This window comes from Bombyx mandarina, chromosome 16 (assembly GCF_030267445.1).
Source record: "Bombyx mandarina strain Sakado chromosome 16, ASM3026744v2".
Lineage (NCBI taxonomy): Eukaryota > Metazoa > Arthropoda > Insecta > Lepidoptera > Bombycidae > Bombyx > Bombyx mandarina.
In genome coordinates this window covers 12,844,757-13,133,114 of record NC_143222.1, presented here as the reverse complement: position 1 = coordinate 13,133,114, position 288,358 = coordinate 12,844,757, and the positions used below count along the sequence as shown (strand labels likewise).

The 288,358-nt window shown below is 38.3% G+C and overlaps 6 protein-coding genes and 1 pseudogene across 9 annotated transcripts; 2 read left to right on the top strand and 5 right to left on the bottom strand.

Moving 5' to 3' along the window:
- Positions 1-71,592: 71,592 nt before the first annotated feature.
- LOC114240527 (uncharacterized) lies at positions 71,593-72,857 on the top strand (annotated as a pseudogene). Of its 2 annotated transcripts, XR_016324373.1 has the most exons (2): positions 71,593-71,665; positions 71,776-72,855. The product of XR_016324373.1 is annotated as an uncharacterized LOC114240527, transcript variant X2 (transcript). The 2 variants fall into 2 exon arrangements; XR_016324372.1 differs by lacking the exon at positions 71,593-71,665 and having other exon boundaries at positions 71,685-72,857.
- Positions 72,858-79,892: 7,035 nt separating this feature from the next.
- On the bottom strand, positions 79,893-81,285 carry LOC114240446 (uncharacterized). The gene has a single exon (XM_028170986.2). The coding sequence runs from the start codon at positions 81,236-81,238 to the stop codon at positions 80,489-80,491; it is 750 nt and encodes a 249-aa protein (XP_028026787.2). The 5' UTR covers positions 81,239-81,285; the 3' UTR covers positions 79,893-80,488.
- A 2,252-nt stretch (positions 81,286-83,537) lies between these two features.
- LOC114240444 (uncharacterized) lies at positions 83,538-84,599 on the bottom strand. The gene has a single exon (XM_028170984.2). It carries the CDS (start codon positions 84,372-84,374, stop codon positions 83,628-83,630), a length of 747 nt encoding a protein of 248 aa, XP_028026785.2. The 5' UTR covers positions 84,375-84,599; the 3' UTR covers positions 83,538-83,627.
- Positions 84,600-95,091: 10,492 nt separating this feature from the next.
- Positions 95,092-244,585, top strand: mbo (Nuclear pore complex protein Nup88). Its single transcript, XM_028171081.2, has 15 exons — positions 95,092-95,401; positions 178,282-178,451; positions 228,623-228,736; positions 229,139-229,351; positions 230,258-230,426; positions 233,562-233,675; positions 234,633-234,732; positions 235,476-235,617; positions 236,762-236,861; positions 237,502-237,615; positions 238,058-238,195; positions 238,891-238,979; positions 240,781-240,937; positions 242,978-243,066; positions 243,135-244,585. The coding sequence occupies exons 1-15, from the start codon at positions 95,192-95,194 to the stop codon at positions 243,199-243,201; spliced, it is 1,986 nt and encodes a 661-aa protein (XP_028026882.2). The 5' UTR covers positions 95,092-95,191; the 3' UTR covers positions 243,202-244,585.
- On the bottom strand, positions 182,667-185,031 carry LOC149501368 (uncharacterized). The gene is made up of 2 exons (XM_089733927.1): positions 184,775-185,031; positions 182,667-183,084 (listed from the first exon to the last, which is right to left on the bottom strand). The coding sequence occupies exons 1-2, from the start codon at positions 185,029-185,031 to the stop codon at positions 182,970-182,972; spliced, it is 372 nt and encodes a 123-aa protein (XP_089590053.1). The 3' UTR covers positions 182,667-182,969.
- Positions 244,586-244,700: 115 nt separating the features above from the next.
- On the bottom strand, positions 244,701-269,894 carry CBP (sarcoplasmic calcium-binding protein). Of its 2 annotated transcripts, XM_028171023.2 has the most exons (6): positions 269,628-269,889; positions 251,509-251,727; positions 249,787-249,948; positions 247,984-248,124; positions 247,267-247,386; positions 244,701-246,598 (listed from the first exon to the last, which is right to left on the bottom strand). In XM_028171023.2, the coding sequence occupies exons 1-6, from the start codon at positions 269,724-269,726 to the stop codon at positions 246,488-246,490; spliced, it is 852 nt and encodes a 283-aa protein (XP_028026824.2). In that variant the 5' UTR covers positions 269,727-269,889; the 3' UTR covers positions 244,701-246,487. The 2 variants fall into 2 exon arrangements, with proteins under 2 accessions (XP_028026824.2, XP_089589923.1); XM_089733797.1 differs by lacking the exon at positions 247,267-247,386 and having other exon boundaries at positions 269,628-269,894.
- Positions 269,895-278,361: 8,467 nt separating this feature from the next.
- Positions 278,362-287,600, bottom strand: Vps29 (vacuolar protein sorting 29). Its single transcript, XM_028171016.2, has 4 exons — positions 287,450-287,600; positions 286,581-286,772; positions 285,355-285,590; positions 278,362-280,217 (listed from the first exon to the last, which is right to left on the bottom strand). Exons 1-4 carry the CDS (start codon positions 287,450-287,452, stop codon positions 280,100-280,102), a joined length of 549 nt encoding a protein of 182 aa, XP_028026817.1. The 5' UTR covers positions 287,453-287,600; the 3' UTR covers positions 278,362-280,099.
- Between the last annotated feature and the right edge of the window lie 758 nt (positions 287,601-288,358).

The following is a 288,358-nucleotide window of genomic DNA, read 5'->3' as shown; positions in this document are numbered from 1 at the left end:
CAACATCGATTTGTGTGAATTGATCAAATTACAAAAACAATTTTTTTACGAACTTTCCGCACAAAAGACATTTTAAAATTCCACACGTCAACGACAAACGAAAAAGAAAACACAAAGAGCAAACGAAATAATGTCCATTTGAATTATTCATTTAATAAATAATTTAATAATAATTAAAATATGCACAACGACTGAATTAAGTACGGGCATAAATAAAATTATGAAACAGGTATAAGCGTGGAGCCCTTTCGAAACATAATTATACATAACCCAATAAGGCTTAGCCGCGAAAACAAAAAGTGGGGAAAGCCTTCTATTTTATTATGATTATTTGCATATAAAAATAATTACAAGAGGGTTAAGAATGATAATGGTAATCTCCGCGTACGCACCGATAGAGCAACCCCAAACATTCTTTCATATGATATTACGATGTTTAAATGGGTTACCATTGTAATATAAATTTTAAAATTTACTATTAAAACTAGTGGTACTTTTAATCATAAAATAGCTATTCTGCTTGTACCAGAGCATGAGATCACGTCAGTGTTCAAATCCTGCAGACAAGTACAAATTTTTCCATCGAAGTATGTCTTTAAAATACGTGCTCACGAATTTTCAAGATTTAATGGCATTTTCTTACTTGAAAGAATCAAAAACGGCGAGATAATCTTTTAAGGCAATTTTCTGATCAGGTGTTTATTATATCTGAATTGGATCACAAAATACGACTATTGGATCCTTTTGTTTGTATTCATAGAAATTAGAGTATTCTTACTTAGGCAGTTAGGAAACTATATAATAAATACATGTTTATTTATATGTATTTTACTGTACTAAAATACCACATCAAAGACAAGGACAAGGATTTTTCATACGCTCCGGCAATTTGAGGGGTAAGAATAAAATACTATGTGATTGATTGAAAATTGAAATATTCGCAAATTTTGATGTTCGCTGCCCTCCGCTTATTTTTGAACATTCACTTGAAGACCTTAACTTCACTTATTATTGATATTGACTGATTTAACGAAACCGTAATGAAATGCAAAATAATTTTCGAAAAAAAAAGAATCAAACTAATTGCTGTAATATTTTCCGGTCATTATGCAAATCATACAAAAAATTTACTTAATAACATTATTTTTAAAAAAACCAGGGTATATCGTGAACCCGAAATAAAGACAAACCGACCCCCAAGTAACCCTTTATGTAATTTTTCATAATTTCACGCGACCCGAACACCGGTTCTCAAATAAAACGAGACGGGCAAGGTTCCCAAATTTGTAAAAGGTAGATTCAAACTTAATTTATTTTTTAACGTAGATGGGCAGACTTGTTCGTGAGGTACCCGATGAATTCCAAAGTTGAAATCCACTACTGGCTTCGAGACATCAGGTCGAAATCTTAGGTGTCCTCGGGTTCTTGGGGTTAGAAAAAAAGTATTCTTACATCAGACTGAAACACGCTGCTTTGCGAAAGAAAGAGATAGATAATATTTGCCGGTATGCAAAACCCGTAGGTAGGTACCAATTCTTCTAAGAACAAGCGTACCTAACAATCATGAATGCCTTCCATGACAATGAAGTAGCATCGTGTAATCTATACAAATAAATAAAATTGTAGTGTCTGTTTGTAATAATAAAATAACCACTTTTTTGTGTGTCTGTCTGTCTGTTTGTTCCGCATAATCTCTGGAACGGCTAGACCGATTTTGACGGGACTTTCACGAATAGCTGATGATATAAGGAGTAACTTAGGCCACTTTTTAGACGAGCTTCGCTCTACAGCGTCACCCGCGGTACGACAATAGCCGCGGGTAAAATCACGGGACTCAGCTAATTGAAAATAAAACTAGCAAATCTTGAAAATTTGCATTATTGGTAGAGGTAGGACGCCATGTGAGTCCACGCACATTGGTACTACTGCCTATTTTCGACTTTCACTTTCATAATTTTAATTTGCAGTTTGCAATAGATTGCCGTTTGACTACTAAGAAAAATCGGCAAGAAGCTTAGGGCTCGACCATTGAGGTTAATCTAGCCACTGTACCAACACCGTGGAGATTTCTACGTAATTTTTTAAGCCTAGGACAGCATACATGCTGTGGTGGTAGCTATCAAACAACACAAGATATTTGACAGATGCCTGAATCTCGCTTACGACATTTTAAAGATAGGCTTGCATATATGTACTATACTGATTTTTTTATTTTTTATTGTCCTTGTAGGCAGACCTGCATACGGCCCACTTGATGGTGAGTGGTTACCGTCGCTCATGGACTTCAGCAATGCCAGGGGCAGAGCCAAGCCGCTGCCTACCACAAAGAGACCTTAGAACGAATATCTCAAGGTGGGTGGCGACATTTACATTGTAGACGTCTATGGACTTCAGTAACGACTTAACACCAGGGGAGCCGTGAGCTCGTCCACCCATCTTAGCAATAAAAATTGTATCAAGTTCCTAACAACAACACTCGGACCCTCGGTCCACCGAGCAATATCACCCGCTCGGTGGAAGGTCTTCCCACTATCATTTAACCTCCCAAAGCGTTGTGAAGTCTATAGGCAAATCAACCATAAAAATGTGATTTTATTCGTGATCTAAATAGACGCGAATGTTTAAAAAAAATGTGATTGCTTAATGTTGTAATTTAATTCAGATACTTCTTCAATCGTTTCTTTTAATTGTTTTGTAATTGCTGGCTGGTTGCCTGTTGTATTGTAAAACTAAAGGATGGAAAGTCTCAAGAAGTCCACCACTACTGGACCAAATCGTTTCTCTGTGAAGGATATTCGGTCTAGATGTTTTTTTTCCTGTCTCGTAAATGAACTGTCGAACAGAAGTGTCTTAGTGTTTGGGAAATGCTAAAAGTGGGCTTCTCTCCATTGGTCGACTTTTATCCAACGTATTTTTCTTTGTTTTGTGCCAAAAATCCTTTCACGCACAATATTCCGGAGCATGCAGCAATAACGGAAAAGAATATAAGATTTGATATTCCCCAGTCAATAGTTCTTGCAGGAACGGATGTAGCAATCCGATAATAGATATATTTCTCCGCCAAGGGCCACATTCATATGATATACTGCGATACAAAAGGTAGGGCTGTCAGTTACATTATTATTAATTTTTAATCTGATTTTTTTATAAGTCATTCCGATTTAACAGCCTTTATTTTGCTTACCGAAATCCGTAGAAACATCAAAGTGGGTATGCTACAACTTGACGTAATATCTTGCCGCAGTTTTATTTTTTACGAATAGCAAGCAACAGTATGGGCTTACCATCTCTAAGAGGAACCTAAGTAAGTAGTAACAAAAAAAAAATTAAAGTTTTACAGTTTTTCTTAGAGTTTTTACCAAATTTCAGCTGTATTTAAATGCTGTATTTAAAGTCCTAAGTCCTAAACTTAATTGGTTAAATGTTTCAGTTATTGTGAATAAATCTTTTACAGAGAATTGCGTGTTTGGTTCATTATTTCCAATTATTCAGGTGTATAAAATTATTGTGTACTTTTGGGCTCTTTATAACATAAGAAAAAAGTATCACAGAACAGCGTCTGGTACGTCAAGTAACTAGTTGTTACCGCGTCATATAGATATTATAATGTGTGATACAGTTTCCACCTTGGGAACCAGAGCACATGAATGCTTTCTCGTAAAATTTGTAGTACCTACTCCTCAAACACCACATCATAATAATTTTAATACCGATAATCACTAAGAGGCTTCCAATCATGAGAATGCAAGAAAAATACTCCAGTAAATAAAAAGTGGATGGGTCACCCCCGCACATGCTCCTGTAGCCCCAGTAGGTGTGCTTAGTGTCCCAATCGCCGCCACAGACAAATCTACTCCCTAAAGCAGCGAGCTTTAAGTGCGCAGATAAAGTTTTTCACTGTTTCAGTCTTGGATGCTGATAGATGTGGCCTGTATTTTGTCAGTACTGTATTCTTCTAGCGGATATTTAATTATAACTGTTGTTCCACCAGAGGCATGCTTTGTAGAATCAACAAGACAATCCTTTATTTTAATGTGAATTCTATGAGTAAATCACGTTTCGGAAATAAGTGCCACATCTTTTTTTTTGACTTTAGGAAGATTTATAATTCTAGACACTTGTCTGAAAACCCATTGGCATTCCAAGTAACTATCAATGCAATAGAGTTTTAATAGATTCATAATTATGTTTTGTGTTGACAACCCTGCGCTAACAGGGCCTCACTCGGTGCATGATATAGTGCGGATAAATCGACGTATAGTGCGCCCCTGGGTGTTTTTATCCGAAAGGGTTATTGTTTTGCAAAATATCTGCGACTCCACCTTACTCTGTCAGATACCGATGTTCCTAACGGCTTTATTCGCATACCTTTGTCTGCTATTTTTGATTTCGAAGGTAACTTATGAAGAATTCTTGGAATATTTTATTTGTGTTGGTGTTACGGCTTTTGGCTGCAAAAATCACATTTTCAGTGATTTCGTTTCTTTTATCGTTATATAATAGCTTAAGGGGCTTTATCCAACTACTCACTGATCGATAGGCGAGTTCACGATCTCAGCCGCTTGCGACGAAGGGCTCGGCGAGTAAATTAGCCCACTGAGTTTCTCGCCAGACCTTCTCAGTGGGTCGCGTTTCCGATCCGGTGGTAGATTCTACGAAGCACGACTCTTGCTAAGGCTCGTTTTAGCTACGTCGTGAGGTTTGAGCCCCGTGAGCTCACCTACTAGTTAAGGTTACGCTGATATGGTCTCTCTAGACCATCAGCCTAGGTAGGAAAAAAAACGATCTCAATCTGAGATTATTGTTAACATTTACCGTAACAAGAGCATTGCTTCGCTGAATCTACGACAGAATCGAAATCGCGACCCGCTGAGAAAATCCGACCAGAATCTCCGTGGGTTCTGTCTATGAAGATGAAATACAACAAATTATAACAGAAGTATTGTCAGACGTATGGCTGACAGCGACCCTGTCAGCCACTGCATGTTTACAAAAATATTCGGCATTTTTTAATGTTCTATTGATCATTAGTGTATGATTATATACAGGGAACTATATAAGTTTTTTATCTTTGATGGATATGTTAAAACGGAATCTCTGTTATTTCATTGTATATCTAGTAAGATCCTTACAGGCTGACAGCACGTTTGGTTAAGTAGTTTAGGATGCAAGCATTAAAACATTCACTTGATTAGTAACCGGTTTTCTGTGTGCTATAGCGATGTCGCGACGCACGGAGCTCTACTCCTTGTAAAAAATACGTTTATTTCAATAGTTACTTGATTAGTATGTATTAAGGTACTAATCAGCCCTATCGGATCGGTCTCAACGAAGCGTGCTATATAATTACAGATTTATTTATTAGTAGGTACACGAGCAAAAGGGCTATGTATAGTAAATTTATCAGCACTAATGACCCTGAAGGATATTAAGAATCGTTTGAAAGAGGTCTCTTAGCGCTCAAGAAACAGTGATGAGGGAGTTCACTTTTTTTTCCTACCTATGCTGATAGCCTTGAGAGGCTATATCAGCGTTACCCTAGCATGTAGGTGAGTTCTCGGGGCTCAAACCGGAGTGTTGCTAACACTGGCCCTAGCAAGAGCAGTGCTTCGCAGAATCTACCACCGGATTAGGGAGTTCACTCCATGGGCTACTTTACACGTCGAACTCTTCGTCTCAATCGACGAGTCTTTAACATAACCTAGAATGGTAAATAAATGGATGAATAACTGCTTTATATTATTTTATCAAGAGGACCATTTAACAAAACTGATGATTATGTGTTTTCGTCTTTGAGTACATATTTTTCCCAAACAACTTGAAACTGCATACGATTGTTGGTACTTCATGAATGGTTGTTATTACCAAATATTCTGACATCAGGGTAAGGTTTTTACTGGTGGTAGGACGTCTTGTGAGTTCGCATGTGTACCACCACCCGTTTATTTCTGCCACTCACCTAAGTAATTAAAAAATATACCAGTAAAAATCATAAAATGTTAAAACAAATTTCTTCAAATCGTGTTATATCAGTATACACGTCAATTATTGATGAAATTATGTAACAATTGACAAAGTTATTAACAAAAAACCTGCATCGCGGTATTAAAGTTCCCAAATATTTGAGTATATATACTTTCAACTTTGCAATTCTCTCGGAAGTGTATTCTTTAGTGTGAAGTTACAACTGCCACGTTTGATACCCCTAAGGGGAGTCTCGTGCAGCGAGTAGCATCACGCATTCGTTGCCAGGTATTGCTCCTTGTAATGTGCGCACACAGACGATCGCCCGCGCGGCTGCGACGGACTAGACGCGCATTTTCCTCGGGCTGCTGTTGAACCTTGCGCAGTTTCAGTTATTTGTTTAGTTATTGTTTTAGTTATTGCGTTGTGGGGGTGTCAGGTTATTTTCGTTACGAAATTTCTGGATTCCGCTCTCAAGCCGCGCTCAAGGCCCGCGATAAAATCTATGCAATAGCTTGAAAAAACTTATGCACCCTCGTAGCCACTTGACAAAAAGTGAGCCGTAAGCTTCTCTTCCGATCTAATCAAAGATTGAGCTAAAAATCCGGAGTCCTTTATCCCCTGTTGCTGACTGGTCAAGCCTTTGTCACGTAAAACAATCAATGTCTTCACGATAATCTTAATCTGAGAAGTATGGATGCCTGTATCATGAAGTATTTATACCACAATATAATCTAACTATAGTCGGTAGAGCGGAAAAATAGCTAATTACGCACCAAACAGATTGTAATTACGAAAATAAATGTGAGCATTAACGAGGCAAAACTTGAAAGATGCAATCTGTATTTACGGACAGAGACGTTGTATAGAATTTAGGACCTCTTGTGAGTCCACGCGGATAGGTACCACCGCCCTGCCTATTTCTGCCGTGAAGCAGTAATTCGTTTCGGTCTGAAGGGTAGGGCCGTCGTTGTAACTATACTGAGATCTTAGAACTTATATCTCAAGGTGGGTGGCGCATTTACGTCGTAGATGTCTGTGGGCTCCAGTAACCACTTAACACCAGGTGGGCTGTGAGCTCATCCACCCACCTAAGCAATAAAAAAAAATCCTCCCACGTCATGCCCAAGACACCTGGCTCCTGTTGCAACGAGCGACGCCAAGTTGTTCTGGGGCGGCCTCTCTTCCTTTTTCCAGACACTTTCCATGTCAGTGCTCTCTTTGATAGATGGGTATCGGGCTTTCTCAATATGTGACCAATCCAATGCCACTTCCGAACATGAGATAGTAATAATTAATTTTAATTACGTCAAGGGCTCGCGAATGCAGATGAAACAGAAACTACTTAATACTCTTTTACATTCTTCAGAAGCTGAGAATCATTTAATTCTCGTCGCCTATTTATAGTCAATGCTCGGAATCGAATTAGGAATGTCTACAAGTTGAAAATGTACGCGATTATAATTTATTATGAATAAATGAAATATTATAAACGCATCGGCGAGCCGCTCCGACAACGCCAGTGGCAATGGCGTTTGCTTTGTTGAGTACGGGACGGGGCCGCGTACCATCGATGTCGATAATTCTTGTTTTTATCGTGTTCAGTTTTAATGCGGAATGTTTCAATGATATTGTTTCATGACTGCTCCGTCTATGCGACTAGAGGAACGCATAAATACCTCACGCCAGTTATACAGGGTCGGAGTTGATAGATTTATTTAAATACTAACATAGTTCTTAAGTTATTTGTAATACTAACACACTATGAGACTATGATGTCTTGAAATAAGAGTTTATTTTATTTTTATTATTATTATTATTTTTATAGGAAGGATGATGACTTTTATTATGACTGACTAACTAAAAATTTGACTACTGATCAAATAAATTGGTACTGGACGCCTTTAATCTTGTGAACGTCCGCCAAGGAAGATTTTTTTAAATTCCACATCCAGGAGGCTAAAATAAGGGATGAACGATTATATTATGAACCCGTCGTGTATAAAGTAGGAAGCATGAACTTACATATACTTACTTTTAGTTACAAATAAATGTACACGATTACAGGGGTATTCCAAAATTAACCCCTCAAAGAATAAATTAAGTTATTAATTTTTTTTATTGTTTAGTTGGTTGGACGAGCTCACAGCCCCCCTGGCTTTAAATGGCTACTGGAGCCCATAGACATCTACAAACTAAATGCCGCCACCCACATTGAGCCACCAGTTCTAAGGTCTCAGTATAGTTACAACGGCTGCTTCATCCTTCAAACCGAAACGCATTACTGCTTCACGGCAGAAATAGGCGGGGCGGTGATACCTACCCGTGCGGACTCACAAGAGGTCCTACCACCAGTAATTACGCAAATTATAATTTTGCGTTTTGCGTTTCATTTTTATTACACGATATTTGTAGCATAATTTCCTTTCCTTTAGCTAGTTCAGTTACCAATCAAATCTAATTAAACTAAATCGAGTATTTCGTAATTATTTTTTTTATCGACAAATACATCGTAGCATCACTAAGCCTGGAAGCAGCAGACTTCCTTCATACTCGCGAGCACTCGTTCGTACCGTGCCTTTGTCGGGTACAATTGTCAGCAAATTAGAAACGAATTGAGTTATTTAATATCAACCGGTTATAAGGAACTGCTTTATTGTTTATTAATGACTTCATTACGCGGTATCCGAGACAATAGCTTGTTTTCTAGATTACAAGGCTTGTTTTCGGAAAGCTATTTCAAGATTTTTTTTTATTATAATTTTTTTTATTGCTTACATGGGTGGACGAGCTCACATCCCACCTGGTGTTAAGCGGCTACTGGAACCCATAGACATCTACGACGTAAACGCGCCACCCACCTTGAGATATCAGTTCTAAGGTCTCAAGTATAGTTACGACGGCTGCCCCACCCTTCAAACCGAAACGCATTACTGCTTCACGGCAGAAATAGGCAGGGTGATGGTACCTACCCGTGCGGACTCACAAAAGGTCCTACCACCAGTAAAACTCTATTACGTGCCGAATTATTTAACGAAATTGCGTGTTTAAGCAATTGTACTTTTTCACTTTTTATAACTAATGTCCCTCTGATTTGAATTTGCAGGATAAAGACTCATGTTCTAATTTGTCTCACCCGTTTTATATGCCATTCAATTCTGTTTTTTTTATATATATTTGTGTACAATAAAAAATGTATCAAAAATACTTTAGACATTAAATTTTCGACCAATGAATACGCGGGAACGTTGATCCCAAACGTCAATTGATACTTGAGCGCGCAGTGTATGAATCTAAGTTTTTATTTTTGCGACCTCACTTATACAGCGAAGCGGTACTAAATTAGAAACCTAATCTATACATATAAATAAAATTGGAGTGTCTGTTTGTAATATTGAAATAACCGCTTTTTATTACATGCATATGAATGTATGTGCGGTACATACACCAAAATAACATTTTTTACAATTTTTGTCTGTCTGTCTGTCTGTCTGTCTGTTTGTTCCGGCTAATCTATGGAAAGGCTGGACCGATGTTGTTGGGATTTTCACTGACAGGTAGCTGATGATATAAGGAGTAACTCAGGCTACTTTCTTTACACTAGCTTCGCCCCGCGGCGTCACCCGCGATACGACAATAACAGCGGGTAACATCGCGGGACTCAACTATCATCAAACATAAAATGTAATGTTTCCGTAGCGAAGCGAGGGCGGGTCGCTAGTAAATAATAATAATAACAAAGTCACACACGGTCATCCGATCCCAATTTCGGATTCCCTGTGTTATGGGCATCAGAGACTGATAAACATACTTATATAATATGTTTTAAATATATACATGCATGGATAATAAACATCCAGACAAAGAGTGAACAAACATCACACAATGCTCGCCCGATGTGAGAATCGAACCCAAGACATAACATTCAAGGTCGCTAATTACTGCACCACTGAGTGAGTAAAATTTAAGCGTCAAAAAACTATTTATTAAGCCAGGAAACAAACAGTCGTCATTTTTGTAAGTTTATTGTGAGCGCGTAATGTAAGACTAACAACAGATACTACACGACTTCCCCCAAACACTTTTTGTTAGCAGCGCGGTGGATGATCACACCTGGATTGCTGTTTTGTTAATTAAGTGTTTTTTTTTTTCAGATTTAAAAGTCTAACGGGAGCTTAGTGAACGCTTAGCATCTATAAAGATGCACAATGTGGAAGAGGAAACAAAATCACCAGACGTAAATCTAGGGGCTCTTCCGATGTGTCCCTAGAAGTTTCAATGATTTCCCACCATTTTATTGTTCGCTTTGACAAGTCCCGCTGCAAACAAGATTAGAAGCTTTAGGCAGCAGCTTGGCTGTGCTTTTTTTTATAGCCCTTGTAGGCAGACGAACATACGGCCCACCTGATGGTGAGTGGTTATCGTCGCCCATAGACTTCAGCAATGCCAGGAATAGAGCCAAGCCACTGCCTACCGTTAGCCTGACATCGTTGAAAGATGGTGACCACCTACCGTCTGATAGGTCATATACTCGTTTGCCTATAAAGCCAATAAAAAAGGATGTGTTTCCATATACTCGTAACAATAATTGAAGATTTTATAAACTCGACTAGAATCAAAACGCCATACTGGAAAATGATACGATTTTCTCAAGAATGTATCCTAAAGTCAGATGATTTTTAAATATGTTAAAAAAGAAATTAATTTAGTATTGTCGTATTAAGATTACTATCTATCTACCCTACGCCGGACTTTATTTTCGAGATTTACACCCAATACACAAAACATTCTTTAATTTGCAATTTTAGTTTTGCAAAACAAAGAATTCTTCGTCGGCAAGCCAAACACAATGTTTCGATTATAAATTAAAATTCTAATAAAGTCCACTATGTAGTGTTTCGTGAAAGCGACTTTTTCCAGAGGAATTCGGTAACAGCACTGCTCCGTAGATTTATTTAACCTCGGTGCTGTTGGAAACCTGAAAATTGGACTTGTGTAATCAACAGCTTGCTATAGAATATTCCAGACCTTCGAAGATTTATATGACCGCCTAGAAAACTAACAAAAGAAAACTATTATTTTTTTATTGCTTAGATGGGTGGACGAGTTGGTGTTAGGTGATTACCGGAGCCCATAGATATCGAAAACGTAAATGCCGCCACCCATTTTCAGACACGAGCTGTGAACTCTCAGCTTTAACAGTAAAATGGCTGCCCCACCCTTCAAACCGAAACGCATTACTGCTTCACGGCAGAAATAAGCAGAGTGGTGGTGCTGGACCCACAATACGTCTAATTTTAGGTTCGACTTCAAAAACCACGGTCAGAAATAGTATATCCACCTAATGAATACATATTTCTTTGAAATTAAATGTGCCAATTGTTTTTGACTGCTGAATTAGTGTCAAACGGATACTAAAAGCGATGGAAGACTGGGGCTTATAAATAATGACACTTACATATAATTAATTCGATGCCTCAATTACTATCCAGTGATTCAAACGGGTATAGCCGGAAAATGATTCCAAAAAACTGGTAGTAGAGTTAGGTAGGAAAATTAAGCGAGCCAAAATACTACTACGGAAATGATAGTAAATTAGCTTGCAAATACTGGTTTCGCAGATTCGTATCTTTCGATTTATATACAACAAATGATAGTAAGGCTTTGCCACTTTGACCGCTTTGAAACTACGTCTGATTCTCCCAATACAATTAGGAAAGTTAAATGACAATTCCCTAATAAACACGAGGTACCCGCCGAAAAAATATCCGAACAACAACTCCCAAGTTATCCTTGGAAACTCATAATTCAGTCGCCACAATAGCCCGGTGTAAGTTCGGTTTCTTGAGGAGCAGGGAACAATGCCAAGAGTTATGGCCGCCTCGTCCGGGGGAAGCAGGAAACGAAGTAAAAATGTCCAACCGTTGCTCTATTCGCTGCGGAGAGAGATGTGGTGGCGCAAACGATAGTCGAGAAAGGCGCGTTTATTTAAACTAGAGGTCCCGCAATAGTCGAAATTCGACTATAATTAATTGGAATTGTAGGTTTGTACACTATTATGATTGTATTTTATACTTCTATAATCACAAATTTTGCCAAGACTACATTATAAAAAATATTAACAAAGACAAACAATATTTAATCTATTCTCAATTTGACCACAGACGTCAATTTGACAACAAAAGTTTGACAATAAATAGTATGCATGCGTGTGTGCGTCAAATACATGGTATGTAGTGTGTGAAATATTTTCTTTATTGATTTAATGTATCTTTTATGCATTATTTTTAAAAAATATTAGCATTGTGGACTTCTTCTCTATATTCTCTATAAGTGTGGAAAATTTCATACTCCTCCGTCCGCGCAATTTTCGTAAAAAGGGATACAAAGTTTTTTGTTTCACGTATTAATATATAGATCAAACGCTCAGATCGAATATTTAAAACCGACTGTGAAACTAAATCGTAATTTTTCACGTAATTCTTTTACGTTAAAATTGTAGCATAAAAGTTTTGTACCTAATTAAAACTACTTTTACTATGTCACGGAGACTGTCTGTCTGTTTTTACTGGTGGTAGGACCTCTTGTGAGTTCGCACGGGTAGGTACCACCATCCCGCCCATTTCTGCCGTGAAGCAGTAATGCGTTTCGGTTTGAAGGGTGGGGCAGCCGTTGTAACTATAGTGAGACCTTAGAAATTATATCTCAAGGTGGGTGGCGCATTTACGTTCTAGATGTCTATGGGCTCTAGTAACGAAAAAAAAACGGAGGACTTCCGAAAAAATCTACGAAATAGTCGAACTGTCAGTGGTCGTAACATTAAAAAAGAATAAAATTATTAGACACTAGCTGACCCGGCAGACTTCGTAGTGCCTCAATCGATAAATAAAAAACCCAAACTTTGGTATAAAATAAACTTAAAACAAACAAAAGGAATCCGTCCGACGGGGGACACATCAAAAGAAAAACAAAATTTTTATTTTTATTTAATTTCGAACATTTTCATATTTATCTACCTTTTAAACCTTTTCTGGACTTCTACAAATAATTCAAGACCAAAACTAGCCAAATCGAGACTAAGGAACAACAATTCATTTTTAAATATTAATATAGATTATGACGTAGACCTAGACATTATGAAAACTTAGGGCAATACTGAAGTTTTTATCTACAAAGTCATCGAAGAACAAAATTATTATTTTTATTTAATTCCGAGCATTTTCATATTTATCTACCTTTTAAACCTTTTCTGGACTTCCACGAATAATTCAAGACCAAAACTAACCAAATCGAGATTAATGAACAGCAATTCATTTTTAAATATTAGTATAGATTATGACGTAGACCTAGACATTATGAAAACTTAGGGCAATACTGAAGTTCTTATCTACAAAGTCATCGCAGACTTTGTAGACAAGAGCACCGCATATGCAGTGTCGATAATTGTATAGTATACCCTGTTCAACAAATGTATTCTAATTTCCCTTTTCAGCGCGTTGTACGTGGACAAAACGTATTAATTTCGCGGCACATGCATCAAACTGTCTCCTGTGCCCGCGTGCGGTGTATCGTGATATATTTATGAGTATTTTTTATCTTATTCTTAGGGTTCTGTAGTGACATAACCGAATGTACGTTGATAGGACGCGTCGCAAGCGAGTGTCACTAACAGGAGCGAATACATTTTTTGTTAATACAATCTAATTTTTATTATTTTAATAAACTTCAATTTTATTTTGAAAATGTTTAGATTAAAAGGCAAATATCCTATTTTTGGTAGTTCAAACAAAATTTGTAAAGTATAACTTAACTTTAACCGTAGATCTGCAGTCAGTGCTAAAACAACGATTACTTCAGTTTAGTTAAAAGCAAGAGTTAAAGATTATTTTTATCTTTAAAGTGTAATGTTTGTATTGATTGTGTAGATGGGCTTTGGGAATTGTGTAGATGGATGGGGATTGGGGAACGAGCACACAGTTTACCTGGTGCTAAGTGGTTAACGGACGCCAAAAACATCACAACATTAATACCGTCACCGACCAGACCACGCCAGGACTTACTTGTATTAGAGCTGTCTAACCATTCAAATCGGAACTAATAGCTGCAAACATAAACAAAATGGACTTAAATACACATTCTCCAGTGAATTTTCTTACTTTCACATTAAAACACGCACTGGATCATATGAGGAGGTGTGGGTGTACTACCCCGTACCATGATAAATATGTTTATGTGATAATGTTTCATAATCTAAAAATGATGGGTTCGAAAAGCCAACAAAAATTTACACGGAATTAATTATGAAATATTTAATTCAGTTCTCATAACTATCCCCTAGTAGTAAGCGCGGCTTTTAAAAGAATTAACTATTTATGTTTTCTGATCCATAGAGCAAATATTTTCCCAGATCTTTTCTCAGTAACAATTAGTTCTTACGTTGACAATTACGCATACCTATGTAATAACGTTTTCGAAGCAAATATTTGTAAATATCTAATGTCTTTTAAAAAACTATGATAGGTCCTGTCAATTACAAAGACATTTAATATATCTATACTAATCTATACTAATATATGAATCTACAGTGGTTTTTACGGATGTTCCGTTATAACTACTGAACTATGCATCCGATTGACTTGAAACTTGGTATCCGTGTAGAAAGAAAATACATGTACTTAATGGATAGGCTAATATTTATATGAGTGTTGGATTCCCTAATAATAATAAAAATTAATAATAATGTTAATTTTAAATGCCCAGCCAAGCGGGCGTGTCCGGCTAGTTATACATAATAATATATATTATACATCGAATATGAAATGCTATTATTTTAACAATATATTTTATTAAATAATAGGGTTATGTTTATAAAAAAGACACATATTATTTATTATAGTATTTATAATTAAATACGTGTCTCTAGTAGTATTTCGGTTTTCAAAGAGACGTTTTATATCGGAAAACCAAAAACAGAAACATACAGAACCATCCGACGTGAGCGAGTGAATTGTCTCATCGTTTTATTTATAGTATGGCAATAAATTCGTCTTCACATTTCTTAGGCGACCACTCTCACACGAGATGAGAGCTATAAATAATTGTCTTTACACAAATTTGTTTGTATATATTACCTTAGGAATATTTTATTTGAAATGAACGATTCGCGCTATTTGATAGAGGAATGAATAACACACCCGGCACACCACGATACCCAACGTACACGATACACTGTAATCATCCATGATGATTTGATGACAATTTGGAACTTTTCTGAAGGCTATCACTTTTCGTCAGCATAGTTTGCGTAGTTATTGATGGTAGAACGTATTGTGAGTCCGCACGGGCAGGTACCACCACCCTGCCTATTTCTGCCGTGAAGCAGTAATTCGTTTGGGCTTGAAAGGTGGGGTAGCCGTTGTACTGTAAAAGCTTAGACTTAGAACTCTTGTCTTAAGGTGGGTGGCGGCATATATGTTGTAGATGTCTATCGGCTCCGGCAATCACTTAACATCGGGTGGGCTGTGAGCTCATCCACCCATCTGAACCACAAAAAAAACGGGTTTTATTTAATTTCAGATGGCCCGTAAGACTGACGTACTTATCTAAGCTAAATGTGAGAAAAATGGTTTTAAAGTTTTAGATTTACGCAAGAATAATTAATACTCAATTACAGCGAAGTAATAATTATTATTATACCGGATAACTAATCATGAATAACACATATACGATATAAGTTCAACAACAGGTTGAGTACTCTAAAGACAATTCTCAATAAGACAGGCACACCTTAAAACTGTTTTTAATATGAAATTGTTAGTTATTACACTAATTTGAGCTTACAGGAATAGATAGCCCTGTTCAGTCCGTTTCAGATTACTCACATAAAAATCACCAATTTTCGTTATGAGCGCCATCTGTTGTCGAATAGCGCACATGCAATATTTTCACTTATTTTAATTTTCTTCACATAAAAATCGAATTCGTTAATATAAATTTATTAAAAACTCTTGTTGAATGTATTTTAAAAGTCTAGACTGAGTTTCAAATCGATGTGTTAATTATTTAGAATAAATTATGTAGAAAGCAATTCCCGCTACGAGCTACGATGGGTCTACGGTAGTGCTACGATGTTCATTGTGGTCTGTCTACATTCGTGATATTATTTGGTAATAAGTAATAGTTTAAAAAAAAAACAAAAAAAAATACGCTTTTATAGAAAATCCAACTAAAAAATAGAAAATAAATTTTAATAAATTTGAATTAAAAGTAGTGTACGAAAAAATGATTTTATTGTAAAAAAAAGCGTGGGGTGCATAGTATCAGTAATTATAAATATTTTATGAACAGATATGAGTAGAAGGGTTATTTTGATAGTATCCTGAAAAGCAATTTTCTATTTTTTTGTTACATTTTCTATAAAAGCGTATTTTTTTAGTTTTTTTAAACTATTATTTATTTTTCATTTTTAGTTGAATTTCTATTTTTTTCATTACTTTTAAATATTGAATTGTCATCGGTCTTTAATCAGTATGCCGAATTTCGAGTTAATCCGACGTTTTGAAGGGGGTCAAAATCATATTGAAAGATTCCGTTACATACTAACATACATACATACGACTGAAGCTAATAAAAGCGTATTAAAAAGATCGAATCATCATCACGATCATGAACCAAATATGACCATTTATCTCAAGCCGAAATATCCGTTATTTTAACATCTAATTATAAAATCTTAGCCGCAGAATTAAGAACTAAAATTGAATAATCAATATACAAAACAAATCCGTGAGGGATCAACAGTCCTTTCTATATTTGCAAGAAACCCTTACATCACGTTCGAGGACCCTTCATCATCGTGTTTATAAACCGTGTATTAAAAATCAAATCTTAAGTACGTAATGTGTAACTGATAATAAACTAAGTCGAAACTATTTAGTATTTTTAGTACGAAATAAATATTTTGCTACTATTGGACACTATTATTATATTATAATACTACTACTAATAATACTACTAGTATTATATTATAATACTTTGTATTAATTGTATGTATATTTACGGAGATATGTATGTGTACATATATGTATATGTATTTCACTGGAATGGTACACCGCGCGTAGTTCGTTTTCAAATGATTCTTGTCCACCTGATGGTTGTCTGGAAGAGATCGCTCTTAGCGATAAGACCGCAAATTGTACTTTTTTTGTTTTTAATGTATCGCACTGTTTATTTGTTTTTTGGTGTACAATAAAGAATACTCTCTCTCTCTCTCTCTCTCACACACTAATGTAAATCAAAGTACTTAAACTCATCACGAGTATATTGTGTGCGATTGATAAGAGACACGATGAAAACGTACTTACGGTCCAATATTGCATGCAGTTCAAATGTTTACAAAAACCTTTCAACCTCAAACATGTGTTAGGAATACGAAAAAGCGACCCTCCGAAAAATGTAAGGAACCCCGCACACAATCATGCAACAAACTCTCCGTTTTAATTATTATAAATATTATTATAAAGAGTTGTGATTGCTTAAAACGTAAGCTGTGTTCGTTGGGACAGCCCGAGGAAGTAGTATTTATGAGCAGCCTTATTGTTTAATGAACGCGAAACGTGGGGTTAATTATTTATCTTATTATGATTTTTTTCGCGTGGGATTCACATCGATTTTTCAGTTTACAGATTTAATGGTATTCTTGATTTTCGTAGACAGTACACCACTTATTAAAGCCTGGACATTCGCCTACCTTCGATTACAGTAAAAAAGTTATTATTGGTTTTGTTATATTATTGGTGGTGTGACCTCTTGTGAGTCCGCGCGGGTGGGTACCACCACCCTGCCTATTTCTGTCGTGAAGCAGTAATGCGTTTCGGTTTGAAGGGTGGGGCAGCCGTTGTAACTATACTTGAGACCTTAGAACTTGTATCTCAAGGTGGGTGGCGCATTTACGTTGTGGATGTCTATGGGCTCCAGTAACCACTTAACACCAGGTGGGCTGTGAGCTCGTCCACACATCTAAGCAATAAAAAAAAAAAGTGTTGGAAATGTTTTGATTATTTGCGTTATAAAATGTTTATGATTGAAGAAAGATCAGTAAGTGTTTATTATTATATTCAAATACTATTCGTTCGTATTTATTGTATTGTTATTGTATATGAAAGGTGGAATTAGATTACTTTCTGAAACAAATAACAATGTTTTATAGCATATTTGTAGCGGTAGCCATTTCTTCTGTTCGATTCTTCTTCACTCAGTCTTTACATCCAAATATTTATAAAAATAAACTCATTGTTTTCTTCTAAAGCGACTTCGGTCTGCTATTGCTACCTTGTACTAATTTTAAGTATGGTGTTCCTCTGCGATCACCTTTAGCCGTTAAATAAGGTTTGGTATCTGTGTCTACGGTAGAGATATGGGTATGGATAACGTGAAAGTCCAATCACTTCATTGCGCAGACTCGAACCGATATCTGACGTGATTGGATGCGACCGGTCGAGGCGTAGCCGAAGCTGACATTGCTGCTAAAAAATGATGAATACGTGACTCGGAAGAAAAAAGGTACATCCATTTTTAATACGCTTTTATTAGCTTCAGTCGTATGTATGTATGTATGTTACGGAATCTTTGAACATGATTTTGACCCCCTTCAAAACGTCGGGTACGTAAACGTCGAAATTAGGTATACTTATTAAGGACCGATGACAATTCAATATTAAAAAAAAATGAAAAAAAATATTGAAAAAATTTAAATTCAACCAAAAAATTAAAAATAATGTTCGAGATCGTACTCGTATTAGTGATGGACGAGTAGAGGTCGATGATATGCAAATTTGCAGTAATGCGATTGGTCGTCCATATTGTTCCCCTTACCCCCCAATCCTCGATTCGTGTAACACACCATTTTAATAATGTAAAAAAGTTTGAACAATAAACACCTAACATTATAACTGTAGAAAAAATACGCCATAGACAAAACAGTTTTATTTCTCGAAAACCAAAATTCACCAAGCCTCTCAACCAACAAACAAAATTGCAAGCCGCACCAAATAAATAATAGTTTAAAAAAACTAACAAAATACGCTTTTACAGAAAATCCAACTACAAAATAGAAAATAAATCTTAATAAATTTGAATTAAAAATAGTGTAAGAAAAAATTATTTTATTGAAAAAACCGTGGGGTGCTTTTAAAAGCGTATTTCGTTAGTTTTTTTAAACTATTATTTATTTGCTCACATGTTTCAATATATTTCATATTGACAAGTGGTTTTTGAAAGGCTCACGTCGGTAAACGTTGAACGTGTGTTACATATTGTATACACAAAAAACTGAAAACACTAACTCAGTATTAAGCTTGTGCCGTATAAACTAGAGCCATCAAATTATCGGCTACATGATAGAAAAGAATGTAAGTTTGACTTCACTGATGTGGATGTCGGAAACAAACAAATACTAGACAAGAGAAAAGCCACCTAGACTTGTTTACCTACCGAGAATCGAACCTTCACCGTGCGATCTAATACTCAGAATCACTAGTCGATCGACTTACAAGTTCATGATGGCATTTACTCTGCAATATCCATAGTCTCCGGTGATCACTCGAGACGAGATTAGCTACGAGTTGTTCGCAATATTTTGTTCGTTATATGCAATAAAATAAACAATAACATTATAAATAATGCAGATGAGCTGACGAGGTATACGCGGTCTACCTGATGTTAGACTGTGGTGGTGTGTGGTTGCCGGCTGACATCCGAGTTTGCAAGTCAAGTCTGTTTCTGTTTTTAAATACAAGGTCAAACAATTCTATCTCTCATCAACCGAATGATCATTGTTCTATACTCTTCGTATATACTGTGTTACTTATAATATTTTGTATTCAAGTTTAACAATATTTGCTATGTGTATGTGCATTACTATAATTCTTATGTTGTATTTGTTATTTTAGATGTTCTACACACACTCATCACTTTTAATTATTATTCTCATAATCCTTTCGCAGGTCTGCTGGAAGAGATTTCTTAAAGAAATAAGCAGTGCCTTTGTACATAATTTTCCTATTGCTCTGTAATAAGTCTTCTTTATTGTGTGTACATAAATAAATAAATAAATAAATAAGGTGTTAAGCCAAAGGTTGAGGTTACCATCCATCTTAAATCTTAAGGCTAAGTTTAAATCGTTAGAATATAATAAAGATCGCATGGGACATTAAAAAAAATCTAGTGGTCCCGCAGTAGTCGAAATTCGACTATAATTAATTGAAATTGTAAGTTTGTACACTATTATGCTTCTATTTTCAAAGACTATTATACTTCTATAATCACAAATTTCGCCAAGACTACACTATAGAAAAATATTAATAAAGACAAACAATATTTAATCTATTCTCAATTTGAACACAGACGTCAAGAACAAAAGTTTGACAATAAATAAATATTATGCATACGTGTGTGCGTCAAATAGGTACATGGTAGTGTGTATAATATTTTTTTTATTGATTTGATGTATTTTTTATGCATAATTTAAAAAAAATTTAACTTTCTACACTCCTCTGTATTCTCTATAAGTGTGGGAAATTTCATACTCCTCCGTCCGCACAATTTTCCTAAAAAGGGATACTAAGTTTTTCCTTCACCTATTAATATATAGATTAGTGTTCGCCCAAAAAAAAAATTCGAACGTAATTATTGAACCTTGAAGAGAACTTGAAAATAGATACTAAACAAAAAAATCTGTCGACAAACAGACACCCAAACAGAAAATGGGACTTAAATGTTCTGTTATTACCTTTTGGTGTATAAAAATAAATATGTATAACTTATTATTTGGTGTGTATGACTTCAAAATGATTTGAACAATTTAGTTACTACTTTTACGTTTTATGTTTGTATATGTTTATTAATCCAAAGAAGGCTATTTTGGATGAAGAAAAATAGGGAGAGAAGCTTCCGAGAAAACTGGGAAGTTCACAAAGCTCACGTTAAAAAATGGTACAGTAGTAATAAATATAACTTTTTATTGTTATTAGTATATTAATTGCAGTGAATACAATTCGAATTTTAATAATTGAGGGTGACATTATTGCAAGGCACTGATCTGAATTATCTAATAACCTGTTGTCTGGTAGAGATAGCTCTAAGCGATAAGGCTACCATTGTTGCTATTATAAGGTACACATTTTTTATGACTAACAGTATTCTGCTGCAAAAAGTCATATATTCTGGATGGAAAACATTTATACAGAATTTTACTGCAACTACGCTGAAAGAAAGAAAGAAAGAAAGAAAGAAAGAAAGAAATCATTTATTCGCTAAGCATAATGAAAATAAGTGTAGTTAAAAGCAAAAAGTAGTAGTTAAAAGCAGCGTGTATGCTCTGTCATTATTTGACAGGTGGATTTTAGTGCAGTGCAAGATATTATAATATTATATAATTTACTATTCATTCATCCATAATTAAACTAAAAATTAAAAAATCCATTTATTTTCAATGTCGTCCCTAAGAAAATCATTTATCTGATAATAATTCTCACTAATAAGATTATCTCTTAGTTTTTTCTTAAAATGAAAATCGTCTAGGGCTCTTAATTTCTTTGGTAGTTTATTAAATATCCTAACGCTCATACCTAATATACTATTAGTCTTTAATGTAGTTTTGGATTTTGGAAAACATAGTTTATCGTCTCGTCGACTTCTATGGTAATCGACCGTTCACCTCGTCCTTAAAATTTCTTCGATTCTCGAACAGGCGCGGGTGTTCCCATCCCACAGTGTCCGCCGCCCGGCGATCGGTTCGATACGACATGCGCTGTGAACGATCAACTTTTTTTCCTATTAGAGGGCGTGGCTATCGATACATCAACAGCTATCGATACTTCGATATCGGGATACGCCTTCCTATCGACTTCGTGAACTACGATGTAGCGCGTTATAATAATTGTCGTGAATTACTTTATTAAGCAACGGTTGGTATAAGTAATATTCGACGGAAGTAAGCGGAATTGTTGTAACTTGAAAAACCTAAAAACTTTACAGAGTCTTAATATCTTATACCTTTAAAAGAGCAATTCTTGTATATATAATCTGAATCTCGGAAACGGCTCCAACGATTTTCATAAAATTTACTATACAGGGGATTTCGGGGGCGATAAATCGATCTAGCTACGATTTATTTTCAGAAAATGTTGTTTTATTCGTATTTTGAATAATCAATCAACTCTTCCCGACATCTATTGGCGAATAATAATACAATTTTTCTTAATTGAGGGCAACTAACCGCTTTAAAGACACAACAAGATGGCGATATCAAAAAATCATCATCCAGTGTATAATAATACAAAGTGATTTAGCCCAAAATGCAAGTTACGATATTTCCGCTTTCTTCAGCCGATATGCCATTACGATAAAAATGTTTTTAATAGTACGTAATGACGTACCGATTTGTCAACCAAAAACTTCAGAGGTGTCAAGGGACACCCGGATGGAACGAAGTTCCTTTCGATTAATTAGTAAGGAATTGTAATTTTTTTTTTTAGTTATAATAATAAATTACGGCATTATGAAGAAGAAAAAAAACAATACTATGAACTAAATTACTATTGTTGAAACGCTATCTCGAGAAACTGTACTCATTACGCGGACCAATCGGATACGAGCAATGTCACGCGATAAGCGCCTACACGTTGATTGGTCAGAATGACGGATCTAAAAAGTGTCGTGACAACTTTTCGTAAGAATTTTTTCCGTCTAGCCCCCTTTCACAACGCGCGATAAGGAACTTCGTTCCAATAATTGTATGCCGTGTAAACAAGCTTACCCGACACGTAGCGCTAATTAGACAAAGACATCGCCAAGTAAATATCAGTACAGTAGAAGTTGAACATAGACATTATACACAGGTTACCTTAGACGCATTTTTTTTTTTTTTCAGCTATCGTAATAAAAATAAAATTACAAATCGTACGATTTATTTATGATTCTTAACGAAAGCGATTTCAATTTACTTAAAATCTGGAGAAGTTTTACTAGAATTAAAGATTATTGTTCGTAACATATCCAATCAATCAAAAAAACGCAATCTTTTTAAGTCAACTCAATCAATCAATGATTCTATTTTCGTCTTAACAACTCTTCAAAGCTTTTGATAATGTTAATTCAATAGATCCCAAGGATACGTTTAGAGCAATTTATTTGCCCAGAAAACAAAGATAAGTTCTTAATAAATGAGCTCACAACGTACCGATTGTTAAGTGTTTGCCAGAGTATATAGATATAGAAACTTGAATACCGTCACCCACCTTGAGACATGAGGTCGAAACCTCAAATGCACTGTATAACAGCCGTCATACTCTGTAAGGAATGTCTGCCTCGCGGTTATAATAAATAAGACGACGGTATAGACTTGGAGCACAATCTATCCTACCACTAGCAAATATGCTAACACTGTAGATCACAGAAACCTAAATTATGAAGATATTGGTCCAAATTCGAAACTGTGGTTTATTTTTGTGGCACCGGTAGGCGTGTGTGGACAGGCGTGTCGCGACGCCACGATTGGCTGATCGGAAACCAATCGATAACCAATAACCGGGAATGGCTCGACCGATAAACCTGGATAGTGCAGGCGTATCACTGCGGCATGAGATAGCGTTGTATGGAAAGCTAGTTAGTTAGGTATTACAACCTTCCCGCTGGATCATCTCGATAGGTCGCAATTTGAATCGGATGGTGAGTTCTGGGAAACTCTGCTTCTGTGCTCGTTAGAATAAGTGTCAGCTCTTTCAGATTGGTAATTGTGTATGTGTACCTAGTCTTGCCATAAATACTGAGACAAAGGAAAAAACCAAATTTCTATTGCAAATAACATTTATTACTTTTACAGTGTGTTAATTTAAAAATATGAATATAAAACAATTTAAAGTATAAAAAGCTTATTCGAAGTGGTCTCCATTGGCTGCAATACAGTCCTTTAAACGTCGAGGCCAGTTATCAATAGAAGCACGCACTCTTTCCATGAAAAATTTTTCACTGCCAATTGTACGGATTGTTTTAGGGACTCCAAATTATCATGGCGTTTTGAGCAAGCCGTACTCTCTAAAACTGACCATAAATCATAATCCAGCGGATTAAGATCGGGACTAGACGACGGCCAGTCTTCAACTCTGATGAAGTCCGAAACGTTCGTTTCCAACCAAGACTGCGTAGACCGAGCTCTATGACCTGGCGCCGAGTCTTGCTGGAAGGACCATTCTTGATTATTGAACATGGTGTTGTTAAGGAACTTCACTACTTTGTACAAATCATACTTCTTATTTATGTACCAAATAAGTACAAAATCATACACCGTGCTTTCTTAGAAAGTATTTAAGGACAATCTTTGACTGACGTTAGGAGGCAGTAAGAAGCCTCGTACGTTAGAAATACGCCCGGTCTATTAGCATGAAGCTATGCGACTATGCCTGTATTCGGATCAATGTATGCCCATACCAGTACTTATGAGGAAATGTGCAGTTAACATGTACTACCGAACGATGTCGTATATTAAAAGTCAAACCCAGAAAATTTATAATTTTGCCTAATTATTGCTTGTAGGGTAGTTATTACCGCCATCTTGCGTGTTTCTAATGCGGGTAGTTATATTTCTTTTATTACCGCTTTGAAAGACGGTGCAGCAGTAAAACTGAATTGAGATTTCGACATGATCTTAAAGTGGGTAGCGGTGTTCATGTTTTGACGCTTATGAGCTCCGATAAACACTCAATACTCACCTGCAGGTCGGCCTATCGAAAAAAACTAGGTCATTGACAAATTATATCTTTACCCACATATTTAGTGTAGGATTTCCTTTGACATTAAAATTATAGAGGTATAAGACTTGAAGAACGAGATAAAAGATATTGTGTGTGTGTGTAAGATAAGAGATCGTTTTTCTATTAGTGATTCATGCAAATAACTTCTAAGTTAACGGTTTTGATTTCTAGATATTTAATACCTAAAGCTATGTACACTATGTTCTGTTTTTATTTAACAAACAAAGTCGTAGACGTTTCATTCTTCTTTTATTATTATTGTCGCTTCGCAAAGAATTATCTAGAAAGGGTTAATTAGTATGTACTGAGAATTGAATTAAATTTTACGTTTGCCATCTGAGGATATGCCTTGAAGTTTTTAAATGCAGTTTTTTTGTATTAAATGCAGTAATTTTGTATTTCAAATACTAAAGTCAAGCATGTTTATGCGTAGAATATTAGAAATTAGACAAAAGTTACATTTAAAATTTTAGAACATAATATTATAAGTTACATCTATTAACTAAATAGCAATAATTTTTTTTTTTTATTGCATAGCTGTGTGGACGAGCTCACAGCCCACCTGATGTTAAGTGGTTACTGGAGCCCATAGACATCTACAACGTAAATGCGCCACACACCTTGAGATATAGTTCTAAGGTCTCAGTATAGTCACAACGGCTGCCCCACCCTTCAAACCGAAACGCATTACTGCTTCACGGCAGAAATAGGCGGGGCGGTGGTACCTACCCGTGCGGACTCACAAGAGGTCCTACCACCAGTAATTACGCAAATTATAATTTTGCGGGTTTCATTTTTATTACACGATGTTATTCCTTCACCGTGGAAGTCAATCGTGAACATTTGTTGAGTACGTATTTCATTAGAAAAATTGGTACCCGCCTGCGGGATTCGAACACCGGTGCATCGCTTCAACACGAATGCACCGGACGTCTTATCCGTTAGGCCACGACGACCACAAAATTTTATAGCACTATTCTTCTTGTGGATAATTTGCAGTTGTTTATACATCACCACCTTCATTGAATGTGTTGGAGTAAAAATGTATACATTGGAATTGACATAAAACATTAACATAAGGTTAGAAACATAAATTTTCTTAGTTAAAAATAAAACATAAAACACTGTAACGATGCAATACGCGTATTTTAAATAATTATCAAATTGTAACTGCCCAATGAATACATTACTTTATATTTATTTTTCTAGTTTGTAACTAGCTTTTTTTTTTTTTTTTTATTGCTTAGATGAGTGGACGAGCTCACAGCCCACCTGGTGTTAAGTGGTTACTGGAGCCCATAGACATCTACAACGTAAATGCGCCACCCACCTTGAGATATAAGTTCTAAGGTCTCAATTATAGTTACAACGGCTGCCCCACCCTTCAAACCGAAACGCATTACTGCTTCACGGCAGAAATGGGCAGGGTGGTGGTACCTACCCGTGCGGACTCACAAGAGGTCCTACCACCAGTAATAAAAAAAAAGAAACACAAAAAACAAAAAAATAAAAATAAAAAAACTAAAAACATAAAGTCGTTCTTTCTTACCTTCAAAATCATATATTAAAAAACAATAATTTTTAATCGCAACTTTACTAGGGAGGGCATATCCACAAAATCCCGTCCCCGATACAGAGAAATGCGAGACGAAAGACGGCAAACGCAAAAAAATCGCGCGAAAAAAATCCCGTCGTAGGAAATATCTTTTATCTTGTAGTTATTTTTATCCTTTAAGCAAAAGAAAGATGGATGCAAAGATAAAAAAAAATGAACGCGAAAAGAGAACGTCGAAATAATTAGTTCGCTTGCTTCGGTCGGCCATTGTGAATATTCATTGTTGATTTGGTACAAAAGCGAAAGATCCTTTATATTCTTAATTTTGTAATGGAATAAATATAAAAAATACCATCTTATTGTTCTCGGTTTAATTTGTTTAATTATATCTGTCTTTTATCGTGAGCGTGATGTCTTGATTTTTTTGCTGGGTAAATTAATTGCTGGCTGAAATAATTCAGTGTGTACTTCGTAAGATCGTCTTATTGGTATTCCAAAAGCTTTTTCTTTGTTTTAGGCAGATGATACTACCTGGCGATAATAACTGGCGATCTGCGGTCGTAGATGTATACAATAAAGATTGTTGCGTTTTTTTATTATTATTGTCTACAATATAATGCCATATCTATGCTCTTTCTGGTGGAAGAATATGGCGCAATCGCATGTTGCCAATTCTCGAATTACGATGATCGTGCCAATTATCGAAGATTTATTTTATTATTGTACATAATTTCTAAAAAGAACTTTTAAAATTTTTAGTTAACAAGATTTTGTGTGACGTTAAATGCAAGGATGATTATTCAATAAAAATATATTATGTTATTTGTTCTCATATTTAAATGAAAATATTGCTAAATAACTGATGACTTAGTCCTTCGATTGCATTGTGTGATAAACAGAAACTTCACCGAAAATAATTTAGTTCTAAGAGTCCGAAACTAATGATTATATAAAATATTGAAAGGGCAAAACGCCCTAATAATGGCTTATAACAATAATTAGTTCGGTGATTCGGACCCCATCCCAGGGGTCAAGTGAACGATTGTCCTTTGAAGGGTTGATTAAGATGACCGGGGCCCAGTAAGAATCACATAGACTAAAAATGTAGAATGAATTTTATAAATTGACACCTCAATTTTTTCCTACAATTCAATGAGGAATGTTTAATTTTCAGGATAGGCCGTGAAGTCTTTTGGATTATACCCATATTTAGCCCAATAAATAGCAATGGCTAAATGTTTAAAAATAATTAGTTTAGGTATGCGTGACTACGACATCTGTAGGCGAAATTTTAAAACAATGTCAAAACAATTGACAAACATTTTTTTAGCATAAAACGGTACAAAACTTCGCAGCCTATTTGACATTAGACAGTTATCGAAGATCAGCACCTTGCCTTTTAAGATTGGTGTGTAAATTGCATTTTTATAACGGATTTCCAAACATTCACACCGATCTAACTACCCATTGGAGCCTCAGATATGAAAACAGAAATAGATATCCATAATTTTACTCATCAAACCATCGTACGTCTGAACTAGGCTAGCACTAACCGTGGGCTCTGACAACAGTTTCATGAGAGTACTCGTGTATCACAATAGTGTGCGCCGTCTATTTTAAAGTTAATATGTGACGGGGTCGTAATGACCCAGCAAGGAAGGGTTAGAACGAAGTTTAATGCGGGCGTACCTGCCATTTGTAGGGATTTACACGACTTCGTTATTTGTTTTCGACCGGTTTTTTGTGTCGAAAGTGTTAATTAGAAAGAGTTTTTTTTTTTTTTCCGACTTTGATGTGTGCAAGCGGTTTGAGAGCGGACACGACGAGTTGGGCTATTATTTTGTTATGTTAATGATGTTTTGGACGTAATGAATCGAATGGATTTTAAATTTTCTGGCTTAGGACTCATATACTCAAAAATGATCAACAAAATAAGTTACGAAAAGTTTTTGAGACTATTTCTTTCACGTGATCCAAAACAATGTTTTTCAAAATGTGAAAACTATAATTCTAATTCATGAGACAATAACATGATACTAGGATATACATGACAGCTATTATTTATTACACTTCCTGTCCTAACAGCTTGAGAGCAATAATATAACATTATAACAAAAAAAAACTGTCTTTTTTTTATTGCTTAGATGGGTGAACGAGCTCACAGTCCACCAGGCGTTAAGTGGTTACTGGAACCCATAGACATCTACAACGTAAATGACGTCACCCACCTTGAGATATTAGTTCTACGGTCTCAGTATAGTTACAACGGCTGCCTCACCTTTCAAACCGAAACCCATTACTGCTTCACGGCAGAAATAGGCAGGGTAGTGGTACCTACCCATGCGGACTCACAAGAGGTCCTACCACCAGTAATTACGCAAATTATAATTTTGCGAGTTTGATTTTTATTACACGATGTTATTCCTTCACAGTGAAAGTCAATCGTGAACTTTAGTTAAGTACGTATTTCATACTTCTCTGACAAACTGAGCTCTCGTAAAATCGACTCGTTTGTCCTCATGGCTGCCCATAGTAACTTCAGTGTTCTTCTCCAGCACCACATTTGAAAAGCCTTTATTAAATTGTGTATTATTTACATATTCTTCTTCTTCTTAGTCGCATATTTCATTGCTGAAGGTCGTGTCCCTGAAAGCCCTTCGTGGCTCTTTGTACCATCAGCTTCCATTTCCTTTGGTTTTCGGCTTACATATACCTACAAACTCCTTAAATGGGAAAAGACAAAAAAGCATATACGCATTGCTTTATGGTGGTCATGTCTTTTTTTTTTTAATTGCTTAGATGGTTGGACGAGCTCACAGCCCACCTGGTGTTAAGTGGTTACTGGAGCCCATAGACATCTACAACGTAAATGCGCCACCCACCTTGAGATATAAGTTGTAAGGTCTCAGTATAGTTACAACGGCTTATTCAACTATTGTGATAGAGAGAGATAGCAAGACGCTTCTTCGATAGCTTCTCTCTTCATTTTCAATGTTTATTTGAACAAAAAAAAAACCAAATTTGCTTTTGCGTATCTGCAGACAAACAAATATAGGAAACAACGCTGTTCATCTTCATGACTAAAATTCAGTCACTCAGTAATTCTTGCTTCTTATAAAATACATTTAGGTAACAATAAAGTCATTCACAATAGTCGTACCTCCGGGTCCATAAAGTCGGCCCATAGTGACCCTTTCGGTTTAGTACCGGACTTTGCTGATATCTTTACGATATCCGGCCCGCCTGATGAACTGGCTTCGACGAGTACGGATCCAGGAATTGTAAACAAAATCTTCTTCTTCTCTATATATAAAAATTAATTGCTGTTCGTTAGTCTCGCTAAAACTCGAGAACGGCTGGACCGATTTGGCTAATTTTAGTCTTGAATTATTTGTTGAAGTCCAGAAGGTTTAAAAGGAAGATGAATGCTCGGAATTAAATAAAAATAACGATTTTGTTTTTCCCTTGATGTGTCCCCCGTCGGATGGAATCCTTTTTTTTTTTAAGTTTATTTTATACAAAAAGTTTATGTCTTTTATTTATCGATTGAGGCACTACGAAGTCTGCCGGGTCAGCTAGTGATGAATAAAATTTAATTTAATTTCTCTGAATCCGCTCCTGGAAATCCAATGGGCCGGACAGGTCACTATTTAATTGTGATTCGACGAAGTGGCCGCCGCCGGAGACGGGACTAATGCGAAAACTAGTGTGCACCCGCCTTTATCCTGAGACGATCGACGGTATCGTGCGAACGTGCCCTTACCTTCACTTTAAATTGACTTCAGAAATTAGATTGGGTCTATGTGTGTCTATGCGTGGACCGCTGTCTATAAGATACATTTTAGGCACAAGTAATGTATGTCTTTGTGATTATCCTGTCGTCTTCTTTCTGTCATTGTACCTCTCGCAAACATAGCAAAGTCATCCATAGGACGTGGCACCAAGACGCTTTTCCACGGAGCAATTTCACAAGATTTAAAACTAATCCTCAGTGGTAGACAAGGCGGTGTTCTGACATTTCCGATGGCTACAAACAGTAGTTCGTTACTGGTGGTAGGACCTCTTGTGAGTCCGCATGGGTAGGTGCCACCACCCTGTCTTTTTCGGCCGTGAATGGGTAATGCGTTTTAGTTTGAAGGGCGGGGCAGCCGTTGTAACTATACTGAGACATTAGAACTCTTATCTCAAGGTAGGAGGTGGCATTTACGTTGTAGATGTCCATGGGCTCCAGTAAACACTTAACACCAGGTGGACCGTGAGCTCGGCCACCCATCTAAGCAATAAAAAAAAGTAGTGTAGTTTGTTATTTATTCTCCTGTTAGCGGAAAATTTGCATTCAAAAATAAATAAGTCAAAACAAATTATTTTATAAACACTTCTAATGTTTTGGTAGGGTATAGTATTATAATATTAACAGGAAACAGAGAAAACGAAGTTCCGGCACTAGGTGTTACTAACTATACTAATACTACTAGTGGTCCCCCAGAAGTCGAAATTAATATATATATCGACATAATTAATTGAAATTATAGGATTGAACATTATTATGGTTCTGTCGTCAAAGACTTACATACTTCTATAATCACATATTTCGCGAAGGCTAGATTATTGAGAAATAACAGTAAAGACAAACAATATTAACAAACAATTAGAACTTATATCTCAAGGTGGGTGGCGCATTTACGTTGTAGATGTCTATGGGCTCCGGTAACCACTTAACACCAGGTGGGCTGTGAGCTCGTCCACTCATCTAAGCAATAAAAAAAAAATATATTAATCTATTCTCAATTTGCCCACAGACTTTAACAATAAACAAAAGAACTAAAAACAATATGCTTATGTGTGTCAAATACATGGTAGTGTGTGTCATGTTTTTTTCATTGATTTAATATATTTTTTATGTATAATAAAAAAAATATTAAATTATAAGTTTGTACACTATTATGATTCTATTGTCAAAGACTATAATCACCGAAATGATTTCGTCAAGATTACACTTTAGATAAAAATATTAATAAAGACAAACAATATTTAATCTATTCTCAATTTGATCACAGACTATAAGCAATAAGTAAAGTTAGACTGTAAACAAATAGTATACATGCCTGTGTGTGTCAAATAAACGGTAGTGTGTGTAATGTTTTTTTTAAATGATTTAATGTATTTTTATGCTTAATTTAAAAAAAATATTATCATTGTGCACACCTTCTCTATATTCTCTATAAGTCTGGGAAATTTAATACTCCTCCGTCCGCGCAATTTTCGTAAAAAGGGGTACAAAGTTTTTGCTTCACGTGTATATATAGATTACGTAATATAGATTACGAAGATTTTTATATTATACTTTTTTTTATTGCTTAGATGGGTGGACGAGCTCACAGCCCACCTAGTGTTAAATGATTACTGGAGCCCATAGATATCTACAACGTTAATGCGCCATCCACCTTGAGATATAAGTTCTAAGGTCTCAGTATAGTCACAACTTCTGCCCCACCCTTCAAACCGAAACGCATTACTGCTTCACAGTAGAAATAGACAAGGTGGCAGTACCTACCCGTGCGGACTCACAAGAGGTCCTACCCGCAGTAATTACGCAAATTATAATTTTGCGGATTTGATTTTTATTACACGATGTTATTCCTTCATCATGGAACTCAATCGTGAACATTTGTTAAGTAGATACGTATTTCATTAGAAAAATTGGTACCCGCCTGCGGGATTCGAACACCGGTGCGTCGCTACATACGAATGCATCGGCTGTCTTATCCTTTAGGCCACGACGATTTATACTTAATTTGAAACGCGACCTCCGTGTTCGGGAATTCAGATTGCGCCCGAAGTCACCCCAGTTGCCAGTGGCTTGATGTGCCAGTGTTGCTCGCTACAGTTGCAACAACTCACCACTAAACTGAGGCCTATAAAATCAAAGGCAGCTAAACGCTTTAATGTAGTAAAATGGATTAACTATAGCGCTATCCTGTTTAGTTAGTTGGACATGCTTTAGTATTTTCATATGCACAAATGCAGCTAAATCTCTAGCGGAATCAGTTCAAATTTTTTATTTTAACTCTGTACTCAAATATAAACGAAGTTTTATCATTTAAAATTCAGATCATTAGTAATATTCTCATTCTTTATAAATCTGCTTTAAAATAAAGAATATCGTAGCTACCCGAACAAAGCTATTTCAGCTTCTCGTACCGGGAGTGTTGCTAACACTGGCCCTAGCAAGAGCAGTACTTCGATGGATCAGGAGAATCCGCAATGACGTGTTTAGGGCCGATTTTTGTAGTTTACCTGAATATTTGACAGACTTGGATTTAGCTGCCTTTGATATTGTAGGCCTCAAATGTAAGTTTGGCCACCAAAAAAACTAATGCACCATTTAAATTAAATATAGTTTTTAAATCCAAACGACTAACGCACTCCTTCGCAAGCGATCCGGTTGGGTGATCAAAGGGTCCCCGTCTGGTATTCGGTAAGATAAAAAACGCAATCAGTCCTGGAGACGGGTGCCCTCTTTATTTTTTCTTAATTTCTTCTTGATTCCAATCAGGAGTAAATTATAATAGCGAGTTAACTACACGATGTCCCTTTTGTATTGTTTGTCTTTGTTTTTTTTTTTTTTTTGTATTTCGCTTCTCTTTGATCATTGATATCTTTATAGAGTCGTTGTGAAAGTTAAAAAATGTTGGGACTATTTTTGGTGAGAAAATAAATTGTTTTTTTTTGCCTTCTTAACTAAACAAGTACGCTGTCTACCTGATGACGTGTCATCCTTAGGAAGGAATATGAAAGTGCAAACAAAGATCTCTGGAAATGCACTGATTCTAAAAAAAAAGGATGACGGGTTCATCTCAAGAAATTCCTCATAACACTACCTGCAGATCTTTAGTCTAGTGCTACATATTACTATATGTATTTTGCGACTTCATTGTCTGATAATACTGTATAATATTATGAACCCGCATTGACAAGTACCACCATACAGTCTATGGTTGCCACAAAACATTCATGTGCTGGGCTCAAAGGTTGGGACTGCCTTTAGAAAATAATATTCAGATGTCAGTGGACGCCAGGAACCATTTAAAGCCAGATCTATCCATTCATACTCTTAAGAATAATTTACTGAAATAAAACTAGGAGTATCCTTTACAATATATTGAACAGCTACGAATAAAATGGTGGAATCAAAAATCACACTGAGCCCTTCAAACGTCACACTTAATGAACATCTCTAAGACGGAACGGATAAATTTCGAATAATTTTCCAGGGAGCGAATTCGTTTCCTTACCCGAAGTTAAATTAACTTTTTTTCGGCTTTTTTGTTTATCGGCAGCCATCTTATAACCCTTCCCTTCGTTGTATCGGCGGCTGAATTGTCACAGATCCGAGCAATGGTCGTCGGTGCAAAATTGAATTTTTATCATGATGAAAATTTACAGTGTAAAACGTAATGTTTCGATTACGTAACAAAAGAATTTTCCGCGGCCATTTTGCGGGAGCTAAACGCAAAATGGCGGACAGCTAATGTCGATTTTGGCGGATTGAGTTTCCTTTCACTGTTTTGATGGGATTCTTTAAAAGAATTTCGTTGGAATGTCTAGCTGTGATGACTTCAATGATTTTATATTATTATTTGTTTAATTAAGCGCTCAAGTGCAGAGCTAAAATGGCTACGGAACCAATTCACTTAATACAAAATTTTCTTAATGATATTTTCTTACATATCCAGTTAACAAAAATGTGACCTAACTTCTTAGTCAATAGTTGTTTTTATTTCCCTTGACGAAAACACTAAAGTAAAATTTACGAAATGGTTGCTCTAAATTTTGAAGTCGTCGTGGCCTAAAGGATAAGACGTCCAGTGCATTCGTATCGCGCGATGCACCGGTGTTCGAATCTCGCTGGCGGGTACCAATTTTTCTAATGAAATACGTACTCAACAAATGTTCGCGATTGACTTCCACGGTGAAGGAATAACATCGTGCAGTAAAAATCAAACCCGCAAAATTATCATTTGCGTAATTACTGGTGGTAGGACCTCTTGTGAGTCCGCACTGGTAGGTACCACCGCCCCGCCTATTTTTGCCGTGAAGCAGTAATGCGTTTCGGTTTGAAGGGTGGAGCAGCCGTCGTAGCTATACTGAGACCTTAGAACTTATATCTCAAGGTGGGTGGCACATTTACGTCGTAGATGTCTATGGGCTCCAGTAACCACTTAACGCCAGGTGGGCTGTGAGCTCGTCTACCCATTTAAGCAATAAATAAATAAATTATTGATTTTATTGGATTTCTTTTATACAAATCTGAACTCGAGAAAATGATGTAATATAGGATATTGTATAGCGTATTTAAATTCTCCGTCTACAATAATGGATCATCTCAATTAATGAAACACACGCAGCTTACGCTGACATTAAGTGGAACGCTAATTGAAGCATCACTGAACTGCGCTTGGCAACTGAAAAAGAAAGCGCACACGTTTTTCACTTGATGCTAAGCGGTTGCCACGATGAGCAAAATGTTCGCCATTTTAAAAATAAAAATAAAAATATGCAGTATAGTTATAAACAAACTCCACAATCGCTACCCGAAATATTTGTCCATCTGATTGCGCAGCTTCGGAATATTTGAATTAGGTGGAATGTACGTCCCTCTGCCTACGTCCTCTACGTTAAAAAAAATCAAGATCTACTCATAAAACTAACCTACTGGTCCCTAAACAAATAGTCAAATAGTTATGTGTTGGGTTTTTAAGTTACTAGCACAAATAATAAAAATCTTACGTTACGGACGTTTTTTCCCGGTTAGAGTACCCGTCCGCGTCGTCCGACAAAGAACTTCGTTCCAAAAAAGGCAGAACGAAATTCAAAACGTTTACATTCCGAGTGAAATGTAACTCAAATTGTTAGTCAAAAATGCCGAATCCCGAACAGTTTGGAAGACGTCACCGTTCGACCGAGGCGTCTTATCCTTACGATTTGAATAATTTTTACATTTAAAATCATTCGCAACGACAACATCCAAAGGGTAACCGCAGCGGATCGCGACCATTGCCGCGAGATAAGGACAAAACTCGAAATTGTGCTCTAAAACGTAAGATGCAGCGTTAATTAGCTCTTCGATTGTATTTCATTCTTTATTCCCTCTAAGGTTGAACGAATCTAAACTTCATTTAGAAGAATCTAAAGTTCATTTAAAATTTAAATGATAAATCATTATGCAAATTTTAAATTCGCTTCTTGAAAAACTTGGAGTATATAAATGCCTATTTACTTATTTTTAACTGATATTTCTACAACAAACAAATGTATAAAATAGTTGTATATAATTTCATCAACTACTATCCCTCTCGCTTATGAATATATTTTCTTTTCTCTAATTCAAGTGCAGAAATAAACTCCTCTTTTGTTTGAGATTAGCTCTCAAAATAATCTTGAAAAATTTATCACTTGATATTTTAGAAGCAGCGGTTGTTTATGGTGTGCTAGCTAGCTATACAGTAGAATCGACAAAGCTCCTTTACAACCGAAGCCCTACACAGAAAGCGCAACTTTGGCTAACGGTAAGCTCATAACTTGAATCGCCGCCAAAATAAATTCCGAGTGATTCTTTTAATACGGATTTTAAGCAGATTTTCTGTGGAATAAGTAAAAACGAATCCGTCAGTCCGCTAAAGGCTTAGCTCTGTTCCCTGAATATTTATAAGTTTTTCTATCATTTCATTTTGAATCAAATAAAGGGCGGATTTCATACTTTATTCGCAAATACATTAATTTGAATTTTTATTATTGTTTTGATTTTTTGTATGGAATTTTATACTAATTATTAAGGTAAAAAAAAGGAAATGCTACATTGAAAATTACAACTTTTTAAATGTTATATACTCATATTTCTAATATATGTAACTCGGCTAAGGTTCGTTTGATGGTGGGACATTTTGAAAGTAAAAGTGGGTCAGTACTATTGGTATTGATGTATGCCATCACACATTTTAGTTAAGGGTTAAGAAATTGTTGTACCAACATAATCAAAACTGATACGTCTCAGCGTTTGTATGCTTCTGGGTGACCACTTAACATCAACTAGGTAATTTTACTAGTGATAGGTCGTCCTCTGAGCCCGCACGGGTAGGTACCACCACCCTGACCTACTCCTTTACGGCAGAAATAGGTTTCTGTCGTGGAGCAGTAACTGTAGTGTGTTTCGGTTTGAAGGGTGGGGCAGCCGTTGTACTATACTGAGACAGAACTCATATCTCAAGATGGGTGGTGCATTTATGGTAACCACTTAAAGTCAGGTGGGCCGTCAGCTCGTCCAACCATCTAAGCAATAAAAGGTAGTAGAATCGACAAGCCATCTGAAATAATAACAATGTCATCCAACCACAATCACTCATTGGAATTGAAAAACATTATATTTGTGTTATTCCCAATGGCTAAAACGATTCATACTTATCGTATGGACACAATCTGTAAATGACTACACAGAATGAAGATCTACTTCTGAGTATAATTAGCGCCCTCCACTAGTATATTTAGCGGAATAGGCGGAATAGGCGATGACACAGCCGAGCCGAGGTGAAAGCTTTTAATATCAAATGAACCGAAAATTGGTATGTGTCAAATAGTATTATTAGGTGTATATTTATAGAGCTGTTAACAGTAGCAAAGGTTGAATCATGTATGATTTATTTTCTAAACTCTAAACAGGAGCTGTGGGCATTGTGATACAAAATTGATAATGTAAGTGTCCAGTTTTCAGTACCAAAGAATGAGCTGATGATTAAACAATAATCTTACAATAAGTTATCTAAGCTAAAAATTGTAAATGATACTAAAATACTTCAGTACATGCACGTATTTCACGTTTAAAACAAAGCAAACAAAGATTGTACTGATTTATGATGTGAAATTATTAATTTATATTAAAATTAATTTATATTATGGGCTCAAATTTACGCCTATAAATAAAAGCTATGAAAATTTTGAGAAATCATTGCACATCCAAAAGTAATAATAATAAATAAAGTAATAATAAATAAATATTTACTAACAATCACGCCACGTTAACTGGTCCCGTGATAAGTTCGTAAATAACTTGTGTTACAGGTACCAGATAACGGAAATAAATGTAAGATTTATATTATACACATACATATATTTAATATACATCCATAACCCTGGAAAAGACATTTATATTTATCATACAAATATCTTCCCTTGGCGGGATTCGAACCCGCGACCCTCTTGTGTAGTGACCATGTCACTTACCACTACACCAGACGGCCGTTGAAATAATATTGATCATAAATCAGTACAATCTTTGTTTGCTTTGTTTTAAATTCAAAATCAATCAGTCAATCGGTCAAATTACGTTAGCAAAGGTCACGCATACGCAAAAGTGTCTCAAAACGGTAACATTTCGTACCACAACCATTTGTCTGATCACTGGGTCGCGAACATGAATAAGACAACGAGCAAACAAATCATGCTCGCCACACAACGCTTGCCCCGTGTGAGAATCGAACCCCGACCCTCGGCGCATTAATCAGGGTCGCTAACTATTGCACCACCGAATCAGATTAGTCATCTGGCTCACAGTCCACCTGGTGTTAAGTGGTTATTGGAGCTTATAGACATCTACAACGTAAATGCGCCACGCACCATGAAATATAAGTTCTAAGGTCTCAATACAGTTACAACAGCTGCCCCGCCCTTCAAACCGAAAGGCTAACTAACTAATATAAAGTAGTTGTATCAACTTCATAGACATATGCACGCATCCGCTACTGCAGTGCTTCGTATAAAATTATACCCACACCTTGTAATTACACTGTGCACGTTTATTTGTTCCGTTTTAGATTTAAGCTGATTTCATATGCAAAACACGATCTTTATTGTCGCCCAAGGATAATGCACAACCATCAATTCTGTTATCTAATTGAGAAAACCATCATTTTCTGAGCATCATCATCATCATCATCAGCCTGTATCTCTCCACTGCTGGATGTAGGCCTCTCCCATAGTCCGCCACAATGAACGATCCTCCGCCTTCCGCATCCAATCTCTCCCAGCATATCGCCGCAAGTCATCGGTCCAACGGGCAGGGTCCATTTTCTGAGCATTCCTTAATAATTCCTACTTTTTTTAATAGGTACATAATTGTAATTGCAATTGTATATTTTGTAATTTTTTTTCGAGATTTAATGTTTGAAATTTAAGCTACTGGAGGTAGGACGTCTTGTGAATCCGCACGGGTAGGTACCACCAGTCTGCCAATTTTTGCCGTGAACCAGTAATGCATTTCGGTTTTAAGGGTGGGGCAGCCATTGTACTGTTAAAAGTGAGACCTTAGAACTCAACTCATGTCTCACAGTGGCTGGTGACATTTATGTTGTGGATGTCTATGGGCCCCGGTAATCTCTTAACAGCAAGTAGGCCGTGAGCTCGTCCACCCATCTAAACAATAAATAAATAAAAAAGGTAAAAGGGCCAATGACAAATATGAAAAGATACAATTTAATAAGGTGGTAAAATATAGATAAGATTTCAAAATATGCAAAACATGATCGCAATTTTTATGTTAAAATAAATATAGAAATAACTATACAAGCTTCGGGAGAGACATCAATTTAAGTACTAATCATAGCACTGATCTACAAAGTATGTATGGAGTCGACATCAAAATAACTTGATATTGGTGAATAAAACAGCTTTTCGCCAAAACAAATTATCTATATCGGAATTAAAGTAGACCTACTTCTTATGTGCATCAGCTTTCTTGTCACTTCACATATTATTATATCCTTAGTGATTTTTACAAATTAGGACTTCAGCCCGGCTAACCGTCTTAATAACCGTGGCGCAGACACTTCTCTTATGTAAAAAATGCCATCAAATTACCTATGCAGAGTCGTGCAGCGCGTATAATTCGCTGAAATCCTGTGAGCTAGTTTACTAATACTAGACAAATTTAAAACAGACTAGAGGTCCCGCAGTAGTCGAAATTCGACTATAATTAATTGGAAATGTAAGTTTGTACACTATTATGATTGTATTTTATACTTCTATAATCACAAATTTCGCTAAGACTATACTATAAAAAATATGAACAAAGACAAACAATATTTAATCTATTCCCAATTTGACCACAGACGTCAAGAACAAAAGTTTGACAATAAATAGTGTGCATGCGTGTGTGCGTCAAATACATGGTATGTAGTGTGTGTAATATTTTCTTTATCGATTTAATGTATCTTTTATGCTTTATTTAAAAAAAATATTGGTATTGTGCACTTCTTCTCTGTATTCTCTATAAGTGTGGAAAGTTTCATACTCCTCCGTCCGCGCAAATTTCGTAAAAAGGGATACAAAGTTTTTGCTTCACGTATTAATTTAAAACAGATTTATCTAGTATCGCCAATCTGCATAAAATACATGTAACATAACAAAGTGTACAAGGTCCCGCGTTACTTAGCGTAATAATTGCAATTATAATTAGCAGGGTAGAGTGTCTCGCGCCTAATGCGTTACGCAGTTTTGAAAATTTGATAACTTTATCCAAATTCGTAGGGCGTAGGGCACGTTTGGGAAATCTCTGTCTCTCATTATTGCTTCTATCGCGACCGAGGGAACGCTCTGCTTCTCTGTGCTAATGTGTCCGCGAAGCCACCTCGCAGAACCACGAGCAGTGAATTTCTGAGGACATTCTTTTTGTTAAAATGATTACAACAAAAGAATGGTAAAATCTAAACAAATAAATATTTGTCCAGGATCGGCATGAAGCATAGATAATAATAATGACCATGAAGTGAATTGCGCATTCATCTTGAGACATGAGACATGAAACAGAAGCTTTAATGGCCTCGTACACATTGACCGGTAATATCGAATGCCTCTCAGCAGAAAAAGATAATTTGGAGTGGCCAGATTTGAGAACTCGCACTGTTCATGATTAGTTTTGAATCATCTTGGCTTCAGTACGTCCTACAACCTACATTTTATTCGTTATATAAAAACAACATTATAAACCCTACTAATATTATAAACTCGAAAGTTTATAAGAATATATGGATGTGTGTTTGTTACCTACTCTTTCACGCAAAAACTATTGAATGGATTTTGATGAAACTTTACAATAATATAGCTGACACATCAGATTAACACAGAGGCTATAACTTATAAAGATATACTGTGAATTACCCAAAATATAACGATAAGTGTCAAGTAAGTAGGAAAAAAATCTGCCATCTCATTTTCATAATCAATAATAAATTACAGTTCCCGCAGCGAGGGCGCGTCGCTAGTATATAATAAACAAGAGTTCGGAAACCAGAATAGTCCTTTCAAGTAGGTAAAGATCTGAAATTAATTTCTTAAGACAGGCGATGACCTTTATAATAATATCCACTGTAGTTTAAATGAACCAATAACTAAGCAGACTTTTTTTTTTATTGGTGGACGAGTTCACAGTTCACCTGTTGTTAAGTGGTTACTGGACATAGACATCTACAACGCAAATGCGCCACCCACCTTGAGATAATATGAGTTCTAAGGTCTCAGTATAGTTACAACGACTGCCCCACCCTTCAAACCGAAACGCATTAATGCTTCACGGCAGAAATAGGCGGGGTACCTACCCGCGCGGACTCACAGGAGGTCCTACCCCCGGTAAAATATACAACACATCAACCGTTTCTTAGCTCAATGGCAGCCCATAGAAACTGGTCCACGCTCGGTTCACTAGAGCCCTAAAGTGACAAGTTAGAGATGGATTTTTGCTGTATCCAACTGTACGTAATTAGCCAAAATTATCGGGCGTATATGTGTTAGGTGGATACGGTTCTAAATTAATTAGAGCTTCTGGCTTTCGTTATAATTCAGAGGATAAGTTCCGTCGGGATTTAATAATGGACTGTGTAAATCAAGAGGTAGTTAATGTACTGGAGGATACTCGCGAACAAAAGTATGTTAAGGAATTTCGTTTGGGTTTGGATTTTTTTTTACCAGAAATCGTTGAGTATAAAAAAATATATATATCATTGAGAATTATCAATTGTAAATATAAAATTTAATTGAGAATACCATTCGAAAATATATTTGGTATTTCTAATTTATTATATATTAAACTATTTTAAATGATTTGTGAAATCAGCTTCAAGTCCGGCTGTTTTAATGTGGCTGTTTTAATTAAAATTCAATATTTTTTTGAGATATAAAAACGAAGAGAATATTCAGTCAATATCCACAAGACACACCGAAACAGTAATGGAACACTTACAGCTACCAACCTCCGATACAATGGAACTGTCTTTTATTCATACTCTGTTGAATTATTACCCTTTATATTATATTTTGTTATAAACTCCATAAACTCGCTAAGGAATCCAAAGCTTTGTTTTATGTTAATAAGTAATAGTGTTACCGCGGAGTTTACAAACTTATTTGCATATTTTCTGGGACGTCTAGTTCGCGGTTCGCAACGTTTTCCAAAGAAAGAACAATTGACGTACTGACCGAGTTATACTGACACATAAAACATTCATAAAGTAAATATACTATACAAAATATATACATAAATGAATTGCTGTTCGTTAGTCTCGCTAAAACTCGAGAACGGCTCGACCTATTTGGCTAATTTTGGTCTTGAATTACTTGTGGAAGTCCAGAGAAGGTTTCAAAGGTAGATAAATATGAAAATGCTGAGAATTAAATAAAAATCCCCCATCGGACGGATTCCTTTTGTTTGTTTTAAGTTTATTTCATACAAAAGTTTAGGTCTTTTATTTATCGATTGAGGCACTACTAAGTCTGCCGGGTCAGCTAGTTATCTAATAAAGATCACTATAAATTATGTATACTACAAAACTAATAATGATAGGCAAGAAAATACACAGATAACTTTAAAGGCGGTAAGCTTACAATAAATAAAACTACACCTTAAAAAATCTTTGATTTACATCAACAGCATGCTGTATCTTGATATCTCACTTTTATCGTTAAAAAATCTGTCGATACATTAACCTTTTTAAAAAAAGCATATTTATTTCCTTTTAGAATTGTACAACGGATTAGTTATGACCTGTATTGACACCAATTGGTTGAAATTTGAACCAATTTTTTAACTCTCTCTTCTATATCGTTCCCTCACTACTGAGAATCGCGACCACATGAGACGTACTTCCAATGTGCTCGATCATGGGTGGCTTGGACTGCATGGTACAGACTACCACCGAGTGATTATCTTGCCAGATCTAACCATCTGGCTGGCGTTCTGCCCACGGCGCGCTTGCCTTCTATTCGACCCGTAATTATGAGCTTCTCTAATTCATGTCTGGGAGACCGCATGATGTGTCCGAAGAAGCTCATAACAATTAAATTTTTTAACAGTTAATAATAAAATGAGAAAATGATTGTGCCTTTTCACCGCAGATTTTTACTCAGTGAACTTTGAGTTTCCGATACGCCTACCTTGAGAACTTATTTCTTCCACGTAATAAAGATTTTCTTATACGTTCACGTTTCTTATACCTTCAATACTGAAGCTCACGCTTTGTGGCAGAGATAGGCCAGGCCCTGGTATAAACGGTCATCATCATCATCATCATTCTCCTCCCCTTCTCTCAGTCATCTGGAGTCGGCGCAACATGTTTTCTCCTTCCATACTCCTCTATCATATACCATTTCTTCGCTCACTCCCCTCTTACACATATCGTCTTTCACGCAATCCATCAATTTCTTCTTAGGTCTACCTCTTCCTCTAAAACCTTCCACATTCATAGTCAAAACTCTCTTAACAACCTCAGTTCTATTTTGTCTCATCAAATGTCCATACCATCCCAACTTCTCAACTTCTCTGTCACAGGTGCCACTTTCAGACTTCCGCTAACGTATTCATTCTGGTTACAAAACGTACAGACGGTCTAAGCAGAAATTAGTTATGCGTTACTGGGGATTGATTTTATTATCCTATCTTTAAGAAATTGTTCGTACATATACCGTGTCAGATACAAAATTATTTCTTAAGAAAAAAAAACTACGAGAAACTATGACAAAAAAGACGTGTGGTGTCGTGGGACACCGGATAAGAACGAAGTTCCTTGTTAGAAAAATATTAATTTTAAATACTATTCGAGGTATAAAGAAAATAATTAATCGGGTATACATTTTTTACTATGATTTTTTTATTGATAAAAATAAAAAATAAAACTACTTTACAAAGTTATCAACTTTATTTTATTTACAATGATTTATAAAAAGTATATAATAATAATACACAAAGAAACAGCTATTTATATGAATAATAATAATAATAACCGTCATCACGTAGACTATACATTAGACACTGTTTAGCCATCATACTAAGACTATACATAAATAATAAAAATATTACTTTACGGACGTTTTTTCCCGGTTAAAATCTATTGACTCCAAACACTGGGTGTCCTACCTTCGATACAGACGCTTCACGAATATTCCGTACTTGCTCGAAATGTTTTGAAACTACTCTCTATTACTTATAGCTTATATAGCTTATAGAGCTCGTGATCCTCGTTAAAATCTTGAATAATCCAAAACAAAAGCATTAAAAAAAGGTACATTACTGTCACCCTCGAAAAAGCGCCCCAAGTGTGCTTAATGCCTTCATGTATCAATTCAAAAGCATCAGTTAAGGAAAAAGTTTGGACGAGCGAAAAAGCACGTTAACTGCCTAACTCCGGCTGAACTTTGTTTTAAGTTGTCATCGGTAAGATTATTTAGGAATCTTAAGGGCCCTTTTACAATTGTAAAGATTTCTTTTACATATTTATAACGATAAATCAGTGAACTGGCTTATATGAGATAAGCTCTTACATGCGATAAGTTCTAAGCTAAAGTGCTACTAATAGGTTGCCATAACCGATTAACTTTAATCGTAAATCATTTGTTGTTCTATAACTGACTTGTTGTTGCTTGACACTATATTAACATTTCTTCTTTTCTTCTTTTTGATATGACATGTAATTTTTAGACATTTTTATTAATATTTCAATAAATAGTACTGTTTTTTATTATTATTGTATTCCATTTTCGAGCCGATGAATTGCCAATGCTATGTACGCCATTGTTGTCACATGCATCAGGCCATAAATTAAATGGTTTAAGTTTCTTTTCAATGTTAGATGTTTGTGATGTGCCAGTACTTTTTTAAATAAATAAATAAACCCACAATTGACGTAACATGTCCAATTCTGCAAATCAGCAATATGAGTTTTATTTGTATTTCATTTGATGCAAAAGCCACAAATAAGTCATTTTTATGATACATACTTAACGACATTGTTGGACGTTTGCAATTTAACTTGACTAAAGTAACACGGGCAGTAGTAAAACAAAATAAATCCAAGATCCCCCCATGCATCTATTACATTGAAGTTCTTGAAATATTGAGGCTAACCGGCTGATAATAAACAGTCTATATTTAGTGCGTAGGCGATAGGGAAATAGTATAAATTTTGTTTGTTCGTACTATACTTTTGCGCATTTGATTCAGTTGTAAAGTATTGGACATAATCAAGATAAGTTTACAATGATTTTCTCAAAAGTAAAACGCATTCATACTTAATGCTACTTACGTCGGAACTTAAACGGCGTTACCCACCTTGAGACATGAGGTTTGTGTCTCAATTACGCATAAGTTTTATTTATCTATCTTCGACAATGACAATAAAACATTTGTAGTATAATAACTAATAACATTAACTAACTGGGAACAACTTGTACACAATCATCCTGCTCCAAATTGGGATTCCATGTGTTATTTTTTCACAAAACTGTAGTCCAATGACATCTTTTTTTTATTGCTTAGATGGGTGGACGAACTCACAGCCCACCTGGTGTTAAGTAGTTACTGGAGCCCATAGACATCCACAACGTAAAAGCGCCACCCACCTTGAGATACAAGTTCTAAGGCCTCAAGTATAGTAACAACGGCTGCCCCGCCCTTCAATCCGAAACGCATTACTGCTTCACGGCGAAATAGAAAGGGTGGTGGTACCCACAAAGACTGATATACAAACTTATATACGTATAAGTATATATAGATAATAACCACCCAGATAAAAAACAAACGTGTTGATCACACGAATGTTTGCCCGTTGTGAGAATCGAACCCACGACCCCAAGCGCAACAGTATAAGGCCGCGAACTATTGAACCACCGAGTCAGTCAATTGTATGTAAGAGTTAGGAATGTCTCTAATCTAAAATATCCAAAGTAATTCCCGAGCAAACTGTGAAATGTTTTCCTGGCGACGCCCGTGTAGCCACCCCAATATTTTATGTTAATAAAATGATATTGTTTTCTTTACAAACTGCTATTAATTAAGAAGTATGGCGTATTTTATTAATCCGAAACAGTCGGAAAGGCGCTTCCAGACAATAAATGTTCAAAACTTTCGACTTAAAAGACACAAGGTGTTAACTGTTATTTATCTGCTAAATAATTCACAATTTTAATGGACTGAGTTACGACGTTCTCATAATTTGGTTATTTTTATGTTTTTGCTGGACGTTTCTAAAGGAGTTTTCTCGCGAATATATCTGCTATTCGTTTGTGAGCTTTAATGAAATTTCGTGTCATAAATTTTTCTTAGAGTTATTAATGCCTACATTATAATTTTTATTTAAACTTTCATTTTCACCGACAAAGCAACCGTAAAACTGAGCTAACGATTTTAAAACGCCAATACTAATATTCAATACTATTCTCGCTTAACTTCCTCTCATCCACCACTTCTGCCTGAGTCCTGGTGAAACTAGAAATGGCTCTGGGCCACGAGTAATGCTTCCTTCACGAAAAAAATCAGTCATGACCTTCTTCAAATATAGTTTAATGAGAGTCCTGAGAGATGGACAGCTGCGTGGTGGTGCCTCTTTCATTGTTGATGAAAGTCATTGTTGAAAGTCTACATATACTAGTTTGAAGGGTACAGCTGTCGTTGTATTATAATATTGAGAGAGCTGGTGTTTACTGGGGGTAGGATCTCTTGTGAGTCCGCACGGGTAGACACCACCACCGCACGGTTAGAACGTATAACTCAAGGTGAGTGGCGCATTTACGTAGTAGATGTCTATGGGTTCCGGTAACCACTTAACACCAGGTGGGTTATGAGCTCGTCCACCCATCTAGGCAATACAAAAAAGAGTATATAATTATATTTAAAAATGTTTAATTAGAAATTTGCGCACACTCCCGCCTTCTTTAGTAAAACCACTATCTTATAGTTAAATATCACACGCTGTATATAGCATGTTACCCGAACTACCCACATCACAACTAATTAGAGTACAATGGGTTTAGTTCAATTAAATACCGCACATTGATTAGAGCAAATCAAACAATAACCCTTGAGCGCCCTCCGTCCTCTCACAAGATGTCCAACTTGTACATTTCGGGTCGGAGTAGGGTGGCCATGAATCTATCAAATTCTTTTAGTTTGGCTAAATGAGTATTTTCAAGTTAACACAGCCCGGCTGAAAGTATGTAAACTTAATTAGTTTTCTTGGTGGTAGGACCTGTTGTGAATCCGCACGGGTATGTACCACCATCCTACCTATTTCTGCCGTGAAGCAGTAATGCGTTTCGGTTGGAAGGGAGGGGCAGCCGTTGTAACTATACTGAGACCTTAGAACTCATATTATCTCAAGGTGGGTGACGCATTTGCGTTGTAGATGTCTATGTCCAGTAACCAGGTGGGTAACCAGGTGGGCTGTGAGCTCGTCCAACCAACTAAGCAAAGAATAAAAAATAAAAATATTGAGCGAAAATAATTTGACCAAAAAAATAATGCTACTGCGACAGTAAATATTATTATTATTATCTGAGATTAAGCTATTGTAATTATTTTAACTAGTCAACTACCAAGGTCACTCCATTTGATGCTAATTAAATTCCTTAAGTTTAACTCTCCACTTCTTATTTAAAGTAAAGGCGAGTTTAAAGTAAAGTAAAGTAAAGGTTAAGTTGCAAGACTGCGAAGGTGTGTAACCCTTTTTTTTCGGACAGGGGGCCTAACCTTCTACGAGGTTTCCACGCCTAGGGGGTACTCTGGATTTGGTGGGACTTGATGGACTACAGATGTTGGGAGCAGACCGCCGAACCAATACAGGTTTATAGGATTGCACATCCATACTTTTGTTTTATATTTTTATTGCCCGAGTAGGCAGACGAGCATACGACCCACCTGATGGTAAGTGGTTACCGTCGCTCATGGACGTCAGCAATGCCAGGGGCAGAGCCAAGCCGCTGTCTACCGCTTAATACTCTCCACAAGCCTCGTTTGAAGAAGGACAAGTCATAGCGCTCGGGAAACACCGTGGAGGGGAGCTGATTCCAAAGCTGGACGGTACGTGGCAAAAATGATCTCTGGAAACGCACTGTGGACTAAGAAATCTCGAATTTGGCTGTGATATTCGCGTATTGTTATCGTCAGCTTTGCTTGTCTTAGCTAAAAAGATTGAACAATCCACAAAAGCTTGAAAATCGGTGTCACGTCGTCTCAAGTTTCACTCAAGGCACCTCTACATTTGCTCAGCGAGTTACTGACCGCTGTTGACACAGACTATTCGTGCCGCAGTAAGCACAGTTTCCACGTTATTAACACACGAAATCGTATAATTGATGTGCCTTTAATTGTACACATGTCTGTTTGAAAGTGGCTCTGTTAAATCATTTTGAAATAGAACTTAGATGATTGTTCTTGTAGGTATAAGACAAAGGGAAAATCTTCTACCGACCGGATGATGATGCTCGGTAGAAGGTTTTTTTTTGTTTTTTTTTATTGCTTAGATTGGTGGACAAGCAAGCACAGCCCACCTGGTGTTAAGTGGTTACTGGAGCCCATAGACATCCACAGCGTAAATGCGCCACCCACCTTGAGATATAAGTTCTAAGATCTCAAGTATATTTACAACGGCTGCCCCACCCTTCAAACCGAAACGCATTACTGCTTCACGGCAGAAAGAGGCGGGGCGGTGGTACCTACCCGTGCGGACTCACAAGAGGTCCTACCACCAGTAAGACAAGGGGAAGATCTTCTACTGAGCGGGTGATATTGCTCCGTAGAAGATCACCACAGACTTCGAGCAGCATTGCCCCTTGCAAGCTAATCTCAGCACGGACACCGCTAGCTAAATGACACGACCTCCAGTCTCGGAGGGGAATGTGGCGGTAGCCAACACAGAACGCAAGATATTTGACAGATGCCTGAATCTCGCTCACGACAATTTCAAGATAAGCTTGCATATACAAGTTCCGAACAACAACATTCGGACCGTCGGCTTACCGAGCAATATCACCCGCTCGGTGGAAGATCTTCCTTTCGTCGTATATACTTACAGTTCTTTTTGTGTCTTCTGCACTGCTTTGTACTACACTAGAGGTAAGGCGTATAGTGAGCCCACACGGGAACGTCCGGCTGGCTAGTCTATCAATGCCACCAAGCAACCATTCACTCCCATTTGAAGACCAATATAGCCGCTATAAAACTGCATCTGAACTGGAAGTCTTAAAGTTAGTGACGACATTCTGTTGTAGTATAGGACTCTGATTACTACTTAACCCTTTTAGTACTGGGCTTATTTTGACATATTTTGCATAAACCGCTAAAGGATTTTGGAAAAAAAGTATCAAAACTAAATATAAAAAAATCAATGCTAAATTCACAGTAAAATAATTTAAAATTGTCATTTTAAATGTTATAAATACATTTTACATGCACGCGCTAAGACAAGTACGTAAAGATCAAACTGCGCAAACAGTCGGTATTCCGATGCTCCGCACATTATACCCATAAATTGAGAGTCGATCTATCGACGGTTCGCGCTCAAAGGGTTAAGCTATGTGAGTCGTATGCTCGTAATCCCATCTAAAAACATAGTTCAGTCAAAGTACCTTTGAAGAGCGTGAACGCGCAACTTGGCTGCTAAAGAATACCGCTTTATCAGAGTAACAAAAGCCTCACAATTGATACTGCCTTCACCAAAACATCAAACGAAAGATTAATTTAAGTGAAGACAAACATTAATCCTCCCTGTACCACGATCTCAGTTGGCCACAATACGGCTGTAACAGAGGATGGTATTGACTCAAAACTAACTCATATTCAACAACTCCTATGCTCCTATATTGTGTTTGTTGTTGGTTCCGAGCTGATGGATTGTTTGTGTTTTAAAGGAAATTAAAACTCAATATTGTTACGCATATACATACTGGTGGTCCGTGTCGGCGATAAATGATGCCATGAAAATATAGTACATAGTTCGTGGCACGGCACAGAAATTGTGAAGAAGAGAAACTATGAATAGTAAACTTAGTAGTAGTAACTTATATACTGGTGGTAGGACAACTGGTGAGTCCGCGCGGGTGGGTACCACCACTCTTCCTATTTCTGCCGTGAAGCAGTCATGCGTTTCGGTTTTGGGCAGCCTTTGTAATTATACTGAGACCTTAGAACTCATATCTCAAGGTGGGTGGCGGCATTTACGTTGTAGATGTCTATGGGCTCCGGTAACCACTTAATACCAGGTGGGCTGTGAGCTCGTCCACCCATCTATGCAATAAAAATAAAAACTCTCGAAAAAATCCTCACTCACCCTCAATCATTGCCGAATAGAGCACGAAAGATACAAGTGGAAATCGATCAGACAGAAACAATGTCAAAAGTCAAAATCAATACTTTGCATTTCCCTCTGGCCACCTCCATTCTAAATCAGTCTTAATTCGTTGTTCGTAAATAATTTAAAGGACTTTTACTCATAAAAATGTTAGCTAAACGATTGATAACTAATAATCATTTTTGTAGAAAAAAGGTTTATCTATACTCTATACTTTTTTTTTTTATAACACCTAAGAGGCAAACGAGCAAGACGGGTCACCTGATGGTAAGTGATTCACCGCCGCCCACGGTCACCAGCGTTTACGCCAGTGCGTTGCCTACCCTTCAGATAAGAATATGCTCTTTTCTTGAATAACCCAATGTCGCAGTTGTTAATATTATAAAGAGGAAAGATTTGTTTGTTTGTATTGAATAGACTCTAAAACTACTGAACCGATTTGAAAAATTCTTTTACTGTTTGGAAGGTACACTATTCCCGAGTGACATAGGCTATAATATTTTTTGAAAAAATGAGGAATCCTTACTAAAACTCCAGTAATGTAACCCAAGGTGTAAAGAAATTACCTAAAATATTTTTTACATCGCGTGCCCTACAGAACTATTGATGTTAGAATAAAATAATGTACTACGGCTTTGTAGAACACATTATTATTTACAAAAAGTGTCGCGACAGCATATTTCTAACTATTATAGCTATGCCGCAATAAGCTTTCTTTTATTTTAAAAAATAAAACAACGTCAAATATCGTTGAAATTTTTGTTAAAGACCCGAGCGGAGCCGGAGCGGGCCGCTAGTATATAAATAATTTGCTTTCGTGTCCTTGTCCAGGAGAGAAACAGACCAAAGAGATAACTGCGAGAAGAATACATTTTGTTAGACCGTATTAAGTGATCAGTAACATTTTTTTTTATTGCTTAGATGGGTGAACTAACTCACAGCCCACCTGTGGTTACTGGAGCCCATAGACATCTACTACGTAAATTCGCCACCCACCTTGAGATACAAGTTCTAAGGTCTCAAGTATAGTTACAACGGCTGCCCCGCCCTTCAAACCGAAACGCATTACTGCTTCACGGCAGAAATAGGCAGGGCGGTGATATCTACCTATTCGGACAGGGGTACACCGGTAAGAACACTTTTATCAAGCCTTCACGATGGACATGCCATATCACACGTCAATCTAAATATTCTATCGCTGCAGACTTTGTACAAAAACAAATAGAATCCGAAGTTGACTTTGCTCTCTCTCAGAAGTCAGATCAGTTGCAATAACATGAAAGGAATGTATGAATGGTAGCTATTAGACCCTGTATACACTGACCGAGAGTTGTTTCTTTCAATCCTCGGACTAGCGCGCAGTCAATAGGACATCATTAACGGAGCGGAATTATGTGCCGCGTTTGAATGCAGCTACTAAACTTGCACGATTATTTACTGTATTTTTTTTTGGAACGAAGCTTTGGAACGAAGTTCCTTATGGGACGATGCAGAGGGGTACGCTAACCGGGAAAAAACGTCTGTAACGTAAGATTTTTTCTATATAATTTGTTATCAACAAATGTCGCTGCACGTAAATTCAACAATTCCTGAATTACAGTGACGAGATGCTACACAGTTGATAGACGTTCTCGTATTTTTCTTGCTAAATCAGACTTACTTGGCGTAGAGGGATACCGTAATCATGCAGGCGGTTCCCCCAGGGCGAGGCTGCTCCAATGCACTGCGGAGTGATTTGACCCTTGCGAAAATTTATATTTTTATCAATTAAAAAATCATAATTACAAATGTATAAGCGCATAAATATTTTGTTTACACCTCGAATAGAACTTAAAATTTATATTTTTATAATACAGAACTTCGTTCCTATCCAGTGTCCCACGATACCACACATTTTTATTTATTGCTTAGATGGGTGGACGATCTCACAGCCCACCTGGTGTAAAGTGGTTAACTGAGCCCATAGACATCTACAACGTAAATGCGCCACCTTGAGATCTAAGTTCTCAAGTATAGTTAATTACAACGGCTGCCCCACCCTTCAAACCGAAACGCATTACCGCTTTACGGCAGAAACAGTCAGGGTGGTGGTACCTCCCCGTGCGGTCTCACAAGAGGTTCTACCACCAGTAAAATATGTATGAAAATGTGTGCCGCTTCGGCAAGCCAATCGCGGCAGACTTATTTTTTCGTTTCATTTCATTTCGTTTCATCGAGTTTGAAATCACAACGATTCTAAAGAAGTTTCACTTCAAAAGATGATGGTACCATCTTAACCAATGAGAGATATCGTCAAATACGTTATGTTTCAAGACAAACGTAGCACCATTGATATTCAGTCAGAGTCGGTCAACATTTGTCCGGCTGATGACGCGTTGGATGTCCAGTTCGCAAGCAAATATTACGTCGTGACATTGCTCAAGATATACATTCCTAGTTTATCATAAGTATCATGTGTACTCCACACTACATAACCTCGAATTAGTTTTTAAATATTGACTCGGTAGAAAATATATATTTATTTCAATTTATTTTTAAATTATATTTTTCCTAGTGCTAGGATGTCTTGTGAGTCCACACGGGTAGGTACCACCACCCTGCCTATTTTAGCCGTGGCGTAGTATTGCGTTTCGGTTTGGGGCAGCCGTTGCAACTATACTGAGACCTTAGAACTCATATCTCAAGGTGGGTAGCGGCATTTGCTTACCTTGACGCGTATTAAAGACTCAATTGGATTGTATATTGGCTGTCCCAACCTCTGAATTGGAACCCCACTTCGCGGCAGAAGTAGGCGGGGTAAGGCAACCTAAATTATCGAGCTAACGCTTTACGACCAATAAATGAAAAATGATCAATTCTTGCGCGCCTAAAATATGACATCGCTGTACGGTCCTGATGATAATGAACTGACATAAAGAGGTTTTTTTTGACTACAAATATCACATACAACATTCAATAACGTAACAACAAAATAGAAAACCTTTTCATGTAATTAATCCAGCGGAGTAATGACAAAACGTCAGGGATATAATATTAATCGCACCATATCACACACGCTTCTATCGGAATCATTAAAAATAACTGTTCGAGGACATTTTCAGCCATTATTCGATGGATACGCCCAAATTTCCATCAAACTTAACGTTTGGTGCAAGTTAAAAGTGTTATATTATTATTAATTTTGACTTATAGACGTTTCGGTGATTTGGACTAATGTTATTAAACTTTTAAATATTTCTTCTTCTTCTTATCCCTCTCACAGACGTCCACTGCTGGACTTAGGCCTCCCCCAAGCCTCGCCACAAAGAGCGGTCCTGTGCTGCCTGCATCCAGCGGATCCCTGCGAACCTCGATAGATCGTCGGTCCATCTTGTGGGAGACCTACCCACGCTACGTCTTCCGGTACGCGGTCGCCACTCAAGAACTTTCTGGCCCCAACGGCCATCCGTTCTACGAGCAATGTGCCCTGCCCACTGCCACTTCAATATTGCAATCCTTTGGGCTATATCGGTTACCATGGTTTTCCTGCGAATCTCCTCATTTCTGATTTGATCTCGTAGGGAAACTCCGAGCATAGCCCTCTCCATTGCTCTTTAGGTGACCTTGAGCCTTCTCATGAGGCCCATTGTGAGCGACCACGTGTCAGTGCCATAATAAATTTTAAATATTTAAATGGAAATAATACACTACTTTTACGGTTTGATCTCACGGATTTTACTGTCATTATATAATATTATTGCCGATGTTTTAAATGCGACTTATTCAGTATACAAGTATAAAGTTAAGTTTAAAGTCTCTATCATCTCACTGTTACTCTTAAACAGCGAAATACGCAGCCTATATCGTTTCCATTTAATATCTGGAACTAAATTTGGATACACGTTATTATTAAAACCAAAAATTAATCATATGTCATATTATAGTGTCTGGTACTTTTGGTTTTTTTTTTTTATTGCTTAGATGAGTGGACGAGCTCACAGCCCACCTGGTGTCAAGTGGTTACTGGAGCCCATAGACATCTACAACGTAAATGCGCCACCCACCTTGAGATATAAGTTCTAAGGTCTCAATTATAGTTACAACGGCTGCCCCACCCTTCAAACCGAAACGCATAACTGCTTCATGGCAGAAATAGGCAGGGTGGTGGTACCTACCCGTGCGGACTCACAAGAGGTCCTACCACCAGTAATTACGCAAATTATAAATTTGCGGGTTTCATTTTTATTACACGATGTTATTCCTTCACCGTGGAAATCAATCGTGAACATTTGTTGAGTACGTATTTAATTAGGATTCGAACACCGGTGCATCGCTCAACACGAATGCACCGGACGTCTTATTCGTTAGGCCATGACGACTTCAACTTTGAACCAGTTCCAACATCCAAAACACAATCCGCTTGTGACTTAGACACACTTATCGCACGCGAGAGCCGCTCCCACCCATTCGTATAGACCAACACGGTATGCAAATATGGAACATAAAGGTAATATTTCGTGATAAAACTTACTCAGTAATTAATAAATAAAGCATAGGTGCGGCCCACTGACTCGTATTAGTTCTGATTGTTTAGACTCGCCCGATTTATGACAAACTTAATCAAATTAAGGTTAATATGTTTCGTAATTATACGGATTTTATGTTATGCTTCGAAATTTTCTTTAAGCGATTTTGGGCTAACAGCAAAGACGATGTAATTTCTAAGTTTAGTGGTCGTAAGGCTAATCTGCCCCCAGTCCCCGGCGGATCCGCTATTCCTGGCTACGGTAGCGGCCAAGGTAACAGCGGGGCAGGGGGAAGAGACCTGGCAGAGATCCGGCTACCATAAAAAATTTTGAAGTCGTCGTGGCCTAAAGGGTAAAATGTCCGGTGCATTCGTATGTAGCGATACACCGATGTTCGAATCCTGCAGGCGAGTATCAATTTTTCTAATGAAATACGTACTCAACAAATGTTCACGATTGTCTTCCACGATGAAAGAATAACATCGAGTAATAAAAATCAAACCCGCAAAATTATAATTTGCGTAATCACTGGTGGTAGGACCGAACCTTCGATTCTAAGGGTGGAGTAGCCGTTGTAACTATACTGAGACCTTAGAACTTATATCTTAAGATGGGTGGCGCATTTACGTTGTAGAAGTCTATGGGCTCCACTAACCACTTAACATCAGGTGGGCTGTGAGATAGTCCATCCATCTAAGAAAAAAAAAAAAAAAAAATTAGATTAGGTGGGTAGGCCTCCCACAAGATGGACCTATTGAGGTGTTCGCGGGGATCCGCTAGATGTAGGCAGCGTAGGACCGATCTTTGTGGCTGTTTGTCCATCAGTGGACGTCTGTGGGTAGATATAAAAAAAGAGTCATCGGAGCTCGCCCTTGGGAGTACCACCATGTTTACCGCGACACAGACAACCCTTCTGGTATACGCGATAAACAAAATTTTAATTCGTAATTTAAGCCGCACGTATCCTGTGCTCCGTGTCATTAATTATTTTAGATATTGTTTTGACTAATCGTGCTGTTATTTTTTTTTTCTTTTTTTGTAATTGCCCTTGTAGGCAGACGAGCATACCGCCCACCTGATGGGGAGTGGTTAACGTCGCTTATGGACTTCAGCAATGCCAGGGGCAGAGCCAAGCCTCTGCCTACCGCATCAAGCCTCGTTTGAAGAAGGACATGTCATAGCGGTCGGGAAACACCGTGGAGGGGAGCTCATTCCATAGCCGGATGTTACGTGGCAAAAAAGACCTCTGGAAACGCACTGTATATGAACACAGTGGCTCCAGATAATATGGATGAACTCTGCTCCGATGGCAAGAGGTGCGATGATAAAAAGGAGATGCTAATCGATATTTCAATATTTGCAAACAATATTTATCGAACAATTAATTTTCCTATTTTATACAATTCGCATGGTTTTTGTAACCCTAAAGTAGTGTACATTAACGAATGGACACCAAAACATGAATGCGTGAAACTTAATAATCTTTCAGAAGATAACATACAATATTTATAATTATAAACTAGTAATGAAATCCACCCGAAATCCAGCTATGATTGTTTTTAAATTGTAACAAATGATATATTCAGAATCTCTTACGAATATTAATCGTAGTGTCGTGTCATGCGAGCCCTATCTCTACTTCGCTTTTAAAAACAGTAATTTCCAAATTACCAGTACCCGCCCTATCGTCCGAAATTTGGTCATAATCACTAACTGACACCTAAAGTTTTAGTTTGGCGTTGTCATTTTCTTTTTAAAGAAAGAAAAAAACCTGTTTCTGCTGTTTTTTAAATTAGCAGCAATAAAAATAATCTATAAATTCATTCTAACACTTCATTATTCATTACAGTTTTATTAAGTAACTATATAATTAAAGTTATCTATGCAAGCATTCTTTGAAAACAATTTCTTCTATTGATCCAAAAAACAATTTAAATAAGGGTATTTAAATTGTCTTTCGACAAATTTATCTGTTGCTTAGGGAAGCAAAACATAAAAACTACAGACGAAGTCGCCAAAAGTTTTTTTTTTTATTCCATAGAGGGGTGGACGAGCTCACAGCCCACCTGGTGTTAAGTGGTTACTGGAGCCCATAGACATCTACAACGTAAATGCGCCACCCACCTTGAGATATAAGTTCTAAGGTCTCAAGTTTAGTTACAACGGCTGCCCCACCCTTCAAACCGAAACGCATTACTGCTTTACGGCAGAAATAGGCGGGATGGTGGTACCTACCCGCGCGGACTCACAAGAGGTCCTATTTTTTCAAATCAGACCGGTAGTTCCTGAGATTAACGCGTTCAAACAAACAAACTTTTCAGCTTTATAATATTAGTATAGATAGCAAAAATGTGTACTGGTCGTCGTACGCTAATACGGAACCTTCTTGCGCGAGTTCGTCTATCATTGAGCCAGTGTTTTTATCCACCATAATGCAATTCAATCAACCCGCTTGGAATGACAAACGTTTTAATGTTAATTTGTAAATATTGCTTGATGTTACGCTGATTAAAAAAAGGATTAAAACGCATCGTCATTGTTTTGCTAAATGAATATTTGGGAATGACCACGCGGATGTGTTTCACATCGCTTAAATTCCTGATTAATGACCAACAGTATGCAGACGTGCCTGATGGTGAGTGGTTACCGTCGCCCAATGACGTCACCAATGCCAGGGGTAGAGCCAAGCTGCTGCCTAACGTTAAGTACTCTCCACAAGCCTCGTGTGGTGAGACAGGAGAGGATCTTGAAAAAATTGTCTATTGATCAAATGATACAAGTGTGAAAGTCAGGCCTCTCTGTTCTACTATTATATATTTATTTATACTTTATGCATAAAACAAAAAAATAACAAACCACTACAAAAAAACAAAAAAAGAATAAAATCAAAACAAAAATCTTCCTTAAAGTAAAATCTCAGTATTATAGAATACACATAATGTTAAATATAGGTACTTATATAGATTAGATATTATTTTGTATGCATAAATAAACATACTACAATTTAATATTACCTATGTATAAAATAATGAAATACATACATACACATAATTACACACAATATAATATACATGTAAAGCAATAATATATAAATGCACATGAAAATACACAATTTAGTATTATAGTTAAGAATGGCTAAAAAAAAGTAAAAATAATAATAATAATTCAAAAATAAAATAAATTAGTTCGGAGATGATTCTTCCAGTTAGATTCTTCCGTCAAATACGTCCACATTAAAAAAATCTTTCTTTTAATGCATAGGTGCATGTACGAGCTCAGAGCACAGAAGTAGATGAGCCCATAGACATCTTCAGGTGAATTCCGCACACCTTTGAGACATGAGGTCAGAGTCACAACTGTATATCGCGCCCTTCAACCCGAAACTCATAAGTGCCCCGTTTATTACCTATCTTAAAGTACGGTAGGAAAACAGAAAAAAAACCAACAAGCATAATCCGTACTGCAGGTGGATTTAAAAATGGCATTCTTCGGGTGCTCGTTCCGACGTAGCTCGTTCATTTTTGATGAGGAATCTTTTGATATGGGCCCCTGGTCACCCCCTTCCGCCCGCCGATAGTACAGACGACACACCGGTCGTAAGAACTGATGATAATCACAAAAACTAATGCAAACAGCATTTTCTAGGTGAAGCAATTATTTTATTGATTGCAGACGGGCGAATGATACCACTGCCTAAGTGGTGGTAGATGTTTATAAGAGTCGAGAGATGTGTCCGGGTCGATGTTAATGTAAATGGACTTAAATCTCAATTGTATTGTGTATGTGAATGATTTTATTACTGGTGGTAGGACTTGTGAGTCCGCACGGGTAGGTACCACCACCCTGCCTTGAAACAGTAGTCCGTTTCGGTTTGAAGGTCGGGGCAGCCATTAATATATACCAGCGTATATATTTATATATTAATACGTGAAGCAAAAACTTTTTACGAAAATTGTGCGAACGGAGGAATATGAATTTTCCCACACGACTTATAGTAGTATAGAGTATAGAGATGGAGTGCAGAATGTTATTTTTTTTTAAATTTTGCATTAAATATACATTAATCAATAAAAAAAAACATTACATACACTACCGTTTATTTGACACACACACGCATGTATACTATTTGTTTACAGTCTAACTTTTCTTATTGCTTATAGTCTGTGGTCAAATTGAGAATAGATTAAATATTGTTTGTCTCTATTAATATTTGTCTAAAGTGTAGTGTAATGTGTAGAAAATCTGTGATTATTGAAGTATAATAGCTTTGGCAATAGAATCAAAATAGTGTATAAACTTATAATTTCAATTAATTATTGTCGAATTTCGACTACCGGGGGACTACTAGTACTGATAATTTTTTTTTTTTGTAAACAATCACGCCTCGTTATCTGGTCCCGTGATAAGTTCGTAAAGAACTTGTGTTACAGGTACCACATAACGGATATAAATGTAAGATTTTTATTATACACATACATAAATATTTAATATACATCCATAACCCTGGAAAACACATTTATATTTATCATACAAATACCTTCCCTTGGCGGAATTCGAACCCGCGACCCCCTTGTGTAGTGACCATGTCACTTACCACTACACCAGACGGCCGTTAATGGACCAAGAGTACCTTGTCAGCCGAACATCACGGCAGTGTGTTCGTTATTAATCCCCATTCGGCCGTGGCTGGTTTAGTATTGAAATTTTTGAATATGCCAACACTTGAGCATCCAGTTTTTCGAGTATATCCGAAAATTCGGTGTAATTATACCGACAAGAGCTTCCCGGTGCAGTCCGAAGGCTAATGAAACCCGCGCACGTGGCTTTACTCGGACAAACCGATATATTTTGATGAAAATACATAATACTTTGGTCGATATTTTTATTGCCCACCTTCTTTTTATGAGTAAAAATACTTTTCGACATAAGTTTTCTTAGAAGATATCGCTTTATGCCATAATGTCACCAACTATAACATTTTATTAACTATTATTGTAATCAATTTTATTTCAATAAGGAATTCATAATTTTATTTTGAATAAGACTTTGTTTTCGAATTACCTAGGACTAATCTTTCTTAGTGGTCTTGTCAGGTCACACAGGTATTGTTATTCTGCCTATTTTAGCGCGAAGTAACCATACTTTTACATTTTAAGTGTAAAATATCCACTGTTAAACTTACTAGCTTATTTGGGTGAGAGTACAGGGGGATTCGTGGGTGGGTATCTATCATATTCAAACCAGCCTTTAACATCTCCAGCCGCCGAGTCTCACATAATCCACACACAACCTCGACACGGGGATCTCGTAGGAGATTCAGTCCCCGGCCAAAAAAAATGACAGCCACTGTTCAAAAACATTTAAGGGTTGGATTGACGTATCAAGTGGAACAACAGGAATTTGGTTGTATTGTGTCGGTTGCAATAAATACCTTTTCGATCTACACAAAAAATCTACCTTAAAATCAATTAATACTCGGAAACAAGCCATTAAATAACTGAATAGCATCAGTGATAGACAAAAAAACTGGTTTATCATGTTCGCGTGTAGATGCTAAAATCGAGAGATTCCTAGGGGAGATGCGCTTGTCTGTCCAATCGTAACTGCAGTGCTGATTCCATATATGTAAGAAATAATGTGGATGTGCTATTTTTCATTGCTTCATTAATCAGAGCTGGAATAATTCTGTGCACTATTTACTGAGCCCTGTATACTTAACAATCGAACCCGTTACCCAGCTTGGCAGAAAAGGTCGCAACTCCAATTGTCTTATATTCGTAATGACTACATCACGGAGCCAGTTCACACATACCATAGCTTTCACTGAATCGCTATTTGCCTGCGAATCATGAGCGCTCGAATATTATTGACGCTAATATTGCTTTTATAAAAACCAATGGTAGCCGTAAGAACCCAGTTGCTAGGAGTCACTTAGTAGTACAAGCAAATTGACTACAAAAAACAATAACATTCAGTAATCTATACTAAATATTATAAAGAGGAAAGATTTTTTTGTTTGTTTGTATTGAATAGGCTCCGAAACTACTGAACCGATTTGAAAAATTCTTTCACTGTTTGGAAGCTACACTATACCTGACATAGGCTATATTCTTTTTTTTTTAAATTAGGGATCCTTATTAAAACTCCAATAATGTAACGCAAGGTGTAAAAAAATTACCTAAAATATTCTTTCCATCGCGTGCGCTGCAAAAAGTATTGATGATAGAATAAAGTAATCTATACTAATATTATAAAGAGGAAATATTTGTTAGTATTAAATTCGTTAACGCTGTGTATAGCTTATCCATATTATATCAAAAGCTTCGTGGCTCCATGTTTAACGTCAAGTTTCATACGAAATTCGTTTCTTTTTGTATGTCCGTTAGTTCTTCACAATTCCAACGTTAGTAATGGCCGCGCCGGAATTATACTACGTTATTAAGAGTGGCGTTTTTTTACTATTAAATTATTTGCGGAAATCACTGATATTTACGGTTCTGCTTTGCTAGGTATGCCGTATATTTTTGATGTAAACTTGTGACCACACGTTTGAAGATGATGGCATCACCGGTAACTGTTACTGCTCCTGGTGAAACTGGAAAGGCCTCCGGGCCACCAGTAATCTTTCAATCATATAAAAAAAGAAGATGATGGCATTTACAAATGGGTGGTTCCAGATGTATTTAGTTAATTTTTATTTTAAGCAATGACTACAAAAACTTTCACGGGCAGAACACGCGCGACGCCCGCAACGAAACATTAAGACATTAGATAATGATTTTGATTAATCATTAAGACATTAGATGATTAATCAAAATGATTTTCACGGTTTATTCTCGTTTTAATTTTTCACAATCACAAGCAGTGGATCTAATTAATCCATACATCACATAACCACATTCGCAATACGAGTATACCCCGTACATGAAACAGAAAATCTAAGTGTCAACAGTAATTGAAGTTTCGGGAATGCACAGAACACACAAGCAAAGGCCTTATATAAGTTTTTTAAACATTAATTTAAAAAAATACTTATAAGAAAAAAAAAATAAAAAAAATACTAATAATATTTTTTTTATTATTTTTCTCTACCTAAGCTCTTGAGAGGCTATATCAGCGTCGCCTCAACTAGTAGGTGAGCTCACGGGGCTCAAACCTGATGACGTTGCTAACACGAACCCTAGCAAAAGCCGTGCTTCGCAGAATCTACCACCGGATCGGAAACGGGACCCACTGAGAAAATCCGGCGAGAAACTCGGTGGGCTGTATCTGAGGGTTAATTTGCTCGTCGAGCCCTTCATCGCAAGCGACGGGTTCGACGCGGACGATGACCGGATAAGTCCTAAAGTACGGTAACGGTAATGACTATATTATCATCAGGCGCACTGAATGCCGATGAAGGCAATTACTTAATTACTTAATCACGCAAGTTCTTCAAAATCCTTTCTGAGCTCGTGAATCCTCTGCAGTCCAACATATTGACATAACATTTCAGAAAGCCCCTTCTTAACCATATCATGTCAATTTCGTACAAATCATAAAACGAGCCTCTGGGGCGTGATCAATAAGGCCCCATAACCGAAGATCTCGCTAACAAAACCATTCAGTAGTCTACAAAAAACATAAAAATCCAATTCTGATAGTTGATTAGTCGATGATCCTGAATACACTTGTTTTATTTTTGATTTGAAAATATTTGTTATGTCTATTTAAAACTGTATTAGTTTTACGGTTTATTTTCGAGTTTTGTATTGTTACATTATCCACATAACATTCCCAACGTTTCGGTTACTTTAGAGTTTTCGTCATCATGGACGACCATAACGGAATAAAAAACCATAAAAAAGAAGTTTAGTTAAGCCTTCGGCCCGCAAAAGCCGAATAAAATACTTTTTTGGTATATTTTTGATTTTCCGAAACGATAAAGTCTCATAATTCTAATAAAAAGGTAGTGTCCTTAATGTGATCCTATTTTAGCTTTAGCTTTGTGATTCAGGGAGGTGGCATCCATATTGAGATAGATATCTGTCTATCTGACCTTAGGGGTCGAGCTCTTTCTGCCGATGTCACTATGAGCACATCTCATCATCTAACCAGGTACATTGCTTTATATAGCTCTAGCTAAATAGACAGTACTATGGTGGTTATCGGAGCTTGTATACATCCAAATGAAAATAGCGTCACATATCTGTCTAAATTAAGGCGAAGTTCCAATTTTAATTCAAAGCATATGTCCCATCTCATAGTTTTACTAATGTTTGACTGTTTCGCGACATATATAGGCGGGTTAGTGATAACATGGTCTAAGGGGCACAGTACAGCGTCCCATAGTTCGCCTACCGTAACTTGGATACCATTACAGAACTTTAGGCCGAATGACTGTCGATACTGCGTTATAAATAAATGAAATGAGGATGATGACTCAAACCAGTAAAAAGGTCGTTTAGTTTTCTATTATTTAAATGCTGTTAAACTTGCTGTTAAAATTCTTCAGCAAACAAACAAACAATTCGTATCTCTTTCGAATAGGTCCAATCCTTATCTGTATCAAAAATCAGGGTACGAATCTTCTCAACAGCTTTTTTTATATGTATAAGATTGAAGGGGAAACTTGACCCTCGGTCATACAATATGTTGCCACTTATAAAACCATTGAATGTGTTCATTTTTTCCTAATAAATTTTTTGGGCGTTATATGTAAGGAGTTTGAGGGTTGGGGCAATTTATAAATTGGCAGTTATCCATTGAGCTTAGTATTTTTACTGTGATTTTTCTTTTAGGCAATACCAGAATTGCAAAGCCACGGGCTTGATATGTTCCTTCGAATAAAACCGGTGATTGTGATCTCAATACTTAGTCGAATACTTACTCGTTAAAAACAAACACATCTCATACTGAATTCCGTTTCAAGATGGTTCCCCTACGTCATTACATGCAACTTTTTAATTCGTCATTCGGACCACTTAAGGTCTCATTTCAAGCGACAATCATTAAGAACTCCCTCGCGCGTGTGTCTAGTCTATACAGGCTAGGGTTGCCAAAAAAAAAATAGGCACGAAAATAATTCCACATTAGTCAGTACCTTAGAAGATTAGGAGCAGTCGAGATGTTACCCGGGTGTTAATATGGCCTCTAAAGATGGAACAAGATTACACAGACAGTGGTTCTGATCCTGGCTTTATCTCAGGACCATCAACGACAAAGACCGATATTGGCGGGATGAGATATTGTAAGCACGCTACCACCGTATGGGAACCTTTTTCCTTAGAAATTACGTACCTACTTGAAATTACGTACTTTTCACAAATAACTACTCCTGTCTCAAGGCGGATGTCTCACGTTACGCTATTCATTTTTTTTGGATGAGCTCACGGCCCACCAGATGTTAAGTGGTTAACGAGGCCCATAGACATCTACAATGTAAATTCCACCACCTATTTTGAGATATGCGGGCGGTGGTACCTACCCGTGCGGAGTCACAAAACGTCTTACCACCAGTAATTACGCAAATTGTAATTTTGCGGGTTTGATTTTTATTACACGATGTTATTCCTTCACCGTGGAAGTCAATCGTGAACATTTGTTAAGTACGTATTTCATTAGAAAAATTTGTACCCGCCTGCGGGTTTCGAACACCGGTGCATCGCAAGATACGAGATACGAATGCACCGGACGTCTTATCCTTTAGGCCACGACGACTTTAGGATTCCGGTAACTACTTCTTGCCGGATTGAGGGAACAGGTAAATTTGTGTAGTAAAAAAACCGATAATGTATGAAGTTCTGACATCCTTAGTATAGACAATGTAGTACTGTCTATAGCTTCGTGTTCCATTGAATTTTCTCCTGGCGTTATGAACACAGCATTATGTTTCCGTTTGCCGTTGTAAACTGAGTCTTGTGACTGGGAACTAAGAGTTTCCTCGCTAGCCACCGTAAATTTGCGGGTACGTGTGAAAAGAAATTTTCAATTTGTAAAATGGATGAGTATCGTGTGTTGCAACAGACTTTTGTATGATATGTTGTTGCGAACGAGTGTTAGACGTTGCAATGAATAGTAGGAAAACCTTTATTGGACGAATGGAAGCCGTTACGGGAATTTCCTTTTTAAAAAGCACCTGAATGAATAAAACATCTCTTTAGAGACTGCAGACGAACAGACTTACTGTACTCATTTATTTATGTGCGAACGTATACAAAGACAGAGATACCGAATAAAATTTATTCAACAAACAATTAAGTTGGTTTCTCGATTTTGAGAATGCTCATGATAGGTTGCGATGCAACGGTGTTCGAATCCCGCAGGCGGGTACCAATTTTCCTAATGAAATATGTACTTAACAAATTTAATGTTCACGGTTGACTTCCAAGGTGAAGGAGTAACATCGTGTAATAAAAATCAAACCCGCAAAATTATAATTTGCATAATTACTGGTGGTAGGACCTCTTCTGAGTCCGCACGGGTAGGTACCACCACCCTGCCTATTTCTGCCGTGAAGCAGTAATGCGTTTCAGTTTGAAGGGTGGAGCAGCCGATGTAACTATACTGATACCTTAGAACTTACATCTCAAGGTGGGTGGCGCATTTACGTTGTAGATGTCTATGGGCTCCAGTAACCATTTAACACCAGGTGGGCTGTGAGCTCGTCCACCCATCTAAGCAATAATAAAAAAAAGGTCTTGAATGAAAATACTATAAAAATTAGGGCAATTTACAATTTGCAATAAACCTATGCCACGCTTTCTTGCGCCGTGAAACGTTGCCCGCGGCTAGCTGAGTCTCAGGAACTTCTGATGTCATAGGGACTATTAACAAATGCCCAAACGTCTCTGTATTGAAACTCTCTCTGGTTCTAAGTTGATGGCACTATGCCAGGCATTCTCTATTCGATCACATACATTGGATTTCCCTTAACGTTTGAAATAATTTTGATTACCGTTCTCCTCGTTAAGTAATAATAATAATAATAATTTATTTATTAACCTTGAAGTGAGGTTGTAAATATTAGTTTTTTTTTTGTTAAATACCAAATTAAATAAATAAATAAAATAAAAAATTTAAAACATACTAGTGGACCCGCAGTAGTCGAAATTCGACTATAATTAATTGAAATTATAAGTTTGAACATTATTACGGTTCTATTGTCAAAGACTAGTATACTTCTATAATCACAGATTTCGCCAAGACTACACTTTAGACAAATATTAACAAAGAGAAACAATATTTAATCTATTCTCAATTGGACCATATACTTTAATATGCAATAAGAAAATGCATGTTTGTGTGTGTCAAATACTGGTAGTGTGTGTAATGTTTTCTTTATTGATTTAATGTATCTTTTATGCATTCTTTTAAAAAAATATTAGCATTGTGCACTCCTTCTCTATATTCTCTATAAGTGTGGGAAATTTCATACTCCTCCGTCCGCGCAATTTTCATAAAAGTGCTTCACGTATTAATATATCGATATAAAATGGCAATAACCTGTTTTTTAATTAAGACACGAAACTTAAATTAAAATTGCATGTATCGAATTAATTTGTAACGTGAACATCTTCAACACAAGACTTTCCCGCTAAACAATATTAAGAGAGATCGCCATGAAAACGTATTATTAGAAGTAAGGGAATGCAATTTCCCGGATGCGAGACGACGATACGTCTCCTCGACGTGGGTAAATGAATAAAAATCAACCAGAGAACCGCGGCCGTTTGTATTGCCGACCCGGGGCTGCACTTCGGGTTCAAATGCTATCATTTCGAATGAATTACTTATTGACCGTATTGTGTTTGGCGAGGGAAACTGATGGTAGGGGAACGTGCAAGAAAGGATCTAGTTTAACAAAATTTTCAAATTAGGGTTGTCAAAAAAAAATTGGTTTACTTTATTTGATTTCTGTGATGGGTCAGATACCATAATATAAATACAGCCACTCACTTGAGTAATATTTCAAGCTAAATACTAAAAAAATATATATACTACAAATGTTGGTAGTGGGGAGTGGTCGTCGTGGCCTAACGGATAAGACATCCGGTGCATTCGTGTTGAAGCGATGCACCGGTGTTCGAATCCCGCAGGCGGGTACCAATTTTTCTAATGAAATACGTACTCAACAAATGTTCACGATTGACTTCCATGGTGAAGGAATAACATCGTGTAATAAAAAATGAAACCCGCAAAATTATAATTTGCGTAATTACTGGTGGTAGGACCTCTTGTGAGTCCGCGCGGGTAGGTACCACCGCCCCGCCTATTTCTGCCGTGAAGCAGTAATGCGTTTCGGTTTGAAGGGTGGGGCAGCCGTTGTAACTATACTGAGACCTTAGAACTATATCTCAAGGTGTGTGGCGCATTTACGTTGTAGATGTCTATGGGCTCCAGTAACCACTTAACATCAGGTGGGCTGTGAGCTCGTCCACACAGCAATGCAATAAAAAAAAATAAAAAAATAAAAAAATATGTTAATAGCGTTAAAGTCAGACATTCTAAATCCTTGAGTGACCTTTTGGATACTTTCATTTAGTATTGTACCTGTTAATTTGGGGTAGGCAGCGGCTTGGCTCTGCCCCTGGCATTGCTGAAGTCCATGGGCGACGGTAACCACTCACCATCAGGTGGGCCGTATGCTCGTCTGCCTACAAGGGAAATAAAAAAAAACTCACGTGAAAATGAATTGTTACATTTTTTAGTGTTCCAGTATTTAGCGTGTTCGTTGCTAGCATCAGTAATCTATTGTGCTGCTTGAACTCCTATTAGGTAGGAGTATCCTCCTTACTGAGGGTCGTGACTCCCCCGCTGCATCAGTTTCTCCTGTACGATTTCCCTCCATCTGCTGCGATCCTTAGCTTCATGAAGGGCATTGTGGAAGTTGATGTTTAGAGAAGATCGTATTTGGTCCGACCATCTCGCGGGACTGCGTCCTCTGGGACGTTTGCCATCTACATTTCCCGTCACCATCAGCTGTTCTAGATTGTGACCCTCTTTACGAGCAATATTTCCGAAGAATTCCAGCACCCTACGGAGGCATATAGTGGAAAGGTAGGAGTATAGTCCATCCTTATTTCCTGGTATGATTTCTGTCATCTACACCATGGTTCCAAGGAGAAAAAAAATCCACGTATCACCTGCTTCTAGACTGCTGATGTCCATGTCCGATAATGACCACTCCTCATCAGATGCCCATGGGCTCATCTTCCTATGAAAGTAGTAAAAAATTCCAAAATTTGCATGCGAATTATATAACAAACGCTATTTATGGCTTATCGAACTAATCCGACTAGAAAAGTTTGTTAACGATAAAGTTTAAATGTAATTAACTTTGTATTGGCGGTATTCGTTGAAACAGCTATTGCACATAGATTTTCAGATCAAGCACAGTCTCGCTTCCTAAAAAATGATAATTCCGAACCAAAAACCGCATATTTCGTTCTAACGCCAATGCTATTAGCGCGGCACACACACAAAGTGCTTGTCCAAGATTAACGTACATAACAATAATGAACTAAGGTCCGCATTGTGCCGTCATAAGTAAAGGTCTTGCCAGATTAAATTTATGCTCCCTAAAATAATTAATTCCCTTTAACTTCATTAAGAAACCCGCATAGGTGTAATTACAATGAACCGTGGAATCTTAATTGTCGAACTGAATGTTCTACATACAGCTCTATGGGTCCGTTAGTGTGTGTCTCAACTTGAAGTGACGTGGTAACATCTAGAGATGAGTCGGATTTATTAGAACAGACCCGAGGATTAGGAATTTTAAAGTCGTCGTGGCCTAAAGGATAAGACGTCCGGTGCATTCGTGTTGAGCGATGCACCGGTGTTCGAATTCCAGGCGGGTACAAATTTTTCTAATGAAATACGTACTCAACAAATGTTCACGATTGACTTCCACGGTGAAGGAATAACATCGTGTAATAAAAATCAAACCCGCAAAATTATAATTTGCGTAATCACTGGTGGTAGGACCTCTTGTGATTCCGCGCGGATAGGTACCACCACCCTGCCTATTTCTGTCGTGAAGCAGTAATGCGCTTCGGTTTGAAGGGTGGGGCAGCCGTTGTAACTATACTGAGACCTTAGAACTTATATCTCAAGGTGGGTGGAGCATTTACGTTGTAGATGTCTATGGGCTTCAGTAACCACTTAACACCAGGTGGGCTGTGAGCTCGTCCACACATCTAAGCAATAAAAAAATAAAAAAACCTAGTATGTGATTTTCCTATTACTACCCATCTCTAGTAACATTAGCATTACATTTTTGCTGTCAGAGAAAATCAGTCTACCTCATTGTGTTTTAGTAACACTATCCGTATACATCGACAATGACAAGGGCACAGCCAGGCCACTACCTTAAGTACAGTACAACAAGTACAGTATTTTCAACTTTGTCTAAAAAGAGACATGTCTTGGCCATGAGTGAACACCATTATCATTCAAGATGCCCTTATCTTCTTCCACTACGGCAACAAGTACTATGGTAAAAAAAAAAGTGTGTGTGTCCGCTCCGACGCACGACTGGAGTTTACTGGATATAAAAAATTAAACGAAACAATACGAGAAATAGTTCTATATTACGACAACACGATACACTACAGATTATTAACAAATTAACGAGACACAAAACAAACGACTAACAAATATATGAAAATACAATAATGAGAGAAACGCGCGATCAGTACGAGGCTTTGTGGCGGACTGCCGGCGCATGTACTAGCATGTCACACGAAATGCGCATAACGCATTTCGTGTGACATGCTAGTACGATTTTGGTCCCCATAATTTTCATACCCCGGGCCTATATATGTAAATCGATTCTAAAGGAGTAAACTCCAATAACAACATTGAAAGAAGAATTTATAGTATAGTATATATCAGCAACAAAAAATGAATTTTAATTGAAAGTTTCGTTACTATATAACTAGTAAAGAAACTTAATTCATCAGCTTCTTCATTTCTGGAGAAAAAAAATAGCATAGTAATAGCAGCTTGGCTGACTTGATGACTTCCAGACACCTTTCCACTGAAGGGTTATTATGCTTAAAGCTATCTAGGAAAATGGACAATTGAAATAATTCTCAAGTAAGCCGTGTGTATCGACATAGCTGCCTTAAGATCACACAACAGCATAAATATATGGGTTTGTGTCGGTCAGGGGGCATAACAACACAACAATAAGACGGGCCGTCTCATCTGCGAGACAAAGGAATGATCCGGCACGAACAATATGCCGCCGATATAATACCGGCTAAACCTTACCGGTAATGTTTGCAGATATTACGGTTTAAGCCATATGGATGGACGACACATTAATTTATTTCGGAAATGTCTTAACAAGGTAACATGACGTCACATAGTATGACAAAGAAAACAGTTTCCACGAAGCGAGCAGATGATCATCTCTAAAATACTGAATATCACTGTGTTAATCAACTTTGTTAAGAAGAGAAATTAATATGTTGATAATAAAATGGACATAGAAAGCATTGTTATACTTTTGACGGTACATTGATAATTTATCAAAAACAATTCGCAAAACCACGTTTCTAATGTGTTATTTAAAAACCAGGTTATTATCAATATCCTACATTTTCACGCAATACCTCGCATGCCCCTTAGAACGCAAACACTTCGTAGGAGACTCGCACACTGCACGAAAAAAAAAAAAAAATTATAAAATTAAATACAACTAAATATAGAAGATAAACTTATGAGAAGATAGTCGAATTCAAATTCTTATAATCAAGGAAGTCCAAGAAATATTTTTTTGTAGTTACTAATTGACTTCATAGTAATTACTTAATCTACTTTAATACTATACTATTAATATTATAAAGCTGAAGAGTTTGTTTGTTTGAACGCGCTAATTTCAGGAACTACTGATCCGATTTGAAAAAATTATTTATTGAGGAAGGCTATATATAGGCTATGTAACATCACGCTAAGACCAATACAAGCGGAGCACCAAGAAATAATGTTTCAAAGTCGGGGTTTTTTTCCCTTTTGTGAACTTCCGCTGCGTGCGCTGCGGAAACGGTTAAATTTTCGCTAAAATAATGTATGACAAAATTTTACCCCTAAGATTAAAAAAAAGTCCGCGACAGCATATGTCTATATTTAAAGGTTGGCTCACTATAACGTTTTTTATGCTAACCAAATTTGTTCTAAAATAAAGCATTAATTGTGAAGGTGTTTTTATAAAGATGATGTTAATCCTTATCCAAATAAATAAGTTATTCATTACATCATTGAAACACCCAAATCACTTCAAGATAGGCTTGCACAGTTTTAAATAAAAAATAAGGTGCACCGAACCTTACGTTATCATATGACTATACAAAAAACTCACTATGATCTCAAAACCTCATATAAAAGTTGTTAAATATCCAGGTATTATATACAGAAGATATTTTTTTAAAGTTTCCATCGTATATAAAGGCTTATACTAACCGAACGAAGACAATATTTTTTAATACGTACATTTTTATGTAGGTTACATCTTGAACAAGATGAATTATATTAATTTTCACGCTCTTTGCCAATCAAATCAACGGACAGCCGACACAAACAATAAACTCAACTTAAAATATCCAACACGTAAGCGTTACTTGCATCAAATACATTACGACCGGTTTTTAAATGAGAAAAGTTTGTTACGAAATCCAGTGTTGACGATTGACTCATGCTAGGAAACTGCAGTTAATATCTATCTGGCATGAAAGGTTGATTTACGAAAAGTACCTTTAAAACATAAGCGATACAACCTAATTTCCTGTTGTAGCTTCACCGATTCGCATTCGTCGAGGGAACTAAGTTTTTCTAATAACGCAGCTAGCAGCGTTTTGTGCAATTTTTTTGTTGGATTGTTTTTTTTTTTCATTTTTCAGTTTTCATTTATAGACTAACCCACAGCCCGTCAGTTGTTAAGCAGTTACCTGAGCGCATAGATACCGCTAGGTTACCTACAGAGGTTGATATAGATTGCTACCGAGCGAGTGAGTGAGTCTTGAGTGAGTTCTTTCCTATCCAAGCTGTTCTAAAAATACTATGCGACCTTGGTTTATTCTGGCAAGCTTATACATGTTTTAAACCACAATAACATCCAGTAACACATTGCTAAAAACATGTGCATTTGCAAATCCGAAAAATGTTGATAATAAATTGATGCACAAGGTCATTTTTGATTAAATACTCGATAAGTAACATTTTGATCAGTGCACTTTTAAGGAAAGAATTGAATGCACGTGAAATGAGTTTTTCTAGTAAAATAGTTTTGATTACAGGAGCTAGTAGAGGAATAGGCGCAGCAACAGCGATAATGTTCGCTAAAGAAGGGGCTGATGTAGTAATTGTTGGAAGAAATGAAGAAAAACTCAAAGAAGTCGAAGTGGAATGTTCTAAATTTGGTAAGAAACCCCTTGTTATTACGGCGGATTTGGCGAAAGATGAGCAAGTTAAAGGTATAGTCAATAAAACTATAGATGCATTCGGAAAACTGGATATATTAATTAACAATGCTGGCATACTAAAGAAAAATGACATTAAGTCAGAAGGCTTCATAGAGACTTTCGACGAAGTGATGAACACAAACCTAAGAGCTTCTGTATTGATAACCAACGTGGCCATACCACACCTGATCAAAACAAGAGGCAATATCATTAATGTTTCTAGTGTCGCTGCAGCTTCAACATCAATTGTTAATTCTATTACGTACAAAGTATCTAAAGCCGCCCTTAACCATTTCACTCGCTGCATAGCTTTAGAACTTGCTCCTCATGGCGTCCGAGCTAACACAGTGAGCCCTGGCCCTGTGGAAACAGATATTTTCAAAACAGCTGGGATTCCAGAAGCACTACAAAATTATGCAGGACAACTTCCCCTTAAGAAAGTCGGCAAGAAAGAAGAAGTGGCAGATTTGATCTTGTTTTTGGCCAGCGAGAAAGCGCAAAGTATAACCGGAGCGAATTATGTTACAGACAATGGATGGCTGTTAAACTAATTAAATGAAGCTCCAGATTGTCTTCTTTTTTTTACACGCTTTATATTATCTTCACTTGTATGTATGTTTGTATGTTTGTAACTGACTCCTTTAGACGCGATTTTGACCCACTTTAAACGGCCAGATTTCATTCAAACTTTGTAGATTTATCGAAGACCGATGACAATACACTAATTTGATAATTAAGTCGTATTTTTAATAAAAACACGTTTATAATTGACTATTAATTATTTATATATTTTAACCAATTTAAATTATTATTTAACATATACGATAAGAAAAAATTGTATCCTCGTACTTTCGTAAAGGTTATAAGATATAATTGAATTAAAACAGCAACCATGAACATTTTGTATGTACATATTAAAATGATGAAATCAGGATGTTCTCTTTGTTTTATACCAGTTTCTAATACCGTACTCTAGAACATGAATAACTCATTTCAAACGTAATCGTGTAGCGCCACTACCACGTTAACTGGTAGATATTGCGAACAGATTGTTAGGCGTAAACCCACACTGGTAAATACTGCCATATTGGGTATTCCTGTGTAAAGCAGTGGTAGCAGTCCCGCTGAGGAGTGGGACGTCTGGTTTATATTGTTGAGACTTCGAACACGTCATGTCTCGAGATAGTGGTCGCATTGGTATGGGTAATGAATACCACCAATCATCTTAAAACATAATGTCGTATTTGTATCATATTGTCTTTTCGCATTAAAAGTGTACAATTTCCAAAAACATTTGAAATTGAGTTAATATGCGGAATCACCAGAATTTTTCTCATAAATACTGTCAAAAGAGCGTAGTTTTTTTTTAGCTTTTTTTTAGTTTACCTATATTTTGACTACTATTAACAAAATTTAGTCGTCGTGGCCTAAAGGATAAGACGTCCGGTGCATTCGTGTTGAGCGATACACCGATGTTAGAATCTCAGGCAGGTACCAATTTTTCTAATGAAATACGTACTCAACAATGTTCACGATTGACTTCCACGGTGAAGGAATAACATTGTGTAACAGAATTCAAACCCGTAAAATTATAATTTGCGTAATTACTGGTGGTAGGGCCTCTTGTGAGTCTGCGCGGGTAGGTACCACCACCCTGCCTATTTCTGCCGTGAAGCAGTAATGCGTTTCTGTTTGAAGGGTGGGGCAGCCGTTGTAACTATACTTGAGACCTTAGAATTTATATCTCAAGGTGCTCGTCCACCCCTATTAGCAATAAAAAATAATAAAAAACGCTCTGCGGTTCTACATTCAACGCAACAACGACAAAACAAGATCATTGCTGTATCTTATGCATCCTTTCTCATTGAAGTAACGGTATGATGAAACAGATAATATAATAATAATAAAAATATATGAAATAATAGCAACATTATCCAAGTTCTTCTTGTCCTAAAATCATCAATATTAGTTCGGAGTTCCGTTGATAATGCTTTTGGGTACTCAATTCTCTTTCTCTCTCTCATATCCCACTTTTTTCAGTGTGATATATTATTACTTTTTATGATTTATGATATAACGGATCCAAATTTGAATAACTTTTTAAATGAGATCTGTGAACCAAGATCAAGACCTTCCGGGAGCTCTCTCCTATCCAAGCGATTCCAAAAATACTATGCGGCTTTGGCTTGTCCTGTCATGGACGTATCAACGTGATGCCCAAGCACTTGGTTTTGTGGCTCGTCTAGCGGAAGTCGTCTCACGGTCGTAATTCCGAACTTGGATGCCATGGTGGCTGAATTTCGCATGCAGCGGCATAAGCGCGACCAGGACTTGTTTAGAAATTATATTGATATCATTGGTTTGACTGAACCCCATTAAAGAAAGCGTTTGTCATCTCGGCCAGATTGTGGCCACTTAGTTAGGCATCAAGCTTGACGAACAAGACGTAGTTCGCGTGGAGATAATTAGTGCAATAAGACGCAATTTCAATGCCGTCAGCAATTCCTCACTTCATACTTGGCGAAGTAGAAAAATAAACTTATTTAACTGTAATTTAGTTCCCTTTTACAATATTCAAGAAGTCCGACCGGCTTGGAGGTTCGCGCTCGACTGTGATTAACCATGTTTTTTAATAGGAAGAGATTACTGGTCGACGGGAGGCCTTTGCAGTTTCACCAAAATGAGTGGGCGAGCACAGGCACAGTTTGGAAAGGTGGGATTTGCTAACGGCTGCCCGAACAACTCTCAACCTAACTGCTTCGCTTATGGATCTGCTACCGGATCGGAATCGGGCCGTGCAACCTAGCCCACACACACAACCCACTGAGTTTCTCGCTTAATCTTCTCAGTAGGATGTAATTCCAATCCGGTGGTATATTCAGCAAAGCACTGCTTGTAGTGTTGACCACGTGAATTTCCCTACTTGACCGAGTTCTGACCCCGGGCGAAGATTGGACGTCGGGTGTAAAAATGCAGGAAAGTCCTTTAGTGGGTAGGGTCCAAAATTCCATCCCTTGTGCCCGCGGTTCGCTCACAACATTTGCGGACCGTCAAGTCCCACATACCCCGCGTACCCACGAGGTGCAGGGACCTCGTAAGATACTCGGCCCCAGGCCAGAAAAAAAAAAGGGATAAACGGCGAATGCATAGAGAAACTGACACTAAAACAATCTAGCCAAACTTGAATATTATAATATAATTTTAATATTATAAAATTTTATGCAGCTTATTAAATAAAAAAGTAAATATTATGATGCGTTGTGTAGTTGTATTTAAAAACTCTACAAATAATAGGTTTTCAAATTTGTAATGTGATTATATTAATTCCACGGTATCTAAAACGACGTCAAGGTCTTTACGAATTGCAAACTCTTGATAAAACATTTTCATTAGTGTTGGTTTGTGAAACATAGTGAACGTCCGTAAAATGAGTTTCTACAGTAAAGTGGTATTAGTCACCGGAGCCAGTAGAGGAATAGGAGCAGCAACAGCGATACTGTTCGCTAAAGAAGGGGCTGATGTAGTAATTGTTGGAAGAAATGAAGAAAAACTCAAAGAAGTCGAAGAGCAATGTTCTAAATATGGCAAGAAACCCCTTATTATTACGGCAGATTTGGCGAAAGATGATCAAGCTAAAGGTATAGTCAATAAAACTATAGATGCATGTGGAAAACTGGATATATTAATTAACAATGCTGGCATATTAAAGAAAGATGACATTAAGTCAGAAGGCTTCGTAGAGACTTTCGACGAAGTGATGAACACAAACCTAAGAGCTTCTGTATTGATAACCAACGTGGCCATACCACACCTGATCAAAACAAGAGGCAATATCATTAATGTTTCAAGTGTAGCTGCAGATTGCACATCAATTACAAATTTCGTGACTTACAGAGTATCTAAAGCCGCCCTCAACCATTTCACTCGCTGCATAGCTTTAGAACTTGCTCCTCATGGCGTCCGAGCTAACACAGTGAGCCCTGGCCCTGTGGAAACAGATATTTTCGAAACAGCTGGAATCCCAGAAGCACTACAAAATTATTCTAGACAACTTCTCCTTAATAAAGTCGGCAAGAAAGAAGAAGTGGCAGATTTGATCTTGTTTTTGGCCAGCGAGAAAGCGCAAAGTATAACCGGAGCGAATTACGTTATAGATAATGGGTGGCTGTTAAACTAATTACATTAAGCTCCAGATTGTCTTTTTTTTTTTTGAATTGATTATTAATTATTAATTATTTATATATTTTTATCAATTTAAATTATTATTGAACATAAAACGATAAGAAAAGTTTGTATCCTCGTACTTTCGTAAAGGTTATAAGACATTATTGAATTAAAACAGCAACCATGAACATTTTGTATGTACATATTATTAAAATGATGAAATCAGGATGTTCTCATTGTTTTAGACTAATTTCTGATACCGTACTCTAGAACATGAATAACGCATTTCAAACGTAATCGTGTAACGTCAGTGCCACGTTAACAGGTAGATATTGCGAACAGATTGTTAGACGTAAACCCACTCTGGTAAATACAGCCATACTGGGTATTCCTGTGTAAGGCAGTGGTAGCAGTCCCGCTGAGAAGTGGGACATCTGGTTTATATTGTTGAGACTTCGAACACGTCATGTCTCGAGATAGTGGTCGCATTGGTATGGGTAATGAATACCACCAATCATCTTAAAACATAATGTCGTATTTGTATCATATGTACTTACACCTTAAACTGGAACGCTTGGGCGCTTCGTGGCAGGTGTAGACAGAATGCTGTTAAGAACCAACACGGGCGGCGATGCGCCATCCAAGCCCATCAGCACTTTAACAATTTTTTTTTTTTTTCGGGTAGAGGGCCGAACCTCCTACAAGGTCCCCGCGCAAAAGGGGCGCGCGGGGTATGTGAGACTCAACGATCTGCATGGTGTTGGGAGCAGACCGCGGGCCCAAGGATTTTAGGACCCACCCACTAAACGACTCCCCTGCACTCTTACACCCGACGTCCGATCCCCTCCGAGGTCAGAACCCGGATGAGGTAGGGGGGCTACCGCGGTCAACACTACAACCAGACGGTGCGGCTCACCCCAAGGACGCCCAGCCAACGGAGCCTTCGAGGAGAATCGAAGGCTCTGAAACGTCGGCCGTCTCGGTACGGCAGCCCGTCGGGCCGCCCAGACGGTGCCGCTAGTGTCCCGGAATACCCCGCTGGACCAGAACCAGCCTGCCGGATCGGGACGCGATACACCGTCGACCGGTCGCTCTATTCACTCCACGGCAGCGCGCTAGAGTGCTGGTAGCGCGCCGCGCGGCCTCACCCCCTCAGGTCGCCCCTTGACCTTTAACCAAATTTATCATTTTTTTATAATTTGATGCTTTTAAATTCTTTAACTGGAAGATTCGTTTTGAAACATGTTTTAGTTCTGCATTTATTTAGAAAAATATAAATCTGCTTTCATAATATAACCTTGATTTTAATTTCATTATTCCCCATCTAGAAGTGAATAAATACTTTACAAAGTATATGCTAGTGACTCTCCAACAAACTCAACGGTTACTGTCTCTAGCAATAAAATAGACACCCGTTTGTGTAAATAACTTGCACACCACTTATCCTATGACATTATCTCAGAAATCACTCTTGAAATAGCAAAGATAACTATACTCAATACAGACGAAAAAACGATGGACAAAGGCGCGGATAAACGAATAAACAAGCTAGAAAACTTGAACCTAATAATTTGAAATGAAAATGTTATTCGGAAATTTCATTAAAGAACATAAATTTTACAATGAATCGTGGATATACGTACTCATCAAACAGGTTTTCATATTAGTTCCGTAGTTATACAATTCAATGGTATCTAAATCGATATCAAGGTATTTGTGTTGATGAACAAACTCTTGATAAAACATATTAATAAGTGTTTGGTTGTGAAACATAGTGAACGTCCGTAAAATGAGTTTCTACAATAAAGTGGTATTAATCACCGGAGCCAGTAGAGGAATAGGAGCAGCCACAGCGATATTGTTCGCTAAAGAAGGGGCTGATGTAGTAATTGTTGGAAGAAATGAGGAAAAACTCAAAGAAGTCGAAGAGGAATGTTCTAAATTGGGCAAGAAACCCCTTATTATTACGACAGATTTGGCGAAAGATGATCAAGCTAAAGGTATAGTCAATAAAACTATAGATGCATTCGGAAAACTGGATATATTAATTAACAACGCTGGGATACTGAAGAAAGATGACATTAAGTCAGAAAGCTTCGTAGAGACTTTCGACGAAGTGATGAATACAAACCTAAGAGCTTCTGTATTGATAACCAACGTGGCTATACCGCACCTGATCAAAACAAGAGGCAATATCATCAATGTTTCAAGTGTTGCTGCAGATTACGTATCAATCACAAATTTCGTGACATACAAAGTATCTAAAGCCGCCCTTAACCATTTCACTCGCTGCATAGCTTTAGAACTTGCTGCTCATGGCGTCCGAGCTAACACAGTGAGCCCTGGCCCTGTGGAAACAGATATTTTCGAATCAGCTGGAATTCCAGAAGCACTACAAAATTATCCAGGACAACTTCCCCTTAAGAAGGTCGGCAAGAAAGAAGAAGTGGCAGATTTGATCTTATTTTTGGCCAGCGAGAAAGCGCAAAGTATAACCGGCTCGAATTATATAACGGATAATGGATTACTATTGAATTAATAATCTATCTTATCATTTTTTGCAATCAAACGTTTTGTAATCTATATGTGACCTTCACAGAACCTTAAAAACGCAGTTAATCAGATAATTGAGCACAGTTCTGAAACCGCAATACATTTTTTTATGAAATTAAATATTTTTAGTCCGTGTTGTACTCGTGAAGTGGTAGCTGAGCATGCCCATGTATAGGCCCATGCCTACGCATGGTGTGATGATGTGAACTAATTAACAATTCTAGAAAATCAGAGATAACATTACCGACACAATAAACCTAATAAAATGTACTCCGCCTTATCCATGATTACTATTATGAGCAACGAAAAGAAGAAATTTAGATATTTAAAGAAAAATACTAATTCTGTTGAAATTCACTATAGATTATCGTTGTCTTTACAGAAATGTTTTACTCATGCTGCACCTAAAATGTATAATATTATAATCGTAATAAACAAATCCTTTCATCATACGTCCTTTTTTTGGACCGGGGGGACCTTCTACTGGGTCTACAGCCATCAACCTCGAGACGTGAGTTTTAAGGTCTTAGTTTTTAATCCAACAACGCACTACCCCCCCCCCCCCTCCCCGCCGCTAAAACTGAAATACTTCACGACAGAAATAAATAGGGTGGTGGTATCTACCCGTGTGGACTCGCAAAACTCCTACCACTAGTTTTTATCAGAACTAAAATTTGTGTGTACCCGGCCCACTATGATACTACACTAAATTGTGGCGGACTACATCCAGAAGTGGAGAGACACGGGCTGATGACCACACAACCAGACGTGCAGCTCTCCAAGGACGTCGGGCCGACGGAGTCGTCGAGGCGATAGTTGACAACACACAAGTTTTCAGGTAAGCAATGGCCTTCCCTTTTTGTCACGAAGCAGCCCTGTTTGAAGGATGAAAGGATTCACGTTCTATTGTGTATGGGCTCCAGTAACAACTTCACACCAAATGAACCGTTAGTTTCACTATATACCTATAGATAGAGATATGTAATAGAGGCCAAGATGTTGTACGTCCTGGATGTAATCACAATAGCAGTGATCGCGCAAATTTATAGTTTTAACTAGCTGCTATCCGCGGCTACGCCAACATGGTCAAAGAGAAATGTCAATGTAATTTCTCGTGGGAATTTTGGGATAAAAGGTAAAATATGCTCTGCTAACCTAATACTATTTCTATAATTCATTGCTTCGTTTGGTCTTCAAAGATCGTCGGGCATATTAGTTATAAAGTAACGTATTGATTACATAAATACGATATACTTTAATTGTATAACCCATTATATTTCTATTACTATTTTAGCAGTAACATACATACATATAAACCGAAGGAAGTTAAACTTCTCAGAACGATTTAACACTATAGTTTTGCTTGTGTGTACACAACTAGTAGAATTAACTGGTCCTTTTAAAGCAAATTATAAATTTCCAAAAAAAAACCAGTTCGGACGATTTTCACCTCTTACAGATTTTACTATTATAAATCAAAATTTTTTCACAGCCCACCTGGTGTTAAGTGGTTACTGGAGCCCATAGACATCTACGACGTAAATGCGCCACCCACCTTGAGATATAAGTTCTAAGGTCTCATGTTTTAGTTACAACGGCTGCCCCACCCTTCAAACCGAAACGCATTACTGCTTCACGGCAGAAATAGGCAGGGCGGTGGTACCTATCCGCGCGGACTCACAAGTGGTCCTACCACCAGTAAAATGAAAAAGCAATTAGATTTTGCACCGCACTCAAAAATGCATTATTATTGGAATAGTATGATCGTTGTAAAATATTGATCAATTTGGTGCTGATTTCGATGGAAATATGTTTAAATATCAATTCAAGGCTAAAAACTGATCTTAAGTCCATTATCTATGACATAATAGGAACCGGTAACGCTTTTAGCATTCGCTAAGAACAAAACAACTTCTGCTACATCTTCAGGCTGTGCGATCCTTTTCAAGGGACTTAGTTTCTCAAATTTCTCACAGGGTCGCTCGATTCCCGCGTTGTTCAAAATCTCCGTTTTCACCGGTCCGGGACATACGGCGTTTACTCTTATCCCGGATGGGGCAAGTTCTAATGCTGAGAATCTGGTAAAGTTCTCTAAACCAGCTTTCATAACGCTGTATGGTAAAAACTGTGGATATGATAGCGTAGATGTAGCCAATATGCTTGATATGTTGATTATGTTTCCTTTGGTCTTTGTCAGGTGTGGTACAGCCAATTGAGTAAGTTGTATAACTGCACGTAGATTCACCTTGAACACATCATCAATTGCTTCCATTAAGTCCTCAGTAAATATGGATGACGATTTCAGTATCGCTGCGTTATTAACAAGGATATCCAATCGGTCGCAATGTTCCACGGTCTTCTTCACAATAAATCTCACCTTTTCATCCTGTGAAAGATCTGCTTTTATTACGAAAGCTGGTTTGCCTACTTTCGCGCATCGGGCTGCAACTTTATGAAGATTTTCAGCATTTCTCCCAACTATAGCCACGTCGGCACCTTCTCTAGCGAAATGTACAGCTATTTCAGCACCTATTCCAGCGCTGCCTCCAGTAACCAACACCACTTTACCTACGTAGCTCATTGTGCTTCTCTCAATAAATAGTTCGTTATCTACAATACAAGATTTGTGATCGCAAATAGTTCGAGCAATATTTATATAGTAATAATAGATTTGTTCAGCATAATTTGTTGTACGTGTTTGTCAGACTAAAGGATTCCGTAGTCAATAAACTACACAATATTTAATTCAGACAAAATATAGTTGTATTTTTTTTAATACGCTTTTATTAGCTTTTTTTATTGCCCTTGTAGGCAGACGAGCATACGGCCCACCTGATGGTGAGTGGTTACCGTCGCCCATGGACTTGCCCATGGAGCTTCATACTTATGTTAGTATGTATGTTAGTATGTAACGGAATCTTTGAAGATGATTTTAACCCCCTTCAAAATGTCGCACCAACTCGAAATTTGACATACTTATTAACGACCGAAGACAATTCAATATCTTAATCAGTTTGGTCAGCTATCCTTACTAGGATAATCAGGATTAGCGATTTTTTGTTTTGCTGAGAACCGGAGTGTCTGCGTCAAGACCAAGAAGGGAAACTACCAGGGGCGACGATCACCGATTTCTCGGATTAGTTACCGACTGATTAAGATAAAAAAAAATTAAATAGAAAAAGCATTGAAAAAATTGAAAGATCAATAACAGTTTAAAAGAACTAAAAAACTACGCTTTTATAGAAGAAAATCCAACCAAAAACAAAAAATAAATTTGAATTAAAAATAGTGTAAGAAACAATAATTTTATTGTAAAAAAAGCGTGGGGTGCATGGTATTAATAGTTTTAAATATTTTATAAACAGATATGAGTAGAAGGGTTATTTTGATAATATCCTGAAAAGCACCCCACGCTTTTTTTACAATAAATACATTTTTCCTTACACTATTTTTAATTCGAATTTATTAAAATTTATTTTAAATTTTATTTGTTGGATTTTCTATAAAAGCGTTTTTTTTTTGTTTTTAAAAACAATTATTTTTTTACATGGCTACCCGCCACATACATAAAGTTCAAAAGTTAGATTAAAGATTTACTTTTGAGCTTTACAGATAAAACACGATACACCAGTATTGTGTAGGCAGCGACTTGGCTCTGCCCCTGGCATTGCTGAAGTCCATGGGCGATGGTAACCGCTCACCATCAGGTGAGCCGTGTGCTCGTGTGCCTACAAGGGCAATAAAAAAAAAAACACACACACACACACACACACACACAAAATAAAAATATCAATTGGAATTGAAGTTCAAATTCAAAATAGTTTGTTTCATATCGAATTTTATTTATGTCAAAATTGATTGATGATTGAAAGATTGTTACAGAACCGTATTATCAAAGACGCGATATCATTTCGTTTGATTAATAAACATGAATCCATAAATTAAATAAGGCACAACAAGAACACCGAATATAATTAACTTTATGTTGTACTTTTTAGTTTGCAAAACAAGCTGACGTCATCAGACTCTTCGGCATGCCACGCACTACAATACTAAGTCTAACAGTCCTTTAATACAAACATATTATAGAACTGGTAATTGGCTGGTAACTGGCTGACAGGATAACATTAAAAGTGGGACCAACTTTTTTTAGCTCTATAAGCAAATACATCGTACAGCCAATCTAATTGAAAATGGTTACCGTCTAGTGAAAAAATCACTGTTTAAGTCCAACCTCATACGATACAGTAATGTCTGAAGAAATGAATGAGATACAAAATATATATTTCGGTAGGCAGCGGCTTGGCTCTGCCCCTGGCATTGCTGAAGTCCATGGGCGACGGTAACCACTCACCATCAGGTGGGCCGTATGCTCGTCTGCCTACAAGGGCAATAAAAAAAAAAAAAATATATATATATATATATAGATGAAAATCAAGATCACTTGTTAACTGTCAGCACAACGCTCTCTTCCGGTTTTAGCCCCAAGAGCTCACCTACACGCCAGGGTAAAGCCGAAATAGCCTCTCAAGGCTATCTGCATATGTAGAAAAAAACAACAATGCTTTAAGCCAAAACATTTTCTTGAGACTTAAAGCAAATACGAAAAGAAATTAACAAAGTTTTATTTTTATTTTTTTATTGCTTAGATGGGTGGACGAGCTCACAGCCCACCTGTTGTTAAGTGGTTACTGGAGCCCATAGACATCTACAACGTAAATGCGCCACCCACCTTGAGATATAACTTGTAAGGTCTCAGTATAGTTACAACGGCTGCCCCACCCTTCAAATCGAAACGCATTACTGCTTCACGGCAGAAATAGGCAGGGCGGTGGTACCTACCCGTGCGGACTCACAAGAGGTCCTACCACCAGTAAAAAAGTAATTTATATATTACACGTCAAGTCAAGGTTATTACAATTTACAATTACAATATACTACAGTACAGTATACAATTTACAGCTTGCTAATTACGTGTGCATACTACCATTATCTATCACGTACGTAGATCCTGTTACGCTTTTCGCTTTATCGCTCGCCAAATAAAGGATCATATTCCCAACTTCACTAGCTTCTGCGCATTTACCTAACGGTATTCTTGGTGTTAATCTCTCCCAGATATCCTCCTGTCCAAAGAAATTCAGAAGATTTGTTTTAGTATATCCTGGATTAACAGCATTGACTCTAACTCCATACGGAGCCAAGTCCAGAGCTGATGCACGAGTGAAGTAATCTAACGCTGCTTTTAAAGATCCATATATTATTTGATCACCTCTGACTTTAGTGCTTAATATACTAGATACGTTGATAATAGATCCTTTGGTGTTGATGATGTGAGGTGCAGCTTTATTAGAAAGGCTCACAATAGCACGTAGATTCACTTTGACTATTTTGTCAAAATTTTGCACTAAATCCGCGTCTAACAACTTAGTTAATACAGTAATTCCCGCGTTGTTTACCAAAATATCGAGTTTACCATATTGTGTAACTGTTTTATCGATTATAGTATTGAGTTCTTCATCTATGCTGACATCGGCTTTGATCACGAGCGGTCTCTTTCCGTATTTCTCGCATTCTTCAGCAACCTTAGTTAGTTTTTCTTCGGTTCTACCTACGATAGCTACTTGAGCATCTTCTCTCGTAAATAGTATAGCTGTAGCCGCACCAATTCCTGAACCGCCTCCGGTAATAAGGACCACTTTATTTGTGAAACTCATGTTTACAATAACTTTTACGTGATGAACAACGCTATTAATTATACAGACTGATTTTTTAGAACGATATTTCGTTATAAATTGTCTTTTATAGATAAAACTTGAGACGACCTTATTTGAAAATTCATAACACTTGAGCAAACACACAAAAATGATAATGAATAATATACGAAAATAAATAACAGGATTTTACTATGACGTAAGTAATTATTTATAATAATTCCTTTGTAAGAATTTGAGAAACCACTGACAGTCGTTTTTTTTTATTGCTGTTACAGGTAATTGAGAATACGGCCCACCTGTTTTTTTTCCTACCTATGCTGATAGCCTTAGAGGGCTATGCCAGCGTTGGACTGTCTGATGGAAATTAGTCAGCGTCGCTTGTGGATCTCAACAAACCCAGGGGCATAGCCAATCACGGCCTACTGATGTTATGTGTTTAATAATATATCCCGTTCACGATAATTTCTAACAACGAACTAAAAATTATTTCTTTTGAAGGCTAGCGCACTCTATAAACTATAGCTTATCTTTGGCTCCGGTCCCAAGCTTTGAATTACATCCTAACACTTTATACACGACCTGTATATACTTGAAATGAGGCAGCTACATATAAACTATCAGTAAGAAGAAACCATTTTTAAAGTACTCTAGAATTTATATTAAATTACATAAACAAAAAGGTTGTAATCTATATATTAATACGTGAGCAAAAACTTTGTATCCCTTTTTACGAAAATTGCGCGGACGAAGGAGTATGAAATTTTCCACACTTATAGAGAATACAGAGAAGAAGTGCACAATGCTAATATTTTTTTTAAATAATGCATAAAAGATACATTAAATCAATAAAGAAAACATTACACACACTACATGTAATTTGACGCACACACGCATGCATACTATTTATTGTCAAACTTTTGTTCTTGACGTCTGTTGTCAAATTGAGATTAAATATTTTTTGTCTTTGTTTATATTTTTTACAGTGTAGTCTTGGCGAAATTTGTGATTATAGATGTATAAAATACAATCATAATAGTGTACAAACTTACAATTCTAATTAATTATAGTCGAATTTCGACTACTGCGGGACATAAACAAAAAGGTTGTCATTGCATGAATTTTTTATGTAAGTATCATACGTATTTAAACAGGTTTAGCTTACCAAACGAGGTGGAGGCCAACTTTTCTGTCGTGGGACAGCTGTGTCATCCATGTCTTGCTCGAGAAGTTGTAGATTTGAGAAATTTTAATGGTCATACATTACAAAAAAAAAACAGTCTTAATTTGAAGACGGCGAAATCCAAGAACGGATATAAACTAAAAATTCCAAACTAACATAGTTGGTAATAAAAATCTTCTGAACAACCCTAACATATTTTAGGCTTGCAACACAAGCACTTAAGGAGAAGCTTCCAATCTTAGTAAAAACAGTTAAGGTAAAGTGCTCCTGTTACCGGCCCGGCGCTAATAACTGGCGTAAATATCGCCAACAGGCTTAATATTAAAACGGTCATACAATGCTCGAACATCAACATTAAGATTAGTACACAACAGTAAGTAGTATAGTACCCTTGTTAAAATCTTTTTTTTACAACGGCTGCCCCGCTTTCAAACCGAAACGCATTTATTACTGCTTCACGGCAGAAATAGGCGGGGTGGTGGTGGTACCTACCCGCGCGGACTCACAAGAGGTCGTACCATCAGTGGTTACGCAAATTATAATTTTGCGGATTTTGATTTTTATTACACGATGCTATTCCTTCACCGTGGAAGTCAATCGTGATCATTTGTTAAGTACGTATTTCACTAGAAAGTTGATACCCACCTGCAGGATTCGAACACTGGTGTATCGCTAATTGCGAATGCAGCGGTCGTCTTATCCTTTAGGCCACGACGACTTCAGAATCTATCGTTAAGAATGATCTCTGTTGTTGTGCATGGATGTGGAGCGAAATCAAGGATAACATTTGCTTTGCAACAAAAGTACAGAGCGTTAGGTTCGCAGGCTATAATCGTAAAACTTGCGGTGGAAAATTCATATGATTGGGTATAAAGTAGTACAAACATTAGAGACTTCCACTTCGTTCACACAAGCCGCATTTTGAAGTCGTCATGGCCTAAAGGATAAGGCGTCGGTGCATTCGTATCTAGCGACGCAACGGTGTTCGAATCCCGCAGGCGAGTACCAATTTTTCTAATGAAATACGTACTTAACAAATGTTCGCGATTGACTTCCACGGTGAAGGAATAACATCGTGTAATAAAAATCAAACCCGCAAAACTATAATTTGGGTTATTATTGGTGGTAGAACCTCTTGTGAGTCCGCAAGGGTAGGTACCACCACTCTGCCTATTTCTGCCGTGAAGCAATAATGAGTTTCGGTTTGAAGGCCGTTGTAACTATACAGAGACCTTAGAACTTATACCTCAAGGTGGGTGGCGGCGTTTACGTTGTAGGTGTCTATGGGCTCCGGTAACCACTTAACACCAGGTGGGCCCTGAGCTCGTCCACTCATCTAAGCAACAAAAAAATTTGTATAATATTATACATAGTATCTATCCAGTCGAGCTCCGCTACTTAATCTATGCCAATATTAATTAGCTATGTCACGTCAATTCTCAAACGTAGTTTTTTTATTATTAAAACTTAGGCTGTCATGTAAACCGTACTTAAACTCTGAGACGATACGAAGACTCTCGCAAGATACTGCTCGGGGGTCATCGCAAACAAATGAGGGGTGTAAATCCAACCCCACCCGGGGGTGCAGGTACCCCACCCACAGGTAGCACTTGCTCAACCCTTTCTTGGCTAACATATGAATATACATACACCGTCATATCGATACTAGATGAGATCGTTTTTCTGAGACGGATTTTGATGTTAATTTGATCTTTAAATAATCTACTTAAATCGTCTATAACATATATTATTAAGCGTCTATAAATAAATAGATTTGGATATAACACAGCGTTTTATCCTGTTTTCCTAGATTTCTTTCTTAGATGAAAATCTGAAGATTTCATTTTTATGCAAAAGTGTTGTTGAGAAGGAAATTTTATTAGAATTAGTTTTAAGTTTTTTTTATAAATTTCAATTACGCTACAAAAAAAGAAAATGTGTTATATATATTATTTATATTTTATTATTTAGACTGATGAAGACTTTATGGCCTACCCAGTGCTTAGTGGTCTCAGGAGCCCATAGTTATCACCACGTGAATGCGGTCACCCACCTTGAGCCGTGAAATCTCATTGTATAGTATAACGCTGCCCCATACCATATCGAAACGTATTACTGCTTCGCGACAGAAATATACATGATAGTGGTTACCTATCCGTGCGGGCCCACAAGACGTCCTACCGTATAATATAAATGTTTATGAGATCCATACCATCTATCCTAGGCCACAAAAAGTTTTTTATCATCGACAGATATCGGTCGCCATTGACAGAGGGCGCGGCTCCTTGCGCCTCTTCGAGGAAATTAGGGCCGATGATACAGCCGGACGGGCTTGTAAGTGTAACTTTCCATGGTGAAATCTCATGACTAAATATGTGCTCATGCCAAATTTGACAGCTATCGCTTTACCAAGATGGCCGCTGTGAGTTGTCAAAGTTCAAGCGTCCCTATAGAAAAACCCTTTAAAAGCTAATTCTCACCGGGTCCTATCCTTGATATATACCCTTTTTAAGGGTACTTATTCATATATTTAATTCCACGCTAAATGGCCACATAATAATAAGTGAACTTTTTTGTAATAAATAACAACTGTATTTCTTTTGTTTACTTATTGAATTGTTATCAAAATAAAATAAACAAATCACATTAATAAATAAAGTAAATTCATGTTTTAGAAATTTTTAAATAATTAGTCTGAAGATGTTTATTGGAAAGCGAGGTTCTTATACGTCTTGTGCATATTTACTATGTGATGTGACTAAAAAAGTCCTTCTCATACGACAGAGAATTCTGATTAATCTAATGTAAGAAAGAGATAAGATATATGCTAGATCTCCCATTAAAACTTGCGTTACTGATTGCTACAAAACATTACTCCCCTTTAGAGTACAGTCAAACCTGGATAAACGAGAGTTCAAGGGAGCACAATCTCATTCTCGCTTATGGAGGTTTCTCACTAACCCGAGTTTCTCGCTAATGCTCCCTCTGAATTTCATTTCGCGATTTTCCGGATTGAAACGCATTCCCTATTTTAAATTAATCACTTAATGACAGTAATTTAATTTTCCGTTTCGACATGATGCAGAACAGAACTTTCTTTCGCAATTGATTAACGATAAACTGAGTAAGGCTGACAAACGGGACGGTACACAGGCACACGTGTCCATTCGAAAAGAATGCGATAAAATAACAACGTTATTTAGTTCCATTAAATAGAATAGTTTCAATATTGACGAGAAAACAATACAAAAACAATGGTAGGAAGTTCCCCGAAAGTTAAGAATGAGTCATAAAATTTGTAGTTTGTTTTGTCATTTGTTCCTCCTAAATAATATAAATAAATAAAGCTCGACTGTCGCTTATAGAGGTATAGATAAGTAGCAGTCTCACTTACGGAGGTCCATGAGGGAGAAACGACTCTCTCTTACAGAGGTTTCTGTTTCTTGCTAATAGAGGTTTTGGGCGCTTAAAATGACGGGTCCTGGCTATTACTCTCACTTATAGAGTTTTCTCACTTATCCAGTTCTCGCTTATCCAGGTTTGACTGTATTTGAATTTATGTTGATCGGTTCTTTGATATTAACAAGGTTTTTTTTTTAATGTGGAATACTAATAATATTTTTAATACTGTATAAACTATTATATGTATGTATGTAGGTATGTATCAAATATAAATTTCATTGCACCTACCACTATTTACTCTGCACTACCCTTGGTTGACTGGTAGAGAATGCCTTAGGCATTGAGTCCGCCAATGTAAATTTTACATGAAGTGTAATAAATAAAAAACAAAAACAAAAATGAAACAGTCCACTTCTATGTTTCTTGTGTCTGTGTCGACACGATGCGGGCGCGCGCGGTTAAGGCAGGTGAAGCGGTTCGGACATCTCGCTGGATTTATACGAGGACTCTATTGGTTCTGTTCCGTGGAGGGTACACAGCACGAACGATTGTAAATTAAACTGTTCTCGTTACGGTCCAAGATTTAGGACGAGTATATCGCAATGCGAGCGAATCGACGAAGTTCCCTGACAATGTATGCTTTATGATAAGAACCGAACGTAAACAGCGAATATATTTGTGAACATTTCTGTTAATAGCTTCTGTTAATGTGGCCTAATTTTGTACATAAAAATGCCATGTTTTATGTTTTTGAAAGATACCACTTTTAACATTACCGCCATTTGTTAATAAAGTTAGAATTAGAATATAGAACGTACTGAATCTCGATTGCTTTATGGTGGTGAAAAAAAAGCACAATTAGTTATAAGAAATTATTTTCTCTATGTTAAGCTGTATTAAGTTTAATATGACTTGAGACAAGTTTAAATTGAAGAGTCCATTGAGGCATGTGGGTTTTTTTATTTTTATTTTTATTGCTAAGATAGGTGGACGAGCTCACAGCCCACCTGGTGTTAAGTGGTTACTGGAGCCCATAGACATCCACAACGTAAATGCGCCAACCACCTTGAGATATAAGTTCTAAGGTCTCAAGTAAGTTACAACGGCTGCCCCACCCGTCAAACCGAAACGCATTACTGCCTTACGGCAGAAATAGGCGGGGTGGTGGTACCTACCCGCGCGGACTCACAAGAGCTCCTACCACCAGTAATAAGTAAGGTGCGCGGGATAGATAAGGCCTTATAATAATATATCTTAAGGTGAGTCTGACGTCAAAAGACTCTGGGTGTCCACGCAACATTAGAAAATCAACAAACACGTCAAAAACACAACGACAGTAATATAAACCATCTTATTATTCCAAAGCATCACCCTAACAACTACTTTTTACTATCCATCTCTCAAATTCCCAAGTTGGAACCGAGGAAAAGTAATAGATAGTGTGGAAACAATTCCAACGGTAATTGGGGTAGACATCTCACGAGGACGCCACCTCGGTGACGTATGACAATATTGTGTAAATTGTTCGTGTTGCGTGCGTGGCATTATGATGTATGATACCGTTCGATACAAAATGACATCATATCTGTCAATAATTAATTTGAAAGTTGACGTTTGGACTTTGTTTTTGACGTTTGATTCATAACTTATTTTGTGAGAGAACGAACATTTTTTTGTTTAAGAAGTATGAGCATATTCTCTGGCGCCTAGAATAAAGTAGGTAATAAGAATAATACACCAAATAAACGAAACCATGTCTTTAATTCGCGAACAAAACCATATCAGTAGGAATGCGTTATTGTTTTCGTAGATGGTTGGGATTTTGAAACTTAAAAAGGGGCGGTTAAAATCTCAATATTAAAATTAGCATTATTTTAGTGATAACCTAAAAGTGAATTAACCTTTTTTTTATTGCTTACATGGGTGGACAAGCTCACAGCCCACCTGGTGTTAAGTGGTTACTGGAACCCATAGACATCTACAACGCAAATGCGCCACCCACCTTGAGGTATAAGTTTTAAGGTCTCAGTATAGTTACAACGGTTACCCTTCAAACCGAAACGCATTACTGCTTCATGGCAAAAATAGGCGGGGTGGTGGTACCTACCCGTGCGGACTCACAAGAGCTCTTACCACCAGCGTATGTTTAATTGACCTATTTTAACCTTAACAAAGCTCAGTTTTATTTACGAACTGTGTTTTAGGCCACTGAAAGCATTTGCAGCTTGTACTATTCAGGTTCGAACCAGTAACCCCCTAAACCACGTACAATACGTAACGAAAAAGCCGCACAGAATCAAACAAATACATCTCAATCTTAATACGTAGAAAGGGATATAAATATTGTTCGCGTGTATCATAAATAAAGCGGGAGACAGACGAAGGGACACGCGTCACCTTTTGATACATTTCCGCTGTCGTTATTAATGACAAGTCATCGGTGCTGTCCCGGCGGACAGCTCCCTCCAGGGCTGCTGCTTTGAACGTCGCTTCCAAATTATGAATGGATTTTTACTACTACTAGATACAACCTTCACCGAAGCTGAGTCATCGACCCTAAACTTTGACTACCTTCATCAACTGTTCCATCAATTCTGTTTTTACAATAAAAAGAAAAAATCGGCACTCCGATTTGTATAGGATTAATTACTTCGTATAACAGACGACTTTGAAATCAGCGAGAACCGCTCATCATTTATGCATGATTACAATGATTAATATTATCCATATTAAACTATTGTTCTTTTGCCAATTGCCAACTCGTGGTCTCTATACTCGTCTGCCGTGAGCACGACTTAAGATTCCGAAGTACAGACCATCGTGACGGATGGAAAACGGAGAAAGATTCGACAGAAGAGTTCGCGTTCAATCTTCTAGTTAACTGATCATTTTAAAATTAAATAGGAGTTAAGATCATCACCTTATTTGTACAGTCCTCTGTCTACCAGCAAAAATATGACTAAAACTTTTTTTCTATGTTTGAGGGATTAGGCCTTTCCAGTTTCACCGGGAAGGTGGGCGAGCAAGGGCTCAGCCAGGAGGAACTATGATGTTCCTTTTTTTTTTTGGGCCGGGGGCCGAGCCTCCTACGAGGCCCTCGCGCCTAGGGGGCACGCGGGGTATGTGGGATTAAACGATCTGCAGGTGTTGAGAGCAGACCGCGGGCCCAAGGAATTTTAGGCCCACCCACTAAACGACTCCCCTGCACTCTTACACCCGACGTCCGATCTCCGTCCGGGGTCAAAACCCGGTCAGAGTAGGGGGGTTCCCGCGGTCAACACTACAACCAGGCACGCGGCGCCACCCCGAGGACGCCCGACCGACGGGTCGTCGAGGCGATAGTCGACGACCAACGACGTCGGTCTCCGCGGTACGGCGGCCCTACCAAGCCGCCCGGGCGATGCCGCTGGTGTTCCGGGATACCCCGCTGGGCCAGAACCAGCCTGCCGGGTCGGAACGCGATACACCGCCGACCGGGTTGCTCTTCCACAGTATGTTCGGTGACGACAGAGACGACGAAAACGACCTCATCGCAGTCCGCAGCCGCCGACGCGTCGTCCCGTCCTCCTGGTGAACTATGATGTGCCTAAGTCAACATCAGTGGATATAGTGCGGGCAGTAAGGCTTCGACCAACCAAAGTTCTTGGTCCAAGGTCTTTAATAGAATCTTCTAGAACGTTGGAATTCACATCTAAAGTAATTAAAACTACCTTAACGTCTTAATCCCGCTTTTTTTATTGTCATTATCTTGTAGGTATTTGAACTAACAGATTAGCTGTCCAAATTGGAGGTAAAGTCATTTCTTGTTATGGTAATTATAACCTAGGAAAAAACTAAAACTCCTTATACTTTTTGTTTTTCGATTTCAAAGTCTCGAATACTATTAAGCGATATCCCTGCAACATTTCATTCGCGACCTGCCCGGCATAATAATGTAGCGGGTCGCGGGTGGAGAGTCGCACCACCCCTTAATATCATATGAGGAGACGCCTTGGTAAATTTATCAATAGCTCCGTATCGCGAATCGCAAGGTACATACAACGTTCCTTATATTTTATTCAGTTTGCGATTTTATGTCATTGATATTGGATGACTGAAAGATGTGTGAGAAAATTGAGTTTTTTTATTTTTATTTCGATGTTATTGCAGAACTCTGTAATGGAGCGATGTTACAGATTCTTTATATTTTCATTCGACTCTCTATTTGTAGGTCACAGTCATTTGTAGGTCATAAGTTAGTAATAAATAAAAATTCTGTCTGAATATAAGTAGGTATAGGCTAGATAGGCCTTAAATATACCCGTAAAGAGTTCGACGTGCAACCGAACCCACACGTCAGCCCGCTGAGTTTCTCGCCGAATTTTCTCAGCAGATCGTGGTTCCGGTCAGATAGTAGATTCATTCGCGAAGCAGCTGCTCTTGAGTTGCTAGGTCTCTTTTGGAGACGCTCGGGCATCGCCCGGGTTGTTATCAAACCTCATCCCTGCTGGCTGAGCCTTTGCTCGCCCACCTATCCTTGTGAAACTGGAAAGGCCTTCGGGCCACCAGTGATCCTAAAGGCCACATATTTCTGAACCACTTTTTTGTATTAGTCTTATATTTATATTAAAGTTTTGAAGCAATTATATCCTAAGATCCTATATTCTAAGAGGTAAGATACCAGGCGTATTCGTGTCGAGTTATCCGACCGCAAAGTCGAAAGAAGCGTCCTCTTCTCTGACTTTTAACCAATAATTACACGTATTCTCTGAAAATTCTAATTTAGAAACCAGTCCAAATAATCCAATTTGAGTACATATTTGAAATTGATTTACAGAATTATGTTGCTACTACTTAAAAGCATACTGAATACTATTTAAAAACGTCAGTTGGAGGTTATGCGCGTCTCAAAACTTATAGCCATGTTTCTCGCTCTTTTGCAAACACCAGCCACCAAATAAAGAAAATGCAATCAGCTTAAAAATTCAAAACTCAACCACTCAGTCAATGTCAAAAGCGATAAAAACACACAAAAAAATTAAATTATCCACAAGATACACGTACGAATGCTCGGTAAACGTTATTTATAGCCGCCTATACGCTGCTTTATTTATAAGAAAGCACTGCTCGTTCGGGGAGATGAAATTACGTGATACCATTTAGAATCAAAGTGAAAACGTTCGCGCGGATGCGGGTGTAATCAGTTAGTGTTGTTGCCTGTATTTATTGCAAGAAGCGTATGACGCTAAATCCTTTTGCTTGTTAAAATTTGAAAAGTATCGAGCCGCGCTACCTTTTGGACTTAGCGGAAAATTATTTAAATTTTTGTTTTTAATTCCTTTGCAAACTTATTACCTATTTTCTTACAAAATCACATCGTGTGCCTTTAGGCTGCTGATCATATTATGTAATTTGGAGGGAAAAAAATTTGAGTTCAAATGTAGTCGATTAAATTATTTTTTTCGAACAGATTGGCCAATGCTTCGAAACGGGTCTTACAGGACATTTCACCTAGTTTTGTGGGAGTAGCTAATATTAAATAGAAGAAACAGCCAAAACCTTGAATCATGCCAACAGCATTTAAGATAAACTTGAAATTATGTTCCAGTTTCGAACAATAACATTCAGTCCGAGAACGTACCAACGTCCTGCTTATTTCTACTTTAAAGCAGTAATGTATTTCCGCTTAAAGGCTGGGGCAGTCTTGTTATACTATTCAATCGAGACTTAGACCTCGTGTCTTTAAGTGGGCGACGGTATTCCCATAACGATATCCGAAATAATCACATAATATCAGGTGGACCGTAAGATCTTCCATCCGTCTTACTCGTTTTAAAGTTTGTTACACTGTCAAATGAATCTGTATCTTCCTTCGGCGATTGAGATAAATAATTACTTGCAATCGCGAATAACTTGTTGATTCAAGGTCAACACTCAAAAACTAAAAAGTGCGTATTGTCTACGGCAAATGAACTCACAAGCTTAAGGTAGTTAAACGATTCCATGTTATTTATTTATTTCAATATAAATAATTGCAGCGAAACAAATTTTTTACATAGTAAATAAATACGTCCCTTTTGACTTAAAAAAAGGTGTTTTTGACATACTGCATATTCCAATAGCAAAAACAAAACGCTAAATATTCCCGCGCACAGAACGTCAACTTCAATTCTCGACTTTAACTGTCAAATCTAAACTACATCAAAATAATCCTTACTTCCTGACCAAAACAAAGTAATTTACATTAAATATCGCAATGGATTTGCATTTCTATGATAGTAAATTAGTAAACCATAAGTTATTTAGAGATTTGAAAGCCAGCCTTTCAGATGATACCAGTGGAAAGTTGAAAAATTTGCTCGAACTCCGTGATGATGTGCTTTATGTTTGGAACTCAACTGAAAACTGTTTGTTCTCCTTGAACTTGAAGCATCTGGAAGAAAATGGAGACGAGACCCCGTATCAGGTAATGATTTGTTATTTACATGCTATTTTTCATTTCAGATAAAGATACGGAATTATTTGTTAAACCTTGAGATTGAGGTTATGTTTGTGTTTTTCATAAATCTAATTACAAACTTAACGGATTATGACTTTATTTTCTACAATTATTTTTCATTTAATTTACTAGGCATCTTAAGCAGACAATAATAATACGGAAATATATAAAAAACAATGTCAAGAGGTAGGTAAATCGAAAAAAGTACATTTAGTGCTTAATGTAAGTGCAAATGTGCTTTAAAGCCTCTAAAGGGGAAATATTCTAATTCTCAATAATTACATTTATAATTTTTTTGTTTGGAACGGGATGAGTCTAACCGCTTAAGCTTAGAATATCTTGAAATAATAATATGCTGGTGTAACTTGACTTTCCACAATATGTGCCAAGTTTTGATGGCTTCAGTATCTCTCATAAGTCGTTGTTTAATACTATGTGTTTTAAAGATATAATGGATTGATTTAATATTGTTAATTTAACTTGGCAACATGTTTAGCTGGTTAATGAAATTTTGGTATCTATATAAAACCAGGTAGGCTATGGCCACCTATTCTCTTACAACTCTTCTGTGTACAACTCTTCTGTGTAATAAAAAACCATGTCTATCAAAACCTTATTTTTACCCTACATCTATTACTATTATCTTATTTCAGGTAAGCACTGCACTACTTGCCTAACAATATAATGACATTTCTCGACAACAAATGTACTACTCGGATAAAAATATCAGCAGCGCAAGATAAAAATAGTTTTTACAGTTACTGCGGTGGTAAGTAGGTAACTACATGTTAAGATAGAAACATAAATTGTAATTCATATTTTTGTGTCGAGTCCATTGATGAAACCAGTACTTAGGTCTCCATGAGACCATGATACTCCATGACACTCTTGTTGCAGTCTACATTCTAGCTTTTATCTTGTATAATTGCATTAACTCAGTCCTTTAGGGTAATCCACGTCATAAGTGTGGATGTAGCATTTGCAAATTATAACCTAAATAAAATAAATATTATAGACATTAAAATACATGAGCTTAACAAGCTCTAAATTTCCAATGCTGTGATGATAAAGTGTTGACTATAGATATTAAAAGGTTGGCCCACATTGACTGAGATTGAAGTCTGCTGTAATCATTGTGCCACCCAAATCAAATTGCGCCACTAAAATAGACAAGAAATAATCATAATGTTGCATTGGAATGTTTCTTTGGTTATCCTGCCACTATGAATTCACTATAAGAAAGTAATAATTAAGAATCTTCCTTATTTCTCAAAATTAAAAATTCCCAATATATAGATATTATCTTTTTTAATACGCTTTTATTAGCTTCAGACATATGTATGTAACGGAATCTTTGAACATGATTTTAACCCCGAAAAAAAGCATGGGGTGCATGGTATCAGTAGTTTTAAATATTTTATGAACAGATATGAGTAGAAGGGTTATTTTAATAATATCCTGAAAAAAATCTACGCTTTTTCATAATAAAAACATTTATTCTTAAACTATTTTTAATTCAAATATATTAAAATTTATTTTCTATTTTTTAGTTGGATTTTCCATAAAAGCGTATTTTGTTAGTTTTTTTAAACTATTATTTATTAATTGTGCTTGTATGCAGATGATAGAATAAGTTCCACCTGACGGTGAGTGGTTACTGTTGCTCTTGGTTGTCAGCAATGCCAGAGGCAGACACATGCTGTTCCCTACTGAAAATTTGTTCTCAATGGTTTATTTTTTAACTTACTTTTTTAACTTTTAAATATGGAATGTTCAATACACATGTTACATACAAAAGGAATGAGAGGTATATTCTTTCTACCACAAATTAATTCAACTTCTGATCACTATTAATATATAAGGGCAGTGTTTAATTCTAATAATTTGCCATAAATAATCTAAATTAGTAGAATGTTAAAAATATCCTATTTCTTTGCAGTCAGTTTACCAATATAATTTATTTATTTATTACATAGGTGGATGGATGAGCTCACAGCCCACCTGGTGTTAAGTGGTTACTGGAGCCCATAGACATCTACAATGTAAATGCGCCACCCACCTCGAGATATAAGTTCTAAGGTCTCACTATAGTTACAACGGCTACCCCACCCTTCGAATCGAAACGCATTACTGCTTCACGGCGGAAATAGGCGGGGAGGTGGTACCTATCCGTGCGGACTCACAAGAGGCCCTACCACCAGTGATTACGCAAATTATAATTTTTGCGGGTTTGATTTTTATTACACGATGCTAGTCCTTCACCGTGGAAATCAATCGTGGACGTTTGTTGAGTACGTATTTCATTAGAAAAATTGGTACCCGCCTGCGGGATTCGAACATCGGTGCATCGCTACATACGAATGCACCGGACGTCTTATCCTTTAGGCCACGACGGCTTCTTTACGACGACTATTTAAGCGTTAAGTTTTTTATGTTGTGCATGGTTTTATAGTTTTGTGAACTCTGGGTTTGTGAACTCTTTGGGTGTGTGCGTGTTCATCTTATGTAACTAGGCTAGTATATTATCCTTTCTCTATTTTTTTTTCTTTTTTTAAAAATATACTTTTATTTTAAATGACAAATAGATATGTTTGCACTGATTTAATGATTGCATAAATAATAATTTGACAAAAATGATAAACTACTAGAAGTTCTATTTAAATTTTAAATTTACATAGTTTTATTTCTCTTTTTCAATTTCGTCCAGGGGTAGATAGCGATATAAAACTGTCAATTCAGGTAGATAGCACTGTAGGTGTGCTTTGAATTTTTAAACGGTTTTATTTAGCTCGACCTGTACGGAATTTGTTTTTTATTTATTTGGGTCAAAATTAGAAATTGAAATTTAAGCACCTTCCCGTTGTCAGATTGATCTGAAATTTGGTACACACATTTAATTTAGATGACAATACAATATAATAAAATCAATGACATTATAAATCTAAGATGGCCGCCGATACAAAATGGCGGATTACATATTTTTCCTTAAACCCCTCAATATGGGTATCAAATGAAAGGGCTACACTAGTAAAACACGATGATTATGTCAAAATTTAAAATTCAAGATGGACGCCGTTCCAATATGGCGGACTAGGTACATATTTTTCCACAACCACCACAATATGGGTATCAAATAATAGGACTACACTAGCAGAATACTGTCATTATGTCAAAATTTCGTATTAGGTGTTACAAGTTACAAAATGGCGTATTAGGTGGGGGCATGATTAGTCGTGTCGAGAACAGTTGCGTCCAAGATTGTGTGACGTTAGAGGGGCAGATAAAAAAAAAAGTTAATTAGATACCTCATTAGTAAGCGGTAGCTATACCACCCAAGTTAAGGTAATAGGTTAAAACGTGCCGAGGACTGTATGGCATTAGGGTGGGTAAAAATGTAATGTCGTCAGCGCTTCCCCCTCAAGATTGGGCGCATCTTGTTGTATATTAAGCCTTACCCCTTTGCTGGACTTCTGGCGGGGTCGACCGTCAAAATGCCCCTTAATCGTGGGAACAACATGGTAACAATAAATAAAAAAGCAAACAAAAATAAAAACGAAACTGCTGCACAACGAAAAAGAAGGCTCGAAAAGGCAAAAGAAAAGTATAGAACGAAACGTGCAAAGGAAAGTGAAAATGAAACCCACAGTTGACTACAGAAACGAAGAGAACGGTTAGCAACAGAAACACCTGAGCAACATGATACCAGGTTAATAGTACAACGTGAGAGACAAAGGCAGCTGGTAGAGTCAGAAACACCTGAGCGTCATGAGTGCAGGCTAGCATCACAACGTGACAGACGAAGAGAGCTAATAGCGTCAGAAACACCCGAGCGTCATGAGTCCAGGCTAGCATCACAACGTGACAGACAAAGAGAGTTGTTAGCATCAGAAACATCTGAGCGTCATGAGTCCAGGCTAAGATTACAACGTAACAGACAAATAGAGCTATTAGCGTCAGAAACACCTGAGCAACATGAGGCCAGATTAACAGGACGGCGTGAGAGACGAAAGGAGTTAGAAGCTTCAGAAACACCTGAGCAACGCCACGACAGGTTAAATAACCAACGTGAGCGTGCACAGCAACGCAGAGCTGAAAATCATGTACAAGCGTTTGAAAATGCCATTAACACATCGTGTATACACGTTTGTGACATTTGCACGAAGCATTGATATCCTAACCAAATTCATACTGTACGTTACAACACAGCTGTATTAGGATATCTACCTGCAGAACTGTCTTCAAAAACAACATTACTTTTATGTTCGCGCTGCCAAACACATGTGACCAGTAATAAAACAATAGCACCATCAAAGGCGTACTGGAATAATCTGGATCCAGGTTCAATACCAGATAAGATTCAAGCGCTGACGCAAGCAGAGCAGCGATTGCTGTGTAGAATCATCCCGCTTGTTAAAATCGTAAAATTTACTGGGCTATACGGGCAGTACGGTTTCCGCGGACAAGCAGTGTTGTTTGCCCAAGATATCTTTGAGGTCAGTGAAAGATTACCTAATATGCTTCCAAGATCTTCCAGCCAGGTGGGTATCGTTGTAGTTACAGAACGTTTGGAGAATTTGAACATCACAAGAGAGTTCACAATATCTCGCGAAAAATTCTACAGCGCTTTAAGATGGTTAACTAGAAATAACCCACTTTATAGAGATGTACGCATTGACGAAAATGTCCAGATTAGTGAACAAGACTTAATACGACTTAGTGTGCCAGAGATACCTGAAAACGGTGAACCTGAAAGAATTGAAATTCCAAATGTATTCATTAGTATTAATGACGTTGCTAGAATTATTCGGGCTTCATGGCATCAAGGTGACTACAGCGTTTTCACTTCGGGATTTGCCGGCGTGCAATGTAATGGCATGCACGTTATTTACCCTAAAGCCATACAGTTTCCAGCAAAATTCAATTATGGTACGGCTGAAAGAAGGATGTTGCCCTTAGTTTTGTCATGGGCATCCACCGTCCATAAAATGCAGGGCAGCACCGTCGACCATGCAGTAGTATATTTGGGCTCAAAATTGTTTGAGGAAGGACAAGCATACGTGGCTCTAAGTCGAGTCAAGTCTCTGGAAGGGCTATCTATGTATTGAGGAATTAGATTGTACTAAATTATCAGGTAAGAAACCATGTAATAATGATGCACTGAATGAATTAAATAGAATGAGGAATATTCGGTAGACAATTTCACTAAATACTAAAAACAAGAAAATAAAAATCGGTAAAAAAACTTTTAAGTTAAACGGTTTTATTTTATGTGCACTGAAAACTACAAAATAAATAAATAGTTACTTGCCTATCAACCTACGTAGGTGATCTCGGTCATTAATATCTTTGATGGTAGTGGTTGTCATAACATGAACCATGTCAGCGGCCGAAAGGCAGTTCATGAAAGAACGCTAACACCAGGGTTTGCTTGGTAGGTAAACTAAGCAGCCCACACTATAACAAGTAGGTATTTTGACCTTCTAGTTCAGAAATATTTTAGTACTAGGCAGAATAGCTTTTAGGCATATTAGACTAAAATAAAAACGTGGGGCCCCTCTGAAATCATATCTATGGCAGAGCATATCTTATACTTTGGTAGATCATGAGCTCGGCGTTCGCTGGTGAAGCCGCCACGGCTGGTTATTGATGGTCAAAACCTCCAGTTACGATTATAGTAAGTCGATTCAGCGGACCCTGGACTCCGGAGCTATGAGGTTTCGGATGCGACCGGGATAAACCGCTAGGATGATGATGATGACGATTATAATAAGTCGATACAATCCACACTTAGTATAGTAGAAAGTAATACAGAAATAATAATGGGCCCCACGTTTTTATTTTAGTCTAATATGCCTAAAAGCTATTCTGCCTAGTACTAAAATATTTCTGAACTAGAAGGTCAAAATACCTACTTGTTATAGTGTGGGCTGCTTAGTTTACCTACCAAGCAAACCCTGGTGTTAGCGTTCTTTCATGAACTGCCTTTCGGCCGCTGACATGGTTCATGTTATGACAACCACTACCATCAAAGATATTAATGACCGAGATCACCTACGTAGGTTGATAGGCAAGTAACTATTTATTTATTTTGTAGTTTTCAGTGCACATAAAATAAAACCGTTTAACTTAAAAGTTTTTTTACCGATTTTTATTACGAAATAAATTAGACCTTTTGGTGGGAGCATAGATCGATATGTATTGTGAATTAGTTTATTGTGCAAATTAAATGTTATTTTTTTCGTAATTTTTTTTAACAATATGTTTATAATATTTACTAAATATCTCTAACACTTTGATTTTCTCTAAATATTATTTAAAGATGTATAAATATTATTTAGAGAAAATCCAACAAGAATTTTAAAAACAACTTCTCCACTACTCATGTCGACCGTAACTCTAGTCACCACAGCCCAATAAAAAGATTATCTGTAGAAGAGCTTCTAGTTTAAGTGTTATCTGCGCAATGTAATTGATAAATCTCACAAAAAAAATCAAACTGAAATACCCAATAAATACAAAAGAATTGCTTTCTTCATTCCCACAAATAAAAGAACAGAGATTAAGCAGCAAATTGTTAAACACCGAAAATAAACCGGATATCGACCTCAAAGCTCATTAATAAAGCGAGCCGAAACAATAAACACGTTACGTACATTGACGTCCATTGAAAAGTGCTCTCGATTACTTGACCCGCCATTAATCTCACTTGGTACGCTACCACAGAATTAATTATCCCCTGACCATACGATTTAATGGGCTTCCTGAGGGACCCTGAGGTTTCCGATTAAATCACTACATCTCATTGGCCGATTTATAGTGACCAGTACCGGCCAAGATTTAGGGTGTTTCGGGTTAAGACCTTTTACGGGCATCGGGTTAAAGCGAAAGGTACCTTAAGTAGTATTGTTTATAATAATCTATGAAACTATTATTGGAGTTTGCAAAGTGCCCTAGTTTCCACGATAGGCTACGCACTATATTCAACTTACAAACCTATTTGTATTGCAAACTGGGAAATCAAGTGTTTTCAAACCAAGAACGTATTTATCATCTAATGATATTAAAGATTTTTAGTCAGTCAATTACAGTCGATCCAACTTAAGACGAAGCTATGGTATGGCCATCTTGACCTGTTTATAGCAAAATTCAATCGAGAGCTTAGCTCAATACCAAAGTCATTATTGATGTGTTGTGTAATGTGTAAGTCAGTAGTAGTGCACTCCGTATGGCGACCCTGTCAGGATCGAATCTGGAATCTTTGGAGTGCGGGGTTTGCGGGATCTAATAAAATGCACGTCTTAGTTGCACAACGCTATATTTAAGACTGACTTACTACTAACTTACACACTACAGTTGGACCATTAATTAAATCTATCGAAATTCTCAGAAACTGAATATGCTGCTGGACTTTCAGATCATTTGGTTGATACTAAATATCCGTTAAATAGTTTCTGTAGCTTAAATCCCTTCTTAAATATATTTAAGCCGATGTCCTTCTACCTACTGACCCTTCAATGGAATTTATAACACGGAATCCGTCCTTTGGCCAAGCAGCCCTTTTCCCACCTCGATCGTTTATTTGAACTTAAGTGTACTTAACTTGTACGATTGCTTGAAGACGCTACAATCTAGTTGAGTTCCTTTAGAGATTTTCATGATATTTTATTCATCAACAGTTCGTTGTAATTAACAGATTTAGTACCACTTACTATTTTATAGAGATTTCGAGTATTATACATAATAAAAATCGGTAAAAAAACTTTTAAGTTAAACGGTTTTATTTTATGTGCACTGAAAACTACAAAATAAATAAATAGTTACTTGCCTATCAACCTACGTAGGTGATCTCGGTCATTAATATCTTTGATGGTAGTGGTTGTCATAACATGAACCATGTCAGCGGCCGAAAGGCAGTTCATGAAAGAACGCTAACACCAGGGTTTGCTTGGTAGGTAAACTAAGCAGCCCACACTATAACAAGTAGGTATTTTGACCTTCTAGTTCAGAAATATTTTAGTACTAGGCAGAATAGCTTTTAGGCATATTAGACTAAAATAAAAACGTGGGGCCCATTATTATTTCTGTATTACTTTCTACTATACTAAGTGTGGATTGTATCGACTTATTATAATCGTCATCATCATCATCCTAGCGGTTTATCCCGGTCGCATCCGAAACCTCATAGCTCCGGAGTCCAGGGTCCGCTGAATCGACTTACTATAATCGTAACTGGAGGTTTTGACCATCAATAACCAGCCGTGGCGGCTTCACCAGCGAACGCCGAGCTCATGATCTACCAAAGTATAAGATATGCTCTGCCATAGATATGATTTCAGAGGGGCCCCACGTTTTTATTTTAGTCTAATATGCCTAAAAGCTATTCTGCCTAGTACTAAAATATTTCTGAACTAGAAGGTCAAAATACCTACTTGTTATAGTGTGGGCTGCTTAGTTTACCTACCAAGCAAACCCTGGTGTTAGCGTTCTTTCATGAACTGCCTTTCGGCCGCTGACATGGTTCATGTTATGACAACCACTACCATCAAAGATATTAATGACCGAGATCACCTACGTAGGTTGATAGGCAAGTAACTATTTATTTATTTTGTAGTTTTCAGTGCACATAAAATAAAACCGTTTAACTTAAAAGTTTTTTTACCGATTTTTATTTTCTTGTTTTTAGTATTTAGTGAAATTGTCTACCGAATATTCCTCATTCTATTTAATTCATTCAGTGCATCATTATTACATGGTTTCTTACCTGATAATTTAGTACAATCTAATTCCTCAATACATAGATAGCCCTTCCAGAGACTTGACTCGACTTAGAGCCACGTATGCTTGTCCTTCCTCAAACAATTTTGAGCCCAAATATACTACTGCATGGTCGACGGTGCTGCCCTGCATTTTATGGACGGTGGATGCCCATGACAAAACTAAGGGCAACATCCTTCTTTCAGCCGTACCATAATTGAATTTTGCTGGAAACTGTATGGCTTTAGGGTAAATAACGTGCATGCCATTACATTGCACGCCGGCAAATCCCGAAGTGAAAACGCTGTAGTCACCTTGATGCCATGAAGCCCGAATAATTCTAGCAACGTCATTAATACTAATGAATACATTTGGAATTTCAATTCTTTCAGGTTCACCGTTTTCAGGTATCTCTGGCACACTAAGTCGTATTAAGTCTTGTTCACTAATCTGGACATTTTCGTCAATGCGTACATCTCTATAAAGTGGGTTATTTCTAGTTAACCATCTTAAAGCGCTGTAGAATTTTTCGCGAGATATTGTGAACTCTCTTGTGATGTTCAAATTCTCCAAACGTTCTGTAACTACAACGATACCCACCTGGCTGGAAGATCTTGGAAGCATATTAGGTAATCTTTCACTGACCTCAAAGATATCTTGGGCAAACAACACTGCTTGTCCGCGGAAACCGTACTGCCCGTATAGCCCAGTAAATTTTACGATTTTAACAAGCGGGATGATTCTACACAGCAATCGCTGCTCTGCTTGCGTCAGCGCTTGAATCTTATCTGGTATTGAACCTGGATCCAGATTATTCCAGTACGCCTTTGATGGTGCTATTGTTTTATTACTGGTCACATGTGTTTGGCAGCGCGAACATAAAAGTAATGTTGTTTTTGAAGACAGTTCTGCAGGTAGATATCCTAATACAGCTGTGTTGTAACGTACAGTATGAATTTGGTTAGGATATCAATGCTTCGTGCAAATGTCACAAACGTGTATACACGATGTGTTAATGGCATTTTCAAACGCTTGTACATGATTTTCAGCTCTGCGTTGCTGTGCACGCTCACGTTGGTTATTTAACCTGTCGTGGCGTTGCTCAGGTGTTTCTGAAGCTTCTAACTCCTTTCGTCTCTCACGCCGTCCTGTTAATCTGGCCTCATGTTGCTCAGGTGTTTCTGACGCTAATAGCTCTATTTGTCTGTTACGTTGTAATCTTAGCCTGGACTCATGACGCTCAGATGTTTCTGATGCTAACAACTCTCTTTGTCTGTCACGTTGTGATGCTAGCCTGGACTCATGACGCTCGGGTGTTTCTGACGCTATTAGCTCTCTTCGTCTGTCACGTTGTGATGCTAGCCTGCACTCATGACGCTCAGGTGTTTCTGACTCTACCAGCTGCCTTTGTCTCTCACGTTGTACTATTAACCTGGTATCATGTTGCTCAGGTGTTTCTGTTGCTAACCGTTCTCTTCGTTTCTGTAGTCAACTGTGGGTTTCATTTTCACTTTCCTTTGCACGTTTCGTTCTATACTTTTCTTTTGCCTTTTCGAGCCTTCTTTTTCGTTGTGCAGCAGTTTCGTTTTTATTTTTGTTTGCTTTTTTATTTATTGTTACCATGTTGTTCCCACGATTAAGGGGCATTTTGACGGTCGACCCCGCCAGAAGTCCAGCAAAGGGGTAAGGCTTAATATACAACAAGATGCGCCCAATCTTGAGGGGGAAGCGCTGACGACATTACATTTTTACCCACCCTAATGCCATACAGTCCTCGGCACGTTTTAACCTATTACCTTAACTTGGGTGGTATAGCTACCGCTTACTAATGAGGTATCTAATTAACTTTTTTTTTTATCTGCCCCTCTAACGTCACACAATCTTGGACGCAACTGTTCTCGACACGACTAATCATGCCCCCACCTAATACGCCATTTTGTAACTTGTAACACCTAATACGAAATTTTGACATAATGACAGTATTCTGCTAGTGTAGTCCTATTATTTGATACCCATATTGTGGTGGTTGTGGAAAAATATGTACCTAGTCCGCCATATTGGAACGGCGTCCATCTTGAATTTTAAATTTTGACATAATCATCGTGTTTTACTAGTGTAGCCCTTTCATTTGATACCCATATTGAGGGGTTTAAGGAAAAATATGTAATCCGCCATTTTGTATCGGCGGCCATCTTAGATTTATAATGTCATTGATTTTATTATATTGTATTGTCATCTAAATTAAATGTGTGTACCAAATTTCAGATCAATCTGACAACGGGAAGGTGCTTAAATTTCAATTTCTAATTTTGACCCAAATAAATAAAAAACAAATTCCGTACAGGTCGAGCTAAATAAAACCGTTTAATTAAATAAAACTTGACCTTGTATCTGAACGTCTATTCACTTCTAAAATTAGCCATAAGCTCTTATTTCATAAGCTCCGGAGTCCATCCACATATTTTTCCTACAAATATTATCGCAATTATCAGATAACATCGGCCTGTAAACACAGGAGCGAACAGTGCCCTTGAGTGAAACGATGGCAAGGCAATTGAGAGGCTGGTCTAAGCCTAGCGACAGGCGTTCAAAAATTTACGATAAGACATTAGATAGTATATGATATTTTAGTGTATCACGGATTAAATCTGTATAACATGACCACAAATGTCTGGTCGTAATACCGAGATAAAGGTGATCACAGAAAATGGATACATTCAGATTACAACTATTTAATGGTCTCTTTTTAACATTAAAAATTAAGTAATGAAAATGGCGAATGCAAAGCAGCGACCATCAATCTATTTCTTCTATTTTCCTAAGGACCAGACTAGTTCCGAATAAATCAGATATGTCCATCGCTTCTATTAAATTATTTTGTCAAAAATATATTTTTCGTGCAACAAACATTTCATATTTAACCCTTCGGATGGTTTGTAAATATTTTATTACAATTGACCAAACTTAAACAGATTCATTAAAACGTGAACAAAGAAGTTCTAAGTTCATATCTTACACCACAAACTTTAAGACATTTTCGTCCGTGCTTAAGATCGTTTTATTACCAGCCCGGATGGACTTTGGGGATGGATGGTGGGGAATGTAAATTTACTGTACAGAACCGGACGTGTGGAGGTGAGCATCGGATTGTTTTGTTTTTGGGCCGACTCTCTCTCTCGCATTAACAACGGGACTGTATTCTGACACCGATGTGTAATGACATTTTGGGTTTGCCGAATTTTCGGTGAAAATTAATGGGTTACGGCCAACGAACTTTAAATAGATATTTTGGGGAATCGGGAAAGTGTAAAAAAATTATAGACGACAAAAAGCCTATGTGGTGATCGATACTACAAGATAGAGGAAAACTAGAGACCGTTGTAATTATATAAATAAACTCTAATAAAATAAATTTTATAAATCACAATTTTGTTTTCTAGTCTCAATTAAGGATTTCACTTATTCAACTTGAACTATTGATTTTATTGATCTGATGAGTACATTTTTTTACCATAAAGGATTAGATTAATTATGGATCAATCACCAGTTAACTATTTAGCATAGCTATTAATAAAAATACCACTGTATATAAATAATTAATAAATATTTACTAACAATCACGCCACGTTAACTGGTACCGTGCTAAGTTCGTAAAGAACTTGCGTTACAGGTACCAGAGAACAGAAATAAATGTAAGATTTTTATTATACACATACATATTTTTAATATACATCCATAACCCTGGAAAAGACATTTTATATTTATCATACAAATGTCTTCCCTTGGCGGGATTCGAACCCGCGACCCCCTTGTGTGGCCATGTCACTTAATACTACACCAGACGGCCGTATATGTACGTATAGTATTTGTAAATCTTTTCTAGGTTGTCTTTGAATAAAAGAATATTTTTTAGTTATTAATTTGCACTACGGTGTAACATTCAATGCTAAGAAACGAGTGTAATTCAAACGATATCTAACTTAACCGTCTCAATCTTAGGTTCCAAAGTTGCCCAAATCTTGTAATCTTAAGTTTGGCAACACAAGACGATAGCGTGTTCACGAAGCCTTTGTTTAGACGTGTTAGATCGATGTGCCTAATGTATGTGAATCGGAACGGCGGGCCTCCTACCAAGCGTTGGGTTTAATTTGCCGTCTGTCCATTTGTTCCGATTGCCTTGCTTATTTATTGTGGCGGCCGCGGCTGGTTCCTAGTTACCAGATGGGAAAAGTTCCCCGATCGATCGGGGATTCGTCTTGTTAATTATTTCGGGGAATTTAAGTTATATGCGTGCCTGCGATCCTCCAGACTTGGTTAATTTATTTTTGTGTTTTCTATGTAGTTTACATCAAATGAAATGATGGCGTAAGTAAACGTGTTCTCACCCAATTATGCCGTTTTATAATGACGTCAAGGTATTAACTAATTTAATCGCTTACAATGCCATAGGCATCAATGAAATTATAAAAATGATTCTTTTTTCTGCTAAAATTGGATATTAAAGTTTTCACTAGCATTCTGTAGTATCCGCTGTTTAAGTAAATAAACTCGTCAATGACCTGTTTTTCCTGACAACCTGTAACAATCTTCTTATATTTAATCCGCGTAGGTACTCTGTCGGTAGGTAAGTTTCGCTATAGATTTGGTAGACAGCGACTTGGCTCTGTCCAGTCCCTGAGCGACAGTAACCACTGACCATCATGTGGGTCGTATACTCGTCTGCCTTCAAGGGCAATGAATAATAAACGCTTTCTGAACCTACATTATTTTGTTTAAACTAGCGTTCCTTGATCACCGTTCTGATTAATAATTTTCATACCACATAATTTACATTTAACATCCTTTATCAAAACAGCGGGCAAACTCCTAACTATATTACCTCCACACGTGCTCCTCTGAAGCATTATCTCTGCAAGGTTTCTTGTATCGATAGTCCTCTGTGGCCGGATTAAAACCCTGGGAAGGATTCGTTGGCCGGAGGCGATACGGTCCGTTCTTTGTCTAAACCGATTTCTGTTCCTTAGGGACAGGTGTGGGCTTCCACTGTGGGGATTTAATTAATAATGTCTCGATACAAGGTGTCTTGTGATTTAGTTTGCATGTGGGATGAGGGATTTGTTTAACGTTAAAATTTATTACAAAGCCTGCGAATATTTTTTATTTGGTCTTCTCATTTACAATTACATTTTGAAAGTACCTCTGTACAATTTTTTATTTATTTTTGCATTTGTCCCTTACGAAATATTTTCGTGTAATTGAAACCAAAGTAATTAAATGAATCCATATGATAAATGCAAAAATGAATTTATTTAATTCGCAAACTACACAACAACCAATTCTCGTGAAATTTTGTATACACGTGATTGCCAAGAGTAAAAGAAAAAGCTATCGATTTCATGTAGACAAACTACTATTCTCAAGCAACATAGTATTAGAGATTACTAGTAAATTGATAAATAAAAATGTTGGACATAAATTGGACATGATTATTCGGTGTTTATCTATGTGTTTATGCTCTATTTCACGGTGAAGTGATGCAAAAATAGTAGAATGGATGGTCATCGGACGAAATGAATTATGAAAATTCATAGAAACGTGTTTTCTGTTCTTGTTTCTTGTGAAAACCACGAGGGAAATGCGCAAATTCAAACACTGAACTACAAAATTTATTATCCCATAAGTAGGTTAATTTGGATGAAATTCAATTTTTGGATTGGATTTGGATGATATTGAAGCGAAATTTTCAAAAATTACCTAATCTAGTTTAGCTTAGTCTTAGTTAGTCTCGAATTGTTGGTCTCAACTAGTTTCCTGTTCGGTTTTCGTATTGGCATAGATCACACAATTCTCTCGAGATCAACTAATCACGAACAGCATTCGGGCGTCGCCTGCGGAAGGGCTCAGATATATTGTCTCGTTGGGACGTGTTTATCTTCAGCAACTGTTATTACGTACGCTGTGTGTCGATTGTTTAAGTGAAACTACGTGTATTATTAATAATACATGTGCAAGGAATTATGTTTTTACTGCCTTAAAATGAAATCGAAGTCACAATTTATTACTTCACTCCAGGTACATATATGGTTGTGCACGGTCTAACATCCTACAAGGATTAAAACTTTGGTGTTCTTAATTCTCACGCGATAAAAATTACGACAATGTCTTCAGACAAGCCCACCCTCACCGCTCCTAGTTTTATTGGTCAGCACGTAGCCTTGGGGTTGTTCGATAAAGGCTCGCGCATATTAGTGCGGGCCGCTATGCATTGTATCGCATAACAAAAAATCCTCCTTCATCGCGTTCAAAATTTTGAACTATCGCACACTACAGGCGATGCAATGCGATGCACAGCGGCCTGTCGCGGCTGTAGTGTAGTGCAGCCTTAACTAAGCGTATTTAACTGACGATCTTGAATAGTTTTCGTCTGTACGTTAGTGCATATTGCCAAATCTATCTTGACTACGATCTTATTAATGTATTATTGGCTAGCTTATATTTCGCTTTCTTCAATTTTCGCGAATAGTAAACATATTTAAACCCGTTTTAAGGTTTAATCTGAACGAATATTTAACAGTTTTCGTAGTCACGGAACCCCAAGAATAGATAAATTTATTAGGTTCTAGCCGACCCGACAGACTTCGTAGTGCCTCAGTCGATAAATAAAAGACCTAAACTTTTGTATAAAATAAACTTAAAACAAACAAAAGGAATCCGTCCGACGGGGGACACATCAAAGGAAAAACAAAATTGTTATTTTTATTTAATCCCGAGCATTTTCATATTTTAAACCTTCTCTGGACTTCCACAAATAATTCAAGACCAAAATTAGCCAAATCGGTCCAAACGTTCAAACCGAAGTTCTCGAGTTTTAGGGAGACTAACGAACAGCAATTCATTTTTATATAAATAGATGATTATATTACATTATAGAATATTTCATCACAATTTTCATAAATTTCAAGTTTTTTTATTAACGTAAAAACGAATTTTTGTTATGCTTAAGATTGTGATTTTAATTTTTATTGCTCTAAGTAGGTGACCATGCTAGTGGTTACTGCATTCCATACCTATGGACAATGTGAACTTTGTCGCCCAAATTGACGCGAATGAGAAATGCCGTAGCGTCACATCTGCGGGTACTTCATTATAAATTATAAAAACCTAATACAATCTCACCCATTTTGTACGCAAGTTACAATTTCAATACTAAACACGGTGCTTCTTGCTTCATACACGAGGTGAAATTCAAACGGTATTAAAAAAAACAAAAAAAAAACATATTTTACTTATAAATAAATCTAAATAATTATTATGTTATTCAAAACGCCAACTTCAATTCTTAGCACTCGAGTTTCGCGCGAAACGAAAAATTCAAAATGGCGTCATGTAAAAACCGTACATCGTACAACACTTGAAACTCGTTCTTTTCCCGCCTCGGAGTGTCGTTGCCGGCATTAAATCTTAATAAACCCCGTCATGCGTCACGACGGTGGGCCCTTTGATTTTTCACTCGGCAAACCTCGTCTGCCCCGGTATCAAAGAAAATCACAACTCTTTTCAATGGGCGTCGATATAATGTTCACAAAGACCTACCTTAATTGATCCCTCCCCCTGCTCCTTTTGGGCTTTAAAAATTCGTTAAACCTTCTGCGGGAGTTGAAACTGGCAACTTTGGTTCTGTATCGAAAAATGTGTATGTTTACAAATTTTAATTTATTCTTTTGCATTCTAGTACACAGTTAGTGTATGTTGTTTTTACGTAGTCGACATGACCACGAAAATCCAATTTAAAAATCGTTGATATTGGATGTTGTTCTTGGATATGTGCAAAAACGTGCTTTTACAAAAAAATGATTCTACTCTTAGATTTTGATCAAGGCGTGATTCCATCTAGCATGTGTAGGTCTCAGGCGCTTATATGTAATATGAAGGATTTTTTAAACGCGACAGATAGTTTTGATTATAATATCATAGATGGCAATAGCGCTTAAAGCAAACTAAGCCTATTATTAACAGTACTGTTACCGTCCCCACCAATTGCTCAGTCGTCAATGACACAACCAATTTATATGTATAAGTGAAACGTCGGTAATTATAAAATGAAAACAATAAATACTATGTATGCTATGAAACGTAATAGTAAAAGGAGATAACAAGGATTTGATCCAGGCAAAAAGAACCCTTTTTTAATTATGAAATACAGATTTAACCTTAATCTTGTAAATACTACCTACAAAATTTAATTTAGCAATTCCCTTCGTTGTATATTGGTTTTAAGTAAAAAGGAAAAACGCCGAAGACACCAAAATAAGGAACAGAGCAAACTGACACGATCAGTTCAATAAAAACCGGATTCAAATTCTCCGCAATTCTTGTTTTCCTTTAGTTATTTAATTCACGATTCCAGAAAGGGTCCTTGCCTTATTCCAGTGGAATTTGAAAGGGAGAACCGGAATGCAAGGGATCTCAATAGAGTGGACACTGTTACCTCCAATTTACTAATACAAATAAGCGTTGGTCCTTGCCGCCCCGAGCTCGACTACGCGACGCTTTCAAAGGCCATTGTGTGCGACCCTCAATCGCAACCTCGATTATCGGAAAGAAAACACACTCATCTATATTTTAAATAATGATCAAGGTACAAGAGTCCCTTCTGAAGGGGCACAATCGGTACAGTGATGGATGGTTCGCGATATGGGTAATATACAGGCTTTGTTGTGTTTGTCACCTCGGGCGCTGTTCGGTACGTGTGTTTGTTCAAATTACGTTTGGTTTTAGGACCCTATTAATGTCATATGGGCAATGAATACTGTAGACATAGGTATAAAACATGTATTATATTTTTTACAGTGCTAATCATATTTCTTTTACCAGAATACCTTAAGTATCCAAACAACATTGCAATAAAAATCAAGATGATTTTTGTCCATAACTTATTCACACGTTCTATACTTGAATGGTTTAAGAGCAAATTTTCTCGGTAAGATCCCAACACGAGACAACAATAATTGCAGCAAGCGATGAGCCCCCACCCACATACATCATTAACCGTTGGGAGTGCACAAACAATCGCGCTCTAGTTTCGCAGAGCCGCTTGATAGTAGGCAGTAGTGGATTCGTTACAGCGACTTGTCGAGCACCCATTGTGACTCGAGAACGTCTGTGCTGTTGTGTCCGAGATGTGGGTAATTGCCCGCGCTGCTTGATGGCGAAAAAAATAAACCTGAATTTTATTTAAGTTTGCACGTTGGGGTTTTGAAAGTTTTCGCAGCTAATATTAGTCGCGTGGTTTTGTTGGAGTGCCTTGCATGTAATACCTAATCACTAAGAAAGTTTGGTAATTGTAACTATTCGTAGTTATAAAATACATTTTGTGGCCGTTAAAGACAGAATTCTACGCAACACTTAATTAAGTGTGGCTGCTGTTGTTCGTAGACATCAACAATGCTCATGGTTCCAAGCCGGTTTCGGCAACGGCGACCACAATTTTCTGTGCAATAACTTAAAAGCTAATGTCCGCGCCTCTCATGCGTTCTAATATGGCTATGGTAGCCTATCTTGTTCTTAAACGTGCGCAAAAAGAAGCTACACGTAAGAACATCACCCACGAAGTTGTAAAAAATGGTGGGAGGCGGTCTATTTTTCAGTTTTATGCTAAAAAACAGTGCCAAGGGTACAACCAAGTCGCTACATTCTACTAAGAACTCTTCACAATCGTTTGAGGAAATGTTATAGTGTTTCGGAAACACTGAACTATGGAGCTCAGTCCAGGCTGGTGGTTAATGGCAAAAAGTATTTCTAAAACGCACTGTGGTTATCCGTAACGATTTAAGGAAAGGTAATGAACTCTTCTGCTCTGACAGCAGTGGTTTCGTGGTGAAACAAACAAGACGTAATCGTTCCAAAAAATTCACTAAGATGTATTTGTGTTGAAAGGTATCAAAGTCAAAACTATTTTTACAGCAAAGCTGCCCCAAGACAACAAATTGAACTTTTAACCCTGGCGGATATTATAAATCTTGTTCTATAGACATTCGTCCATTAAGTACAAGTCTCTCTTTAATACGAGTATATGTACATCAATGAGAGCTAATCCTATTATATCAATATCTAATTCCAAGTATTACGCCACAATATACTTTGTTCAACATTCGACCGCAATTCAAGATTCAAGTCCTTTCTAAACGTAATAGACTGCGACCAATGTGTCATCCAGTTTATATGGATTTAATGGGGTCCCAAATTTGCGTATTGTTCGCAAATATGTTTTACGACGGCCCCGTGAACAGGTAATGGCGTTATTTATTGCCACTAAAGGAGCATCGAGGTCTTGGAGACAAAGAGGGCCTGAATAGTTTTCGGGTCGTGAGGTTCTCGGGGTGACAAGTCGGGATAAGTTTGCCTTATTGAAATTTCATCAGATAGTGAATATTAGTAGGGTGTAAGATGCCGTTTTTGTTTTATTACAACTATATTAATTTGGTATCAATGTACTAAGATTTTCAATACTTTATACATAGTTTTATTTTCTTCTATTGGCTACATTACGTTACTTGGCTGTTTTTGTGCGACACGCCTTTGAAACCGTAATCGAAATCCCTCTAATGGTAATCTCTAACCTAGCCAATTGTTGTAATCGTTCTGTCCAAATTGTTGAATCCGAATTTATATTCGATTTGAATAGTAGGCTAAATGTATTATCATAGTTTACAAAGAACTCAACCATTTCCGGGTTAAAGCGTTTACAACAGAACTGATACCAACAACCTAGATACCTCATCACAGAAGTTCGAAGCCTCCTTAAGTAGTATTAAAATGGACGGTTCTATAGTGCTTCGCGACTGTACGATGGTAACCAAACCATTTCGATCTCCCAAGATGCTTGCTTAATCATATGTACTCAAAGTAGAAATTAAAGTAATTACTAGAGGCTATTTGTTAGGAAAATAAAGTGCGAATACAATTATTGGACGGGATTAGGAAACCTGCATGTTCTTGTAATAGCCAATAACCATAATTGTGTATGACTCACTGGCTCTGTAAGGATTATGAAGGAAGGATTCGGAAGGAAAGTCTTAGGTCCCAAGAAAACACGGGCGTTCATGCCACTAAGTATTCTAATCATATATGGCAATAAATAGATCTCCTCGTTGGTCTAATAGTTAGTGGATATTGAACAACTGGGTTCAGGTTAAATCATCAATAGGAAATCTTTATAAAATATGTTTAGTATTCTAGATATACATGATCTTGTCTCGTATGTGTATAGACTGAAGCAAATTAATTATTTATTAGTTAATTATTTATTTTGGAAGTCAAAGGTACATCAGCAGAAAAAATCTTTGAGAGAATTCCTAAATCGTTTCATCTTCGATCGTACAGTTCCCCTCGTCTAATCATGATGCCCATTGAATCGTGCGATTGTAAAAATCAAACCGGTAATCGCGTCCGGAGCGGAAGTCAAGTGGAGACCATCTTGAAAAACTCGACGTGTTTCCGACTTGTTCTTTACGTTGCACCGTTATTAAATTCTCGTGAAACAATCGAGTCGAAAGCGCACTTCTGTCAGGACCGTACATACTCTGTTCGTTTCCTAGTTTCTACACTTTAGCTAGGTACCCCTGAAGCTGGAACGTGGTATGGACAAAAAAAATGATTGGTGGGATTTAATTAAAAAAACATGATATTTATACTTGTGGGCCGACAATACTAGTTTAGTTTACTACATTAGTGAAAAGCTTTAAAATATTACCGAATTTTGAAATCGTCGTGTCCTAAAAGATAAGATGTCCGGTTCATCAAGCGATGCACCGGAGCTCGGTGAAATACGTAATTAAATGTTCATGATTGACTTCTACGGTAAGCAAATCCCAAAATTATAATTTGCTTAAAAACTGGTGACAGGTCTTGTGACTCCCAACTGATGATGATGATGATGACGTACCACCACTCTGCTTATTTCTGCCGTGAAGCAGCAATGCGTTTCGATTTGAAGGGTGGGGCTGCCGTTATGCTTTAAAAAACGGGGACCTGAGAACTTATGTCTCAAGGTGGTTGGTATTTGCGTATTAGATATATATGGGCTCCGGTAACCACTGAACACCAGGTAGGCTGTGAGACCGTCCACCCATCTAAGCATAAAAAATAATACTATAATAAATGTTATTTGTAGCCTTGTACATATCTACACGATTTTATCGCGTCGAGTGTGGCATATGTCTCTATCTGACATTCGACAAAATAAAACGTAATGTAAAATAAATTAAAAATTACTCACACTCACAGCCTATACCGAGAATTAACCTCTTTCTTTGCAGTAAAGCTACGAAATATGAACGTACATTGAATGCATGAAATTAATATGGCAACGAAACCGATGTTGAAACTCCAAACGATAATTATGAGATAATTATCGCGATACTCGTGGGCGAACCGTCGAGGGTTCCTCTCGAAAACACGATTCACTGTTCGAAGAACAGATTTTTTTCTCTTGTTGTTTTGTTTCTGTCATTCTGCTATTGAAACATTGTAGGATACTTTTTGAAAAAGCTTAGGAAATCTATCACACGAGTAAGTCATTTAAACTTCACGAAGTTGCAACTGCTAGTTCCCTAATGTCCCATACAGAATACTGAATATTAGTGATAAGGCCTCTGAGCGTTAGTGACATTGTTTTGTCGCCAAGCTCCTAAGCATTGAATACAAGTGACATGTTCCAGTTTGAAGGGTATTATAGTCGCTAGATAGCCGACAGTGGTAGACTACGGACATTCACATAGTAATGTCTAATGACCAATATGAGAAACTCGCAAACCGCGTACGTAAAAACCAAAGGTCAACCACCCAGTTCCCGCAAATCTGTTTTCCGTCAGAGCCCGATTTAAAATTCACATTAATTAATATTCGACTGTAACAATATAGTTTTATTTGCACACACCGCTCGTGTACCTCTAACAAAGAGTCGTCGGGTATTTTCAGTTAAGTTTAATTTGGTTAAATCCCCGTAGGTAGCGTAGTTGTTAAATAGTGCAACAATAGATCTGGCCGGTTGCTCATTAATGATGCAATATTTCTGTACTGGTCGTTCTCGTCTTTTGTCGGATCATTCAGATGACCTTTGCCTTTCTATTCTTGCTCTTTCTCAGTTGTTTTATTTTTGGAGGGTAGTCAGTAAAATTAATTATTTGACATGAAGGCTATATAATGATATAGGGCTCATGCAAACTCAGCAGCTTCAGCGAAATAGTTTAGTTTTCTGGACTCCTAACACCTGTGGTATGCAATTCTGGTTTCCTTTCCCTCATATAATTTCCTAAAGTCGAAAAAACCTTTAACCTGCTTTTTTGTAGTTTGATTTAGTCCACAGTCCACATTCATGCGCTTAGCTGTGGATAGCTGTAGATAGCTAAGCGCATGAATACTCTATTTGAACAAAAGGCCTTAAATTTACAAAGTAAATCTTTTTTGACAAAGAAATGAGATGAAGATGGACAGAGAAGCTCACATTTAATGCATTGATGAGAAAATGTTTCCGGAGCCCAGAGATACATCCAAGAATAAATTCATTTCCCAGCTTGCGATATAACATTGATCTTACAATTGCACAGCTATCCCATATTTCAAATCAGAAAATATTTGGCATAAGGATATCGTGCCGATTTAATTGCACTATTTGCCTCCTTACTGGAAATACAGATGATAGCTTATCAGTTTTGCCGTAATTACCTTATTTTACCAGGTAACCAAAGTATTAAAGATTTTAACTCGCGTCGATAAAAAGTTTACTTCCTCATCAAGAACCCATCTACTTAAACGCTAGTATACCGTTGATTGAGATAAAATTCAATAAATTAAAGCTCTTATAGGTCGAAAGCTTTAAAAACAGTTGAAACTTCATTACGAATTCCCTCCCTTAAACTTTAATGTTCACATGACATCACACACTCTTAAAAGTGTTCAATGTATCCAGCCCCCGAGCGAACACGCAACACAGGTTTGAACATTCAACAAGTTTACATTTAACAATCAAATCGTCCTAACGTTTCGCATGAACCGAACAAACTTAGTATTTTGATATATTCACAAACGGTTGAACATAATTTCGCACGTTTGAAATTTTAGGCATGTCCCTTACATTGTTTGCCTCCCGTACCAAAACTCGGACCTACCACGCGTAAAATTACTATCACCTCAACCTTAGGTAAATATGTCGGCAAGAAATTCGCTTTGAACCCTTTGGCCCCTTTGTTGTCCAACTAAAACTATTCCCAGTTAATCCCTGGATAAACAGTGGCTGTTAATAAATTAACGTGTTATTAATATATGTTACATGTGACCCTATGGTTGGCAGGTGTCCCCTCCAGGGTGTTTTCTATGTTCTGTTTCGTTTTCAACAAAGGTTTTGTACGTTATAAGAAACTTGCGTCACGGGTCAACTGTAAATATTGTAAGCTATTCTGCTTTTTGAGTCCGTTTAATAAGTTACGATCCGGTCTGTTGACGTGTTTGTTTTGTTTTCATTATGTCTTTGTTGTGTTTTGTACGGTTTTGTCAAGTCAAGTAAAAGAGTTTTATTGTTCACGTTCTAATGTAGAAACGTGGTGCGTATTTAAATTTTGTTTAAATGAAAATTTCCGCACGTTGGAAGACGTAATAGTTGGAAAATACGTAAATGATGATCTAACTGCAGCCATACAATCTCGACTGCTTTGATAAAGAGCCATTCAATCCTTCAAACATACAATTATTTTGTAACAGATATGGAACAGGGTAACAACTTTGTGAGCATTATATGTACATAAGTCATCGTGGCCAAAGGGATAAGATGTCCGGTGAATTCGTGTTGAGCGATGCACCGGTGTTCGAATCCCAGGCGGGTACCAATTTTTGTAATGAAATACACACTCAACAAATGTTCACGATTAACTTCCACAGTGAAAGAATAACATCGTGTAATAAAAACCAAACCTGCAAATTTATTATTTGCGTAATTCCTACTGGTGTACTTACTGGTGCGTAATTACTACCCGGGTAGGACCACCACCCTGCGTATTTCTGCCGTGAAGCAGTAATGCGTTTCGGTTTGAAGGGTGGGCCAGCCGTTGTAATTATACTTGAGACCTTAGAACTTATATCTCAAGGTGGGTGACGCATTTACGTTGTAAACCACTTAACACCAGGTGGGCTGTGAGCTCGTCCACCCATTTAAGCAATAAAAAAAGCCTAACTAATCGACAGCATATTTGTTCTACATACCCCTAAATAATATTTGGTATCAAATTGATGATTTTACATTGTTCGTTCCTCGACCTTTTTCATTTGCGCAAATAGCCATTCCGTATAATTCATTATTAAACCAATCTACGATCAAATAACATCGCCTGAACCCCAATATTGCATAAAAATAATCCGGCCGGAAATCTTTTCGTCCTCGAATATACCTACCCGGGACTAATAAATAGAAGAAAAACTCGGTCAGGCCCCCGGATAAGACACTAAGTGAGTGCTTTACGTCATAGCCGAAATCCCCGTAAAGTGAGTCGAGTAAAGCCGAGCGGTGTTCGATGGTCCTCGGTCGCCGCGATCTCTGTAATAGCAATAGCTTTGTATTAAAGCCGTTGGGAAGGCGTCTTTCGGGATTGGTGCAAAACGTTGCAATGAAGCGATGTAATTTGACAATATTGATTTGCGAAAAAAAATAATTAATTATTCTTGAAATTTTAATATTAAAAGTTACTGCTTTTGACAATATATTTTTCAGTCCTAATCTATACGATTTTAGTTTATAGCGAAATTGGCATATCTATTTCGTAATGAAACTTTAATATTAGCAGGTATACCAGATGAATATTGTTCTTGATTATCGTTGTATTAACTTAATTAAAGGCTAAAATCATAAGTAATAGGAAGATCGTGCATCTCATGACTTGAGTCCCGCCATTATATCGGCGTGGCTTAGCGCTTTTTCATCAATCCTGCTTTATTACGGCGGATTCGCTTTTGTCTACGGCCCCGGATGTCGGTCATTTAGGTCTGACCGTGCCACTCTCTATTACTTCCATCCGATTCCATTCGTATCTGTCGCCGGAGACCGCCCGGAATCCGTCTTCGGACGTCATCTAACCGGCGTTTACGACTTCACGAAGAATTCCTTTTTTTTTTTCAGCCTACCCTCCTTTTTAAGCCACTTGATGTATAACCGCCTCCATTGTCAGTTTGTTTTCTGTTTGGCAATTTTTAAAGGGATTAGTTTGCCGGCCCTCTGTCCGATCACGTCTTCGCAGCTGCCCTCTATTTATGAGGCAATATTTTATGGAATATCGAGTAAAGTGGCCTTTAATCTACTAATATAATAGAGGTTTCGTTGGTAATATTACTCGTTGCTGAATTGTGTTTCGGTTTCGTATTGTCCTATCCGCGTCCAGTCCTTAATGGATAAGTAAGATTATTGTCGCATCTGGTCTTCGTATTGTGTTTATTTGATTTCTCGTCCAATAACGCCGGACGTGAAAATGTTTTTGTAAGGATGCGTCATCGTTTATACATACATACCTTCGTAGGAGATGATTGTTGCAGTATTAAATTTTGAAATAAACGGGATTTAGGCAATTAAATAAAAAACGTATGAATGAATTTGATTAATTTTTATTTAATAATTTTCTATATTTTTAAAAACAAGTAATGCGAAACAACCAAATTTTCATACAATACCGTATTAATACCAATTTATTTCTTCGAACTACCGCTGTATTCGCGAAGAACGCTAAAAATAAAAAGTAATGCCCAAATAATGTATTAACGGTACACCCGCACCTCCACGGAGGCTACTCACATTTCCTCGATTATCAGACTGGATGGCAGTCTGGCAGACTTCCCAATGTAATGGGATTAAATCATGCGACATTACCGTCGCCGCCCGGTCGGCAGACGCAATAAATAATCTTCCTTTTATTAAACTTGTCGAGATAAATGATTATAGACTCGCTCGATGTCCTCCCCCTTGTTTGTTGCGTGTCGTCTGAAGAATTGCTGAGGTGCCATCAATTTTTTAATTACAATTTTACATCAGTTTATTAAGAGCACTTATTTGAATTGACCGGGCGTTCTGTGGCATTCAGACGACACAGATAAAAAACACTACTTATTGTTCATAATTTAATAAAACTAAAGCGTTTCCTGAATGTTGTGGAGTATACAGCTGAATTATTTAACAGGTTCTTATCACAATATTCATTATTAATGATCTTCCGATTTAAAATAATAATGTTTAAAATGTAGATAGCCACCAAAGTTTAAAACAACCCTCGAATATGTTCGATAAGACTCAACAGCGAAATCTTTGAGGCAAAAATGTTGCTATCGCCCGTGGAATTATCAATGCGACGGCGATTAAGTAAGATGAAGTGGGTCACAGGTCGTCTTAAAAAGCCTTAACGCAGAAGTACATTTTTCTTAGCCCATTGACACTTTTATTTATTTATTTTTATTTCCCTTTGTAGGCAGACGAGCATACGGCCCACCTGATGGTGAGTGGTTACCGTCGCCCATGGACTTCAGCAATGCCAGGGGCATAGCCAAGCCGCTGCATACCTACCTACTAAAACGTGAACGCCCCTTATAATAAATATACGAGCTTAAATTATCGAGTAAATACATCAGGAGTAGTTAAACATGTAATGTTATCGCAAAAACAGCAGAATTGTGACTTGCAATTTGCGATCGAGACAGGAAACATTGACAAACGACGTCTGACCACTTCTGCAGTAATGATCAGACGCCTTGCCATCTGCCCGTGCAACGATCACTCAAAACCTAAGCCTTGTCATACGTATATGAGTAGTAATAATCCGTTGGCAAAATTATGTATGACTAGCCGTGCCCGCGAATTCATCCGCGTGGAATTTAACAAAACATTATCTATACTAATATGTAAATCTACAGTGGTTTTTACGGATGTTCCGTTATAACTATTGAACCATGCATCCGATTGACTTGAAACTTGGTATCCATGTAGAAAATACATGTACTTAATGGATAGGCTAATATTTATATAAGTGTTGGACTCCCTAATAATAATGACAATAAATAATAATGTTCATTTTAAGTGCCCAGCGAAGCGGGCGAGTACGGCTAGTTTTATAATAATTTTAGAAATTTTCTAAAATAGCCTATATTACTCCTTATTACATCAGCTATCTACCAGTGATAGTCCAGCCGTTCCAGATATTAGCCGGAACAAACAGACAGACAGACAGACAAAATTTGTAAAAAATATTATTTTGGTATTTGTACCGTATCTATATAGTAAAAAGTGGTTATTTTAATAATACAAACAGTCTTCAATTTTATTTATTTGTATAGAGAAATGTGTTCTTTAATTATAAACTTGAAATCAACAAGATTACAAAAGAATTATTTAAAATATAACTACATTACAACTTGATCACATTATTTATTGAGATCGGACTAAATATTTCCGTTTATTGATTAGTTCGTTTGTTAATTTTTTATACATTGCATTAGTTTAAGGAATCTTTGAGAATCTACATAATGGGTAGGTACCACCCGTTTGCCTTCAGACAATACTATTTCTAATTGTCTCTTCAAGTTTTATAATTAGTGTCAGTTGAAGCGTCGAATACTGTACAATAATCAAATATGTCACGCCTTCGCGGGGCTCAGCTAATGGCATTACCTTTATTAATCATTTGCCATTCGTTCCTCGTACTAATAGCGGTTCTCAAATATTGCAACGCCTTAACATTAATAATATATTTTGTCATAATAGCGAAAAATAAAAAAAAGTTGAGTCTAAGAAGTGTAATCGAAATTCAATGCGAGTTATTTTTAAAAGATTAAAAATAATTGATTTTGAAATTTAAAAATTGCTTTAAAATAAAATAAAGTCACTTTCAAATTTAATTCTTAAAACTTTGTTATATAAAATCTACGTATTCGGTGGTTCTTAAAAACGTATTGGTTAAATTGGAGAGTATAGAGAAAATAAGAGTATTATGTATTAGTAAGTTTGTTTCGTAAAGCTCATCTCAGCATCTCATCCTTGTGCCTATTCTGGAAACAGTCCCAAACTATTTTTTTTTTTAATTCCTAGATCAAGAAACTTACTCACGGCCCATCTGACGTTAAGTATTTTTTTTATGAATGATGGATTACTGGGGGCCTAGAGGCCACTTTCCATTAAGTCTGAAAATAATCAAAAAAGTTTATAAAAAAAGATTATAAAATAAAAATTTACTTTTAGTCTGATGCAATTTTTCTTACTATCATAATTCAATATATCTTTAAAGGTATAGTTTCATTAAATAGTAATGTTTAAATACTGGCAGTATAATAAGGAATCGGCGCGGCGGCGGAAAAAACCGGTGATTTTAAGACGTTCCATAGGTTGAGGGTCGCCTGCTCGTGTCGCCTATTGTCACCTACTCGTAGGCACAACGAAAAAGATATTTGATTAGTGACCACTGCCCGCTGAGGGGCGTGGAGCCGATGGGGTCACACAGAAAACCAGTACTGGATATGACATTGTTAAAGTAAAAACTTCTTTAGTATCTTTGTGATTTTGAGAAATAGAAATGACACTCTAAAATTGTCACTGATAAGAGGTAACATCAGGATTTAGCTTATGAGAGAATGAGATAGAATACTTTTTGAAAATGTTGCCTTCACCGCATGTGAAACTGCCTTTACTGTTTGTACTTTTAGGTACTAAATCCTAGCTAGTAATTGTATTTAATACTTCTGTTTTATTAATTTCAAACGTCTCAACGTGAATGCCGCTCAACAAGAGAACTAACGAGTCCATTCTAATGGAGCTAAACATCCGAAAAAGGCTCTCTGCCATCTGCCGGGAACGTGTTATGGGCTTCTTCGGCCACATCATGCGGTCTCCCAGACATGAATTAGAGAAGCTCATAATTTTGGGTCGTATAAAGGGCAAGCACGCCGTGGGCAGAACACCAGCCAGATGGTCAGATCTGGTTAAGGAAGCGGTTGGTGGTGGCCTATACCGTGCGGTCCATGTCTTCCATGATCGAACACTGTGGAGGAAAGTCACATGTGGTCGCGATCCTCAGCACTGAGGGAACAACGAAGAAGAAGAACCTAAACATTAGTTTGAAATCTCAATTATATTCTATTGACAGCAATCTTGCTCTTCGAGTTGAGAACTATTAAAACGAGCAAGTAACGGTACCTAGCCGTGAAGGTTCATAAGACATTCACTAGTGAAGACTTACCTTATATCCTTTGATTTGAGAATCGGATCTTATATCACAAGGTGGTGAATTGTAGTTTTACTTCCCATAAACTAGTATCAAAAATACTGCCACACTTAACGTTACCGTCAAAGAATTTTAATAATTATGGCAATGATGTACAGTGCACAGCATAGTCATTGAAAACAGTCGCATAAGGATCTTACGGAAGCCCTTTACTATACGTTGTAAAATAAAATCACAAGTGTTCCAGTACTGCAATAATTCAATGTAGCTCCCCTAAACAAGCGTGGTGCCCTGGGAAATATCTTTAAATAATTCGATACTGATACTAACGATACTACGTTCTGTTGATGCGTGCGTGACGTGAAAATATCACAGATTACTTTTGTAAAACAATACGTTATGTGCTCTTCAAAAAATATGATTTACTTCAAGTACGGTACTGCTATACTAATTTATATCAATCAAAACGGTCAATATAAAATTATATATTTTCTAAATTAGGTTTTAAGAAGTTACTGGAAGTTATAGACACCATAACTCTTAACCCTTGCTTGCTTTCTTTTCAAATTTGATATTCCAATTACATTAGAGTAACCACGATTGTTTTGCAGCAGAAATATAACATTTAAGGTCAAAATAAGATAATTTTATATTTAAATAGGTCTTTATTGATTAATAAAGCGGTCCTGTAACCACTTAACGCCAGGTGAGCCGTGAGATCGTCCATCCATCCTGGCAATAAAAAAAAGTACGAGCCCATGCGTTGTCAGAACAAAGTATATTACGTAAAGCGTATTCATATATGCTCATAATTGAACCATGAACTGTCGCTAGCAATAACACGGATAAGGGTTGCGTTTAAGTCATTCTCAATTATAATTTGCGTAATTACTGGTGGTAGGACCTCTTGTGAGTCCGCGCGGGTACCCACCCGGCCTATTTCTGCCGTGAAGCAGTAATGCGGTTTGAAGGGTGGGGCAGCCGTTGTAACTATACTTAGGACCTTAGAGCTTATATCTCAAGGTGGGTGGCGCATTTACGTCGTAAATGTCTATAGGCTCCAGTAACCACTTAACACCAGGTGGGCTGTGAGCTCGTCCACTCATCTAGCAATAAAAAATAAAAAAAAATCGGCCAATGCAAGCCAAAATGAAGTATTCGAATCATGAAAATACTAATTATAATTACACTCAGTTTAATGTTAACAATGGCCGAACCCAGACCTATGGTTTTTGATGCCGCATGCATTAGTCGGACAATAACAGATAACGATCGCAACAATCCTATGGGATTGATATTCGGGTCTTTTATGGTTATTACGTTTAATTGAATTGAATAGTCGATAATACTGATATTAAATATGACTAATAATTACTGACACGCAATGCATTCCCTTTCGGTATTATTAGGGCACTATGACGTGTTTGTTCGTAAATTTAGAGGATTTACTTAATGTGTGCTTAATTAGATGTTATTTAAATATAAAAATGAATTGCTGTTCGTTAGTCTCGCTAAAACTCGAGAACGACTGGACCGATTTGGCTAATTTTAATCTTGAATTATTTGTGGAAGTCCAGAGAAAGTTTAAAAGGTACATAAATATGAAAATTCTGGGAATTAAATAAAAATAACAATTTTGTTTTTCCTTGGATTTGTCCCCCGTCGGACGGATACCTTTTGTTTGTTTTAAGTTTATTTTATACAAAAGTTTAGTTCTTTTATTTATCGATTGAGGCACTACGAAGTCTGCCGGGTCAGCTAGTATACATATATATTTCTTCTGTGTGTGTGTTTGTCATTGAACTCCTCCTAAACGGCTGGACCGATTTTAATAAAATCTTCTGTGTACCGTCAGGTGGATTCGAGGATGGTTTAGATTTACAAATTAGCCCGGCAGATGGCGCTGCAGTCGGTATCTAGGCTATTTATCTTTTCTAGAAATAATGTATATGGCAAAACAACGTTTGCCGGGCTAGCTAGTTCAAAATAGATAAATCCAGACAAGCGCCTGTAGACCTAAAGAGCCTATAGACATTATAATGGTAATCGCACCCCAATCTTACCTAAAATAAGATCCTAAAATTAACTACACAGGAAAGATGGCTTTCAACAGATACCTCCAAACCCTCATCTGGCCTACAAGATGATTTTGTATAAACCAACTGAATCCGTGAGCGACACTTGACTTGATTAAAAATCAGTAAAGTCAGTTGGCCATAGTCACACTATCGGCATTGATGACTATTGTTATTAGCACACACACACCCACTCGAATCACCGAACCACCGATTTCACAAACACGTTCTAAAAGCCACCACTACTAATACCCGTTAAAAGAAATTAACAGAGTCATTACCCCGTCGGTCTTCAATTAGTGATTGATCGTGTTCGTGTCATCGCAAATTACAGGGCCATCATACCGCCACGCCTACGTGGACGTCAAACATCTTATTAATTGATGTTGTTATTAGTGCTAATGAAATTGCACGGTTGATGTGCTTAAAACGTTTCTCATCGACGCTTATCGTTGGCCGGATATAAACTTTTAATAACATATTTCGACTTAATAATTATCTCTGTTGATAGCTCAGTCAATGTACGCGTGCGAAGTTACAGATATTATAAAATGGTGTGGTCACTACTGACATAGAATGTCGATCGTAACTTGAAAAATTTAGATGCTGTTCGCTAATAACTTAATTTAGTATTTTTACCGGGGCCATTGGTTTAAAGGCTTAATATTTCATTAACACTGTCCCTATTTGTGTCTTTGTCTTTAACAAAAACATTAGGATTAGATCGACATAGATTTTTTTTATTTTTTTTATTGCCCTTCTAGGCAGACGAGCATACGGACCACCTGATGGTGAGTGGTTACCGTCGCCCATGGGCTTCAGAAATGCCAGGGGCAGAGCCAAGCCGCTGCCTACCAAATTTGGAGCGACGTTCAGTATTCCGCTGCATATTAGAACTAAGGACTCGTATTGTAATACCAATTTAAAGTAAATTCTGCAATGAAAATAATTTCTAAAATTTTCTTTAATGGTTGATTTTATTAAAAGATTTATAACCCGATCACACAAACCTTTCCTTATTAGGTTTCAATGCAATTCATTTCTCCGTGACTGCAATAACTACTTTAAAACCGTCTGAACTTAACTCATAGAGCTCAGAATCATCCGTAATAGCAAGATAGAATATTGATCTTACCTTGCTCTTGTGAAGCTAGGATATTGAAATACAGTACGATCGTTTTCAATGTTGCGGCCAAAAAAGTGACGATTTCATGAATTGATTTTTGAAGTCGTCGTGGCCTAAAGGATAAGTCGTCCGGTGTATTAAGTATCTAGCGATGCACCGGTGTTCGATACCCGCAGGCGGGTACCAATTTTTCTAATGAAATACATACATAATTACAAATGTTCACGATTGACTTCCACGGTGAAGGTATTCCTTCATAAAAGGTATTACATCATAAAATCAAACCCGTCCACTCATCTAAATAAATTTAGATAAATGTACTGACTTAATAACTTCATTTTCTCATTGCAAAACTCTAAAACACCGGACGTAGGACTCTTCTACGGAATAAAGATATTCATTAAATTTTAAATCACAACCCGCTTGTAAAGGTTCATGCGTAGGGTAGTAAGTAATACTTATGTATTTTACCTCAAAATACAATCGCTCTATACTAGGATACGATGTGCTATGGGAACCGAAGACTGACTTTGATACTAAAAAGTACTATAAATATAAATTACTCAGACACAGAGCAAAGAAATTTGTTTTTTTTTTTTTTTATGATTGAAGGTTTACTGGTGGCCCGAAGGCCTTTCCAGTTTCACCAGGACAGGTGGGCGAGCAAAGGCTCAGCCAGAAATTTGTTCTTTACACGAATATTGGCCCAAAGTGGGATTGAAGCTACTACCAATACCCGCGGCCTACATGAGAGAGACGATAAATACTGCGCCACTTTTCATATGTTTTTTTATGTTTTGGCAAATATAAAATGTAAGGCAATCGTTTCGGAATCAAAAAGAGTTCAATAAACCCTAACGCTATAAAACAAGTGAACAGTAATTAAACAGGTAAACAGTACTGAGCTTATTTATGAACCTATACCGCATGAACTGTAAAGAACAGACAATATTAAAACCACGATTGCGACTTCGACATCAATATATAATTGTGATGATCTTTGTATATTGAGTTTGCGAGACCGCATAATATGATCTGCATCCGCATCCGCAATATGGACCGCATAGGATGGTCATCATGCACATCTCTGCAATGTATTATCATCGCACCTCCCGCCATCGGAGCAGAGTTCATCTATATTACCTAGAACCGCTGCGTTCATCGACAGTGCGTTTCCAGAGGTATTTTTTGCCACGCACCATCCGGCTATGGAATGAGCTTCCCTCCACGGTATTTCCCGAGCGCTATGACATGTCCTTCTTCAAAGAGGCTTGTGGAGAGTATTAAGCGGTAGGCAGCGGCTTGGCTCTGCCCCTGGCATTGCTGAAGTCCATGGGCGACGGTAGCCACTCACCATCAGGTGGGCCGTATGCTCGTCTGCCTACAGGGACAATAAAAAAAAAGTATCAGTCATAGTTTTAAAAGGGCCTCGGACAGCCGGTTTTCATTAAAATTGAGATTTCGCCCTCATAACTTAAGGTGAGTAATGGTATTCACGCTTCACTGTCGATAAACTCCGGTAACCATTTAACAGCCGAGAAGCGCTGAGATTGACTCTTCTAGAAAAACAGTAAAAATGTATGAAAATTATACACTACCACGCCGTGTGTCTCATATTTCTCTTTTACTAGTGGTCCCGCAGTAGTCGAAATTCGACTATAATTAATTGAAATTATAAGTTTAAACATTATTATGGTTATAAATTGTCAAAGACTATTATTATACTTCTAGAATCACAGATTTCGCCAAGACTACACTATAGACAAATAATATTAAAGATAAAGAATATTAACCTATTCTCAATTTAACCACAGACTTTAAGCATTGACTAAAGTTTGACAATAAACAAAGAGTATATTATTATATACATATGTGTGTGTGTGTCAAATACATGGCAGTGTGTGTAATGTTTTCTTTATTGATTTAATGTATCTTTTATGCATTATTTACAAAAAATATTAGCATTGAGCACTCCTTCTCTATATTCTCTATATGTGTGGAAAATTTCATACTCCTCCGACCGCGCAATTTTCGTAAAATGGGGTACAAAGCTTTTGCTTCACATACTTATATAATATAGATTACATCTCACAAAAAATGTGGTTAAAAAACTGAACGTTGAGTTCAATCATCTAAATTCGATTTAACTGCAAAGGGGTTAAAATCTTTAAATGCACGAAGTAACGGGCGCCGGTCGATCGTTGAATACTAAGAAGCTTCGACTCTTCAACAACAATATTGAAATGCGAAACCGCCAATTAATACGCTGATTACAATTCCCCACCGAGACAGCCCCCCATCCGATGCCACCCAAAATTTTTGGCGGCAACAATAACAATTACGATTCAGGATCACGCACCCATCATTACACGGAGGTTTTATCTTGAGACGCAACCCCCAACCCTTCCCCGTCTAATCGTGAATTATAACCAGTAATAAAATTCTTTAATCAAAGAAAACAACCGGGCGCCCATTAAAGCGTGCACACGTCGCCACCTCCGGTCGTTTCACCGAATATTTACATACATGTGTCATTACATTACAGCCCCCCTACTCCGCCCCATAATTAAGGGTATAACGGAATCTTAGCGTCTTATTACGCGTACGTAACGATATCCTTTTCGCTGAAAATTGTAACTGTGTCGTTATAAACACCCCCTTGGAATGATCACCTCAGCCACTCAAAAGTTTCGGCGGGATCGGGGTATTCCGCCGTTGTATGGGGGCACACGCGAAACTTAAATGTGAAATATCCTCTAATGAATCAGACAATATTTTAAGGCGCGGGAGGCAATAAAAACCCCCCGCCCGCTAATGTACACCAACACTTTGTCTTTGTTTAGGGATGCGGCGGATACAGTAAATAAACATCGATCCTGACCTGACATTCCTCAAAACTAGGCATCATAATGAATATATGTGAAAGGTTGGGCTACAGTTGAAGATTAGCAGTTTAAATCGCTCATATCTCTTTAAAGACACGGGATATCTCTTTCTCGGAAAAGTGTAATTAAGTAATTATCAAAAGAATTTATAAAAAATACCAAAGAATCTTCCTACACAAATCGCGCCACCTCAACTCTACAATATCGATGTCACGGTGAAGTAACTAGTGGAGTTTTTCCCTTCCCTTGACTCAAGATTTTGTCAAGACGTTATGGGATTGATGTTCACACCGGAATACATGACAGCGCATTCGTGACGACACCGAAAAGTTACATTGCTTATTTTAATCATCACATAAAATCCAAACTTTGTAAATAAACGGTCTTACAAGCTTTGTAAATTTTGATTATCTTTAATGTTTCAGAATTAGCAATCTATAATCAAATACACTTGTCTTTTCGGTGGACAGGATAGCATCTGCCTTTGCTAAGTTGTAACATATCCCGCTGGTACTCTCTACGGTTTGACTTCGCAAGTGACTACGCAAGCGAACACCAACCAAGTTTGGTTTCATTGCATGCCTGTTACATACGGCTCGTTTGGTGAACGAACATTTACGCGTACTCGACATAGAAGAAAGTCCATATTTTTGACATTGTTGTGCCGTTTCCAAAGATATACCTAAAAGGGTTTTGAGAAGCTAATATTCAATTTACTGGTTTCCAAGGTTGGGACAGATGTATAATAGAATTGGGACTTCAATCTCAAAATTCAATGCGAATAGCATCCACATCGTGAATTCCATGGGTTCCGTCTGTGCTTTTAAAGCACTCTAGAAAAAATCATAGTTTGCATACTAGATTGTGACATGTGTAGCTGTCAAAAGTGACACCTTCTCCGTTGTTAGTAATATGGCTTAAAGTTCTCGTTACCAGGCCATAAAAAAAGTCTTTAGTAATATAGCTTTAATGGGAGGGAAACCGTGCACGTGCATACGTACAGGTCCCAAATGAAAAATGTGAAATCGTTTTCGGCTTGACAATCTTGAATTTCGTGTGTTCACCAAAACAATACCCCAACAGTTGGGAAAGTGCTGATTTATTGAATTGAATGACTGCCTCTGGGACTCGTAAATCATTTGGACATCATAGTTGCTCTACATCATGATCAGAGATTCTAATATTCAAACAGATTAAGTAAAATAAAGGACTATTGATTCGGTGTAGAACGAAATCCAGACTTAGAATTTTCAAACATAAGAAGTAGAAAAACATGGAGATATCTAATTATTAAAAATACAGATACGTCTATACCCATGAAGGTCACAAATGAACAGCGCCTTTCACCTACTTTTATCTAAGATTCACAAAATCGTACAGACATACATATATCTTAATTATAATTACGATCGTATTTTTGCTTGTGCTGGAGCACATTATGTGCTTGTAAATAAGACCGTCGACCCTGTACCTCAAGGCGGGCTACAGCATCATTCATATTGAGGGCTCTGACAAGCACTTAGAACCAGGTGGGCCGTCATCTCGTCAGTCTAAATATACTTGTAGCCTCACGACATGATTTAATTCAAATACCAATTATTAAACTACATGTATTAGGTTAAAATATGGGCCGTCTAGACTAGAATCACAACGGGAATTTTAAAAGTTTACGACTCGAAATCGAACTCTTAATTGATTGTAAAAAATTAAAAAAGTAACAAGGGTGCACTAATAGTTGCACACGGCAACACTGATTGCTCGCTCTCCCATACAAGTTGATAAATTAGCAACCCCTCATACACTTGTTAATTGATACATAGTTATAGAGCAATAAAAATATATTTTGAACAAATTTACCGAGCTTTTTACCATTTGACGTAAGTGTCTTTAGTTCAAGTATTTTTAGATACCCATTTCAAAATAACATTCTTCTAGTTCGTGAACTTACCATCCCCGGATGATAGTGTGAAATATACCATTATGATCCTTAAATCTATACTAATATTATAAAGCTGAAGAGTTTGTTTGTTTGTTTGAACGCGCTATATAACATCACGGTTAGACCAATACAAGTGGAGCACCAATAAAGAATGTTTCAAAATAGGAGTTTAAATAGCTCCTTAACATTCTATAATTCAACAATATTTTCACTTTCTACGTAAATGAAGTGGGAGGGGGGTAAACTTTAGCGTTATGCCAAAGTAATAATTCCATGCGGACGAAGCCACGGGCAAAAGCTAGTGTTTTATTAAATAAGACAGCTTATTCTTAGTTGTTTCTACTTCTATTCCACCACTATCATCATCATATCGATTTTAAATATAAATGAGCGAAAAAGTTCACGGATAACCCGATGTTGGGTGATTACTCTATTAAGGCTATATAACATTGGGCTTTTCTTGACTAAACGCCATTTCAGCGTGGAGACAGTCCATCCAAATATCAAAAGGAGAATCAAGCTCTAATTACAATTCCTAGATTGCTAATGACGAGCGATTAAGCTCGGTGACGTATCCAACTTATATTTTGTACAGATTTGATTTTTAAAAATATTAATAACTAGCTGACCCGGCAGACTTCGTAGTGCCATAATCCATAAATAAAAGACCTAAACTTCTGTATAAAATAACCTAAAAACAAACAATAGGAATCCGTCCGACGGGGGACACATCAAAGGGAAAGAAAAGTGTTATTTTTATTTAATTCCGAGCATTTTCATATTTATCTACCTTTTAAACCTTCTCTGGACTTCCACAAGTAATTCAAGACCAAAATTAGCCAAATCGGTCCAGCCGTTCTCAAGTTTTAGCGAGACTAACGAACAGCAATTCATTTATATATATATATAGATAAAAAATACATAAACAATCTTTAAACAAAATCGGAATCTTCACTTCTGTATTATCGTGCCTACACAAGTACAGTGAAGCCAGTACACCCCAAGCTATTAAGCGCAAGAACGCTCTCCGACCGCCGAACTGTCACAACTCAAAGTAATTAATATTTTAATTGGGCATTTCGTGCGTTCTTACTTAGCTGATATAGCCCGATAAATTCTGCGACGGTGATAATGTAGCTTCCTCTTAAATGAGTAACAGATTCAAGGGATTTTCGACTCTTGTTTCGTTGTTTCGTAAACGTTTTACGAGCGTTTTTCGCGTACATTTATTTTTTTCTAGACGTAAATTGCAATGCTAAATCTATTCGAGATAGCTTCGTTGTTCTGTTTTGTTGTTAGATATATTTCGTTTTTTTTTTTAAAGAGTTTAATAAGAATGCGACCTCATGACCGTAATGTAATGTTTGACGCTCAGTTTTGAGGTCGACCTCATAATTGGATTTCAATAATAACTAAGAACCTATACTCTTCACATTGCAAATTACGCTTTGAAGATGGTACCAGCCCGCTTGTCCTCACCCCCGGACACTAAATATTAACTGCTAATAATCCCGGGTTGGATCAAAAATCCACCGGGTGCGATTGCACCCTTCCCGGTGAAGGGTAAACGAGTTTACCCCGTCATCGGGTATCGACTCCGCTATGAATCTTACCGAATTTTTGTTTGACTTTCTATTTAAATGGCCAAGCTGTTAAACGGATTTAACTTTCGCTGATCCTTTTTAAATCTGTTTTGTACTTTTTTTGGGGGCAATTATTTGGTAAAGGCAGATGAAATGTATAAAGAACTGTCAAGGAGATAGGCAGATGAGCACGTAGTAAATTGGAACATTAATCCATCACAGTATTGATTGCCTTGAAACACCGGACAAGAAGTATCCACCGTATCAGAGTTAAATAGCCGCCATGAAAGGTTTGCTTCGAAAGGTTTGCTTTCATATTCCTGTCTATATTCTCCGCGTAGCAATAATGAATACGAGTAAAACAGTTATATAATTGATACTTCGAGATCCGAATGGATGGTGGCTTTCGTGCTGTGACATCTTTACTGGTGGTAGGACCTCTTGTGGTTACCGGCGGTAGGACCTCTTGTCAGTCCACGTGGGTGGGTACCACCACCCTGCCTATTTCTGCCGTGAAGCAGTAATGCGTTTCGGTTTGAAGGGTGGGGCAACCGTTGTAACTATACTTGAGACCTTAGAACTTATATCTCAAGGTGGGTGGCGCATTTACGTTGTAGATGTCTATGGGCTCTAGTAACCACTTAACACCAGTTGGGCTGTGAGCTCGTCCAGCCATCAAACCAATAAAAAAATAAAAAAATAATACTGGTAATTTACTTTTTACGACAAGCTGACGGTATATCTGGTGAAGCTAGATGATTCGGTTGACGGTTCCATTTCAGGACCTTGTGGTCGAACTCCAACCTAACCCGTTCGTTGCGTCTGACCTAGAAACGGAAATTCGGATATTTCCTCCTTCCAAAAAAGTGTTGTGGCGGTAGACAACGCAAGATATTTGACAGATGCCTGAATCTCGCTTACGACATTTTCAAGATAAGCTTTCATATGTACAAGTTCCGAACAACGTTCGGACCGTCGGTCTACCGAGCAATTTTACCCGCTCGGTGGAAGATCTTCCCTTCGTCATAACCCCCAACGGGGTCTATCTGATTTGACTTCTCAGTTTTTATAGTCTCGCTGGTCTAGTGGATAACGTAACCAGTGGTGGGTGTCACGATTACGGGCAGTATTGCATCAAAGTTATTGTAAATGTAGGACGTGAAGGCGTCGTGGCCTAAAGGATGAGAGGCCCGGTGTACTCGTATCGAACGATGCGACAGTACCAGTGTTCAAATCCCGCAATCAGATATCAATTTTTCTAAGGGAATACGTACTTAACAGAAGTTCACGAATTATTTCCTCTTTGAAAGAACTACATCGTGTAATAAAAATTAACCCGCAATTTTTTTTTATCACTAAACAATTGAGACAGACCTCAAGTCTCAAGGTGGGTGGCAGCTTTCACATTGTGTTCTCTATAGACTCCGGTAACCCCTTAACATCAGGTGTGTTGTGAGCTAGTTCACCCGGGTATGCAATATAAAAAAGACAAAAGTTCTGATGAACGGCCCAGCCCAACATCCGGACCAAATATTTCTTACTATTTATGAACTTCAGTAAATATCTATATGACGGAAAAGGGACGTCCGTAGTGTTTTTAAAAAGTGTGACGTCAGCACCGCTGACGTCGCGCTCATCACTTTCTTGACGAATGACTCATGTTTGGGTTTCCGAAACAAAACTTCACGAGAACTTCACGAAAACTTCGTATATTGCACGAGAAGCATAACAACGTTACAGAGATATCCGTACAGTACAACGGCTCGGACACGAATCAATCAGTGCTAGACAGCACGGCCGTATTGATGGGGCTTCGTACCCGTGAGCGTGTTGACACGTTTTAAACACGTGAGCGTGTTTACACGTTTTTCAAACACGTGAGCGGGTTTACACGTTTTTCAAACACGTTTTAAAGTATTTAAATTACAATAAAAGGAACTGTTTAACATCAATTTCTTATCACAGAGTAATTAGTTGATGATCAGTAGGTAAATAGTCATATTTGCGCCGACACGGCCATACTAACAGGCGGTGCGCGCTCTGCACCAGCCGCCCATGTATGGTGTATCACCAGAGAGTTCTTGGAGTCCATCTGAAACAATGGAATGTCTGTTTCTGAGATTGGCATCTGTGTACCTTTTTATGTTACTTTGAAAGTAACTTATTTTGTGTAGTTTTAGATTGTGACGTACACTGTGGTACTTATGTAGTGAACGTACCCTGTGGTACTATGTAGTGGACGTACACTGTGGTACTTATGTAGTGGACGTACACTGTGGTACTTATGTAGTGGACGTACACTGTGGTACTTATGTAGTGGACGTACACTGTGGTACTTATGTAGTGGACGTACACCGTGGTACTTATGTAGTGGACGTACACCGTGGTACTTATGTAGTGGACGTACACCGTGGTACTTATGTAGTGGGCGTACACCGTGGTACTTATGTAGTGGGCGTACACTGTGGTACTTATGTAGTGGGCGTACACTGTGGTACTTATGTAGTGAGCGTACACTGTGGTACTTATGTAGTGAGCGTACACTGTGGTACTTATGTAGTGGGCGTACACTGTGGTACTTATGTAGTGGGCGTACACTGTGGTACTCATGTGGTGGCGTACACTGTGGTACTCATGTGGTGGCGTAATTTTATTAATCAAAAATAAAAACTTATCTTTATGCCGATTGTTGATTTTGTTGTTCGACCATCCTGGTTTGTGAAGTAGATGGTAGAGGTTCATCGGCTGATGCTGGTGGTTGTCTTCTTCCGCCGATACGGTTATCTGGTCTCCAGGTTGTTGCTCAGCGGAGGCGGCATGTGATCCCACTTGGGCGGTGCGCGCTCTGCACCAGCCTCGTTGATTCTCGTAGGTTTTCTTTGATTCCCATTGATCTGCAGGAATAAAAAGTTTCTCTGAGTAGCGCATCTGTTATACTTGCGTTACTTGTAACTATGTAAGTTTGAAACTATTAATGCGATTTTATTGTAGGGTTCTCGGAGGTTTTCGTAGATTTCTCGGAGGTTCTCGTAGATTTCTCGGAGGTTCTCGTAGATTTATTGAAGGTGGGATAAGAATGTGTAAGGTGTTGTTCGTTGTGTAGGGATATCATGGTCTTCAGATGAATTTTGTGGTGAAATTTTAGTAATCAAAAATAAAAACTTATCTTTTGTATTCATTCATCAGTTGATTGTTGATTCCGTCGCTCGACCATGCTGGTTTGTGAAGCAGACTGTACAGGCTTATCGGCTGATGCTGGAGGGTAGTCATTATCCGCCGATACGGTTATCTGGTCACCAGGTTGTTGCTGAGCGGAGGCGGCGTGTGATCCCGCTTCTGATGACGGAAAAGGGACGTCCGTAGTGTTTTTAAAAAGTGTGACGTCAGCACCGCTGACGTCGCGCTCATCACTTTCTTGACGAATGACTCATGTTTGGGTTTCCGAAACAAAACTTCACGAGAACTTCACGAAAACTTCGTATATTGCACGAGAAGCATAACAACGTTACAGAGATATCCGTACAGTACAACGGCTCGGACACGAATCAATCAGTGCTAGACAGCACGGCCGTATTGATGGGGCTTCGTACCCGTGAGCGTGTTGACACGTTTTAAACACGTGAGCGTGTTTACACGTTTTTCAAACACGTGAGCGGGTTTACACGTTTTTCAAACACGTTTTAAAGTATTTAAATTACAATAAAAGGAACTGTTTAACATCAATTTCTTATCACAGAGTAATTAGTTGATGATCAGTAGGTAAATAGTCATATTTGCGCCGACATATATATATAAAAATGAAACCCGTTTTCCGTTGTCACGACATAACATGAAAACGGCTTGACCGATTTGGCTAATTTTGGTCTTGAATTATTTGTGGAAGTCCAGAGAAGGTTTAAAAGGTATAAAAATATGAAAATTCTCGGAATTAAATAAAAATAACAATTTTGTTTTCCCTTTGACGTGTCCCCCGTCGGTCGGATTCCTTTTGTTTGTTTTAAGTTTATTCTATATAAAAGTTTAGGTCTTTTATTTATCGATTGAGGCACTACGAAGTCTGCCGGGTCAGCTAGTTTAACATAAAAAACAACATTATTCCTCACGCTCTTCTATAACGCCTAAGTCAGTCGAAAACTTCCCGTCTAATTCGCGATTCAACATCAATTCCAAATCTTAATCACGAACGCCGAACACATAGTCGTCACATATAAAATTCATTCACAATCAACCTCCCCAGCGCTGATGAACTCAATCAATATATAATGCAATCAGAACACATAATTAAAACTGCTCCCGCTCGATTTGCATATGAAAACCATCGTAATTGATCGTTCCCGTGGCTCAGACATCATCGGAGACAATTGTTTTGTGTTGAGGTAAATAAATTAGGCCTCGAAGCGTTATTGAAGGGTTCGTTTGTTTACGAACGAGAAATTCTTGATTCGGTCGCGGGCGGAGAGGGTTTTGTTTTGGCGGTGGGTGGTTGGTATGCGCGCGCTTTTGTGTAATAGTTTTCATTTACTCAGAGTTTTGCAATTTTGTCGCATCACATAGTCGCATAGCATCGTGAAATAAAAATCAAACCCGCAAAATTATAATTTGCGTAATTACTCAGGGTAGGACTTCTTGTGAGTCCGCGCGGGTAGGTGCCACCACCCTGCCTATTTCGGCCGTGAAGCAGTAATGCGTTTCGGTTTGAAGGGTGGGGCAGCCGTTGTAACTATACTTGAGAACTTAGAACTTATATCTCAAGGTGGATGTCGCATTTACGTTGTAGATGTCTATGGGCTCCAGTAACCACTTAACACCAGGTGGGGTGGGCAGGTGGGTGGACAGTAAGTAAATAAAAGACATAAGCAAATTCTTTAGATTATCATCCTCATAATCGGTTTTTTTCATTGTTTTTTTTTCATTATTTTTGAAACTTGATTGTTTGTTCTGTTTAAAAATGGTAAATTTGACGGCAAACAAAAATCTCCTACTGTTTTTTTTTTAACCTACCTATTCGCTAGTGGCCTAAGGGGCTATTCCAACTGTGCCCTACTACTGTAACTAATGTAAATAAACAAGTAATAGACAATACTGAAAGAACTAGAACATATATTCGTTTTCTTAAGCCTATCGCTCGAAAAACGCTAACTCCATATTTCACTCACCTCGCGATTCAACGTCTGTGCTCTTCCGATTGTGTGGCCCCAAAACTAGAGTGTTAATAATGAATCGTAAAAAATAATCGTATTCACTAAAAATACTAATGTGTTTTAATTCTCTAATTGTACTAATAAAATTGTTTTAAAAACTTATATAAACCTGTTATTTAAGTTTACACTTGTCTTGAATTCGACATTTAAGCAATTTTAAATATGAGCAATTAAAGTTGCTTCAAAAAAGGTAATGTTCTTTTTTTTAACCTCTAGATTTTTGTTTGAAATAAGTGATAAAATATGTTGGTGGTATTATTTATTATCGCAAACAGAAATATATTTCACATAACTTTCACAAACTTCCTAATTAAAGACGATGATCAATCCGACTTCAAAAGAGTAGATTGTATTCTTATTATATAAATTACGTTCAGCAGTGGTTGACTTATGACGCTGTAAACGTTGTAAACGTAATGATTACACGATCATACCAGATGCTATGGATCGAATGGTAAACAGTCGACGTATCCCTAATCACGTGATTACGGATCCTCCCGATCCATTAACAGTGCTTTTGGTTACCTCAAGCACCGGTCACCGTCCTCGTCGAACCCGTCGCATGCGACGAAAGGCTTGGCAAGTAAATTAATGCACAGACACAGCCCACTGAGTTTCTCGCCGGATCTTCTCAGAGGGTCGCGTTTCCGATTCGGTTGTAGATTCTGCGAAGCACTGCTCTTGCTAGGGCCAGTGTTAGCAATACCTCCGACTTGAGCCGCGAGAGCTCACCTACACGCTAGGGTAACGCTGATAAAGCCTCTCAAGGCCATCAGCATAGGTAGGGAAAAAAAACCTTTTTAAAAATCGTTTATTTCACGACACCATATTAGCCTAATCACTAAAACACCGACGGGTTTCGTGGCTCAACACTAAAACCAGACGCGTCTGCAGCGCTCACGACTGTCTGCGACGCCAGCGGCTACGTTTCAAGAGCGCACACACTCGTTGAAAAATTAATACACCGTATATACAAAGTTTTATGTTTCCTATCCTCGAATCCGCCTACGGTTGTGTGAATGGCGTCTTTGATGGATTATTCGTCCTATCGTCGTCTACAAGCTGGGTTCCTGGAAGCCGGCTGAAACGTCATCGACCAACTATTTATAAAACTTATTTCTTCGTTCACTCTTATATAAAATTAAGAAAATAAATAACTGTTTGTTAGGACTTAGCGTGTTTCATATAAAATCCCCAGAACGTTCCATTGTTAATGTTCTCTAATATATAAAAAAAACATGTAGATTAATTTCAGTTACTTTATAGGAACGATCCAAAACGAATTAGTTAATATGTAGCGTCTAAATCCTATTCTTAATGTACAACCCGTAAATCGACTCTTCGCTGTACCTGATTTTGTGCTCAAGCAACAAAAAATATTAATTTTGTTACAATCCTCTATATTTCCCTTTTGATCCAAGCAAAGTAAACTCTGCTCTCCTTCCATACATTAAAACTAATAGAACTCTATCGCATAACCAGTCTCATCCCTTGATCATTGAAGGGTGCCTATTAACTCCCCATAAATTGCTCGAAGGGCCACCGATAACAGCTTAACGACGATATCGACCCCATGATTGTGCCCCGCGGTCGTGAGGCGGTTATCAAACCTATTATGATCGGTCTAAGACATGCAATTAAAATCTCAATCAATATACCCGAGATATCTACCGAACGCTTCCCCGTCTATGGAAGGATGCGATATGCTGAGTTATCGACTTTAGTCACAAAATAAATGAAAAAATTGGCTGGTGAGGCGCTAACGACCTACCTGATAATGCCGTTTATAAAAAATTTATCTGCCTTTTACCTCGTTTAAAAATATATATGTAGCTCTCCAGAAAAGCATTTGAAATCATTCATTCTAGAGTTTAAATAATCGTTTAAAAATACAATAGAATACGTACTTATATAAAGGTACGTACTGTTCTAAAAGCAATATTGTGAACGTCGTGAAACGATAACTAAAGTACTCGACATGTCGGAAATAAAATAATGACAGTAAAAAGCGCGACATCAAACCGTAACAGAAGCTTAAAATATATCCACGTTCAACAAAAACCGGAGAAAATGCTACCACATCACCTAAAGAGCTACTCCAACTACGCTTTGACTGGTAAATGTCACGGGCTCAATCTCAGAGAATTTGCTAACAGTCCTAGCAGCTCAGCCCTAGCAAGAGCGGTGCCTCGCTGAATCTACCACTGGGTCGAAATTGCGACCCGTTCAGTGAGTTGTGTCCATAAGCCAAATTGTATATTGGACGAATTCGACCAGAACAGTGAGCGGTGCTCAAAAAGCCTAAAAGCATCGTGAGTGCATCCGGAGAATCCGACAAGACATGTTTTGGCGACGGCGGCTTCGCGTTGCTTAATTTTTTTTTAGGGATTTTATGACCTGATAACTAAGACGTTTAGGTCAAGTCTTATTTTAATTTTAATGATACGTAACTTTTTTATATGAAAATATCTCTCTCTTCCCAGCTATTTATCCCACATGGTGGTGGGGTCAGCTTTCCTGACTTTACTCCTCCACTTCGCTCTGTCTTCGACATCCTCGTCAGCAACATTGCATTCTCTCTTGTCCTTCAGCACTACGTCCCTCCACCTTGTCTTGGGTCTGCCTCTAGGTCTCCGACCGGGGAGGTCAAGCAGTAGCGCCAAATTTCCGAAACTTTTTTATATGAAAATGATATTATGAAATGAAATGAAGTTGTTTATTATGAAACATGGCATGAAATGGAATGAAAACGAAATGAAATGAGCTGAGATGAGATGAGATGATATGGGATGAAATATAATCTCAGTAAAATAGTGGTCATTTACTGAGACTTTTTCAGTGGACTTTTTGGTAAATCCCGAGAAGTTACGTTCAGCGGCTTTGTTTCATTTTCCCACATTTGTGGACTTTCACAGATACTAAACAGTTATTAAACCACCGTTATTACACATTTAAATCTGAAAAAACACTAATTAGACAAAATAAAACAAATCACACAACTTGACTCCTCGCGTTCCCGCCAAAAAGTCCTCGCGTTGCTTCATCGATATATTGTTAGTGACGGCCACGATAAGAAAGGGTTATCATAACACGTCGCTTTTTTTCAAAGAAAAGCGCTAAAGAAAAATATCTTCTAATCCTTTCTCTGGACACATGTCGAACAGGTGCGGACTGACATTATGTGTCCAAAACATACAGAACTACCAAACGATTTACAAAACAATAAGATGCGAAAACTTCAATACCAATACCCCAAACAAAACTAACGGAGGACCGTGACCAATAAACACAACACATATACATATTTTCGTCGAAATAATACGACAGTAGTAATTGAATCGGCCTCAGGCGTATTCGGGGGTAGTCGTTTGCGTTCCTGAGGGCGCCCTATACACTTCCAACCCGAAATGTATAAATTTTAAATAGCAGGTTCAGTCTGCAATGATCTTGCACTTCAATGTTTTTGGTTATACAGCCGTAAGTGTTTGTTATTATTTGTACATTTGAAACATCACAATGATAAAGAATCGGTCTTTCCTCACATGACAACGTTTTTATTAATTTTTATTTTCATCCAATATATTTGTTAATTCATAACCTTTTAACCAGTCACGCCCATTTAAAAAAAACAATATTTTTCCAACGTCTTAAATTCTCTGACGAAAAAGCTGAACCATTATATCCAAATTCCACATTCAAATTTCATTTACCGGTTTGGACGTCTGCACTCAAACTACACTGTGAGACCATCAAACCATAGCATGCACTAGAATGCTACTACAAAACAAACCGATGAGCGAGAGGGCGAAGCGATAATTCCAAATGCTAGAAAGGGACACCTAAATCAGAAAGTGTTACTTTAAACAAAGGACACAGTCTTATTGGTACTAAGCTTTTAATAGACTATTGGAGGAGTGAAAATTTGTCGTATGAAGACAGCAAAATTTGTACTGAGGGTGCCCATGGACTTTGGCGTTTTGCCTCCAAGGGTATTAACATGTGCTTTGATGTTTTGTCAGGGTCTAGCGATTAATTAAATGTTGATTTTATCTAGGCCGTTTGGGAGGTTTTCGGCCGGGGCTTTATTGATATATGAGTAATTCTTTGAATGTGTGTGTAACCTAGTACAAATGTGTATATCGTATAGTTCAGATAAATAAATAATTAAAAACATTTCGGCCTAATCTTACTTTTTGATTAACTCAATCTTACAATTCAAATCAAATCAAATCAAAAAATTTTTATTCAAGATAAATGAAAGTACATACTTGTTGAACGTCAAAAGAACTACCAGAAGAATTAAAATACAAATCGGTTACCAATTGACTGCGGACACCTTATACATATTTGTTATATTTCCATTATTTTCATCAATTCTTGTCGCTTCACGCTGGGTTCCTGCATTGAAAATAATAATGGACCCAATCGTACTGAGAGCCTTGTCAAAGAACGATTCCGATTGAACGATGGTGCTGTCAAAAGACCATCGGGTCGACAACCCATCCATCATAAGAGCTGTTCTCACACCAAAATCCATTTTATTTCGGCCTACCCACCCTGGCCGGCCACCCTTAAAATATACAACTTAGGGGGGAAACCGTGGCTCAAACTTCCCTGGGTGCATTTCTCGAAACAATTTTGACCAGTCCGCGAGTAACGTTTCGATCTGTTCCGAGATGGATTAATTTGATTAGAAGAACAGATGCTGCTGTGATACAAAATGTTTGTTCTTTGGGAAGTCAAATCAATATTTGCAAGGAATCTCAAATAAAGATATCCTGTTAATACTTGGGAAGTTTTTGTCATGTATCAAAATAAATGTTAATTGTAGGTGTTGAAAACAGTTGTTGGTCCATGATGAGTTAGTTCTCAACAACTTTTTTCTAAAAAATCTAAATATCTACCCAACCAACGTAAAAAGGGTATCAAATTTCATGGATTTGCTAAAATTATTACATGAAATAATTTACATACAAATACTTTTTTTTTATTGCTTTGATGGGTGGACGAGCTCACAGCCCACCTGGTATTAAGTGGTTGCTGGAGCCCATAGACATCCACAACGTAAATGCGCCACCCACCTTGAAATATAAGTTCTAAGGTCTCAAGTATAGTTACAACGGTTGCCCCACCCTTCAAACCGAAACGCATTACTGCTTCACGGCAGAACTAAGCAGAGTGGTGGTACCTACCCGCGCGGACTCACAAGAGGTCCTACCACCAGTTAAATATGAAAGTTGTTCATTGAAAATATCTGTTTTTTAATAAAACCTACCCAAGATACTAAAAAAAATTAGAAAGATGTACAAGACAGGTAAGATGTACAAGATGAAGGTGGAGAGATCGTCCCCCGGCACAGACAAATTTAATTATACGATTCGAAATGGACCGGGAAATTGGATCGATTGAGAAAATTCAGTTGTAACAAGGCACAGCGCTTTGTGCATCTCCAACGAAACTTTCAATGGAACTCTTAATGAGAGAATAGTCAAATTTACGAACAAAATAGCAAGAATACGGTGTATTTTAACGTGGAGTATTCACGTAATATCTCTGAGAAATTGTACCAGACTGCTATCGATTTTTAGACCATAGCTGGAGTATAATTCACTTCCAACACTTGTGAATCCAGAAGACATTTTATCCTTCTTCCATCGAGCTCTAGAATTAACTCCTAATGGTTTCCTTAGCGTCCAATAAGTTAAATTCGTTCCTCTGACTAGCATACGTCCTAGGTCGGGAAGAGCCTTTATAAAGTACCTTCTGCTACCTATTAATTTGTACGCAATACACTAACTAGTATAATTGACATGCGATATTGATATAAATCTTAAAATGAAATCAAAATCAGTAACAGTTTTGCATAATTACCGTCTTAAGGAATTAAGCATATACTGAGAAGCACATGCCTTCTTCATGAAGAAAAGGAGATTTTAATGGGACAAAACACCAGATGATGGAATTAAGATGGTTATGCTAATGTTGCTGGTAGTTGATATGAAAGTTTATCTTTTAAAAGGAGAACATAACATCATCATTCCCCTGCTCTTCTCCCAGTCACCTGAGGTCGGCGCAACTTGCTTTCTCCTTCCGTACTCTTCTACCATATACCATTTCTTCGCTCACTCCCCTCTTAAACATCGTCTTTCACGCAATCCATTTTTCTTAAGTCTGCATCTTACTCTAAGGCCTTCCAGAGAAGAAAACATAACATTTCTATTGACCAGAAATCTGAACCAGCTTTGTTTGTGTGCTATGCAGTAATTACATAACAGGCCCGCCTCAAGACTGGGCCTACGTTTGCCGAATAGACTGCCCACCGCTGGCATCCGACTGATTGCTTTAACAAATTCAACGGGTGCGTAATTGAGATGAGGGTTTTGGAGAAATGCATTTTATTTGCATTTATTAGACGACTGAAGATTGTATTATATAATATTCATACATATTTTTCGTGTATAAAACTTTCGCTTCCAATCGCCAGGTAATAAATACACTGGCTGCAGTAGCTCACTTAATTCTGCATAGATTTATTTGATATTCCACTTAAAAAAAAAATTTTGATACATGCTCACTACAAAGTACACCCGCCTTCAATTTTTTTCCGACTACCCCTTTTACATCGTTCTCCGCCGTTTTTAGTCGTCCTTACTACCGCCATTGCTTCCACTATCAGTGTTGCCACATGGCAATCCGGAAATTGTCTTTTTTTTTTATTGCTTAGATGCGTGGACGAGCTCACAGCCCACCTGGTGTTAAGTGGTTACTGGAGCCCATAAACATCTACAACGTAAATGCGCCACACACCTATTTCTGAATTTCTATTACACTTCTTTTACAACAAACCTTACACATGTTTTTTTTTTTGCATTTTAGGTTGAACGAGCTCATGATCGTCTGGTATTAAATATATACTGAAACTCATAGACATCATAGTGTGAATGCCCTTACCCACTTTGAGACATGAGGTCCAAGTCTCAATTATAGTATATAATGACTGTGCCCACCCTTCAAACAATACGCATAATTGGTACATTGGTATAAGTTTCGTACCAACTCTTATTACTCCGCATACAATGTTCGATTGTGTAAATAATGTCAGGAAATTGGGATGGGTCCGAAACAGTTACTGGGCTGTGAATTTATCTGCTCGTCTCCTGGTTCTAGAAGGAAAGGAAAAATCTTTGGATTTCATAGTACTATGAATTTCTTTTTTTTTAATACAAAATTTTGATTATGTATCACCCACATTTCTTGTAAGCTTAGCCTAATTGTTTTGTTCTTTTTCGTTCGATAACTTCAAATCAGTTAGACGAAAAAAAAAATGCGGTATCTACCAACATAATTGAATTCCGAAAACTCTTAAAACAAATCTCGAAACTTTCTTAAGCTCGAAGACAACCATCTAATCAAAATTCGGATCCGAGGTCGCGATGAAAAAAAAAAAACAATAAATCAAAAACATGCAAATCCCGTTAATAACTTGCACAAAACCGAAAACCATTTCACGGGTGCCGAACGCTTCGGCCCGCCGAGCGTAATCCACGAATATTTAATACAAGTAGGTACGCGTGTGGGGGTGGCTCCTGGACTCCTGGGTGCTATTTCCATGCTGATGTTTAATAATTGATAATACCCCGCGAAAAACGCGCGGTCGGGGAACTGTGAAGGATGTCTTTAGAGCTGATACTTCATGTTTTATATGATTTTCTGTACTAGCCTTATTATATGTTCAACTTAAATTAGTCCAAAATTTATATAAATTTATTTGTTGCCATAAAATAAATTGTTTAAAGTACAGACGGCCATTTTTGAGAATATTGATATCTATGTAACTATACTTGAGACCTTAGAACTTATATCTCAAGGTGTGTGGCGCATTTACCTCGTAGATGTCTATGAACTCCAGTAACAACTTAACACCAGGTGGGCCACCCATCGTCCACCCATCTAAGCAATGGGATTGGAACACCAGCGCATCGCTCAACACGAATGCACCGGACGTGTTATCCTTTAGGCCACGACGACAACAATCGATCGATACTTATGCCAGCATCGACATACCTAAGTAAAAACGAATATTTGTCCTCTATACGATACGAAACTTAGCACAGTCGCCGTGCACACCTCAGCTAAGTTTATTTTCATAGCATCCTCAACCTCAATTCACGAAAAACGGGGCACGTATAGTTTCTCCAAAACTGTGTGTTAGTAGATATTTTTAGCTATATTGTGAATATCATCGCGTGAATGGCATACGTGCGATGTTTTTATCACTAGTAGCAAATAAGACTAGTAGAAATCACATATCGCAGATTCGATATTTGCTTTACTCGGCCTTGAAATTTTAAAATTTCAAGAAACGCCAATCTGAACTCGGACGTTTAAAATAATTCTCAAAACAAATCACACTTAAAACATCACTGTCGCACTTGATACAACACCATACAAATAAACGCGATTCATACCTGCTCCTCTCCACGCTATCAGCATCTCCTCAACTTGTAAACTGAGCATCTCAATCGATAATCATTCCGGTAAACAAACAGGTAGGTACGCGTGCAACGAAGATACGAGAACGTATTATCTCGATGTGCATAAATACATAAAACAATGATGATTGTAAAATTTCTTAGGGTGAATTCATATTATCTTTGAGAAATATGGGTTTATTTTTTGTTTGAATTTGGTAGATAAGTTCAAAGTGTTTAAATGATTCGTGCAATTCAAAGACGCGAATATTAAATATGGTCGAATACCACCCAATAGAGGTATCAAAATATATTGATTGGAAATAACGGAATCTTTGCCTCCGTCTAGAAGAAACAATTAGCGCTTAGTTTTACTTAAACAGTAAAGAACCTTTTCAGAATACACTAGAATTATTAATGATTTAAAAAAAAATGAATAACAAAAAAATATATCCTCGCAACACTAAACATCGGCGTGTATAGTAGTAGTACCTTCATTCCTAAGCTTAATACAAATTCGAGATAGTAAAATTAAAATTATTCTTAGATGATAAGGCAGGCGGGGTAAAAAGCGTCAGACAATACGAATATAGATGCTGTATTATTATCAAAAAAATGAGATTGCTCAATTGCAAAACTATTTCGTAAAGCTTTTTTTTTTTTTTTTTTTCCACAGGAGAAAATCGCCGGATCCCCACCCGCGCGGCAGGTGGGGTATGTGGGAGTTGAACCCACTAAAAACTCCTGCCGCTCACAACCGGCGCCCTACCTCGGACCGGGCCGGAGCCCAGTCGGGGCTATTGAAACGGCGGGACAGGGTTGACGCAGAGCACATTACATCCATCCCACCGTCCCACGGACGCCGGACCGGTGGCCGCCAGCGACACGACCACCGGTTCCCTCGTTCAGCGGGCCGAGGGCCCGCTTTGATGGCGCCGCGTTACACCTTTCCCCAGAGCGGTCGGGGGAACGCGGTCTACCATCACCCGGCTTCCTATTGCGGGTGAGCGTGCCAAGCACGCCACCCCACGTCTGGGTCTCTCCCCGCACAAAACGGGTGGGACCCCTAGCTCTTAGGGGGCCAGGTCACGGATACGACCCCGGTCCCGACCCCCTGCTCGGCGGCGGCGGGTTTCTGCGTAGTGAGGAGAGCTTTCCCTCACTCGCCCCGACGCCTCCTTCTGCGAGATGGTGCACTCGCAGAAGTCGAGCATAGCCTTCCATGACTCATCGCTGCCAAGCATCGACGCCACGACGCCAGGCAGCGACAAGCCAGGTCCTATCTTTGCGACCAGGACACGGCGCCGCACCTCCCACGCGGGGCAGTCAGCGAGCGTATGCTCCGCCGTGTCCAGGTCGTGTCCACAATGGTGACACCTCATCGTCGGCTCAGCCCCTATCCGGCGCAGGTACTTCCCGAAGCATCCGTGCCCGGTCAGCACCTGCACCAGACGAAAGGTGAGACGTCCTTCGCCACGATTCACCCAGTCATCAAAGACCGGGTAAACCGCCTCGACGGTCCGTAGCCCCCACGTGGGGTTGGCCAATCGATTTCGTAAAGCTGGTAGCTTTTTAATACGCTTTTATTAGCTTCAGACGTATGTATGTATGTTAGTAACGGAATCTTTGAACATGATTTTGACCCCCTTCAAAACGTCGGATTAACTCGAAATTTGGTAAACCTATTAAAGACCGATGACGATTCAATATTAAAAGAAAATTAAATTCAACTAAAAATTGAAAAATAAGTATTAGTTTAAAAAAACTAACAAAATACGCTTTTATAGAAAATCCAACTAAAAAATAGAAAATAAAATTTAATAAATTTGAATTGAAAAAAGTGTAAGAAAAAAATATTTTATTGGAAAAAAGCGTGGGGTGCTTTTCAGGATATTATCAAATTAACCCTTCTACTCATATCTCTTCATAAAATATTTATAACTACTGATACCATGCACCCCACACTTTTTTACAATAAATTCATTTCTTCTTACACTATTTTCAATTCAAATTTATTTTCTATTTTTTAGTTGGATTTTCTATAAAAGAGCATTTTTTAAACTATTGTTTATTTTTTAGATATATAAAGGTAAATAAGCGTAAATATATAAAATATAAAATAAAGTATATAAGCGTAAAACGATTAGAGAATAAGCAAGATCATATTGTACTCAGTTTGCTGGCCGAGTGATTGTGCTGTGGATGTTCACTAGATTGTGATGTTACTTAAACATGATATAAGATGCTATACAACTTTGACCTCTTGTTTTATGGTAGGCGACGCTATTCACATGTGTTCTTTATAAATTACAGTAACATCTTTACTGGTGGTAGGACGTCTTGTGAGTCCGCGCGGGTAGGTACCACCACCCTGGCTGTTTCGCCCGTAAAGCCGTAATTCGTTTCGGTTTGAAGGGTGGGGCAGCCGTTGTAACTATACTGAGACTTTAGAACTGATATCTCAAGGTGGGTGGCGCATTTACGTCGTAGACGTCTATGGGCTCCAGTTACCACTTAACATCAGGTGGGCTGTTAGCTCGTCCACCCATCTAAGCAATAAAAAAACCAGGTCAGAGATAGGCCAGCTCGTATGCATATCTATCAAAATAAGACCAAAATATTACATGCAAATTCCCGAAAATGTAACCAGTCAAAGTTGAAAGACCGCAGAATTTGGTTAAAAATTCAAACGGATCTTGTTAAAAACATAAATATTTTGGCGAATCGACTGTGCGAGTTACGAGCGCCAGGCGCCGATGAATAACTAATGAAGCGGGCCGCTAATGACGATGTATTCTAATCAGAGTCGCGGGCGTTGGTGTATCTTCTCGGTCTACTCGACAAGTGATATGGAAAAAGAAAGAATACACCCAAAGTCCCGTTGTTATAATTAAGAACTCTAAGCTGAACGGGAAGATTTTTTCCAATATTAGACAGTCCTTTTTTTTCTACCTATGCTGATAGCCTTGCGAGGCTATTTCAGCTTCGCCCTAACGTGTGTAGGTGAACTCACGGGGCTCAAACCGGAGTGTTGCTAACACTGACCCTAGCGAGAGCAGTGCTTCGCAGAATCTACCACCGGATCGGAAACGCGACCCACTGAGAAGATCCGGCGAGAAACTCAGTGGGCTGTGTCTATGGGTTAATGCGCTCGTTGAGCCCTTCGTCGCAAGCGACGGGTTCGACGAGAACAGTGACCGAAAGACGGTGTGATATTCATAATAAGACGGGACCAAAACACATTGATGTCAGTATAGTGATTACGAAAACTATTATATTCCGAAATTGATTTTTTTTATTGCTTAGATGGATGGACGAGCTCACAGCCCATCTGGTGTTAAGTGGTTACTGGAGCCCATAGACATCTACAACGTAAATGCTTACGTAATTTAGTTTAATACGTACTCACCAACCAAATGTTCACGATTGACTTCCACGGTGAAGCAATAACATCGTGTAGTAAAAATCAAACCCGCTAAATTATAATGTGCGTAGGTAATTACTGGTGGCAGGACCTCTTGCGAGTCCACACGGGTAGGTACCACCAGCCTGTCTATTTCTGCCGTGAAGCAGTAATGCATTTCGGTTTCAAGGGCGGGGCAACCGTTGTACTGTAAAAACTGAGACTAGACTTCTGTAACCACTTAACACCAGGTAGGTTGTAAACTTTTCCACCAATCTAAGCAATAAAATAAATAAAAGACACGTCCTTTTTATCGCATCGCAAAACAAATATAGTATTTTCAAAGCTATTTTCACTTGAATAACATTTCATCTATGGTTAGAACATAAAAAGTGTCTGTCGCGACGCGCAACCGTGTGTCGAGTGTCATCCGTCCACCTCTCGTGCTTAGACGCCGTGTTGAGACGTCGAGTGGCCACGGCGCTGGGAAATCCTGAAGCCGGTTCATGCAAATCCACTCTATGTTAACATTGTGGAAATAAATTTCTCTAAACGTTATTTCTCTTGATAGTATGAGTGGTGTAATTTACTGTTTTAAATTCAAACGATTTTAATGGTAGATAATAATCACAAGAGGTATCTCCGGTTACCTCCAGCAATTTTTTTTTTATTGCTCTTGTAGGCAGACGAGCATACGGCCCACCTGATGGTGAGTGGTTACCGTCGCCCATGGACTTCAGCAATGCCAGGGGCAGAGCCAAGCCGCTGCCTAACGCTTAATACTCTCCACAAGCCTCGTTTGAAGAAGGACATGACAATGTTGCAACTTCTCTAAAATATATCTTTGTACATTACCCCTAATGGCGATCTAAAACACGGATGATATTTTCTATTTTTGCCTGTCATGTCGCGTTCTGGTCTGTGTGACTAGAACATCCTAGGGCATAGACCATAGAGTCTAGTAACAGCTTAAAGTAAGATAGGTTATTGTTTTTGTCCTACTCATACACCGATCGACGGCAGGTAAACGCAGTATACAAAACACTAACAAGATCAACTGTTAGTCAAGCTAGTTAAGAGCACTCATCAAAACGTTCCGTAACATATGATTAGCAGAAAAGTTAAACTAACAAGTGTGTTTCACTCAGTGAATCTTCTGATGCACGTATAAACTAATGCTATATTTTTATTGCTGTAGATTGACAGTTGAGGTCAAGACATCGCCTGGTTACGATTAAGTGATTATTGGAGCCCACAGATCGTGAATAACATTCTACATCCACCCACCCAACATTAGATATGTGCTCGAAATTTAAATTGCATTAGATGATATTTTTTTTGGATTGGAGGAATTATCTTGTGGCCCGGAACCCCAGCTTCTCCGGGACAGGTGGGCGAGCTCGAGGGACCAGATGTCTTTAAACGGGAGCCATTGATTCCGTTGAGGCTGAAATAGGCAGAATTTCAGAACTCACTCGAGCGGAATCACAACACGCCCTGTCACTAGCAAAGGTTACGTAGTTGGTGGCATAATACTGAAAAATAACACCGCACAAACACGATGTCTCATTATCAAAGGCACATTTTAAAGGATACAATAAGAAAACGTATTATATAATAACATGACGAAAATCTTCACTAATTGCCAACATTCAGATACTCGTACATCAATATAGGTAACATAACAAGCCGCTTGTTAGTTGCAGACGTGGCAACGTAACGCTCGAGGACTCGCAAAAAAAATGTGAAAAATGAACGTAAATTATAATTTAACGTTAACGTAGCGATGTGCCGAGCGCCCGTTACATCCAGACAAGATACATACCGTTTGACATTAAGACGAATTGGAAGTTATTATGTTTACGGTTAGACATCGTTGGGTGATCGCTATTCGCCATAGAGATTGCAAGTCATTTACGTATTTCCTGTAGTCCTCTACTGTTCTCGAATTTTTATCTACATAAATTGTTTATTCAATAAACAACAAACGAGAAAAAAAGTCAAAATTCCTATTAAAAAAACCATGAACAGTCAAAATTTGTTGAATTTTGTTTCATACTAAATCTTAGATTTGATTAATAATTTTTTTTTGTAATACTTATTTTTTTTATTTATGCTTATTGTACACAAAAAGAAAATACAATAAAAACAGATTTAAATAATGTCTAAATACTATGTACAAAGGCGAGCTTAACTCATTCATGAGTTTTCTTCCAGCAAACCATTAGCAGAAAGTAATACGATGTATAAGAGGGGAAAAGTGCACAATATAAAAGGTATTACAGCATTACAATTATTTAGTATATGGTAGTGGCAAGCTAAAGGGGGAAGAGGTCGACCCAAGAAGACATGGATGGAGTGTGTGAATGATGATATGAGAGAGAGAGGAGTGAGTGTTGAGATGACGGCTGATAGAAGAGAATGTAATAATAAAAATTCGCTGTGTCGACTCCACCTAGTGGGATAAGGTGGAGACGAAGAAATAAGTAGATGTAGTATACAGTAGCTTATCTTCGTAGGCTAAATTGAAACGGAAGCCCAGAGGTAGAAGATCAATATGAGGAATTAGTCAAATCGGCAGCGCACTACAGTCGTTGTACGTACGTATGTCCTTCTATTTCGCTTTTATGACAAAGTTTTCGTTACAATATTCAATTCCCTTGAAAAATTGATTGTGGCGGGCAAGGTAGAAGGGAAAAAACCCGCCGGCCGGCCACCAAACCGTTGGTCGGATCAGATAACTGCGGTCACTGTTACGAACGCCCTGAGAGAAGCCGAAAACCGAAGCAAATGGAAGCTGAGAGTACAAAGGGCCACAAAGGGCTTTCAAGGACACGACGACAGCAATGATGTATTCGACTAAGAAGAAGAAGAAGATTCAATTCCCAATCAAACCTTGATCATACTAAACACCAATACCAAACGTGAAATCGAATAAAACGAAGGCCCCTTAGTATTAAAATTAAACAATTACCCATCTCTATTAAGCCGATACCCCTTATCACTCGGCTACGATACGTAATAAAAGCCTAAAGTATCGTGTTTTTGCGTAACAAGCAAGACTAAATTACGACAATTATTCAATGTTGCCGTGTTATCGGCAGTTATAAAATCGGGAGACGGCGAGGGACCTCATTAAGGTGAAACAGGGACGTCGGGGGGATGTTTGAAGGCTTGATGATATCGTCACGAAAAAAATGAGCAAAATAATGTCATTCAGGTTTCAACGACGAATTGTCTTGTCGGCTGATAAAGGTGTATTTTTCGGTATTTTAGGAGACTGTCAATCAGTGACCGTAGCATGTACATTCCAGTTTTCAGAGAGACAATAATAGACGAAGTTACGACCTGCTGCAGCCTATAAACATCATCTATCTTGGAATTTAGGTACTAGGTAAACAACTTCTTTCCACTTCCACATGCCCTTAAGATATTTTATAACGTTCATAGAAACAATAGATTAATAACAGCTATCAAACTTCAGGCAGAAATCTATATCTATACTAATATTATAAAGAGGAAAGATTTGTTTGTTTGTTTGTTTCGAATAGGCTCCGAAACTACTGGACCGATTTGAAAAATTCTTTTTCCATTAGAAGCCGACGTTGTCCCTGATGAACATAGGCTACTTTTTTTATTTTTATTTTTTGGTTTCATGCGTTTTTTAATGTTTCCGAAGCGAAGCGAGGGCGGGTCGCTAGTCTATAATAAATTCACAGTTAAAAAAAGTAGAATTAATTAATTCACCTCCACAATCCTATATTTTTTTTGAATACCAGTTTGAATAGTCGTTAATACAAAATAATAGAGAGTTTGATCTCAAATCTACAGTGAGAAAGAACGAAGGATTAATTGACGCCAGTACATTGTCCTCTGGTCACGCATACCTCGCTAATAAAAAATAGGACCGTTCGAGTTAAATCTCTCAAAATAAATAGCTCAAAGCCATTGGCAATTGAATCATGCTTACTACGAGCCCTTTGTGATCAACTTTCATCTGGACCGAGTATCAGACATCAGACGGCACCACTAATAGGCTTTATGATAATCTTTTGAATATCCAACAAATTAATTGGAGCGTGCATTACACGCGACCTAGTGATCGGCTGCCAACGACAGCTCGGCAGACCCGCCTCTCAACTATCCGAAGATCAAAGGCCGAATAGCGTTGCTTCAGCGTCAATGCACTGCGAGGTCAATGAGTCGATGTCTGACTTCACCTGCTTCTCAAAAGGATTCCTTTAATGTTATCATTAGTGATAAGTTTGTGTGGCAAAACGGTAAAAGTATATAGTTGATAGTTAAATCAATTAAACCTTACAAATGTCGTTCCAGTTCCGATGGATAAGTTTACAGTGAACTTGATGCTACGTCCATTGGCACTGCTATGTGCTGTGCTAATCTGGAGACGTAACTCTGAAGTCTCAATTGAAATTCCGCTTTTTTTTTCTCTCGAACTGGCACACATAAATGTAAACGCTAAAAATAAAGAAGATAGGATCTGCCTATGCTCAAATACCCCCTAACTACCGGTTTTCTTTTTATTGTGTAATTGGTTTTTCCTGTGAATGTTATTCTGAAGAAATGCTAGATACTGATTTAGTTAGGTGATGCTTGCCATCAGATATGAACCGTGGCTTAGAGGCATCACTGAAGACACATTGGACATCTTACCCATTCAATCGATACAGCATTTTACCAATGGCTTTAACTCATTAGACTGGTCTGTTTTCGGTCTGATTCTTAAGGCTCAATTGACGAGGATCTTCTGATATAATTCAATAGCTAGTATAATTCAATATATAGTTAAATACTATAATTTTTCTACCTGTTTTCCCCCTGAGCCTCGCGGGCTTAATAAGGCGTTGGACGTTTGACGCGGGTTTTTATACTTGATGTTCTCATTCTGGATCTTTCGATATTTCTTTCTGATCGATTTTTAGACATTTCAATAAACAAAACGGCATCATTTTTTTTTATTGCTTAGATGAGTGGAAGAGCTCACAGCCCACCTGGTGTTAAGTGGTTAGTGGAGCCCATAGACATCTACAACGTAAATGCGCCACCCACCTTGAGATATAAGTTCTAAGGTCTCAGTATAGTTACAACGGCTGCCCTACCCATCAAACCGAAACGCATTACTGCTTCACGGCAGAAATAGACGGGGTGGTGGTACCTACCCGTGCAGACTCACAAGAGGTCCTACCACCAGTTGAATGAAACTGTACATATAGTTTTTGTTTGTTTATAATTTTAAGAAGCTTACAAGTGAATAAGATATTCTTCATTATGTCTAAATATTAGAATGTTAGGGAAACGTTTTCAAAAATCTAAATGGTAAAAAATCGCTTATGTCAAAATGAATAGAAAGCAATACACAATATTAATTTACAATTATTTATCTAAGCAACAAAATAAATCCAATATAATAACCGCGTAAATTTTTGCTTTAAATTATAATGGTCACACGACACATCTCACACAAACCATAGGGTATAATTTATACGATTTATAACGTTTAGAAATAATTTATAAAATTAATAAAATCATATAAAGCGAAGTTCGTAAAATAAAAGAGGTTACAATTAGTACGAATGCTACCATAGTTGTATCTCTCATGAAGTTTGTTTTTCATTTAAGTTTTATATTTAAAAAGTTAAAAACCTTTGTGGCTATTGCGACACAACCGGCTTCTAATAAATTCAACTAAACGATCCATTGAAATGTTGCTGGCATTAAAATTCAATTCTAAGGAAGCACGAACTCAATATCCGACACGAGAATAAAACCCCAGAGTTCTTAAAGCCGGAAACTCACCCCCACCTTTTATGGTTTTCATTAATGAAGATAGCTACGGGGCTGATCGTTCGACTCCCCGTAAGTTCTGATCATGGGGTGATTTTTAATGGCTATTTTTTTTTAGATTGCAAATTCGCCTCTTACATATCACCGTAAGGTAAAATGGGGCTCGTAGCGCTAGATTACAAAATATTACTTTGGCAAAGAATCTATGTATTGTTTTATTGCCGCTGCACTTAGACGACCATACGTCTGACGTGATGGTGATAGATGACTGCCGCTTATGGACGTCAGTTTTATTCCTCTACCTATTCGCTGGTAAAGGAACAGATAAGGGAAAAAAAAAATCTATATCTCTATATATAAAAATGAATTGCTGTTCGCTGCTAGTCTCGCTAAAACTCGAGAACGGCTCGACCGATTTGCCTAATTTTGGTCTTGAATTATTTGTGGAAGTCCAGAGAAGGTTTAAAAGGTAGATAAATGTGAAAATGCTCTGAATTAAATAAACAAATAAATTTTTGTTTTTCCTTTGATATGGCCCCGTCGGACGGATTCCTTTTGTTTGTTTGAAGTTTATTTTATACAAAAGTTTAGGTCTTTTGTTTATCGATTGAGGCACTACGAAGTCTGCCGGCTCAGCTAGTAAATAAATAAATAAACGACCTTCAGTAATGAAGAGTCCGACTCAGAAGAAGAATTCGCTGGTAGACTCAGGGGCCAGCTACGCCCTTTATACTACCCGTCCGGTGGGTGAGCTCACAGGCTCAACCTCAGAGCATTTGCTAACACTAGCCCTAGCAAGAACTCTACTTCGCGAATCTACCACCGGGTCGGAATCGCGACTCACTGCGAAGATTTGGCGAAAAACTCAGCAAGAACGTCACTAATACCAGAAATATGACCAAACAACGGCATACCATTTAATACTCTTCTTACTTGGCTACAATTGAAAATAAACTTTTTTGTAACATTACTGTGTAATTTAAGTACCGCTATGTGCACCCTAACCTTGAACTATTTAATTATAAGCGGTTACTATAGGTACACCAAATTCAGAAACCTACTGCTTTCGACTCTTTCGAAATTCGTTTGAAAAACCTATACTTTAGTATAAGCATTCAGGAAGAATCTTCTTCTTTTTCTCCACCTTATCCCACTAGGTGGAGTCGGCACAGCTAAATTTTCTGATTCTCTTCTATTAGCCGTCACCTCAACACTCCTCTCTATCTTATATCATCATTGACACACCATCCATGTGTCTTCTTCGGTCGACCTTTTCCCCCTCAACCTTTTACTACCATTTCCATACATCTCCTAGTCACATGCATCTTCTCTCTACGCATCACATGTCCATACCACACTAACCGTTCGCTTAAGTAGGAAAAAAAACAACATTCGGACTGTCGGTCTGCCGAACAATTTTACTTGCACGATGTAAGCATTACCCTCTATCGTTACCTTCCCAAATTTCGGTATAGAAAGCGCTATGTCAAATAATCGAGCGCCTAACGTATTTCAAAATAATCTCTCTACCATAAAATTATCCATAAACTAAATTTGTCAAGTACGATAGCAACTCCGCATTATCATTAGCATTGAACGATTGAGCAGAAAATGAACCGTTTCAATTACCGAATCACGTTTCTAGAATGTTCCTCGTCGCTCTATATCCCTCGGATTTTTATTCAAATCGGTTCGGAACGCCATTTTCCCTCCACTCTGTCCTTCGCATCAAGAATCGGTGGATGTTCTTTTTAAGAGATTCAAAAGGAATTAATTCGAGTGCTGAATTTTTGAATGTATAAAGAGTATTTAATTTATTTTTGATCTTTGATAGTTGGTCGTTCGGCTCAATATTACTAAAGCCATTAGTAGTGAAAATGTATTTTTAACAGGCCATCTGCAACTGTGAGCAATCTTCAAAACACTTTTCATCCTTTGCTACTCTTAAAAGTAGTATTGTCATTGCCTTCGAAGGCACAGGATCCACTTGATGGTGAGTCGTCATCGTCGCTCATACATCAGGAATGCCAGAAGCGCAACCAAGTTGTTTCTTCAGGAAATACCGCTACATCTGTAACTATACTAAGATCTTAGGTTGGTGGCGCATTTACGTTGTAAATGTCTATGGGCTCCAGTAGCCACTTAACACCAGGTGGGCTCTGAGCTCGTCCACCCATCTAAGCAATAAATAAAAAAAAACATCTTTCTAAGCCACGAACTGTAATGCGTCTGGAATTAATTCCCTTCCACGGTGCTTCCCGAGCGCTATAACATGTTCTTCAAACAAGGTTTGCGGATAGTTCGTAACGGTAGGTTGGAAATGCCCTTGGTATTGCTGTCCTCTATAAACGACGGTGACCATATGTCGTATGCTCGTCCGTCTACAACGGCCATAAAAAGGCATTCTACAATTACTAGTCGTAATATAGACATCCTAAATCCAATTATCAATTTATCTGAATGTTTTTTACAGCCACTGTCATTTTTAAATAAAAAAAATAGAACACTGTCATTTGGACATCTCTAAAACATAACACCTCGGATGATGGATGTAATATTGTTATTTCCTTTGAACTTGATTAATTAGTGATCGCAAACGGAATACGATATTAAGGCGATTATCAGACACGATCGGCGACGAGTAATTACCTGTCTAAGTTGCGGTGACGTTACGTTTGTACATTTTAATTAATGTTTAGTTCTTTTTTATTTATCTGCTGCTCCTAGATAAAATCGATTCGAATGTTTGGCAGCGGAAAAAAATTTGGACCTATACCAAGCAGATGCTTACTGTTGCTAATGATCAACACCGTGTCAATTAGAGTGAATAGGTCATTTCAGTTTATTTACTTAAACTAACACGTAGACTGTCATGTAGGTCACCGGTGCCCTCCGCGGCGCACTGAAATAATTATGTCGATTTCTCTCTTAAATTTTCTTACTAAGGAACATTCATTGAAACCAAAGAAGGTAAAGTTAGGCTATCCAGACGCTTAGTAATAGAAATCGACATAATTACTTCAGTGCGCCGCGTAAGGCACAGGTGACCTATACGGCAGTCAAAGGCTTCATAATACGATATTAGATTTAAAATTACGATGTTCTCTCATATGGCAGACAGCTAATCTAAAGTCATTTAAAGTCCTTTACACCACTTATTGCTTGCACTAAGATTATTAATAGGGTATGGCATGCTGTTATACCGATATAAATATTTCATGAACATTACACAAATTATAACATAGATTTACAAATTGGAGAATAATTTTAGTCAGGCCCGACCTAAGAATACGGTTACAATCTATTTAGTCTTTCGCCTAAATATTGTGATGTGCAAATTCATCTGCAATCATGATACCTAATTGTTGGATATTAAAACAATCGATTTAAAACTCCCGTAACAGCGATTATCGCCCGAGGACCTCAAGGCGTCCGCCGGGAGAGAAGTGTGGGCGAAGATGGAAACCGGTTTTTTTTTTCAGCCGTCAGATAGATTGGATGACACTCGATCTCCCCAAGAGGGCGAAATTAAAACGGCGGCGATGAGCCTAGCCAAATGGCCGGGGAATTATTTTCCGTTGAGTGATTCTGGTCCATAAAATTTCTGATTGATCAATTCATTCCGGTGTTTCCATTTCTCCTTAATGAAGAGCACGTTGCTTGTGGACAGTTTTTTTTTTTGTCATCCTCGTTTCGCCCCCCTCCTCGCTATTTTTCCGCCTGTTTTCGCTTTAGTGGGTGTTTTATTAATTTCCCGAACGTGTTTTTTTTTCCCTCGGAGTCGGTCGTTTTTCGGCCGATTTGCATTCGACGTGCGAACGTCGTCGACAGATTTGTGGCCCGCGAATTATGACCAACGTTTGTTGTTGTTGCTGTAATGTTGAATAGGAATGTAATTCTTTCGATTTTTCCACGCCTTCCGATTTATGAACGAAATCTTGCAATAGCAGCAGCAATGGCAATTGAATAACACGGGTCAACACCAAATGTGACTTTGTTTGCAAAGCATAAAATTTCGATATTTTAGATCGATCGAATACATGGCATGAAACAGTTTGCTTTTGAACTTTAATAAATTGACCACATATGAAACAAAATGCATCAGCATCGTATTTACACTTTCGTGACATTTTAAGTTTTTCTGGGCTCGTACAAACACCTGGTCGCTGATTATGACTCGAGTGCCATCTAGTGGCACTGTGTAAACGTAAACACCCCACTCCCAAATTGAAAAATGGGTATTATTACTATAACTATCACAAAAGCAAACTTTATACCAAAAAAGGTATTTTATTTTCGTTTTTGTGAATAATTAACCGGAAAAACCTAATATAAACGTTAGGATAAAGAACGATTTTTTTTTGTAGTTTTGTAATGTTTTTTATTTTTTTTATTTTTTATTGCTTAGATGGGTGGACGAGCTCACAGCCCACCTGGTGTTAAGTGGTTACTGGAGCCCATAGACATCCACAACGTAAATACGCCACCCACCTAGAGATATAAGTTCTTAGGTCTCAAGTAAGTTACAACGGCTGCCCCACCCTTCTAACCGAAACGCATTACTGCTTCACGGCAGAAATAGGCGGGGCGGTGGTGCCTACCCGTGCGGACTCACAAGAGGTCCTACCACCGGTAAAAACCAGTAATTGACGTGTTTATGGTACAGTTTTATTTTATTAAAACAAATTTTAATAGAAAACTTTAATCAAACCCCCCTAAGTTATTGTAAGGCTTAATACGTGCAATACCGTAATCGTAAAACTTGCGGTCGTTACGCGTTGAACTTGTCACCCGATCAACGGGCCGGGGGTGGTCCGAAACAACGCATAGCAAATTTTATTGCGGGTCCTTCAGGATATTAAGAGGGAAAACGGGGATAATGGATCCCGATCCGTCGGACAATGCTTCGGCTGCCATCATTTCGGTCACATTTCATTAAAAACAACAATAAGCACGATAACGACAGTTGTTCGGGCTGTGGACGCGGCCGGCTACGATTTGATCGCGTTTCTTGGTTTGTTTTGTTTGTAAACACCGCCGGTATGTAGTGAGGGGGTTAAACGCTGGACTTTATGAGAGCAACGGTTAATGACCCGTTGAATCATCGATGCGCATGTACGACATTACCTTCTTTAATGGACTGAGTGTTCAGTTGTGTTGTAATTATTATTTTGTATTCGTAAAAGTGAACGTTCGTTTATTACTGGTGCTAGGACCTCTTGTGAGTCCGTGCGGGTAGGTACCACCACCCTGCCTATTTCTGCCGTGAAGCAGTAATGCGTTTCGGTTTGAAAGGCGGGACAGCCGTTCTAACTATACTTGAGACCTTAGAACTAATATCTCATGGTGGGTGACGCATTTACATCGTAGATGTCTATGGGCTCCAGTAACCACTTAACACCAGGTGGGCTGTGAGCTCGTCCACCCAGCTAAGCAAAAAAATAATTATAGAAATGAAGTCCAAGACAGTCTATGTTTGACTCAAAACTATTGTATATTTTCGTCATCCTTCAAATCCGAAAAGCGTTCATGACCACGGAAGTTTCTTTTAGCAAAATATATTTTAAGTCTTAAGCAGCCATTCAATCGTATAGACTTTTTTTTATGAAAAGTAATTCCAACGGATAGCTTATTTAGAAATGAAACTTCAAATATGTATAAAAAAACACACGAAATATTTTTTAGAGAAAAAAAAAATTACCGATAAATATAAGAGCAAATTCCCTCTCATTATATCGTCGTCCCATTCAATTTTAAACGACGTCGTATACGCAGTAAAGGCCTTTGATGTTAATCTATAACGCAAGATCCCCGATCTACCGATAAATAACGTATAAACAAACAAAAGAAGGAAAAAGGAAGACGGGTCGCTCTCTCCGCCCCACCCCCACTCCCTCCCGCGCTCGGCATAATTTCATTATTTGCAGCGAGCACATCACTTTAAAATATTCTCAATCTATAGCAATGGCGGATACCGGTGTTCCTGATTACATTTGACGGTGTGACTTCGCTTGTTTAATTAAGTTTTTTTTTGTTTGCAAATGCGATCGAATATAAAATGTTAGAGTACTTGATAATTCTGCCAATTCACGCTCTATTACGAATTGACATTAGATCTTTAGGTATTTCTCACATATAATCCTCGGTCGTGTTCCACTTCCGCTATGGTACTAATTAATATTTAATTATTAAATGGAATTAATTAATTGTTGCATTACCATCATTTAAATAAATGACTGTTAGGAGAATTGTCACAACAAACACCATACGTTTGCTAGGGTGTACTAAAGTCTCTTAACGAAGTCGTCGTGGTCCAAAGAATAAGGACGCCCGGTGCATTCGTATCTTGGGATGCATCGGCGTTGGAATCCCGCAGACAAGTACCAATTTTTCTAATAAAATACGTACTTGACAAGCGTTCGCGATTGACTTCCACGTTAAAGGAATAACGTCGTGTAATAAAAATCAAACCCTCAAAATTATAATTTGCGTAAATACTGGTGGTAAGACCTCTTGTGAGTCCACACGGGTAGTTGGGGGCTCAGGTGGGCCAAGAGCTCGTCCACCCACCTAAGCAATAAAAAAACCAAACATTTATCATTACGAGTAAGTTATAATATTTCGTGATGAATGCAAAAATTACAATCGCGATTCTTGTCGGTACATCACCAGCAGTACCACGTGTCTTCTGTCAAGTACCACATGTCTTCTATTATAAAAACGTCTGGAAGCTACAAAATCAATCGTTCCATAAAAAAAGGTAATTGTTATATTTTCGCAGCAAATTGAAAGCTATTGAAATTTTATAGGCTTACTAGCTAACCCGGCAGACTTCGTAGTGCCTCAATCGGTACATAAAAGACCAAAACTTTTGTATGAAATAAACTTAAAACAAACAAAAATAATCCGTCCGACGGGGGACACATCAAAGGGAAAACAAAATTGTTATTTTTATTTAATTCCGAGCATTTTATATTTATGTACCTTTTAAACCTTCTCTGGACTTCCACAGATAATTCAAGACCAAAATTAGCCAAATCGGCCGTCCATCCGTTCTCGAGTTTTAGCGAGACTAACGAACAGCAATTCTTTTTTATATATTTGAATATGATTACTAATAAACTATTTCCTAATACAAAGTAATGCAGTCCCAATTGAAAACCATGACAAACAAACTCCTTGCACGTTCTAATCCATTCAGATTACGTTCGCACCCCCTCAAAGCTTCGGAACAGGGGGATGTGGAGGTCGAAGGAAAGATGTGTTTTTGTCGTGTTTTTATTAGTGAAAAAAAAAACAATGATGAATTAGCGTACGTCCCGTTTATAAGTGTTGATTTTAATTCCTTTCACAGTCTTGGGGGTACAAGTCAGGATGTCCAATTAGACGGTCGATTTTGCTGATGGGCTGACAAAGACGTTTTTGTGTTGTGCCTTATGGACTCTTGGCAATGTGGTCTTCTGTTGGGATCGTATGCTTTTGTTTAACTTTGGGTTTGTTAAGTTTCAGTTAAGTTAGTGATTTATTTTACTCACTGCTAAAACTGGATCTGAAATCAGCGGTAATGTTGATAAATGTGGGGTTTCTTTACCAACTAATTATAATAAGTAATATAATAATTAATAGCATTCAATTAAACTATAATGCCATGTAATGTGCTATTTTATGTAAACGCTACATACAAGCTTTAACTCTGTCATATCAAAGTAACTAACTGCGATCGAAATATCTATGTTGGAGATGGATCTTTTTTGCCACGTACCATCCGGCTTTGGAATGAGCTCTCCTCCACGGCGTTTCCCAAGCACTATGACATGTCCTTCTTCAAACGAGATTTGTGAAGAGTACTTAACGGTAGGCACCGGCTTGGCTCTGCCCCTGGCATTGCTGAAGTCCATGAGCGACGGTAACCACTCACCATCAGATAGGCCGTATGCTCGTCTGCCTACAAGAGCAATAAAACAAGAAAGAGTATCCGATACAAGACAGAATCAATAGAAAATCACACGTTAGTGTTTTCATCTAACCAAATTCATTATATAAATTAATTGTTGTAATCTATGGTAATTTTATAATCTTGATTTATATTAATCTGTCAATTCATATAAAATGTCTGTCATGGTTCCTTTTTCTTTTTCTGTTAATTTAATTCTCTAATATTCTAATATTACCATTTGTCTTCTTTTATTGAAATCTCACCACGTCAACAATAATAATAAAAAAAAACTAAAAAGAAATAAACTAAGGAAGAAATGTCAGTAGGTAAGACCTTATTATTATTTTCAATCTCGTACACACCTATTGAATGGTATAACTAGACGAGGTACATTATCGACGCTCACTTTTCTCGATTTTCGTTGCAAATTAAATTGTTTTCTTTCCTGTCCGACTCCCTGCCACCCTCAGGTGTCTTATAAACACGTCTTGCATCGAGATTTTCTTCTTTTTTTTTTAAATCTTTAAATTCCTCGCATTCGTTAGTGAGCTCGGAATAATGAAGTTTCCCAGGATTTGCTTTTCAATCTTATTAAGCTACATTAGGTGACAAGCTGGCGGATGAATTGCAACAATTCAGTATTTTTTGTATTGTTGATATTGACACACTGTTAATGAAACACGTAACTGGTTACAGACCAAAATAGATAACGAAATCCCTAGATATCAAAATCTATATCTATATCTATACTAATATTATAAAGAGGAAAGATTTGTTTATTTGTTTGTTTCGAATAGGCTCCAAAACTACTGGACCGATTTGAAAAATTATTTTTCCATTAGAAGCCGACATTGTCCCTGATGAACATAGGCTACTTTTTTTAATTTTTTTTTAATTTTTTTTTTTGTTTCATGTGTGTTCATGTTTCCGAAGCGAAGCGAGAGCGGGTCGCTAGTTGAAGATAAAATCGGATAATATAATATTATTGCTAGACCAACCGCTAAGAAAAACGCATGTCGTTTGAAGAATACGACTATCTACTCTGCAGTTTTTGTGATCTGCATAAGACCACGATAAAATCTAGATCAGATAGCTTGATACTTTCTTCAGCTACGCAATCAATCTGAATACATTTCTCGAAATAAATCAGCATATCCCAAAACGGTTAACAAACTTTTTACCACCACCCATAAAGTCAACGCCATAAACTGTTTCGTAAACATGACATGGCATTATAACAATGCCCGCATTATCAAGTCATATCGGGTTCGCGGGTACAAAGCTAAGGCGCCTTCGTTAATATGAAAATTAGCCTCAATGAGGTACGTACAGGAAATTGGCTGCACCTTTCTGTGCAGAATTCACTCGAGCCCGTAAGTTATGTATGTAGACTATGCAGTTTGGAAGACGAAAATTTAACGTGCCGGCTTTTGAGATAATGATTAGGGGAATAGCGATTACAATCAGAATTTCTAGAATAATTCCATACAGAAATGTTTTACGTGTTAATTGTGTTGTTTAGAAGTGGATACTCACAGATTTCCAATGGTAAATACCGATTGGTCTATAAGTCAATCCAAATTAATCCAATCCAGATGTTTTTAAGGCTCTCGGAAATTGTAGGATTACTTAGAATGTACTTACGCTACAGTCTCGGGTTTACTATACCCATTTCGTGTCTTTTGTTATTTTCTTTTGCTTTTCTGGTTTTAGTAACAGCGGACCCTTGAAGCCTTCCTTGACTCATTTCTACGTTTAAAAAAAATTGAATCACTGATTTTGTGTGTAGAATTAGGTCTACGCTTGTACTATTTCCGTTTATATTTATATATTTAAAGTCGAGGGCAAAAGATCTCGCGAACGATCTCCAACACGATGGACCGACCTCATAAAATCTGTGACTCACTCCAACATAAACGATTGCTCTCATTCTGCGAATCATCGTGCCACATGGCGTCGCATCGCGAGAGCATCGGTATCGCAGGATCCGACTGATGCATGACCACGACCACTCTGTCAACAGTGAACGAATAGAAAGAAGAATTTCCGTCCACTGTAGCATTTAATTTGTCGATAGGTGTGGACTAAAATGAGACACTTAATTTAAGGCGATCTGGCTTGGCATCGGCTATTAACGATATCTATCAGCTTGATAACCACGTATGCCAACTGACTGATCATCGGCTTTCGACAGCCATTCTTCTTCTTCTTCTTCTTCATCGTTCCCTCACTGCTGAGGATCGCGACCACATTTGAGTTTCCTCCATAGTGTTCGACCATGGATGGCATGGCGTAGTTTAATAATAATATTAGTATAGTAAATACTGGTAAAAAAATAGTATCATATTTAGGAAATTCTAGAAAGATTTAACCTTTATATTATACTATTGATATGTAACGCAACGCAAAATACAGTATTATTGGCAATGCACTGTGATGTTCCTTTTACGTCCAAATTTATGTCGTTATAATAAGAATGTAAAAAAGGTTACTTTTTTTTCGAAATAAATCTACTTAAGTATGACTTTTAAAACTTTTCAAATTTTCTCTCAATATCTTTTCAAACTCCAATTTCCTTCTTGAAAATTAACAGCAGCCATTTCGCAAACACGAAACACCTAAAATATATCAAAAATACATCGTAGAGCGGAGATTCTGAAAGAAAAACGGTTTCCCATAACGTTTACCGAGAAAAATTACATGTCCGTTGCTAAAACGTCGCATTTCCAACTGTACTGGCTTGCGTTTAATGCCTTTTTCTTTTGGAGACCACTGCAGAGCGGCCATAATGGCTGGCTTTGACTTACTAGATGGAATTTTTAATGCAATAATTTCGATAATTTATCGCTAGATAACGCTCCTTTGTGTTGAACGCGGCCGGGGGATGGGGCAAATTGGTTTTCTTTTTATCAGTAAACATTAGAGTGGCCGAGTCGATTGACCCGCGGCTCTGTGTACACACAGCTCCCTGGGACGTTGAACTCCCTACGATTTACTCAAATCATTTAAATAATTTATTTGTATTGTGCTTTATTAAGTTTAACACATGTGTCTACTTTTACACGTTTAGTAGGGTGTAGATTTGCACTTTGATCTTCAAAGTAATAAGCGCTTGTATTTTGATGCTATTGTTTAAATTTATCAACGGTTCAAATAATGAAAATTATTACATTGTATAATGAACCCGTCTGTTCATCTAGCTTATGAAGTGAAAACGTGTTCCACAGAATCTTTAACGTAAAGTCATTTATAACCTAAAAAATGGGCTTCCAGTGTGACTGGTATGCCGATGCGACTGCTGGTGTTTCAAATTAGCAGATATCAATGTCCCTAATGAAACACGTAATTGTCGTAATGCGAATTTCTCTCGCGAAGCAGTCATGCTTTTCTTTTGGACAGTATTTATATTATCCAATTGAAATTTAGACCTCATGTTTCAAGGTAACTCCGATAACCATTCAACACTAGGAAAGTGAGCTGGTATACTCCCCTATAAAAAAGACAGTTTAGGCCTACACAAACGCTTTCTTTGCTCCTTTTTCATAACCTGGCTGACTATACTTTATGTCATTGTGTCAGTGAACATTAGCTTTCAATTCTAAAAAGACACTTTTGAGGCTCCGTGGGCGCAGTAATTAAATACGTGACGTCATTTAGCTATGGCCATTCGGATTGTAATTTGTGAAAATGGAAAAAAAGGCTGAAGACGAAATTTGGTTAAAAGTATTATGTTCACTGATTACTGTTACTAAAGATACTGAAAATACAGAAAGTAGTATGCTTCGTACTTTTGACTACGTAAAAAATGTGTCTGATAGTTTTACATATAGGTTTGGTTGGTCCGAAAATTAGTGATTAGTCCTATATCTCAGCGCATCTCAAGATATAATTTTAATAGAGACATTTTATCTCTAAGACAAATAATGTCTCAATTAAACAAGCAGGAACCTGGAATTATTTTATGACCCTAAATGTACTGTACATGATAAAGTTATTATAACAAAAACCTCGCAAATTTACCCAGGATTATGGACTAAAGGAACAGAACGATTTTTACTTTGAAAACTCCTCGGAACGAAACCAAACGCCAAACGTTCCATTAGCGACCAAGTTTCTCATCCACCTGTCCTCGGAACGACATCGAACCCGAATAGTTGCCCAAACTCTGAACATAAATCAAGCGACTCAGCCGCGATCCTCTCTCACGGAGCATTAACATTTTTTATGCACGAGTATCGATCCAAGAACCGTCTAATGCCTCCCGCGATACATTAATATCTTACTTTTTATGACTCTTCTGCAACAATACGTCTCCCGCTCACCTGCTTAAGTGCCAGTTCTTCGCCAAAGGATATTCCGTCTTAAAGCCTAAAGGTTAATGTTGTTTCCACTTTGAACTGAATTATCTAGATTCGGATAAGGCGGGTTTACGCTGTGGAACACAATTTGCAGCCAATGTCGTTAAATTGTATGAGAATCGGAGGTTTTATGGTTTTGTCTTGATTAGTGGTTTTCGTTTCATTGAAGCGTTGTCCACTGGGCATTCGCGAGATAATTTAGAAATCTAGGTCAAGAAAGGATCTGCTATGGCTATTAAAATTATACACTTCATGAATCCTGTTCAAAAGATCAGAAGTCGGTAGGTAGTTAGGTAGGTAACATCAAGGAGGTTGTTAATTCTTTTACAGTCCAGATTCAAATCGAGAATAAGAAACATTAATCCCTCTGTGGCCCACAGAACAAGATACAATGCGCTTGTTCGAGAAACACTCTTCTTGGACCTTAAATTCTGAAGGTAGATGCGCGTTTTTGTTCATGCTATAAAATGAAACCCGCAAATTTTATTGAAAGAATAGAGTAATTCTTGTTGGTAGGGAGCATGCTGTGAGAGCTCACCGCACCGGTGGTTAGCATCACTCTTTTTTGCGGAACAGTAGTCATCCGTCCTTCACTTCGTAGGGTGTCAGAGCCGCTTCCAATACAACTTGAACTTTACCCTCAAAATAGGTGATGCATTAACAATATGATGACAAATATAGGCCCCGGTGTCTACTTAAGACTTGCTCATCTCTAGCAATAAAAAATAGTCTGTCAAACAATAACATTTATGTACACTCGCCTTTCTCCAAATTCCGCTACCGGATAAAAGCTGCAGTGAGGATTTTCCTAACGCCTCCAATTTTTCATTCACGGCCACTTTGAGATTAAAAGTTCTCAGATGAAATGAAAAACTTGGTATTTTCGACTCTTGAATAAGAAGTTACTTCGTATCGGTTCTATTGGAAGTTTTCGAACTGCTAACGTGGTGTGCTCTGTGATTTATAAACGTCTGGGGAACTGTTTGGGTATTTCATAATTTTACCCTCGAAAAGATTTTTGATACGTTCGCTGTGATATCACCACGTTTTGAATAGAAAATGGCTTCAACTACAATTTGAAAATCCTTTCAAATTGAATACAAAATTACACGGCAAGTTGAATTTGAAATTTTTTAATTAATCTTTAATGTGCTCAAGGAAGAGTAGACGGTCAACACTCTCGCTGCCGATCACCCACAAAGTGGACAGACTTGATTAAGTCATCTACTAAGTGTTCTCTTACTGAATGTACACGTACCGTCACAAATAGGGAGAGAGATGGAGAAGTCTCTCAAAAACCGCAGAAGAAGAAGAAGAAGAAGAACTATTAAATAAATCGACTGACTATCCAACTAATTTAGTTAAGATCACTTTCTAGATCGCAAATCGTTAGGAGACTGCAATATTGAACAAATACATGAGTCGACTATTATCAAAGGCGGCAATCTGACTTTTGGACAATGATTGGTAAATCAGAAAAACGAATTATTGACTTTGTATTCCATTGGCAGTCACAAAACTCTTCGGAACGACATCTTAGATAAATAAGAGGTTAACTATTAACCTTTATTTAATGCAGGTTTTGAACCGTATTCTTTGAAGGAGACGATTATATTCAAATAAATCTGTATTGACATATCAATAAAAAATTTTCGTCCAAATGCACAGATTGCCACCTTTGATAATAGACGACTCACATCTAACAATAAGTAATAGTTTAAAAAAACATTAAACTGACACGCTTTTTTACAATAAAATAATTTTTCTTACATTATTTTTAATTCAAATTTATTAAAATTTATTTTCTATTTTTTAGTTGGATTTTCTATAAAAGTGTATTTTTTTAGTTTTTTTAAACTATTATTTATTTTTAATTTTTTAATTGAATTTCAATATTTCTAATTTTTTTTTAAATATCGAATTGTCATCGGTCCTTAATAAGTATGCCAAATGTCGAGTTAATCCGACGTTTTGGGGGGGTGGGGTCAAAATCATGTTCAAAGATTCCGTTACATACGTCTGAAGCTAATAAAAGCGTATTAAAAACGAAAGATACTCATCAATTATTTTGCATTTTGAGCAGAAAAAATAAAAACACTATCTGGCTACCGAATAGCGCATAATGAACGGTATTATGCAAATGTATAGTGAGAAAGGCTTTGTATATGATTGCTACAAATTGGAGAAAAGCCAAAATCCTTTATCGGCTAATGAGAGAAACCACGCAGTGTATACAGTATCAATGAATTTACTGCGATCATGATATTTAGTACTGTGAATTGTTCAGAAGTGCTCACGGTTGCCTGGTATACTAAAATTTTGTCATGCGAATTCGACAGGATTTCAATCCAGGGAGGGTTCATTTTTCTTAGTAAGCATCAGAATCTGTTGACGATGTGGACTTAACGACCGCGCTCGTTGTGGGTGGTATTTTAAGCGCTCATGGATAGATACCGCCACCTAGCCCATCCAGACTATAGCATCATACCGAACCATATCGACTGTGAAGTGACGGTGAACATTTTAGACGTAGCCTAGACACAAGATTTTTTTAATTTTTTTTTTTATATATAGTTTTTTTCATTTTATGATATAATCCCGTTAAGCATCGCTATTACATTAATTTACTAAAACACATTTCAGTACTTTATTTAAGTTTAAAAGTAATCCAAGAAAATAATGCAACTTGACAAGAATCGAGTCGTCTAGCGCCATCTAGTATTGAGTAGCGAAAGCACTGTTTCTTCAAAACTTAAAATGTAATGGAGATTTGTTTTATTACTAGTAACTACTTAAACAACATTTTTAAAAATTATAAAAACTTTTAAAATTTAAAAAGTTCTCTATTATCCCTCTTAGTAAAAAAATAGTTTGATCAGTAAAAGGGAATCGTATGATGCAAATATTTGAGGAACTTTAAAAAATTACTAAATGTATATCAATCACTGCTCTCTATAAAAATAAATATTCATCAAAATATTTTCCTCCTGGGGTCATTTATATACTGCTTTTCTATTGACTAGAATAACTCTAGGGTAATATCATCGGTTAGAGCTGAAGCAAAAAAGGAGAAGATCTAGGCTAAAGATATTCTTAAAAAGGCATATAGAAATATCGATGTAGTAAATCATAGTTTAAGATTTAAAAATAATATTTTTTTGTTTCCAAGTAAATCTATTTGAGCTTCTAAGATTTCCGGATGTATCTTTGTTACTACCACAATACACTTGTGGTGTGGACATTATATCTTCAAACTTAAATAGCCAACTGAATGGTAACTCCGATGGTTTTTTTTTTTTTCTATTTGTGGACGAGCTTACAGCCCACCTAGTGTTAAATGGTTACTGGAGCCCATAGACATCTACAACGTAAATACCGCCACCCACCTTGCGATATAAGTTCTAAGGTCTCAGTATAGTTACAACGGCTGCCCCACCCTTCAAACCGAAACGCATTACTGCTTCACGGCAGAAATAGGCGGGGTGCTGGTACCTACCCGCGCGGACTCACAAAAGATCCTACCACCAGTAAAATAATATCTACATTGAAGCAGTGTATAAACACACGCGTGCAGTTCGCATTTATTAAAGTGCTGCATCTCATTCTTCCACACGATAAGTCCTATAGACGTGTATGCTGTCTCATTATAGTGTCGCTATATCATTTCATAGATTTTCAAATCACAACAATGGTTATGAACTCTCATACTTCAAAATGAGACGTTTACAAAGTAAGTGGTAACTTTCACGTTGCCTTGTCTATGGATACAGATAACTTCATAAGCATAAGATGAACCATAAATGACAACAATATTTCGTCTTCTCGCATTCAAACTGTATAATTTCAAAACTTACTAATTTTACAGTCGAGTGTTTTAAAGGTTTAACATTTGGTATTTTTAATATTAATCACCTTTGCACCACTTTTTTTTACCAGTTACATTATCTGTCTTTTAAAGTAAGATAAAATTATGTATTAATTTTGTCAATTAATAGTCGTCAAAACATAGGTAAACTAAAAAAACTAAAAACTAAACTACGCTCTTTTGACAGTATTTATGAGAAAAATACTGGTGATATCAAATGATTCCGCATATTAACTCAATTTCGAATATTTTTGGAAATTGTGCACTTTTAATGCGAAAAGACGATTTGTGTTTTGTGAATTTACTACAAGCTTTACTACTTTACTGGTGGTAGGACCTCTTGTGAGTCCGTGCGGGTGGGTACCACCACCCTGCCTATTTCTGCCGTGAAGCAGTAATGCGTTTCGGTTTGAAGGGTGGGGCAGCCGTTGTAACTATATCTCAAGGTGGATGGCGCATTTACGTTGTGGATGTCTATGGGCTCCAGTAACCACTTAACACCAGGTGTTAACAACAATATAAAAAAAAAAACAAAAAAAACAAGCTTGGCTAAAACTTTTCTGAAACCATAACGCGGAGATAAGTTATTCAAAGTAAACTAAATCCTAATCTAATTACAAAAAAAACAGCATATCAAAAAACTCGCACCAACATCGTCCTAACCGATCCTTTATCCGATCCCCATTAATATTCAGCTCGGCTCTCGCGCGGTTTTATATCAAATAAAAAAAATAATTATAATACAAATAAATGCAACGGATTGTGGAATCTTCCGGAACGTCCGTCGGGTCACGTTTAGCAGAGCAACGTTTTAAAAATATATAATACAAGCTAACCTATCTGTCCCCGGCACCGATCGCGATACAAACCTACGTGAATGGAATAATTAAAAAAAAAATACGTTTTATTAATGTTTTTTCATATTAAAATGAAGAAAAACAACGCTTTTTACCGCGTTTCGTGAACTTTAATCCTTTAGGTTTTTTTTTTTTTTTTTTTCCTACCTATGCTGATAGCCTTGAGAGGCTATTTCAGCTTCACCCTAACGTGTGTAGGTGAGCTCACGGGGCTCAAACCGGAAATTTGTTTAGATGTTCTTCGAATGAATGCGATACTACTTTTGTTGATCTAAGATACGAAAATTAACTCACCGATGGTAGGACATCTTGTGAGTCCGCACGGGTTGGTACCACTACCCCGGCCATTTCTACCGTGAAGCAGTAATGCGTTTCGGTTTGAAGAGTAGGACAGCCGTCGTAACTATACTTGAGACCTTAGAACTTATTTCTCAAGGTGGGTGGCGCATTTACGTTGTAGATGTCTATGGGCTCCGGGTGACCATTTAACTAAGCAATAAAAAAATTTGTAAGTGACCAATACTAGTTGACATATATTTTATCTAAACCCAAAAAATATAAGCACCCTTTAAAAATGTGTACATTTTTATCTTACTCAAAATCCATTTCCAAATTGAAGCGTCAATTTGACTTTCTATTTTACTAAGAACTCATCTTAATTAGAAAATAGAGTGTACACGATATTACGGTTTTATCTATCACTACTCTTAGTTTCAAAGGTAAAAACGTCAGCAAAAATTCGGTCTCAGAACGTCAATTATAAAAAAGAAGATAATAAATATTTCATCTAACCTTATTTTGAATCATTAAACGCTATGTACAGCAAAGGCGAATCCAATGCCATTATCATCTCTCGTGGACTCCACAGTTCGGAAACGTCGGAGGTTCCAACCGAAGATTTATGCGGCCGCCTCTTTGACCGCTCTTGGACCTTCCATTGTTAGGGGGGACGAATGCACGAGAAAAATTTCCCGGTTTTTTATGAATCAGAGCGGTCGATGGTTATGATTGTGTGGGTATTTTATGTGAGGCCTTTGTAAACTGGGTTTTGATGATTGAAAATACTTTTTTTATCGGAAAAACTGTTGAGTGTACGTATGATCTCGATGTAAAACGAATAAGGTAATAATTAACCGTAAATATTGATAACTCGTGAGAATATGTGAAATTTCTTTGTAACTTTGTAAGTCAAATGAAACCACAAAGTGGATACATTTTTTTTTATTGCCCTTGTAGGCAGACGAGCATACGGCCTACCTGATGGTGAGTGGTTACCGTCGCCCATGGACTTCAGCAATGCCAGGGGCAGAGCCAAGCCGCTGCCTACCGCATACATATCGCGCTCATCCTATCAATTCACATAGAAAGATGATTTAAAATATTAGAATTCAGTCAGAGATCTTAATAATGTTCACAAATCATTATCTCATATTTCAAATGTAAATCGCGATCGTTCTTAGTTATGAGAATACAAAAAGATTTATTTACCATTGATAGATTGTTTTGGACATCCCAGCAGTCGACGTCGCTCAAAACACGTCATCTCGGATCCTCCCGATCCACTAACGGTGCTTCTAGGTACTTCAAGCACCGGTCACCGTTCTCATCGAACCCGTCGCTTGCGACGAAGGACGAAAAAACCAACAAAGACTAAAAACTACACTCGAATTTGCATAAAAGCCATGTAACTATACTTGAGACCTTAGAACTTATATCTCAAGGTGGGTGGCGCATTTACGTTGTGGATGTCTATGGGCTCCAGTAACCACTTAACACCAGGTGGGCTGTGAGCTCGTACACCCATAAAAGCAATAAAAAAAACCCAAAGAAACGAAGCCTAACTCTTTCGGGATTATTTATTAATTTTCGGCGCCATATAATTATAAATCTTTGCACGGGTCATCGCGATTTTCCATTCACGATCACGGCTATCTCTATCCTCGATCGAGGCAACTTTTTCAATTTCCGCGCGCAGAGGCCGTCAAACGGTAAATGATTATAAGTGTGACGTCAGAGGGAACGAGCCAAGGCGGCTTGCTGTAATGAGAAATAAGGCGAAAAAGTACCATCAAGAACGTACTGGAAAGTAAAAAGTCGATGTTCCGTAGCCACTTTAGTATAGGGTTTGTAAAAATTCCCTGGGGATACCAAAGCCTTTGGTTAGCATTAGTGGATCTAAGGTTCCCTAATCAGATCCCTGATGATGAACAGATGGACTATAGGCTGCTCAGCCCATAACCGTAGTAAATCAATAATTCTTCAATTGAGTCAGAATACCTTCAATTCACGTTCATTTGTTTGAATCCATTAAATTACTCTACATTGGTCGATCTAATTAACAGTGAATTGAGTTTAAAATGGGTTTTGTTTTAATATAAAGGTCATGACAAATAAATCATTTTATGAATAATTTTTTGTCGCTTAGATGGGTGGACGAGCTCAGAGCCCATCTGGTGTTAAGTGGTTACTGAAGCCCATAGACATCTACAACGTAAATGCGCCACCTACCTTGAGATATAAGTTCTAAGGTCTCAAGTATATTTACAACGGCTGCCCCACCCTTCAAACCGAAACGCATTACTGTTTCACGGCAGAAATAGGCAGGGTGGTACCTACCCGCGCGGACTCACAAGAGGTCCTACCACCAGTAATTACGCAAATTATAATTTTGCTGGTTTGATTTTTATTACACGATGTTATTCCTTCGCCGTGGAAGTCAATCGTGAACATTTGTTGAGTACGTATTTCATTAGAAAAATTGGTACCCGCCTGAGATTCGAACACCGGTGCATCGCTCAACATGAATGCACCGGACGTCTTATCCTCTACACCACGACGACTAAGATTAATAAAATAATTTTATTTCTGTATCTTTGTATGTATTTATTCGCCTACAAGATCTCCGGGCTCAGGTGTAGGGGTTACAAAAGGTGATGGTGATTTCAATGACAAACTCTTCACAATTTCTTCTTTAAAATTATATTTTGTTAAAGCATCTTGAATATAAATACGAGCCCCTAAGAGACGAAAGCCAAGAGAAGCCTCCATCGTTGCCTTTTTCATCTTTTTATTGATTAAAAAAGTTTCCTAATCTAATATTTCCTGGACGTCGACTCGTCTCAGGATAGTTCGTATTGGTGTTCTGGCTGATATCTTTGAGGTTTTTTATTTATTTTGAATATTCATATAGAGACGTGCGATAAACTAGCAAGTCTGTTTGTTACCATTCTGTGCAGTGAAAGAAAAATACGTCCTGGTTCAATAAATGATTTATTATTTAATTTTTTATTATTTAGATGGTTCGACGAGCTCACAGCCCACCTGGTGTTAAGTGGTTACTGGAGCCCATAGACATCTATAACGTAAATGCGCCACCCACCTTGAGATAAGTTCTAAGGTCTCAGCATAGTTACAACGGCTGCCCCACCCTTCAAATCGAAACACATTACTGCTTCACGGCAGAAATAGGTGGGGTGGTGGTACCTACCCGCGCGGACTCACAAGGGGTCCTACCACCAGTAAAAAAAGCATTTTCATTTAAAAGCATTTTGAAATATAATACTTTTTATGCATCAACCCCGTAGATGCAATCCGCCCTTTGCCTTTACTGGAAAATGCGCATTCAATTAATATGACTTCATCACACCATTTAAATGGGTCATATAAAATATTTTATATCACTAAGCAGACACTAATGGAGAAGGAGATCCTTACGCGGAAGTGGCATTGGATTGGTCACAAAGCCCGATACACACCTATCAAAGAGAGCACTGACCTGGAAAGTGTCTGGTAAAAGGAAGAGAGGCTGCCCCAGAACAACTTGGCGTCGCTCGGTGGAGCAGGAGCTAGGGGTCTTGGGCATGACGTGGGAGGAGCTAGAACAGACTGCCCAAGACCGATACAAATGGAAAAATTTGATTCGAGCCCTACACCCCAGCAGAGGGTAATAAGAAAGCATGATGATGAAAATATTTTCTGGTTTAAACCTGAGCTTGTACTTTATCTTTATTACGATGCAAGTGGCGTGCCTTCTTGGAAAGTCATCATTACTTATGGATACTTAGATTAGTCCTTTTTTTGGAATAGAGAGATCGCTAGTGGTCCACAGGCATTTCCACTTTCACCAGGACGGATAATCACGGACAAGCTCGGCCACAAGTTAATTCGGTCATTGGGATAATAAAAAGCTTTCGAGATTTTTTAAATATTCACGGTGATAAAAGCGATTAAAACAATTATTATGTTACGAACTCAAGAAAATAGATCAGTTACAGTCATATCTAAAAAAATACTTATTCAATACTTATTCATTGCTCGAATTAAGTAAATAATGAAGGATTTTCTTTCAGCAACTACACTTCCTGACTCCCCCTTCATTCGAGGTGGAACGGGTGATGATGAGCAGCTGTGGTAGCAGAATCTGCGTCTGGGGTACTCAAGGTGTCACTATAGCTGAACTACCTTCGAGATGGGGTCGCGGTGGTCTCTTCGATTCTGGCAGTCAAACCGTGCTTTGCAAGTAAGTCTTGGAATAGTTTGACGGATTCGTTAAAAAAACTGTTGATTCATGATGTGATGAGATTTACGTTAAATGGACCACAAGTTTTTTTTTTTTTTTCGGGTAGAGGGCCGAACCTCCTACGAGGTCCCCGCGCAAAAGGGGCGCGCCGGGTATGTGAGACTCAACGATCTGCATGGAAATGGACCACAACTGCGTTTAATCGGTTTTTTTTCCTACCTACGCTGATAGCCTTGAGAGGCTATTTCAGCTTCACCCTAACGTGTAGGTAAGCTCACGGGGCTCAAACCGGAAGTGTTGCTGACACTGGCCCTAGCAAAAGCAGTACTTCGCAGAATCTACCACCGGATCGGAAACGCGATCCGCTGAGAAGATCCGGCGAGAAGCTCAGTGGGCTGTGTCTATGGGTTAATTCACTAATCGAACCCTTCGTCGCAAGCGACGGGTTCGGCGTGGACGGCGACCGATGCTTGAGGTACCTAAAAGCACCGTTATTGGATCGGGAGGATCCGTAATGACGTGCTTAGGGCAACATCGACTGTTTACCATTCGGTCCTCAGGATCGGGTGCTATTCCAACGTAAGCAAAAAAGTGAGAGTAGAAATAAATTGGCAAAAAAAACTGTAAAAACAATTTAATTACCCTAGTACTAAGTACAAGACATTACGGTTATAATGTCGTGCAGTGTTAAGGTATTTCAAAGACTTCAGGATCCGCATGATTTCTTAACAGGTGTGTGTGGATGGTTCAGTGGAAATAAAACTTTGGTGTCACAAGACAGTCGCATGGACGACCCTGATAACAAAACGAAATAAACAAAAAAACTTCCTTTAGGATCTTAATGACTTAAAAATTAGTAATTTGAGGTAATCAAAAATACCGAATGACTCCGGGTAATATTTAATCCTTTAACCTACGAAAATTAATTTTCCCTTTTCAATAAACCTTTATATAAGGTCTTCAGACAAACACCTGAAATCTAATAGAAGCTGATAATTCTACTGAAAGGTTGGCACGTAAGCGCCGTGTATTTTCTACTATCACGGTAAATTTTGTAACCTATTAAGCTCTTCGAAGCGGCTATAATGTTAGCCTGAGGCAACGATTAACTCATAGAATATCGTTCAGATGTTCCTGTTTTCGGCTTCTTTGATGTATTACCTATTAAAATAAAGGAAATTCGTTTTGGTATTTGTACTCAGTATATTAAAAAATTAATGCCAAATAGCCTTCATCCAATGGTGGGGACAATATTCAATCAAACTTAGGATATTGATGAAAGTTTGAAAATTCTACTAAATATAAAAAGTGAGTAAGTAATCATTAAAACAATAGATGATACATAAATAAATATGTTTGTGTGTTTGTCTTTTGGTCATCGAAAGCTATTGGTACTTCAAAAAAAAATCTGGCAATTACTGGGATCATCAACGATCTGTGGAGAACATTTAGTTTTCCTAACGTTCCTAAGTTATTTAGTAGTTTCCTAAGTTATCCTAACAAGTAACGTAATTAATTGAAAAGACTAGTGATATTAAATACATAATCGAATATAAAAGAGTTCATTCAACTACAAACAATTAAGTTCCCTCTAAGAGACAGCGGTCAAAATGAACAGAAAAATCAAAACCATTTTCTGCTCAACTAATCTGTGCGTTTCTCGCGTCGGAGTCACCACTCTTTTGTACATGTTATTAGGCGGCTATATCTCGTAATTTGCATATTTCGGCAGTAAAATTAATTCGAAGATTTGCCCGCATCCTCCATCCAGACTGGGGTGTCTTATGAAGGGGGTGTTGGGGGTGGTACGGGGGCGATGTTTTCGGATTTCTGCATTCGAATTCTGTGTTCTACCAATACGTATTGCGGTTTATACTAAGCCGGCTGTCTTAAGTGTGTGCGATTTTGCCTTTTAATTGGATTTATTTTGATGTGTTTTTGTTCCTGTCTGTTGTGCGCATAGGCGCAGAATAACTAAGATTAATAATAATAAAAATCTTACCGCCCTGTGGCATGTTTGATTCAACCATCATTGTTCCAATAGTTGTGTCGGTACACGGCTTGATAGTGAAAAGTTTCGATCAACATCTTAAGAAACTTTCGTTATCCAGCTGGGTTAAGGGTCTAATACAGAAAGCAGTTATCCTCGATACTGCGCGCATTGTGAGGAGGTTTCTCACTCTGGAGTCCTAACCACTGGTGGCTTGTGTCGTAGACAACGCCATCAGCGGCAATAAAAAATATATATATCTTAAAACCATTTTAATTAAATTTCAATAATAGTTTTATACCCGTTTATTGTTGTATATTAACGATTAATAATATAATGTATAATCGCAGACTGATGGTCCGATCATATTCGTCCAATCCTCAAAAGCAAGCGGCATGATACACTCTATGACATCAGTTTGAGCACCATTAAAGAAAAAGTAATCTCTTATCCGGAATAACAGCCTTCAATAATAAGGAAGACCACGCGAAGAGCACACTATAAAGCAGGTCAAGCTTAACATCAGTCACAAGACATGACGTCATATGTGGCTAATCGTAATGAAGTTAGGTACCTCAAGCGAAGACTTGTAAACCTTGGCACTTTTATAAAACTGTCTAAACTAGTTTGTTCTGGTGCAGCGCGGTGTAGATAATCACTTGATAACATATATGTACGTAACGTCTATGTATGTATACTTCAGGAAAATCATCGTGTCTCGATTTCCAAACGGTAATATTTGTATCAGCAACGTAATGTATGAAGAAGCACATAAAATACTGTACATGGATACGTACCATACTACATGTTTCTGTGAAGAAGCAATCATGCGAACCAGCTTGCAAAGTAGGGCCGTCTCAATGTCGGTGGCGAAAAAAAACGCTGTGTTGTATAAAAGTTTCCACTTAACACTCATGTGCTTAGTGCGAGTTTTTTAACGTTCTCGATAGCGTAAAAGTTAACTTAAATTTGTGTGAAGTTGAAAAGCTTGCCTACGTTTGCCGCTAGGGGCGCTGTTCCAACTGCATCCAAATTTGAGTTAACTTTTACGCTATCGAGAACGTAAAAAAACTCGCACTAAGCACACAGATAGCACAGCTCGTCTGCCAGTCGACACCAATAAAAAAAACTAATCTCCCTTTTTTTTCCTACCTATGCTGATAGCCTTGAGAGGCTATTTCAGCTTCACCCTAACGTTTGTAGGTGAGCTCACGGGGCTCAAACCGGAGAGTTGCTAACACTGACCCTAGCAAGAGCAGTGCTTCGCAAAATCTACCACCGGATCGGAAACGCGACCCACTGAGAAGATCCGGCGAGAAACTCAGTGGGCTGTGTCTATGGGTTAGTTCGCTTCGTGGCAAGCGACGGGTTCGACGAGGACGGTGACCGGTGCTTGTGGTGCCTAAAAGCGCCGTTAATGGATCAGGCTAATCTCCCAAAACGAATACTTTCCACGGAAACGAGAAAGAATTATGAATACACAAATAAACATTTTAAGTAATCGTTCGTTAATCCTTACAACTAATATTAGCAATAAACGGCCCCTTCCGGCTAATTATGCTAAGATATTTCGCTCAAGTTTCTGTCTGCAACGGGTACTCGGAGTTTTACAGTTTGTTTTGCTCCAACGTGATAGTACCACATAGGCGTCTTTCGCTGTTCTAACTATTGCAATATTGAATGTGTCACACGATAAGCTAACGAAACTTTGAACCAAAGCGATTTACGAGCGACGAGTCGACAATGGATTTGGTATTAAAAGGTATTAAAAAAGATCCACTGTTTTTGACGTGATAGCGTATTATAAATCGATGAACACCTGCTGCCTGCACGAAAAAGTGTCACGTTCCGCCTGGGTATGAGTGTGCAAGCGAGAGCGCGGAACAAGCGATAGAGGAGCACGAACGGCCCAAGTGTTAAGCGGTTAAGAGTATTAAGCGGTAGGCAGCGGCTTGGCTCTGCCCCTGGCACTGCTGATGTCCATGGGCGACGGTAACCGCTCACCATCAGGTGGGCCGCATGCTCGTCTGCCTACAAGGGCAATAACAAAAAACTTCTTTGTATGATACACAATAATGATAATTCAGTTATATATAAACGGATCCTCAGGGTGGCGGCGACAATTGAGACAATTTACATCCACACGAAATATTATATTCTCTTTAGTACACGTTACGGTGGGTAGAATACGAATGCAATAGAGATATGCAAACCGCCGGTATTTATACAATCATCTTGACCTATTTAAATACAAACTTAGTAGGTAATATTAAACATTGTTCATCTTAATTATTCTGCTGATTATTTACGTACAATTATTATTTAATAATATCGAATTATGTAATATAAATAGCATTAAGGCTTATTGCGCCGTAAGGTTTATTGCGCCGGAAGCTGTCAAGCGGAAGGCGCCAATAAAATATTATAAGTATAAAGAAATATGAATGAACTATTTACTTGATTATGAAATTACTAATTATATTATAAGACAATAATAAGTTCTATATATTTCCTAAGTTCGTAAATAATTAATTATGTGAGGCCGGAAGTGTTGCTCGATAACATTCGGCCATCCTGTGTATGCCGTGTCCCACGGCGATCAGCGCTGCTATTGGCGCCTGCTTTGTCGCTGGTGTTTGGCACCTGAAATTTACATGTTTAAGCAGTAATTATATCTTGTATTATCTAATTCACACACCTTTTGTTTGTTGTACATCACACACCTTTCGTTTGTTGTACATCACACACCGTTCGTTTGTTGTGCATCACACACCTTTCGTTTGTTGTGCATCACACACCTTTCGTTTGTTGTGCATCACACACCTTTCGTTTGTTGTGCATCACACACCTTTCGTTTGTTGTGCATCACACACCTTTCGTTTGTTGTGCATCACACACCTTTCGTTTGTTGTGCATCACACACCTTTCGTTTGTTGTGCATCACACACCTTTTGTTTGTTGTGCATCACACACCTTTTGTTTGTTGTGCATCACACACCTTTTGTTTGTTGTGCATCACACACCTTTTGTTTGTTGTGCATCACACACCTTTTGTTTGTTGTGCATCACACACCTTTTGTTTGTTGTGCATCACACACCTTTTGTTTGTTGTGCATCACACAGATTTCATCAGTTGTAGATCACACAGATTTCATCAGTTGTAGATCACACAGATTTCATCAGTTGTAGATCACACAGATTCATCAGTAACAACAGATTTCATCAGTTGTAGATCACACAGATTTCATCAGTTGTAGATCACACAGATTTCATCAGTTGTAGATCACACAGATTTCATCAGTTGTAGATCACACAGATTTCATCAGTTGTAGATCACACAGATTTCATCAGTTGTAGATCACACAGATTTCATCAGTTGTAGATCACACAGATTTCATCAGTTGTAGATCACACAGATTTCATCAGTTGTAGATCACACAGATTTCATCAGTTGTAGATCACACAGATTTCATCAGTTGTAGATCACACAGATTTCATCAGTTGTAGATCACACAGATTTCATCAGTTGTAGATCACACAGATTTCATCAGTTGTAGATCACACAGATTTCATCAGTTGTAGATCACACAGATTTCATCAGTTGTAGATCACACAGATTTCATCAGTTGTAGATCACACAGATTTTATTTATAACTTATGCAGCCTCTATCCTGAAGTAGTTTGATTTTGTGTTATAATTTCCACGCGTGCTTATTAATCAATTATATTTCCATTCAATGATTTTGTCTCAGATATTAATTATTTTTTAAAAAGCAATCTTTCGACCTTACAAGTCCACCCAAAATAGGACATACAGCCCAGCTCATAATATATAGAATTCACAAGAAATGTTTCATTAGTGTTAATATTGAGATAAACTTGTACCAAAGCAGCACTTTACTGTGGTATTATACAGCTGTGTCCTAAATACATTCGACAAGTCGAGTATTATTAAAAGTATCACTACTACCCACGAATTTAATAGAATTTTGTGATATTGATATTAGGTTGATTTATCGTGATTCTTCGATTATTAAATCTATATCAGCGATGTCGTAATTCGTTATTTCCACAAAGCCACAATAATGTTGTCTATATGAACATTCACGGGGGACGTTCCTAAAGAGGTCGACGGGTATGCGCCTCCAAAACCTTTCATTGTAACCACGGAAGACTTAATCTTTAATTTTTTAACTTATCAGCATATGCCACACAGAATATTTAATTTGCTGCCCGTGTCTATGTATGCAATGAGACTAGAGCCATTAATTAACACTATCTTTTTGTGCAAATCTATGCATATGCTGTATGTTATAAATAAGACATTACTCACTTTTGGGTGTGAAGAGCTGGCCGCATACCATCAGCTGGCCGACGTAGTGTCCCGGGCGATGGCACACCTCGCAGCGCGACCTTCTCTTCGGCAGGCGTAACTTTTCTTCGGTTGAAAGTCGGTCCCTCTTGCAACTGGAGCAACAGCACCTTCTCTTCTCCATGTGGTAGCCAGTCGCAGATGTGTAGTATAGTTGCGGTGTATCGCACATTCTCTAGCCGACCCACGAAGACATTTGTCTTTGTTGTCCCATCCATACACGTGTTCCAACTGGTCGATCTTGTGCAGCCATCCCTTGACGTTGCTAGATTTTTCATCCGGCCGGAACGTTGGAATAACCTCCGCATCGGTTTGGGTGACACGTCGCATTTTGTATCGCCTGTGTTTCTCAGCGTTCTCAAATCCGTCAATGTATGGGCCTGGCATAATCCCGCTTCTGAAGTATAAACGGATCCTCAGGGTGGCGGCGACAATTGAGACAATTTACATCCACACGAAATATTATATTCTCTTTAGTACACGTTACGGTGGGTAGAATACGAATGCAATAGAGATATGCAAACCGCCGGTATTTATACAATCATCTTGACCTATTTAAATACAAACTTAGTAGGTAATATTAAACATTGTTCATCTTAATTATTCTGCTGATTATTTACGTACAATTATTATTTAATAATATCGAATTATGTAATATAAATAGCATTAAGGCTTATTGCGCCGTAAGGTTTATTGCGCCGGAAGCTGTCAAGCGGAAGGCGCCAATAAAATATTATAAGTATAAAGAAATATGAATGAACTATTTACTTGATTATGAAATTACTAATTATATTATAAGACAATAATAAGTTCTATATATTTCCTAAGTTCGTAAATAATTAATTATGTGAGGCCGGAAGTGTTGCTCGATAACATATAGTAATTCAATTCAATTCATAAAAGTATGCAATTTTTTATCAATGTTTCTTTATGACATCATCATCCATGACGTTATACCTACCTACAGACAACCAATTTTTTTATATTGTTTGGATGGTTGACGAAGCTCATGGTCCATCTGGTGTTAAGTAGTTACCGGAGATAAAGCACAAGTGTTTCGCTATAAAAATAGCCGGATGGTGGTACCAATGGGAGATTATTACATTATTATTTTTAATACAATTTTGCTATACCATATCCCCTTAGCAAAGTTGAATCGTACTGTGTACGTTAACCGGATGTCGTAATCTCATATTTCTTTGATAACCCCTTATCCTAAACGGTTCAGTGCATTTCGCGGATGCAAAACTCAAAAATTATAGAATAACAACTAAGTAGAATAATTATTTTAATGAAATTACACAAGATGTTTGTGGATCGGTCAGTTGTGGCGAAGCTTGAATGTAGTATGTGTCCAGCAGTGGACTTATTTTATTTATTTATTTAACTTCATGCACTAAGGTACAATGGCGGACTTAATGCCTGATGCATTCTCTACCAATCAACCAAGTGTGGTGTACAGAATCCTGTGGTAGGTGCATTACTTAATGTGAAAATAACCAAATTGATACGTGAAGCAAAAACTTTGTATCCCTTTTTACGAAAATTGCGCGGACGGAGGAGTCTGAAATTTCCTATACTTATGAAGAATATAGAGAAGATGTGAAGAATGCTATTTTTTTTTTTATTATTCATAAAAATTACATTAAATCAATGAAAAAAGCATTACACACACTACACTGTATTATACACAACACATACATAAAATATACTATTTGTTACTGTCAATTGTCAAACTTTTGTTATTACTTAAAGTCTGTGGTCAAATTGAGAATAGATTAATATTGTTTGTTTTTAATATTATTTATCTATAGTGTAGTTTTGGCGAAATCTGTGATTATATTATAAAAGTATAATAGTGTTTGACCATAGAACAATAATAATGTTTAAACTTATAATTTCAATTAATTATAGTCGAATTTCGACTCCACTAGTAATATTTCATATATTTTGGCACGCGTCAGGGATGGCTGAGCGGTAGGTTCCATCATCACTCGTATTCGATTGAACTCAGTTTAGTCAATAAAACTTTTCAATAATAATTATTGAAACTCAACACACACAACTTTCACAATGACAGGGTAAACCGACAGTTTCGTTCCACATACTGACAGACCGACTGACTGACTGACTGACTGACTGTCAGAGACTCACTGACTGAGACGGACGGAATGACTGTCTGACACGGAATGCCACGACTCTGTCCACGTACCGCCATTTTATACTGTGGCGTTACGGAGTCTACCCTCCATTTTGTGATATTTATCAAAACAACATTTCATCATTTAAAATAATAATCAAAACCACCGTCTTAATATTACTAAAAGTCGTTATCCACGACATATATATATATATATATATAATTATATTTATATATATATATATATATATACGACTTATGTGGATTTATTATAATGATGATGAAGAAGACGTTTGTAAGTTGATACCAAAAGATGACGGGAGCCTGGTAGATAGGCTCCGTTATCCAACTATATCCGTCCCAAATCATTTTTGCGCTCCAATCTGAAGCATAGGCTTAAAAAGGTTAGCTTTATTGTCATGATTGAATTTGTATGCTTGGCCTATTTCTTTGTTACTTCAGATTTGCAAATGAGATGGACTGAAACATGATTTTATTGCGATGGAGATATCTAGGATTCCATAGTATTCTCAGTAAGATCAGAGCTTGGTAAGAAAATGTGATAAGCATTTTATTATTATGCTCCGAAGATGAGGTAGTCGTAACAGTTGCAGGTGATTCAAACTACATACTCATCTTACCATATCTTCTTAAACATAATAACCAGATAAAATATGGAATAACCTTCAATTCGATTCTAATCAGTAAGGAATGTTTTTTTTAATTTTTTTAGGAATGAAGGATTAGTAGTCGCCCTAAAAACCTGTCAAGTTTCACCAGGACAGGAGCAAAGAAATCTTAGGATTACATTGACGTTCATGATGTCAATGTCTAATATATTTTATTTCGGATTAACCATTTAGGCGGCTTAAAATAGCTTAAGTACAAATAGCTTCAAAATAAAAGGTTGGGGGAAAAGTCGCATTATGGTATGTATGAACTTGTAATAAAATCTCTTTGGCCTGACCTTGACCTGACCTTGCACCTTCAGATTTCCACCTGTTTCCGACTCTTCAAAATTCTTTAGGCAGTGTCAGGTTAACATCACGAGAGGACTGCCAAAACCAATTGTCGCGGTATTTTGGTCAAAAGCCCCAAAAAATCTATAGCAATGGGATCACGTCCCTACCTACAAGATGGCAAAAAGTTATCCAACAAAACGGTACATACTTTAGTTAAATGTAAATAAACTATATTAAAAAATATTGTGAATTTTCTTAAAAAATGCGAAGAAACTTTTTCCCTAACCTATTATATACTTTGATATCGAATACGCGATTCAAACATTCAATTATTGGACTCAGACAGACGTTAAACAACGAATCCTTTACAAACAGCAGCCGAAACAAACGCTGCCTGCACACGGGAATTGAACCAACTACATTTCCTTGTTGGGCTGATATTTGTTTCAAGCCAATAATTCGGCGAAAAAACTCCCGGGGGAACGGTAATGTACAATATAAATAACTTACCATTTTTATATGTATATTTTTGTTGGTTACGAGATGATTTTTCGTAACTCATTTTTAGGTGGCGTGATATGTATACAGAAGTTTCAGCGGTTGACAACGCTCCATTCAGATGTGTGAGCTAATAAAATAAGACGACCATTACGACGAATTGGAAATATCAATGTTATAATCATTATAGAACGTCTACCTCCTACCTTTACTGGTGGTAGAACCTCTTGTGAGTCCGCGCGGGTGGGTACCACCACCCTGCCTATTTCTGTCGTGAAGCAGTAATGCGTTTCGGATTGAAGGGTGGGGCAGCCGTTGTAACTATACTGAGATCTTAGAATTTATATTTCAAAGTGGGTGGCGCAATTACGTTGTAGATGTCTATGGGCTCCAGTAACCACTTAACACCAGGTGGGCTGTGAGATCATCCACCCATCTAAGCAATTTAAAAAAAAAAGGACGGCTACCTCAATACCTCAAAAATTATTCAGCTGTGTACACTTTATCTCCATAATATCACTTCAGATTTGCCAAAACAACTCTCATAACCGCTAAAACCGAACGCAAAATAGCATTTCGCAGCGCAAATTCGAAAAAGCCTCACGTCCGCAAAAACCCCTAAACTAATCTGAACAAATAACAGCACATCAAGATCAATAGGTTCGGTACGCACGTAATCCTTTAACCACTAAGGCCGCACCGCAAAACCGAATCATCCTGTAAGTCTCAATTACTTGGTTACCCTGATTTACCCACGACCGATCCAATTTGTAAACTGTACCCTGATCAGAGCAAACTATGTATGATCTATCATGCAAAAATCGACTCTGTACCATGAAGCATTCGGATCAGTTCTAATTGGACAATAACCGAATGACAGTCACAGTCGATATTGTCTAGTCATGCGAGTGATGACCACGGAAGAGATAAAACGAATTCGACTTTAATAGATACGAGATAAGGGTTCTATCGGATCACGATGGCATAGAGACAACGGTCTAAACTCCAATTATAGACGAAGAACTATTTTATCTAACACTTTGTGACAACGCTAATCTGATTAGAAACTATTGGGATCGAAAAGATGGATAGAAAGGAAGGAGAGAGCATTTTATTTATTCGTTCCAACATACGTAAAGCTGAGCGTAGAACAGATCTCTTGAAAATAGGTATTTTTGCTTTATCAATCAACTACGCATTTATAATTACAGTGAAATCATTTATCTTACATCAAATTAACAAGATTTTAAATTTTAATACCTTCCACATCCAACACTCAAACAAAACAACTGTACGAAATATCGCATACAAAATTTAACTAGATGATGACGGTTTTTTTTTTTTTGATAACGCCATCTTGTTGTGTCTTTAAAGCGGTTAGTTGCCCTCAATTAAGAAAAATAGTATTATTATTCGCCAATAGATGTCGGGAAGAGTTGATTCTTGAAAACACGAATAAAACAACATTTTCTGAAAATAAATCGTAGCTAGATCGATTGATCGCCCTCGAAATCCCCTGTATACTAAATTTTATGAAAATCGTTGGAGCCGTTGCCAAGATTCAGATTTATAAGAATGCCTCGTTTAAAGGTATAAGATAAAAAAAAAAAACAAGAATAGCTAAATATATAAATAATCTAACTCCGAATTATCTAAACCCACATATCTTAAGTGAATGGGATTGATTCGTGCGGCCTCTCCCGGCTTCCGGAGATCCGGGATCTACGCCTAAACCAATTTGCCGGTTAATCCGTAGCGGCGCTGATCGCAACGCCTTCTGAAACACCCCTGATGCGAAACGACTTTATTTAAGATTATTTTTGTCTTGAACCGAACAACTTACAAGAATTTTTGAGTTGCTTTAAAAAAATTTGTTAATGTGTTACTGGTTTTTTACTGGTGGGAACCTCTTGTGAGTCCGCACGGGTAGGTACCACCACCCTGCCTATTTCTGCCGTGAAACAGTAATGCGTTTCGGTTGGAAGGGCGGGGCAGCCGCTGTAACTAATGAGACCTTAGAACTTATACCTGAAAGTGGGTTGTGCATTTACGTTGTAGGTGTCTATGGGCTCCAGTAACCACTTAACGAACAGGTGGGCTGTGAGCTTGTCCACCCATCGTAATCGTTCGCTCGTAACACCCCATAAATTTATATTATAGTAGAATAAAAATGTATCTTATCAAATAAAATTGCTTAATTTAAGCTATGTTTAACAAATTAAAATTCTTTTTATTTAATCAGTTAAGTGGACTACGTATATTTATGCAGGGTGTAATTTGATTAAGAACATAACATAAGGAAGGAGAAATAGTAACTCGAAGAAGTAGTGCTCGTATTTCTGCTATTTCTGTTTACTATGCACTGCAGTCGCTATGTTGTACTAGTCGATCCAGTTATATCCTCTAAAACGTCGTTATACATCTTCATCGTCATCATCATCAGCCACTGTCCACAGCCGAATAAAGGTCTATCCAATTGCACGCCATTGAGTGCGGTCTCCGGCTTCTGTCATCCAGCTCTTGCCAGCCGCCCTGCATAAATCATCACTCCATCGATCCTGAGGACTTCCTAAAAGTCCTCCTGTACGTTTGCCGATTTGCGGTCTCCACTCATGAACAAGTTTACCCCAACGGTTATCGGTTCTCCGGCTAATATAATAATTACACATCATGTATTGACTTAATTCCAAATTTAAATGGGAACTTAATCAAAAGCTAATCTGAACATTGTTTACTAACAACGTCTCCATCGAAATGACCAAAACAAGCCCGAGCCAAGTAATAACTTAATAATGCAAGCTTAAAGCAAACACAAGAGGCCGATATGCAAATAACGTGTAGTGGACGTCGGTCCGTTTATTTTGGGATGTTTGAATTTAGATACAGTCAGTCAATATACACATAGTAAATGTATCGGGGATTAGATGTGTATAATTTTTGAAAGGACATGTTTAAGGACAGGTTAACTTCAATCGTAGAGTCAACAAATCTGACCCCCAACTAACTAGATCAGATCAAGTTCTACGACGAAGATGACTTTGAAAATTATCGATTCACTCTGACTAATTTAGGCTGTAATCTCCTGCGTCCTTAAATAGCGATAACATAAAAAGGTTCTTTTAAAGGAGAACATATATATAAAGATAATTATAAAGAAGAACAGTGTAAGTCGTTGTTAAGACTCCAGATATTTTCTGTTAACCGAACCAATGGGAAAAAACATTTCTGAAAATATAAAATTTTTGAAATATATTTTTTAAATATAAATGAATTATTCCGTCATCACAACGCGAATCTTGTGTGTGTGTGTGTGTGGCCCAGTTTTGAGAATCTTCTTTCATCTCCTAAATTTTAACCGTGAACCGATATTTCAGAACCCTTTCAACCTGCACTTGCTCTATTTATAACTAATTTCTCGCAAATAAATTCTCATAACACCCATTTTAGAAAAAAGCCGTATAATATTTCTGATATTTTTATTAAGATACGATTTGAATATACTCGTAAAACATAGTATTTGATATCGTGTTTAGTCTCGATCATTCGTGACCATGAAAACTGTGTAGTATTTGAAAAGTAGGAAACAATTTAATGTCAATAAAAAGGTAACATATACGAGACAGGATAACGTTGAACAATTAACGATTAGGAATCAATTACTGCATATATTTCAATACCATTTAAGTGATTACTGAAGTCTTTTGTTATGGGAATCCCAAGTCGACGTTTCAATCTCAAACGCATTGAAGGACCGTAAATGTAAAAAATTGCAACGTAATCTAACAGAAAGGTCCTGGACGATAACTATACTTGGTAACGATACTTATACTTATACCGGTAACTATACTTGAGACCTTAGAACTTATATCTCAAGGTGGGTGGCGCATTTACGTCGTAGATGTCTATGGGCTCCAGTAACCACTTAACACCGGGTGGGCTGTGAGCTCGTCCACCCATCTAAGCAATAAAAAAAGAACCGGATTTCAAGTTGCATGTTGGAACATGACCATAGTAAAGGTCTTTATTATGCTCATACTATTCATGCTAACTGAATAATAGCGGCGTGAATACAAAACGTTTTGTTCGTCAGCTTCACTAAAGCTCGACTATCGCCATTAAGACGCGAATTACCATCTTAACTGAGCGTGTATTAATCCTTACAACTAATATTAACAATAAACGGCCCCTTTCGGCTAATTATGCTAAGGATCTTCCGTTAAAGTTCCCGTCTGCAGCGAGGATTTAGCATTTTGATCTTTGTTTGCGCAATCCTGATAGTTTAAAACGATGTTTGTATTCAGTTTTTCGATATTGTATTTTATTGCGTTAACAGTAATCTTTTCTGTTAAAGCAATATATTAGTTTTTATTGTCAAACGGCTTAATGACGTTAGTAGATACCTTGCAACCCTAATATTGATCTGGAATCCGTATAGAACTTCTCAAGCAACAAAACAAACATATTCTATGTAAACATCAATAAACCCTTAACTGGGCTCGAAGGGTCGAAGGAAACCCCAAAAAATCACCATTAAATGCCACGAATACTTTTCTCACGTTCAAATTTAAGTAGCTAAATCACTCCCCCAGAGGCCTCGACCGCACGATTTTCGGGTAGATCACACAAAGATTCCCTTTTTTATCCCTTCGCCCTGAGGGAGGATCAGCCGGACTGCATTACCGGTATCGATGGCAAATTGGCCCTCCCCATTCTTGTAAAGGGTTAAAAGATCTCGAGACTTCTTGAGGCGAAGGAATGTTTTTATATTGAACTTTTATTGGCTTCTGTCTGGGAGACCTGTTGCATTCTAGGAAATTTTCAAAGGAATATTCTTTTACATATCATATAATATTCAAATAATATTTTATTAATAGGGATCTGCCCTAGAGTACCGTATTACTGCATTTTACATAGTTTAACAGCAATTCTTGTCTCACATTAATTAAATAAATTATAAATCAACATACAATAAACAGTGGCTTTGCTGTGCTCCTGGCATTGATGACGTTCTTGAGCGGCCGTGACTACTTACAATCAGGTGAGCGTGTGCTCATCTTCCTACGGCGTAAATAAAACTAATTCGCTTTAAAAACGTTAAGTTCAAAAGTCTTACATCAAGACTGTCATCATTCACGAGATGAATGTGCAACAGCTTCCTCGACTATTACTTATAGTTCTAATAGCTTATCATCGAGCTTATTCTCGATCTGTAATAGTAACCAGTACAGGTCTGATGTTTCGGTGAGTTCCTGCACCGGATCACAGCCGAGCCGACGGCAGAGTGCCACCATTGTGGTTGCGACTTGGACACGGCAGAGCATACGCTCGTCGCCTGCCCCGCATGGGAGGGGTGGCGCCGTGTCCTCGTCGCAAAAATAGGAACCGACTTGTCGTTGCCGAGTGTTGTGGCATCGATGCTCGGCGACGACGAATCGTGGAAGGCGATGCTCGACTTCTGCGAGTGCACCATCTCGCAGAAGGAGGCGGCGGGGCGCGTGAGAGACGCACAATCCCGCCGTCGTCGAGCGGGGGCCAGGGAGGCGGATCTCGCCCAAGCCCTGGCCCTCTAAGTGTTTCGGGTCCCCCTCACATGTCGGTCTGGGGACCGGCGAGGGGGGCCTAAGAAGACGACGTGCAAGCTGCTCTGCACGCGTTTTACGCAAGAGCATCCGGGTGATGGAAGGCCGGCTATCCTCGACCCACGCTGGTTCTGGCCCAGCGAGGTATTCCGTAGTAACCCACTCTAACCGGCGCCATCTAGGCGGGCTTCAGACAGTCTGCCGACCGAGAGGGCTGGTGGTCGTGGCGCCGACGACCGCCAGTCCGGCGTCCCGAGAGGGAGGGTGATGGGAGAGATGTGCTCCGCACTAAACGCTTCACTTTCCCCCCTTTGCCTTGTCATGAGTTCTGTCTCATGCGAGGTTTGGACGTTGGTTATTGAGCGACAGGAGGTTTTAGTCAGTTCAACTCTGACATACCTCGCCCAGTATCCCCAGAAAAGGGCGGAAGTCCGGCGATTTCCTCCTGACCAAAAAAAAAAAAAAAGTACAGTTCTGATTCCGTTATTGACTTACACATGTAATTTGATCTTTTACGAGTTTGCTCTGATTGGTATTTCACCGCTATCCTAATTCGACCCTGAAGCATACATTATGAATAGTTGGATAAAACTTCGATCTGACATATACTTGTAGGGAACATGAGGTTTTTGTTTATTGCCTTTGTAGGCAGACAAGCATACGGCCCACCTGATGGTAAGTGGTCACCGTCGCTCATGGACGTCAGCAATGCCAGGGGCAGAGCCAAGCCGCTGCCTACCATGGGTAACCGCTTCACCAGGTAGACTGCGAACTTGTCTGCCCAAGTACGCTCATATAAAAGTATCCTATAAAGGTATGACTTACAAGGTTTTACTTTTAATTTTCTCGTTCCTAATCACAACATTGACGTAAATAGATAGAAAGGTCAATCAAATTGAAAATTATTGGCCTTTCGAATCTTCATCCGAATCCTTGCAAATCTTATGATTAAAACACTTCTACGGTTAATTCTCCAATTTAACATTTGTAAATAAGTACACAAAAATTTTAATTTAAAAGTTTCAATTTAATGATGGTAAATTTTAAAGCGCACACGAATTGCTTACCACAATGGGTATATTATAATGGAATTTTACCTATAAACACATAGTTTCGTTCGGCAATTAAAGAAAGGATGAGACCCGGCTCGGTTTAATTTCGAATACCTCGCGCTATAAACGTAACTGACCTCTCTCTGGGCAAACGAGAGTTCCGCCACGTTTTAGTGTTTTAATTGTTATTATATGAAAGCATAGTATAATGGGTTTTTTTTCCTACCTATGCTGATAACCTTGAGAGACTATTCCAGCTTTATCCTAGCATGTAGCTCTCGGACCGGAAGTGTTGCTAACACTGACCTTAGCAAGAGCAATGCTTTGCAGAATCTACCACCGGATCGAAAACGCGACCCATTGAGAAGATCTGGCGAGAAACTCAGTGGGCTGTGTTTATAGGTTAATTTACTCGTCGAGCCATTCGTCGCAAGCGACGGGTTCGGCGAGGACGGTGACCGGTGCCTGTGCCGCCTAAAAGCACCGTTAATGGATCGGGAGGATCCGTAATGACGTGTTTAGATCGACGTCGACGGTTTACCATTCGATCCGCAGGATCGGGTATGAACTCACGGCATCTTACTTCATGACGGGTAATCAGATTCCGGTCATCTCTATCACTGCCTAATACGAAATAGATACATTTAACTGGTAACCAACTAATTCTCAAAGATCCGAAAAATAATTCTCAATAGTGATATGATTGGTAAAACTGTTCAGCAAATTAGTTAATTCAGTCAAAGTAACAGTCGTTACTGGTGGTAGGACCTCTTGCGAGTCCGCACGGGTAGGTACCACCACCCTGCCTATTTCAGCCGTGAAGCAGTAATGCGGTTTGAAAGGTAGGACAGCCGTTGTAACTACACTGAGACCATAGAACTCGTATCTCAAGGTGGGTGGCGGCATTGTAGATGTCTATGGACTCCGGTAACCATTTAACACCAGACGGGCTGTGAGCTCGTCCACCCATATATGTAATAAATAAATAAAAAATAAGCATTTCAGAAAAATCATGCGTGAAATAAAGAACGCTAAAAACATGCATGCGATTGATTTAATACAAACTCATTGATATTGTCAGCCAATAACAAAATGCGAATAATTGAAAGGCAACCGAAAACCGCACTAAAAAAATGCTTAATTAAAAATTAAATCTCCCACAAAGGCGAGTCGGGGATGAACAAAAACGTAACGTGATTAGAAACAAATTACACAGTGGGCACGCGATCTAACCGGGCTTTGTGCTCGGCCACTTTTCTTTGTATATCGCACGAAAATTTCATGCGAAATTTAATTTCGCCGTTGAAGAACCCCCAGGAATGGATATTACTGTGGTCACTACGTGTGTAATTTCGTTTCTCAAGAGTGCGTGGACATTACCTTTTTCATGGCATACCGTTACGGCAGATGAATGCGGTGTTGGCTCGGCTTGTAATTAAAATAGAGGATTTTTTTTGGAATCTCTTTCACAATTTTGCAGAAGCTGAAGTCGGTTTTTGTTGGCACTTGTTGAATTATTTACTTTTGGGTCGGTCTATCTTTTGTTTGCGCGAATTCGCCCCCAATCTCACCCAATCTATGTTATTTGGATATAAGAATTCGACATTTTGTAATTGCTGTCAATGGTTTACCTAAGATTTGCCTACAAATGTCTCAAGCTGAAATTGTTTTCCATTTAATTGCCCACAAATTTATAATTTCTTATTGTTTACCTATTTTTACAGTTCAAGATTTAAACAATTTATCGGCCGATGCGCCCTGCGTTTTCGTTGTGTTTATTGAACACAATTTAAGATCAGCGTTGGGTGTCTGCTGGTTTTCCTTCCGTTCCAGTAATACTCGTAGAGGGAAAAAAATTAACGCGCTAATCTCAGGAACTATTGGTCCGATTTGAAAAATTCTTTCAGTGTTAAATAAGTCATTTATTGAGGAAGGCTATAGCTATATATATAACATCACGGTAAGGCCAAACAAGTGGAGCACCAATAAAGAATGTTTCAAAACAGGGGCTTAAAAAGCTCCTTAACATTCTATAATTCAAAAATATTTTCACTTTCTACGTAAATGAAGTGGGGGTAAAATTTAGCGTTATGCCAAAGTAACTATTCCACGCGGACGGAGTCGCGGGCAAAAGCTAGTGTTTTAATAAACTGAACCAAAATAAATAAGTTTTTTTTTATGCCCTTGTAGGCAGACGAGCAGACGGCCCACCTGATGGTGAGTGGTTACCGTCGCCCATGGACTTCAGCAATGCCAGGGGCAGAGCCAAGCCGCTGCCTACCGCAAAATTTTCAAATCTTTAACCTCACGGATCAGCATTCGCGTTCACGTACATAATAATTCATCATCTCGTAATCGTGATCCGTGGCCGCGCGCCGAACAACGGACTCGCGTATCCGGCGACCTCTCGTCGAATTTTTAATGTTGCGCTTTAATTATTTTGACGCCCAGTTGAGGGCGCCACTTTAAGTCTTCGTTCGCATTAGTATATTCGTTTTGCACGTCGGCCGCGCGTACGCTTATGAATTATTAAGGCGAACCTCGAATGCCGAAGCCGGGGCGAGCGTGTTCCGGAATTACGTACGGAACTTTTTTGTTTTTATACAACTAGTATTTTCTTTTGGAACGAAGTTCCTTATGGGACGATGCAGAGGGGTACCCTAACCGGAAAAAACGTCCGTAACGTAAGATTTTTCTATTTAGTTTGTTATCAACAGATGTCGCTGCACGTAAATTCAACAATTCCTGAATCGCGGTGACGAGATGTTACACAGTTAATAGACGTTCTCGTATTTCTCTTGCTAAATTATACTTACCTGGTGTAGGGGATACCGTGATCATGCAGGCGGTTCCCCCAGGGCGAGGCTGCTCTATTGCACTGCGGAGTGGTTGACCCTTGCGATTATTTTTATTTTTATAAATAAAAAAATCATAATAAAAAATGTATATTGTATACCCGAATAATTATCTTCTTTATAACTCGAATAGAACTTAAAATGAATATTTTTATAATAAGGAACTTCGTTCCTATTCGGTGTCCCACGACACCACACATCTTTTTTTATTGACTAGAGACTTCTTGCGCTTTATAAAGCACAATTCCGGCCTCGCGTCGAGTACTGCTCCCACCTCTGGGCCGGGGCTCTCAAATACCAGCTACTTCAGTTTGACTCCACACAGAAACAAGAGAACAAGAAAAAAACAGACCATTGGGGTTTGTTGCATTTCCTGAAGCTCTGGTATTCATTCACAAGTCTGTTTTGCAATCTGCAATTTTGGTATCTTATAGTGAGAATGGCTGGGTCACGTTGGATGCATGTGGCAATGGACTGGTCGCACTGGACATCAGTTGGAAAGGTCTATGTTCAGCAGTGGACAGTGGACAGGCTGAGATGATTTTTTTTATTGCTTAGATGGGTGGACGAGCCCACAGCCCACCTGGTGTTAAGTGGTTACTGGAGCCCATAAACATCTATAGCATAAATGCGCTACCCACCTTGAGATATAAGTTCTAAGGTCTCAAGTATAGTTACAACGGCTGCCCCACCATTCAAACCGAAACGCATTACTGCTTCACGGCAGAAATAGGCAGGGTGGTGGTACCTACCCGCGCGGGCTCATAAGAGGTCCTACCACCAGTAAATGATTGATTGATTGATGAAAGTATCAATCTATTATGTTTGTTTTTTCGTTAGCCAAACTCCACGTGCGGTACCCTGAACATTGCCGAGATCAACACGACTAAAGCTCAGCGCCGAGTGTATTTATGATTTCGTACATTTTCGAGTGGGATTCCGTAACCGACAGTACATTATACATTACTCCCTAATTAACCGGCCGAGAAACAAGTGCGTTTCGTTAATTATTAAAAACGGCAAAGGGCAAACGTACTACAGCCTAGTTTTAATACGAAACATGGTGCGTTTGAAAAATTCACGATGCCTCATTTATGATCGCGCATCACTATGTTAAAATGTTAGACCTGTACGGTGCTGCGATGTGAATGTATGCTAAGGTTCTTTATCAACTGGTTCGGTTCCTAATGCAATTTAAAGTTGGACTTTTTGTTACATAGTTGGGAGGCAGCAATCAAATTTTCGTATTGTGTACTATAACAGATAGGCCGAGCAGTCATTGACTTATATCGCAAAACAGCTATGAGTTTTCAACGATGGGACAACTGTTATATTGTGCAATAATAACTTAGACCTCATGTCTCAAGGTGGGTCGTGGCTTTCATGTTAAGGTATTTATGAGCTCCAGTAACAACTTAACAACAAGCGGGCCGTGAGCGATTTCACAAGTGTAAGCAAAATAAAACTACACGACTTTAAAATACTGAAGATATAGTGGTACATACCATGGTCGTTTCCAGAGATCTTGTTGCCACGTACCATCCGGCTTTGGAATGAGCTCCCTTCCACAGTGTTTCCGGAGCGCTATGACATGTCCTTCTTTAAACGAGGCTTGTGAGAGTATTAAGCGGTAGGCAGCGGCATGGCTCTGCCCCTGGCATTGCTGACGTCCATGAGCGACGGTAACCACTCACCATCAGGTGGGCCGTATGCTCATCTGCCTACAGGGACAGTAAAAAAAATAAGTAAATAAAACCATGAAAGTTCTTGAATGAGATCGTGATATACTCGAAGTGAAATAGTGATAGTATCGAATGAGATAGTGATACTAAAGTCACCAACTTACTTAATTATTTTTTATACATACATTGAGAAACGAGCCGCTCTCCTGGTCTTAAGAGGTTAGCAAAGTCCTTAGGTACCCCAACATGAATTCCGCCACATACCATGAGTCATAAAACCGGTGTTTCAATTTGGGTCGTATAAAGGCTGACTTTGCCTCAAACCGAAAAAGTTATTGGGTTATAAATACCCGTCCGATCTAATTACACGCCCCACCAAGTAATGCAGAATAGGGAATATTATCTATTTCGAAAAGAGACCGCAAAACTTGCGGAAAAACTGGACTAATACCTTCAAGCTACGAACTTCAAAGTTTTAATGGTGCCGGTGTACGTAATAGTCATTCCCGTAACTTAACTAGTTCAACCCTAGTAACTTTAAATCTAGCCTGAACTCCTATATTCTGTCATGTTCTTAAACTTCCAGATATTTTGTTATTAGCTCAAATGAGGAGGAAAACTTAGTTCACGGCGCACGTGACTTTTTTTGGTAAATAAGACCATCAATCACAATGTGTGATTCCGACCAGCATAATGCACGAGATTACAATATTTTAAAATAAATGCTATCCAGAGGACATATTTTAGTCCTCTAACGGAAACGAATGATTGCTTCGTTACATAAATAGGCAAGACGATTGTACCCACCTCTGCGAATCTACATGCCTTAGGTATTAGTACCTAGTTCTCAACTGGAACATATCTCTTAGTTCCTATTTAGGAATATGGATACATGTACTGGTGGTAGGACCTCTTGTGAGTCACCTTGTGTGTGTAGGTATCACCGCCCTCCTTATTTCTGCCGTGAAGCAATAATGCGTTTCGGCTAGAAGGGTGGGGCAGCCGTTGTAACTATACTTGAGACCTTAGAACTTATATCTCGAGGTGGGTGGCGCATTTACGTTGTAGATATCTATGGGCTCCAGTAACCACTTAACACCAGGTGGGCTGTGAGCTTGTCCACTCATCTAAGCAATAAAAATTAAATAAAACATCATAATCTCCTGAAAATCCAAAATAATTATTTGGTTTAAAAATCCTGTAGTCGTAATCTCGCCTATTTTGCTCACCCGCATGACATTGTGTATTGTATTTAAGAAACAAACGGAGAAATGTCCGAGTCACGCTGTCAGTTTCTACGTCGGAACAGATGAAGCCACAAACCTGCGCTTTACTAAAACATTTCACGCCGAAATAATCCAGATAATTGTCCTTCGTAGAAGTCGGAATTTGCGTTACCACGTACGTGCCTGTCTTACGAAAAACACCCTACAAGACCACACGCAGTAGCGGTCAGTCATAAACTTAGCAGTAAATCTTACCGTAACCTGGTGGTAGGACCTCTTGTCAGTCCGCACGGGTAGGTACCACCACCCTGCCTATTTCTGCCGTGAAGCAGTAATGCGTTTCGGTTTCGAAGGTTGGGGCAGCCGTTGTAACTATTCTGCGTAAGCCGCAGAGGGTGATGGCCGACAGAGTCGTCCGCGGGTACCGCACGATTTCCTACGAGGCGGCTTGCGTCCTGGCCGGATCCCCGCCCTGGGACCTAGAGGCGAAAGTACTCGCGTCATTATATCGATGGCGCGAGGAAAAGCGGGCACGGGGCTCGAGACTGGTGCAGCGGCAGATCGCGCTGCGCCGAGAGGAGCTCCGTCTGGTCTTGGTGGCGGAATGGCGGCAAAGGCTTCTGCGCCCTACCGCCGGCCTCGCAACCGTCGAGGCGATCCGGCCAGTACTCGACGACTGGCTCGGGAGAAGGCACGGCTCCCTGTCGTTTAGGGTGACACAGGTGCTGTCGGGGCACGGTTGCTTCGGCAAGTACCTGTGCCGCATAGACAGGGAGCCGGACGCTCGGTGCCACCATTGCGTCCACTGCGGGGAGGACACGGCGCAACACACGCTCGCCGAGTGTATAGCTTGGAAGGAGCAGCGCCGTGTCCTCACAAATGAAGTAGGAAGCGATCTGTCGCTGCCGGCCGTAGTGCGGAGGATGGTCGGCAGCGCAGAGTCGTAGGACGCTGTGGTGTCCTTCTGCGAGGACGTGATATCGCAGAAGGAAACTGCGGAACGGGAGAGGGAGATCTCGACTCCCTTCCCCGGCCGCAGAAGGCGCACCGGGCGCAGGAGAAGGGCGGACAATGCCCTTTTCCGCCCCCCATGAATGGGTCGAGGGGCGAGGGACTTGGGAAAGCCCTCGCCCCCTATTCGATGGACCTGAGACGGAGGCGCGTGCAGGGGTCAGCGCGTGTCTCTGAGGCGATGCACGGAGTAGATGAACGCCTCACTACCCCGTGCAGGAGACGAGGCCTGGACAGACCGGGCCAGCACTGGTGTGGGGCTGCGGAAGAATTTGGATTCCCGCGGCCCTGCGCGCACGTGTGGGTGGACACCGGGGTGGTTTTAGCCGGTAGGAGTCCGGCACGCCCCTCCGCCTTTCCCCAGGCGGAGGTAGTCCATGAGGATTTCCCCCCGAAAAAAAAAAAAAAAAGCCGTTGTAACTATACTGAGACCTTAGAACTCATATCTCAAGGTGGGTGGCGGCATTTACGTTGTGGATGTCTATGGGCTCCGGTAACCACTTAACACCAGGTGGGCTGTCAGCTCGTCCGCCCATATATGCAACAAAAAAAAAATTACCGTAACCGGTAACCGTTTTAACGTTCATCGACAACAACAAAAAAACCGATGCTCTGGTCGTCGATAAACCGACAAAAATAAACAGCTTCCTTATTTGCCGGATCCGTGTTTTAACAAAGCGAACAAATTCGTCAATGGCCGGGCTGCGTCTCGGCTCTCGTGTACATTGATCAAGCCGAACTCACAACACCTTTAGGGCCGGTAAAGGGCCGCGCCGAGGGTGGGCCTCATTCAATATTTATTAACTTATTTCAAAGAAAATCGTATAATTAACACCATAGCCCGTGCTCCCCGCGCGTGGCTGGACAAAGATTAAACGATCAGATGCGAAAACGGCAAAATCAAAGTAATTTTTAGATTCGAGTATTTTTTTATTTTTTATTTATACTTATTGTACACAAAAAAGAAAATACAATAAAAACAGATTTAAAAGAATGTCTAAATACTATGTACAAAGGCGAGCTTAACTCATTCATGAATTTTCTTCCAGCAAACCATTAGCAGAGAGAAATACGATGTATAAGAGGGGAAAAGTGTACAATATAAAATACACAACCATTATGACACAAATAAAAGCGTATAATATCTGATATATAATGAAAAATACATATAAATAAACATACATAAAACAATAACTTAAATACAGTTAAAGTGACAGGAAATGTTTCTTCATTTGACTCTTAAAAACTTCTAGAGAGGAACTAGCACGAATAGGTTGAGGGAGAGAATTGGATGTACATAGAATAGAATGTTGAGGGAGAGAATTGCTTGTACACAGAATAGTGGGTTCTTGGGTTGAGGTGAATGACGGAATTCACGTCCTGATGTCTATGAGTTCCGCTAGCCGCCGATAAGGGCCGTAAGTATGTTTGCCGAATTACCAAACTTAATAAGAAACTAAATTTGTAGTTATCACTGATTGAACAATGTAAAAAAATACGATCAGATTGAAAACTATATTCGCATTGAAATGTTCATGTACCTAGACCAGCCATAAGTTTTGTTACAAATAAATATTCATATTTTTTAAATGAAGTAATGTTATTTATTAATTTTATTTATTTTATTTTAATTATATAATTTAACACCCCATTCCATATTACAATTTGATAACACGAAAGTATATGTGAAGTGACGCAAAATCAAAAGAAGTGTTTTAAAATAATATACGTGTCCCAAATTCAAAACAATTAAAAAGTTGAAAAAAAGAAAAAGTTTTTACGTAGGTAACAGTATTTATGGCCAGACTAGTTATATTAATGATATGTCATCCAAAGAAATAATCTGTCGAATCTGCGGCGCTACATTCTATATGCTCAATTAGTATTCAGTCGCACTTCTTACATACAGTGCCAAAGTCATTTCGTATAATGTGTATGTATGTGTGTGTATTTTTGAGACCCTTTGATACGTTACTGAAGCAGGTACGTATTCAGGAAACGAAAGAAAAAACTATTTTTTTCATATGACGCTTTTTTTTTAATTGATTATTTTAATCGAAGCATATAGTGTATGATCGTTATAAATTATTCAAATACGATACTTCAAATCGTAAATGGTCTTGAAATATTGCCATGGTATTAATAGAGTTCGTTCCCGTCGGGTCGTGATACAACTGACGATGTAGCTTCGTAGATGTAGATGTCGTCGAATTTGCGACGATAACTATTTATTTATTTAGTACACTTCATGTAAAATTTACATTGGCGGACTTAATGCCTAAGGCATTCTCTACCAGTCAATCAAAGGTAGTGCAGAGTGGATAGTGGTAGGTGCAATGAAATTTATATTAAGTTACAAAAAGTCTATACATACATACATACATATAATAGTTTATATAGTATTAAAAGGAATATATTAATAAATTTCCTTAACAAATAACTTCATCTTAATAAGTTCATGATGATTCCGCTAACTTTTCCAGCAACATTCGCCGAACTCTTAACTTGAATGCGCAACGGTTAGTAATTGTAGTCCTGATCTCGAGAGGAAGCGCATTCCATAGCGGAACTAATGAGTGTTATTGATTAATCAATCATTGTTTCAACTTGGAATTCTTCATCCTATTCGTACACTCTTGTCAGAGTGGTCGTGGTCACGCATCAGTCGGATCCTGCGATACCGATGCTTTAATTTTGCACTAAATTTTGTGCTGATGATACCATTCTCTCGTACGAAAAAATTGTATGCCTTTCTATCTATTTACATGTAAATTCCTTACCTGTTTAGTCCAAAGCAAAAATATGTAAATTCCGACATGTGAAGCGTGCTAGAGCGAAAATTGATTAAGAATTTCATTAAATGACACTATTTGAGCACACCCTAGTTGAATTTGTCTAACTTTGTGTGTGCATTTTTTATTTTAATGTTTTCTTTTAGAGCTAGTTCTCTTTTGACCTGAAACGTAAACTTAGCTAATGTAATTAACAACGACGACATACTAATTAACTCTTCGTTTTTTTTTATATGGGTGGATGAGCTCACAGCCCACCTGGCGTTAAGTGGTTACTGGAGCCCATAGATACAAAGTAAATGCGCCACCCACCTTGAGATATAAGTTCTAAGGTCTGTGTATAGTTTCAACGGCTGCACACCACCCTTTAAACCGAAACGCATTAGTGCTTCACGGCAGAAATAGGCAAGGTGGTGGTACCTACTCGTGCGGACTCACAAGAGGTCCTACCACCAGTAAGTAGTGTAGTACTTTAGCGGGACGAACTTGAAAAATCATGATTTAGTTACTCATGATCATTACTGAGCCACTAGCAGCCATTCATGAACATGTATTACGTACCAGACCAATCGTCTTATATATGAAAAGGGACGGTTCAAAAATATTTTAAATTACATAAAATGTAACCACGAAAGCCATCGAGAAGGAACACAGTTATTAAAATGTAAATTTTGGTCCACGCGTATTAACTTGAAACACAAAAAAATGCAAATACACTGCCCGAACATATCTTCAAAGATACGAGAACGAAATCCGCTCTTAATTATCGGAATCGCTTCGCAAATATACATGTTCAAGATATATCTAATTAAAAAAATAAATACCAACTCGGCCAAGCGTTTTTGAGGCGAAAAAGTCAACCACATTTGTATCCACCCCATACCAAGTCAGAGCTTAAAACTAATACATCGGGGTGGCATGTGAGGGGTGCCGGGGGGGCGGGGTGGTCCAAAAAGGGGGGTAGGTCGGTGTTAATTATTCACATTTTAATTTACGGAGCCCCGGCACCGCTGGCCAGTCCCGACCGGGAAAAATGTCTTGCAATCGTTCGACAGTTATATGAAAACGTAATAAGTACATTTAAAATTCGCCTACTCGAATGTGAAGAATCATTTCGCCTTTTCGCATTAAAAGTGTACCACTAATAAAATACGTACTTAACAAATGTTCACGATTGACTTGCGCGGTGAAGGAATAATAACATCGTGTAATAAAAATGAAACCTGCAAAATTTAAATTTGCGTAATTGCTGGTGTTAGAACGTCTTGTGAGTCCGCACGGGTAGGTACCACCACCCCGCCTATTTCTGCCGTGAAGCAATAATGCGTTCCGTTTTGAAGGGCAGGGCAGCCGTTGTACTGGTAAAACTGAGACCTTACAACTCATGTCCCGAGGAGACCGGTGACCACTTAACACCAGGTATAAAAAAATTATGACCTTAATTGACTCCAGATTTATACGCATTCGTTGCGTAATTTCTACACACAAATGAGATTACAAATTCTATTCATTTGACTTGATCGGATCACGGTTAAAAAATCTATATCTATACTCTATACTAATATTATAAAGAGGAAAGATTTGTTTGTTTGTTTGTTTCGAATAGGCTCCGAAACTACTGGACCGATTTGAAAAATTCTTTTTCCATTAGAAGCCGACATTGTCCCTGATGAACATAGGCTACTTTTAAAATAAAAAAAAAATTTTATTTTTTTGGTTTCATGTGTGTTTTAATGTTTCCGAAGCGAAGCGAGGGCGGGTCGCTAGTGTGTATATAAAAAGCTAACGAGAATCTCGAGCATTTTCTCAGTTACGTAGTAACATATGTAACTACGCCATTTCTAAAAAGTCAAGTACAAACACATATAATTATAATATATTTTTAAATTAAGGTATTTGTTTAGCAATACCAAATGAACCTAACAAGCTGCTGTAAAGAACATTTATTGAAACACCTTCAATTACTAATTTGGTAAAATCATTCATTTAAAAAACCGAATACAACCTAAAGATTCTGACATTTTCTGTCCATTTTTTAAATAAACGATTTCGTCATATATTGCTAATCGTTGTATATTATTGGATAATCTATGGTTAGCTCCTGATTTATGTATTTAACCCACAAATAACGTCACTCGCAATGAAGTTCCATGCGGGCAACGGGCTTTATAAAGCTGGTGCGCCATTTATTTAAATATTAAATTGAATAATCTTAAACTAAATAAATTGGCGTTGAAGAACAACTTGGCGTCGCTCGGTGGAGCAGGAGCTAGGCGTCTTGGGCATGACGTGGGAGGAGCTAGAACAGACTGCCCAAGACCGATGTAAATGGAAGGATTTGAATCGAGACCTACACACCAGCAGAGGGTAATAGGAAAGAATAATGACGATGATGATGATGAAAATAAATAAAATTACAATATTGGTCCGATTGAGCTTAAATAAAAATAAAAATGACACCGAATATGAGACATAAATAATAAAATGAAGAATACAGAACAGAACGTTTTTCCAATTACCTAAAGACTATTGAGATTTGAAAACCGCCTTTACATCCGCCGTAATGGCCCCGCCGAATAACATCTAAAACCAACATTGAAAACAAAACCCGACCCCAAACGTATTAGCCATCACATTTATGACGCACGTTTTGAATAAACGAAACTCATTCAAAAAATACTATCCTCCCTTTCTACGATCGTAAAACGAAAAGAGATGCAAAACATTTTCTATTCGATACAAACGAGAAGAAAGATCAAAACGGATACATTGCCGTCTAAATAATTCAAAGTATACTCTGCCTACAGTGATGCTTCAGCTATCCTTTAACTACGACAGTGATACAAGTTAGGTAAGGTTCATTTTTAAATGGCTTAACACAGTGATGAATGTACGGTGTTATTGTAAAGAGCAGGGTTGTCCAATTTTATGTTTCTGCGTGGTTTTTTTTTCCGAAGCAACTGTTTTTGACAGAAAATCTTGAATAATGCATTAGCATGTGCAAAAATACTGATTGCACTATAGTGGCCGCACTGGAAGCCTAATCTATTAATTAATTTGAAACCGGTCATACCGTACCACGAGATTGTCGGACCAAATTCGGTCTTGTCTGGACATCAAGCCCCAAGGCCAAGGATCGCAGCAGATGGAGAACAATGGTACAAGAGAGATTGATGCGTCGGGGGAGTCACGACCCTCAGTAATGAGGAGAACAACGCAAGGAGGAGGAGGATACCGTATTTAATGCAGCCAGCCCTAGTTGTTGCTATATTTTTTTTAATTAATCATGTAAGCTACTCATGAGGACTCTATGATCATATACATATCAAAACTATTGCGAACCAACTTTTGCTGTGGGTCTGTGACTAAATGCTTTCTGTTTTATTGTCCTTATAGGGAGACCGAATGGTGTTTAGTAACCGCTTTCCTTTAATCCATTACTGTGACAAAAACATTTCTTCAAGTGCCAAAAACTGCGCAAATTATCAACTCAGGTTTTAGTCGTCGTGGCCTAACGGATAAGACGTCCGGTGCATTCGTGTAGTCGTCGTGGCCTAACGGATAAGACGTCCGGTGCATTCGTGTTGAAGCGATGCACCGGTGTTCGAATCCCGCAGGCGGGTACCAATTTTTCTAATGAAATACGTACTCAACAAATGTTCACGATTGACTTCCACGGTGAAGGAATAACATCGTGTAATAAAAATGAAACCCGCAAAATTATAATTTGCGTAATTACTGGTGGTAGGACCTCTTGTGAGTCCGCGCGGGTGGGTACCACCACCCTGCCTATTTCTGCCGTGAAGCAGTAATGCGTTTCGGTTTGAAGGGTGGGACAGCCGTTGTAACTATACTTGAGACCTTAGAACTTGTATCTCAAGGTGGGTGGCGCATTTACGTTGTGGATGTCTATGGGCTCCAGTAACCACTTAACACCAGGTGGGCTGTGAGCTCGTCCACCCATCTAAGCAATAAAAAAAAAAAAAACTCAACTAGCGAATCACGAGCAAAAAGCCAGATACACATTACACACGTCCTGTTTCTTTTTATATAAATAAATGTTTAAAAGTTGTGTTTTTTTTTTTTTTTGAACGTTATAAAAAGAAAAGTTGAGATCAGTTTTATTGTCGTTGTCCATATACCGAAAATCTACCATTTATTCCATCATTATTAATTGTGCAAAAGATTGGTTTTGTTATCCCTGCTCCACAGTTTTTACGTGGTTCTTATTCGTAATGTCGATTCGAAGTCGCCCCTCCGTTAGGGATGAGGCTCGTTTTCGTGTATGAGATATGACACTGTTGTCTTTCGGCTAATTGGATTATCGGAATTTTGTGAAAGAAATTTTATTAACACGTTCTCTCGTTAATATTTGGATTCATATCATCACTATCCTGCCCTTCTCCCAGTCACCTGGGGTCGGCGCAACATGTTTTCTCCTTCCAAACTCTTCTATCATATACCATTTCTTCGCTCACTCCCCTCTTACCCATATCGTCTTTCACGCAATCCATTTCATTTCTTCTTAGGTCTACCTCTTCCTCTATATCCTTCCACATTCATAGTTAACACTCTCTTACCAACCTCATTTTCATTTCTTCTCATCACATGTCCATACCATCCCAAACGCGCACTTCTCAGCTTCTCTGTCACAGGTGCCACTTTCAGACTTTGGATTATAATCAATATTTAAGTTATTATTTTATTTAATTTGATTGCTGTAGATAGACAGTGCTTAATCAGAGCATATGGACAGGACCTTAATTTGAGATTTCAATTGCATTGAAATGACGACTGTTCCGCTATTGTACTACGCTACACTGTACAACGCTACTTCCTAAATGGAACTCCATACAGTAGAGGATTGTGCGTCCGTAACGCGTGTTCGTTACGTGACGTCTTCTATCAGCCCTTAGCGTAAGACGCAGTTTCAATAACTGCGTGGTGTTTATACCAGTTAAAAATCAAATTTGAAAACAACATCCCTATATATAGATTATGGCCAGGAGGATGTCCGGACGTAGAACGTCTGACGACATGACGTGTCTCGCTGGCTAATAACGCGTCAGAACCGATCACTGAACGAACACGCGGTCACGCGATGACTGGTTGAGGGGATCCGAAAAATTGGCTATTTGCAATTTTCTTTTATTCTTGTTAAGAGCCAGATAGCTTATTGCTCGATGCATTAACTAAGTACTGGATCCCAGAGATATTAGGTACATGGATGCCGCCATCTTGAGATGTAAGATTGCATCCCATAATGCTTATAGCAATGACAACTTCTGAATTCTACAAACCGAAATACTTCGTGTTAGAAATACGCAAGACTATATGTTTGTATGGATTATAAATTTATTCATTCGTTGTAGAATTAGTTCCATACCAGTCACTGTTAGAAACTATTATTTATATGTATCTTAGAATTAGATATTACAATTATATTTTTCCATATTTTGTTTTAAATTCTGCAAAATGCCATCACTCCAGCCCCGTAAACGCTAGAGCAAGTCTTTTCAACGTATAGCGCATTTCATTGTTGAGATGATTGTAAATACAGAATAAAATGGACATGGATTTACAAGTGAGCAATAAATAGCAATAAGCGAAAACTTTTAAACAGAAATAGTTTTTATTATTATTGTTTTAGTTGATAGTTGGTAATATTAAATAGATTTTAAGTCCAATTAAGTTGAAAATTTATTTCAAATTACGTAATTCAAAGAGGTCAATAATTCTAATCAATTACAAGTCAGATTGCAATCAACAACTTAATACGTGTTTTAACCGCTACCCTCCCTTTCTTGCTCTGCTTTTAATTCTTTACTAGTGGTCCCCTGATAGTGGAAATTCGATTATAATTAACTGAAATTATAAGTTTGTACACTATTATGATTCTATTGTCAAAGACTATTATTACACTTCTATAATCACAGACTTCGTCAAGACTACGCTTTAGACAAATATTAATAAAGACAAAGAATATTTAATCGATTCTCAATTTGACTACAGACTATAAGCAATAAGACAAGTTTGACAATAAAATATTATGCATGCGTTTATGTGTCAAATACATAGTATGCATGCATGCGTTTGTGTGTCAAATACATGGTAATGTGTGTAATTTTTTTTTCTTTATTGATTTCATCTATTTTTTATGCATAATTTAAAAAAATATTAACACTGAACTCCTTGTCTATATTCTCTATAAGTGTGGGTAATTTCATACTCCTCCGTCCGCGTAATTTTCGTAAAAAGTTTTTGCTTCACGTATTTAATATATAGATTTACGGATGGAATCCCAATGCTTTAGGTAAAATAAAATGGAATATATCTTCTTTAATTTTTCACTGAGATTAATATAAAAATCTCCATGGATAATACAATCATGTTTATCTTCTGGTTAACCAGGCAGATTATAATAACAAAGATTTCACAATCACCGGCCCCCTAATTAAGATTTTGTACTGCGCTACAACTGACACACATACGGGACAAATCAATCACCAAATAGACAAAGATCCCGATGACGACTGGGTATCGACATCCGAACCCGAGCCATTATAGTCAATAATAACTAAAACATCAATGGCGATGTCAGTTTTATCACTTTTCAATTTATTTCACTCCACCTTATTCCACTAGGTGGGGTCTTTTAATTTCTTCTATCAACCGTCATCTCAACACTCACTTCTCCCTCTCTCATATCGTAATTCACACACTCCATGCATATCTTCTTCGGTGGACCTCTTCCCCCTCTACCTTGCACTACTATTTCCATATATCTCCTAGTCACATGCATCTCCTGTCTACACGTCACATTGTGCATTCAAACACCGTTTTCATTTTATTATTATAAAAAAAGTGCAAAAACCACGTTAACTCGTAACTGCGGTTTCTGTGAAAGCTTAAAATTGACCGAAACCTGACTTCTCACCTCCCTTTCGAACAACAACCCCGCTGTTCGGTTCAAAGATTTAGAATTACTAGAATCGTCAGAGGAATAGAATTACAAAAAATAAAAATAAAAATTGCTTAACCGAGTAGAGGAGCTCACGGCCTCTCTGGTGCTAAACGGTAACCAGAGCCCATCAACAACGCAAATGCCGCCGCTCACCTTGACTTATAACTCCCGGTTCTATAGTACAACGGCTGCCCCACCCTTTCAACTGGAACGCAATACTACGTCGCGGCAGAAATAGGAGGACAGTACCTAGCTATTAGGGCACACATTACGCCCCACCAGTTGAATAAAATCACGTCCTCTATGTTTGATTAAGTCGCTTCCACGTTTCTACATCTCGGTGAAGGTGTAAATAATTGAACGGCGCACCGATGAGGGCGTACGCTGTTTTTTCACTCGATTAAATCGTCGATCCGGGATAAAAGCTATCAATTTTAACAGTTGAGTATACATTGCCGAACTTTACTAATAAAATTTTATCTATAAAGATATTATATTTACTGGTGGTAGGACCTCTTGTGAGTCCGCACGGGTAGGTACGGTGCCTAATTCTAACGTGAAGCAGTAATGCGTTTCGGTTTGAAGGGCGGAGCAGCCGTTGTAACTATACTGAGACCTTAGAACTTATATATCAAGATGGGTGGCGCATTTACGTTGTAGATGTCTATGGGCTCCATTTAACACCAGATGGGCTGTGAGCTCGTCCACCCATCTTAAACAATTTTTTTTTTTTTTAAGTTGTTTTCCACGGGGGCATGTAAATCATGATGGCCTTACAACAGTTGATCGGATTTATCCATCCTTGAGTACTTTTTGGAAGAATACCATAGTATATTACGAACGAAATATTACGTTTATTTGTATTAGGCTACGCCGTAGACCTCTACGATTACGGTCTACAAGATGCGTCGTAACTCAAATAGAAATTCAATAAAATATGATCTTTACATGGCCTTTTTAGTCTTAAGATTTTCGTGCAACCGCTGAAGGATTTTAATTAGCTTAAATGAGGAAATGAACATACAGACCGTCCGATATAATGCGGAATTATTTTGAAAAAAAAAAGCTCTGTGTTTTTCCAGTCAAAGTCAGAAGCGGTGAAACTATATTTTATAACTAGATTTTGCCCGCGACTTCGTCCGCGTGAAATAGTTCACAAATAGTGCTTTATTTTAGAACAAATTTGGTTAGCATAAGAAACGTTATAGTAAGCCAACCTTAACATATAGACATATGCTGTTGCGGACTTTTTTTTGATCTTTTAAAGAGGAACAATTCTGTCATATATTATTTTAGCGAAACTTTAACCGTTTCTGCAGCGCACGCAGCGGAAGCTCTCAAAAGGGCACAAAACCTCATTTTGAAACATTATTTATTTTTGTTCCGCTTGTATTGGTCTTAGCGTGATGTTATATAGCCTTATAGCCTTCCTTGATAAATGGGCTATCTAACACTGAAATAATTTTTCAAATCGGAGCAGTAATTCCTGTGATTAGCACGTTCAAACAAACTCTTCAGTTTTATAATATTAGTATAGATAGGTAAACAGAATAGCAAACATAAATAAATAAATGCCATAATTCATTCGAAATCTCTTCGAAACAAAAAGACGCATTGAACACAAACATAATAACTGTCATCGAGATTCATAAACGTTGTTTCCAAAAAGTTTCCAAAGTGCAATCGAGATATTTATAACCCAAAGCACTCGAATGTAACGAATTAATATTTTAATTACATTTTTGTATCCCGTTCTTCTTGCCGTTTCGTCTAACTGCGATCGTTACCATTTATTTGTAACTCGATCGTTTCACGAACGAATTAAAATGAAAACTTTGTTTATTAATTAACTAACTGACCCGGCAGACTTCGTAGTGCCTCAATAGAGAAATAAAAGACCTAAACTTTGGTATAAAATAAACTTAAAACAAACAAAAGGAATCCGTCCGACGGGGGATACATCAAAGGAAAAACAAAAAAAAAAAAGTGTGTGTGTCCGCTCCGACGCACGACTGGAGTTTACTGGATATAAAAAATTAAACGAAACAATACGAGAAATAGTTCTATATTACGACAACACGATACACTACAGATTATTAACAAATTAACGAGACACAAAACAAACGACTAACAAATATATGAAAATACAATAATGAGAGAAACGCGCGATCAGTACGAGGCTTTGTGGCGGACTGCCGGCGCATGTACTAGCATGTCACACGAAATGCGCATAACGCATTTCGTGTGACATGCTAGTACGATTTTGGTCCCCATAATTTTCATACCCCGGGCCTATATATGTAAATCGATTCTAAAGGAGTAAACTCCAAAATAGTTATTTTTATTTAATTCTGAGCTTTTTCATATTTATCTACCTTTTAAACCTTCTCTCAACTTCCACAAATAATTCAAAACCAAAATTAGCCAAATCGGTCCAGCCATTCTCGAATTTTAGCGAGACTAACGAACAGCAATTCATTTGTGTATATACCTATATAGATAGTAAGGCACAGACAAACTCATCTCAATGCTACGGTGAACTGCGCCATCACGGTTATAAAAACCTTGGTCACATTTTTGAATAACGCGCTCTCCTCCTCCTAGCATTGATAATCCTCAATGCTGAGGGTCGTGACCTCCTTTAACAACTTTCTCCTGGATTATCCTGCGGCAGCCCTCCCTATCCTTGGCTGCACGGGTTGCATCGTGGACTGAAATGTTGAGAGTGGAGCGTGTCTGGTCTGACCAACGCATTGGACTTCTGTTTCTGGGCATACCTTGCCGGTCACCAGAAGCTTTTCTAAATTGTCACCTCTCTTTCTGGGAATATCTACGTACATAAATAAGATACCTCTCGTGATGGTGGTAGGTCCTCTTGTGAGTCCGAACGGGTAGGTACCACCACCCCGCCGATCTGCCGTAAAGCAGTAATGAGTTCCGGTCTGAAGGGTACGACAGCCGTTGTAACTATACTGAGATCTTAGAACTTATATCTCAAGGTGGTTGGTGCATTTTTGTTGTAGATGTCTATGGGCTCCAGTAACCACTTAACACCACGTGGGCTGTGAGCTTGTCCACCCATCTAGGCAATAAAAAAAACAGCACACAACTATACTGTGCTCACGGCTCGGGTTAAATTTGCTTACTACCGCAGTCCATAAACACAACGTCGATGCTACCATCCACCTTGAGACATGAGTTAGCGGTCTTAAACTTATTGGATAATGTATCTCCCTTCATACCAGAGACATGAAAGCCTTGGCAGAAATAAGGCCCTCATAGTAATATTTCTACAAGCCCACGGCTGGTCCTAGTACTCGCATTGTTCAAATTAGAAAATATAACAATTGTTCATAGGCGTGAGAATTGATAATCCAAAACATATACAATTGGCACGCCAAGATTAATTAGGATTAGATTTCTAACAAATTATAAAATACTAGCTGACCCGGCAAACTTTCGTAATGCCTCAATCGACAAATAAAAGACCTAAACTTTTGTATAAAATAAACATAAAACAAACAAAAGGAATCCGTCCGACATCAAAGAGAAAACAAAATTGTTATTTTTATTTAATTCCGAGCATTTTCATATTTATCTACCTTTTAAACATCCTCTGGACTTTCACAAATAATTCAAGACCAAAATTAGCCAAATCGGTCCAGACTTTCTCGAGTTTTAGCGAGACTAACGAACAGCAATTCATTTTTATATATATAGATATCATAATCAAAAAGTCGCTCTATTCTTAATACGATTTGTTCGACATAATCTCAAAAGGACGGGATGTCTCAGATTAGTCTCCGAGAATTATTTTTTAATTACATTCATTGTTTTCATTTAATCAGAACATTAAAAATCGTTGTCACTTATTTTGTTTACTTTAATTATGAACAATACGGCGCACAATTTTGTACTTTAAGTAACAAGTCATGAATATTTGAATCAAAAAATTATGAGAAGCATTTATGATGTTTTAAAATATATGAGTCTGAGAGGTTAAGCCGCTATTGTGAGAAATAAAATAACAGAAAGTGTGCACACACATCTAAAGGGCCATATAATCTTTTTTCATACAATAAACACCTATAAATATTATTGTAAAATGCTCAGAAAAGATATCATGGTACCGCGCAAATAAATTTCTAAGTCTATAAGTCCACCAAGCCACACACACACACATACATCATTTATGTTTTTTTTTAATTAAAACGAGAACTGAAAACTGTAACAACGCGCCACCCCTCTCACATGCCGTGCACAATATATTATATGTAAAATATATACATTTAAATTTTTACGTGCCTTATTGACCGCTGTGTTTTATGGCTTCAAACACGGGGTCCGAAAAATTTTATTACGGTTTTTGATGAGTCGCCTTTTTCATTAATACTTCAATTGTTTTGATCGCACGGGCCATTGCTCTGTGGCCACTGTATACAACAATTACAATAATCGAATCACAGGTGATACATATTAGTACAAAGACTTGAGAATAGAAACTATCTCTAATTAAAATATGTCTTCTCACCGTCTTCTCAAACTGCATCTACCATTTTTGTTGCCTAAGAACCCAGTCACATTTTAACCCCCTTTGCTACTTACTAGTGTTGTAGATTTTATTATAGTGAGCATTTACATTGGAGTGGCCATCTGCTTTGCTAACCATAGAATCTAATGTTAGACAAAATGTGATAAGACAAGCATCAATAGTACTACAGTCGTTATCTATAGAATAGGATAAGACCGCCAACTACGTGCTTAATGTTTAAAAGGACCAGTCCGTGTGGCCTAAATGTTTGTTGATTATTACTAGCTGCCTGCAATAAAATAACTTCTTAGTTGCATAAGCATTTTTTTGTCTCGAAAATCGGCTAAGATCTATTGAATTAAGCTTTCAACAATCGAAAAACAATTCATAATAATTCACAATAAATTTTACCCGTAAAATTACTGAACTGCAAAAATAAATGTACGAACGGACATTAATATTTCACCGGGAGAATCCATTCGAATTGTTTCTATAGAGATCATCAGGTCATTTATTATATCGGCGTTAGAAAAATCGCACCAATCGCGGTCGGCCATTGTCGTCAGTCCAAATAATCGTAAATTCACGAACGGCCAAAATATAATAAATTGCCGATGTGATCTGGCCGTGTACTTAAACCAAACAGTTTTGATACTCGAACGAAAAACGGCACGCTTTATGACTGCACGCAATAAAGACGAAATTTAAATTCGGAACGCTTTCGCAACCGCAAAAACGACGACCGATGAGTCTATATTTGCACTTCGTACCCTTTGTTGTCGGCTTTTTTCGGTTGTTTCCGTGAAAGGCTGATAGAACACGTTTTTCAAATCATTAAACAGTTTCGACCGCGGCCGCGTACGGGTGAAGGCGAGGTACGAGCTGCAAAAAAGGAGTGCGGAAAAAATGCGAAGCTCTGCCCCGCAAACGGACCGAAGTGATCGTTGTTTGGTCACGATAATGGCCTACGTAAATTTAAACGGTTTGATACTTTTTATAACTTTTATTCAAAATTTCGTATAAATAATGCGTTTCAATATGACTTCAAGATGGGTGGCGCATTTACGTTGCAGATGTCTATGGGCTCCAGTTACCACTTAACACGAGGTGGGCTGTGAGCTCGTCCACCCATCTAGGCAATAAAAAAAAACTTTGCTGTAATAAAGTTGCCTGAATATGTATAATACTTTATGCTACTCATTTATATATGTCGTCCAGAAATGACTAAACTAAGCTAACATCGTGTTAAATACGAATGACGTCATTATTCAATCGTCGAAGTCAATCGTAAACGTTTGCTAAGTACGTATTTCATTAGAAAAAATTGGTACCTGTCTGCGCAATTTGAACAGCGGCACAGTTGCATCATTTGATAGGTATAAACCTGGCGTCTTATCCTTTAGGCCACAACTATTTCGAATCCGAAACCATACTGGAATATTGCATTTTTTTCGTAATAAAAAACATACGAAGATTCGTTAAATGTTCTTCAGTTTTATTTCAATACTGAAATCATTCTTCAGTAATGGATAAATACTTTTCCTAGAGATTCGTGTAATATAATGATAACATTACATTATTGTAGTTACAAATGATTTTTCTTCATCTACTCGGTAATGAAATTCGATTAGGAAAACCCCTTCATTTTCATGGATAATATAAGTGAATAATTGTACTATGTAACCGTTACTAATTGCTATTGACTTGTGTCTCCTGATCTACAATAATAAAACAGTTCGCCATGATGAACATTAGGATCGACGGTCAACCATCATGCGTTCTGTGAAAATTCTAGTGCCGTAGAAACCCAAAAGTAATAAATATTATTAATAAATTAGCTTTTGCCCGCGACTACTTTCGCGTGGAATAGTTAATAATGCTTTATTTTAGAACAAATTTGGTTAGCATAAAAAACGTTATAGTAAGCCAACCTTACCATATACTGCAGCGCACGCAGCGGAAGCTCTCAAAAGGGAAAAAAACGATTTTCAAATATTCTTTATTGGTGTTCCGCTTGTATTTGTCTTAGCGTGATGTTATATAGCCTATAGCCTTCCTCGATAAATGGGCTATCTAACACTGAAATAATTTTTCATATCGGACCAGTAGTTCCTGAGATTAGCGCGTTCAAACAAACAAATTCTTCAGCTTTATAATGTTACTAGCTGACCCGGCAGACTTCGTAGTGCCTCAATCGATAAATAAAAGACCAAAGGGGAACACATCAAAGGAAAAACAAAATTGTCATTTTTATTTAATTTCGAGCATTTTCATATTTATCTACCTTTTAAACATTCTCTGGAGTTTCACAAATAATTCAAAACCAAAATTAGCCAAATCGGTTCAGTCGTTCTCGACTTTTAGCGGGACTAACGAACACCAATTCATTTTTATATATAGAGATTAGTATAGAAATATTTAAAGTATCAAGTGCTATGAATCGTAGTACACAGCTGAGACAATTCCTCACGTGGCCGGTGCTCCATCGACACAGGCCGCGCGGCCGCGGTATTAGTCGCGTTTTGCGCACTTTACGCATTTTCCCAACCGTTGACGCAGTTTGAAGTTACGTCAACGTTCAAAACAGATTCCGTTTTTAGTCGGCGTCTCGGAGTACGGAAACTTTCAACGTCAAAAATATTTGTATTTTTTTTTCAACTCTCGATTTATAATCTCTCATATCACTAGATAGTATAAAACAAAGTCGCTTTCTCTGTCCCTATGTATGCTTAAATCTTTAAAACTACGCAACGGATTTTGATGCGGTTTTTTTTAATAGATAGAGTGATTGAAGAGGAAGGTTTATATGTATAATAAAATCCATTAAATAGTGGAGAAATCAATAATAAATTACAGTTTCCGAAGCGAAGCGAACGCGGGTCGCTAGTAATTAATAAATATTATTTTTTTATTGCCCTTGTAGGCAGACGAGCATATGGCCCACCTGATGGTGAGTGGTTACCGTCGCCCATGGACTTCAGCAATGCCAGGGGCAGAGCTAAGTCGCTGCCTACCGTTTAATACTCTCCACAAGCCTCGTTTGAAGAAGGACATGTCATAGCGCTCGGGAAACACCGTGGAGGGGAGCTCATTCCATAGCCGGATGATACGTGGCAAAAAAGACCTCTGGAAACGCACTGTGGATGACCGCAGTGGCTCCAGGTAGTATGGATGAACTCTACTCCCGTGGTGGAGTTAATTAATTCTCATAATTAATGAATATGTTACAGGAAGTCTGAAAGTGGTACCTGTGACAGAGGCTGAGAAGTGCGCGTTTGGGATGGTATGGACATGTGATGAGAGGAAATGAAAATGAGTTTGGTAAGAGAGTGCTAACTATGAATGTGGAAGGGTATAGAGGAAGAGGTAGACCTAAGAAGAAATGGATGGATTGCGTGAAAGATGATATGTGTAAGAGGGGACTGAGCGAAGAAATGGTATATGATAGAGGAGTATGGAAAGAGAAAACATGTTGCGCCAACCCCAGGTGACTGGGAGAAGAGCAGGATAATGATGATAATTAATTCTCTGGAATAACTTTTTATTTGAATAAATGAATAAACAATGCCTACCTAGTTTTGATATTGCATTTTTATCGCAAGGTGTTATTGTTGAAGGTCACGGTGAAAGTTGACTGAACTTGAACTATCATGTGCTTCGTAAGAGGCTTGTAATTATGACGTTATTAAAACACGCAACGGAAATTGGGCATTTTCTTTGTGTTTTTATTAATTATTTAATTTTTAATCTATTTCACTAACACAATAAAAGAAGTTGACGCGAATTTTTATTTGAAAATTTTTTTTCGTTGGTGGTTTAACGATCTCACGGCCCTTATGGTGTGAAGTCGTTACTAGTTATCCATAAGAGTCAGTCACAGCGTGAATTCCGCCATCTACCTTGGCATGAGGCCTAGTAACGGCTGCTTCTCCCACCAAACGCGTGTCTGTTTCGCGGCAGAAATAGTCACAATTGTGGTAGCTACCCGTAAGTTATGTTTCATTGTAAGCGTGCACACTTAGGCAGGCATAACGCGACTCTGTACACACACGCATCACCATACTATCTACTACTACCGCAAATCATTTGTTTATCCTACTTTAATGATAGCTTGTCCGTTAATTTAAAATGACATGTCTTTCTTCAAACGAGGTTTGCGAAGAGTAAACGGTAGGCAGTGGCTCGGCTTTGTCCCTGATGTTGCTGGCATCAATGAGCGACAGTAACCACCCACCATCAAGGGGACCGTATGATTGTCTGCCTACAAGGGCAATAAATAATACCATTAAGAGTCGAGTGGCATAAATAGACAAGACCAATGGTGACGCGCTTCCAACGATAAGTAAGCAATAATTCGATTTATAAAAAGCGAATCCCCCTCCGAAACAAAACGGACAAGAACTCCAATAATTTCCGTTACATAAAAAAATAAAGTTTAAATGAAAACGTAATCCGACCGACCAATAAAACATCAAAATACCGCGCCTAATATATTAAATGGCAGAATTGAAATTGTATAGAAACAGGGATGGCCAAAACGCATTAATATTTTTTTTTTGTATTGCTTAGGTGGGTAGACGAGCTCACAGCCCACCTGGTGTTAAGTGGTTACTGGAGCCCATAGACATCTACAGCGTAAATGCACCACCCACCTTGAGATATAAGTTCTAAGGTCTCAGTATAGTTACAACGGCTACCCCACCCTTCAAACCGAAACGTATTACTGCTTCACGGCAGAAATAGGCTGGGTGGTGGTACCTACCCGTGCGGACTCACAAGAGGTCCTACCACCAGTAAATATAATATATTTATAGATAAAATTGTATTAGTAAAGTACTAAAGTCAATCAATCAATAAAATCAAATGTTAAAATTAACCACTTTTATCCGGGATTGACGATTTAATCGAGAGAAATAACGGCGTCCGCCCTCATCGGTGCGCCGTTCAGTTATTTATATACATATATATGTATGCATTTATTTTTTGCTACCTGGCAGACTGGCATATGACCTTCTGAGCTAAATGCACCACCGGCCATCTTGAGATATTAGATGAAAGTTTAATTAGTCCCCTGGCAGAAATCGGTAGAAATCGCTTGCAATATCTTCAGTAAAACTCTAAGGCATATTTGTGGAGAAGAATTTAGGAAGCAGAGTGATTCAGAGGATACTGTTATTACTGCTTACGATGCTGTCAGGGGAATTAATATGGCCGATGTCTGATTAAACAGGAACCTTATTCATTCATATAATACATTATACATACGGATACGTAGATATTTAGGTAAACATACAAATTCCTAGCTGGTTCTGGGAACAGGCTGCGGTGCTACCGCGTTCCTTGACCTCCTAGCTGATGCTTTTTCTGAGGGCTGCGGGGCCACTGCTCAGATCAAGCTTGGACACACGAGTGGACTGCGCGGCTATCGCGTGGTCGAGCTATCAAATTCCATAACTGTTTTTTTTTTATACTCATCGCCTTGAGATTCTATTTCACCCTAACATGTAGGTGAGCTCACGGAGCTTAAACTGGAAGTATTGCTAACACTGGCCCTAGCAAGAGCAGTGCTTCGCAGAATCTACCACCGGATTGGGAACGCAAACCACTGAGAAGATCCGGCGAGGAACTCAGTGGGCTGTCTGTGGAACTTTTTTTTTTATACCTAAGCTGATAGCTTTGAGAGGCTATATCAGCGTCGCCTTAACTAGTAGGTGACCTCACGGGGCTCAAACCTGATGACGTTGCTAACACGAACCCTAACAAGAGCTGTGCTTCGCTGAATCTACCATCGGATCGGAAACGCGACCCACTGAGAAGATCCGGCGGGAAACTCAGTGGGTTGTGTCTGAGAGTTAATTTACTCGTCGAGCCCTTCGTCGCAAGCGACGGGTTCGACGAGAACGATGACCGGCTGTGGAACTCTATAACTGGTCCGCTTATATAGTGATCGGTGACGTCGTAGTGTGCTGGCGATGCGTAGATTACTGATGGTTATCGTTGTGTATGTGAGCGCATCACAGTGCAGCGTTGTAGGTGAAATATAGCATTGCTATATGCTTTGGTAAAAACAATATTAAAACATTGGCACGTGTTCAAATGAATGTCACGTATGATACTACCGGTCTCTACCTCCTCCACTTGTGACGAGTCGCGGAACAAGCTCCGCCAACCTTATTACAGACGATCCTATTATAACGGTGGACCGGTCGTAGGGGGAATCCTGTTTTGCATATAGAAAATACATTCTTTTTCGGTCTATTTAATACTGGTCCTCTATGAAAAAGTGCAGGGTACGGGGCGACGTTAAAAATTTATGTTGGGAAAGTTTTCGGTGTTTCGTGACCGAAAACCCTACTCTAGTTTTTGTTTTGCTTCATGCTGGGAATGTGACCTAAGCGAGATACTTTGTAGGATTTAGGCTCACTATTAACTGTGCTTGCTATAAATTGGTATGAGATGATCAATTAGCTTTAGTTGGAAGAGACCTGCCATATAAGTTCCAATGCGGAGGGGAATTTATTCCACAGCATCAACGTACTTTTATGAAGCTCTAAATGGGATTCGGTCTTTAGGGCAGCATGGTATTTTTTATTTTTTATTTATATTATTAGGTGGGCGGACGAGCTCACGGCACACCTGGTGTTAAGTGGTTACCGGAGCCCGTAGACATCCACAATGCAAATGCCACCAGCTACCTTGAGATATGAGTTCTAAAGTCTCAGTTTTACAGTACAACGGCTGCCCCACTCTTTAAACCGAAACGCATTACTGATTCACGGCAGAAGCAGGTCTGTGGTACCTACCCGTGCGGACTCACAAGAGGTCGTATCACCAGAAATTACGCAAACTACAATTATAAGTATGGTGCCTATAGACATCAAAACATGAATGTGGCTAACCACTTATCTTGTTAAAATGAAAAAAGTGCTCTAGATGTGATTTCGAGATGATCCATTCATCTTCGTTTTACCATCGCACTGCCCATCACTGAATTAGACTTTATCTATATGGACCATCAAGCTCATCGTCAGTAGGTTTCGAAAAATCTCTTTGCCACACACCAGCTTTAAAATGAACTCCACTGCACAATATTTCCTCAGCGCTATGTTCTTCTTCAAATGAGGTTTGCGAAAAGTAATCAACAGGAGGCAACAGCTTGGTTGGCTAGGCCGTCATGTTGCTGATGTCAATGATCAATAATAACTAATTTTTTTCTTTACCAATAATAGTAAGATTAACATTAAAAGCGGTCGGCTCACGAATGATCATCAGAAAGTTCGAGACAGAAAAGAAGTGGAGTAGAAGAGTTACTAGAAAATTTAAACAACTACGTCCGGACGAGGAATAGACAATAATCATTTACAGATTCTCTAACCTAGCATAATATGTATGACTATATGAATATTCAATATCACGTCTATTAGCTATTACGAAATACATATACATGGATTATAATGCTAAGAGTCGCAAAACCGGAGTATGCACAACGATTTCAAATGTATATACTTTACAATTATTTACGCTTTTTTTTTCTACATAATCTGATTGTCTTGAGAGACCATATCGGCGTCACCGGGCGAGTAGGTGAGCTCACGGGGCTCAAACCTGACGTTGTTGCTAACACGAATCCTAGCAAGAGCCGTGCTTCGCAGAATCTACCACCGGATCGGAAACGCGACCCACTAAGAAGATATTATTTACGCTGTGAATTAACAGAGTCGCTCCAATTTTACACTCATTAGATTGACTATTTAAGTGTACTGCTATGAGTACTCGTGAACATATGTGACGTACAAACAGTGTGATAGTTTTCGCTCGAGAGGCGAACACGGATGCAGCCGAACTAGGAGTGGGTTAAATTCTCGAATTCTGGTCTGAAAAGTCTCGTAGTAATACAGTGTACTGAATCTCTGTTGTAATTTATGTGTGTTCATTCTACGTAGCGGTACACGAATGGTTTTTAGTCTTTTTTATGTTTTATATATGGAATATTTTAAAGTATCCGTAAGTAACATGAATTAATTTGTTTTGTTCGGTTCATTATGAAATTTTATTTAAATAATCACTCTTGATTTGTCGTATTTTAAATATATTGCACGTTAGAGACGGTTGACTATAGTAAATAAATATGCGTAATTCAAAGAACCGCTTCACGGCAGAAATAAGCAGGGCGGTGGTACCTACCCGTGCGGACTCTCAAGAGGTCCTGCTTTTTTTTTTATTGCCCTTGTAGGCATGCGAGCTTACGGCCCACCTGATAGTGAGTGGTTACTGTCGCCCATGGACTTCAGCAATGCCAGGGGCAGAGCCAAGCCGCTGCCTACCGAAAACCGCTCCTACCACCAGTATTTACGCAAATTAAAAGTTTGCAGGTTTGATTTTTATTACACGATGCTATAACTTCACCGTGGAAGTCAATCGTGAACATTTATTAAGTACGTATCTCATTAAAAAAATTGGTACCCGCCTGCGGGATTCGAACACCGGTACATCGCTACATACGAATGCACCGCACGTCTCATCCTTTAGGCCACGACGATTTTTTCAAATTCAGAAAGTGAGAACAGTGGATGGGGCGATATGGAAGCAGCAACTCGTGAATCGAAGACGCTGAAGTTGCTTCCAAGCGTATAAACAATCATCATTGATATCCCTTTAAATATTTGATTCATTGGCTGCAGTATCAGAAGTTCTCCTATAAAACTTTTGACTCGCCGAAACCAGGTCTAAATCAGTCATTTTCTTTTGAGAAATCCACAGCGAAAAAAAACTCTCAATGCATCAAAGTCGAATCATCGATCACGAAGAGAAAGAAAAACGTTAACTTAATGAATAGAAATTCGGATCTGCATCAAACGATCACCAGATTGCCACAATCAATTTTCATTTACCGCGAAAAAACCGGTACCAAAGGGCCCAGATGGCGAACCATTTTTAATAGTAAGAACGCCAGTCACAGACAGACGAATCTACTACGTAATTAATGACTTTTTTTTACCAATAAAGGAAGCGGAAGGGACGAAACAAAACATCGAGCTCTGGTGTCGAACGAAAGGAGAATTTATCATGTAGACGACGGTCGTCGCCAATGTCCATTTGGATAATGCGCGGCGCGATTAAAAATATAAAAATACACCCCCGCCGCCCACCCGGTGGGGGATTTGACGGAGGACGCCGCTCTGAGGACACAAAAGGATTATAAATGAGAAGGAATTTTAGATAATATTTGTACGTTGGATGTGGATTGTAATGTCGGCGCGGATCGAGCGGACCCCTCGCGCGCCGGTCGCCTTCACCGCTCCGGACCTAATGAGTGTTTGTATCAATTTGTTAGTATTGTATTTGAATATTTTTGTTCGTTCGTTACGATTTTAATCCCTTGCGGTCGGCGCGGTCCGGATCGATGCTTTTTGTTTAATATTCTCTGGTTTTTATTGTTGAGTCCCTTTGATCGTACGCTCGTGTGGCTGATTGAAGGCGTTTGAGAACGTTTCGACTATGTATATTCCCAATACGTGATTCGTTTTAAAACGTACGTGTTTTGTTAAATTAGTTCGCAGATATGGCGGTACGTTTAATTAATTCCGAAGCCACTTTCACGGAGACGCGATAAAAAATATCAGATAATTAAAAAGGCCGCGTTCCGTTTCTCTACAAACAATTTCACGTATAGGCGAGGCGTACGTAGCAAGGGTCAGACGGACATGGAAAAATATTCATTTTCATAATTAATACATACATTTAAATATATATATATGTTTTCTTTCTCCTTGTTTTTTAAAAACACTCCCGTTATGAATACGAAAGAGCGAGGCGGCGACACCCAGTGTTTTCAATTCATTATCTCGAAAACAAAAATGTTTCATTAGACCCGGAGATTTCCTTTTTAAATTTAATTATTCATATTTAAATTAAACAAAATATAATAGAGGTCGGACGCGTTTTGAAAAAAAAAAAAAAAGGGAAAGGAGGCGGAGGCTTTATCGTATCATATTTTATTAAAACGAATTCATAATACCGCGCCGATTCGACTAAATCCCAGCTCTATGTTCCCTGTATCGTTCCCGTGGAAATATTTATGAATGCCAAGCAGAAAAATCCACAATAATATTTCAGGGTGGACGCCGGTCCTTGGCTCGGCCTGATCTATTTAAAAAAGAGGCGCCCGGAAGGACAAAAGGGCTTGTGGTGCTCGTAAAAAAACTGGACACGTTCGGAGACCAACGGCGGTCGAGGCCTGTTGTCCGATTCTTAAATATATTTCTTTTTTTTTATTCCTGAACCGGATCAGATCCTTTTGCGGCGTTTTTTATCGGTTTTTGTTTCCGGAATACCTCGTATATTTAATAACGTTACGTTTCAGTCGCTACGGTTTGCTCGCGTGTGTGCGTGTGTGTGTTTGTGTGTGCGTGCCCTTTTTCTTTTTAGGTTTTTGGGTTTAAGTGATTAATCGTTGCATTTGTAAAAGGTTTGGGCTCTTTAAGTCTTTGTTTCGTTTTTTATGGCCCATCATGAAACGCTGATGGTGTCTCTTGGTACAAAGAGATCTTCCACGGAGCCAGTGCGTGCTGGGAAACCGTCTGCGTTCATCTTCATATCGAGAACTACTGAATTTTTAATGGAGTTATTGTTACTTTTATTAAGTTTTCTATTTCAACCTGTTGGCTATAGTGAAAAGTTTTTTTTTGCTATTCAATTCAGACAGAGAAAACAAATAGTGATCTGACAATTTCTACTGCATTTTTTTTATGGCTAGCCACATTCTACTCTATTTTGTATGCAATTACTTCAAAACAGATGAGCAGTACCTAGTTACATATGTAGTGCATAAAAAACACCACTTTGAAATATGGAGGATAGTGCAATTGATTGATTTCATTCATTCTAATATTCTTCATGAATGACATAATCATAAAACAATTTATATTTGAGTTTCTCAAGAACACAAAGAAACGAAATCATATTTCTTCGTTGAATGTTTAAGTAACAAAACCCAAAAAGCCGTCCAATTATGATCAATAGGTCGTGTTTAGAACAGTGCAGCCGGGATTCCGTCTCGCTACACGTCCAATTTGCATCCCCTAATCGGATTGTCCGATGTGTAACGGATCGAGTTTACATCGCTGCACGATGGCTACACGCTCTGCGCTTATTCAAAAGCAAAAACAAAAAAGAACCAGTGCGAAATGCCAAGGTATTATACATATCATTATGGTTCCTCCCGATCCATAACGGTGCTTTTAGGTACCACAAGCACCGGTCACCGTCCTCGTCGAACCCGTCGGATCTTCTCAGTGGGTCGCGTTTCCGATCCGGTGGTGGATTCTGCGAGGCACGGCTCTTGCTAAGGCCAGTGTTAGCAACACTCCCGGCTTGGTCCCCGTGAGCTCACCTACATGTTAGGGTGAAGCTGAAATAGCCTCTCCAGGCTATCAGCATAGGTAGGGGGAAAAAAAAGTTATTATGGTTCTTTACGTTCATCATTCTCCTGTCCTTCTCCCAATCACCGGGGGTCGGCGCAACATGTTTTCTCCTTCCATACTCCTCTGTCATATACCATTTCTTCGCTCACTCTCCTCTTACACATATCATCTTGCACGCATTCCATCCATTTCTTCTTAGGTCTACCTCTTCCTATTATGGCTCTTTACATTAATACCACTTGATAATTTTCCTACATGTCTTGAACTCTTTGACTGCCTTGCAGGTAACCTGTGCCTTACTTAGCGCACTGAAGTAATTATGTCGATTTCTGTTACTAAATATCTAGTCGACACTGGAAAAGACGATGATACTGAGAATGAATCTATTTCTAAGAGAGTTAAAAGCTAAAACTTATATTAAAAACAAAAGAAGGCAAAGCTAGGCAATCCGGGCGCTTAGTAATAGAAATCGATATAATTACTTCAGCACGCTGCGTAGGGCACCGATGACCTACGTGGCAATCATAAAATATGAGTATATATCATTAGTTATTCTGTTTTGTTTGGTGGAAAATCCTTACGAAAAGAGTAAAGGTATGATAATTAGGAGTACTACTTACATATATATTAAAATATTTATATTGGTTGAAATAACCGGAAGACCTTGCATGATTCCCACAAGGTGGACAGACCTGTCGAAGGTCGCGGGAACCTGCTAGTAGCAGGTAGCGCAGAACCTGTGGTTGTAACGAGCCAGTAACGGTAGTGTATATATAGTGACCAGGTTTGACGGGTGTGTATATAAAAGGTAGATTCAAAGCGACATGGCTGTACCCATGGCGTTGCTGACGTCCACATCACACATTCTTCACAACAAACACCAAACTCACTATTCCATATCCTTTATAGATTTGTATATGTAGGTGATAGTTTCTATGGTAGACAAATTAAATACGCTATTTAGAAAACAGAAGATTTTTATACACCAAAAGATCTGCAAATCGTATGATTCTACCTTCAAGTTCATCCTTAAATTACCATATCATAAAGCTTGTCAAGCCACATTAGACTATCATTGATATTGTCCATTCCAGGAGCTATAGTCTGGACGAGAAATTCCTGTACACGACTGGCGAGATTCGCAGGGTCCACTGGCATCCGATATCTCTATCACACGTACTGGTCTTAGTCTCCAATAATGCGATCAGGTAATTTTTTTAATTATTTTACACGCTTAAGTAAGGCTTGTAAGGCTACATCTTCTCCTACTATAAGCTGGTTGAAAAAGCCTGTCGGCCTGACTTCCAGGCTACGTTTAGAAGGCCAGTATTGAAAAACAATATCAGGGTGAATTATTAGTAATATAGACTGAATCAACCAGCAATACGTCGTTGATCAAGATGGCGCCAAGGTATATTTTAATCAATAACCCATTTAAGATCTCAAAGTTTCACATATAAGAGGTATAATTAGAAATTACCGAATGCCTTTTTAATATTTTTATAAAATACACAAAATCTCCCGATCGAACTTTCGGGAAATTATTGGGGCTAACCTCAAAAATGAAAGAAAAGACACAATAACTGAAAAACTCAATTGATTCCTTTCAGACTGTACAATGTAGCCTTGAAAACCGGTCCGAAGCTGGTGAAGACATACTCCATAGGTCCGAAACCGACCAGCCTCCTCGCCGGCAAGACGATCCTGGACAGTCTCGGAGACACGGCAGTGGATTTCACGCCGACGCCCGACGCGGAGCACATTCTGATCCTGAGGGGCGATGGAGAAATTTACATGATGGACTGTGATCTGACTAATAAAAGGTAATCATTTGATGATCAAAAACTTTATGAACGATGCGAACGTTATAACTCGAAACTCCTGTGTAATATTTGAAAGAGTTGTAATTATTATTGGCGCGATTCAGGATTTAGAGAGATATTTTCAATAGGTATACCGTTTAATACGTACCTAATAAAAAGATATGTCTGAACGTAAATATCACGTGAATTCTTCGTCCAGAGAATCTAGTATGACGGTATTGACCGTAAGTAGGGTTATGATAGTGGAATAGGGTGAGGATTCCCAATTCATTAGTAACAAGGCAGCGGCAACATTGTGAGGATTACTGGGGATTCGTCACCAAACGACGGAGGTTTTCGTGCAGACCGATGTCCACATTTTTTATTTATTGCCTAAGCAATAAATAAAAAATCCCATCTAAATGGGTGGACGAGCTCACAGCCCACCTGGTGTTAAGAGGTTACTGGAGCCCATAGACATCTACAACGTAAATGCGCCACCTACCTTGAGATATAAGTTCTAAGGTCCCAGTATAGTTACAACGGCTACCCCGCCCTTCAAACCGAAACGCATTAACTGCTTCACTGCAGAAATAGGCAGGGTGGTGGTACCCACCCGCGCGGACTCACAAGAGGTCCTACCACCAGTAATTACGCAAATTATAATTTTGCGGGTTTCATTTTTACTACACGATGTTATTGCTTCACCGTGGAAATCAATCGTGAACATTTGTTGAGTACGTATTTCATTAGAAAAATTGGTACCCGCCTGAGATTCGAACACCGGTGCATCGCTCAACACGAATGCCCTGGACGTCTTATCCCTTAGGCCACGACGGCTCGAAATGCCCCCAAAAAGTGATGGCATTTAGAGATTTCTTATCAACCCTAAAAAGCTTATATCACAAAAGCTTATTACTTTTCCAGTCCACTCCAGCCGAAGCTCGTTGGACCCCTCGCCATATATCCCCCCGCGGACGACAACTACGGCTCGGACTCGTGCTGTATCCTGTGCATGGGGGGCAGCGACATCCCTCCCCTGGTCGTCATCGCGACCTCCTCGGCCGCTCTGTACCACTGCTTGCTGCTACCAAATGTGAGTATTGTGTACCCGGACTACACTACATTAACCAAATGTCGTCTATGTCAATTTTATAAAAGTACATCTACCCTTAAGTAAATAATAGTTTAAAAAAAACTAACAAAATACGCTTTTATAGAAAATCCAACTAAATAATAGAAAATAAATTTCAATAAATTTGAATTAAAAATAGTGTAAGAAAAATGATTTTATTATAAAAAAAGCGTGAGATTTTTAATTCAAAATTTTAATTTACTATTTTTCTATATAATTCTATATTTTTCTATATATAATTCACTATTTTATTAGTTTTTTTTAACTATTATTTATTTTTCATTTTTTAGTTGAAATTTTTTCAATTTTTTTTTAATATTTATTTGTCATCGGTCCTTAATATACTATAATAAGTATACCAAATTTCGAGTTAATCCAACGTTTTGAAGGGGTCAAAACGTTGGATTAACTCATGTTCAAAGATTTCGTTACAAACATACATACGTCTGAAGCTAATAAAAGCGTAATAAAAACGAAACTAATGACTCGCGTCATACGAAACCATGAGGCCATTGACCCGCGTCGCAGCCGACTTTGATTGTGTTACACTGCGTGCAGTAAAAAAAAACATTGAAATTTTTGTAATTGTCGGCAATCGTCATCTCTGATCGGAAACTGTTCAATCAGAGCCCTGCGATACTTTAAGACAAATATTTTTTTGTATCGAAATTAGCGACATCTTGTAGCGGATACCCCTAAACGTATGTTGTTAAAGTTAAGGCATTTCATTATTGTTTAACTAAGCATAGAAAATAAAAAATAAAAATACCATACAAGTGTTTATTTGTTATAGACAAATTGATTAAATTTACAAAATCCTTTGTTAAAAATAAAATATAGGATAGATAATATGCTACTGCCATCTACAGGATCAATGAGGCACTAATCGAAACGAAGCCATCGCCGGTGGCCGACGCCCGTAAACATTTTTGTTGAGTGCTTGAGTTGCTTATCTATAATATTTTTTGTGTGTTTCCTATGATGTCAATTGCTTTAGTATTGGAAACAATCCATTTTTTTTACGTTTTTTTTTATTGCCCTTGTAGACAGACGAGCATACGGCCCACCTGATGGTAAGTGGTTACCGTCGCCCATGGATATCAGCAATGCCAGGGGCAGAGCCAAACCGCTGCCTACCGCAAATCTACCTAGTCAGGTCATAAATTCTGTCACATGTTTAATGTAAAATAATTGAAACAAGTTTATTCATTATGTAATATTCATATACCAAAATGAACTTAACAAAACATAGATTCTTATGACACTAAAGTTTATTCAAAATGACCTCCGTGATTTTGAACACAGCCCTTCAATCTGCGCGGCCAGTCGTCTATCGCAGCACGAACGAGGTCCATGTCAATATCGGCGGCTGCCTTAATCAAGGATGTCTTGAGTGACTCCAAATTGGGATGAGGCTTTGAGCACGCCTTTTCCTCCAAGTGTTACCATATCTTGTAATCTAACGGATTCAAATCTGGACTGGAGGAGGGCCAGTCTTCGTGCCGGATGAAGTCGATTTCACGCGCCGCCAGCCAGTCTTGTGTGCTCTTCGCTCTATGAGCTGGCGCCGAATCTTGTTGGAATACCCAGTGCCTGTTATTGAACATGGTATGAGAAACAGGTTCCACAAGGTTCGTCAGGACTGTATTTTGATACACAACTGCATTCGTTTTTACACCTTTCTCACAAAAATGTACCTCTGTTAAGCCCCAATAAGAAACTCCCAACCATACCATGAGCGAGGATGGAAAATGACCTCGTTGGACACGCGGAATACGGTTGCTCGCTTCTTCACTACTGTGTGCGTACACCTTATCATTTTGTTTGTTGTAGCTCTCTTCTACGGTAAAAAATTTTTCATCCGAAAAAAGAATTTCCCGATATTTTTTTCCCGCGTACCGCTTCAACAAAGCGCGGCATCTCTTCAGTCTCAGGTCCATTAGACGAGCATTCAAACGATGTCCTGTTTTTCTTCGATATGCCCGAAGCCCTAAGTCTTCATTTAACACCCTTTTCACCGTGGTTCTGCATAACCCCATCTGAAGGGCCAACAGTTTCTGCTTACGTTTGGGATTTCTTTGAATTCGCGCCTTCACAGCTTTTATCACTGCTGGAGTCCTAACAGACCGAGGGCGACCACTTCTTGACCTGTCATCTACACTAGAGTCTTCATTGTATCGTTTGATGGTACGATAAACGAATCTTTTGGTTATATTCAAATTTTTCAGTTTTTTTAAAATTTGAATTGGCGCGTAACCGCAACGATGCAACGCAATCACTGCAACATGGTCTTCTTTAAACGTCCACTCCATATTTAAAAATGAGTAAAATTCGAAAAGTATACATTTTTATTTTCATGAACAATTCGAAATTCGAATTCAATAAACTTTTTTGTGGCCAGCATTCTAAAAGAAAAGTTTTTACTGTGTGACAATACTTATGACCTGACTAGTTATATATCTATGACGTCAATTGCTTTGTGCTGGGAACAATCAATTTTTTTTTTTCTTTTTAAATGTAATGCCGGAACCACACTGAGCTATTCGCTATTCGTTATGCGAGCTATTCACGCGCATACGGCGAAGTGTGGAGAGTATTTTCGCCAATATTCGCTTTATTCGTACGCATAACACATAAGGACGAATAGCAAATACGCGTATCCGTCGACTTGTCGGTTTTTTGACACACTTCAAAGGACACGAATAAGGCGAATATGCGCATCGAGTGCCCACACTTCGGTGAGTCATTCGCTCGCTTGTGGCGGTCGTATATCGACGTGTCTTATGACTTGTATTCATCCACCAGCGTTTTCTTTTCGGTATTTTAGGTATTTTAGTAACTTTGTACAACAAGTATTGGTAAGAAACATTTAGGAAATAATAAATTGCGGCAACTCCCAACACGTCCATCGCTCCACGCAAACAAGACACATATTTGCCTTATTTGGCATAATTCAGCGCACAAGTTCGAAGTGTGGATGGCGTGTTTCTTGCTTGCGCGCTTAACATATATTTTGGCGAATACGGCGTAGTCACATAACGAATAGCGCATAACGCAGTGTGCTTCCAGCATAAAGTTGGTGTTGTTTACTTTCAGAGCGAGAAAGAAGAGAGCGACAGAGACGGCTACGCTCTGTACGTGGTGGAGACCGTGGAGTTGGACGTGGTACCGGAGCCCGACGCGGAGCCCTACCCCGTGCAGCTGATCAAGGTACCGGCACTACTATATAGCTCATTAGATGGTAAGTCGCCGAAGTTCGTGGACATCACAACGTCAAAGCGACTTCTCAGTTTAAGACAGCGGTAGGACCTCTTGTGAGTCCGCGCGGGTAGATACCACCGCCCTGCCTATTTCTGCCGTGAAGCAGTAATGCGTTTCGGTTGAAGAGCGGGGCAGCCGTTTTAACTATACTGAGACCTTAGAACTTATTTCTCAAAGTGGGTGGCGCATTTACGTTGTAGATATATATGGGCTCCAGTAACCACTTAACACAAGGTGGGCTGTGAATTCGTACTATCTAAGCAATAAAAAAAAAAAAGACAAGAATTAGAAATCGAAAATAAAAATTGTTTTGAAACCCGCACCGCTATTCTGTCTATATCTGCCGCGAAACAGTTGTACGTTCTAATATCCACATATTATATCAAGGGATCCGTGAGCTCATCCATAACTTGAGAAAAAATATTGACAAAGTCTACTATACTAGTTTACTAGCTGACCCGTCAGACTTCGTAGTGCCTCAATCGATAAATAAAAGACCTAAACTTTTGTATAAAATAAACTTAAAACAAACAAAAGGATTCCGTCCGACGGGGGGGGGGACACATCAAAGGAAAAAAATAATTGTTATTTAATTCCGAGCATTTTCATATTTATCTACCTCCTAAACCTTCTCTGGACTTCCACAAATAATTCAAGACCAAAATTAGCCAAATCGGTCCAGCCTTTCTCGAGTTTTAGCGAGACTAACGAACAGCAATAATTTTTTATATATATTTAGATTACTACTTGAAATTAATCAGCTTTTTATTCAATAACAAAACTGAATAAGAAAATGTGAGCACGAAACGAATTTAAACTCTATGTTGTGCGGGATACGGTCGAATTTCGTCCGCTCGACTCGTACAGTTGCGACTTTATAGTGAAGCAGTGCGTGTTGCGTTGCAGTGCACGGATGACACGTACGCGTGCGTGCACGCGGCGGGCGCGCACACCGTCGCGCTGCCCGTGCTCGCCGCGCTGCGACACTACGCGCGCGCACCCGACGGTAACCACCCGCCGCTCGGTCGGCTCTAGCGACACACCACACTTACTGTCCACTCGCCGCTCTGTCGGCTGTAGGGACACACCACACTCTACTGCAACTCCCCAAGCATCAGCCCGCTGAGTTTCTCGCCGGATCTTCTCAGCGGGTGGCGATTATGATCTGGTAGTAGATTCATTCGCGAAGCAATTGCTCTTGAGTTGTTAGGTCTCCTTCGGAGGCGCTCGGGCAGTTGTTAGCAAATCCCACCCCTCCTGGCTGAGCCTTTGCATGCCCACTTGTTCTCGTGAAACTAGAAAGGCCTTCAACTCACCGGCCGCACTTCTTCTTTTTCTTTAGCTTTTGGCGCCGGCACGGTTTGTGCATTAGCCAGCGTCATGTAATAACATTTTTATAATTCGCCGTTTTAATAATTTAGAGCTTATGAATTAAAAAAAACGAAGGAAGCTTAATCAACTGGCATGAAATTAAATTAAATGAGATGAGATGACATGATATGAGATGAAATATAATTTCAGTAAAATGATGGTCATTTACTGAGACGTTTTCAGTGGACTTCTTTAAGGGACCCGAGAAGCTAGGTTCGCTTAGTTTCATTTTCCCACATTTGTGCGCTTTCACAAATATTAAACAATTAACAAACCACCATTAAAACCAGAAAAAACACTAAATAGACAAAATAAAACAAATCACACAACTTCACTCGTCGCGTTCCCGCCAAAAAGTCCACCTGCACTTGTCGGCAGCGGAGGGGGAGGCGGCGGCGCTGTGCGTGACGTCATCGCGCGCCGCGCACGTGCTGCGCGGGGGGCTGCGGGGCGCCCGCCCGGCCCGCCGCGCGCTGCCCGTGCTGCTGCTACTGTGCCGAGACGGCTTGCTGCTCTCCCGGTACGTCATATCAATAGACATCACATAAACTTTTTACTGGTGGTAGGACCTCTTGTGAGTCCACAAGGGTAGGTACCACCACCCCGCCTATTTCTGCCGCGAAGCAACAGCGTTTCGGTTTGAACTTGGTCGGCCGTTGGCACTATACTTGAGACCTTAGAACTTATATCTCAAGGCGGGTGGCGCATTTACCTTGTGGATGTCTATGGGCTTCAATAACCACTTAACACCAGGTGGGCTGTGAGCTCGTCCACCCATCTAAGCAATAAAAAAAACACCATTTGCACCAAGCAATAAAAAAAACACCACAGATTGATTTAAGGTCGTTGTCTTCAAACGTATAGGATAATATGGATATGCCTCCAAAATACCGGAACTTCATATTTATTGTGATATTTGTTTGAAATTAGCATGAATCTGTGTTTAAAGTGAAAAACGTATTAATAATATTAATCTACGCTACTCAGTGCTAGCTAACGGTGAAATAAATCAGTATTTTATTTTATAGAAAAACGCCTTGGAATAGTTACACCGTATTATGTCCCGTTCTGTTGAATCAGAAATGACGCTTGACAGTATGATACAAAACTTAGACAGGGCTTTTTGTTACTTTATTTCATAAATATAGAAATTGGATCCGATAAGGATTAAAAATATTTTTTTCAATTTAAAAAAATAATCATTATGGATAAAATAGCATGTCCATATTATAATATCTTCACGCAAGTATATAAAATCAATGTACCTACTCCGACCACTGATCATGACGCATAAGACCGAAGTGTACGTGACATCGGTACAATGTAAACTTGGACTCCTGACTTTTTTTTTATTGCTTAGATGGGTGGACGAACTCACAGCCCACCCGGTTTTAAGTGGTTACTGGAGACCATAGACATCTACAACGTAAATGCGCCACCCACCTTGAGATATAAGTTCTAAAGTTTCAGTATAGTTACAATGGCTGCCCCGCCCTTCAAACCGAAACGCATTACTTCTTCACGGTAGAAATAGGCAGGGTGGTGGTACCTACCCGCGCGGACTCACAAGAGGTTCTACCACCAGTAAACTTGCCCGGGACCACTTACCTTCCGACGGGCGAAGAGTCTCTCCTACTAATAGTGACTCCGTTCTCCCACACCAGCCCCCTGGCGCCGCTGTGCTCGGACGACGAGCTGTATAAGGAGATGCAGCTGAAGAACCCCGCCCTAGAGCTGGATGAAATCAACGCCATTCTAAAAGAGGTCAGCCATTTTGTTTGTCACGTTCCAACTCGCCTCTCATTAACTTGAGTCATCACTCTGAGGACTGAAGCGAGAGTCGCCCCTGGACCGATGCGTAATGCGTTAAGTCTAGCAAGAAGCTGTTCCTCTTTACGAACAACTTTTCAATCTGTCTTCTTTTGTGCCGTAATTACCTGTATCTACCACGACTTTTTGGCGGGAACGCGAGGAGTGAAGTTTTGTGATTTGTTTTATTTTGTCTATTTAGTATTTGTTCATGTTTAAATGTGTAATAACGGCGGTTTATTAACTATTTAATATCTGTGAAAGTGCACAAATGTGGGAAAATGTGGGGAAATGAATATATTTCATCCCATATCATTACATTTAATTTCATCCCAGTTGTTTAATGTCTCATATTAATCGTCTTCATTTCATTTCACTCCATGTTATTATTTTTCATAAAAATAAGAATATAAATGAGAATAAGACATGACTTAAAGGACATAGATACCAGGTCATAAAATCCCTTAAAAAAAATCTACCACAGCAACTATACTATAAAATGAATTTATATCTTATTGTGTCAATGAATAGAGTCGAAATTCGCTCGTCCGGTAGTAGAGTGTATTTATACTTGGAAACTTTTGAACCCCCGCAGAGACAGAAGGTGTCGTTCACAGCCATCATACAGGAGATCCTTGCCCGGGACGCGTCGCAGCCCCTGCTGCACCTGGACCGCCGCGCCGAGCCCGGGCCCCGGGACTGTCTCGAGGTACTCGCCTGTGACGTCACTTGGGGCTAAATAACCTAACCACAGATCTGGCGAACGTGTGTGACGTCACTTGGGGCTAAATTCAATAATGAGCTAACCACAGATCAAGCGATGTAACCTTTATAGATTAGACACAGTTTTATGACGTTTTGTGTTGCGTTTAGAGTTTAGCATGACTTAAAAAAAATCTGTCAAATATATTACATTACTTTATTATATCACACAATATTTGTTCTCTACAAACAAAATCATGATTGAATAATTGTTTCAATTTAATGAACATGTTAAACAATTGATTTAATTAAATCCGTAAGGGTATACAGTTGACATTTCGACCTCAAAGTCTCAATGTGGATGGTGCCAGCACAATCTAAGTCGTCAGCACGCGGGCACGCTGATACAATGTCAGTACAGTACAGTGACGTCACGCGTGTACTGGCAGCTGGTGACGCAGGCGACGCTGGCGCTGCGCGGCGAGTACGTGCGCCGCCAGCAGCGCGCCGCCGCCGCGCTCGCCCGCAAGCTGCACGCGCTGGGCGCCCTCGCGCGCCAGTACCGGGACTGGGCCGCCGACCTGCAGGTACACTCCCCCCTCGCCCCGTCCCGTGCTCGCAGCTACTCACTACAGTATATTGGAGACAATCGGAACGCTTTCCGATTCCAACACAAATTTTCAGTTAGTTAGACAGTCTTCTTAGGGTAATACCAATAAAATTGAGATTAAACGGTTCCGAAGACTAAAATTTTTAAAATGAAATTTTGGGGGGTAAATATGAAACTTTTGTGAGTAAAGAGTATATATTGAAGTGAAACTTCTTTAGAATCGTTGTGATTTCACACTCGATGAAACGAAAAAATAAGTCCATAGAGACACGAACACATAAATGTATAGGATTCAGCTGGCGAAAAAATGAGATAGAACACATTATTTGGAAACACAAAGTTCACGTGATTGACCCACGTATTTTATTGTAGGCATCGTGTGCCGCGATTGGCTTGCCGTTGTGTATTACTAGATATTACATTGATAAATTGAATAAATGATGTTTGAATGAAATTTTTAGTTATTGGTTTTTTTTTTCAAAGTTATCATGGGGGCTATAATATTAAAGATGCTAAAAAGAAACGATTTCGTTTTTTTTTTTGTTCTTTATCATGGGTCAATATAAACTTACACAAAAATATTTTGGGGTAATAATTAAAAAAGTTCCCCGACCGCTGATCTAAGCAATAAAAAAATAAAAATTATAATATGTATCCCAACACACATTGCAGAACGAGTTGGAGCAGGCTCGACAGCAGTCTGCTGCGCTCCGGGAGAAGTGCATAGTGGCGGAGACGCGCCAGGAGGACCTCAACAACAGGTGACCCCTCCCCGGGCAGCCTCTCTTGTATGGGCCTACTCCCCTTCTGCCCAATGCATGTAATTTCGGATCCTCCGTTCATTAACGATGCTTTTAGGTACCTCAAGCATCGGTCACCGTTCTCGTCGAACCCGTCGCTTACGACGAAGGGTTCGACGAGCGAATTAACCCACAGACACAGCCCACTGAGTTTCTCGCCGGATCTTCTCAGTGGGTCGCGTTTCCGATGGTAGATTCTGCGAGGCACTGCTCTTACCAGGGCTAATGTTAGCAACACTCCGGTTTGGGCCCCGTGAGCTCACCTACACGTCAAGGTGAAGCTGAAATTGCCTCTCAAGGCTATCAGCATAGGTAGGAAAAAAAAACTCTCCTTCTTCCAACTGGAACCATGTCCTCAATGGGTGAAACTAAATAGAACCACTCGCATTTGGCGTGCTTTTTTTATTGCCCGTATAGGCATGCGGACAGACGACCCACTTGATGGTAAGTAATCACCGTCGCCCATGTCCAGCAATGAAGTCCTTCAGCAATGCTAGATGCGGAGTCAAGTCACAGCCTATAAGTACTCTCCGTAAGCCGCATTAGAACTTACACCAGTCGATAGACATCGATGTGCAGAACAGCGAATGTGGAACCGCCGGAGTAGAGTTTATCCATACTACCTGGAGCCACTGCGTTCATCGACAGTGCGTTTCCAGAGGTCTTTTTTGCCACGCACCATCCGGCTATGGAGTGAGCTCCCCTCCACGGTGCTTCCCGATCGCTATGACATGTCCTTCTTCAAACGAGGCTTGTGGAGAGTATTAAGCGGTAGGCAGCGGCTTGTCTCTGCCCCTGGCATTGCTGAAGTCCATGGGCGACGGTAACCACACACCACCAGATGGGCCGTGCGCTCGTCTGCCTACAAGGGCAATAAAAAAAAACATTACTATTTAATTAACTGAGATTACAACATTCCGTCTCGAGCAGCCGAGCGAGGCGAAGCTCCCTGTTATTATTGTACGCTTGAAATTTAATAAATGGAATTCATTGGAAAAGTGAGTCTTATTTAAGGCTTCGTCAAACAGAACGCGTACTTAGCGCTGCGTTTTAACGTCGCGCTCTTTTCATGTCACACAAATTGATTAGATGAGCCTAACACTTCTTGACGCAACGCAAAATTCGCCAAATCATAGTGCCTTTCGATAGCAGTGTGAAAATTTAAAAGTATTAAGATGTCGACTGATTCAGATGTGGCATTGTATGAGCATGGGTATTTTTGAACTTATTCTATCATTTTTTCGGGCATTATCCAGTATTTTAATATACATTCACTCGGACGCTAAAATAAAATTTGTAAAAAATTACAACGTCTGACGTCAAAACGTTGCGTACTGCTAGCGCTGGCGCTCTGTTTGACAGTACATTACCCTAGTAGTACAACACATCTCGGCGTCATAGCGCTCCGTCAGTTGACAACTCTCTGACGCGCGCTAAGTACGCGTTCTGTTTGACGAAGCCTTTACTATTACAATATAATGACATCAAATAACAGAATGACGTCATCGTTTGTAATAACCATGTAGCGCTAGTCTCTGACGCCATCAGTCCCTGACGTCTTTTTTTTATCGCGTGGGTGGGAGGAAATCCTCATGGATACCCAAAGGCCCGGGCCCATGGGCATGCCCGACTCTACTGAGAAAGTGTCTCAGTCACCTACGGACTAAAACCTCCCTCCTGGTTATCTGTCCCTTTTTATTATGGGACAACCTTTATCCCTGTGTTAAGTTGTGTTAAATTCCTAACGTCACCGCTCACTCAGATGCTCGGCGGTGTTGCGGCAGCTGCGGCAGAGCGCAGCTGTGTCGGAGGCGGAGGGCGCGCTGCTGGATGAGCTGCGGCAGCACGCGCGCACTCACCGCCGCGCACTGCCCCGCCTGCACGCGCTGCGGGAGCGGGCACGCACGCACGCCGCGCAGGTACCTCCCCCCGACCCCCCTCTCTCCCCGCTCGCACTGCGCACTGCGTTATCTCATTTACTGGTGGTAGGACCTCTTGTGAGTCCGCGCGGGTAGGTACCACCACCCTGCCTATTTCTGCCGTGAAGCAGTAATGCGTTTCGGTCTGAAGGGCGGGGCAGCCGTTGTAACTATACTTGAGACCTTAGAACTGATATCTCAAGGTGGGTGGCGCATTTACGTTATGGATGTCTATGGGCTCCAGTAACCACTTAACAACCAGGTGGGCTATAAGCTCGTCCACCCAACTAAGCAATAAAAATATATACAGTCGTGGTCAACTAATTAGGGACAATCTCTAGTTAAGCCAAATTGTGAATATTTTATTTATTTTCCAACGAGTCTTAGCAATATTCCATATCTTTTACATGTAAGTGTAATTAGTCATTTATGTGCGCGATTATACAAACAATAACAACTTCTTAAACATTAAACCTCTTTACAGTATAGCTGATACAATATCATAGTGCTATTGGTTCAAAGAATGCCGGCTGGCCATTTAATTAGGGACACTGAGGTATTGCGTTCTAATTAAAAAATTTGAATTTTAATACTTTTTTGTTTCTTTTCTTATTGTTTAGTGGTCGTTTTGGCGGCAATCCAGATTTTTTATTTTAAGTTTTGAGAATTATTTTGAAGAAAAATGGGCAAAAATAAAAGTTGCGATCCGACACTACGAAAAATTATCATGAAGTTTGTCGAGCGTGGTTGGTCATACCGAAGGATAGCACAACATTTAAATTGTTCAAAAACTATGGTATGCAATGCAGTGCAACATTTCAAGCTTTAAACGTGTCCAGAACAAAAAGATCGAGAAAACCGACTCCGCAAGAAGATAGAATGATAACCAGGTTAGCTAAGAAAGATCCGTTTCTAGGCTCTATTTTAATTAAACACGGAAGTGTTTGGGGCAAACGCAAGAGCCGGTGTATCTGCGAGGACCGTTCGACGACGTTTGGTAGAAGCAGGGTTGTTCGGAAGAGTGGCTCGCAAAGTACCGTTGTTGAAGAAAGAACATAGAAATGCTCGTTTGGCATTTGCACGTAAATATGGACATTGGACCTACGCCCAATGGCAACATGTACTTCTCTCTGGCGAGATCAAGGTTAATTTGATTTCTTCAGATGAAAGGCAATATGTACGGCGTCCTGTAAAAGCGGAAATGAATCCAAGATTCACAAAAAAAAAGGAGAAACATGGCGGTGGAAACCTTAAAATATGGGGTTCATTTTCTGGACGTGGAGTGGGACCTGTGAGGAAAGTTCAGGGTAACTTAGACCAACATCAATACAAGGCAATATTGGAAGAAACTATGCTTCCCTATGCTGAGGAGCATCTCCCTATTATATGGACGTTTCAGCAGGATAACGACCCGAAACATACAGCCCATTCAGTCAAGTCGTTTCTTACCAATCAGTTTGTATCGGTGCTAGATTGGCCAGCAAATAGCCCGGACCTCAACCCAATTGAGCACCTTTGGCACGAAATCAAGAAAAAAGTTGCCACTTATCGTAATACAAATTTGGATGAACTTCATGAAGCTTTTTGTGAGGCATGGGCAAACATTCCTGTCGAAACATGTCAGAAACTGATAATGTCTATGCCACATCGGTGTCAAGCGGTAATTACTAACAAAGGTTTTGCTACTGGGTACTGATTTTACAAGTAATAAAATGGAGCTGTTAAAGATATTATAACACTGAAGATTATAAGGTTTGTGTAACTGTATTTTTCATTATACTTTACTGTCCTTAATTAAATGTCCACTACAGAATTGTACCTTCATATTTAATACATGTTTAATCTTTGATATTAAATACTTTTTCTATTTATTAAATCTTTTATTTACAGCCATTTATAGCATAATAATCGGACCACATTATGCAAATAATAGGTGCTGAGAAATCAATAGGGTTTTATATTTAAATGTACATAACCGGTTATAGCCCTTCACTATCTTGAATGTCCCTAATTAGTTGACCACAACTGTATATATTCCAGATGGAGAAATGGCGTACGGAGTACAAGAAGAAAGACATCGCGCTGGGCCGGTCGCACAGCGAGACCATCTCCTCCGTCCTGCAGCAGCAGTAAGTGCCCCCTCCCTGCCCCCGCCCGCGCCCCTGCACTCCACCAGTACACATCTCCCTGTCCACAGGACGGCGCAGATAGCGACGCTGATCGAAGAGACGAAGCTGCTGCGGGACCAGCTCAGCCTCGTGTAGCGGCCCCGCGGCGTGCCGGCAACAGACAACACTTTGCTGATGTCCGCGGTCAGACCAACACTACGAGTATACTCTACATGAAAATCAATTTTAAATATAACTGTATTCTGCCAATGTCTTTTCACACCATAAGAAGGTTGTGATTTGTTCATTAATTATTTGTAATCGAAAATAATTCGTGGTGTTAAACGCGTAGGGATATGCGAGATATCGCCGAACAATCAAATTTCGACCCTAATGACTGAAGCCTCAAGGCTCACATTCTTGTAACATGCCCTCTCATGTTCCATTATTGATGATTTGAAAAAACCAAAAACTATTATTAAGAACGTGACTGAAAGTCGTCTGACGAATAGTTGTGACACATACATCGCGCGCCGCGTCCATTGCCGGCCCAGTACCGAGCGCACTGCGCGCTGTCGAGCTCAACGACGCAGTGGAAACAAAACTGTCCGAAGCGGTTTTATTTTTATTTTAGAAGTCACGTCCTTACTATCTTATTCAAGTGTCTTAATGGATGGGTCTGTGAGCCGCTTAGCCTCGGTCCGGCCGTGCCTGTCGACGCCAGAAAATAATCATAATTATAATTGAAATAGAAGACATGAGTGGATGAAAGGGATATGATACAATTTGTTAATTTTGAGCTACCGTAAAATGGGGGGAATTGGGACACTAAGTTCGACATTGATTTGTATCGTGTTTTTTTTTAGAGTTATATTAATAAAACAGAGATCACAATGGTCTCGGTAGTTTAAATTTTCATTTATAATGCATTAAGATATAGTTTATTAAAAAATAATCATCAAAAGTTACAAAAGCTCACTTGTCCCTATTCACCTAGGCGTAGGGTGAATCGGGTCGCTTAAGAGTTTAATAGAGTTTTTCGCTCGTTAGGGCTGGCACTATGTAGTTGTTAGGTAGATACCAAGCGTCAGGTAATCATTTTTTTTAATATCATTAATGAGTTACAAATCTTTAATGACTAAATTAAATTATTTGATATTCTTAAACACTACCTAAATAAAAGTCATTTTTAGTTCAACAAAGTTAAATCTCTAATAACTCAACAAAAGTATTGTGACATCCCAGATTTGTCCCTATTCCCCCCAATCTACTGTACTTGTACATAAATCTTTCATCACATGCAATCTCTAAATATAGCCTTTAAACCTGAAGCTTTAAGGTCTAATATGACTTATAGGCACATAACACCTTCATTCAATGTAAAAACTTAGAAATCTTAAAAACAGTACTTAACCCCTTCATCCACTCGTGTCTTCAATGGTATTAGTTTGTGTTCTTGTGATTTTAGTATTATCGAAACAATATAATTTAAACATTTGTGATTGTGCTTTCTGTTTGTTAAATAAAGTATTTTGATGAATATATGGATTTTAGTTTGACGCAGAATGAAGCAGGGTCCGTCGCCAACCCCTACAGTGGGGCGCACTTACCATCAGGCGACCGTGATCATTCGAACTAATGAAAAGAGATGTGTCTTTTTAATTTTTATTGAGATTCCATATATTGAACATCGTCACAATACATTCAGGTAAATAAAGAAAATCATCATTATCATAACGAGGACTGAAAGCTTATTTGGTTTAATCGACATTTTTGCAACTTTACAGGAGAGGCATTTAAAGTTTAAAATTAATAAAAATGTCATATAATTACTTTTTTTAATGGAGTAAATTTAATTGAAGTTCAATTAAAGAAATGCCATATTATATAGTTTAAAATTCGGAAAAAATTTCATAACAAAAAACTTCTTATTTTTTTATTTTTTTTATTGCTTAGATAGGTGGACGAGCTCACAGCCCACCTGGTGTTAAGTGGTTACTGGAGTCCATAGACATCTACAACGTAAATGCGCCACCAATGCTACATATTTAAATACGGTAAACTTAATTAAAGTTCAAATAAAAATATAAAACTGTTGATGCTAATACTAAATAAAACGCACCTTTAATTATAAAGATAAATTGTCGCGTATTAAGCGAAAAACCAAATAAATTTTCACCCCTCTATTTAAATATATTAATACGTGAAGCAAAAACTTTGTATCCCTTTTTACGAAAATTGCGCGGACGGAGGAGTATGAAATTTTACACACTTATAGAGAATATAGAGAAGAAGTGCACAATGCTAATTTTTTTTTTAAAATAATGCATAAAAGATACATTAAATCAATAAAGAAAACATTACACACACTACATACCATGTATTTGTCGCGCACACGCATGCATACTATTTATTGTCAAACTTTTGTTCTTGACGTCTGTTGTCAAATTGAGAATAGATTAAATATTGTTTGTCTTTGTTAATATTTTTTATAGTGTAGTCTTGGCGAAATTTGTGATTATAGATGTATAAAATACAATCATAATAGGGTACAAACTTACAATTCCAATTAGTCGAATTTCGACTACTGTGGGACCTCTAGTAATGATAATTACAGTTTATACATTAACATTAGTCAACTAAAGTTAATAAAGTAGATTTACTGCGGGTTAGTTCTACTGTAGCTTCTTAAAATAAGCTAAAGCTTCGGCGGTGAAAAAGTATAAAATTTCAGTAAATTAAAAATTAGTGAGCTATATTTTAAAACACTTGTTCAATTATATTTTTTTTATATTTACTACAGTCAAAGAGCGAACGAAATTAAAAAGATAAAAAAAAAACTAAAACACTAAAGATTACCGTCAATCTATAGTTAATTAAAAGTCGTAATATGTACTTTTTATTTTAAAACTAAAATAAAATTTCAAGAAATGTGAAAAATTCAATGACCACCTTTATTAAATAATTACAAAAATTAATATTATCCGGTCGAGTTAAAAAATATGATAGAATCTAAATCGACGCTTTTTTTTTATTTCCTGCTCCATAGCAGACGAAGTTACCATCCAGTTGAGGCTGTTTTTTTTTATTGCTTAGATGAGTGGACGAGCTCACAGCCCACCTGGTGTTAAGTGGTTACTGGAGCCCATAGACATCTACAACGTAAACGCGCCACCCACCTTGAGATATAAGTTCTAAGGCTCTAAGGTCCTAGTGGGTAGGCAGATAAAAAGCTTTTTTTAAAGGTCGCATTTCTTGAAATATTTGTTACGATAAGTTAACGATATTGATATTGTCAAATTATATTTTGGTTTATCCGGTAAGTCGTTAAAACTTTATAATAAATTCGGATTGTTTTCCCCGGGAGGGCGTTAGTGGCACGCGGGTCGTGAGTGCTGTGAAGTAATATTTTAAGTCGTTGATTGAGTCTTAAGTATGAGTCTTAAACGTCGGTGAGTGGTCCCCAGAACATCTTGGAGACTCTGGTCTCGTCTTCGGTGTGGAAAAACTCCTTCCCGAGCTGGACGAACTCCTTAAGGGACACCTTGCCGTCCTGTCGACGATAAACGAGTTAATTAGCAGCGGCTTGGTTGGTAGGCAGCGGCTGGGCTGGTAAGCAGCGGCTTGGCTCTGCCCCTGGCATTGCTGAAGTCCATGGGCGACGGTAACCACTCACCATCAGGTGGGCCGTATGCTCGTCTGCCTACGAGGGCAATAAAAAAAAATTAATTAGTTAACTAAATTCAGTAAATTAGATTTGACTGGTTTTAAATCACAGGGTGTTGGAACATACAGAACAAAACGAAGGCAAGTCGCCGTGGTGGTGAAAACCTCATTCGAAAATATACCCTATTATCGTATTAATTAAATATTAAAGTAGCAGAATTTACAATTTCATTGACGCCCGGATTAGCGCCCTTAAGGAATCGGAACCAATCAGAATTCCGACCTCATGTCTCGAAAGTCTAATGACCACTGATCGCCTTATGCTTATATAGGTGGACGAGTTCACAGCCCACCTGATGTTAAGTGGTTACTGGAGCCCATACACATTTACAACGTAAATGCCACCACCCACCTTGAGATATGAGTTCAAACCGAAACGCATTACTGCGTCACGGCCGAAATAGGCGGGGTGGTGGTACCTACCCGTGCGGACTCACAAGAGGTCCTACCACCAGTAAAATTAGAAAAAAAAAACCCTCAATAATGAATACGTACCCCGTTAACGTCGATGCCGGCGAAGGCGACGGCCGCGTGCTCGCTCGTCAGTCCGAGACATTCAAAGAACAACTTGAACTCACGGACCGATATGTATCCGGAGCGGTCTGCGTCGACAGCCTGCGTACAACACGACAACTGGTCAACATTCGATCCTTAATTGGTACGATGCCTTAGCATAGCAAAGGTATCTGCGTTTAAGTCTTGCAACTACAGCAATTAATCCTTTAGAGCAGCCTTTCTCAAAGTGGGCGATAGCGCCCCCTTGTAGGCGCTGCAGGCCTAAAGGGGAAGAGACTCAGAAAAAAGTGGGATCGTTGTATAGAGGCTTGGGGGGCGATTTGTAACTTCATCTAGGAGGACTCTTGGACACCGACTGAGCTCTCGCTATAGTAATTTTTAAATAGGTGAAAAAAATTGGGGCGCTAAAAATAATTAATTCTCAAAGTGGGCAGTAGAGGAAATAAGTTTAGGAACTCCTGCTTTAGAACTTCGGTAAAGCTTAAACGGCAAAATTATACAGAACGATATCTATTGCGGAAGATAAATATTCGAGTTCTGAATAATTATAATACATTTGGAACGACGATCTACTGATAATACCCATTTAGTGAAAGACCTTTTGTAAACAGTAGGTAACATATGCTATTGCGGCCAAAGGTGACCAAATGCCTCTCAGTTGGACACTTAGATCCTTACGACAGAGCAGCTCCGTACCTTGAACAGATAAGGCAGCCAGCGGTGAGCCTTCTTCTTGAGAGTCTTGTCGTTGAGGACGTGATGCATGTCCTCCAAGTATTGTTCCACCGTCACAAAATTGTACGGATCTATGGTGCCCCATTGTTGCTCCCATGTCATCTGCAGAGATATTATAGGAATATAAGATATGTCGAAACTCGAGTCGGAAAAATTGCCTAAGCTCAGGGCACCGACGCGCCTGTATGCGAAGTGTAGCGCCAAGACAACAAGGGCGTCACCACCGAAATTATTTATGTTACACTTTTTTTTTGCCCTTGTAGGCAGACGTGCATACGGCCCACCTGATGGTGAGTGGTTACCAACGCCCATGGACTTCAGCAATGCCAGGGGCAGAGCCAAGCCACTGCCTACCGTTTAATACCCTCCACAAGCCTCGTTTGAATATAGCTCATAGCGCTCATGAAACACCGTGAAGGGGAGCTCATTCCATAGCCGGATGGTACATGGCAAAAAAGACCTCTGGAAACGCACTGTAGATGAGCGCAGTGGCTCCAGGTAGTATGGATGAACTCTACAACAACAAATTCTTTGTAGTGGAGTATCGATAAGTAAGTAGGTACAACAGGCACAACATATAACGTGTAAATAACAAAACGTATAATGCATTTTTAGTACAAGCATCCCAAGATTTACGTCAAAACAATAGGTCGAATTTAACAAATAATAAAAAAAAAATACATTGAAAAATTAATATTCGTAAAAATAGGAGGCGCTTCATGGTTTTCGCACACAGGCGCAACCGGAGGTCGGCGGGGCCCTGCCTAAGCTAAGGAAACATCAATGAACCCGATTCCCCTTGCACTCTCTGACGTCCGATCTCAAGCCGAGATCAGAACCCAGTCAAAGTAGTGGGGTTTCCGCGAACGTCAATGAACCCAACCTATCATCGTTTAACATTGTTAGTAGACAATCCGATCCATATAATGGGCTTCGTTGTTCATGAAAATCTTTTTATCCTTTCAAGTGACGCAGGTGCGATGTACCACTCAATATGTGTACTCTCAATGGCTTTACCACCGGACTGGAGTCAAACCTCTGAGATTTGACTCGGACCTGGGATTGGTTAAGCAAAATAAAGGAGACTACTATAATATTGCGAACGTCTGAAGAGATAGTAACTGGTGATTACTGACAAAGTTGAAGAACAATATCGCAGGGGCGCAACCAAATGCATTGGTCTGACCTCATCTGCACACTTGATTCCACCGTCCACGACGCTCACCAAGTTACCAAAGCCAAGATGAGATGTCAGAACATGGTGAGGACGAAAATCATGGATGAAAGTGGTTACAACCCTCGGACTTGAGATAAACAATTTTACTACGGACAGACTATCGTGTGCACCGAGTGGTCTCTGTCTAACCCCGAAAGGATTCAAATATGAGTTTAAAATATACATTATATTTGCCCTCTTTCTCTTCAATCGGTCCCTCATTGTTGAAGATCTTGACTCCGTCTGATTCCGTCAACTAGCTGTCTCCATCGATCCCGTTCTGTAGTTTGTTGGAGTACGTCGCTGACAGGTATTTTCAGTTCCTCCGCTATTTGGACCGACCATCGTTTGGGACCTCTACCCCTAGGCCTTTTTTTCTCGATTTTACCGGTCACTACAAGGCGTTCCAAATTGCTGGTATCCCTGCGTGCAACATGACCAAAATACCGCAATATTCTTTGTAGGCAGCTTGTGGATAGACGTTGAGTATATTCTATTTTTAACTGCTTCAGAATATTTGCCCTAAAATCTTGAGTGAAATCCCTCACCTTGATGATGTCGGTGAATTCCTTCGCCTGCTTCGCGTCGAGGTGGCCGAGAGACTTGAACCTTTCAGCGAACAGCAAGAAGTCGTTGTACGAGATCAGCCCATCCTTGTCGACGTCTAAAATGTTGTGGACGGTACGCATCTTGCGGCGCCAAAACTCAGACTGCGAATCAATGGAAAGGAAACGCATGAATTATACGCGTCGTAGACTTGATTGACTGTTTTTTTCCTACCTATCCTAGTAACCTCGAAGGGCTATTCTAGATTCACTGAGCTATTAGGTGAGCTCGGGGGCTCAAAGCTGACGACGTTGCTAACACGAATCCTAGCAAGAGCCGTGCTTTGCAGAATCTACCACCGGATCGGAAACGCGACCCATTGAGAAGATCCGGTGAGAATATCAGTGGGCTGTGTCTGTGGGTTAGTTTACTCGCCGAGCCCTTCGTCGCAAGCGACGGGCTCGACGAGAACGATTACCGGATTATTGACAGAAATTACAAAAACCCATAACGTAAGCTAAATGTCTCTACGATAGATTTAGTTTATTCCTATGATTTCATGGCAAAGTTATCTTTGGGGTTGCTTGAAGTTGACCCCTTAAATTTCTTATCCTCTCCAAGAGCAGATTTTATTTTTGCGAATTTAAACCATTTTCTTCATCTAATGTGCATTTCAAGATATCACTTTTATCATTTACGATACGGCTCGGAAAAGATCTATTCTACTCATACACATTAGAACGTTGGGCATCCTGAGAGCTTGCTAGTGAAGGTGCCATCATCTGCAATTTCTTGTACAGGGTTCCGGTTTGAGGGATGGGATTTTACAGTTTAACTGGGAATTTGACTTTGTTTCTCGAGATGGGTGGTGGTATTTATTCACTGCGTAACATCTATGTACCAACTTATATCAGGTGGATCGTGTTTTGTTTCCCTACCTATGCTGTAGCCTTGAGAGGCTATTTCAGATTCTTCTTGGCGTGTAGGTGGGCTCAAACCAGGAGTATTGCTAACTCTGGCCCTAGCAAGATCAGTGCTTCGCAGAATCTACCACCGGATCGGAAACGCGATCCACTGAGAAGATCCGGCGAGAAACTCAGTGGGTTACTTATCCAGTGTAAAGTAAATAAAGATGCCAATATGACTCCGTCGGTACTACTGAACTTGTAGTTTTTATTTTACTACGTTGATGGATGCCTGAACTCCTGGCCCATCTGGTGCTAAGTTATTACGAAAGCCCATAGACATGAGGTCAAGGTCTTAACAAAATTGTACTCAATTTCTAAATTTCCTGAAATCATTTTTAAATATCGGTTCAAGTTTTAATTTTATTTTTTTCGTAAATAAATACCCCTTCAGCACCAGTGCATCGATATAGAACTAAACAATCTCAACTTTTTTTTATTGCTTAGATGGGTGGACGATCTCACAGCCCACCTGGTGTTAAGTGGTTACTGGAGCCCATAGACATCTACAACGTAAATGCGCCACCCACCTTGGGATATAAGTTCTAAGATCTCAGTATAGTTACAATGGCTGCCCCACCCTTCAGACTGAAACGCATTACTGATTCACGGCAGAAATAGGCAGGGCGGTAGTACCTACCCACGCGGACTCACAAGAGGTCCTACCACCAGTTAAACTGTCCTACCTCCTATTTCGTTCGGTTCATTTTGTGACAACCCTTTTGAATAAATTATTATGAAAGTTTATCCCGAACTCACCCGGTCCAGCCCCTTACACTCGGTGTCAGAGTCGGAATCAGATTCCGAATCGGGCTGTTTCCTTCTGTCTATTTCCGGTCGGCCATGTTGTTTGCTGTAACAACGTCTTAATGAGCTGTGAGGCAACTCGGTGATCTCCCGCGATTCACGTTTGACGTGTCGCGGTCTGTCTTCCAGGTGACACACCGATCCGTTGCACGTTGGTTTCGTGTGAATTAACTGTAAACAGAAAACCACGCTTGTCAGATTATCATTTTTACAATTGAATACAATTGATGGGAAATTTAATGTTTTGAAATAAAACTTTAAGTGCGATGTGAGAGTAAGCTCAGAATGATTTTTCTACAAATATATATGAAGATAATTCTAATTCTTAAAATGTTAGATACTTTCCATGTCTTCAAAATTCCATTTCTCATATTTTTATGACGGTAAACTCATTCTCCTGCCCCCTGTAACTATTTAATTTAGCTGATCTGCTCTGAACACTCTAAGCCTAATAAAAATGGGGCATTAGTAATAATTCGTAATATAAGACGAGGTTAATATCTTTATAATTAATCACGATAATTGACCCGTTGACTGTGTTAGTAAATACGTTGATACGAGTCGGTCAGCATGATAGCGGGGCCGATGACCTCTTTCCGTGCATGTGTGTTCATTGTGCATTACGGGGCCACTGTTTGTTGGAAAAATTATACACCTTATACTAAAATCCTAAAATACTGGGTATTTTTAATACGCTTTTATTAGCTTCAGACGTATGTATGTTTGGGGTTTAACGACGGAGGGAAAGATCTTACACCGAGCGGGTGACATTGCTCGGTAGACCGACGGTCTGAATGTTGTTGTTCGGAACTTTTATATATGCGCTTTATCTTGAAAATGTCGTAAGCGAGATTCAGACATCTGTCAATTATCTTGCGTTGTATGATGGCTACCCGCCACAGTATGTATGTTAGTAACGGAATCTTTGAACATGATTTTTACCCCCTTCAAAACGTCGGATTAACTCGAAATTTGGTATACTTATTAAGGACCGATGACAATTCAATATTAAAACAAAAATTAAAAAATCTAAATTCAACTAAAAAATGAAAAATAAATAATAGTTTAAAAAAACTAACAAAATACGCTTTTATAGAAAATCCAACTAAAAAGTAGAAAATAAATTTTATTAAATTTGAATTAAAAATAGTGTAAGCAAAAATGATTTTATTGTAAAAAAGAGCGTGGGGTGCATGGTATCAGTAGTTATAAATATTTTATGAACAGATATGAGTAGAAAGGTTATTTTGATAATATCCTGAAGAACACCTCACGGTTTTTTAGAATAAAATCATTTTTTCTTACACTATTTTTAATTACTTTAGGTGGTAATTAATACGAAACTATAATAAAAAATATAAGATAATAAAGACGACAACGCAGCAATGGAACGTAAGTTACCTATATAGCTTTCTATTCACAAATATGTTAATATATTTAATGACGTTAGATGATTGGAAACACCCTGGAAAGGTTTAACTTCATATATAAATATTATGAGTCCGCACGGGTAGGTACCACCTCCCTGTTTATTTCTGCCGTGAAGCAGTAATGCGTTTCGGTTCGAAGGACGGGGCAGCCGTTGTAGTGTAAAAACTGACACCTTAGAACTCATGTCTCGAGGTAGGAGGCGGCATTTACGTCGTAGTTGTCAATGGTATCCGGTAACCAACTAACACCAGGTGAGTCATAAGCTCAACCACCGATCTCAGCAATGTAAGCAAAACAAAACAAAAATTTAAGTACTTACAGTGAATTATTTTGCGTGTCTGACAAAATAATGTCTAAAAATATAATACTATTACCTGTTTTGCAAATAACGCTAGGTTTAATGTGTAGCCTAACTGCAGTATAGGTAAGCGGTCTTTGTCTATTTTGATCTAGAAAATGACTGGAAATTACTAGAAAATGATCTATAGAAAATGAAGCTGAATGAATCCAGGGTTGCTCTAAAACACAACGTTGGGATAAAATTGGCTACAAAATACTTAAGTATATATATGCATAGATATTTCACGAAAACAGTGATTGAATGATCATTTTAATTCAATTAATGTCAACTACTTTTTAGATTGATATGTTATTAACCTATTCTTTTTTTAACGTTTATCATAACTATCTTAATAAATGCTTTGAGAAGTCGAGTTATTTATTCCGAATAAAATAAATAAAGAAGAACAAAAACAACCTGATGCTTACATCTCATGTTTATAAATGCAGCACGCACTAAATTACTTGGTAACCTGCTTATTGTTTATTCATGAAACACAAATATTAATGGAAAAACATTTTGTCAAGTATGAGAAAATATCGGTTTTAGTAGTCGTGACCTCAAAAAGATAGAAAATTAAAATACCAAGAATCGATCGATTGATGCCACTATGACTATGACATTCATGAACGTCTTACCCGCTATAGGAATGACATGTGAAAATAAAAAGTAAACTAAATTTAGTTGCACTCGTTCAGTTGCAACTAGCCTCCCCAACGCTATTTATAACACTCAACAACAAATATGTAGTTTAAAAAAAAATTAGATTACGCGCTAGAGACGGCGCGTTTTTTTTTCTGACCGGGGGCCGATGCTCCTACGAGGTCCCCGCGCCTAGGGGGCGCGCGGGGTATGTGGGACTTTTTTTTACTGCTAGGTGGTTGGACGAGCTCACAGCCCACCCGGTGCTAAGTGGTTACCCATAGGCATCTACGACGTAAATGCGCCACCCACATTGAGATATAAGTTCTAAGGTCTCAAGTATAGTTACAACGGCTGCCCCACCCTTCAAACCGAACGCATTACTGCTTCACGGCAGAAATAGGCAGGGCGGTGGTACCTACCCGCACGGACTCACAAGAGGTCCTACCACCAGTAAACTGGTCTGCGACTGCGAGACCGCGGGCCTAAGGATTTTTTTAGGGCCCTACCCACTAAACGACCCCCTTGCACTCTTCGCCCAAGCGTCCGATCCCCTCCGAGGTCAGAACCCGGATGAGGGGTTACCGCGGTCAACACTGCAACCAGACAGCGCAGCTCACCCCAAGGACGCCCGGCCGACGGAGCCTTCGAGGCGAATCGAAGGCACTGAAACATCGGCCGTCTCGGAGAGATAGCAAGTTTTTTTTTTTTTTCCAACCTTACTTAACCTAACAAACACGAGACGTAAATAATGCTTGACGGTCACATGCGCTGCTAATATTTTAATTCATTTTCTTCTCAAACTTTCAGAACTTTTGTGCTGATGTAAATTTGATACCTACTCCCTTTTTGTTGACATAGTGATTAAGGTGACTTGACCATTATAATACCTATACTCGTAATGATTGTCATTTCACATCATACACTTCTTTCCGATAAATTCGATTCATAGTTGCTAACGAGCATTAAAAGTAATGATTTCATAATATAGTATGAAACTAAATAAAATTATTATCTTTCACAAATATTTGAACCGAATGTGTCCAGTATTCATGTCACAAACGGTTTTCCTGTTTATTTTCTGGTGTGTACTATCATTGTTGACTGTTTATCGATAAGCTTTATAGAGTATTTGGAAAAATAAATATCCACTTGTTTTGATTGACATGTAGATTTGCAACACCTTGTCTTGATTTAGGTCATGTTGAGAAAAGTTCTTTAACCTTTTATCAGCATATAGCAGCTCGTTGAGAATAAAAATGTCTGTGTCCTCACTCATGACATGCCAGTGTTGTCAGTGTTATTATTAATTAGACATTATGCTGTGGAAATATCTTCTACCAGATGACGTTTGACGTACTATGTATTGGATAGTTAGTTTATAGCGTGTGCTTATGTTGCCATGTTATTTATTATTAATTATTTATTTATTAAAATCCAACAATGAATGACCTCAAATAATTAGATATATATATATATATTCCGACGCTTGAAAGGCAAACGTGACTAAGCGACAATGCGTGAACTTTACAATAGACTAATTTAAAGTTGAAATACCTGAAATCAAAATTTATTTTAACGAATCCAGCTGTAGTAGAATCTAGCTAGTAGCTGTAGGATTGAAATGATTTTAATAGACCTAGAAATATATATTTTTTGCACATCGAATATGGTTATTGCCTATCATTTATGTACAAAGCAGTTAATGTCGCTTAGTCACTTTTGCCTTTCAAGCGTCGATATATATTTATTAATTTATACATTTACTGGATCTGGATCTACTAAACTCACTATAGATTGATTGAGATGGGCACGTCCCTAAACATTGAACATGCCTAAGAAATCGTTTTTCTCAAAACTACAAACAAAAAAAAACTTCAGAGGTGTCAAGGGACACCCGGATGGAACGAAGTTCCTTTCGATTAATTAGTGAAGGAATTGTAATTTTTTTTTAAGTTATAATAATAAATTACGGCATTATGAAGAAGAAGAAAACAATACTATGAACTAAATTACTATTGTTGAAACGCTATCTCGAGAAACTGTACTCATTACGCGGACCAATCGGATACGAGCAATGCACGCGATAAGCGCCTACACGTTGATTGGTCAGAATGACGGATCTAAAAAGTGTCGTGACAACTTTTCGTAAGAATTTTTTCCGTCTAGCCCCCTTTCACAACGCGCGATAAGGAACTTCGTTCCAAAACTTCGTTCCAAAACTTCGTTCCAATATTTGAAAAAATATAAATGAAACTATAAGCCTAAAACAGGATTTAACAAACTTAATTCGAATATAAGTATTTATTTACAGTAATAATATACAAAGTGTGAAATAAACTTCCCTAATGTAAAAATATATTATTAATATGACATCCAAGTAATTATTGAGATATTATTTTTACAAACAAATAAGAAATAAATTTTCTTTCCAACTATAACAACTAGTAATCAAAACATTTAGTGTTATCATTTTTTTTTATTACACTACTGACCGCATCATTCATTCTCATGTTTTTTTTATGCAATGCACTTAAAGAAACATATCCATACTAATGCCGGCCTGGCCTAAAACCCCGGTGGTGAAGCTTAGGAAGCTAGCTCAGCTCATCGAAAATAGTCAAACAGCTTCGACCTGTAATCTTTATTTTACTGAAAGAATAAAAAGAAGAAGAAATAGAAAGAAGTATTAAACTATTTCTATTTAAATTTGATCTATTAGTAATATTGTGTTATCATTTCAGAGCGTACACATCCTAAGAGAATGAAAACATGACATTGAATGCCGATTAAAAAATAATTGACTTCCAAGACCGAAAAAATATAAAATACTCGCATAGATGATTGATTCAATGACAACTGTCATATAAATTACAATGGACTAAAATCAAAGATTATTAACTCTTTTGGTTGTCGAATGCATAATCATTAACTTATTTGCTGTAAACTTAGTGATTAATTTATATAAATTATCAACATGTCACAAAAATAATCCTTTTAATTTAAATATGAACCCTTATGAATACTATAATATTTAGAATAGAATGTTAAATTATTATCGACCAGATTTTTAAATTAAGCGCAAAAATTAAGTCGTTTTTTAACTACAATTGACAGATGACAGTTGATACACCATCAAACTTTCTGTGTCGTGTTACAATTTGTACAAAGCTCTCGGTAGACAGTAATTATATTCTTTGATACCAAGACATTTGAGACTTTGATCTTCTGCATAAAGGTAGTCATATTATAATTAAAATTTCCTATTTATTTAACTTTTTCTTCATTAGATAGCTTTCTTTTTTCGCATCTTCAGTGACTCTAAGCTTGGCTTAAAAACAATTTAATTTTTCCAAACGCTTGTTTAGGCAATTATATCCGTTGTGAATTTGATTTCCATTGCGACTTAATTGGAGCAACTGAATGACAGTATTGTGATATGTGGTATTGTATGGAACTGTATTACCTTTTATGTAACTGTTTTAATATTTCTTTATATTGGAATTATTATATAGATAATAATAGATAACATACGTTACTGGTGGTAGGACCTCGTGTGAGTCCGCACGGTTAGGTACCACCGCCCCGCCTATTTCTGCCGTGAAGCAGTAATGCGTTTCGACTTGAAGGGTGGGGCAGCCGTTGTAACTATACTGAGACCTTAGAACTTATATCTCAAGGTGGGTGGCGCATTTACGTTGTAGATGTCTATGGAATCCGGTAACCACTTAACACCAGGTGGGCTGTGACCTCGTCCACCCATCTAAGCAATAAAAAAATTCAAATAAAAAATAATATATTTACCGTGTAACGTTATACCTTATAAATAGTTTTAGAAAAGAAAAAATTCAATCAATCTGGTATGGTACAGTGGTGAAATTCTTTGAGTAATCCAATTTTATCTTTAAAATATTACCATTTCAATCAGTGAACTGATCCACTCTATTATTATTATTATTATTTATTTCGAATTAAAATTACCTAACGATAAGGTTACGTAGGACCTTATTTTGAAATTACCTTTTAGCTTTTTTTATTATTTTGTAAAGTGCATATTTTATCACAAAATATAGACGGGTACCACATCTTTGTAAATTATCTTTAACTGACTATTAGATCACCAACTTTCTAATATCAGTCCCGCAGTGGTACCAAACCAGTAGAAAGAACTACTCCCAAGGGGGAGAGAAGCATATAATTTTACGTCTTAATCACCTTATAATATTAATGCAGATTTCTGCAAAGTGCGAGCACTTTTTTTTTGCCATAAGCAGAAGATTCTTCTAACACCCTGTCAATGTGAGATAACCGTAGGCTGTAATAACATCAAAACATGATTTTCACCTTGGAACGCAAGGTTTTTTTATCGTTCACCAAAGTAGCAACGCTACACATACTTATTTGAAACAATATGTTTTGTAGTATGTTGCTGCACAGTCGTAATTTACGTCCTACTTAACCGCTGAAGTAGGGTTGCCAACCGTTTCCCGCGTCTAGCGTTGCTAAATTTGACACAAGTTTACCACAACGTATGCTATGCTAAACATAGATAATACACTTAATATTATGCTATTAAATAATATGAAAAGCAAGTATAGTCTATGCAGTGCAGAGAAACGCAGATTTTGCCTTTGCAACCCGTTACAGTAACAGGAGCCGGGCATCGCAGGTAACACTGTTATTGTACGGGACTATTTTGAAATGGATACCGACACGATTATATAGTATATCAGGACGGATCAGATCCAAATTAGTGCAACGTGAACACAGATTATGTTATTAAGCGAACATTCCTAAATCATTTCTGGTGCGTGTGTGGTATGTGGCAACCCTATTCGGAACTCGCGCGTTTAGAAAAGTAAATGGCGGCCGGTCATTGACACCAAGGCCCTTCGTGGCCCTTGTTGCGTAACTCGGATTATGTCCGCGTTCAACATTTTTTTTTTTTTTAAGATATTAATGTTATCATTCATTTTAGGCTTACATTCGAACAGTATTCCATTATATGACTATTGACCACGACCACTCTGCGAGAACTCAAACGACTAAGAAGATGACTTTATGTGATCCGAATATTGTGAAAATTTGTTGTATATTATGTTTTTTTTTTTCTAAACAAAGTAACTATATTATGAGAATATTTTATACGCCTTTGTAATTTATGTTTCCCTATCTACTACTAATAACCTCAGGGTTCAGCCCGGAAGACTGCTAATATCTGCTATGACAAGAGAAAAGCTTCGGCGAATCTACCACCAAATCGGAAACGCGACCCACTGAGAAGATTTGCCGAGAAACTCAGCAGACTGATGTAGGTGGCAAGTCTAACTTTTCAGCAAATTCGACGAATACGGTTACTAAGGTCCCTAGGGCTAGCTAACTCCTAGTGCTAGAGATGCAGGTGTCTAATAATAGTATTAGTGGATTTGATGGAGGGTTCACACGTCACCGTGTTCGAAAATATTCATATAACTCCTTTTTTTTTAAATGGAATTCTAAAGCAAACGATATACACACATTAGGCCACCTGCTCATTTAAAACATGTTCAGACTCATTCGATGATGCTCTGATTGTGATTATGCATGTTTTGTATACATTCTTGCATTAAATTTACCAACATTAAAATTACGTTTATTTTATTGAGATATTATAATATAAAGTTTATTTTGGCTTTTTAGTTATTATTTTAATGTAATTTTTTTATCACTGAATAATAAAGTATTTTCAATTAACAACTTTTAACTTTTCGATTATAAATAAAACAAACTATTTCTGTTCTTTTCTAACTAGATAATGTTGTTGGCAAGTTCTATTTTTAATTGTAGAATTCAATAAATAATTACAAATAAAATTTTGCAGACACCCCATTTAAAAAAAAGCACTGTGTGACATCCGAGACAGATGAATCTAATGGCACCTCGTACTTACGTATATCGATAATCAACCAAAAGCTTAGGCTGTAGAACATGCCAAAGAATTAAACACAGCTTCTTCGATAGTCGGATAAAAAAACTATAAATATAAAATACCAAAATACAAGATTTCTCACCAAATATTTCTACCTATGTCATCGGTGGTAGTTTTATTGAGGCGCGTAATTTGCCCAATTTTTTTTGTTATTTTTAGCAAAATCTCACTCATACTCGCATACTCGTAGTAGGTACGGTATACAAAAATAACAATAACTATACACCTCAATAAATTAACTCACTGGCTCAGTCGGTAGAGTTAAAACGGGCGATCTATCGGCGATTTTGACAGAATCTATCTCAATTCTAAGGAATGTCAAGACTATTCGTTTTGGTTCTTTAGAAACAACGTTTAATTTTGAAACTTTTCGGCCGTAAAACTTTCTCTACAATGGATATATTTACAAAAGGCAGCATGCATGCGATAAGTGCTCGCAGGTGCTCGCTAAGCGGTGCGGGAGGCGCGAACCCCCGCTGCGGTACATCTCAAAGGATAACACCAAAATTTACTTTGTGATGGCTCCTTACATTCAATGGCGGATCCAGGGGGGGGGTCATGGGGGTCATGACCACCCCCTGAGCTGGTTCCAGGACTTAGGTGGACCACTAATTGAATATAATGATTTTATTTATATATTTTGTCACCATACAGATTTTATGTAACTACATACCTTCAATATTTAATTAATTTAATATAATATAATAACTTTGTATAATGGCAAACGTTTGGGAACGAACGGATCTAAATTTGACTATGTGACCCCCTCCTGGCGCCAAAGCTGGATCCGCCCTTGCTTACATTCATAACTGCACGTCTGCCAAGGCGTATAAATATGCACGAACCCTTAAATATATAACTGATTATTGCAATATACAAACGATACAAGCAGTGTGCATAAAGATTTTATATTAGAGAGTCGATTTCGGTCTTCATTTATTTGGAGATTTAATAGGAACAGATCTTGTTTTTCAAAATTGCCGCGCAAATCACATACCTCTACTCTAAACATTTCGCGCCAAAATGAACAACCGCCTAACTTAGACAACTATGTATTGCCTCCATAATGTATTGTTAGTTGTTATACGGGTTTAGCTTGACGTTAAAAAATATTAGTATTATTATCACAGAATTAGCTAGTGAAACTCTGTGACTATCGCTAATTGTTCGAAAACATCGATTTCTTAAAACTATTCTATCGTACGTTGATAGTACACTAACAAAAACTTTTCCTTAAAGTGTCAACAAAAACTGTACTATATTTTATCAGAATCGGTTTAGGATCGCGTAGAAGACAAACATTCATTATTAAAAGGATCAGTGATGTATGTAAACTATAAAGGTTTCATCATAAACAGGGATTTAATCATCTTTGTATTTGAATTTTTTTTTTATTGCTTAGATGGGTGGACGAGCTCACAGCCCACCTGGTGTTAAGTGGTTACTGGAGCCCATAGACATCTACAACGTAAATGCGCCACCCACCTCGAGATATAAGTTCTAAGATCTCAGTATAGTTACAACGGCTACCCCACCCTTCAAACCGAAACGCATTACTGCTTCACGGCGGAAATAGGCGGGGCGGTGGTACCTACCCGTGCGGACTCCCAAGAGGTCCTACCACCAGTGATTACGCAAGTTATAATTTTGCGGGTTTGATTTTTATTACACGATGTTATTCCTTCACCGTGGAAGTCAATCGTGAACATTTGTTGAGTACGTATTTCATTAGAAAAATTGGTACCCGCCTGCGGGATTCGAACACCGATGCATCGCTACATACGAATGCACCGGACGTCTTATCCTTTAGGCCACAACGACTTAAGACATTATCATTTGCAAATAGGTTTCTGCTTTCTCAGCTCAATCTGTCGACAGAGCCGGTAAACCTGTATATAGGTACGGGCTTTTGGCCAAATAATATACAGTAGTTATGAATTAATATGCTAGTTATTACGTATAATAAGTTTAGTTTTCTTCAAGCGGCAGGAACTTTCTCACTATTCTGCAAGTATTTAATATAGCTGCCTTTTGTAGTGAAATAAATTTGTATCATTATCATTATCCTTTTCATTATCATTATCATTATGATTTTTTTTTAATTTTCAGTGTGATCTATGTTTTAATTACCGAAGTATCTAATTATTCAGTTGTTTATACACAAAATGAGGTCTCAAAGGGCATAAAACCAGCTGCGTGATAGCGTATTGAATTATAATTAAGCATTTGTTTACAACCGAACTGTCCTTGAGCATTATTATCATTTGTTTATTACGGATAGAGGCCATTTTTTGTTACGTTGCCATTCACAGAAAGGGTCCGTTGTTAAAGCTTTAGGGCCGTGGGTTTTGTCACGTAATCTCATTCCATTGTATTGTGTATAGTTGCATAGTTGGGATAATGTTTAGTTGAAGCAGGTAGTGCCCGAAAACAGTAGTCAATTAGTGCTCACAATACTTGCCTAAATATTACTCGTTTATAGTTTATACTTACTGAACACTTTAGACTTGAGGATGATAGAAGCTTTCGTGGCTTCACTGCATAGTATAAAACAAAGACGCTTTCTCTGTCCCTATATCCTTATGTATGCTTAAATATTTAAAACTACGCAACGGATTTTGATGCCTTTTTTTAAATAAATAGAGTGATTGAAGAGGAAGGTTTATATGTATAATAACATCCATTAAATAGTGGAGAAATCAATAATAAATTGCAGTTTCCGAAGCGAAGCGAGGGCGGGTGGCTAGTAAAGGATAAAGCAATCGGTATACACCTGTATACACGTAAGAAGTGATGCGATTGTATCGAATTAGAGATTTCGCAGGCATATATAAACTTTACTAAACAAATACGTACAAACACGTATATGACTGACTTTCTTAGCCCACTGAGTTTCTCGCCGTTTCTTCTCAGTGGGTCGCGTTTCCGATTCGGTGGTAGATTCTTCGAAGCATTGCTCTTGCTAGGGCCAATGTTAGCAACACACCCGTATTGAGCCCTATAAGCTCACCTACACATCAAGGAGAAACTGATAATCAGCATAGGTAGGAAAAAAACTGACTTCCACGATGACGGAATAATATTCACTATCCATTTTTACGTGTAACGCGCTGTTTTATCATGTAAGTACCATCAGGCGCTGGACTAAAGTTCCTTCTTTGGTGTTCCAATTCCTGATCGCTTGATCCTTCCAACAACGTTTGAAATATCCACGGCGCTAAGAAGTCACTTGGCTGCGACTTTGCCATTACTTGTGTCAATGAATGACTGTATCAGACCAGGTTCCATCAGAGGATCAGGTAGGTCATACCGCATTCCGAGGTAAACTAAATTGAGAAAGACCTAAGCAAAATCATAAAGTATCCTTATTTTCGATGAGAGTACCCAGAGTACCCAGCTTAGTACCCAGAGTAACAAAGTGTATTTACCAATAACTAGGTCAACCCTAGAGCAGCTAGATACCTAAAATATCTAAGTAAAAAAGTTGTACATAGAAAAATAACCTAATATGGATTTCACATAAAAATGCCTTGTCGTAAATACATTAAAATGGTAAAAACTAAGCTCTGTCATTTTATGTTCTGAAATTAAAAATAGGACATTTATTCCAATGATTTCCTTTTAACTGATTACAATCAATAACGTAGCACGGACTCATTAGCATATTTCGAGGCATTATTTCCTGGAGACAATTCATTTAACTTTCAGTTTTAAGTTTCATTATTGTCACAAAATATCAAGTTTGCAACGTCAAATAAAACATTGTCCAATTGACCAGGCAGGTCCAAATGTAAACACTTGTAGGCGAATATTTATCTCTCCTCCAGCTCTTTTCAAAGGACTATTAGCTCTAAATCGAACAGCGAAACGATGATAATCGCTTCAATTTTGAATCCAGACCAACGGACGTTGGGGAGTGATAAGAGGTTATCTCAAATTGTTTTCACTTGTGGCTTGTGGGAAGACAAAGAGGATGAAATGGCCGAGTTCGTTCATTTTGGTATAATGTCATATTGACCAATACAGATCTTTCGTACGGTGTGTTTTGTCAATAATTTGAGTTTTTAGGACCACATGACGTACAAGTTAAAATAAATATTATGATAACGACGAATGGATATTACAGCATTTCTATTACTTTTTGATTGCTTCGATGGGTGGTCGAGCTCACAGCCCATCTGGTGTTAAGTGGTTAATGGAGCCAATAGACATCTACAACGTAAATGCGCCACTCATCTTGAGATATAAGATTTAAGGTCTCAGTATAGTTACAATGGCTGCCCCACCCTTCAAACCGAAACGCATTATTAGTTCACGGCAGAAATAGGTAGGGTGGTGGTACTTACCCGTGCGGACTCACAAAAGGCCCTACCACCAGTAAGTTCTATCATTATCAGATATTGAAATTTCTTAAAACTGAATTTCGGCAGGATTTTTGCATGTGTGCGACTGTGTGTGCTATGCGATAGCGTTCACGAAATTTTTAACTCTGTTACCATCGCGGCCCAGTCGCGGCCGCGTTATCCAGTATGTGCCTATTGATGCTTCAGAAGAATGTGTACCGACCTTAGAATGCCCTTTTTTCTAATTACTAGAAGCAGAAATAGGCGGGGTGGTTTTGCATAACAATGCGGACTTAGAGAATTATCTGCCACCTCTAATAAAAACAACATTAAAATCATTGGAAAATTTGATTCCGACTGTTTATTTTTTATGATAGGTATGTCATTAAGCTGTGATCAAGCAACATTTAATCGGAAATAAAAAGACGGTAAATGAAATTATTAAGCATTTTATTTATTTGAAATTTAATTAAGACTAGCGACCCGCCCTCGCTTCGCTTCGGAAACATTAAAACACACATGAAACCAAAAAAAAAAAAAAATTTAAAAAAAGTAGCCTATGTTCATCAGGGACAATGTCGGCTTCTAATGGAAAAAGAATTTTTCAAATCGGTCCAGTAGTTTCGGAGCCTATTCGAAACAAACAAATAAACAAATCTTTCCTCTTTATAATATTAGTATAGATAAATCTTAATTAAATTTAAATTGTAAATCATTGGAATCGTCATGTAACTTAATAGAATATTCCAAATCCAGACAGATAAATTAAAAAAGTTTTTTTAGATGTGGTTAATGGTAATCGCCAGTGTTATGGGATGGACTGCTTGGATGTAATTTCAAATTGACCGTGACGGGTGGGCGAACTCGACCTCTCAACCAAGAGGAGAGAATCTACCAACTCAAGAGCAACAGCTTCGAACTCGAGACACTGAGAAGATGTAGCAAAAAAGTCAGCGGACTGATGCTATGGGCTGAATGTCACGTCACGCGAACTCTTCCATGAGATTTACGAGTAATGTGACCTGTGCTTGGGCTGCTTCTAATGTTCGGCCTAGCAGCATCCTACAGCAGTGAGAATGGACGGCTAGGTTCATTAGAACGTGTAAAATTAAGCCAAGTTACGATGTGTATTCGTGCAAGCTCTATTTGATATAAGATTTCCATGTTTGATTGATGTTATGTTTTCACTAGTTTTCCAGTTATCAGCTCGCCGGCGTCGAGTAAGCTTATCCCGAATAGGATAAGTTACACCTGTTCAACAGTGGAATATAAAATAGCCAGAGCTCAAAATAATCCCAAAACGAATTTCGTGAAATTCGGTTCAGTGGTTTCGCCGCGAAAACACAAGAGACAGAGCCATTCTCGTATTGATAATCTCATTTGCACCGCTTAATTGCTTCTTCTAACATCAGGCGATATAAAAATAAATCCAAAAATGATTTAAATAGCGACAAATTTTGCAACATCCAATTTGAATGAAACAAAGCTAAAAAAAACTGATCTAATCTCTGTCTACCTGTGAAAACTACACACAAAACCGTTCAGTAGTCCCGGGAGGAGCACGAATACAACAGACGAACAGAAAGGAATTCAAAAACTCGCCGGTTCATGTTGTACCACTTTAGTTTAATTAACACCTTCTTATTTTTCTTCTGTTCTTCGTGACATGCATTTGATGACGTGTAGATGTAGAACTTCAGATTTTTTCTTTGTGTTGTTAGTTTTATTAATATCTATTATCTATTTTACATACTTTTATTTTTATCAAAAAATGTTGTGTAGCGTACACTTCAAATAGCCTTTGTTTAAACGGTATGCTTTTATCTCGAAGCCATTATTATTGTATGTCCTGTTGTTGTGCTGGCAAAATCGAGTAGTGCCCAAACATCTGTTAGTAATCTGTGGTCCAGAGTATCTATCTGCTCTTAGGTTGCGATAAAAAATGTTCATTTCTATACTTAATCTGTCGTAGCATTGTCTATGCCACTTTGAGAAGTCGGCACGACATGAGAACCCTCTTGTGGTGGCCGCTGGAAATTACATACCCGATCCTGTAGACCGAATGGTAAATAGTCGACGTCGACCAAAACACGTCATTACAGATCCTCCCGACCAATTAACGGTGCTTTTAGGTACCACAAGCACCGGTCACCGTCTTCGTCGAACCCGTTGCTTGCGACGAAGGGCTCGACGAGCGAATTAACCCACAGACACAGCCCACTGAGTTTCTCGCCGGATCTTCTCAGTGGGTCGCGTTTCCGATCCGGCAATATATTCTGCGAAGCACTGCTTTTGCTAGGGCTAGTGTTAGCAACACTCCAGTTTGAGCCCCGTGAGCTTACCTAAATGTTACGGCGAAGCTGAAATAGCCTCTCAAGACTATCAGCATAGGTAGGATTTTTTTTTGTCTATGATTGCCATAGAACGCACAAGTGAATTTGGTAAAAGTTTTTCGTTCAATTTGAAAATCACACAGGCGATAATCTAAAATTGATTGCTATGCATTTTGAGAGATTATACTCTATGCCGGCGCGCCCAAACGAGTGTATATAATAATAATTCCTTGGGGCGGTCATTTTGACGATGGTCGTTAAAAATTTTTTGCACGAACAAAAACCCTGGTTCGGCATCGCGACGGTCGTGAAGAGCACTGCCGAATACAGTACACAGCGTTGTGCTTATGGAACAACAACCAAAAGGGATTTGCGCAGATGGTCCTACATATTATAATTTTGAGCCCATCTCATGTAACACATATGTCTATGTACTTTCCCTTTGTAATACCACAAAAGTGTTAATAGTATGCCGTTGGAAAACTTTAAACACGATCTTGAATGATGATGTTACAATGGTGCGTTGAGAGACGTTACCAATTTTATCTAAGCTAATGTTTAGGGTTGCCACCTTTTTTTTTTGTCAAGTCATGTCAAATAAAGTATTTTTGTGTACTTTATTGTTCACATAAAGTACCTTAAATAACGTACAATACTTTATTATAAAGTACGGGTGGCAACCCTAGTAATATTCATGTAATGACCTCAAGCTATCAGAATTTGCTAACACTGACTCTTTTTTTTTTCGGGTAGAGGGCCGAACCTCCTACGAGGTCCCCGCGCAAAAGGGGCGCGCGGGGTCTGTGAGACTCAACGATCTGCATGGTGTTGTGAGCAGACCGCGGGCCCAAGGATTTTAGGGCCCACCCACTAAACGACTCCCCTGCACTCTTACACCCGACGTCCGATCCACTCCGAGGTCAGAACCCGGATGAGGTAGAGGGGCTACCACGGTCAACACTACAACCAGACGGCGCGGCTCACCCCAAGGACGCCCAGCTGACGGAGCCTTCGAGGCAAATCGAAGGCTCTGAAACGTCGGCCGTCTCGGTACGGCAGCCCGTCGGGCCGCCCAGACGGTGCCGCTGGTGTCCCGGAATACCCCGCTGAACCAGAACCAGCCTGCCGGGTCGGGACGCCATACACCGTCGACCGGTCGCTCTATTCACTCCACGGCAGCGCGCTAGAGTGCTGGTAGCGCGCCGCGCGGCCTCATCCCCTCAGGTCGCCCCTTGACCTTCACCAGGGTGCTAACACTGACCCAAGCAAAAGCTTTTTTTTTTCCTACCTAAACTGATAGCCTTGAGAGGCTATATCAGCGTCGCCTTAACTAGTAGGTGAGCTCACGGGGCTCAAACCTGACGACGTTGCTAACACGAACCCTAGCAAGAGCCGTGCTTTGCAGAATCTACCACCGGGTCGGAAACGCGACCCACCGAGAAGATAAGGTGAAAAACTCAGTGGGCTGTGTCTGAGGATTAATTTACTCGTCGAGCCCGTTCGACGCGGACGATGACCGGTGCTTGAAGTACCTAGAAGCACCGTTAGCAGCAAAAGCAATGCTTCACAGAATCCACCACCGGATCGAGATCGCGACCCACTGGGAAGATTCGGCGAGAAAGTCGTGGGTTGTGTCTACAGGGACACGGGTTGTTATGTAAACAATATTGTGCGTAGTCATAACATGCTGCTGCGCCCGCAAGCCCCGTTGCTTTTTACTTTTTAAGTTTTTAAGTTCAGTCGCGAATAAACGCTAGGAGTAACCAGCTGTGTTTTTTAATTATTATAATTATCTCACTTGTGATAACGCCCTGAACCATTAATCAACACTACCAACATTTTTTTTTAATTTTTATGGCTTAGATTGGTGGACGAGCTCACAGCCCACCCGATGTTAAGTGGTTACTGGAGCCCATAGACATCTGCAACGTAAATGGGCAACCCACCTTGAGATATAAGTTCTAAGGTCTCAAATATAGTTACAACGGCTGCCCCGCCCTTCAAACCGAAACGCATTACTGCTTCACGGCAGAAATGGGCAAGGTGGTGGTACTCACCCGCGCGGACTCACAAAAGCTCCTAACACCAGTATAATAATTTGCTGCAGTCTACACCATTGCAGACTAATACGAATAGGTAATGGAATAAATCGCTGTCAGCCCAGCGGATTCAGTAGGATATACAACCTTATGCGTGCATGAGTTTGCAGATTCAAACCATCATCATGATTATGTTTCTATGTCTGCCTCTTAAGTTATTTATTTAGGTAAATTGAAGTTTGTTCTGGACTCACGGTCTGTTAACGATCTCTTTACATTCAGCTAGTCTGCGGGTTAGCGTAAGACTCGTTTTTCTAATAAGAATAATATTATATTTGTGAATCTCGACCGCGTGATAAGTGCATTGTTTTACGACATCCTTAGATTCGAAGAGACGTATCGCGCGCCACTTGCCCGTTTAATTTGCTACCGTACCAACAACGACTGTACAAAGCTTGCATCTACACGGATGAATATCCTGCGACCACATTGAACACCATCGATATGTTGAACACACACAAAGTCACAAATGCTTTGTTTTGTATAGATATCACCCCTTTCAGATCATTATCATAAATGTACTCATTAACTATGCATCTTCCGCGCTACTTCGAGTACGTAACAAACTCAATGCCGTCGTGGTCCTATTTTCGTTTGTTTTAAAAATTTTACTGCAGTTTTTTAGACTTTGTTTGTTTTTATATATTTTTTAAATGATAATACGTCTTTACCTTTGTATTATGTTAGTATACAAATCATAATTAGTTAAATTCTGGTGTAAAAGCTGTTCTAGTGATTGCTTTGTACGAAGCGATTTAAATCTTCGGTGAATCTGGCTGTAAAGTAGATCACGTTTGCCTGGCGTGTTCAATCGACGCCGATGCAACAAAGAATGCATTAGCGCGGTAAGACGGTGTCATTGACTTATTACTAGACTAAAAAAATATCTTAATATTTACTGGTGGTAGTACGTACCTTATATTGGATTTTAACACTGGGTAAAAACATAACACCCGCGCTCTTCTCCAACTTAATCACGGAACGCAGTCCCAATCTCATTATTGAGTTCGCCATGGCGGTCAAAAAGTTTATTGATTCAGAAATCAGTTTTTTAACGAGTTTTATACAGGCGAAATCACTCCGATATCCATCGGACGCGACGCGGCGACACGCAAAGCGAACAAAACACACGCTCGATTTTCTTAAATTGACTGATTTGAATTGTTGCGTCGCGTTCAGTTTTATTCGAGCGCTTAGGGAGAAAGGAGAGGGGGTGTTTTGTTCAACCGACGCGATGCGGCACGCGTGGCGGCAACGCAACATAACATGCCGGGCCTATTCGAGAAACCAGCTCTTCAAGCGCTGCTTAGCGATTTAAAGTGGCGATGAAGAATCGGTAGTAATTAAAGATTTTAAAAAGCCTGTAAACGCACCCGGGGCCTAACAAGACGATCGGCCGATTAGTTTTTTCTTGTTCTATGATTGGTGGAGGACCTAAGGTCCTCCTAGTATTAAGAAGCCACTGGACATCAAAGACATCAAATGCCGCCTGCCATGTACAACGGCTGCCCCACCCTTCAAACCGAAGCGCAATTTTTTTTAGAAGCTGACATGTTTGGTTTCGGTTCCCTCTGTGTTTTGTACCGTATGTTCCATGGGGAGTGCTCTGAGGAATTATTCGAGATAATACCATCATCTGGTTTTTACAATTTTACCATCACCCCGCCCACCTGAGTAGAGTTCATCCATACTACTTGGAGCCACTAAGGTCATCCACAGTGCGTTTCCAGAGGTCATTTTTGCCACGTACCATCCGGCTATGGAATGAGCTCGCCTCCACGGTGTTTCCCGAGCGCTATGACACGTCCTTCTTCAAACGAGGCTTGTGGAGAGTATTAAGCGGTAGGCCCCTAGCATTGCTGAAGCCCATAGGTGACGGTAACCACTCACCATCAGGTGAGCCGTATGCTCGTCTGTCTACAAGGGCAATAAAAAAAATTAAAATAAAATAAAAGTTCAAACAGCTAATTTTTTTATTGTACAATGCATGCACTTTTTTACCTCACTGTACACAACTTAAACTAAAAGTATCAACTAAACTGGAAATAATGCTTAGGCGGTGAATCCTTAAGGAATGGGACGTCTATAAATTTAAAAGAAGGATTTATGAGCCAAAAGGAAACGTGGTTTTGCTATTGTTTCCTAATGTAAAGGGTAGGAGACTCGACAGTCCCGATTTTTTTTAATCCAGAATTCGTATTACGTTATTTATATAAAGGAAATAAATTGAAATTACTAGTGCGGTTGGGGCTTTTGTTACGTTTCTTTCACCGAGTGATAAAGCATTTCAATATGGTTAATTGATTTAACAAAGTACAGATTATCTTATCTTGGATTTTAAGGGCTGGACAAACAATGGCCGGTGACTCTTGGGATATTTAAATATGGAAGCGACTTTTAAATTCTTTTGTTAGCTGCATGACTTAAATTATAAACCAATAGTAAAACACGATTGCTTACTTGCTTAAATAATATAGATATAAAGAAAAACCTTTTTAGTTGAACAAAGATTTTTATTTGACAAGTTCACTCACCTGTCATTCAATGAAGAGAAATAATTCGATCCTTTAAAATTTAATAATATCGCTAAAAATATTAATTTAAATAGAAATATTCAGGGCTTTAAATGTTGTTTTCGTATTTATATTACAGAAGTAAAGTTTTTCATTGTCTGTAGTATTTGACATCTTCTTCTTCTATATATATATAAAAATTAATTGCTGTTCGTTAGTCTCGCTAAAACTCCAGAACGGCTCGACCGATTTGGCTAATATTGGTTTTGAATTATTTGTCGAAGTCCAGAGAAGGTTTAAAAGGTAGATAAATATGAAAATTCTCGGAATTAAATAAAGTTTAGGTCTTTTATGTATCGATTGAGGCACTACTAAGTCTGCCGGGTCAGCTAGTCATTATAATATAGATTTTAGAAAAACAAAAAACTATGGTAATTAATAATCGCTTCTATTCGTACACTAATATTCGTTTATCTTAAAAATTAACCTCCACAGCATCAAATCACTAACAAATCTCAATTAAAAAGTCGTTACGATGTCATTTCGAACCTTTTAGGGTTTATTGCTTTAATTAAAACTCCATGTCATAGACCGCTTTAAAACGACACGAAATTTCATTGCAAGAGCTTAAACATCTTTTAAGACGCCTTTAATGTCAGCCTCACGACAAGACCCGGGAAATTAAATAAAAGATAGTGTAAGTAGTTTGAGTTGCAAGTCCTCTATCTTCAATGTTCAATAATTACATTGTATCTAACTATTGTACATACACATTTGTCGCGTCGTACGCTAGCGCGTTCACGTAGGCGCGTTCATTTCGCAATTCGGGTTAATTACATCATTTACATAGGCCCCTAAGTTAAATTATAATTATCATTAAAACTTTGTCATTATAACGACGCCAGATAAGTTTCAAGATTATCTTTATTTAATTTTTTATTGCTTAGATGGGTGGACGAGCTCACAGCCCACCTGGTGTTAAGTGTTTACTGGAGCCCATAGATATCTACAAAGTAAATGCGCCACCCACCTTGAGATATAAGTCCTAAGGTCTCAAGTATAGTTACAACGGCTGCCCCACCCTTCAAACCGAAACGCAATACCTACTGCTTCACGGTGCATCGCTAGATACGAATGCACCGGACGTCTTATCCTTTAGGCCACGACGACATCAAGATTTACTACTAATTACATTGCGTTGCTCAATCAATGTGCTCAGTGCGAGTTTTGTAACGTTCTCGATCGAGTAAAAGTTAATTTAAATTTGTGTGGATTTGGAACAGCGCCCCTAGCGGCAAACGAAGTGAAGCTGTTTCAACTCCATACAAATTTAAGTTTAAAAAACTCGCACTAAGCACAGAGGTACGATATGAAGTACGTTTGATACTTTTACTGGTGGTAGGACCTCTTGTAGGTCAGCGCGGGTAGGTACCACCACCCTGCCTATTGTTGCCGTGAAGCAGTAGGTATTGCGTTTCGGTTTGAAGGGTGGGGCAGCCGTTGTAACTATATTTTTTTTTTTTTTTTTCCTACCTAAGCTGATAGCCCTAGCGGCTATGTCAGCGTAACCCTAACTTTAGTAGGTGAGCTCACGGGGCTCAAACCTGACGATGTTGCTAACACGAACCCTAGCAAGAGTCGTGCTTCGCAGAATCTACCACCGGATCGGAAACGCGACCCACTGAGAAGATCCGGCGAGAAACTCAGTGGGCTGTGTCTGAGAGTTAATTTACTCGTCGAGCCCTTCGTCGCAAGCGACGGGTTCGACGAGAACGGTGACCGGTGCTTGAATTACCTAAAAGCACCGTTAGTGGATCGGGTGGATCCGAGATGACGTGTTTTGGGCGACGTCGACTGCTTTCCATTCTGTCCGCAGGATCGGGAATGTAGTTACCGGCGGCCACGATGAGAGGGTTCTCGTGTCGTGCCGCTTTATCGAAGTGGCGCATGGACGCCGACTGCAGATACTTACTGATGGACTCTAAGTCCAGGTCGTCATGGAGGTCGACGTTCCTGACGAACCACGGGGCTCCGACGGCTATCCTGCAAAAACGGGATTGAATGATTTGAAAGGATTTTAAGTGTATGCGGGCCGCGTGAGCGAACACTATAGGTGCATAGGTCATGACGGGGCGTATGCAAGTTTTGTAGAGTGTCACCCTATTTCTAAGGGACATTTTACTTCGCCTACATATCATCGGGTAGAGACGTCCTAGAATGAAGGCGGCACGGTCGCGTACCGTCTTAATGTGGGGGCGGAATGTCATCCTACTGTCGAGGGTGACGCCTAAGTACTTGACCTTCGGGGCCCACGGTATGGGCTGGTCGAACATCGTGATTGGGCGAACGGCGGGGGCGGGGGTGTTGACGCGCCTAGTCGGGAGAGGGATGCTCAGCGTGGTGTTCGGAGGGCGACCCCTTTTGAAGAGCACCGCTGTGCTTTTCGTGGGGTTGATGTCGATGCGCCACTTCCGGAACCACTGTCCCATGGTGGTAGCTGCGGTCTGAAGTCGTCGATGAAGCAACGCCTTCTTCCTACACGAGTAGTAGATGGCGGTGTCATCGGCGAAGAGCGCCAGATGGGTCTCCGGAGACCGGGGTATATCGTTGATATACAAACTGAATAGTAACGGGGAGAGGGCGGAGCCTTGCGGGACTCCGGCTGTGACGTGACGGGGCCGGGAACGCGTTCCCTCGACTCGATATCGGAACGAACGGTTCGACAAGTAGTCTCGTATGATGAGCACGAGTCTGTCTGGCACTCCCATGTTATACAGTTTGTATATCAAACCGTTGTGCCAGACTTTGTCGAACGCCTTCGCTATATCGAAGAAGAGGGCTCCTGTCGGAATGGGTTGTAACTATACTGAGACCTTAGAACTTATATCTCAAGGTGGGTGGTGCATTTACGTTGTAGATGTCTATAGGCTCCAGTAACCACTTAACACCAGGTGGGCTGTGAGTTCGTCCACCCATCTAAGCAATAAAAAAAAACAGTTAAGATTTTAAGGAGGTTTGATGTTTTTGCTGCGTTTTTTTTTAATTTTTTTTTTTATTATATATCTACACGAGCATACGGCTCACCTGATGTTAACTGGTTATCGTCGCTCGTGTACGTCGGCAATGCCAGGGGCACAGCCAAATCGCTGCCTACCATAAAATCGATGGAATCGATTATCCGATGATATTCACTTCCTACCTGCGGGTATTGTATGCTTTTTTTCAATTCTCGTTGAAGGTTAGCATTGTTACGGTTTCCCCATTCTTCCCTGTATCAGTTAACAACAATATTACAAGATAATTTCATAGACAGAGAAGTCAATATATCCTAATACATGTCTCACTCAGTCTCATGCGCGTAGATAATGCCCTCTTACCTAGAGAGGTATTAAATTGAATTTAGGGAACGATTGGCCCCTTGGATCGGTCTGTCTTTTTGTAAGATGTTTTAAAATATTTGTCGGGTGGATATATACAAAAATGAAGCATTAGAATTTACGTGAAGTTAGGTCATCATTTTGGGAGCTTTAAAGCGTCTGCAAAGCAATTCGGCCGACGGAAAGTGTCTGGAAGTATTGGCGACTTATTTTTAAGGATATTGCCTAAAATGAGCCTCTGGGTCTGCGGAGGGACTTCGGTTCCCTCTGTATTTTATACCGTATGTTCCATGGGGAGTGCTCTGAGGAATTGTTCGAGATGATACCAGCATCTCGTTTTTACCATCGCACCGCCCGCCACCGGAGTAGAGTTCATCCATACTACCTGGAGCCGCTGCGGTCATCCACAGTGCGTTTCCAGAGATCTTTTTTGCCACGTACCATCCGGCTATGGAATGAGCTCCCCTCCACGGTGTTTCCCGAGCGCTATGACATGTCCTTCTTCAAACGAGGCTTGTGGAGAGTATTAAGCGGTAGGCAGCGGCTTGGCTCTGCCCCTTGCATTGCTGAAGTCCATGGGCGACGGTAACCACTCACCATCAGGTGGGCCGTATGCCCGTCTGCCTACAAAGGCAATAAAAAAAAAAAAAAAAAAAAAAATATGCGTAAAAATCAGCTTTCAGAATTTACGTGAATTTCGTAATGATTTTATTTTTCAGGTATCAGGTACCTAATCAGGGTTACAGCTAGCAGGTAGGCATGCGTTCTTAGTACCTACATACTAACACTACGCAATCGGCCACATTTCGTTCGTCAGAAAATACGTGACGTCTGGTGGCCCTGGGATCTTACTCTATAACAGTTCTCTTTCCTTTGGCTCGGTACTGTTAGAAGCGTATATTCAAAAATCCCGGATAGTTTTTAATTTGGTACACATTTTCACTTATTAGAAGCTATAGTTATAGGAATGACAAACTGTGTTGATTTGGAATTGTGCCCTACCTAAACAGTTGTATACCAAATGAAATATATGGAAAAGAGAAGTTTTTAGGCTCTTGCCGATTTTTTTAAGTGAAAAGTTGCTTATAATTTCCACACTGTTCTGCTTATTTTTGTATATAGGTATCCTGCCTATTTCTGCCGTGAAGAAGTAATGCGTTTCGGTTTGAAGGGTGGGGCAACCGTTGTAACTATACTGAGACCTTAGAACTTATATCTCAAGGTATGTGGCGGCATTTACGTTGTAGATGTCTATGGGCTCCGATAACCACTTAACACCAAATGGGCTGTGAAGTCGTCCACCCACCTATGCAATAACAAAAAAAAAATACTTAAATATAAAGTCGGTTTTCGAAAATAAATTATATTTACAAATCGCTTTTGCGTTATTTAAAAAAAACATCAAATAAATATTTCATCGGCCCCACAGTCTTGTCTACTTAGTAAACAAGATTGACAGGAATCGTAACTTCAAAACCAAAGCTATAATAGTACATTGTGCACCAAGGGAGAAAAGTCCAGCGTGTTTTATTTAATTTTACACGCGGGAGGAAATGTCTAACTTTTCTCCCGCGGTGCACATACCTACTATTTTTTCTCCTACGAGGCCGAAAGTTCGTGGAGTACCGAGCCGGGGTCCAGGAGCGAAGCCCTGGCCAGGGGTAGGGGGAGGGTTGGTCGTAGGTAGAAGAAAAAGAAAGTTTAATGCCTTAAACATAAGATCCCTTCCCACGCTGAACCTTTTAAAAATTCGAGTCTATTTACATACCTACATACAACTTTCACTTCACGTTTGTTTGCCTATTGAGGGCATAAGGGCGTAATGCATCATTCTTATCATAAAATTATAATTGTAAATAGACATGCTCTAACAAAAACCGACCTCAAATAGAAAAAAAAAAGATATTCCAAAACAAATTAACAGACACTAAAAGCTATAATCATCGAAATGGGTTGGCGTGATATTGAGTTATTCATCTATTTGTCGCGCACTGTTACTTATGCAGCGAAGTGTCAGCCTTCTAATAAAAAAAGAATCATCAAAATCGATTCACCCAGTCAAAAATTCAAGGTAACAAACATTAAAAAAAGTTTTGAAGTCGGTTAAAAATATAACGAACTACATTCTAATATTAATAGGAAAATTTTAGTATTCTTACTGACATAGACGATTGCATATAGCATTTTCTATCGAAGCGACAGCTCTCTAAAAACCGATAAAGTTTAATACGTAAAAACATATCCTATTACTAGAGTGCTTACTTAGTGCAAGTTTTTTACCGTTCTCGATAGCCTAAAAGTGAGCTCATATTCGTATGGAATGGGATCGTTTGCCTACGTTTGCCGCTAGGGGTGCTGTTCGAACTGCATACAAAGTTGGCTTAACTTTTATGCTATCGAGTACGTTAAAAAGCTCGCAATAAGCACATAGTAATAGACGTGTGAGCTGGCAGTCCTATTCAAGTTAAGCGCCTACCGAAGGGACTACAACGTAAGGTATTATTGGTCATGTTGAGATGTAATATGTAATTATTATTTTTCAATCCTTAGTAACCTTGAGAGGCTGTGCTAGTTCAGCGGACGTGTAATCTTAGGCTCTATTTTTTAAGTACAACGGCTGTCTAGCCTCAAAACTCCTGATAGTGTCGCGGTAAACAGGCAAGTTGGGCAATGTCGGTACCTACCCGCAGGGGCTTAGAACGTATCCCGCCAACAATACAATAATATTAATCATTGTTCACTTCAGCTCACTATAGCCCATACTACCTGGAGCCATTGCGTTCATCGACAGTGCGTTTCCAGAGATCTTTTCTGCCACGTACCATCCGGCTATGAAATGAACTCCCCTCCACGGTGTCTCCCGAGCGCTATGACATGTTCTTCAAACGAAGCGTTTGTGGAGAGTACTTAAAGGTAGGCAGCGGCTTGGCTCTCCCCCTGGCATTGCTGAAGTCCATGGGCGACTGTGGTGTGGTCTGGTCACGATAGATTAGAAGAGTTGAAATAATACGTCCATTTAGTTTGAAGGTCGGGTTTATTGTGTAAAAAGGTATAATTAGTTACAAGACAGTAGTGCTGAAGAAGCACTTTAAATAGGGCTGTTTACATACCTGAATGGTTACACACTACACGACGGTAACTAGTCACCACCAGGAGGTATGCTCGTCTGTCTACAAGGGCAATCAAACAAAATGCACGGATTCCGGTTTTGATAATTGTTATATCCGGTTTTGATATTTTGAAGTCATCGTGGCCTAACGGATAAGACGTCCGGTGCATTCGTGTTGAGCGATGCACCGGTGTTCGAATCCCGCAGGCGGGTACAAATTTTTCTAATGAAATACGTACTTAACATAATATGTTCACGATTTACTTCCACGGTGAAGGAATAACATCGTGCAATAAAAATCAAACCCGCAAAATTATAATTTGCGTAATTACTGGTGGTAGGACCTCTTGTGAGTCCGTACGGGTAGGTACCACCGCCCCGCCTATTTCTGCCGTGAAGCAGTAATGCGTTTCGGTTTGAAGGGTGGGGCAGCCGTTGTGACTATACTGAGATCTTAGAACTATATCTCAAGGTGTGTGGCGCATTTACGTTGTAGATGTCTATGGGGTCCAGTGACCACTTAACACCAGGTGGGCTGTGAGCTCGTCCACACAAGTAGGCAATAAAAAAAAAATCATTATACAATTGAAACATAAGCTCGTGTCACAACAAGAATAACGACATTCATATAGCAAAATAAAACCACAAAGTCCATATTCAATATAATTTTATTTACAAAAACAATAGCTTAGTATCTTATTATGTAATATAACCAAGTGCTTATATACATGAGCGAATATTCTAACAGCATTACTCAAAAGGATTTTAATAATTAAATAATCTATTATATTTTTCTATTCAATTAAAAATAATAAATTACTTTGGCAAGAATATGTTTACGTTTTAATTGTGTCGTAACAATATCCTTATACTGCGGTCCGGTATTCACGATTTTTCATACTAAACACATACACACGCCCACCTGATATTATGTGGTTCCCGGTGCCTTCCACACGAAAATTCCTAGTACGATCTACCGCCTGTATAATTCAGAAATATCAACCATGTTTACGTAACGATTTTATGTAATAATACATGCAATTTAATATATTTGATAAACTTAATGTTAGAACCTCAAAGGCGAAGATCCCAAGAAATAGACGCAAAAAAAATCTACATGCACTTAAACGTAAATAAAATTCATTTGCCTAGAAAAATATATTTTATTTTTATAAAAGTCCATATTTAGCGCAATGTATGTTCAAGACAGCTCGCAGTCAGGTTAATTGAAGACATGAGTGGATGAAGGGGTTAAGTACAATATTTAAGATTTTTGAGTTTTTACATTAAATGTAAGGTGTTATGTACTTATAAACCATATTAGACCATAAAACTCCGGGTTTAAAGGCTATTTTTACAAATTGCAAATGTGTACGAAGAAAAAGTACAAGTAAGAAAAGCTTGTTGCCCGTTTTCTCAAAATTAACAAATTGTATCATATATCCCCTTCATCCACTCATGTCTTCTATTGATTATTGATAACGGTAAGGGTTCAAGACTTCGGGCATACAGCATTAAGTATTACTTGAAAATGTTAAAATTTTATTCCTATAGTGTTTAAAAAAAAAACAAATTACAGTTGACCTCATTAAAGAAAAAGATTAAGCTAATCACAGAGCAATTATTACTTATTATGTCCGTTACACTTGAATCTTAAAGGGATAACAGATTACATCAGTATTATTGTTAACAAGACAAAGTTAAGAACGAGGATCGAAAAATATTATCATCACTGCACTGCATATCACCAATTTGCATTACGTGCAATGTAACAATTACACGTAGGCTGAGCCGCGAGGTCAACGGCCTCGAGCACGCGATGTTCACGGGACGAACTTATTAAAGTGATAATGATTTCTTATTTGAATAAATAAATATCTTTTCGTTAATTTTTTTTTATTGCTTATATGGTTGGAGTCCATGGACATCTACAACGTATATGCGCCACCTACCTTGAGATATAAGTTCTAAGATCTCAGACAACAGCTGCCCCAACCTTCAAACCGAAACGCATTACTGATTCACGGCAGAAATAGGTTGGTAGTACCTACCCGTGCGGACTCACAAGACGTCCTACCACCAGCTAATTAAATTATAATTTTACGAATTTGATTTTTATTACATGATGTTATTCCTTCACCGTGGAAGTCAATCGTGAACATTTGTCAAGTACGTATTTCATTAGAAAAATTGGTACTTCCCTGCTGGTTTATCTTCCAACAGTAATCTGCTGCAGTTTTAGCGTCAGAAACTATACTTTTACAGCCCATATAGCATCTCCCATATCAAAAACATGTGTATGTGTTTAACCAAAGAAATTCATAAGCTAATGTTACACTTCTGTTAAAATATTCACTCATGTTACTAAATGGCGGAACGTATAACAGATCATGTCTTCTTGTATTCAATTCTTTCAACTTTGACTTCATCACCGAGGAGCTTGTAAACGTAAGTGACCACTGTCGAACTCTGAATGTCCATCAGCACAAACGATGGAGTAGGATCCCTGGAAGAATAGAAAATATGTGATTTAGAATTATGAAAAACTATCTATCTCTCTTATTATAGAGAGATTATGCTTTAATGCACACCAAAATAAGATTAAAATTGAAAATCAATTCACGCTATTCAACTTCAACCTTATTCAAATTCCCAAAAACATACAACAGGTGTGTATTGGTGCACTAAGAGATCTATCAGAACAGATCAAAACTTTAAATATATTAATAAATAATAAGAAAAATATATATACATACATACATACAATACACCTACACTACTTCCAAATAATATTAAATCACTATATCACTTACATACCAATATATATTAATTTAAAACAACAAAGTTTGCAAACATGTGAAATAAGTATAAACAAAAAGCTCAAAGAAGATAAAATAATGGTTCATAATTATTTTAATGCAGTTAGTTCTTTATTAGTAGTATAATCTGGTACAAAAAGAAGAACAGTCATTATTCATAACATAATTGAAAATTATTTTTTTTTTTTTTTTTTTAATCTTTATTTAAGGAGTTTATTCACTTAGTGAATATGTCACTCCATTGTGCAACAAAAGATAGTAACAAAAAATTATATAAAAAATAAAGAAAACTGTTATCGTCTCTGAAGGCCCACCAACACTATTTTATAAAGGGACTTAGCCATTTCGGATTCCGGAAAGGCTAATACGCAATTTACACCTCCAACTTGTCGAAAATCTGTATGTTTTGCAAAGAATTGTTGTCTCAAATCATCATTTCGCGCACACTCCATCATAATGTGAAAAGCGTCTTCCACTACGTCACAAACTGAACATTTGGGATCAGGAGCCTTCCCCATTAAATGAGCAAATTTATTGAGTGGGATGTGCCCGGAACGAAGTCTGAAAACAGTCACTAGGGTGGTTCTACTAAGGTTACAAGAATCAAACCATGGCGTTTTCCATGGTAGACTTTGAATTGTTTTGTACCACACGCCTTTTTCCAAAGACCTTTCATCGAAATATACCTTCCATAGACGATAACATTCCTCTCTTACTAAGTTGACACAATCGGTATAATTAGGAACTATGTTCAATGGTACACCATCACTAGAAGCTTCCTTAGCTAACTTATCCACCCTTTCGTTACCACACAAACCGATGTGAGAAGGTATCCATTGCAATATCACTTCTTTACCGTTCGCTTTTAAGTTATTTATCTGCTCGATAATTGTATAAGCAACTGGATTGCCCCTAACACCATAAACGCATCGATTTAAGTGTTGCAGCGAACTACGAGAATCGGTAAGTATTACAAACTTGTCAGAGTCCACTGAGCTAGCATATGATATAGATTCTAAAATGGCTAGTAGTTCTATGTGCATAATTGACACTCGTACATCTGAGATAATATTGAATTTCGTACAATTTCCGGTTTGTGGGTCAAATATAGCAGCTCCCATATTTAGATTATTTTCTATTGATCCATCTGTATACAAATGGTAGTAGGATGAATAGTGGTTCTCTAGATGACGTACGCAGCTGTTACGTAACATAAAATGGTTATAACTACGCTTAGGCTCATTTATTCCTTCAATGTTAAGTTTAATTAGGTCGCATAGGTTGTATGCACTGATCCATAATCTTAAAGCGAACATTCCTAACTGATCTCTACAGTGGATGACTATGTTGCGGAAACTGTTATGAATACAAACTAGCAGTGGTGTCTTTTTGTCTTTCCAATATCTAGAAGACATAAGGGAATTGAGTTGGTCTAATAGTACAATAGAAGTGTTGCCTGTTATTGATTTAGATTTAAGCCATAATTTTCCAGCTAGATATCTTCTACGAGTCTGAAGAGGTGGTAAACAAAGTTCGCTCTCCATAACATGTATTGGAGTACTCTTAACAAAGCCTCCTATAATGCGCATTGCCTGATTTTGAATTTTACTGAGTTTAACTAAATTTGAATCACAGCTGTTATCATAGAAACAACTTGCATAATCTAGACGGCTTCGTATGATTGATATATATAGCCTGCGAAGATGAGCAGGGTGGACTCCCCATCCCGACCCCGCCAACACTTTAAAAACGTTAAGAAATTTACAAACATTTTGATAAAGTTCATTTATGTGCTTATTCCATCTCAGAGATCTATCCATCCACAAACCAAGGTATTTAAAACTATCTACTTCGCTCAGTGGTGTACCATTTACTAAAATATTTGCTTGTAATACCTTCCGGCCTTTTCTAAAAACACATATTTTACTTTTTGTAGCAGAAATGTTAAGGCCCAATTCATCTAGATTTTTTATTACAAGGTTGAGAGATCTTTGCAGACGGTTTCTAGCCGTATTCATATCGCTGTCTGTTACATAGAGGACAAAGTCATCAGCATATTGGGCTACACATATGTCTTGAATAATATGACAAATTTTGTAAGTTGCTACGTTAAACAATAGAGGTGATAAAGGATCGCCTTGAGCTAAACCTCGTCCTGTATGTCTGCTAATGTACGAGTCATCAGTTTTGATTTTTAAAACCCGTAGGCTTAGAAATTTCCACAAATATAAACAGAATTTTGCCCCTACCCCAAGACCATCTAGTTTATTAAGTAAAGCATTGATTTCAACATTATTATAAGCGTTATCCAGGTCGAGAAAACAAGCCATGGTGAAATTGTCTCTAGAAAAACCAATCTGAACTCTTGAAACCATTCGGCTTAAAACATCTAGACAAGACCTTGATTTACGAAAACCTACTGTTTCATTAGAGAAAATGTTATTTTTTTCCAGAAACCATTCCAATCTTCTACATAAAATTAGATGAAACACTTTGCACACGCATGACATAAGAGAAATAGGTCGCAAAGAAGAAGCGGAGGACGGATCACGACCTGGTTTTGGAATCGGAAAAATATAAATCTCACACCATTGATCAGGAATAATGCCTCCAAAGATAAAGCTATTGTACAAAGAGAGCAGTATTTGTTTGCCTTTAAGAGGTAATCGCTTAATCATAGAAAATGATATATCATCCCATCCAGGGGCGGTATCTTTTGATTTTATATTTACCTCTAACTCATTTAAAGTAATTGGAACCTCTAAGAAAGGATTCGATGAAACGAATATAGGTTGACATGATTGAACAAACAGAGGACACAAATTATTAAGTAGCGCTTCGGCCTTAGTTGGGTCAACGTAAGCTCTCTCTGATTTGTATCCCTTCAGCCATTTCATTTTGCTCCACAACTCACTCGTATGTGAAACTTCATTTAAGGAATCACAGAATTCGTGCCAATGTTCTCCAGAAGCTTTCCTTAAAAGTTTTTGTGATTCCCTAATACAGTCATTTAAAATGATCAAATTTGACGGAATAGGATTTTTCCTAAAAGTAGCAAGCGCGCGTCTACGTAAAGCAATAGATTTAGATATATTTGGATTCCAATAAGGTTTTGGGGCAAACTTAGCACAAGGATCTGTGCAAACCTTAATAGATGGGATACACTTATCTGCCGCTTTATTGATCGTGTCAATAAATAAATTATAACCAGTAAAAGGATCATCCGGAAGAGTAAATTCAGCGAAAGAGTCCGTTAACAGGCTACTATATTCTGTCCAATTGGCTGCTTTAAAATTTCGTTTTTTAAAAGAATTTGAAGAACAACGAAATGCTGATGAAATTTTAATACACAGGTGGTCGCTTCCTAAAGTCTCATTTGATACTTGCCAATTAAATTTGAAAGCTATATCTGGAGAGGCGAAAGATATATCAGGGCTACTACATTGTAAATTTCCAGCTACCAATTTAATGCGTGTGTGACTACCATCATTTAGAGAAATTAAATTGCATTCGTTTACAATGTCAAACAGTTGAGACCCTCTGCTATCTGTCTTATATGACCAGGTCAGGTGGTGGGCATTAAAGTCCCCCAAAATTAAAGTGTTACTGGTAAATTGGGAAAAGATAGCTTCCCAATCTCTACGGGTTGTACGTACCGATTGTGGGCAGTAAATTCCAATAATACTTTCTAGATAATTACAATTAAATAGCCTAACAGAAATAATTTCTATCCCAGACTTTATGTTAGTTTGTATTAATTGTGATCTAATGGATTTGTGACAAAAAATTGAGACACCGCCGTAACCATCGCACCGATCTTTTCTAAAAATATTGTAACCACTAACTCTTAATTCGCTTTGTGGCTCCAACCAACATTCACTAACAACAGCGACATGAATTTTTTCTTGATTTAAAAGATGTTTGAAATCTAGAAGCTTGGGCCTCAAACTTTGTGCATTCCACTGAATTAGTTTAAAATTAATTATTTTGTCAGATCCGTTAGCCATTGATAGAATCGAAAATTAAAGTAAACCACTTTTTAAACGTTGATGCATCTGGTAAATTAATTAACATTACATTAATCGTCCAGTCTAATAGATAATTGATACATAGTTTGAATTTAACACTCCAAGGCTTATTACTGCAAAATACTACCTCTTTAAGTTTGTACAGAACCTCCATGTTGATTGAAAATTTAATTGTGTTTATTTGCATGACCAGTTAAGGTTGCCATTAGAGGTAGGATTCTCTCGCCTCTGAATCAAGGAGCAATATTGTTGGCCATTAGTGCTGTGGTAATAGCAGAGGCTTGGCAGAAAACACTTTTATTGAAGATTTTTTTTGACTCAGTTGGCAGACAAGCATCTAGCATTCAGACCACTTAATGCTGAGAGGATCACTCATGGGCGTCGGCAATGCCATGGGCACAGGCAAGATGCTGCCTATCAATAAAGATCAGACATAAAATTCTAAGTCTAACTATAGTGATTGAAGCACACATTGATCAGTGCATAAAAAATAATGTATTTATGAATTGTAATTTTTTAATCGCCATTATAGACAAACAAGCGTACGACTCAGCTGATGGCATGGGGCCATCGTCATTCATATACAACACTAATACCAGCAGCACAGTCAAGCTGCTAGATTAAGGTATTTTTCTTTCTAAGTCTCAGTTTTGTAGTACAATGTAATAAAAACATGAACATTTATAGATATGTTTTTGAGCACAGTTGCAACACTCGATATGAATGCACCAGGTATCTTATCCTTTAGGCTATGATGACTTCTGAATATGCTGTATAATGCAAGGACCATAATTACCTGTATAAAGGGCTGTATCCTCCAGTAGCTGAACCAGGATTGATATAGAACTTATTCTCATGTTCATAAGCCTCAAAGCGATGTGTGTGTCCTGATATCAGGATGTCCACATCCAGCTGCCTCTGTATCAAAGCCAGAGACTCTTCATCACCCCAAGGGACTACCTGGTGTCCATGGATCAGTCCAATGCGGAACTGCCCAACTGTGACGACTTTCTGCTCTGGATATGTCGCATTCTGAGAGGTATTTATAATTTTATTGTTACTAAGTGCTTGTATGATGTTAGTGCTATATAGTTAGGAAATTTATATCAACTTTTAAGTAAATATACTCTATTATGGTTAATGTCAATTTATAATTTAATTTTACGATTTTAGCTCAGATTATCAATGAGTTTCATTCGGACTATACAAATTTTGTGGTGAAGTATAGAAACTGTGCTATGTTCTGACTTTCTAAGCTTTGTATGGGTAGTGATGTGTATGAACCATTAAATATCTATGGTTCTTACTAGGCCAGATGAACTGACATCACTAAAAATTAGACAAGAGCAATTACAAGTTAGTGTTGCCTATGTCCAGCAGTGGGCAGATAAAGGCTGATGATGATGATGATGATGTTGCCTTGTGGTGGTAGTGCCCAGACTAGTAGTAATTACTATACATATCTCATTCCTAGTTACTGTGCTGGTATGGTTGTGTGCCCACTGAGGTTAGTAGTTGGTAGCCCCATCCTATTTTTTATAAACTAACTTTTACAAAAAGCCTGAAGAACTTAATTGACTCATGAGTTAATAAATAAATAAATCCAATGAAAGCTCACACTTACAAATAGACTTTTATTAAGATATACCAGTCACTCATCCCAATGAAACACCTAACCTAAAATGATTTCAGCAGATTATCTGACTGTAATCATCAAGGCCAAGATAATCTCTGTATATAAAAATGAATTGCTGTTCGTTAATCTCGCTAAAACTCGAGAATGGCTGGACCGATTTGGCTAATTTTGGTCTTGAATTATTTGTGGAAGTCCAGTGAAGGTTTAAAAGGTAGATAATATGAAAATGCTCGGGATTAAATAAAAATAACAATTTTGTTTTTCCTTTTGTTTGTTTTATGTTTATACAAAAGTTTAGATCTTTTATTTATTGATTGAGGCACTACGAAGTCTGCCAGGTCAGCTAGTATGTTAATCAATAAAAGAAAAAAAAAGTGTTATTATACCTCATCAAAATCTCCCCTAACAACATGCACATCACTGGCCAAAGTCTTCAAATAATCATAGGAGTCTTTTGTACATAAGTTTCCAGTACACAATATATGCTGTATCCTTCCAGGTAGTAGCAACTTCTTGAACTTAGCTGGCAAGCTGCTGCATCTGTGAGGAATGTGAAGATCCCCGAGGACAAGTACCAACTGGAAATTACAAGGAAATCAATGTTATTTGATTTTACAGTTTACTCGTAAACCATTTTGCAGTTGGTTTGTTTGAAAAAATGTTAATATAACAGATTTCTTAACATTATTATTACACTTTTGTCTAGTAGACAGAAATAAACTTGAGTTAGTCATTTACAAATATATTTTTTAAATTACTTAAGACTTGTATAAACGGAGACAAATTACATTTAGAATGTTACTACATTAAATTGTTATACAATTTACAATTTATAAAATTGTGCAATGTTATAACTAATTTATTAGAAGAATTTGTATATTTTGTATAAGTAATTGCAATAAAAAGAATTTCTTAAAAGTTGTGAATGATTTATTGTGTTTTGTACATAAATATTAGAATTAATGATTGTAAATGATTTCTTAGGTGGCATAGAAATTTGAATGTCGGTTAGGTGGACAGATTTAGAATCCATGAAGAATTACAAAAAGAGCAAAGGTACCTATTATTTATTGTACCTACATTGAATTTTTGCACTAACTCAAGTGAACTGTGTTTATTTCTAAATACGCAAAATTCCGCAAATTTTATGTTTTGTCATTATTTAAACGATTGGAAACGAGCTTTTAGATGCTGTACCACTTAAAATTTTGTGGGCGTTTTCGAAGCAATTATGTACATTCATTATATTACTCACCATTTTGTATGGTATATTTGTACGCTTATACAGTTAAATCCGGCTGTATACTACCGTAAATTATGACTGTAAACTACTGTAAAGTAATAATTTTTAATAATATCACAGATTAATGTTTTATTAGAATATTTTTAAGAATGTAGTAAGCTGTACGTAAAATGGGGCGATTAGGGACAAATTCCAACTTTATGAGCAATTTTAAGGTAGTTGTTGATGTATATAATGCTATATCAGGATCAAAATGATTGAGTCTTGGGGGCATCTTTATTGTCTAATTTAAAATTATGCAACTAGCATTCCAGTTTAAGCAAAAAATGCAAAAATAGGTGTGATCCCTATTTACCCGAAAATTGCGGTTAATTGGGACGAAATGAGAAATTTCCTAGGGTTGGCACTACTTTTATTTTTATATATAGTTTTTTTTTTTTTTTTTTTTTTTTATATAATGGCAATCTGCTGCTACTTTCAGCAATTTCTGCCAGTGTCGTGTTATGGCTACACATGGAACATTGTCGAGCTATTTAAATACACTTTTTATTATGAAAAGTATCCCATTTTGGAAATAATAATGTTGCCTGGGACTAACACAAATTTAATGTTACTATAAACTTACATATTATAATAAAGATTATGTACAGAGAATAATGCACTACATATAATTATAATTTTATAGAGTTAGTAGTTATAAACTTAATAAAAGCATTTATAATACGGGAGTCTGGGAATAGTGAGAGGAGGTGACGGACATTTACCGGCCGTTGAATTTTCAGTTCGCTAATAACTTGGTCCCATATGAGTGAGTTGTTCAAGCGACAATTGAGGAAAATGTGATCTATACTGCCGTCGTCCAAACCACATTCACACAACGAATTGTCACGTATTCTAATTTTATGTAGAAATACCGGAGAA

Bases quoted from the DNA above. Each gene is read 5' to 3' on its own strand.
- LOC114240444 (XM_028170984.2), bottom strand. From the start codon at position 84,374: ATGAGTTTCACAAATAAAGTGGTCCTTATTACCGGAGGCGGTTCAGGA.
- LOC149501368 (XM_089733927.1), bottom strand. From the start codon at position 185,031: ATGGATGGGACAACAAAGACAAATGTCTTCGTGGGTCGGCTAGAGAAT. The intron at 183,085-184,774 runs GTGAGTAATGTC...TGTAAATTTCAG, and splicing joins CCAGCTCTTCACACCCAAAA to GTGCCAAACACCAGCGACAA.
- mbo (XM_028171081.2), top strand. From the start codon at position 95,192: ATGGATTTGCATTTCTATGATAGTAAATTAGTAAACCATAAGTTATTT. The intron at 228,737-229,138 runs GTAATTTTTTTA...GATTCCTTTCAG, and splicing joins GTCTCCAATAATGCGATCAG to ACTGTACAATGTAGCCTTGA. The intron at 240,938-242,977 runs GTACCTCCCCCC...TATATATTCCAG, and splicing joins CACGCACGCACGCCGCGCAG to ATGGAGAAATGGCGTACGGA.
- CBP (XM_028171023.2), bottom strand. From the start codon at position 269,726: ATGGCGAACTCAATAATGAGATTGGGACTGCGTTCCGTGATTAAGTTG. The intron at 251,728-269,627 runs GTACGTACTACC...TTCTGTTTACAG, and splicing joins GTGTTAAAATCCAATATAAG to TTAATTCACACGAAACCAAC. The intron at 246,599-247,266 runs GTACGTATTCAT...TATCGTCGACAG, and splicing joins CCGGCATCGACGTTAACGGG to GACGGCAAGGTGTCCCTTAA.
- Vps29 (XM_028171016.2), bottom strand. The intron at 285,591-286,580 runs GTATAATAACAC...AATACCTCTCAG, and splicing joins TTAGGGGAGATTTTGATGAG to AATGCGACATATCCAGAGCA. The intron at 280,218-285,354 runs GTAATTATGGTC...CTATTCTTCCAG, and splicing joins GGATACAGCCCTTTATACAG to GGATCCTACTCCATCGTTTG.
- LOC114240446 (XM_028170986.2), bottom strand. From the start codon at position 81,238: ATGAGCTACGTAGGTAAAGTGGTGTTGGTTACTGGAGGCAGCGCTGGA.